Raw genomic sequence first — 288,358 nt, 5'->3', positions numbered from 1 at the left:
TTTCGGATGATGGATTTCAACAGCAGGGCTGGAATCGCTCAGGCTTCGGTGTGTTGAGGTGAGCTCCAGAGTTGGCTCGGATCCTGCATCAAAAATATCTACTTAACTTTTCCTGCTATGGGCTTTGTCGGATGCAGAACCACTGTTACTCCAGAACTTTGCAACTTTGTGCTACTGTGTACAGAGGCTCGGGAGTGACGAGTGTGTGTGTGTGTGCGCGCACGTGTGTGTGACATTTGTTAAGTGTGTCGTGTCAGAGTCAGGAACTCCTCCCGGGTTTTGGGGTCCTCTAGGTAAGCCCCCAACATGGTGCTGGTCACCGTGCGGCTGTTCATCTTCTGGACGCCTCGCATCACCATACACATATGCCTGCAACCACACACATAGGAAACATGGCTCGGATTAGCAGCTGCAGCATTAGACAAAACTCCCACTGTTCTCCTCATGTTGTTAATTCTCAAAGAGGTTTGATGCATGTTATATTAGTTTTACTGTATGTTTTATTTATTTTTTGCTTTTATTGTTATTTAAATGATAAAATTAGATGTGAATGGTCAATTAAGTTATCTGAAAGGTCAAGTGGTGTGTGTGTGTTGTGTTTTTAAGGACTTTTAGGTGTCCTGTGTTCAATGACATGTGGATATTTGCCATTTGTTGTAAACCTCGCCAACTTTGTGTGAGCCTCGTTTTAATTCAGTTCAAGGATCTGTGTTTGTTTGTGTCCAGATTCTCCACCACTGGGAATGACTTAAGTCCCATCTGATAATACGGACACCAGGTTTTGACATAGTGACATTTGACACGGTGCAATTGCAACCCAAAGATACCACTCATATAAAGATCATCTGTGGCAGAGAGACCTTTGAGCAGGAGGGTCATTTATTGCTTGTGCCTTTTTTCATAGGTGCACTGAGAATTATATCTGTGTGTGTGTGTACTTACGCTGCCTCAATAACCACAGCTACGCCTTTTGGCTGCAGAGCCTCAGCTATCCCCACTGCAATCTGCTTGGTCAGACGCTCTTGAACTGAAAGAGACAAAACAAATGGACATAGGTAAACGTGATGCATTCGAGTTGTTTGGTAAAAAAAAAAAAAAAAAAAAAAGTCACGTGCAAAGGCCGTTTATCTTGTGCAATATCTTTTGCTGTTTACCTTGAAGCCTCCGACTGTAGATCTCAACAATCCTGCAGAAAACAAAGCACATCAGAGCGATTACAGATCGAGAGTAATAATGATTAATCTTTTAATAAACACAGACAAGCATCAGCCCCTGACCCCTGGTCTCCACACTGGGCCATCACACTGTGCAGACCCTTCGTCTGTGAATGATTCACCCCACTGAATTCTCTGAATCTGATGAAAAAGATTCGGCCACAGCGAGTTTGCCTGAAAAACCCTGTGACACTGTTCTGGAGTTTGTGTATTCAGAGATGGTGCAATATTTTAGGGAAGGCAGAGCAGGAAGGAGACAGAGACAGCGCTGTGATAATAACTGGTGATTCCCACAGGTCCGAAAGAGATTTTCTCATGGCTCGAAAGCAGAGAGTTTAGACTTGTGTCTGATGAGGGGACGAGATGTGACCAGTGGGCTTAAGCTCTAAGCCGCCAGGTCAATGCACTGAGATAACAGAAGAACGCAGCCACTCGGCACTAACACCAGAAACATACAGCCACAGTGACAGCCAGAGAGAGAGAGAGAGAGAGAGAGAGAGTGTGTGTGTGTTGTGTTACCTTGCCAGCTTGCTCAGTCCCACCACTTTTTTGTTGGGAATATAGCCGATGTGAACCTGGAAAAAAATGAGAGCAGAAGTCAAATAATCAGAGAAAAAGACAGTAAATGATGGATTCAGTGAAAAGCACACACATACACACTCAAACACACCATTATGATATTAATCGCTTTTAAAGTGGATTTCATATTTGATAATAAAACCAGAAATAAAAAACTTACCCTCCCAAAAAAAGGCACCAGGTGATGCTCACACAGGGAAAACATGTCGATGTCCTTCACAATCACCATCTCATCATGGTCTTCGTCAAATATGGCGTCGTTTAAGATATCTGAGGACACAAGGAAGACAATAAAAAAATATATATTATTAAGAAACATGGTCTAAAGTCAAGGCCAGAAAAATATGGTTGAAGTTTGTCTGTGACATGTGAAGAGCTGTAATACTTTTGAATTGCTGTAGGACCTTCATGACTCATGTATAAGGCTCCAGCTAATAACTTTAAAGTGCTTTAAAGTAGCTAAAGTCTACACAAAGTGGTTGCTGATTTCTTTTCTACAAACTTATGAATCGACTATATGAAATCTCCTTTTTAAAATCCTTTACAAATTCTCACTTTTGTGGAGATAAGGTGTTCCAGTATCAGTCTTACAGCTCATTGCATTTCAATGCAAGACCAAACTACAGAAACCAGTAAAAAAGAAAAGGGTGGATGCACATTTTCCCCCAGCAAATGACCACATTAAATATTCAAGGTGAAACAAAAGGGGACCAGTGGACTCACCGTCGATGGTTTCGTGGTAACCCTTGGTGAGGAACTGCATGGCCTTGGCGGCTCGCAGCGGCGTGCGCAGCAGCCCCTGGCGGTCCGTGTCCTCTCCGAGCTCCCGCAGGATGCTGGTGTAGGCGGCCTCCAGCGCAGGCAAGTGGGACTTGTCCTCGTCCTGTTTGCGGGAGGTCTCGTGCTTGCGGTGCACTGCGGGCGCCTTGGTGTCGATGATGAGGTTGCTGAAGCCGTTGTTGCAGTGGAACTCCTCCACCACGTCCTTGACCTTTCCGTTGCAGTGGCCGTTCATGTCGAAGCGCTTTGTGGCTCTGGAGAAGAGAGACGGAGGGATGAAGAGAGAGAGGCAGAGAGGTCCTAGAGCTCAGTTCTTCTTTCCTGCTGGTGGTCAGGCTACTCCTACTGCCCGTGCACACCCGGTTTATAAAGCCTCAAACCGGCTGCCCGCGTGCGCATCCGTTTCCCATTTGTCAAAGCGTCGCCTACGTCAAAACACCGAGTTTCGTCAGCAGCGTTAAATGTCAACAGAGAAGAGAGCACCTCTTCAGAAACTGACCGGCGCATGCAACCAATTCTCTCAGCATCTGTCATCACTTGACACCCATCACCCGTTCCCCATGAATTAGTTCTGATTGTTTTAGTTTGCTAGAAAGTTAACTCATGACCGCATGTGAAGATCAAACATGTGTGTTTGTTTGTTTTTTTTTGCAGTCAGGCTTGTTGTGTGTCTTTTACCCTGAATGTCCGTGAAAATCCAATTTTTGAGCTGTGTAAAAGGTCACAGTAACAGTAGCCTGCATATGTTCCCTTGAAAGTTTCCAAAAGCCATAAACAATAAGTTGAGGGGAAAACAAAATAGGTCAATAATATGTGATCACTCAATACTGGACATTGCAGGGTCAGAGTTTATCTGAAATTATTATGACACTTAAGTTGTTCAAATGAAACTATTCAAGTGGATCATTTCCCACCAGCTAAATCCTCATATCAGAATAATTATCAGAGTCAGATTAATTTATTGATCCTCACTGGACAGTAAATTAGAGTTATTAGTTTCTACCCTCAGCAAAGAAGGTGAAAGAAGTTTCTGATTCAGATTCTTTGCAAAACAAGTTCTGTGTGAACAATATGAAACAAACAAACAAAAACAAAAGATGAAGAAAAATGAAGAAATATAATCCGGCCTTATACCACAACATATAGCTAAAAGGAAAATGTAGAAATATGTAGCCTAAGTATGAACTTTAAACTTGCAAAAGACAGATAATGAGGTCAAATGAGGGGGAGATGCATATAAACGTATATAATGTCTTGCATTAATTATTGCACAGAAAACAGTTAGTTTTGTCCAACATCACTGGAAGTTTGCAGGAACTTTTCAGCTGATGTTTTAAAAGATTCACAATTGATGAGCAAATATTAATCATGTTGTCATATACATATGCATATATTTATTTAGCCTGATTCTAAACAGCCTTTCACTCTATTTAACATTAATATGTATTAACTATATTGGTCAGAATTAGTCAATGTTACTTTCTTTTTTCTTTTTTTTAAGTATTTTCTCTTGGCCGATTTGTGTGTTCAGTTAAAATTGTATAGGCAAAAACAGCAAATTCATATGTATTCATCTTTGATTTGAAATGCAGCCACTGAACAGGATATCCTCTATGGTTGAGATTTTAATCTCCCTTTGACCTACAGGTCACACACTAAGGGGTATTTTACTTGAATTCCCCCAACTCATGAGCAGCAAATCAAATTTTGCTGTCAGGCTCATGACCCCCAGCTCTTGTTTTATTATGGTGTGTGACCGCTGTAGTAATTTACAGTTCAGATGTAATGCCACCACAGCTGACCCTTAATTCTCCATAGCCAAAAAGGATTTATACTTTAAACCATCACACACACTGTTAAAATTTGGAGCACCAAATTTTGGTGCTCTCTCTTAATTAAGATTAAAAAAAAGTACTTGTACAGGCAAATCACATACAGTCATCAATCAATCAATCAAATTTTATAGCACCTTTCAAAGCAAATACATGCTGTTCAAAGTGCTTTACATTTTGATTGAAAAAGTATAAGAAGTGAAACAAGAAGAATGATGTGGAGACTAATGCACGAAGATGAAAAACAAGAATAAAATATAGCAATAGTAAGATAAAAACGCAAAATATGATAAAATATAAAAAACAATAAGAATGTAATAAATAGAATACAATACAGGATAGAAAGATAGAACAAATTATAAAAACACTCATAAGAAAGATAACAATAAAAGAGAAGAAAGTATTAAAATAGAAGACTGTAAAACTGTAGAATAGAATAAAATAACTATGAGACTATAATATAAATGCCAGATTAAAGAGATGGGTTTTTAACCTACATTTGAAAGTGTCAATATTTGTAACTCCTCTCAGATCCTCCGTCATGGTGGCTAGAGGATTAATCCAAATGACTTTCATCAACAGATCAAAATCTTGACTTGTCTAGTGAAAATGTACTGAGTCACTAACTTTGTTATAGACTTTGGTTCATTCAGTTCCTAGAAGATATATCCTAACTACTTTGTTGTTTTTTTTACTTTTCCTACAGTGCCAGGATCAGGTTTTACATTTGTGGCTTTTGAGTGAAATTTCTTGACGCCTAGAGGATGAAATTGCAATATTTTCTTAAGAAATAGACCGTGCACTTACACCTGGACTAGGTTTGCCAATATTCTGGTGTGATGAGATGATAATGTCCTGTAGAATAACACACTTTTTCTTTTATCACTCGTAAATCAACTGTGTCACATGCTCACAGACGGAGTTGACAATAGACAATGGAAGTGAAGGTTTGTAGCTGATGACATTAGTCATGCAGCTTCTTGAAATCCTATCTGCATGTCTTTCCACAAATCCTGTGTGAAAGAAGTGGCCTGGATGTCACACATTCCCAGAATGCAGTTTCCACTTTGTCACTGACACTTAATGTAAAATTGATTTACCTCCAGTTTTACACTAAGCCTGAGATTTTATAGTTTCTAGCTTTTTGCAGTGCTTGTCAAAGTAGATTTGTTATTGTTGTGATGATTTGATAATAAAGCATTTGCAATAATTACAACACATTTTTGAGCCAGTACAAATGGACTATCTTTTTTAAAAACAATATTTTCATCAGAACAAATAGGCTAAATCATTGTACAAATATATCCCCTACAGTCAAAGATTCAAATCATAACCAAAATAAATAATTGATTAGATTAAAATGACAAACATCAGTATAATGTTCAAAGAATAAGAAACAGCACTCCATGTTTAAAGATTTATTTGCCACATATACGTTTTGGGTCTAGCCCTTCCTCAGTGTGACCTGGCAAACAATACACATGGAAAAATCATGAACCAAATTTTCCATTATGTTTCATGTGACTATCTGACACTCATGACTGTGGTGATGGACAAGCTGAGTCAGTCTTGATTTATTTATAATTAAGGGCACCTGCGAGTGCTGTGTATTGTTTGTTTGATTCATGAGGAAGGGCTAGAGACCTGAAACATCTGTGTGGCAAATCAATCTTTAAACTTGGAGTGCTGTTTCTTACATTCTTTGAACTTTATACCTCATTAGAAATTCAGCTCCCAGTTTTTGTTCATGTGAGTTGAGCGTGTTGTCTCCCATTTATAATAAACATCAATATAATACAATAAAGTAATTCAAATATATGAAATAGAATAGATATAGACATTTTCAGAGACAAGTACAGGTGTTACCAAGGATACTAATTAAGGCTCCATTCCATTTAGTGTAGCAGAGCGTTTTCTAATGAGCCACACCTGTCTTTGTTTATACTCCACGGTCCTGCCCCACCCAGCAACCACTCCACCTGCATGCCCCACCCAGCAGCCCCTCCACCGGTCCTGCCCCACCCAGCGACCACTCCACCAGCCCTGGCCCCACCCAACGGCCCCTCACCCATTGACACTCTCTCCTAAAGGACTGTGCTGCCCAGCTGGCTGTGCCTCTCCGTACCATCTTCAACCTGAGCCTTCAGACATGTAGGATCCCTGTTCTCTCTGGAAGACATCATGCCTGGTGCCTGTTCCCAAAGTGGAGAGGCCAGCAGGAATCAGGGACTTGCGGATTGACATTTAAATCTGAATCTTGACATGTTCAGAAGTACGATGACCATTGTGGCATTAGTGAAGAAGGGACAGGAAGATGAATACAGGGACCTGGTGGGGGCGTTCACAGACTGGTGCAACAAGAACAACTTGTGCATTTTCAGTTGTGACCCCAAGTTTTAAATCACTCTTAAGACCCACCTCTTCTCTCTGGCCTTCAACTCACTCTGACACCCTGACCTCTTATTTTCATATTTTAGTAGCTATAGCTTTTATTTGTTTTAGGCTACCTTATCTTAGTAATTGTTCTTATTGCCCTATTTTATTGTTAATCTATCTATGTTGATGATTTATGCTGTTTTTATCTATATTGCTAGCACTTGACTCTATGTATGTTGTGCAGCACTTTGGGCAACTAAGGTTGTTTTTAAATGTGCTATAGCCTATAAATACATTTTGAGTTGAGTTGAGTTGAGTTGTTACCTAATACTTCAAAGACCAAATAAATGAGTATTGATTTTGGCAGGTCCAAGAGATCCTTGCGGCCCGTGACTGTGGATGAGGTGGATATTGAGTGGGTTCAGTCATACAAGTAGAGTACACCTTCGGGCCCCGAAAACACCCCCTACACAGGACTCTCACAGGTCAGAGGAGCAGCCGCAGTAACAGACTCATCTCCCTGACCTGCAGTACAGACAGATTCAGGAAATCCTTAATCAAAATACATACATCAAAATACACAATGGCATTTGTTAGGCTTTACATATTTACATGGCATTTATATAATATCATTTTAGGTTATGTAAGCTGCTGGACAATTTGAACTTCCCTCCAGGGGATGAATAAAGTATTTTTCTTTTTCTTCTTCTTAGAAGGCAGGCTCAGTAGGCCTACTCGTGTTATCCGTGTAACATTTTCTTTTAAGTCAGTGATGAATGTTTTGTCGGCCTGGAATGACACAAACAAGTTCCAGATGCAAACAAACACTCTCTGTTTTAAACAACATACCTTTTCACCCCACTAATATCTTATAGCCTACACTGCTGTTTCTTAGGCCTACTGATAAAGGGCTTTCACATGTTGAACTGAAAGGAAAAATAGTAGTTTTTTGTTTTGTTTTTTTAAGGAGAGAAATATATTGTTAAAAACATGACAGAAAAAAACACACTCAAAATAGACAACAGGAATTAGCATAGCAGCTCAATAGGCTACATAATTCAATAGTATTGACCTAATTATGTACTACTTTTTTTTTCTTTCTGCCCAATAGAATAGCAGCAAGAAAAGAATGTCCTAGCTACATTGAACAAAGTAAGAAAAGAAAAGAGAGAAAAAAGTAAATAAATATATAGGAAATAACTTATATGAAAACATTAAAGAGATATCTGAATGTTTTATTTGTTTTAATAGCTTTTTGTTTACAGAAGACGATACAGTTTTAACATAAACACGATTAAAAACAAAAGAAAAACACACAAAAAGTGGAACTACTTCCTCATCCTGCCACCGCGTCTCCATGGGAACAGCCCACAGTGACATGACGTTACTTCCTGTTTGTCCCCGGCGGTGGCGGGAGATTCCAGCATGGCGGTGCAACCGAAGCAGAACCTGTCTATGGACAGTGCAGCCGAGCATGGCTTCCTTAACTTCATTTTCTCGATGCCGGAGAAACCGGACACCACCTTCAGAATATTTGACCGTAACGACTACTACACCGTTCACGGGAAAGACGCCATATTCGCGGCGAAAGAAGTTTTCAAGACGAATGGGGTCATCAAGTATTTGGGCTCAGGTATTCTTAGCATCCATAGCCTGTGCTAAACATGCAGCTAGCTGAGTTTTTGTTTTGAGTTTGCATTTGCGGGCTAGCTGCGTGTCAAGCTAAGCTAACTACAAATGCATAAATACATTTGTAGTTAGCTTAGCTGCAAACCTGAGGCCTGTGCTACGCAGCAGGTTCGTCAAACTAAACGTAGCTCTACTTTGTTTGGATGAATTTAACCTAACATCGGCCCGACCTACTGTCGACTTCCTGTACTAGAAAGGTGGTTTAATGGTTCAGTTAACTCTGGATTTACCTATCTGGCCGCCACCGCATTCACGTGAGAGAGGCGAAACAAACAACATTGCTAGATGAATGCATGAGTGAAGAAATCAGTGTCATATGAGAAGAAACGTCCAATTCCTTTATAGCAACATCCAAAATCTATAACAGTCAGGCCACGGATGCGAACCATTGTAAATAAATGTATTGTATAATATTACATTTCCTACTGAGTCTGTTGATGCATTATTAAAACTTTAAAAACTTTACTGCTGCCAAAGCTCAGAGCAGAGAGGAGCAATAGAGGTTAATCTGAGTGAAACGTTAATCTATTACAGTATGTGGATTATTTTCTTGTTGTAATACATCAGAGGGTTTAGTTTTATGTTTCTACAAGATAAATCTCATGAGCAGCAGTTAGGACCAGCACTGTCAGGAGTTGTGTGTGTTTATATAAGATTACTATGATATTACTATGATGTTATTCACTGTATCTTTAAAAAAAAAAAAACACACACACATATCTATGCTCAATATAACTAACCAATAAAAACATACTATTTATAACCTAATTATGAGCTAATTGAGGTCCTGTGGGAATAAGGACTCAAAAAAAGTTAAATCTAAATAAGTTCTGCATCAGGAAGTCCAGTATTTAGTTCAAGCTTCATCATTTAATTTCAGACATTAATTGACGTCTGTCTTGTCTTATTGCTGTGAATATTAATTAGGTGACGACTCTCTGTCCTCTCAACCCACAGATTTCAAATGTGTCTTTTGGGTTTTTTGCTGTTTGTATTAAATTCAGTGCCTTTCAATATATTAATGCTAAACAAATAGTTTGAAAAGGCATTTGTGCCGTTCGTGTCTCGTGTCAGGTCACAAGTGCAGCATGTCGCATTTCTTAAAGTGAGTTTGCCACCGTATATCATGCATCCTGTGAGTTTAATCTGCAAAAAGAGATGACATACCTCTAAAGGAACAAGTCATTAATGGATCTAATGTTATAAATAAATTGATCTCTGAAGTTGTTTCTAATATTAATGTTTGTTGGTTAACAGGGAGTCGCAAGCTGGAGGGCGTGGTCCTGAGCAAGATGAACTTCGAGGCCTTTGTTAAAGACCTGCTGCTGGTGAGGCAGTACAGAGTGGAAGTGTACAAGAACCACAGCAAGAGCAGCAAGGAGCACGACTGGAGGATCGAGTACAAGGTGGTTTATTAACTCCTTCACCTTTTTTGGGGGGGGAAAAAACCTCTCCGTCATCCTCCCTCCTCCTCCTCAACTATCCCGTTTGTCCCCTCCACACTCAGGCCTCCCCAGGAAACCTGACCCAGTTCGAGGAGATCCTGTTCGGTGGCGGTGGGACCGGAGCAGAGGGCTGCGCGGGAGTTGTGGCCGTGCGCTTTGCCACGGGAGCCGACGGACAGCGCGTGGTCGGGGTCGGATACGTGGACGCCGCCCAGAGGACGATGGGAGTGTGCGAGTTTCCGGATAACGAGATCTTCTCCAACCTGGAGTCTCTGCTCGTTCAACTCGGCCCCAAAGAGTGTCTGTTGGCGCAGGGCGAGGGGAACGCCGACGGCAACAAACTACGAGAGGTTTGCAAAATATAATTCAGCTCAGTGTGACTTCATTTATTTATTTTTAGCAAGGGCAGTTTGATGCAACATCTGCTCTGAATAAATGTTTAAAAACTGACACAGTGAAAGATTTATTACCAGTTGTAATGCTGATAAGATAAAATAAAGTCAGCCCTGCCACCATTGCAGAATGAAAAAGACATATCAAACTCAAATTATTATTTCTAGCAGAGTATTTTAAGATGTATAAAACATTTCGAAAGGATGGTTGTTAAATATTTAAGTCATAATATGGGTTTGATGTGAAAATACAGTCATTGATCCTGGATCTTTCATTATTTATCATATTTGGTTTCACTTTTTACTTTATTTTAGCAGTGAATCCTTTTTATCCTCTTTTAAAGCTCTTTGAAACTGTGTAAAGATGATGTTTGTGTGTGTGTAGGTGGTGGAGCGCGGCGGCGTGCTGGTCTCTGACAGGAAGAGGGCAGAGTTCAGTAGCAAGGACATGGTCCAGGATCTGAACCGGCTGCTGAGAGCCAAGAGGGGAGAGACCGTGGCCAGCAACACGCTGCCAGAGCTGGACAAACAGGTGGAGAAGAGACGGAGCTTCCTCACTCTCAAGTCTTCATCAAGAACGACACAGAAGTGACCAGAACTGACTCACATCTGTGTGTGTGTGTGTGTGTGTGTGGTTCATTCGCAGGTGGCGATGTCGTGCTTGGCTGCGGTGGTTCGTTTCCTTGAGCTGCTCTCTGACGAGTCCCACTTCAACTCCTTCAGTCTGACCTCTCTGGAACTGGGTCAGTACATGAGGCTGGACAACGCCGCCGTCAGCGCTCTGAACCTCTTCCAGGTCAGTTGCAGTTAAAATATTAAAACAATGACCTTTGAAAGAACATTTAAAGGGATAGTTCAACATTTTGGCAAATTGGCCCATTGCCATAATCCTTATAGTCATAGCAGTAGGTTCGTTACCTTTAATTTTTAGAACGGCGGAGCAGAGCTGCAAGCTGCTCAGAGCTAGACTACGGAGGCTCATGGGATTTCTTGGTTTCCCTCATCGAACTCATCAAATACACAATCCAACAACTCCAAAACGCTCTGGTGGACAAGTTGTGACCTGCACATTCACCACGCTATGAGATAATAATGTAACGTTATGAGACAGAGTTGTTTTCGAGGCAAAACGTGGTGAATGTGCAGGTCACAACTTGTCCACCAGAGCGTTTTGGAGTTGTTGGATTGTGTATTTGATGAGTTTGATGAGGGAAACCAAGAAATCAGCTCGCGGCTCTGCTCCGCCGTTCTAAAAATAGCTTGCACTGACAATTAAAGGTAACGAACCTACTCCTATGACTATAGGGATTATGGCAATAGGCCAATTTGCCAAAATATTGAACTATCCCTTTAAGTTTATGGTCCAGTGTGTTGGTTTGCAGTGTGTTACAGAAGCCATGTGAGATGTTCATCATATTACACGTTAAGGGGCTTTGAATCATGTGGTTTTTAACTGTATCCTCCAGGGTTCGCCTGACGACACCAGCGGAGCTCACTCATTGGCCGGCCTGTTGAACAAGTGTCGTACGCCGCAGGGCCAGCGGTTGGTCAACCAGTGGATCAAACAGCCGCTCATGGACAAAACTAAAATAGAGGAGAGGTAAAACTGACATAAAGATCTGATATTTTAATTCCACTAATTTTTGATATAGAATTCAATAATTTAAGCTAAACAACATCATTTTTGAATCCATGATTAAATAGTCTTGTTTTTATTTTGTGCTGTTGGACCTTCCTGAGCAGCATTCACTGCATTTTCTGCTCCACCTCTGCTTCAAATCATTGTTTACAAGAGAATAAAAACAAAAGTTAAATGAACTCTTAAAATGGGTTAAGATTTTTAAAATAGTGCGGGAACCTTGAGCTTTTACGTCTTTCTGTTTAAGATGCATTTTGGATCAGTCTTAGTTTCAGAAGTAAACTGAATTGAAGTTAACACTGAAGTAGGGATGCAAATTATCGAGTAATTCATTAATCGATAGTTGATAGACCTTATCGATCGATGATCGATTAATTGATAAGCGGCGATTTTCCTGAGAACCTAAATTTAAGGGGAAAATTTAAGATCAACATTCCTTATGGACTTACACTAGTATTTGTTAGTTTATTTTAAGAGCACAGCACAATGAAAATGTTTAAGTAGCACGTTATTGGGACAGAGAGCTCTGAGGTTGAAGTCCTATCATAATGAGATGAGATGAGAGAGCTGTGTTTCCATTACAGATTTTCGCAAAATAAAAGCGATATTTCTGAAACTTCGAAAAGTGCAATTGCTATTTGCATCTGTTTCCAATGAAAAGTATTTTGCGAATGAGCCGTAATGCGTCTTGCGTTTCTATGGTGACGGCACAGCGATCTCAGCTGCCGACAGCTGTTGCTGTTATTGTTTTTAACAAAGACAAAAACAGCGCTTGATTGCTGAAAGGCAAAGCCCGTGTGGCGCTCGCAGCGGCCACAAAGAGGACGCACTCACACTAGGGCCAGTTGTTCTGTACCGCGCTGAAGCTCTAATGCCCCCTCCCTGTCCCCGCTGGCCCGCACTCACACCACCTCCAACCCAAGCTGATCAAGCACGGTTTCCTCCGTTGATACAGAGGGATTATTTGTTTACCAACACGGCGGATGTGCGCTTTAACCTGACTGCAGAAAGAACGGAGCCTTTTAAACACCAGCGGTGATGAGGCGCTGACAACAATATAGGTGGTTGTGTCCACACACCCGTACAGGTTTATGTGACTTAAGGTGACATGTCGGCGCAGGAGGGAGTGGGAGTGTGGATGCGAGCCAGTCTCCTTCAACCATGCACGGAAAAGGGGAATGATAGGAAAGGGTTTTCTAATTTAATGAGAAACAATGCCCAGGTCAGCAATGCATGACAATAAACATGTGGTTCATTTGTCCCCTCAAGTTACATAAACCAACACAGCGTGGACACACGCGCTGTTCTCCGCGGCACCGCAACGAGCGCTTTTTTTTTCTTTTTCTTTTTTAAAATTAAGCTCTGGTAGCGACCGGCTAAACTACGGAAGGATACTGTAAACCAGCGCAGATCCGGTGTGTTTATCAAAGCTTGGTCGCCGTGCTGAGGCACCGTGGGTTTGAGCTGCGGTCAGGCTGCATTACAACTCCTCAGGCAGCTCCGTGTCGGCGGCTTTTTGACTCGTTACTCACTGGTCGTCTGTGTGTTAGCGATGGTACAGCCTGAGTCCCGTAAAGCTACAACAGGTGTTGTTGTCTCTTTTCACCTCCTCTCCCTCTCTCCCTTGAGTGCTGCAGTGCGCTGCACACGTTTACACAGAGATCCGCTACATTATGTCAGCTTTGCTTGTTTACATTTCACAGTAAAACTCCCATTGAAAAGGAACGATTAATTGCAAGTAATTTAATTTAATCGATTAAATTCTTATCGACAATTAATCGATAGTCGATTAATTGTTTGCATCCCTACACTGAAGTGTAATGAGACCTGTGTTTATGTATTGAAAGTCTGTAAATAATAATGGTTATTATCATTATCTGATGATTTGCCAAACATTTAACATACATTGATTAATGATTCACTTTCAGACAAAAACATGACGTGGACGTCGTCCAAGATTCCAGTAAAATTTTTGACACCAAAAAAGAATGGACAATAGGAACAAGAATAGTTTTTAGCATCATATCTTTATAAATAGTTGTTGGCTGACCGATTAATCAACAAATATTTCAGCTGTAGCTCTTTGTTTTTCTTGGTTGGATCACAGTAGATAGTTTGAAGCAGTTTTATCCAGAATGAAACTTAAAAAAGTAGATAAAAATGCACCGATATGAATTATCCCATGACACGGTTGCACTTTTGTAAGTACTGTCGTACTACGGCACCGAATGCTTTTGTTTTTATTTATTGTATTTTGTACCAGGGAACATCTATGTATGGGACAGCGGATGGAAATTAGCCTGTGGCTACAATCCGGCTTGTTTACGATTTTATGTTTGTTCATGAACTTGCACTGTCCCACTTCAAATAAATTGAATTGAATTGAATTGAATTGAATAGATAAAGTGTTGAGTGTAAGAAACATTATAGTGACATTTAAGTGTTGTATTGTAGCTGCCTTGTTGACGTGCAACTATTGATAGATGCACATGAAATTAATTGCACTCGTATGACAAATTTTGTGGATGCTTTTATTTTTTTATTGTGTGTGTGTGTGCAGGCTGGACCTGGTGGAGAGCTTCGTGTGTGACTCGGAGCTCAGGCAGACCTGTCAGGAGGACCTGCTGCGCCGCTTCCCTGACCTTCACCGGATGGCCAAGAAGTTCCACCGCCACAGCGCGACGCTGCAGGACTGTTACCGGGTCTATCAGGCCGTCAGCCACATCCCGGCCCTCGTCGCAGCCCTGGAGAGATACTCAGGTACACTCACACAGACCTGGAGCGTTTGAATCAACACTGAGGTAACATTTTAATCAAGTCTCCTCGATCCGCCGCTCTACTTTTGATTCCCCTGAGCCGACCAGGAACACACTTTCTTTGTCTGTGTCTGAAGTCGTCGTCTGACACATGGTCTTCAGCTGTTGTGGCTCATTCAAATCCAATTAGTAATGACTTCCAAGATGACATTTTGTACAACACTGCTTCATTCACATATGATTTTCCTGGTTATAAGATGTCATGTGTGCGTTTGCATGAGTCTGACCCTCTGATCGGCGAAAGAGAATCACTGATACCTGGTAGTAGTTTTTTTTTTTTTGTTTGCTTGTTTGTTTTTTAATTTCTTCTTAAGTGGACACACACTTAGTAAAACAATACAACCAGAAGTGGCACATGTGTTGTCATCCATCATGCCAGGTCATCTGAAAACATGAATAGAAGCGATTAGATTTTCTAGCCATCAGTAACAAATAAGGGTTGGTAAGATGAGCAATTCACAAATATCTTTAAAAAATTGTTTTAAAAGCATCAGATTTGTTAATATGTATTATTTGTATTTATGTTAGTTTTATGTCATTTTAACATTTTTTTTTTTTTAACGAAAGTAAGACTGAATACCCCAGAAAATCTTAAATGGTGTAACATAAGAATGATTTTTCTGTATTTCTATATTTGAATTTTAATGCATTTTAGCAACACTGAGCAGGACTTATCCTAAAACCACTGCTTTTCTTCAAAATAATGTGACAGATTATGTAAAAAAAATTGTTAAGAAACATGGTGTTGCTTTGAAAAAGTGAATTAAATTAATTCCACATTTGAGTCCAGATTTATTTCCCTGTATATAGTCAGATTTTTATGAGAAAATACAGGTTACACCACTAGACATTGGGTTGCATCACGTCATTGACCCATTTCCAGTATTAACACATACACTAAGTATCCATTAATCTGTGTGTGTGTGTGTCTGTGTTGTAGGGAGCTACGAGGTTCTGCTGGAGGCCGTGTTCCTCGCCCCCCTCAGAGATCTGCTGACCGACTTCACTAAGTATCAGGAGATGATCGAAACCACTCTGGACATGAACCAGGTCTTTCTTTTTCTCTTTTTACACATTTCTCCGGCACAAAAATGTGGTTCTGTGCTGTGTGTTTTTTATTCTGTTAACATCAGCATCATCCATCTCCCTGTCCGTGCAGATCGACCACCACGAATTCCTGGTGAAGGCGTCGTTTGACCCGGTGCTGAGCGAGCTGAGGGAAAAGATGGACGCGCTGGAGAAGAGCATGCAGGCGGTGCTGAGCAGCGCCGCCAGAGATCTAGGTGATTTACACACAACATCAACACAACACACATCTGTTCATCTCACAGAGACACATGTGTGACACAACTGTTCCTGACAACAAAGTGTGAGACTGTGTTTCAAGATGTTGTGTGATAGAAAAGACACAATAAGCCGACAGCACCATGATCGTCTAATAAAACTAGGTTCTTAAATGTAATAAACTCTGCAGACTTAACGACCTTCATGACCAAAGAAAGGAGAGAAGGAAGAAAGGAAGTAAAAAAAAAAAGTCTAATTTCCTTTGGTTTTTCTTAGAATCGTTGAAGGTAATGATTTCTGCAGAGGGATTCGTCACATCATTCACCACAGTGTTGACACTTCTTCCATCAGCAGCTGATGGTGGAAATATTTGTATCATGACTATTATATACAGTCATGTAAAAAAAAAAAAAAAAAACTAGGACACTCTATGAAAGCCTGTGTTTTTTGTCTGTTGTTGTTTTGTTTTTTACACACACGTATTTGGACATATGGATATTTAACTCTTTCACTGCCAGCCCTTTTCACACCAGCTACTTTCAGCTTTTTGACTGATCTTTTTAGCCCCACCATATATTATGTAGGCTACTATTATATACACATTCAATCCATCAAATTAAAGAAGAGAGTCTCTACTTTCCAGCAAAAAAACTGTGTGTTTCTAACTTGTTCCAGTCTTGAGTAATTGGCTGTTGAATATAGGTTAGTTTATCCCCAAACAAGCCATTTTGGGACCAAAATCTTGAGAAAAATAAGGTTTTGGCTTATGGCTTATGAGCCTGGTAAGGTATTTAAAAAACTCAAAACTATTTCAAATCAGCCGTTCTATGTACTGTAATGTGCTGTTGTGAAAGTGAAAGTCTAAGTCTCTACAATCAGAAAGAAACTGCAGCACAAGTGTAACTTGCATGGGAGGTGTGCAAGGAGGAAACCTTTTCTCTCTAAGTTTGCCAGAGAGAACGCAGACAAAGACCAGGACTTCTGGGATCATGTTCTCTGGGCAGATGAGTCTAAAACCGAGTTATTTGGACACCGGGACAGAGGACGTGTTTGACGTAAACCAAATGGGGTGTCCTAATTTTTTCCACATGTCTGTATGTCTGTGATGCCTTTAGGGTCGTTCGGTGTTGTAGATGTTGTCACATATTCTCATTTCATCATGGCTCAAACCATTTATTCCCACTGTGGTTTAGTGCAATAAAGATTTATGCAACAGAGAAAGATAGCAATGAAACTTCATGTGAAGATGAGGTTGTTTTTTTTTATTCCACTCTTGTGTTTTCCCTTTTAATAAGTTCAGATTTATTTGTGTGCAGTGTTGTTAACTAGATTTCTCTACAGTATTTCTTTCCTGTTCCTTTTTGTTAGCAACAATAACAATAACAGCACTTGAGCATGATGAATTAATATTTTGTTAATAGGAAAATTAAATTGGTTTAACCAGATATTTGATAGTTTCATGTGAATTGTAAAACTTGTGAGAAAACACAAGTTAGATTTGAAGCGTATTGTTTCACAACTTAACCATCTGATTTAAGTAAAAACAAAAAAATTTAGTTTCAGACTGTAGCAACATTATTACATCCAAATTGAGGGTTTTGTTGGTCCTCTGGTTCAGGCCTGAGCAAAGAAACATCTGGGTTGTCTTATGAACCCAGATAATGTTAACGTTGACGTGACATGTGGTGTTTGGTTTTCAGTTTGAGCTCATCGTGGTCACTCTTGCGTTTCAGGGCTGGACGCCGGTAAGACGGTGAAGCTGGAGTCGAACGCCATGCTGGGTTTCTACCTGAGAGTCACCTGCAAGGAGGAGAAGAGCCTGAGGAACAACAAGAAGTTCACCACGCTGGACGTTCAGAAGAACGGAGTGCGTTTCACAAACAGGTCGGTGTCAGATGTTAGACATTTGAAAATTGTCATACTCCTCCTGTCAGCTGACAGCCTGCGCTCCTCCTTTCACGTGTCCACAGTAAACTGAGCTCGCTGAACGAGGAGTACACCAAGAGCAGGGAGGAGTACGAGGAGGCGCAGGATGCTATCGTCAAAGAGATAATCAACATCTCCTCAGGTGAGAGTTCACATGCTGCTCACTGTGTCGCGTCACTATGGCGTTGATCTAACAGAAATGACCTCGCCTGAGCCACATGGACGGTTTAATAAGGAATAAGTCTTTTTTTCTCTCTCTCTTTTAATTTGCAAGTTGGGTGATAACAAACACACATGACACAGGAGAGAAGAAACAAGAGGGGCAACATAACCAGTCAATATATAAAACAACATGAACAAAACCAAACACACAAACAAACCAAAAAATACTTTTACAAATAAAAAGAGAACACAAAAAATGTCATTATTGACTTTATTTTAATAGAAAATCTTAGACCTATAACATATACATCAGTAAATAATCAGTAAACAATCGCTGCTGCTGCTGCAGGTTTAAAATTGATTGATCCATCGATATTAATTTCTGAACTCTTCCTAACTTAAAACCTTAGTGTTGTGTTGTTTAAAAATGAATATCTACTTGTTTTCTTCATTATCGGACAATATTTCCTCATTGTTTGAGGTCTGAAAACACTGCATCTTTTTTGTTATTTTGACCAGTTGTAATTTTTGGGAGAAATTGTTATCAGCAGTTTCTATCAATGCAATATTGTTCCGTTCATTCATCTCTTTCTCTGTCATTCTCGTTCACACACGCTGTATAGTACCGTTTTAAATGCCCCCGGTACCAATATAGTACCGGTATACAGAACAAGCCTAATAATCATAGTAATTTAATCTAAAATTTAATTTAATTTAATCAGATATCAGTTGTTTTTGAGGCTGCAAACATCTCTGCGTTTGATCGTTCGTATTAATTGCTGAGATGTTTAAAAACCACCAGGTTACGTGGACCCCCTCCAGGCGCTGAGTGACGTCATAGCGCAGCTGGACGCAGTGGCCAGTTTCGCCGTGGCGTCCGTCTCCGCTCCCGTGCCGTACGTCCGGCCTCGTCTCCTAGCCGACGGCTGCAGGCGCACGGAGCTGCTGCAGGCCAGACATCCCTGCATGGAGACGGACGCAGACACCGCCTTCATACCCAACGACATCACATTCGTGCAGGGAGAGAGGAGCTTCTACATCATCACAGGTGAGAAGAGACGTTGATGGGTTTTTTTTTTACTTACTGTATGTATTGTTTAGTTTAGTTTATTTCGGTCTTGATGTGGCACCTCATTGTACAATAGAAATTACAGCTCAACATAAATAGAGCAGCTGGACAAGGTCTAAGAAAACAGAAAATATGCAAATCAAAGTAAACAATAAGTAAATAAAGAAAGTGTACAATAGACATTTAGACTATTTTGCCGACCCTCTTATAAATCAGGTTGTATTAAAAACTATGCAATCTACTGTTTCCTTCTATCAGTGAATAAATAAAGTCAAAAAAAGAGAATAAACTACAGCGGGTAAACGTTCTTCTCTTCTCTTCTTCTCTCCAGGACCAAATATGGGCGGCAAGTCGACCTTCATCCGTCAGGTGGGCGTGATCGCCCTGATGGCTCAGATCGGCTGCTTCGTGCCGTGCGAGAAGGCGGAGCTCAGCGTGACCGACAGCATCCTGGCCAGGGTGGGAGCCGGAGACTGCCAGGTGAAGGGCGTGTCCACCTTCATGGCCGAGATGCTGGAGACCGCCGCCATTCTGCGGTAGGTACACACACACGCACGAGCTCGTCGGCTAAACACAAGCGACACACCGGCTCTGATCTCATCTTCATCCCTCGTGCTCGTCCCTGCAGCTCGGCCACGGAGAACTCGCTCATCATCATCGACGAGCTGGGCAGAGGCACGTCCACCTACGACGGCTTCGGCCTGGCCTGGGCCATCAGCGAACACATCGCCTCCAAGATCGGCTGCTTCTGCCTGTTCGCCACGCACTTCCACGAGCTGACGGCGCTCGCCGCTCAGCAAGCCACTGTGCAAAACCTGCACGTCACGGCCCTGACCTCCCACAACACGCTCACCATGCTCTACAGAGTCAAACCAGGTCAGAGGACACACAGGCGCCTGACATGTGGTCACACACGAGTTGAACCGCCTCATTTCTCATTTTCTAACCTCAATGGACCCGCGATCTACACAATGAATGTCTGTTTATCGATACACGGCCTCTCCTGCCCTAAAGTGTTTGACATTACAAACATCATTGATCTGTTAAAGGGATAGTTCACTCAAAATGAACATCATCTGTGTTTAAAGAGTGTGAAGCTGTCACTTTAAAGGGATAGGTCACTCAAAATGAACATCATCTGTGTTTAAAGAGCGTGAAGCTGTCACTTTAAAGGGATAGTTCACTCAAAATTGAAATTTCACTCATTATCTACTCACCGTCATGTGGACTAAGGGTTGGGAGAAGTTTCAGAGTCCTCCGTGCCTTCTCAGAGTTACAGGGGGGCTCGGCGCAGCACTGCACTGCCATATGACGATCGCAAACGGAGCTCACTTTTATTCGTCCAAAAAGTCAAACAAAAAACATCCAAATACCTCCATAGTGCTCGTCTGTAATGTCCCTCTTGTATTGAAGCCCCAACATGAGAAATTGTTCAGAAAAAAATTAAATAAGTCTATATTTTAATCTTGTTTGTATCGGAAGCTGCAGCTCCGTTTGCTACCGTCATATGGACATGCAGTGCTGCACGGAGCCCCGCTATAACTCAGAGAAGGCACGGAGGACTTTTCAATTTTGAGTGAACTATCCCTTTAAAGTGACAGCTTCACGCTCTTTAAACACAGATGATGTTCATACAGATACATTCATTCAGACTTCACTCTCCTGGTGAGACTGAAGTGATTCTCTTGTGACTCTCTTAATAAGCGAGAAAACAAGCGTTCAATCAGTCTCATCATTTATTCGTTACAATACAGGACTTAATCGCTGTTTTCTCAAATACTTTCATTCATTCATTCACGGTTGCAGCTGGCATGAATGAACGTTGATGCGAGACAGCGGGAGTGATTGTGCAAATGTTTTTTTAAACCTCACTGTGACTGCAGTCGATATTTCTCTGTAGTTGATTCATTTATTTGATCCATCAAATGTAAAAATGTTATATTTACAACCAAAAAAAACACAAAAGTGCTAATTTAACTGGCAGATGAAAGAGTTTATCTTTGATATTTTTACTTATTTGACTCTTTAATCGATCAGAAAAATTATTATTATTTATCAAGCTGTAGTCTGGTGTTAGAAGATAACCATGAAGTGTTTTTGGTACCATTAAGCGATTTTCTAAAACCGTGTGTTCAAGGTGTTTGCGACCAGAGTTTCGGTATCCACGTGGCCGAGTTGGCTTGCTTCCCGCCGGCGGTGGTTGCCATGGCGAAGGAGAAGGCGGTGGAGCTGGAGGAGTTCCAGGAACCGGCAGGAGAGAAGTCGGACCGGGGGGAAGAGCCCGAGGCCAAGAGACGACGAACAGACAAACAAGTAGGACAACTTATCCTCCTGTCATCGCGGCACAGACATATATGATCGAGCATAATCGCATTTTATATCCCATAAAAGAGGCGTACAGACACAAAATGTTTGAGTAAAACTGGTGTCTTTCTCCTTCAGGTCGGGGAGACCCTGATCCAGGACTTCCTGGAGAAGGCCAAGTCTCTTCCTGCCACCGACATGAGCGAGGAGGAGGTGAAGGCGGCGCTCCGGAGGATGAAGCAGGAGCTGGTTGGTAAAAACAACACGTTTATCACAGAGATCCTGTCGCGCTGCGTTCCTGTGAAAACAGCCTGATTTTTTTGGGGGACAAAGACGAACCTCAGTCAAACACTAGATCATAAACACACTGTATAGTTTTTCAATAAAGAATTATTCCTGGATGTGATGTGCGTTTGTTTTTTCTCCACTTTTGTTGTTTACGCACATGACATGTTGTTGCACGCCAATGACCGAGTAATTTTCAAGAACATCACATTTCCTTGGAAACACCGTGTTTGTGTGTCGACTGCACTTCAAACATTAATGTCGTGTGTAAATAACAATGCTTTTCTAAGGAAATCTCACTGTTTTCCTCTAAATGTGCGCAGGCCAAACGTCAGCAGCATAATACACTCAGTCCTCGGTTTATTAGGAACACAACCTACTGCAGTCCAATCACAATCCTGCAATAAATCCTCCCTTCATCATTGTTATACGAGCAATTTTCTGTGCTGATCAAACAATACAACTCAACAGCAGCACAAACTGCGGCCGTAAATAATCAAAAGTTAAATTAAAATAGTGTCAGAGAAGCTGAAGGAGGATTTATTGCAGTTTTGTTCAATTTCTGTTTTCCATGGCTGCTCTGAATTCAGATGCAGATGTTGCAGTGGCCATGTGCTCAACTACTATATCTGTGCAATGAACCAAATTTCAGCCGGATACTTTCTGATGGCCTCGACACTTGTAAATTAAATATTCATATTTTATCTGCAGCTGTCAGGTGCTGTAAATGAAATTGAATAGACCCAACAATCAATACAGTTGCAACACCAACTCAACTCAAAAGATTAGCTCCTGATGATTAGAAGTAAGTCGTGCTACTTTTCCCTTTTCTTAATCCGCAGGCAGCTGTCGAGGACTTGAACAGGCCTCAGGCTCAGATCGGCAGCTGCTCATCTCTCTCTCCGTGTGACAGCACAGTTTGACATCAGTTAACCCTGAACGCTAAAAACCATTTAAGAATATCTCTCGGGTTCAATGATGGAAAAGCTATAAAAAGCAGAGATCGCCAGCTGCTGCAGATGAATAATGCAGAGGTTTTGTTTTCCTACCGAAAGAAGATCCTGTTTCTAACATCAGTGGCACGTCATCTGAATAATTCGTGGCTCGTTTCCAAATGAGCAGCAGCTGCAGGTGAACTCAACAAAAAGTTTTCTGGGGCGAGATCTCTCTAGAATTGGACCTGGTGTTTTATTGGTACCTCAGCAGGATGTGGAGTGAATTTACACGACAGACACCTCTGATCTAATAAAGTTTTATTTTCTTAGAAATGGCCAGTTTCCTGTTTTCTTTTTTTGTCTTTCTAAGAAAGTATACCCCTTTTTGAATTCCAACTAGCATCTACATAATGGTTATTGAATACTTCACAATATATTAAGTCTAGATGTTATGGTACATGCATACGATTCAGGCTGCATGAGGAGCCACAGTCACCACGATACACGGGGGGAGAGGACAGGGGGGGACGGAGGGGAGGGGAGGGGATATTGGGGGTAAGGGGGGTGGGGTTGGGGGGCGAGGCGACACTCATCAGTCCCAGTTCAAAGGAGCTCTGACGCCTCCTATTGAAACCCTCTCCACAAAACACTGACTGCATCAACTTAGAAACATATACACACACGCACACACATTCACACACAACTTTCACTGTACGCAACATACATTTACACACACGCACGCGCACGCACACACACTTACACACCTTTATACAACTGTGGAGCCCCTCCACCTGCCATTGAAGCTAATATACTGGAGAGGGTTTTTTTTTAGTGTTTAAACAAGATTCTCTTTCACAGAAAGAACTTCACCACTGGGACGTTTGAGTTTCTGCAGTTTGCCTGGGTGTCGGGGTGGGAGGAGGGACGCTAACCAAAGAAAAAATAATAATAATTATAATAATATATAATAAAATAAAAGACATTCAAATACAGTCAGCTTTTTGCTTGAAAATACAAAACTACATGAGAAAGCATTGAAATAAAATCCATTGATCGGAACATATTTTTAAAAAAAACAACAAAAAAAAAGCCCAAGTGCTCCATCACACACACACAATCTTGCTCTTTATCCACACACAACAGAGCAACATCCTCCCATCCGTTGCCTAGTTACAACCGCCTGGGCAGCCAATGGGAATGGCAGCTGCGAGGAAGCAGGAAGTCTCTTTGACAGCAGTTCTTGTGAGGGAGAAGAAGAAGAAGAAGAAGAAGTGGGCCGGGAGCCGAGGAGGAACAACCAGGAGCGGTGTGGGTGGAGGGGGTGGGGGGGTGGAGGCGGGGTATTTGTGGGGTGGGGTGGGGGTAAAAGGGGCGCTGGCTGCTATCGACAGCCCCTCTGCGTAGCCCTTCTCCTCCCATCTTCTCTGCCTACAGACTGCAATAAGAAATACTCGAGTGAGGAATCTCTTGTGGCCTATCCGTCCGTCTCCCTCTAGTGGAGTCTGGCTCTGCTGCAGCGTCCGACTGCAGCGGGCAGGAAGCTGCTTCCTCCGCAGCCTCATCGCCTCCATCCCATCTGAGAGCGCCACATTTCATAGAGTCTCTCTGGGTCCGTATGGCTGCAAGTGGATGTGTGTATGTGACCGTTTGTGGTTTTTTTTAAGTGTGTGTGCATCTGTCTGTCCTGTGTGTGTCTCTGTGTGTGTGTTTGTGTGTGTGTGCGCGCGGCTGTGTGCAATGTATTGTGTTTGTATGCTGATGTGAGGAGAGTGTAACTCGACCGGATGCCTTCAGTTATGTTGCAGCGTGTTGGACTCGATGGGCGGCGCCGAGTCATACAGAGTGTCTGTGTCGTGCGTGGGCTCTCCGGCCAGCGTGCACGGGTTGGACAACGTCCCTGCTCCGCAGTCACAAAAAAACCTGCAGGGGACAGACGCCAAGGATTAAGACCAGACAGAAGTCCAGAAGATAATTAACTATAAATCAGAGAAACAAATAGTCAGGAAGCGGCTGAGAGACTCACCGGTCGTGCCGTATAAACTCTACGTCGTGGCCCTGGTGGCATTTTTTGATGCAGTTAACACAGATGGCGTTTCGATCTGTCGTGTTACAGGTGTGACATCTGCGGAGGAAACGGATTCATTTACACAACGATTAAGAAGAGAGACAATTTTCACATTTGGTTCATTATGACTGTTTCTAAACCAACATTTTCTTTAAACACAGGGCTGCAACAAACCACAATCGTTATTATAGTTGATTTTCTGATTTATTCTAATCATTTTCTCAAAGTGTCTGTCTAAAACCAACAGCGATGATATCTAAAGCAACATTTCCTCACATCTGGAAAGTGAAGGAATGTGTGATGTTTGTCGATTTTGCTAAAAAAAAAAAAACTAATCTAATAATTGATGTTGAAAATAATCATTATCTGCAGCCATCAGCATCGTATTCTGAATCTTTCCCGTGGTGTTTACCTGTAGAAGTCGTGCATGGGGTAACTGGTGTAGCTGGAGATCTTGTAGAGACACTGTCCTCTGCTCACCGCCTTCTCAATGGCGTCCTGATTATTCAGGATCTTATTATCTGTCAGGAGGAGCAGCAGACAACGATCAAGGTGAGGGCAGGTAGAGAGCAAACAAACACATTGGACCATAAACTTAAAGGGATAGTTCAACATTTTGGCAAATTGGCCCATTGCCATAATCCCTATAGTCATAGCAGCAGGTTTGTTACCTTTAATTGTCGGTGCAAGCTATTTTTAGAACGGCAGAGCAGAGCTGCGAGCTGCTCAGAGCTACGCTACGGAGGGTAATGGGATTTCTTGGTTTCCCTCATCAAATACACAATCCAACAACTCCAAAACGCTCTGGTGGACAATTTGTGACCTGCACATTCACCACGCTATGAGTTGTTTTCGAGGCAAATACAGAGACTGCTCGCTGAAAAACTGCCCCCGACGGGAACGCGCATCAGCGATTTTGCATGCATTTACCTCGAGAACAACTCCATCTTGTACCATTCCATCATTATCTCATAGCGTGGTGAATGTGCAGGTCACAACTTGTCCACCAGAGCGTTCTAAAAACACTTTACACCAACAATTAAAGGTAACGAACCTACTGCTAAAACTATAGGGATTATGGCATGGGCAAATTTGCCAAAATGTTGAACTCTCCCTTTAAGTCCCCCCAAAAAAACCTGCTACTGACCTTTCATGGTGACGTTAACTCCCGAGGCCAGAAACAGGCCTCCGAAGCGATTGTTGAAGATCTGGTTTCCCTCCAGCGTGGCCGTGGCGTGGTTAGTGATTTCAATACCTGGGGGAGAAACAAAGAGGGGGAAATGTCCGCCATCAGCACCACGAGGAGATAAGAAGAGTGAAGAAGTGTTATGCGTGTTATTTGGACCCAGATTTTTGAAGAGGGCTAACCAGCAGCGAAGCCGTCAAAAATGCGGTTCTTGCGGAGGATGGGATGGCTGTTGGTGCTGATCAGCACTCCGGCCTGAGCGTTCCTGAAGATGTCATTCTCTTCCAGCAGACCTGCAGAGAGAGAGAGAAAAAGAAAAAAAAATCCAAACTGTCAATGTCTAGAAACACAGAACAAACATCAAGCCAACGGTTTCAAGGGTCCAAAGGTGTCAAACGCAGACGTTTTACCTCGGCCTCCGTTGAAGATGCAGATGCCTCCGTCTCTGCCGTCGTGGATCTTGTTCCTCCGCAGCGTGGGGTTGCTGTCCGTTTTGATCCACACCCCGGCCATGGCGTTGTCAAAGATCTCATTGTCCTCGATGAAGCCCAGACCTGGTACGATGAACAGCAGGATTAGAAACGGAGCTGCTCTTACACAACACACACACCTATACACACACAGGAGACGAGTCAAACACACACCTGAGTTGTAGACTAAAATCCCTCCGTTCTGACCTCCCCATATCTTGTTGCGCCTGATCTTTGGGTTGCTCCCCGTCCTGTGAGATTCAACAGAAGGTCGTTAGAAACATTTACAACAGAGAAGCAGGAAACTAGAAAAATATATACATAAACTTAGTCTATATACTGTATATCTATGCTGCTTTCTGCACTTTTCATATTGCACCTTATTATTACTCCACAATATCATAGGCCATTGTCCATTATTGTTGATGTCTGTGTTCACTTTCATGTTAAATGTGTGTGGTAAACGCATGTTGACATTTAAGTTCACTAAACTAAACTAAACTAAAGGTCCAGCACGTTAAACAGACAATGTAAACAACCATGTTACCTTATTTGTACACCAGAGTACATGTGATTGTAGATGTCATTGTCTTCCAACACGCCGTGGCCGTTGTCATAGAAATATACACCGACCTTTAAGAGAAGAGACACATTTCAAATTTCTTGAAGAGAAAAATGAAAAACAAGACACGCATATTAATATTGTAGATCAAACCCTGAGTGGTGACCTTAAGACAGCTCGTTGGTTTATATTTACATAAATGAAGCGGCTCAGGTGCTAATTAGACTCAAGCTAAGAGCTCATTGGTGGTGTTTGTACTCACTTTCAGGACCTCACACTCTAATCTCCCCATTTCCAATAATAATCCAATTATCAGATTTTTTCTATTTACACAAAAACCACCAAAGTAAAAAAGAAAAAAACATGTGCTCAGTGAAGTGAATCTGTCACCACAGTACAGCTGGTAATTACAAGTCTCCCTGGTTTGTCTAAATACAGCTGATGTTTGTTCTTGTCAAACCACAGGTTGATTCCTTCACCAGCTTTCTGCAGCGTTCACCGAGTTAAATAAAAGACTTTAAGACCTTTTTAATACCACATAAGTATGGAAGCCTGGGTGGAGAATCACAGCAGTATATAACTGTAATTGTAAATATATTAAAATGTGTGTGATCTGTACCTGAATAAGCAGCAACATAAAGTTAACTGGCGCAATATAGTAATAATACCAAACTATAATAAGCTTCCTGGCTGTTTGCTCTGTGTGTTAATGGTGCTGAGGGACTGACTAACATCCAGTCCAGCAGGGAGGAGAACATATTTAAGAGTAAAGTAAACACTTATATATACTAATACAGCTGAAGACCTTTTGAGAGCGAAACCTCAACACGTTAAAAAGACCCAGAGGAGTTTTATTTTGGTTATAAAAGAGTCTCATATTTATGTGGATGAATCTACGTTACCCACACTAGTTAATGGGTCCATTTTTGATAAATATATCGTTTTATCTTTGTAGTTATTTTGATATTATTATTTTAGTGGTCGACTCGCCCAGCATTTCCTAGTTTCGGTTTCCCGGACGCTGCCCGGCGGGTCATGGGAATAACGGCGCCGGATCGCTAGTTGGCATCATTTATGGTCGGAACTACGACGGTACCTGATCGTCTTAGAACCTCCGACTTTCGTTCTTGATTAATGAAAATATCTTGGCAAATGTTTTCGCTTTCGTCCGTCTTGCGCCGGTCCAAGAATTTCACCGTGCGCGCGTTGGCTCATGGGAAATGTAGTTGTGAAAACACTTTTCTTTCCGAAACTCCTCGTAGTCCCTTTAAGTCCTCGGGGTATCTGGGTCTGTTCACCTGTTTGCCACTGTGGATGCGGTTCTTGCGGAGGACCGGGGTGCTGCCCGTGGTCACCCAGACTCCAGCCAGTGTGTTGCTGTAAACCTCGTTCTCCTCAATCACCCCCTGGCCTTTCTCATGCTGGAACACAACAGAGGAGCAGCTGAAGACTCGCTGAAAGTGACTGGTTCAGCTTAGATTTAAAATATTAAACGATAAAAATAGAAAATGCAATCACATAATATTGAGGGAAACAATATGCAGTTAACTCAATCACTACATGTATTAACATTATTAACACAGACGAGTGTATTTACCACATAGATGCCCCCGTGCTGCCCGTCGTGGATCTTGTTGTGCCGTACGATGGGGCAGCTGTTGGTTCGGATCTGGATTCCCGCCAAGGCGTTACCATAGATATCGTTACTCTCTATCAATCCCCGCCCATCTCCAAATATGTACACTCCTCCTTGGTTACCATTAAATATGGCGTTTCCCCTGGTTATTAAAAAAAGGACATAAACTGTTACAATCTTGGTGTAGAAAAGCAGCTGGAAACCAAACACAACTATCAACATTTTCTAATTTCCAGGTATTAGTTTTACATCATCTTTATCAATATCAGCCATATTGACCTTATCAATACATTTGATAATTCTAGAAAAGCAGCGGCTGTGTGAGGTGTGTGTTCGTACCGTATCGTCGGGTCGCTGTTGGACGTGATCCAAACACCGGCGAAGTTATTAGCGTAGATTTTGTTCTCTATAAACTGCCCCCGCCCCTTCTCGTGGACGTAGATGCCTCCCGTTTGGCCGTGATGGATCTCGCAGCGCACCACCGTGGGGTTAGCGTAGGCCTTCACCTCGAAGCCCGCTATACGGTTTCTATGGATGTTACAGTTCTCAAAGTAACCCTGAAACACAGACGAGACAGAGATGAGGAGGTTTGGTCTGTGACGTTTCGTCATATATTTTAAAAAACAACATGAAATGACGTTGTGCGATGTGTACGTACCATGCCGTGATCGAAGGTGAACACGCCGACGTCTCGTCCGTGGTGGATGTGGTTACGTCTAATGATGGGATTACCGTGGTTTTTCACCCAGATTCCTGCTAACGCGTTGTTGCTGATTTCATTGTCTTCATAAATCCCCTGCAACAAAAATTAAAAATCTTCAAGTCAGACCAAAGCCACAAACATTTCTGTGTGTGTGTGTGTTTGTACTGTGTTTGTTTATATTCACCTGTGCGTGGTCTGTGATGTACAGCCCTACGTTCTCACAGTCGCTGATGTTGCAGTGTTTGATGGTTGGACACGCTCCCTGGCCGCTCACACAAACAGCTGAACCCACTACACAACAGAGGGAAACACAAGAGTCACACCCACAACAGCTAATCACCACTTCCACCATCAGATCATCTGTCAATTGACCGACAGTCAAAAAACAAACCAACTCCAAAAAGGTATTTAATTCACAACCACGTGAAATCTCATATCAACTTCCAACACTGTGCCGCCTATACTAATCGCATGCCCATGGAGCACAGACACATGGTTTCAAATAGAGCTGCAACAATTAATCGATTATTAAATTAATCATCAACTATTTTGATCATCGAATTATCGGTTTGGGTCGTTTTATAAGAAAAAGAGTCCAAATTCTCTGATTTTAGCTTCTTAAATGTGAATATTTCTTTGTTCCTTTATGACAATAAGCAGAGTATCTCTTTGGTTTGTGGACAAAACAAGACATCTGAGGACATCATCTTGTCATTTGGTCAATAAAATGTAAAAAAAAAAAATGTTGAAAAATGTCAGTCAGTGTTTCCCAAACAACGAATCGATTAATCGTTTAAATAATTGACAGATTAATCGATAATGAAAGTAATCGTTAGTTGCAGCCCTAGTTTCAAACAGTATCAGGACTGGAGCAGCTCTCCGCTCCTGACACGATTCATTGTTGCTGAATGTGATGAGACATTTCATGCGACATGATCTAAAGTAGATAAAGCACTTGATTACATGACATGAGGTGACAGAGCGAGTGTTACACTGTGTAATATCGCTGCTCATTTTCCACTTCTGAAATCCAACAACCCAAAATTTTTTGATCGCAGAGAACAAACAGTCACAACAAAAGCAGTTGCCAAAAAAAAAAAAAAAACACCGCTCCAAGGCGTCTTGGTTTCCAGTCCAAGACCCCAATGACTAATTTAGTGTTTTATCCTTGGATGAAGCTTCATAAGGGACAAACTGATCATTTAGTAAAATGCTAAACCGAGGGACACTGTGTGCTTTTCAACTAAAAGGAAACCAAGTCTCCACGCTGTGACATCAAACAGCGAAACAGTCAAATAAAGCGAATATTAAACATAAATGCTGCATGTATTAATGTTACTGTGTCCCCTATAGCTGATCAGCATGTGTGTGTGTGTGTGTTACCTGTGCACGTGGAGCGGATGATGCAGTGGTCGATGTTTGGGCTGCAGTTGACGGTGATCTCCAGACAGTGGTGGGCGTTGTGGTGCTGCGCCGACTTATCGTCAGGATTAAACTGAGGAGGGAAGAGCAGCAGAGGTCAGACAGGCTGAGTTTACTGACAACGCGTCAAAGCTGCTGTCCACCCACATCCACGCAGGACTCCTCCCACTGGAAACATCAGCGCTCGTGGACGATTAGATTAGAGGATAATATCAGAAAAAGACGCGTGAAATTACACGACTGACAAGAGGAACGTCTGATTTTTTTTTTCCTACAAATAGTTGGTTTGAAAATTACAGCTTTCACACACACAAGCCAAAACAAAACTAGTCATGAAACTTGTAATATGTGTGCATATCTGTGCAATACTATACAATCTAGTCTCATTACATCCATCCATCGCTGCCTGAGCTCTTATTTTATTTTTAAATCCAGTCTTTAACAGCCAATCAACAAACCAATCAGAATCATTCTTAATCACAAATTGAAGCCGTTTGTATCCCAGGTCAATACAGCAAAACTGCCACTCTTACATTTTCTAGCTGATCACCAGAGCCCGTGTGCATCGTTACAAAGCCTGTGTTTGTATGCACGCTCTATTCAAGCCACACAAAATCAATCAATCTCATGAAAAAAATATGTCATCCTCATCTATATAAAAACAATAACTTAGAGGTTACATGTACAGGGTTTATACAGGAATCTTGAAGTTAATTTTAAAACCTTTTTAAGACTTTTTCAAGACCTTCTCAATATTTTCCAATACCTCACCGCCACTTCAAGCTGTAACCATTTACATCAGTCACACTTTTAACTGAACAGTTCTAGTTTATGATAAAGACTATAGACCACTATGATACAACAGAATTCAAAATAGGCTGGGATAATAAATAAAAGGCAAAGTTTATAATAAAAAAATTTTTTTAAAAAACATTGCTCCACTCTCAAAAAACCAAAACAACAATCTTATTTTCTTTTCATGTACCGGTTCATCTTTGTTTTTTAATAAAATGAATAAACTCACACACTTTTACAATGTTTTTTAGGACTCAAACTCTTGAACAGCTAATTCAGATAAAAATACCATCAAAATTTAAGACTTTATAAAGTCATGAAAAGACTTTTTAATACTTTTTAAGGGTCTTAATTTTCCCAAAATTGATTTATCACCTTTTAATACTTTTCAAGACCCCGCGGATACCCTGATGTAAGGACACGGTGAGGTCCTACCTTAATGGTCATGTATCCCACATAGGCATCTTCTGAGCCCTCCATGAAGACGAACGTAGAGTCTCTGGTGTTCTCTATCACCACCTTGTCGGCTACTTTACCAGGAGCTTGAGAGGAGAGCGGGAAAAACACTCATGAGCACCGGCGTGTACGTGTCGTGGACGTAAACGCACGACGACATGTTGAGTGCATGCGGCGCATGCATCAACATCGGTAAATATACTTACCTGCACCAATCATGGTGATGGGGGACTCTATGTAAATCCACTCGTCCGTGTAGATGCCGGAGTGAACGAAGATTAGTCCGTCAAAGTGGGCTTCTTGGACTCCGCCCAGCGCATCCTCGATGGTGTCATAGTACTGCAGGTGAGAGGCACAAACTCTTTCAGGAAGAATATATACACATGCATCTACTACACATTATCAGTCCACAGAGGAACGCAGATGTTTGCATTCGCTGTGCTTTGCAAAAAATATATACGAGTGCAGAAGGATTTTTCTTTAAACACGAGGTTACAACTTACCAGCATGTTCTCTCTGCCTTTGTATCTGCCAGGGTTACTGTAGAAATGCTCAGCAAAGCCGGGTTTTACATGGGCACCTTTGTACTGCAAGACAGAAATACAGCAAGGTCAATATACAGTATGTAGCTGCTTGTTAGCTCAATCCTTAAGACAGTCCTCCTGCAGCATGAGCAATCAGAGCGTCCTATTCAAACAGCCAGTGTGGCAGATAAAGTGGAGTCAAAAAACATCATTCCTCTGGGTGATGGAGTCGTGTCTATGATAGAAAACACAACAAAAGAGAAATTGCTTCTCAACAAAGAGTTGCAAGAGGGAAAAGACAAGAGTGACTTTTTTCTATATTTTTAAAGGCATGAAGAGGTAAAATCATCAAATATTTATATATAATTATACAGGAAAAGGTGAAAAAAAAAGACGACAATTTAGTGATGTAGAATTTGTCTACTTCCTGTCGTGTTAACCATCTTCTGTCTCCTCACACTTATCTTTCGGAAAAAAAAAACATATGCAACCCACAAACCAACCATGACTGAACAGCGAGATATGAAGTTGCACATTATTTCGTAAACATCACAGACTGATTCAGGGCTGTTTTCTTCCAGTCAGCTGGGTGGTCGATTAACTCGTGTCACTCTCGCTGGTAGAACAATGATGGGTGTTACTTTCATAAAGGAGAAATGTGCAACATCAATAACCTTCCAAGATTAATCCATTATTTTCAGCAGCGGGAGGCAGACTACTTGTAAAAGCAGCAGGGCCTTTTAAAAACACTTCCATTTTTGCCCAGTTTGTTTTTGGTCTGTTGTAAATAATTAGATAAAGCTGTTTAATATGCTGCTAATGTGACCTTTTAATGTTTACTAATAAAACCATTAAACTAATAATGCTACAAGGTCAAGTGGCAGATCTAGAGGCGTGCGGAAACATAGATAAACTTTGAGTCATCTATGATTTTCATAGGTTGTCTGCAGCTTTAGAGTGAGTTTCAATATATGCAACAATAAAACACTACAATCTGTAATAAGTAACAGAGTGAGGACAGAATAGGACAACTGTAAACATTTAAGTGACAGCCATCAAGATTAATCTTCCCATTTCATTATAATCAATAAAGCAGATATGTTTGTTATTATCCATAAGCATGAGGAGCTTAGAGGACGTTTAGTCTGCGAGAAGCCCTGGATTTACATAATTAGATAATGAGATGAACTCCCCTGTAACAACTTTTACACATAGTATCGTTAAATATCCTCCGGAAAACACAGACAGATATGAAACTGATCTTTCAGTGGACAAACTGAAAGTCTTTACTGTGAGACAAGACGCTGTGGATGTTGTCAAACACAGGTAAAACAAAGTGTTGACCATAATTTCTACCGAGAGCTTGTTAGCATTTTTGTAAAAACGATGAAGAGATTAAACATGGGCAGATCAGTAAAAGCACTTGGATTTTACAGACTTGGGTTGATGCATATGTTCATAAAAGACTAAATCTCAAGTCCACCAAGTCACATTTCCTTTTTGTTGTACAAATAGTGATATTTCAAAAATAAATAGAGGGACTGACTTTCCTTCCAATGTCTCTGATGTGCACATTTGAGGTGTTTTTACTTTACAGTCACTCTTCTCCCCAGGTCAGACATTATCATTCTAGTGACTGGCATGGATTTTATTGCAAAGCCATATATGACTCTGCAGACCTGCTCATTGTTTATTTTTAATATATACAGAGACGACATAGGGAGGGAATCAAATAAACCGGGGCAATGCAAAGATATTGAAGCACCTCCGAGAGCACTTTCTTCATGAGAAGACGACAGATCTCAAAACTCAACAGCGACTCACCAGCTGCTGGAAGCTCTCCTTCCACGGGTTGGGGTGTTCGTGCTCTTCGGGGCTGACCTGGTAGAACCTGCCGGGCTCAGGGTGCATCATGGGACGCGTGTACTCAAACACCTCCATGTATAGACGCTTCCTATGGTAAATAAAACACCACATGCACAGAATGTCAGTCGTCTGCTTTTTTTTTTTTTTTAATGCATTAATATTCATGGCATCTCTTCTGCAGCACTGACCATAGGATGGGGTCGTTGGCGAGCTGGCTGAACCGCTTGCAGACACACGCTGCCTGACAGAGGTCCTGTTCCAATAAGTAGGAGAAGATCTTCAAAACGACCTCGTCTGGAAGCTTCTGCTGCAGATATTGCTCTGCTGGGGCTGCTAAAAAACACACAAGTACACACACAGAGACACACAAATTCCTAACGTAAGCTTTAGGAAAAAACCTTTCATTCTAAGCACATTAAACTATGGAGTCATGTTATTTAATGGACTGCAAAAATAACAAGATTTACCAGATTACAGGAGGGGGAAAATAAAAAAAATCATATATAACAAGCTCAAGTACAAAAGCTAAATCTCTCCTTGCCCAGCTGCAGAGATTTAACACACACCTGGCAGGTCGTGGCTCTTACCGGACACTCGTGCCCGTTTGGCTCGATGGCCAAAGGCCTCTGTTGATGAGGTGGAAGCTCCCTGTGAATGAGGGCAAGCAGGACATCAGCATCATGCCAAGATTCAAGCACTAAGTAATCAAGTGGGAAATTTACTGCTCGGCCACAAAAAATCATTGTTCCTTCAGAGAAGGATGCAATCAATCACCAACTCACTTTCAATCACACATCCAGTACAAACACGGACCAATCTGAAGACATGCAAAACAAAAACTGCAGACGTTTAAAAAATTTTGCAATCAAATGTTCCCGTCTTACCTCCATTGGGCTCTTGCTGGGGCAGGCAGAGGCGGTGGCAGAGGCAGCGGCGGTTCTCTTGGGAAGCAGGGTTTTGCGTCGAAGCTGGTAGGGACTGTTCTGAGCTCCTGGACCAGATTCCTCAATAGCCATCTCTGCTGCAGCTGCTGCAGGAGCCTCCTCATCTGAACAGAGAGGGGAGAAAAAAAAACACATTTCCAACACACATCCATCACTTTCTGGAAGAGGCCTTTCAATGCACAAAGCTGCAGTATGGAGCAAAGCAATGCAATTTAAACAAAAAAAAGAAATAAAAAATAAAATCACAGGGTAATTCTGCAAGAGGTCCAGTCACCCCCTGTCTTTTACTCAATTAAACACCTACAGTTTCTCCAGTAATTACAGCAAACACTTAACCCACTGACATCCTTATTCTCCTTTACCTTTATACTGACACAATGGTGTGCATTCAGCTCACATGCTGTATGCACACTGCGCAGGCTAACAGACAGGGTAATAGTTGGTGCTGAGGCAGACAAAGGTTACTGATTGATAATGGCAGATGATGCACCCCCCCACCACCCCCTGCAAGCACATTATTACCACTATTTCATGTGTAGTCAACCCCCCGCACCCCCACCACCTCCTCCTCCAGCTGATATCGGGGCACTGTGCATTTTGTGTAAACGAGCTGAATCAGACTCATCTTTTTTCCTGGTGCTGTCAAATTAAAGGGGGCCGCCGCAGATGAAGTCGATCAGACGTGCTGGGGCTAATGGCTAAAAAAACTGAACTGCGTAGCTGGCAAATCCGCGGTGTAAACAAATCAAGCTACGGCTAGCAGGCACCGAGAACAAGGAAGAGAGAGAGAGAGGGGGGATATGCAATAGTGCAATAGCTTTAATAAACCTTTAAACCACTGCCGCCCCAGCAGCAGCAGCACCACACACACAAACAAAATGGACACAGTGGGTGAAATCATCTTAAAAAAAAAAAAAAACACGGATCATCTATCACAGCTGATCCGTGTTGTAGGCCACTCGGTGCTGGAGCTGAGGGGGGAAGCTAACAGCTAGCTGGCTGGCTAGTTAGCTCTCGCTGCTAATGTTTTTGTTAACGTTACACCCCAAAAATGGCACCGCAGATTTACACCCTGAGTATCGTTAGTGACAGCTGGGAATGCAACAGCCGAGCGAAGACACGGAAAAGGGCTGTGGGTTATGGTTATACTAGCTGTGGGAAGCCGATCCCTCCCTCCCTTCTTTTGCCTCCAGCTGGGTTTTCTTTTTTTTTTAACCTGTATATAAGGCTATTAACGTTAACCGTATAGCTACATACGCACTACAACAACCCCCACCACCAATCTCCAATCCACCTAACCTGGTAAAATAGCTTAGCTTAGCTTAGCGGGCTAGTTTAGCTTAGCTTAGCCCCCGATCACTCAAGCCAAACAAAGCGCGGCCTGGCCTAAGCCACAGAGCGAGAAGAAGCCTCGGGTTTTCCTGCCGAACGCTGCCGCCTCTAAGCGCACAGAACGCGGCCGGTACAGGGGTTTAAAGGAGGGTTAATGGGCTACGCGAGGACCGTTACCCCCCTTTATGACACGGCTTCGCCTTGAACCGAGGCCTGACTTTTACCTCTGTCCCCGTTGTTCCGTTCGGGCTGCACCGGGCGCGGCCTCGACACTCGCCTGGGTCTCCTGTTGGTGGCTCTGACGGAGTTCATCTGGGGAGTTGGTTGTTGGAAAAATTAGCCTGCTATCCTCGACCCGTCCGCTTCCAAATTTAGCCCCTCGGCCCACAACTACCCTACCACCCCGGACGGACGGCCCTTCTTCTTCCCAGATAATACACCCAAACAACTGCGATCACAAAAAACCCGCTGGTATTTGGGGTGTAATCGCTTTTCTTTTTCTTTTTTTTTTCCTCCTTCCTCCGTTGGTGTTACAGCTCCCCCCCCTTATCGCCGCTCGGTGCCAGCTCCGTCTCAGTCTGTAGCAGCAGGAGGAGCCATTAACCCACACGGGAAACAATCGCGAGAAGAAAAAAAAAGGCAACACGAGTGTCCCGCTCAGCCAATCACGTCGCGTCTTTCATACGCTTCCTCCTGCGGCAGCCAATCAGGAGCCGCGTATCAAAAGGCTTGACAAACCTTTCTGTTGGGGTTCGGAATCGGTCAAGCGGCGATTTGATCAATGCAGGGACACTCCGATGGGCCCAAAACAATGTGCATTTTGCAGCCACTGGGGTCAGTGTCAGGTGCAGTAATGGGCTGCATGCTGGTGTAATTTGCAACTAAGAACAGAGATAATGATTATTAAATGTTAAAGCATTTCCACTATTTAACCTTATTATGACTAAATTATTTACAAAAAGCAAATGGCCCTGTGTTTGCGTAATTGTTTTCCTATCTAATTAACATGGACGGATTAAAGAGGAAATGGGCCCCTGGTTACAGGGCAGTAAAGGCGCCCCACCCCTCCTATTAGAGACTGAAATTGACTAAATGTGTACAAAAATGTGCATTTCTTTGTAGATGTTTGTGTCCTTTGAAAAAATCATTTTGAGTCTCTTTTCTTTTTATGCCTCTCTTAAGTTGTTTATGTCTCTTTGTGGTCATTCGGTGTCTCTTTGTGGTCGTCTTGTGTCTCTTTGTGCTGCATTCTCATCTCTTTGTGCTCATTTTGTCTCTTTGTAGTCCTTTCACATCTCTCTGTAGTCGTTTATTCTCTGTGTGGGGTTATAAATCAGCTCTTTGACTCTCATATTCATATATTAACAGTAACTTCATACAGAGACTGTGCCCAGTAGGCCCATTCAGTAATTAATTAATGTTAATAATGGATTGATTTTTATCATTTCCCATATTTTGTTGGAAGTGGGGTGCAGAGATGTTATTGTTTATATGGGCATCCTGATTCTGACACTTTTAAATCTTGATAAATAAAATCATTACAAAATCAAAACAGAATTTCAAAGCAGGAAACAGAAATGTAATATGATAGACACATTATTAGATATGAATAGCAAAAAGTTAAATTTAAAAGCCTTTAAAAATGTATCACGCAACTCTGTTTAAAGGTCAATTATTAATTCATAGTTTGAACACATAATAAGGTAATAGAGTTATTATTTGGAAATTTAAGGACCTCTTTCATCTCTTTCATCATCATTTCGTATACACAGTTTTAATTAACTAGCTTTTTACTTTATCGGGAAAATTAAAAGATAGAAAGAGATATTATTGAATGGAGTAACAAAACATAAAATGTAATAGCCTTTTTCAAAAAAAAAAAAAAAAAAAAAGTGGCTCCCCTCTATAATTTACAGCCATATTACCTGATGAAATCAAGCTGACTGCAGCCTCTGTGAGAGACCAAACTACAAGCAGCCCCCCCTCTTAAAGCCTGAAGGAGGTGAGCTTTACACAGAAACACCCCCCTATGGTCAATAAGGACCGTTTTATGTAGTAATTGGACCACTAGAGGGCATTGTTTGGCTGCAAAACGACCAAATGATGAGACCATGAATTCCAAGTAGTTGAGGAGGGCCCAGCTCAGCCTCACACACACACTGTCTGCTTTGTCTGGTTGTAGCAAAGGTTTTATCTGGAGTCATCACGTTGAGAAGATCTACATGTAGCAAACCGCATCTACACTTCAACACAACCTGACGTTCAGTCATTAGTCATTTAGTCACCTCATTCAGTTTGAAGAGAATAATAAGAGAACAATGCAGAAGTGAGTGAAAAATAATCAATATATACTGTGCTATATAAAAATACGCAGTATGAGCAGGAAATTGTTTTCTCTTTCCCAAACTATAAACAATCATGCGGATTCTTGTTTGAGAATAATATAAAAACTATATTCTCTTAGGCAGCAGCCACAGTGAAACCTGCTGGAATCTGTGCATTATAGCTGCTTTCCTGGAGACAAAGTCTTGTCACATTTTTCCACATTATTCTGTGCAGAGACTTAAAAGACTGGCAACACGCTGTGTGCTGTGGTCTCCAAGGCCAGGCAACGAAGAGGTGAGGTTATTTTTTCCGTACCAACACTGTTTCAGTCTAAACTCAGAGACACATTATGCCCCTCTTGAGATAATAGTATCGCTGTAATGTCAGTGTGTTGTTACAAATAAATCTCTTAAGAAGGGATGACACCTGCTTGTTTGTTTCAGTGAAACGAGATGTTGCTGTTTTTGATGTTTTTGTCACGGTCCTGGTGTAAATGTGTGTTTTCCTGTCACCGTCGGCTGCTTGTTACAGCAAATTGATGCTGCTTGTTGTCTCGAGGTGTGACTAGAGGTGTATTGTTATTCACAGGTGTATAGACCGTGACTGAGCCGAGTTGAAACCTGCATCAGTAGCATCACCTGGTGGCTGAAGAGCACAAATGCACCCACACAGTCAGCGTCGACATGTAGGAGGCAGTGTGTCCATATCAATGAGATGGACTCCTTCGTGCAGCTGCAGCCTTGAAACCCTGGCTTGCTTCTGAGTGTGTGTGTGTTAGTATGTGTGTGTATGTGTGTGTCTTATCAAGCTGCCATATCCCTCCTCCTGTAATATGCAGAAAGAGCAGCTGTGTCGTCTCCCCTCCCACAGCCACCCACCCACCCACCCTGGCACTCAGAGCAGAGGTTGGTAGGGTCACTTTGTCCTTGAAATCTTTGGATGCTCTGAAGGACAGCGTTTTCGAGATAAAGACAGCTCAATTTAATGCGCACGTGTGTGTCTGTGTGTCTGTGTGTCTGTGAGAGAGAGTTTTCCCCTTTTGTTCACACACTCCACCATGGAAAATCTACAAAATCTCAAGCAGAAAATTATAACAAACAACTTTATAAAACGATCCAAAACATAACATTTTGTGCAAAACACACACACACACATATATATATATACTATATAAAGGTGACACTTAGCAGGACTATCATTTTTACAAACAATACACATAATCACATTCCAAGGATAATTACATAGCCTGGCTTCTGAACAAAGAGAGGAACTGAGTGGTAGGGAGGATGTGGAGGCATCAAGAGCTACGGCAGATGGAAAGTATGAGGAGATTATTAATCACTTTGTCCCCGTGGTGTGCTTCATGATGAATATCATTTAGTCACAACGCTGAATGTTAAATGAATGATGATTTCTTGACATGCATATGCTGAAATTCTAAGCGTCGGAAAAAACCTTTGCTAAACTGTCTCAAACTAGCGGAGTTGGTCTCAGTATCCAGGGACGCCAGATGGATGGTGTTCGTTACATAAGACATGCAACATGAAAGCAAAGTCAGTTTACGTCCTCTCTTTCTCTTTCTCTTTCTATGTTCCACTTAGGATCTAAATTGTCGTGTTGCGGTAAACTCCACCCATCTGGCACTCCGATGAAATTAAAACAAACACATAGAATTATCTGGGGCAGTAGTTTGACCTAGATTTGGTCAAAGTATCTGCAGTTGTTTTGCGGCTCTCCCTGCTCAGGCTGCTATTCATATAGAGTTTAACCACGGGTCAGATTCAGGGGTTCAGAGCCACACTGACACTGGTGTCCTGAGTTGATATTCAGAGTTTGATGGTCAACATACAAAAACCCACTGTTGACAAATGATAAAAATGAGGAGTTGGGGCCGAGCTTTCAATTCAGCAGTGTGTTCCTGCATCTGGAGAACAAGAGGAATTCTTAAAGCTGAAACTATCTGAGGTGTTCATGTATTTACACTGGCATGCAAAATTTCTGCTAAAGGGATAGTTCAACATTTTTGGCAAATTGGCCCATTGCCATAATCCCCATAGTCATAGCAGTAGGTTCGTTACCTTTGATTGTCGGTGCAAGCTATTTTTAGAACGGCGGAGCAGAGCCGTGAGCTGCTCAGAGCTACACTACGGAGGCTCATGGGATTTCTTGGTTTCCCTCATCAAACTCATCAAATACACAATCCAACAACTCCAAAACGCTCTCATGGACAAGTTGTGACCTGCACATTCACCACGCTATGAGATAATAATGGAACGTTAAGAGACAGAGTTGTTTTGTGGGTAAATGCAGCAACTACTTGCAGAAAAACTGCCCCTGATGGGAATGCCCATCAGTGGTTTTGCATGAATTTACCTCTAAAACAACTCTGTCTGGTAACGTTCTGTTATTATCTCATAGCGTGGTGAATGTGCAGGTCACAACTCGTCCACAAGAGCGTTTTGGAGTTGTTGGAGTGTGTATTTGATGACTTTGATGACTTTGACTATAGGAATTATAGCAATGGGCCAATTAGCCAAAATGTTGAACTATCCCTTTAATGTGAACAGTGTATCAGTGCATTATTCTTGTTTTCTACAATTTTAGAGTGAAAAGGGGAAACAAAGCAGCAGCCTGCAAAAGAATGAGAAACCCAGGAGACTTGAGCTCTCAGATAACTTTGACCAAGGTATCAGATATTTACTATTTATTATTTACACACTGTGATACTGTAGTTTCCAAAGGGGGGGCTACTAGGTACTAACTATGCAGGGTGGCTAAACCTTTGCTGCGGGCCCTTTTCCTTGTCTGTCATTTTGAAAATGTAAAAGATAAAAAAGTAAAAATAGATTATATTCTTTAAAATGTAAAGGGAATGTGTCATCTGTAACTTTATGCCTTTTGGAGATCATCTCATCTTCCACTTGCTGAACTGTTCACACTAAGAAATTTTGACCAGGGGCGCCCAAACTTTTGCATGCTACTTGATATTCTGTGAGTTTCTCCATTAGAGCTAATAAGTATAGGCCTACAGTAGAGCCAACCTTAGCTTGAGCCTGATGAGCACCCAGTAAAAAGTCTGCAGATTACTGAAGGATATAGTCAGCTCTCTTGTTTCACATCTAGACTCAGTGCATTGGCCAAGGAGTAGAGCATCACATGGCTGCTCTTTGGCGAGGTCCACGCCGGCTGCTGACAGGACGAACTCTCCGTCCTGTAAATCTGGGCCCGGGTCTTAAAGAGGCCGAAGCGAGCCGCGAGGAAAAAGAAGTCCCTTCTGAAGGTGCGAGTGCAGAAGGCGTAGAGGAAGGGGTTGGAGCACGAGTTGACCGGGTAGAAGAGGACCAGGAGGAACTTGGACTGCGAGACGGTGATGAGGGGGAGCTTGAGGGCGGCCGAGACGGCGAAGAAGGAGATGGGAGCCATGCAGATGAAGTCGGTGAAGATGAGGATGGCCATGCGCTTGGCCACGCGGGTGTCGGCGTGGGCCGGCGCCGACGAGGGGTTGCGGACGGTCAGGTAGATGCTGAGGTAACAGCCGCACACGCAGAAGAAGGCCAGGATGTTGAGGAGGAGGAGGGACACGACGTAGACCTGAGACGCCAGAGACTCCACGTCCATGGGCAGACAGATGCTCACCTGCAGCAGGAACAAGTACAAAGAGTTCATGAGCCTTCAATGTGCTTAACTTGAAAGAAAAGCCTCACCGAAGGTTTATCAACCAGCAGACAATAGAAACAGACCCCTGCTGCGTGTGTAAATAGGTGAACAAATAAACTAAGCCCCCAACTACAGGTAAAAAATGTCAGTTCCTTCAGCAAAAGCAGTAATTGGGTTGTTGGCGTCCTGGTGGTTTAGTAGTTTAAGACACACACCACGTAACCACAACATTTGGTTCCAGCTGGGAACCTTTACAGCCTGTAATTGCCCCTGTCTGTCTCTGTGCTCCATGTCTCTCCATCAAATGGAGGCAAATATGCCATAAACATGCCATGTGGAAACAAATAAACAACAAAAACTAAAAAAAAAACGGTAACAGCAGAGTCACCTTGAGATAACAAGGTAATAGGCTTGAAAATCTGTTGCTAACTCCACTGCACCACTGCAGCAATATGGATGTGGTCCAAGGCCATAATATCTACAATGGCTGCTGGGTATGAGAGCAGTCTGTTTCAAACTGTGGTGTACAGTCAGAAAACATCCTTCAAAAAGTAGACAGAGCATATACTATGTTCAATTATAGTGCAATTCATGGGACAAAAGTATATTACATAATATGATACTGGTTTGAATTGCATTGTAATAGCTACAGTAAGTAGTTCAATCCATCCAGATGAAATGTCAAATCTTTGATGGTTTCAGGTTCAGATGTGAGAATTGACTGTTTTTCTTTGTCTTACATCAGAATACATTGAATATTGTTGGGTTACCATTAGTTGCAGGCTTTTATTTCTATTGAGTGTTATATTACTGTTGTTTTGCTTAGTTTTTGTACATTTTTTAAACATATAAATATATGAGGTATAGCACACCATACACAATGTAATATATGTGTGCATCATATAGCCTACTGTATATCTTTTTCTGTATAATTTATTCTTGTCTATTTTTACCTTGTTCATTCATACAAGCCATACTTTCACTTTTTCTTTCATGACCACCCACACTGTGCAATATCTCCAACCAAACAACATGTATATATATATTTTTTCCCACTATTTGAATAATATATTGTACATAACAGTACATATCTATCTACGTATCTATCTATCTACGTATCTATCTATCTATCTATCTATCTATCTATCTATCTATCTATCTATCTATCTATCTATCTATCTATCTATCTATCTATCTATCTATCTATCTATCTATCTATCTATCTATCTATCTATCTATCTATCTATCTATCTATCTATCTATCTATCTGCCCACCTTGCTGTAGCTGCTGACTCCAACCGTGGGCAGCAGAGCGGCCAGAGACGAGAAGATCCAGCCTGCTGCCATGACGATGCTCGCGTGTCTCAGACGGAGTTTACGGTCGAGCCGCAGAGCGTGTGTGATGGTGTGCCAACGCTCCAGGGTGATCGCTGTTAATGTGAAGACTGACAGCTCACTGGCAAATACCTGCACACACACACACACACATGCATTTCTCTATTCAGACCTGTACATTGATTGAGTGCTGTCATTGATGTGGGACGATGACATCCATGTGTACACACCGTGAAGAAGCCCGCAGCGCTGCAGCCCAGGCCCATCTGCCAGTCTATGGCGTCGTTGTAGTATCGACCACGAGTGAGCGTGTCCACGGTTGCTATGACAGCCAGGTAGATGCCCATGCAGAGGTCAGCAAAGGCCAAGTGGCACATGAGGAACCGAGGAACAGTCAGTTTGGAGCGGCTGCCTGAAGAAAAATGACAAGAACAATGACAAAGTGTGATGGTATACTTGATATTCAATGTTTGTTTGTTTTTTTATATTTACATTTAAAGCAAAGTGTCAGCCAGGATTCATCCCTTTTTACATAATGTCCCCTGGAAACACCTCTGCTTTGTCGTAGAGCTGAATTTTGTATCACACTCATTCATTTGCATGATGGATCTGCAGGGCCTTTGCATGCATTTCCTTAAATATCAGTATGTTGAGCTCAAAAGTGTAAATCTGTTTTTATGAGGCTGTCATTGATTCACTGTATTTCTAAGGAGGAAATACAATCATGGTACTGACTGCTTAATGCAGTCATTGTATTTCTGTTATGATATAAAACACACATATGGACAAAAACTACGTTGTATCAACTGAAGATGAATTGGAAGTAAACAAGAAAAGAAATATGTTTGTATCAATGTCTAAAAATTTAGTGCAGGAAAGTAAAATGGAAATAAGTGCAAATCAAGTGTACGAATGTGATTTTTTTCGGTCTGTACCTATCAGCACAAGGAGCACTACTGCGTTCCCCAGCAGTGCGAGGATGGAGATGATCCAGATGAGGACCCGCAGGGAGACGGCAGACATGATGTCCTCACAGGGGTTGAACTCGTCGGGTGTCGGGCTGCAGGTGACGGAGGTGATGTTGGAGCAGTGATCTCTGAAGAAGTGAAGGTCGTCCTGAGCCTTTGGGTTGGAGCACAGGTCGTTCCACCTGGATCTGACACACAAAGTTCACATGTAAACAAAAGCTGCAAGGTGTTTTTGTGTTTTGTTTTATAAGTATTGGTACTGCTACTTTATTTAAAGGGGACATATTATGGAAATATCACTTTTTGAAGCCTCTTTAACATATATTTGGGTGTTTGTCTTGCCTAACGGTCCCCAAAATGTGAGAACTGACAAAAAATGACATGTGGTTTTACAAGCTGTTCCCTCAGTTGTCTTCCAGTGATGTAACTAGGTTTCGAATTTGCGTAACCCCACCTCTACCTGGGACCGGTAGAAGGGGCGGGGCAAGCAGTGGTTCATTTGCACTTAAAGGGACAGGCACTGAAACCAGCCGTTCTGAACAGGGCTGTTTTGAGAGGATGAAAAGAGCTGTGATGTTTGATCCTTGGGGTATTTTGACCAAAGCGTGTTACAGACGTGTATTTAAGACACCTGGGAACTATTTTAATTTGTGGAAAGGGGGTATAATATGTCTCCTTTAAATAGGATTCCCGTACACCTGTGGACTTACCTGTTCCTGTGTATGTTCTGGAAGGCGCAGCAGTGCGACTGGTACGTCAGACTGGCCTGGTGCAGTTCGGTGTAGAGCTCCAGAGATGGAAGTTTTTTCAGCTCGGAGGTCGACTCAGCGAAGAGCCTCTGGAGGCCGCCCAGGATGGAGTCCGGCAGAGAGCTGACGGTGGTGTGAGAGACGTCCCTGCAGGAAACAAGTGAGATTTTAGCCTCCTGTCTTATGTAACAGGCATCTGATCTGTCATCAGTTTGGTTTATCCCCCTGAAGGCCAGGTTGATTCTTCTGCACAAATATAGCAGAGATATGTAGCAATGTGCTGGTGAAATATGGACTAAACCAAACTGCAAACACTGAGGATGTTAAAATTTGAAGATCTCTATGTGCTCAGCTGAGATCTGGAATTTTACCACTTTTGGTTGAAGCAGGATGTTTTCTTTCTTTTTGTTTTCTATTTGCCCTTTTTGATGTGGGATGACGCAGGGTTTTGTTTAGTCAGATATGAAAGTTGCTATTTAAATATGAAACTACAAGACCAGCTTGTTACCCAGAGAAATTATGGGAGATGAGAAAACCAATAACCTGTCAATACTTTTAACATGTTTTTTTTTTATCATTCTATTCTTGTACCAATAATCAATATTTTGTAGCTTAACTTATTGTACGCATCTGTTTTTGCTCATAACAGATAGATGACACATGTTCTATTGTGATGGTTTCTTATAGGCTAATGGACCAGACTGGCATGACACAGATATAAAAAAAAAACTGAAGTAACTAACTATAAATATATAAAACACAACTCATTTTGTGTCTGTTTATGTCTAATATTTATAATTACAGTAATGCATTTTTTAAAAAGTCCTTTCAAAGTGAGTTTCATAGCCTGCAGACATAAATATGATATTATGTAAAAGCCCCACATCAGCACTTCCAGTCGGCTTTCCCCAGCCTGTGTCTGCACGGTGTATAAATAAAGTTCTCTTATACCGCAAATAAAACAGGCTCAGTGTATTCACTGGAAACATAAGGACTCCAGAGGGTGTAAGAAGTGATGCGTAAATATTTATACCAGCGAAATCCACTTTTGCTGAGAATAAAACACTGAAACTTAAATTTCCCAACTGGAAAATTCATGGAAGGAGCTGCAGTTTGATTGCCAAGTGATTGTTGGGATGTGGAGGGAAAGAAAAAAAACAAAAAACAAAAACCCATCGCTGCACAAAAGAAAAAAAAACAAACACATATTTTTTCTTTGATTGCAACTTCTGTGGAAATAGATGCCTCTTTGTTTGGGGAATAATCAGGTCTCTCCGGTTAAAATTAACCTGCGCTCGGTTTATTTTTGCCTTAAATCTGGCATCATGTTTCTGAGCTTCTGCTTCCCCACACACGTCAAATTGCTTCTTACTTTCTCCTACACCCCGAGTCTAATAAGTGATGATGAGGAGGGTGAATCGTGTAGGCATGAGTTACTGTTAAATGTCACGCTTACAGTACCACCAACTCACTGGAACCCACAAATGCGTTGGGATTGATGTGAGTAAGACGTTTGTTGCCTCTCAGGAACCTAAAAAAGAGAGAGAGACGGCAGAAAACGAGAGAAATTAAACACGCGGAGAGCTGAAATGTACCGTTTGTAATTGTGTCTCTGCATGTGACTCACAATTTGTGCATCTTTGTGCCGTTGAAGGCGTCACTTGCCACCTCCTTGATGCCATTTCTGGTGAGCCGTCTGTCATTGGGAAGAGAAGCCAAATTACAGTCATGTGGCAGCAACACAGAGCGTTTCCAACAGTAAAGTTATCACAGCTAATTTTAGTGAGAGCAGATCTTTTATTCTCAGTCACTAATGCTGCTTGAATTCGCAGGATTTTAGTCAAACACACTGAACAAATTGGTTTTATTCTCTTTCTTCCTTTTCAGCTTTTTCACAGTCGTGACCTTGGAAGCTGTGGACAAACTTCTGTTTGTTTCCTGGAAAGATTTGGCAGCAGTACGTCATTAAAAATACTTCATTATAAGCCTATTCACTTTAGTTTTTTACTTTTCATTGTTATTTATCAGCCAGCTTTGAATTTGCTGATTAAATAATGAGCAATAGCACTTGCAGAGGTACACACAGTTTGGAGAGGAAAGCTTGGGCCCTCAGGGAATAAAATGGGCCCCTCACAACATCTCTACAGCATGCGATAATAACAGAATGTTACGAGACGGAGTTGTTTTCGAGGCAAATGCAGAGACTGCTTGCCAAAAAACTGCCCCCAACGGGAACGCGCATCAATGGTTTTGCATGAATTTACCTCGAAAACAACTCCGTCTCGTAACATCCTGTTATTATCTCATAGCGTGGTGAATGTGCAGGCCACAACTTGTTCACAAGAGCGTTTTGGAGTTGTTGGATTGTGCATTTGATGAGTTTGACGAGAAACCAAGAAATCTCCTTAGCCTCTGTAGTGTAGCTCTGAGCAGTTCTGCTCCGCCGATCTAAAAATAGCTTGCACCGACAATTAAAGGTAACAAACCTACTGCTATGACTATAGGGATTATGGCAATGGGCCAATTTGCCAACATGTTGAACTATCCCTTGAAGACACTACACAGGTCCCCGTATCGGTGGTGCCTCTGATGATGTGTGTGGTAGCTGGTATCTATCCACTGTGTCCACCAATAGTCTGTAATTTGAGGCGTTTAGGAGACATCTGTAGATTGCACCCACCAATAGTTTGGTCAGATTTTCAATGCCTGCATGGAGCCCCTCAGAGAAAAGTACTTGTCATAGTCGCTGTGTTGAATTATCTACACAGGGCTGTCAATCAAATACTTTAATTAAATGTTTTGAATTGCAAATCAATGGCACATTGTTTATTTGTTCAAAATGTACCTTAAAGGGAGGTTTTTCAAGTGTTGGATAATGGACATATGCCTTCTTTATGCAAATTTAACTTTATTATACATTAATCAAAAACAATATCAACAAATATTGTCCACAGAATCCCCAAAGGCTCCAAAACATTTGGTATAAAAAAGTATGCTTAAATAATAACAATAGCTTGCAAACTATGGGCTGGGTCAAAGGTTAATATAACATAACAAAATAAGTAGTGGCATTAAAAGGGATGTGTTCTATTAACTTTGAGAGATCAGTTTTGTTTTATTGACGAAAAACTAAATTTTAACTAAATAATGAAGGTAAATCCTAATAAGGTGTTGATGTAAAGTAGTAAGAGTGTTAGAAACGTGCAGAGGAAAGAGAGAGAAAGAGCAGATCGAGCTCAGTAAAGAGGGCAGAGAGCATTTCAGGGAACATTCATCACTGCGTATGTAATGCCCACTCGGAGCTGTGTGAGGGTGGTGTGTTTCTAAAAAAAAAGAAAAAAAAGAAGGATGAATCCCTTACATCTGTGAGATGGCTTGAGTGCAGAGGCCTCTGAAGGCATTGGCGGGGACTCTCTCTATGTGGCTGTTCTCCTGCAGCTCACTGAGCAGGACGGAGATCAAAAAGTCACCGTGAACAAAACGAAACAACAAATATTGAGAGAGAAAAAAAATGCTGCAATGTATTCTATAACCAGAAAAACAGCAGATATATGTTAATTTAAGGTGGAAAATATCAGGAATACACATTAAAATCCAGTTCCCTTAAGAAGCTGCTATGTGTCAGATGGGGAAACCGGCAGAAGATGGATTGTTTTATAGAGGAACAGATGGTTCGTATCCATGATATTCTGAGCAGGACGACCCGCTGCGTAGGATTTAACTGCACTGTTGTATGTCTTGTGTGATTTCTCCTTTCCTCTGCATATTTAATCATGTGTGCATGTGTTCAATCAGGTTTGTGTGGGAATAGCATGTATGTGTGCGTGTGTGTGTGTGGGTGTATGTCAAGGGATGCATTTGTAGTTTATTTGTTTACGGCAGGGAGACTCACAACAGGAAGTCGGAGGCTGACGACTGGATCTTGGAGAAGTTTGGGAAAATCCTCAGTCTGGTGTTAGAGATGGTTCTGTGGACGGAAAACATCAACCCGGACATGTTAGAGTGTGTGAGTGTTACAGTAAGCTCACAACAAGAACAAGAACAACAACAGCAACAACAGCAGCAGACACTTTGTGAAACACTCAGACGATGTAAGATTCACTGTAATAACTGAGATTAAAAATTGAACATGTGAAGAGACTCGGAGAGAGAAGTTGAAGATAAAGGAGACGTTGGGACTCAGAGCTCCCTGTTCCAAACAACTGTCTGGCAAAAACACACGAGTTCTGCTGCACTGTCTGCATTTTTTCTTTTTGGCTTTTAGACAACCTTAAGAATCCTTTTTTGTAATTTTTTTCCAAATCTGTAGTAGGTGTGCTGTCAACACTGTCAGACATGTAACTATGTATAAAACATATATCATATATAATAACATTTTGTCATTGTTTCGCAGCCTTGAATGGCTTCATTTTTAGATTTTTAAAGATAATCCTCTGTTGTGTTTAATCTGCAGACGTGACAACTCTTACCCTACTTATTTTATTTCTGGAAATGAAAAAGGTTTTTGTTGTACACTATGAACATTTCATCACATAAAATAAGAAACATTTGAGAGATGTTGCTCAAAATACAATGTTTTTGTGCTGAGGTTGCTCTGACCCAGTTCTTACAAGTTGGGAAAAAGCAAAACAGATCATGTCTGATGTTTTAGCTTTATGTTGTCCCTTATAAACATCAACATTGTTTCATATATGGTATAATTTAATATTCTTTTGTAACTGGTACATTCAAATGTTGGAAATGGGATGATTCTTATTGTGGAAAAAACTTTTTTCGGGATGAAGAGTGACACTTGATTTCTCTTCCAAAGGATCCGAGCTAATTAAAAAATGATGTGTCTGGTCGTGTGGGGGCCCGTCAGAACTAGGCCTGTCACCCATGACCCATTTTGGACTCACAATCAGTTTGACAAGCACAAGTCGAAGAAGCACATGTTCCTTTTAGCGAGTACTCACAGACGCCGCAGTTTCTTGATGTTCCCGAACGCATCTGGGTGGATGGAGCTCAGGTGTTTTGACTTTTCTATGGTTCTGACAGGAACACATAAAGTCATGTACGCACTTATATAGTCAGATGAGTGGCCTTGTAGTTACATGCAGGGTTTTCACCACCGACTCTACTGTGATGTCAGACAGTGTGTGATACTTACATCTCGGTGAGTTCAGGCAGATCGGAGAAAGCAAAAGCTTCAATTCTCTCCAGAGCCACATTTTCAGAGATGACACTGAGGGAAAACACAAAAACATGACATGAAGTAAATTAAAAAAATCTAGCTGCCACTTCTTCATTCACCACTTGATATATTTTGTCTCAACCACAAACACCAGGCCTCCTCCTCCTCCTCCCCTTCCTCCACCTCCTCCTCCTCCTCCTCCTCTGTTTGGGTTTGACTCTCTCAGAGTTTGTAGCTCTTGTTCCATAACAGACTAAACACACGGTGGATAAAATGCGTCATGTAGCTTTTAGAAAACCGTACACTCACATATAGGTGAGCTGGGAGAGGTTGGCGAAGGCGAACGCTCTGATGCTCCCCAACATGTCGTTCTCCAAGATGGCGCTGAGGTTGCAGGCGGAGGAGAAAGGAGTAAGGCAGGGTTCGATGAAGAGGGGAGACAGTAAAAGATATAAATGGTGACACAGGGAATTATTTCATTTAGTCAGAATCATGACACGGATGTTGCTACAGGACCTTTGGAAAGATCACAGCACTCAGGAGGACACTGCACACAAGTATTAACAATTACAGCCACAAGTCATAAGACTGGAGGGAATATTCAAAAACGTTATAGCAAATCAAACTCTGCACTTCGGTGTGTTTCATGCAAGTGCTCATGGGAAAATGCAGTTAATAAGTGCAGATCCTGAGATCTAAATATACAGGAACATAAAAGAAACAATAAGATAATCACAGATTTGGATTTTTGGATTATTAAAATGTTGAATTATGATTAAACAATTGATCTAATTAAGCAAAAGTGACTAGTAGCAGTGGCTTATTAACTGTTAAGATGTAAATAAAGAAACTAATAATGTGTTTCATATGCAATGTACAAAAAACACAAAACACAAATATGAATCCATACGATTGTTTTTCAATAATTTCAAGGATTTCATATATTATTTAGTTACTTTTGTTTACCTTTTTTTTAGGAAGATTAAAACCACATACTACTGTTTGTAACATGTGTTGGTGAGCGCCTCCCCAACTCTCCTCCTGTGTCTGGATGATTCATATCTTGACTTGTTTTGACCTCCTCAGTTCATTATGTTCCGTATCAATGCATAAACACGAGCGAGACACAAACACACACACACACACTTACAGTATGGTGAGGTGCTGCAGGCTGCTGAGGACACCCTGGGGAATCTCTCGGATCTGCGTCTGCACGATTTTCCTATTGGTGCAGAAAACAGCCAGTCAGTCACATCAGCGACGCACTGATCACAGAGCCACAGACCATTAAAGGTAGAGTCTGGAGTTTTGTTCTTTGCAATTTATAAACAAAAGACCGCAAAGTAAAAGGAAATACAGTCCGAGTGAAGCGCTGGAGCCGTGGGCCGATAGCCGACCGTCACCAACAACGGGAGCCTCCAGTGTTAGGTTGTTATGCTGTTGTGGTGAGCTAGGAAGACGGTGTTAGCGGCGGATGCTAACCGCTACCGCTAGCCGAAGTTAGCATCGAGCTAGCTCACTACAACGGCCCGTACTTGTTACCACTCGAGGCTTTAGTTGTCGGTGACGGTCGGAAATCGGTCCGCGGCTCCAGCGCTTCACTCTTTCTTTTTCTTTGCGGTCCTGCCTAATGCTGAGAGAGAGAGAGCGAGACGAGCTAGCCCTCGGTAGCATCAGGGACAGCTAGTGCGGCTAGCAGCCCTGAGCCCTCCGTAGCTTCACCTGAGCTCCGTCATTGGCTGGAGAGAAAACACCGACTCTCTTGCTCTCCACCCAGAAATGTCCCCGTGCACAACAAAACAAAGCAAAAGGCCAAAATACAGGAGGGGGCGCTGCAGACCATCACCACCACCACACAGGACTAGAAGCCCATAGGTGATGATTAAAGCAGAAGTAAGCGGAATATTTGTGTTAATATAAGTCTTAAATAGTTATATCTTCCAACAGCAATCACTTATAGTGTGTTTGGTCTGAAACCCGGGTCTGTCAGTCACTCTGCTCTGCTGTAAGTAAGTGTAAACTTTCCTTGTATCCTACAACCTTTATCCAATGAGGAGAGAGAACGGCATAAAGGGGCGGTCCTCTCTGTGTGTGCAGCCAAGGGATGTGCGTGAATGTGGTGACGTAGGGACGAGGGCGGGGACTGCTAACTCCATCAGCTGACAAGAAATTAGCCAAAACGACCGGATCGCACTTCTGCTTTAAGACAGATTTCATTTGTATAAGTCTAACGTTTATTTTTGGACACAAAACCCTCCAGACCAAACCTTTAAAGGAGAAATCCCTGATGAAAAGTTATTTTATGACAGTGTCACTGGTGTGAGCGGGATCACTGTCACACTCTCTCATCTTTACATTTTCATTGATTAATGAAGGAGGTCAACAAGGCCATGACCCTTTAAATCACTGGTGCTGTGGAAGGGAAGGGGGTATTTTCTTTTCTTGCAACAAAACAAACTGCTTTGTAATGTCTTAACGCTTTTTTCTTTTTCTTTTTCTTTTTTTTTTTTGCATCTGGCTGGTGTAGATCTCATCTGAACTGGCCATCCACTTGTAAATATCCACCACTCTGCCTGAGCCTTGACCTTCGAGCAGAACAGAACAGATGAGAACACATACATGGCCGCCTGGGAGTTCACAATATGTCTTTTGGGAACAGTTGCTACTTCTGCCACAAATGTCCTCCCCTCCTTGTGTGTGTGTGTGGTTTCTGTGAGCACGACTATGTACATCTGTTTGTGCGGAGGCTTCAGGCGATCTTAATCTTAACACTGACCCCCACTGTCCCCCCGCCCCGCCTCGCCTCGCCCCCCCTCTCCTCTCTCCACTCCGGCCTTGAGATTCCTTCTAAATGTTTCAGCGGCCAAAACAACAGGTCAGTGTTTACTCCGAGGGGGCAGCCACCCACCTCCCCCCCACTTGCCTCATTCAGCTCCGTGTCACTGCATCACAAACAATCTGAACCACTTCTGCCACCTTCGATCAACATCTGTGGAGGTTAAAGCTTTTAAGGGAGGAATAAATAACACTATTTTTTTTTTTTTTTACTCTGAAATTTAACATATTTGGCCGTTTCCCACTGCATCCTGTCTTAACATGATTTATCCAGCTGCTTCATATTTACTGCACAAAAATAAACTGCTGCTGATGTTTAACATTTATATCACAAACAACAACACAGGCTCCATTTAAAGGACGTAAATATGAATGATGATGAATATAAATGATCTTAAGTTATACAGCACTTTTTTTTCAGCAGGGTTACTAAGCACTTTACAAGTAAAATGAGTAGTAGATGGTTCTAGCAGCAATAGAACATGTAAAGCACAATAATGGGGATAATACAATAAAACAAAACACAAATAAAAACATAACCAAAGACTAAGATGGGCTGAAATAAAGACTATTGTTCAATCTTTTCAAAAATCTGGAGCAGGAGGACGTTAACACCAGAGTTTGGCTGGGAATTTAAATGTGAAACCACTTGCAGCTCTATGAAAGAACATTTTATAGTGGATTTGAACCATGGTTATTATTGTGCTCACATATGTTTTGTGTGATGCACAGTCCAGTCTGAACAATATGCCACCTTTAAAGCCACCTTTGCAAATAATTGTGTTAGACCTTGAACACTAAATGTTCCCTTAAATTTTGTGCATTAAAAAAAAAAAAAACTGCAGCTACTTGGAGGCTAATGTAAGAAACTATGGCAACACTGGGAGTTGCTGAATTCAAGCAGACGTGTTTTGCATGCATTCCCCGAGTTAATGAATGTTTAATAAAACCATCACTGGCGAGTTCAGTGCAAAAATCAGCCAAAAGGGGGATGAGCAAGGATTAGAGGGGAAAGTCTAAATGACTATGCATGTTCACGAGAGTGGATTTTTGAATAGTAAACACACTGCATACCCCCCTGAATCTGTCTTTGTGTACTGTGGTGATTGAAATTGCTATTTTGGAAAGTATTCTCTGTAACATTGACCTGTTTCACCTGTTGTTGTAAACACAAGACTGGTTTTACATACAGTAGGACAGCCATGTATGATGCAGATCAATTTGATGCATAAAGACTCTCATAAACAGATGCTATTGAGTTGCAATATAGGGATAAAAGGGACTGCAAGTCATAATATATGATGAAAAAAGTCAAATAACACAAAAAAAGCGAAAAGAAAACTACTTATATACTGTATATATATGTTGATACTGCTGCCGCTCTTCACAAAAACCAGGAGGAAAACAAACACCAAGGACAGCCACCGTCACAAATTAGCCCACATTTCAGTTGAGGGATTTATAAATGCGGAAGAAAAGAGTAGAAGAAGTATCGGACAGAGTGCGGCAACGCTGTCAAGAAGAATTATACATAAAGCTTTTCCTGTGAGAACTTATCTTCACCGCTCATACTGCAGCATATTACTTTAAAGTTTCAGTGCATCTGATAAGGATGTAAACATCTAGGCTACTCTGCCGCAGCAGTTTTACATATACTATATAAATATATAATGTGGATGCATCAGTTTGGGTGTTACTTGTGTGTAGCTACTCACAGGCATCGAGTGTTTCTGGAGATGTTCCAGGGAATCTCTGTGACCCCGGCTCTCAGCTGGTGGCAGCCTCCAGGTGTGATGTGCATGTCAGAGTCAGACGCCGAGGCTGTTGCTGTTTTTATCACCGCACTCATTAACACGATCAAACTCATCATCACCATCATCATCGTCACCATCATCAAAGCCTGCCAGATGTCTGCTGGTCTGTAGCTGTAGTCTAGATCGTTGTATAGCCTATCTCAGGGTTTCACTACTTTTTTAGATCTCCAGGTTTTTCTTCTCACTTTTTTTTCTCCTTACGCCGTGTTCACAGGCCTCCCATCAAAGCCCACACTCAAGATTTGATATGAAAGTTTGTCCGTCCATCCACTCACTCAGGGTTCACCGCCAGGTCGAAGAGAGGATAAGTGTGAGGTACTCTGAGGCTTTTTGGCCATGCACTGCTGACTGGGTGGGCGTGAAAAGCTTTATGCGTGTATGAGAGTGTGTGTGAGGATGTAGGAGGTCTCTCTCTGTGAGTGTGTGTGTGGGCGGGTTTCAGATTTTTCAAATTACAAGCTCAGGTCAAATAAACAGTTTTTAACTTCTGACACTTCAAATCAAATCAATTCGGTGCACTTTGGGTTGTCTGATTTTAAAAAACAAACAAAACAACTTTCTATTTTGGCTAAAAGAAGCCCGAAGTCCATAATAAACCAAGGCATGTAGCACCACATGACTTCAGGAAATCATGACATTATAATAGGCTATTTTTCGACACTATTGTTTGTTTTTTCCAGTGTTGAAAGGTGGAGCTTGACAATGACAATCTCACAATAAAAACAATGAAATATAGGTAAGAAAAGATGTTAACACTTTCTTCTCTTACAAAAGACTTGAGTGGTGTCACTTCCTCAATGCTGAGGATGTTGAACTGAATCATTATTTTTAAAGCAGTGGAATTGGTATGCTGTTATGGGATTGTACAAAACTAGGGGACATGATAAAGTATTGCTATTTCATAAATATGTTTATAAATGATATACTATATGTTTCTTTCAGATTTTTCTTTTGTTTTGGTTGAAGTCAGGAAAATTATTAAATTAACAAAAAAATGTTTGGTTCATTGCAATTTTTTTTGTTTTATGAAAAAGTGACTGGTCTGTAAGCTGTCATCTGCAACCCATACATTTTTGTGTTTTATAATCCAAAGACACATGAATATACCAATTTATGGTTTTAAAATGACAATTAAAAAATTTACTAGGCTACTGGATGTTAATAAAGTTCGATATAGTCCTTCTTCTTTGAACTTATTTTCCTCTTAACTTGGAGGAACATTAACAGCCACATGCTTACAATCCACTGCTCTGAGCTGCAACAGTGAATAAAATTGCACTATTTATTAGCCGCTTAAAGCAGTACTAAAGAACTTTCAGTTTTGGTTGAGTTTGGCGGCGCCTGTGGACCAAAGCGGTAGTGTTTTGCCTGAAGGAAGACTCCATTTCCCATGAACACTAGCGTGAAGCCCTGTAAATATCCTGCATTAAAATTAACAAAAGACATCAAAACTAAGTTTCTGTTTCCAGTGGATCATTTCAAAGTGAAAACACAAACATAATCCATTGCTAAAGTGCCGTTTTGCCTGTTCCCTCCTTGTTGTGACTCGCAAAAGTGAAAGTGAAGGAAGACTCCATTTCCCATGAACACTAGCGTGAGAGCAGGGTTCCTACCATGCTCCTCAAAGCTGCTTAGTGCAGAGAAAGAGATACAGACCCCCTCAGGCCATGACAGAGGTGTCATTCAACTTGTTGTAAGTCGATGTATCATCACAAAAGTTATGAAAATATTTTATGAAGGTTGAAAAGTTACTTAGTGCTGCTTTAATTTTGATTTTGTGTCATTAAATCAGTCTGACAGACAGACTGTAATGTCTAACCTCTACCTGCAGACATGTTACAGTATGTTGCTTTCACAAACTATCTTTTAGCATTTTGTTATCAGGTGGTAGGCTATTAGCTAACAAAGCTAACAATAACAACTTAACCTTTCCAACTTGTTACCAACTTGTGAGTGGAATGTGCTCAAATAGAGGATTTTTTAATAGTTTACTTGTTGGCAACACACACAAATCTGTTCAGTTAGCAGCAGAAAGGCGGAGCGTGCAGGAGATTTGTATTAAAACCCAGGCTGTGTGAAAGACAAAATAGCAAAGATAGTCTGTCACATTTTGTTTTTCTCTCTCTGGGTGAATCATTTCACAAGTAAATATCACAGCAGCACAGCCATCGTCTTTAACCCATCGCCTGGTTGATGTCCAGTGTTGATTAGCAAGTAGAAACCAAACCAGCAGTGAATATGAATATTGGACGAACAATAAGCCTTTTTTTCTACTTTACCACTTCATCATCTTCATTCATTGATGTTTTCATTCTTATTTAGGCTAATGTTCATGTTCTCCTCGGTTTACACTTGTATAGATAGAGTTCAATGTGTGTGGTGTGGTGTGGTGTGTGTACAGTGGGAATTTCATTCTTTGTGATTTATTCCAAAGGAGAAAATAACACAGCCTTGAGCTTTTCACACACACACAGTCAGGTCTGTGAATTCAGAGGAGGTTATATTGACTTACATTCATTTCCTTCACTGTAACCATAACTACCACTCACCTTTAACACAAAATGTCATGTTTTCATCTCAAATAATTCACATTATAGGAAGATGTAACTCCCTAACACCTGAAACACACACACATGCTCTTTCTCACACAAACAATTCACTCCCACCCACAGTTTTGCGAGAAGAAGAATGAACAAATCAGGAAGATAGAGAATGCAGGTGTAGAGAGGAGTAAGGGATGAAGGAGTGAGGAAGAGGAAGATCTGTGACATCTGTGTGTTTTGATAAGTGATATGAAATTGTAGATTAATCAGCCGCTGACTGTTCTGCACCTGTGCAGGGGAGGTGTTGATGAAAATATTGAGCGGTTTTTTGACTCAGTGCACAGACAGCCACAGCTCTCTCTCTCTCTATCATCAAATGCATAAAATTAAAACATCAGTATAGGCTTAATCTTTGTCCACAGCAGAAATGTTGCCATAAAAACGATGGACATGGCGTCTGCTCGGTGAAATACCACCAGGTTCAGCATCGTCTCTCTGTTCAAACCTAAGAAATCAGGTTGAACGTGACTTTCTCCTCCTGCGCTGTCTCCAGCAGCTCTCAGAATAGTAATGTTATCCCCTCCAGCAGTTTTGTTTTTCTGGTGGTGTGTAATGAATACTACAACCTTCTGGGATCATCAGTGTGAGCTCCTCCAGTTAATGTGGTAAATGCTAACATTGGCCACTGGTGAGCAGGAGCAGAGTTGTTTCTTATGCAGCCAGAGCCGCGTCTTTATCTGTGTGCAGGCTGGGCTGGGCCGCGGTCAAGGGCAGCACAGTGGCAGATGGCTGGCTACAGCCGAACACAAGCCTTTTGTTGAGCACAAACTGTTCAGCAAAAGACAAAAAAAAGAAAGTCAAAGAAAGAGAAGAGATGGCGAGAGAACAAGATAACGAGACTTGGGAGGTGTTTGTTGAAATAGCAGGTCCTTGTAGCTCCCCTCACCTGAGGACACAAACTCAACTTTGCAGTCTCAGGGATCTTTCATCCGGCAAACAGCAACTCTGCAGAGACTTATACCGTTCACTGCACTGAGTCATACTTCAAAGCTCGGCTCGGTGTGTGCGTGAGCGGATATTTATGTGTGTCTACCGTCCCAGATAGATGTTAGAGGGGGCTGGTAGGAGAAGGTGCTGCTTGCTTTACTTTGATGAAACAAAAGGTGAAAGGGAACAAGGAGCATGTGGGTGAATCTGCAACTTGGAGATAGTTTGTCAGAAGTGGATAAAGAACTTATTGGCCTTCTGGTGCGGCGTTAGATAAGAAGATCAACAACACACACATGTCGCCTATGTATGTTTAATATACAGCTGCTTATCTTAGCTGAGCATAAAAACTGGAGATCAGCCAGAAACAGCTAAGCGCTTGCCCTGGATCAGTCCAATGCAGTAGTTACTCTCATTATTGATTCATCTACCAGTTATTTTCCTACCAAGGTTTTGGGTCTGTAAAATGTCAGCAAATATTGAAAAACACCTGTTATGAAGGCCAAATATCCAATATCGTGCCTTTAAATGTTATGTTTTATCTGGTAAACAGTCCTAAACCAGAATTTTCGCTCATTCATTCAGTTTCCTGCCATGGAATATATATCTTTTTTTAGATTATCTGAAATGTGAATAAATATCAAGTAAGCAGATCAAGTCCAATCCAGTTTGAGCTGGTACCTTGTAGCAGCTGACAGGCGTTGAAGCAGTTACCAGCTCTTATTTTTCACCAGTTTTACTGTTATGTGAGACATTTATTGTTAATTAACTGTATTACAATGATGAAACAATCTGGTACATAACTAATTATTAAAAAACATACAATTTCCCTTGAGTTTTTGTAAGGTTCAGCATAAGCATTTTTATAAATTCACACTAGATATTTCCCCTTTTCCAGTTTTCATGCTAAGCTAAGCAGCATGTCTATAACAGACAGCCATGAAAACCCTATTGATGTTGTAATCCAACTCCACATCAGAAAGCACATCACAACTCTGCTTCCTAACATGTTTTGCAGGTTAATATTAAGTTGGTCTCTTCACAACTGGGGGGAGGTGTGGTGCTGCTGTCTGCAGGCAGAGGGGAGCAAAAAACCAACACACAGATGCACTCCAGGCTTCACTTGGGTAATATTTTATTTACTCATTAATCTTCAAAACTATTTTTCATAATAAATTTCCACTTTATGTTCATCAAAGAACCGTAACAATAAAAATAAAAGTAAATACTGTAGAAAAATTGTACATATAGAAAATAAACATGGTTAATGAACACTTAGATGTAGAATCCCATTGGTTGAGACACCTCCTTTGTTTCAGATGGCAACACAACAGAGAGAGAGAGAGAGCGGGAAAAAGAAAGCGTCAGACACGGAGGAACCGGAAGGACAGATAGGGAAACGTACTAAACGAGGGGAAAACAAGAGGAGGGAGGAAAGATGAGCTCAAAAAGGCCAGTTAAAGGATGGCGAGAATAAGGGAATATGTTAAGTTAGTTTTGACGTTATACTTTGAAATCTCACACACAGTCCTTTTTCGCGTCCTTTTTTCTCGCCATTGTCCGTTTTGCATGCATCTGACTTGGTTGGTTACGTTGCTTTAGTTGGAAGAACTGGAGGGGCTTGTTCATGTCATGGCACTCGTCGTGTTGATACGTCACAGGGCTACAATTCTGGAGCTGCACTGGGCTCAGACACCGCAAAAAGTCCCAAAAGCCGATGATTCTGCTGTAGCCCGTCGGGAAAAAAAACCCACCCGTCGTCTGTCTGTCTGTCCTGCATTGATCACGTCATCATGAGTATTGATAAATCACTCAACCAACAGCGTGAGGACAAAAGGACGCAAAGAGAGAAGACAGAGAAAGAGAAAGAGAGAAAGAGAGAAGGGAATGAAATCAAAGCAACTCAAGTTGTGGTATAGCCAATGGCATCATGAACTGGATTTTTTCTACCTATCAGCAACACATGGTAACATTTACTTTGTTCTGTTTTTGATTCTTTTCCTCAGCTGGTTTTTGCTATAAAAGGTGGTCGGTTAGAGAGCAGGTATAGTGGGCGTGGCCTATAAGACATCAGGCTTTTTAAAAACAGGACAGGGCCTGTGGTGGGCGCACACATCCAGGTGTTGCACAACAGTTACACTGCGACCCGAAACACTCCTCCTCATCCTCCTCTGTCCTCCCTCCTACCCCCACAAACAAACCTAACAAACCACCACTCCACGTCCACGGTACAGCTCAGAGAGACTCAGGCATGCAGCACACTTCTTCGAGATGGTCACACTTTTTTGTCGATGAGAATTTGAAACTGAGAATCGACGCAGAGAATAAAATCATCGTTGAATCCCACACGCTGCAAAAACAAAAACATTTTTAAGTGCGTGTTTAGAAATACTTCAAGCCAAGGTGGTTAAGTTTATGATGGTGGTGCGCCATGGCGGGTGTAACCTCAACGCAGTATAAATCACACGGAGTAAGATAATTCACGTGCAATAAGACCCCCCCCTCCCGAACCCCAAAGAGTCTATACTGCCCAAATGTTCTTCATATTCATCATTATCATTGCCATAACAATTATCATAAGGGTCTTTGTCATTTTCACCATTGTCTTCTTGTATAATCTTCAGAGTCTCTTATGAAGATATGGTGGGTCTTTAGCATTGCAGGTTCGTGTATGTCTGCATGTGTAGATTGTTAATGTTTTTTTGGCGTGTGTGCATGTGTGTTTGTCTCTGTGTGTTTGTCTGTGTGTGTGTGTGTAAGTGAACGACACCGCAGTCATGCACGACTGGCGTCTGTAGGTAGCATCTGAAGTCTCAAGTATCTTGTCCAGGGGAAAACAACCCCTCAGTTTTTCCGCCGATTCCACCTCCGTGATTTACAGGTCGCCATAAAACATCAGCTCTGCAGCGTAACAACACACAGCCCCCATTCATTATGTGAACGGCACCAGCGCTGCCTCTGTCTTGCCCATTCACTCGTAATTCACTGCCCCCCCCTCCCCCCTCCCCCCCTCTATGTTTACACCCTGATTTCCTGTCCTGTTGCTTGTTGGATTAGACTTGGACCGTTGGTGTGCTTGTTTCTTCTTCAGCATCCTCAAGTGCTTCATCGAGTCCCGTCTGCTAACGGGGGGAGGAAGGCCAAGAAGCTTAGGAGGAGACACTTAGTGCTCGTCTCGGTGCTTTTACATCATCTTTGTTCTCGTGCTCTCTCGTGCCTCTCAGCTCAACACACTCAAGTCTGCCGTTTGCTTCACTTATAGAGTCTTCCTCGACCTCTCTGAGTCCAACTGGAGAGGTCTTTGCGGTGGCAGGATTTGGAGTTAGTCGTGTGGCTGGCTTCTGGCCCCCCGAAAATGGTTCTTCACTTGGGAGTTGAACTGGTGCTTTCTAAATCATTTGGAATGGTGTTTATGTTCATAAATCGAGCCTCTCGCAAAGGCTTCGTTCATTGGTTAATAATGTACAATAAGGGTCCATGCCCTCGGGCCAGTCTGTCTGTGTGTGTCTGTGTGTGTGTGTGTGTGCTTGTATGCGTGTGTTTGTGCCTAAATGTTGTGCTTGAATATATGTATGTTTGTTGTGCTTGCCAGCATGTGTGCAGGTGTGATTATTGGAGAGTAAACATTAACATCGGCATGTCTATGTCAGTGTGCATGTGTGTATTTTTTTATTTTTTTTTGGAGAATATATCTATTTATGTACATATACCGTTATATATAAAGGTGTATGCGTATATGTCTGTGTGTCAGACGCCTTCTGCCTCAGACGTAGTACTCCTTGTCTTTGTTCTTCTTGTTCTTGGAGATCTTGGCGATGCCCAGCGGTTTGTCCTTGGCGCTGCCGTTGGGCTGCGTGGCCGAGTTGCTGATGTAGTTGCGGCTCTCGTCCACGTGGTAGGAGCCTTCGTCGCGGTTGCGGTACTTGTACATGGCGTAGAGGAGGATGAGGATGCAGAGGGCGGCGGCCGCCACGATGCCCACCACCATGCCCGTGGTGCTGCTGCTCTCTCGCACCACCTCGGACGGACCCGTGAACACCTTTACCTCTGGCAGCGGAGGACGGGCTGTCGGAGGAGGAGGAAGGGGAGGCATGTGATGTCAAGTATTATGGCATACATTATTAATCTGGATAACATGTCAAGAGGGTGGGTGGAGAGCAGGAGCGAGATGATACAATGCATCATCATGATGAATTATTTGACATGCATTTTGCATAATGCTGGGAAGGGAGAGCTGGAGCTTAGAGCCAAAGCTGTTTCCACATTATCACATAATGTGTAAACAGATTACATTACACCGTGTTGAGAGGAGGGCCAGAGCACAGGTGAACATTATATCAATTTTTATTACACACAGTTGACACTTTATGACACACTCAGGAAATGAGGGCTGCAGTGCAGTGATACATGACACCACATTAAATGTCTGTTGTAAAAAAAAAAAAATGCATGTGAATTATTTGGGCTGCAAAGGGATGACGTGAAGAAGAGGAAAGTAAAAAGGGAAAAGGAAGGCAGCATGAAAATAAAGATAGGCGAAGGAGGCCGAAGAAACAGAAAGCAAACTAGAGGATGGAGACGCAGATTGGAGAGTGGATGGAGAGTGTTAAAGATTGCCTGGAGGCAGGAACTTAAGTGGAAATGAAAAATTCATTGTACCGAGCGACAAAGCAGAAAAAAAAGAAAGAAAGTGGGCAGCAGCGGCTGTGGAGGACACATGGAAAACAACTCAAAGTGGCAGAGTGATGCATGCGTTAGTGGACGCCGGTTCTCACCTGAACTGGGGTCACAGGGGTCGATGTCTTCATCGTCACTGGGACACTCGGCTGAAGCCACCAGCAGGTCGTCTGCCGACTATGGAGGAAGGAAACATTTGGAGCATAAGCACACATGTATACAGATGCAAACATTTACACACATATAGTATATTATATAAATGACATCCTGTGCTCCAAACCCCTTCTGTTTATTTTCTACATGTTAGAGCACACAGCATCAATCCATCGCCCACTCTTTTTCCAGTTTGCCCCACAGCGATGGAAGACGGCCAAAACTAGAGGACCAAGTAGAGAAGAAGAAATGAGGAGGGAGGAGAGCGATGTTAAATCCTGTTTGAAACCACAAGGGGATAGTCAGATATCATCTCCCTCTCTCTGTTGACCCTCCCCCTCTTTTTCCTCCTCTGGCCTTTCTGCACTCCACACACCTCTCTGTTTTTTCCTCTCCATCTGATACCGGCGAGTGTTCATATTGTGTCTGAGGATGCGGAGCGTGGTGGAGCTACAACGAAGAGTAAAACCAGTTTTCATATTATAAATATTCCAGCAAAGCACTCGATGTTTAATTTAAATCTTAGCATCTGTCCATCAGCGGCGCGTGTCAATAACCCACCTAGAATTCAACCTCTAACCCACATCAGCCAAGTAAGTAATATCTCAACAAACGCTCCGTGTCTCTGTGTCTCACTCCCTCTCTCCGTGGAAAAGGCCCTCTTTTCTCTCTGCTCCATCCCTGCTCCTCCTGTTGCCATGGCAACTCTAAGTTCAGGCTGTTAAAAATGATGGGGAATATAAAAAAAAAAGGGAGTGTGCACCCACAGTGGGGACCTGTGCATTGATTTGCCATTCCAGCCAGGATGAGGATGAGGAGAGTGGGGTGAGAGAAGGAGGAAGGAAGGGAGGGAGGGGTGGGAGTGAATGATAGATTGATGGATTAAAGGAATGTTTGGAGGAGACAATTGGGGAGAAAGAGAGAGAAAAGAAGAAGGGATGGGAGGAGGAAGAGGAGGAGGAGGAGGAAGAGGAGGAGGAGGAGGACGACTTCAAAGTGCTGCGGTCTTTACTTAACACCGTGCTAATGTGCTCCGCATATTCATGAACTAACTGTTAAACATCGCCTGCCTTGACGCTTCGGCATGAGATACGAGTGTGTGTGTGTGTGCGCGTGCATGTGTATATGTGTGTGTTTTAACCACACTGGGCGCTCAGTGCCAGCAATAAATTAAAATTGGATTGTGATGCATTGCAGTAGATGTTAGTAACCCAGAGAATAAAACAGAGGGGAGAGAGTGGCAGAGCTATAAAAAAGAGCTCTAGAGGCTGATTACAATCGGACCGGAACAGAATCTGAACCGAATCAAAGTGCTAAACGGTGGATGATGTCTTCGCTGAAAACCTACGGGCAGTATTTCAAACAGAAAAATCATTAAACAGCTGCTCCATCCTCGCTTTCGCTGTTTTTTTTTTGTGCCTTGTTGTCTTGATTACATAAGGTTAGAGCAGCGACCATTATTTTATTTATCTGGGAGAAAAAATATAGCCTATGCTGCTGCTGCTGCTGGCCTTGTATGGTGTGGTCCGGGTCCTGACAAGTCTACTGTGGTTTAGTTTGGCCTGAATCATATATTAAGTTATTGATGCTTGACTCTGTCTTTCCTCCACTGCCTTTCCAATCAGTTTCTGCCCACTGGGCTGTCAAATGCTGCTAGGGCGAGCTTAGCCGCTGGATTGCAGCCAGTCAATAAACCTCTGTGCCATTGCCAGGATCCAAATAGCATAAGAACCAATCAGCCAGTAGGAAACACATCACCCCCTGACATCTGTCACCAATCAATGTAAAGCCACTGTGCTTGGTTATTGATCCAGACACCTATGCGCCCTCCACAGACTAGACACCTGTTTTGAATCCAGATTTACGGCTAAAAGCAGACAAGTACATTTAACAAGACCCCTCCTCTGATCTGTGACATCACCCCATCAGCTGACCGCCCCGTTCAACCGGGAAGGTGTCAATTGGACTATTGATCCCACCTATCACATGAGGGGGGGTGGGGAGTCGGGGGACAATGAACACAAGGAAAAACTGGAGACACGACTTAAATCACATCGATAAGTCACAGAAGTTTATAGAGGATGTGCTAAGCAGTCCAGGATGCCTCCACTCCGGAGACCAACAGAGCATGCTGACACAATGATGGACAAAGATGCACATGAGGGAAGAGAGAAAAAAAAGGAAGAGAGAGAGAGAGAGAGAAGAGAGAGAGAGAGCATGGAGAGAAGGAAATCTGCATGCTGAAAGAGCAAAATCTCTACCTGAGCAGCCGAACAGTGCCAACGGCCGTCCATGCCTCCCTGACTGCCTTCACACATAGTAGCTGCACTCTGTCCTCACACACTCGTGCAGAAGATTCAACAGCTTGTCTGCTACTTTCACAACTGGAAATCACACACACGAGCCCTACAATAGCCAAACATGCTCCATTGGTCTATTTCTACTTAGACACATCTATCTACACAAGACGAGCACGAGCACTACAGTACAACAAATCGGGCTGAAGTTGGCAGCAGGCTGATGAAGAGATCCTGACGAGAGAGGACAGAAGCTAGCTCCACTACTGCAGATGGTGAGATAGACTCATACACTGCCTGCATTAACAGCCTATCACTGGAGCTCAACCACACAGAGAGAGAGAGGGAGGGAGGGAGGGAGGGAGGGAGGGAGAGAGGGAGGGCGGGAGAGAGGAGAGGAGAGGGGGGAGTGACGGGTAAATATGGAAAGATATGGAGGGAGAGAGAGCAAAGGAAGAGGAAAAGAGAAAAGTGAGCATGGGAGGGGAGGGAGAAAGTATCTCCAGAAGATGGATGGAAAGAGGAAAGAAGAGAGAAGAAAGGCAAGAGGGAGAAAAAGATGTGAAAGATATGGAGAGCGGAAGAAGATAGCAAGGGGGGAAAAAAACCCAGATAGGGAGGGAGGATAGGAGCGAATGAGAGATAGATGTTCTGAGGGCTTGTGGAAGTGTCTGGGTCAGCTGATTCCTGATAGCCAATGGGGCGCAGCGCTGCGCCTCGGGTCTCTTCTATCAGTCTTTCCATCAAACGCCAGGTACGCGCTCATACACATGAACAGAAAACACACAAACACACAAACAAAGCACTAAAAAAAAAATCAAACCCAAACTCAAGCAGCTCTGTGAGTCAGAGCAGCCTCTAGCATAAACACTCTCACACAATCTCGCCCTCTCCTCTCCTCTCCTCTCCTCTCCTCTCCTTGCTGGTGCGCTCAGCTGTCATGCATTATTAATCCATTCCACTTTTTAACACACGTACACACACATACAACAACAAACAGCAAAAAAAAAAAAGAAAAAAAAATCAATAAAACGTGGACTCCAGGAGGAGGAGGCACATAACACATTTTTTACTGCACAAAGTACTGACGGTAGGAGTAAACCCATGGGGCGACTTAGGCAGATCCACACTCAAACTTGGGGTGTGTGCGTGAAATCGATAAATTGCTTGGACCCGCGGCAGCACCGCCACCTTTGGAAGACGTTTCTCATCGCCCCTCCTCTGATGCAATGTGCTGCAATTCAAGCTTAATGTTCTCAATCCACCTGAGTGGGTTTTTTTTTTTTTTTTTTGCATGTGTGTGAGTGAGTGAGAGTGAGAGCAGTGTGTGCAGTTTGTGTTCGTCTCTCTACATTGTGCATGTGTGTGTGTGTGTGTGTGTGTGTGTGTGTGTGTGTGTGTGTGCACTGGTTAAGGCCAGGTTGGTTGCTAAGCAACACTAGGCAGCCTCAATGGAGAAGCAGTAGATTCTTTCTTAAATAAGACAAACACACAAACACAAAAGAGTTTGTGGGGCCAGAGCAGGCAGGCAGGCAGGCAGGCAGGCGAGGAGCGGTTGGACTCACACCGACAACGACAACGAGCGCACACACACACTGCGGTATGTCGAGCATATAGCCGCGCTGACCTACTTCTCATACAGTGATATTGACTCCAGTGCACAACTCTCTGCATCCCCAGATTTAGCACTGACATCAGCATAGGAGCAGAAATAGTGTTTAAAAAGCACACAGACATATAGAGAGGGAGAGATTTAGAGGTGAGGTGTGAAAACAAGCCCCTGTGTGACAACGCTGTCACTCTGCAGTGCTATCCATCCAGCTCTCATATCCATTATTGATGCCTGAGGCTTAGCTCACAGCTCTCGGCGTTCTATTATTTATGTCTGAAACAGCTGGTAGTTTATACACAGAGGAGCTATTCTCTATGGGAGTCTGGATGGGAGAAAAGAAAGCAAGCAGTGGGTAGTGGGGTTCACTATCTCCATGGCAACTTGTATCACTGGAGAGAGAGAAAATGAAAAAAAAAAAAAAAAAAGGATCTTTTTCAGTGCGGCAGACAGGCAGGCACACCGGTTTTATAACACAGAAGAAGAACTGCAGTACACACAGACGCCCACAAAGAGCCGAGACAACATCTCGGTAGTGATCTGAACAATAGAGGGGAAAAAAAAGAGTCGGTGCCGCCGGTGTAGCTACCTGCCGATTAATGCGTCCTCTGACATCACCATCATCGACCGCAGTTGCATCCACTTTGAACACGCTTCGATAACAGTTATTTGTTTCTATTGTTGTCGAGGCCCATTTGCATCAGTTTACTAGGCGCATATTATGGGAAAAGCCATTACAACCTCCATTAACACAAACATTTCTCCTCCTGTAATTTAGTTGGAAGGAGACCACTTAGTTGAGAATTTGCCATCTAATCCTTTCAAGTGAATTAGCTGCAGGAGAAACAATCGCATGTGGATGTGAGTCTTCTTGGTAGAATATGTGCAGCTATAGAATATATATATAAATATACATATTTTCAGATGGGTTAAGATTAATTTGCATGCATGTTTAGGTGACATTCTGCTGTAAAAAAAATAAAAGAAATACTATTTGCTGTGTCTCTTTATGGTGCTACACAGCTCAAATTATGGTTTACAGCTCACACACGTCAGATGAGCTGGAACAAACTTCCACATGATGTAAGACTTGTTTCTACTTTCATTATCTTTGAATTTAAGTTAAAAACGTCAACTGTTATGTGTGGCCATCTTCTGTTATTGCTTTTGTACTTGGACTGTACTTTTGTGTTTTTTAAATCCTGATCATGTCTATCTCCCTTTTTAAAATAGGCTCCATAAACATATAGTGTGTGATTTCTTATGCTTAAAGTATTTAATATTTGAACATAAGTATGTTAAACATTTTTTGCTTCTGTGTATGAAATGAGAGACATAAATAAATAAATTCCCCTTTGAGTGGAGTTTAAAACAATCCCACTCCTACATATATACACTATGTCGCCATCCTCTAGTCCCTGATTAGTGGGCTGTGTGCTGGATAATCCTCTTAACTAAGCTCAAAAAGAAACTTATCAAAGCAAATTAACACTTTTTAATGACCCTTTGTCACACGACAGGCGGGAAGGATGATGTTACTGTACATACATGTTCAAGACGTCTGAGGAATAACATCTAAACTCTTTCATGACCACACACATGAAAACACTTGATGCTCTGACCTGCTGTGTGGCGCCCTGCTTCCGGTTGGTGGCCGTGGTGGTTGTGATGTCACTTATGGAGGGGGCGGAGTCGGACCGGTTGCCGCCAGCTGCGGCGCTGGACTGCGGGGTGATGGAGGAGGACGGCATGTCGCCGACCAGCCGCGCGCTGCCGTCCACTCGGATGTGCGGGTGCCCCTCGGCGGCCATGTTGAGGATGCGCAGGCCGTTGTAGTAGAGGCCGGACAGCTGACCCTGGAACATGCCGGCGCCTTTCTCGCCTCCGCCGACGCGCACCGTCGTCTGGCTGTTGAAGATGGTGAGCTGGCGACCTATATACACACGCGCACAACACAAACACACACACACACACACACACACACACACACACAACACAAACACACCAAGGACACACAGGCGCGCCAGGGGGAAGAAGGTGGACGGACACACGCAAATACAGTCACACACACATACATACCAGTGGTCACATACGTGCATACATACACACACAAGAGTGTTTGAGTGTTACACAATCCACCACCCCCAAGCTATGGTAAGAGGATGGGATAGATTAAGCATGGCAGAGCAAATCGAAGCCGTGGAGAACCGTGGAGAAGAGCTGAGAGAGATAAGAGTGAGAACAGAAGGAGGGGAAGAAGAGGAGGGGAAGAAGAGGAGGAGGAGGAGGAGGAAGGGGTGAAGAGACTGAGGAGTCGAGGATGAAGAGGCAAAGAACAGGAGGAGGAAGAGGCAGCAGATGAGAGGAGTCAGAGGGGCCCTGAGAAGACAGGGGGCTGACAGATGGTTGCTATGGTGATGGCTGTACGGCACGACATTGTATTTGAAGGAGCAGCAGACAAGGCAGACAGAGAGACAGAGATCTAGAGGAACTGTTGTAACAGCCCTATGAAAGCATGCACAGGTTATAAAGCTCTAGCACTGCTCACTGTTAAAGGGACTAGAGGCTAATTTAAGGAGCTCTGCTGAAGTTTAGGAGGAAAACTTTTACATTTTTTCAGAAAAAAAAAGCATCGCTCTATTAGTCATTTCAAATTTACATAATTCTTACATGTCACAATATACTTTGCATGTACTTTAATTTGATTACAAAATTGTTTTTCAACATAAAATCTTTAGTAAATGCTTTATTGTTTACAATTTGATAAGAAACAAAATTATTTACCAGTCTTAATAAAGCATCTTTTATCAGCACTTCTTTTTCTATTTTCTGATTTATTCACATTTATATCTCTCCATCGTCCCTTTAACCTGATATTATCATATACACACTAACAAGATACGTTCACAGGCACTACAGTTTACACAGTATTACACACTACAGCTGCCCAACTTTTAAATACTTAGTTATGGATTTAGATTTTTAGATGTTAGTTGATGGTGCACAATAAAGTATATTCAACTGTCTTCAAATTGTCTTTTTAAAGCTCAAAGTTTTAAGGAATTTTAATCAGGGTTTTTACCTTTGTCGAGTAGCCAATCGTCAACTACTCGACCGAGCCGATAGGGGATTCGCTGTCTGGCGATGGCCAGGCGCTCGTTATCAATGTTGCCTTTAATTTAGAGATGAAAACACAGTAGTAATTACGCACATCCAAACGTGGTACAGGAGCTGGATACAAAAAGAACAGCAATGAAAAGAAAGTAATGGTCTGCTCATTGTTGGCATGTCACTGCGTTAAGGTAAAAGCTTGTTGTGCGAAGAGAAGAAGAGCTGAATTCACTATGTTTCCAGTGAGCGGACTCTTACTCTCTGTTCATTGGGTTTAATTTAAAGAGACATTTCAGGGGTTAACATCTGCAAGAGCACAGGGAAATAATGTTACAGCTGCCACAAACTGTCTATATAACTGACTGAGTTTAGAGTTACATACAGGAAGAACCCTCACACACACCTCACAACAACTAACATTTAGCATTTTATCTATCAACTACCTCAAGCCTGGACCTCATTGTGTTAAAGACTACTATAGCTAAGATTACCACTTTATATATGAAAACAAACAAATATAAAAACAAAGACTATGTTCAACAAAATACACTTTTTTCATTTTCTTATTTTTTCTCTCTAGTTAAACATTTAACTCAAAATATGACATGTTTTTAAATTATTGTTTGTCCAAAATGCACCAACTGTTATTATTTTCTTTTATGGTGAGAAAAACATACTGACACCTGAATTGACTATTTTCATAAATTACCTTTAACACTATTTAACAGGCCTAACATGACATAGCTGGCTACTGTACAAGCTATTGTAATAATAACTCATAATAATCTCATTTTATGGTTTAAAAAGTCAAGTTTCATCAGATCACACATATTTCATTTCAAACACAATAACATGAAACAAAGCTGCAATTATATTTCTCAACCTTCAGTGTTTGAATATAAACATTGATAGGAACACTGATGTGAATCATCAATCAGGAAGTGAGTAGATTTGGACTTGTGGTGTAGTCAGCGCTGTCCCAGGACAGGACAGGCAGTGCTAAAGTGAGTGAGTGGGTGGGTGGGTTGGGGCTTATGTGCGGGGGGCCTACCTGAGGGATAGCGCTCAATGACCGGCAAGTCGTCCAGTTGGAGGGTCGCATTGCCTCCGCTGCGGGTGAAGCGGATTATGTGGTACTTCCCATCGTTGACAAACTTGGAGCTCTCCTCGATGTTGATGTCATCAGTGCCAACATTAAACACTACTCTAATGTTGCCCTTGTCCTGGGGGAGGGGGAAGGGGGAGGGGGACACATACGAAAACGCTTGATGAGAAATGTAATTGCTTTCAAAAAAGGCATGAATTTTAATTTCTCGCTATCTTCAAGTCCCACTTTTAATTCGCTACGTTACTGTGTGTGTATGTGTTTTTGTGTCGGCTAAGTCTCTTCTAACGGAGATAATAATGAGTCTGTCCAAATACCCATGCTTGCAAAAAGAGTCAAATGTTGGACTTGGCAATAAATCAAAAAAAAAAAAAAAAAGGAAACCAAAACCGACATGTGTGGGTTCATTTCATTGTTCCACCAACAGCTGCAAGAGAAAACAAAAACAGAACAGCGTAATGTCGCAAAAATGCACCGGGGGGGAAGTTGCAGATGAGAGGGAGCAGGTAGAAAAAGAGGTTAGCCTCATTAGCTACGATTGATGCTACATAACAACTTCACCCTGGAGCAGTAAAGGATGCAGCCATCTATCACACAAGCCTTTACCGAAATAATGTCAGTCCATATAAAAGAAGCCATAAAGCTGAAAATCTTTACGACATCAATCAAATCATTTCGATTTCCCTACTTCCTGTCCTGTATTTTCTGTTAATTTCCTAAAGGCTTGGAAAGCTCCTCTGTGTGAGTGAGATAATCTTGTGCATAAAAGTATTCAATAAGATAATTTAATATCATTTAACAATCTTAGCAGAGGGGATGTAATAATTGATTTGTGATACTGATTTTAGGTGATATTGCTTAGTCCCAGTCAGATGCCGACTTGCGAGACAAATTTCATGTAACAGGTATATCAGGGCGCTGCCAACGGATCATCCAGATGGAGGTTTATCGGAGCTCAGTGGGAGATAAACCACATCCTGCGACTTACACAAATTCAAATACACGGCTGAACGGAGCTCAGATGGTTTGTTAGTTTTGCTTCCGCATAATGAACAAATAAGTGGGATCGACTAAATATTGTTTTACTGTGGTGACAACCCGATGACAAACACACGGATTCAAAAGTTGAGTGCAGTGATTAAATCAAATAATGGAAGTTTGTCGACCCACTGTATATAACAGACACAAAATGAGTGATGCCTCATGTATATAATGTTTGTTTAGTAACATTTAAAGGGATAGTTCAACATTTTGGCAAAATGGCCCATTGCCATAATCCCTATAGTCATAGCAGTAGGTTCGCTACCTTCAATTGAACCACTGATGCGCGTTGCCTTCAGGGGCAGTTTTCCGGCAAGCATTTACCTCTCTCATAACTTTCCGTTATTATTTCATAGCGTGGTGAATGTACTGTTCACAACCTGTCCACAAGAGCGTTTTGGAGTTGTTGGATTGTGTATTTAATGAGTTTGATGAGGGAAACCAAGAAATCCCATGAGCCTCCGTAGCGTAGCTCTGAGCAGCTCGCGGCTCTGCTCCGCTGTTCTAAAAATAGCTTGCACCGACAAATAAAGGTAACGAACCTACTGCTAAGACTATAGGGATTATGGCAATGGGCCAATTTGCCAAAATGTTGAACTATCCCTTTAAAGGAAGGGATATATTTGTCTAACACATCAGTGTGTATGAGTGTGGACTAAGTGTGGGTTCACGGTGCCAGTTGTCCACTCCCTGGTGACATGTGAACATGCACAACCCCCCAACCTCAAGAGTGGCTATGGGGACAGACCCAATGTATCTCAAGAGACACCCTGGTTAAATAATATATATATAAAATATTTATATATAATATAAATCTTAATAAAAACCTGAATGAAAAAAAAGAATGAATGGAAAAACACCATTTTCTGTGTGCACTTACTATCTGCAGCTGAAGGTAGTCTCCCAAGCCAGATGCACTGTCCACCCTGAGCAGAATAGCGTGTTTCTGTTGGGTGCTGAACCCGAGGGCTAGCCGGTCTGCCCTGGTGCTGGGACGTTCGTTCGGCGGCCATGTGTAAACCACCACGCCTCCATCACGCCCGAAGATATAAGTGGTCCCAGCTGGTCCGCACAGATAAAAAAATTTAATAGCGAGCACGTCTATGTGGCCTAAACAGTGCTATCTATCATCAGAAGCTCCATCGTGCAGATGGTACCTCTCCATTTTTTTTTTCTCGAAATGTTTAATACACAAAGGGCATATTGGAAAATAATAATAAAAACTCTAAAATGTCACAGTTGACTGGTCCTCCACAGTCTGCTTGTTCCTCCTACAGGCTGGAAAAAAAATTTGTATTTCCCCAAGTACTTCTTAACATAACTGCAGAGGGCTGACTATTATAATTGACTCACACAAATAACAACTCATACAATTACTTGACTCATTGAGCGACTACAAAACCATCACATATCTTGCTTGTAAGGCATCTGAGAAAAAAAAATCCAGCATCTAAAGATTAAATTATTAATCATTACACATAGAGAAAGAAAGAGAGATCAGGTTTTAAAAGGCTAAACTAGACATTGAGCAGGTAGTGAAGTATTTTAGTGCCAACTCAGAATCAACAGTTGACAGTGCCCTCACGTGGCGGCTCTGACACAATGCACACTGAAGACAGATCATTCAAGTGGATGGATTTTACACTTGCAGCTCCAACAGCACAGTTATAGTTAGCTGTGTGTGATTTCTACCTTTTAAAACACAATAGTCTGTACTTATATTTCTATCTAAATATCTAAAAAATCCTTCCTTTTCTGATCTGAGACAGAAAAATGAGACTGTGGAGACTCACCATCGTTGCATAGTGGCCCCGCATACGAAGTCATGCTGCAGTCACAGGTGAAGCCCTCCCACTGCTGCAAACAAACTCCCTGATTTGAGCAGGAGTCTTCTTGGCAGGTCGTGCTCGGACCTGCAGCGAGAGACGTGGCGGGGTTGGAGGGTGCACAAGTTAGGAGATTATAAACAGACACACACGTTTTCTGTTCTTTGTCTGGAGCCCAGTATGTTCACAATAATATGCCAAGTATGGTTAGTTTTCTTTTTTTTAAGACCATATTTCCTTGAAACATTTTTGCTGTTTTTTGAAATGGCAGGGTAGGCTGTTGTGCGGCAATGGTGTTTTGATTAGTAGTATTAGTAGAAAGTCGTTGTGAGACTCGGATAATGTGGATAGGCTCCTGTTCTTAAGCTGTTTTTTTTTTTTTACATTTACAGAGGAGACTAAGATTATCCATATCCATACAAACTGGAAACGGAAACTAAAGTGGAATCCGTGTTACTAGAGGGGGGGGTGAAAAGAGCCAAATGTTGACAACATGCAGGTGGAGAGGCTAGATGAGTGGGGCAAGGACAGGAGGAGGAGTTAAACATAATAAGTCAGAGTTATGTTTAAAAGCCTTCATCTCAATACTCTTTTCTCCAGCGGTCCGTCACTGTTCTCTCGCTGCCTCGTGCTAAAACCACACAGGACGAGAAAAAAGTCAAAGCTTTGAAGCGTGGTTTCTCCTTCGATGCACTTCTAACACGAGGCATGGAGGAAAGGAAAGGGTGTGAAATCATTCACAAACAGAGTATTGAAGTTTTTCAGGATGGGAGTCAGTAGGAGGAGGGGGGGGGGGTTAGACAGCATGCTGCTAGGCAACCCGGGTGGTGGAGCTGTGGTCAACTCAAGTCAAGCGGTGGTGGATGTTTACTACTGTGATGAAGTCACTACGGTGGCTAGGAGAGGACAGGTCACCTCTGACCTTTGACTCTGGATCACTGGGATCCACACAACACCGGACACCACTGGGTAGTTTCGACACACGCACACGCACACACACACACACGCTCGCTCACACACACATCCACACCTACACACACACACATGTTCTGCACCCTTACACACGTGTCTCACATGCTCACACAAAGCGATATACCTTGCAAGTCAGCTTTCATCAATGTAACTTTTGTCAGCCAAACAAAAAAGCAAACAAGCAAATTAAGTTAGATGGTTAGTCAATGCGCACAGATGCCTGTGAACTGCTGACAGAGTGGAGCAGAGAGAGAGAGAGAGAGAGAAACCACTATGTGCAGAGAGATTGAAAGGGAGATGAGAAGAAAGAGAGTCAAATTTACATCTGACAGAGCAAGAGCTGGGTTAGTGGGTTATCCTAATAACAGAGAGCATGAGTTCAATGAAAACTGAAAGGAGAAGCAGTAAGGGACCTGGACTGATCTGTTTGGTTTATTGTGTGTGTGTATGTGTGTGCTTGTGTGTGTGCACCTCACCTTCACAGCCTCTCTCCACTTGTCCCATGGTTGCTAAGGCATCAGCTAAAAGGTCAGGGAGCCGGCCATTTAGATCAACTGTTGCTAGGCAACCCTGGAAACCCTCGCGGGAGTGGACCAGCTTAGGCAGGTCTCGGTACATCTCTTTGGAGACGCCCCCGATGTACAGGTCACCTGTTGAGAAACAACACAACATAGTGAACGGCAGCTTCATCTGTCAGACCCAATCTGAATATAATGATAATAATAAATACTTTATTTGAATAGGGACAGTGCATATTGATGAACACTGGTATAAAATACTGTAGTAAATATGCCGGATTGTAGCTGTGCCGCTAATTTACATCCGTAGTCCCTAATAAATGAATAAAATACAACTAACAGTACACCACAAGGAATAAAAACAATACAATATGAGTATTTTTAGCACCGATTGATCTATTATTATTTTTGGAGAACCACTTTGTGGATAAAAGGTTTAATAAAGTTGTGAAATAGTCTCTAAACCCCAAAATATTCAGAGATAAGCTCCATGTTTTCTAATTTAAACGCTTGAACCAATAATTATTTTGCAGTTTTGTTTGATAAATGTGGAAAAACCATAAAAATAATCCACCTATCAGGATATATAAAGCTCAATGACCAAATAGTCTGGATCATAACCCCCCCAAGAACAGCAATTTGTCATTTCTGCAATGTGTTCACAGTGAGCCTTAGAGGTGCTGGTATTTAATAAGACAAGTATTAATTTTGTCATTTAGTTTAAATTAACGCAGCAAATCAGCATTTTTCCCCAATTGTCAACCTAACATTTACATAACATAAATCTGTTTAAGTATATGTTTTGAACTGAGTGTGTACAAATACTGTAGGTATTATCAATTAAGTATATGTGTAAGCTGCCTCACATGAGGTATTGCAGCTTGTATGCTCGTGCTTACCCTTTAGATCGAGGTTTTTAGCACCCATGGTGGTCTGTGTGGTGACTTTGGTGTCAATCTTGACCGTGTGGAGATTGTTCGTGTCTCGGGATATGTGCACGTTGTGCCAGTGGTTGTCATTTAGAGGACTGTTGGAGTTGCCCTTGATCAGGTGAGCCCCGTTGCCCAGGTCAGAGATGTAGTGCATGTAGCTAGGGAGTGAGAAAGTAGAAGGGAAAGGAGAGAGGAGGCAGTTAAACAACTGAGAGGCGAAAAAGGCGAATTAATCGTATTCATGATGAAGAACAACACAGGGTCACACACTTCAGGGCATTATAATCTGTCTTGTAGAAGCATAATTAAAAGAGGCTGCTTGGCTTGTGCATTTTTCATACTTGATATTTCAGTATATTTCTATTTTTTTTTTTGTTCATCAAGGGCAAAGTTAACCATAAATCACAGTAGAAACAGCAAACTTGGATGTGTACATGCATTTCCCCCACAGCATATACTACCACAACCTAATTAAAATTACACATTAATGCCCTTATACTGTGTATTGGTTCTATAAATACTAAAAACTAATGAAATAATAATAAACACCACACACTGTGGATTATCCAGCTCACCCTTTGACCAGCTCGACCACTATGAAGTCATTGCCGTCTCCCCTGTTGTAGAGAATAAGGCCGTCGGGAGACGTCGTCTTGAACTGCATGAAGAGATGCATGGAGTAGTAGGCCTGCAGCGTGGGCAGAGTGACGAAGCTGGAGCGTGAGCGGAAGGTGACGGGGTCGGCCACGATGCTCTTATAGCCGATAACGGCGTTGAGCTCGCAGTAGTCGATGTCGCCGTTCTTGCACAGGTCGATGTAGGGCATGCCGTTCAGCGTCAGGCCCTGAAGGTGGCCGATGAAATTGGAGGGCACGGCGGGAATGAAGCGCTTCTCCGTCACAATACCCGTCTCCACATTGTGGAACTCCAGCTGGGTGTGGTCGCCCGCCATCAGACCTGGTGGCGTGGGGGGGTAAACTTCAAAGGTGAGGGCTACGGAAAGTTGTGCTTCAAGTGGAACTGTTCATTCCTAAACCAAACACTATTCCTGAATCTTATTTCAACTCTAATTCAGAATGATTATGTTTAATTACACAGATAAAGATGCAGAACTCTTAATGTTTGTCAAGGGGTTGGGTGTTGTGAGTCATATATATATATATATGGTGAAAAGCTAAACTGCTGTGGTTACCTTCGACTGGCTGCAGGTCATCCACGGTGAGTTTGAGGTTCTTGCCACGCCGGACTACCCTCACTGTGTGCCACTGATTATCATTTAGGCCCGACCCCGCAAAGATGGTCTCTGGGCCTTTACCTACACATAGCCCAGAGCACCATTAAACATATGCACAGAGAGGTGGAGAGAGAGACAGATAAGAGAAAGAAGAAAGAGGAGGAGGAGGAGGAAGAAGAGATAAGAGATGTAGAGAGACAGAGACAGAAAGTAGAGAACCAGAAGAAGGAACGAGAAGCAGAGAGCCAGGCAGGTTGAATTAAATTTTTAAGGACAGGAGTGAGGAAATGGAGGGAAATAAGCGGAGGGAGGGAAGGAGGAACCATACATATCCTGGGGGAGACAAACACCTCTGTGTCAGGACACTCTCTCCACAGATAGATAGACAGGTCTCTCTGCAGATAAGCCAGCGAGACAGATGACGTGACACAGACAGGCAGACAGAAAGATTTACATAAATGGATGCCATGGGTGCCTAAGATGGAGACTGTGAGTCACAACAGGCCCACGCTGAGACAATCCATCTGTGGACAGATCACACCACCGGTGATGACCACCTATTACCAACACACACACACACAGCACGCATTTGCACCCACTTGAAGCCTAAACTGCCCCACAATCCTGCCGCCCCCGCACATATAATATCATACATTAGCCCGACTGTGTTGCCTGCATGCAGGATGGATCTTTTTTTTTTTTTTTTTTGAATTTTCCACAAGAGTGCAATACAGCAGCGAGCCTCATGGTGGCACTAGACACACAGTGGAGGAGGAGGAGGAGGATCAGGGAGCTCTCCAAGGTGCTGATGTGCAGCAGAATGAAAGAAGCTGAGCTGTCCTCTCATGATGTCTCTCTCTCTCTCTCTCCCTCTCTCTCTCGCTGTCCATCTACCAGCTCATATCTTCACATAGGTGACTGCACACATTTGACAGACTGACTCTTCCCAAGACCTGGAATGTCCCCTTCCTCCTACTCACCAACGCTGAACATAACACCTACCAACTCGCAACACACACACATACACACAGTCCTCCCTCTTCCTCCGAGCCCTGCTGGCCTGAGGAAAGCAAGTGAGTGAGAGAGTGAGTCTGCTTACAGTGACCTATAGGAGGTAATGACGGGGGGGAGGAGGTGAGAGGTAAACTGACCCGAACGGATTCTGCTGCGGAAAATGTCAAGTATGCCCACATCATCACTCATAGACGCACGCACACACAGAGAGAGAGAGGGAGGGAGGTAAAGAAAGTGAGACACATACAGGCCAAATGACACACGAGCATGATTAATTATGAGAAGTCAATCAAAACGGACATGGCTCTGTGTGCGTGTGTGTGTATGTGTGTGTGTTTGTGTGCCTTTTTCAACACTAAAAGAGTGTGTTGTGCATTGAGAGAGGACACAGGGTTCCCCTGAGGAGACTCAGCTGTGTTCTGGGCATGAGCATCTCATCCTGTTACCATGGATCACTGCCTAGCGCTGAGTGAAGGAGAGAATATGTGTATGTATGTGTGAGTTTTCAGCCATGTGTGTGTGCGTATGTAACCAAATATTCAAAGAATGAGCAGACTGATGTGAGAGTGAGGCAGTGATCTGTGTCCACCTGGGAACAGAAACACACACATACACACACACACACACCTATTTTAGGTCAATGCTAACAGTGCGTTCAGCAGCAGCAGCAGCAGCAGCAGCAGCAGCAGCAGCAGCATGGCGAGCTCCGAGTTGAGGTTTAACGTTGAGCCGCTCGCGGTCAGCAGCCAGTCAGCACTCTGCACGGCTCAAACCAGAAGACAATAATAAGGCAAGACGATTCAAAGAGAAAGACAAGGGGGACCGTTGCGATGGAAATACAATTCAAAGCAAATTGCATAAGCTACTGCAGATTATAAAAAGCAGGATAATGAAAACAAAATGACAAAAAGCGTTTCATATTTCATTAGCTCCAAATAACAAATGGCTTTTCTGCTGGATAAGCCTCAAATCTCTCCCATGCCGAGGCTTTTTATTTGACTGCTGAGTGGACTCTTTCAGTGGCGCCTGGCTGTTAAATAAATTTTTTCTTCCCCTTCGAATATCAGATGTATAATTTATTGTATGCACACGGTGTGCCAGAAAAGTGGCTGCCTACTGAAATGTTCATTGAGACAACTGGTCTAAAATTGGCCAACAGACATGCGGGATAGCAACGACGGCGCTGTGTGGCTAGTAGGGTTTCTATGGCAACTGCAGTCGTCCATTTCACCACCTCTTTGCCGTCACAGAGCATTCGTCTTTCTCTCTCTCCCCCTTCTCTCTCTCTCGCGCTTTCTCTGTGGTCGTGACAGAGAGAAACTCCTCGTGAGGGAATTAAACTTCATCAGGGATTCAGCTCCACTCACAGCAGCATGAACACACACACACACACACACACACATTCACTTTCACACACCCAGAAAATACAGACACAGATGGGCGACGAAAAGAATACAGAATGCAAAGCCACTCGCAAACACAAACTTAAACACACTGTATGAAACACTACCCAAAAAAAAAAAATCCCCCCTTGTACAGTTTAGAGAGAAACAACAAGCAAACAAAGAAAAAGCAACAACCAGACAGACGTTTTGGAAAGAAGGTGCGACAGAAAAGCAGAGGGGATAATATGTCTTTTGTCTCTGGCATGAAGGAGAAGTAATTAGCTTGCAGCTCCGAGTTGCAGCTAAGACGAGCTCACACTTCTCAGCACATCAAATTCACCTGAACACCTCATACTCTGATTTATTCTACCCGCCTTTCTCTTTCTCTTCCTCTTCTTCTCCTTCCTCTCTTTCTTTTTTTCTCCTCCTCATCCATCATCAACCCCCACCGTCCTCTCTTCCGTCTATCCCTCTTTGGTAAAATGGCTGACATGGAAAACCCTGGCCCTCAGCAAAAATCACACCACTCCTGTGGTGAAGCTGAACATGCAGACACTCACACGCAATATGTGCGCCTCCCCCTGCCGAACAACACACTCACACACACATATATGCACACAGACACATGGCACAAAGGTGTGTTGAAGAGATGATGAGAGATTACAATCGGATGAAGTGATAAGAAAGAGAGTGAGAAATAGTGAGACACATTAACAAAAACACACGCACACACACACACTGCCACGCACACACATTCTGAGAAGGAGGAGGAAGGGGAGGGGGGTTAGGTGAGATGGAGGATCACTTACTGGCTGTACAGTTTATCCTGATACAGTCTGGAGGGAGAGCAGAGCAGAGGGTTAATGCTGCACACATAACACATACTCTCCACGCCCTGGGGACGCACACATGGACACACCCTGCACTCATATGTAACAAGCACGCACACACGCACACTGCTGAGAAAACACACACTCTCCTTTGTCACAGGACCTCAAGCCGGACAGCGTATTTTCTTACAACAGTGTGCGTTTGCGACTTTGTTTTTTTTTGTTTTTTGCTTTAGCCAATAAAAAAATCTGTGGGTTCTTTTCCGCAGTGACATGTGAAGGAGAGCGTTGTGTCCCCAGCATGAGCCGTGTGTTTGTTTTACTGGCCGCTCTGGTCTGGGCAACAAGTTTTCAGTCACCGATCGACAAAAAAAAAGCACCAGGAGACTGAGATGGGTCATGTGTGTCACTTTGTCTGATGACATCAAACACATCCCATGATTTTTTTTGTCACCCATCCAGAGCACAAATCTTCGCAAATTGTCCGAAGATTCAAGCCCCTGTATCATGACGATCATCACTTGTATTTTATTTTTTTAAATTTCTTTTAAAAACCCATGATGCCTTGGTGTGTCGTGTGGCGTCAACCACAGAAAAGACGTGGCTGCAGACAACCAGAGACCAACACATGCACCCCTCTGTAAGTGTGTGTATCATTATAGTTATGTGTGCATGTGCTTTACATTTATGTGACATAGTGAGAAATGAAAATATGTGTTTGGCTGTTGAACGGAGAAGGAGAAATGTACAAACAGTGGAGTGATTTTCCTGCAGTTACGTGTGCAGTGCACTATCTGTGTGTGTGTGTTTGTGCAGTTTGTGAGTCTTTGTGTTGATTGTTGCAGGTGTTAGGGATGCACAGGTCCACTGGGAGTGAGCAGAGAATGCAGCTTGAGGCTTGACCCTCTGTTCAACACAAAAACAATACCACTAACCTTCACTTGTGTATGTGTGAGTGAGTGTGTCTATTCAGAGATGTAGAGTTATACATAATATACACTATGTGGTCAGTTCAAAAGCTACAAATGCTCTTAAGGAGCCTGTGAAACCTGTGTCTTTCTACTGAGTATAAACAGTGCAGCAGATTCATCTGGAGGAGTTTATTTTACAGGGACAACATATTATAATTATTATTAATCAGCATTCCTATGCAAGAAACAGCCAAGAGGCCAGAATCAGCTGCATTCCCCTGACGGGTAATTAAAATAATGTTTGAGAATCTACATGTTTGCGTGCGATGCATGTGTGTACCTAGGTTGACAGTAAGTCGGACACGGCCCCCATCCAGCTCCAGACGAAGGGTGTCTGCGGAGTTACGGGATGTGGTTGCCATGAGAACGCCATACGCCCGCTGGGAGCGAAAGCGTAGCGAGACGTCCTCCGCCTCAGTGTGCATCGCCACAGGCAGCTGCACCTTCATAAACTTGCTGCCGTCGTAAGACAGGATAGTTGCATCTGTAGAGGGAGAGAGAGACAGACAAGAGAAGACGAGGAGTGAATGATTGAGGAGGGGGGAGAAGAAGTGAAAGGCAAAGCAGAGGAGGACAGCGTGGTGGGAGACAGAAAAGATGATTGACAAGGAGAGAACATACGAGGTGGGAGGAGACAAAGGCAATTTGACGTTGAATGAACCGGCTTTATAATAAAATATGTTGCAGCGTGGCTAGCTACACTCCCTCGTTCGCTCCGCGACGTCATCATCGTGTCATGTGGAAACTCAAAACCCGCTCCCCAACAACCAAACTACCCCATCACTTTCCAACCTTAATTCACCATCGCTGCCTCTGCCTTACAAAAAGGAGGGTGTTAAAAATAGCCGCAGCTGGTTGGCTGGCTGGCCCTATTATCCGGTTAAATCAGAATGCATGGCGGCGAGTGTGTTAGCCACCGTCGCTGACATCCCAGACCCTGGAGTCATAATGTAACAAGCTCAGGTGATCCCGCTTTAATGTCTTTTGCATACTCATTTGCATATTCATAATCTTCTCTCCCTGCTACCTGCTGGGGCCAATCCCCGACCGCTAAACTGTTTACCTCTGAGGACCCTGTTTTTTATTGGCCAATTACATACACAGCCAAACACACTCTCCATGTCTCTGTGTCTTTATCTCCCCCCCTCTCTTCTCTTCCTTCTTTCTTTCGCGTCTTCTTATATATCTCTCCACTCCACTCCTCCTTCGCTTTTTCTCTCGCTTTTTCGCTCTCCCTGTTTCCGTGGGAGACGTTTGGAGCCAAGGCAAAAAAAAAAACAAGAGAACAGGAAGAGAGGGAGGCCTCATGAATACTGATGAGCTGAGAAGGAGGGAAAAGAGAGAGATAGTGTGTGTATGTGTGTCTGTGTGCGTGCATGTCAGAATAAGTGAGTGAATTTAAGTGTGAACAGAGGAGGGTTTAGTAAAGTGAGAGCAGGGGGAGAGAAAATAGGGACAGAGCAAGACAGAGAGAGAGAGAGAGAGGAGGGGAGGGGAGGAGGGGAGAAAAGCTCTTGGCTAAAATGCAAATGAACCCTCATTAACTTGAGGAAAAAAGAAGGTGGTTGGCCTGTTATATCACAGATAACATAACTAACAGCCACACATACACACACACGTGCACACATTTCTGATAAGGGAGACAGCTGACTAAATTTTCCTCGGCACGGCACCTGACTCACTACCAGACAAATAGAGGTGGGAGGGTTGGAGAAGGAGGAAAGTATGGAAGATCACAACTGCCAGGAAAAGAAAGAAACAAAAAAAAAGAAAAAATAACCCAGAGAACTGCAACTAACACACACTGAACATTCGAAGCCTTTAGCGCCACACACACACCACACGAACACCATATGAGCAGAATAAGTAATTAAAGGATAAGGCTATTGATATTCTGTTATTGATCCAAAGGAGAGACTGAAACCAACAATGTGTTGGCTCATTTTTCAACACTTTCTGACATCCCTTCCTACCCTGCCTGTGGCGCTCGCAACCCAAACTCATTGGCTCTTTTCTGGAGACATAAATCTTAAATGGGCCACAAATATATAGTTGAATTTTTAAAAAGGTCTTATTATTAATTTCCTAAAAAAAAAACTAAATAAATAAATAAATACGGTGCAATGCTGTTTTTACTAAATGTTACTTAACCAGGAGTGAATAGCACATTTGTTAGAGACTTGGCGCCCTAATGAGTATTTATGGCAGCAGGACGCTGTATATGGGATTGACTCTAAATAAAACACAATGCTCATGTTCATCGTAATGAAGGAACCTGTTAAACAGTGCAACCCTGATGCGTTTTTAATAGTTCTGACAACAATGAAGGTTTATGGCAGAGTGGGGAAAAAAAACTATATTAGACTTCAGCTTAAAATTTCCAACCAGTTGACTTACCCTGATAATGAGAATTAATGTGTGGCTAAACATAGACTTTTTATTATCAAAAATTTGACTCGGCATAAATAATTTTATTTTTGTAATTTAATTAAAGGGATGTGTTAAGGTCAAATGCAGATTAATAAATATATTCAGTGTAATAAATATTAGTATAAGGCAATGGAACACATGAGTAAAGGATCTGCTTTTTTTGAAACTAGAGATTTTAACCTTAAGATGAACTCTGTGTCATTCTTGACATTTCATCTTTTTTTCCTCTTGCTGACATTAAAGGACTTCCATGGAGAAAGCAGCACAGCAAAAAAAAAGAGAAAAAAAGACTTAAAATGTCTCAGAAATGTGTGTGTATGTCTGCTCTTTATGAAATAAAAATTCATCTTGGAGCCCGAGCGTGGCGAGGGGGAACAAAGGAGAGAGTGAAAGAGTGAGGAAGGAGAAAAAAAAGGGAGGGAGAAACCGCAGGTAGAAGGCGTAAACATGGCCAATCACTCTCTCCATCTGCTTCTCCATCTGTGCTTCCTTTAATCCACTGAACCACCAGTTAGTGACCCCTCAATGCACACAGAGAGGGATGAAGAAAGATATAGAGAGGAAGACACAGCTAAGAGAAGGGAAGAGGGAGTGCATTGCTATGACAAACATACACTGCGGATGTTTGTCCTCAGAAATAAAACATCTTCATATCAACACCTTTCAGTGCGCGTGTGCGTGCGTGTGTGTGTATCTCCTGTTAGATGATAGTACAATCATCACTTGAGACGCGTCAGCAGCTGTGGCACAAACAACATTTCTTCTCTTCTCCTTGTCTGACTCCATCTCGCTTCTTTTCAACAGGCCTGTATCAGTCTCTCTGCCAATCTTCCCTCTCTACTTTCCATTTCTCTCTCGGCCTGATTTCGTACCTTTTCTCATAACTTTCGCTCTCTTGTCAGATTTTCTACTCGCGTCTCCCCATTCCTCCTCATCTCCTCACCTGCTGTCATATGGCGGTTCCAGCCCGGTGGTTCCACCCTCCTCTGTCACAGCTCCTGCTCCCTGCTTTCTGCACATTTCCTCTCCCATCGATTCCCAGTCTCTACATCCATAGCAGTCCAATAGTCCTGTCTGCAGCTCTGCTTCCTCCCACCTCTTCTCTTTCACCTCTGCTGCTCCTCTCCTCTGCCTGCCTCCATCTTACTACTCTCACTTTCACACAGACAATGTGTAATTTTGAATGGAAAAAAACAGACACAGCCCCAGACAGAGAACATGCACTATTATTGTTTTTCTTTTTTTGTAGTAGAGCAAACTGGCTCATTCTCTCCTTGTCGGTATTTTTCTGTTTTCACCTCTACCTTCTGTGTTTCTCTTTTCATTTTCACCTTCACACTCACACTCATCAGTGACAAAGAGGAGGGTCAAACCTACCTCAACTGAATTTTCATATTTAACTAATAGCTCTCTCACATTTTTCACCTTCCATAAATCTTTATGAGATTACCTTTGTAGAGCAGGTCACGGTAAGTACTATCAAACTGTGATACCTTAGGATGAGCATTTTGAAGCATAACTCTAAGGTATAATGAATAAAGATTTTATTACCCAATATAACAGATGATCATAATATATTTTCAGAGGATGATGGAGTTATTTCTGACTTTAAAACGTCAGACTTTCCACCACATCCCATCTGTCTCCTGTCACTCATCCCTTTGGCATTACTCAATGTTCTCAAGCCAAAACCCAAATGACAAAGCTGCCATTATGACTGTATTTTGCATTGTGGCATATCATTAATTTTTCACAGAAACTGTGCAGTTTAGTGGCTGTAATTAGCCAGCTTACTCATCTCTATTGAGAAAACGTGGCCTCAGCACTTATGCCAAGTATTTTACAAGCTGCTAATACTCTAGCTGAAGTGTTATTCTCGTCCCCTCTCTCTCTCTATCCCTTTCTCTCTCTCCGTCTCTCTCTGACCTCTCACTCAGTCAATCTCACCTCTTTCACAGGAGCGTCCCAGGTAGCCCGTCCCGGAGCAGTCACAGACGTAGCGATTCCAGCCCTCCCTGCAGTTGCCGTTGTGCTGGCAGGGGTTGGACAGACACTGTTTGGGTGGCTCTTTGGAGCACGTGGGCTTCACCCCGACTGCCCTCTGGGCCTCGGCCAGCCGCCGGATGTCTTTGCTCTGCCCGTCCACAAATAAGTCTCTGATGCAGCCCACGTAACCGTAGTTCAGGAGCGCCGTCCACACCTGAGTGAGAAATCCGAAACAGTCTTTAATGAGAGCGTTTGGTGGCTACAACTACATCTGCCACTTGTTTTGGCTCAGGTACTTCAATTTAGATCAGGTTCAGTTAATTTCTTACTTCTACTGCTTTAAAATGTGTTTCTCTTTGTTTGAAATTGGAAAATGAAATATTTTCTGAATGTCATCTGAATATTAATGTAGAATGATTCAAGCCCTCGTCCACAGATCCTGATTTTCCTCAAACACTAAAAGCACTGTTCAGCTGTTCTCCAATTATATGTTTAAATTTTATTCAGTTTCTACATTTTGCCTCGGATCTATTTTGTGTGTTTTCTATATCTCCTTCTATATACCTGTTGTTAGTAACAAAGACTGACAATTATTTGAATCATTGACAAAGCAATGAAAAATGTTATGTGCAGTCTTAAAGTACAAGGCAGCTAAATGTATTGTCGTGTATTGTCCAATGAATGGTCCAGACACTAAAGGTATTCACTTTGCTTTCATGTACAATGAAGACAAGCAGCAAATTCTTACATTGAAGAACCTTCAAATGTCAAATGTTTGGCTTTTCTGCTTCAAAAATGACTCAAACACAATTAAAACAATTGATCAGTTATGATTCTCGACAGTCTATAATGGAAACATATTAATTGTTGTAGCTCTACTCTTGAACAGCGCTCCTTACATTTGTTATCAGTAATAATAACAGCAATAATTACTAATTGGCTCAGAAAATCCCATCACACAGGAAACAAAAGAAACAACAAAGATAAATAATTAATTAAACAATTAATCATTTCAGGGAGGCACAGGAGTCATTTTGTAGTCACGCGTTTCATTCAATCTGTAGTCATGACCACGACCCATCCCTCAGTATAGACAGTCTATTTGAGCATTTGCTACTTGTTTAGTCTGTTTACAACAACACTGAGCACTTCATGTGAATTTTGATTGTTTGTTAGTGAGCACAGGCACAGTGTGCTTGAAGCTTGCTCAGATTTAGCCCCAAGCATCACATGAGTCGAGCTACACCACCGAGCTGACATGCATATTACTGCTGCAAGAAGATGGTTAAAACCTTGACGTGAGGGCATCCGGTGGTCTGATGGTTAAGGCACATATCACATTACCGCAACATCCGTGGTTCACTTCCTGACTGCATGTCTTATCCCTCTCTCTCTAACCTTGTTTCCTGACTGAGCATTTACTAGACTGCAACAATAAAAAGCAGCAGCAATTGAATGTTTTGCATTTTTACTGGGAAAAAATAAAATAAATGCTTATCAATGCCGTTGACTTTAGATTTTCAGTCATTTCAGATTGTTGCAACATTAAAGAGGAACTATGCAGGATTTTTACATTAATTATATTATAATGATTTTTATTTTAAAAAGACCCCAAGGAGTTTGCTTTTGGTTATCAAAAAGTCTCATATTAATGTGGATGAATCTACATTACCCACACTTGTTAATGGGTCCATTGTCTTTATAGTTATTTTGATATTATTATTTAGTGGTCGGCTCACCGAGCATTTCCGGGTTTCAGTTTCCCGGACGCTGCTGGATCGCCGTTTATGGTCGGAACTACGACGGTATCTGATCGTCCTCCGATGTTCATTCTTGATTAATGAAAACATTCTTGGCAAATGTTTTCGTTTTCTTCTGTCTTGCGCCGGTCCAAGAATTTCACTGTGCGCGCGGAGGCTCATGGGAAATGTAGTGTGAAACCACTTTGCTTTCCGAAACTCCTCGTAGTCCCTTTAAATATACTTATGGTTTAATAAATGACATGTAACTTCTAAGAGGGAGAATGGAGTCTCTCTGCCTTCCACCATGCATCTCTTGGCTGAAAAACAACTTTGCAAGATCAGCGCCGCCGACCTGGTGTCCCAGCTCTCGTCTCTGCTGCACCGCGACACAAACGCGCCCCGTAACCCGTAATCTTTTGTTTATGACAGATTAAACTACACAAAGGACCCCGTTGAACATCGTATACGATATATAACGTTATGTACCGCTCTACTGATTGATTTCTCGCCGGCTTTGTTGCAAACAAGTGCACATGGCCGAGAGCAGGGTTAGCAAAACAGCGGGAAAAGCGACCGGACTTGCATAGTTCCCCTTTAAACGCAAAATGTAAATACACGAACCTCCGTAGGGAAGATGAGTCCAGCGCGGTCCTCAGGTAGTCCTCCAAGGTACAAGGTGTCATCCAGGTCCAGGATTTCGCTGTCCCCAGGAGCCGTGTACGCGGTTCTGACACTGTTCACAGAGATGGTTCCTGCATAAAGAAACCAGAGACATCAAAACAACTTCGATAATCACTGTGACCTTCAGTGTGAACATCCTCATCACAATCATCACTGTCATCACCACCAACACCATCACCATCATCATCATCTTTGTCATCATCACCATCATCCTTCCCACTTTCTTTGCACTCCTCCTCCTCCTCCTCCTCCTCATCATCGTTGTCGCTACTTATCACTGTGATAATCAGGAGTAGTGGAAATCCCTGCACAGGGCCTTAATCATGATTTGGTACCTTGAATCTGTGCCGCATAAAAGTGCCATGTCAAATTCTTTTTCTTTCTTTTTTTATCAACAATAAATCATTAATGTAATTATTTTTAGACATTAGTACAGCTACAGTAAACAAACAAGACCCCCACTGAGGAGACAGGCAGCCTCCACTGCAGGTTCCTACACTGTAATTGACACTGACAGGCAAATTATGACTATACTGCTACCAGGCTGCAAAACATTAAAAACCCTGCACTGTATATGCTGTATGGTAGGTGTTCAAAGGAGTGGGAGAGAAGACGGGCAAGAAAGGGATGTAGCATTCATGAAAGACCACAAAAGGCATTGTTTAAGTGCGTTTTATATCTGTATCAACAGGATTTGTGGCAGGAAGCGTGGGTTTATAGCAAATGTGGCCATAACTTTGAAAATACTAACAGTGCTGCCAGTAAGACGGGAGGCAAGCCACAGTGGCTTTCATTAAAACCTCAGTGTAACGGCTTTATATGAAGATATTACAATAAAAGTGACAGTGCTACTGTATATTGATTCAGTTAAAAAGGTGTATACAGCACCCTTAGAGTCAAGTTCAATAACCCCAATTTAAATTAAATACAGACAGCAGGCAGATGGCAGCCAAATGGCCTTGCTAGGCTCATTATCCTCCCCCTCTTTCTTATCAACCTCTGTGGTCAGGGTTAGCGTCAGAGCTGAGGGCCGTGACCGTACCTGAGCGCCCGTCCCTCTGGAAGTCCACATGATACCAGTCCCCATCGTTGACCTTCCTGTCGATGGCCTTGGTCTTGGTGGTTCCCGAGCCCATGTCCAGCAGCAGGTAGAGGTGTCCGTCCAGCATCTCAATGGCGAAGAAATCCACCTGTAAGTTAAAAAACACACACGCAAACACAACATCAGTATTCTGTAAAAAAGCAGAGACACTGATGACTGGCAATAAAAATGCAAATTGTAGCTTGGGCTCCAGTCTACCCCTTTATGATTGGGTTCCTTGTGCAATGTCATTTAATTTTAGCGAGGATTAGTTCACCTATACATTTTTTTCTAATCTACATTGAACAGAAAACATGTTTTTCAGTTCTCTGAAATGTAAATACGATGACAGCCATCATGGAAGAATAATTTCTTGCTTTGTCAGAGTCATGATTCTGGTGGAGGGAACCCAATTTTTCAGAGGCAGTCAAGATTGACAGTCAACTTGGATTTTAAGTGCATGAAGTGAAATCACTTCAGTTAGGGATGACAGTGTCGTCTGTTCTTTCTTTTCAGACTGAAATATATTTGTGACGATTGGATGAATTTCCATGACGTTTTGTAGAAACACTTGTGATTCCACAGAAGCCTGTTGACTTCAGTGATCCTCTGATTTTTTCCCTCCATCAACAGCACAAGGTGGAGATTTTTTCGTTCTTGGCGAGATGTTTCAACAAGTATTGGATTGATTGCAATTAAAGTTGGTCGATAGCCCTGTCCTGCTCATGATGAATCACAATCACTTTGCAAGACAAAGAGGATGAACATGGTAAAATATTAATACCTACAATGTTTGTATTATGACTGTGAGCAAGACATTGCACGTTACCACCTAATTACTGCCACAAACAGCTGCTGGCCTGAATGCAGACTCTTGTTTTCTTATGGTTTCAAGCTTTCCTTTGTTTTGTTTTTTTTTAAATGTGAATTATATTTTTCACCTTGATTGTGGGGGGTGTCCGTGGGTCCTTGCGGTCCATCTGTCTGGGTTTGCCGTGGCTGAAAAGCATCAACCCATTGGGCTCTGTGGTCCTGAAGTCAAAGGAGATGGATCCTGCCTTCTTCGCTGCCCACTTGCTCAGCGCCACGTAAGACTCTGGGGTGTCAAAGGTCACGGGGTCCAGCGTGGCCACAATCTCACACTTGAAGGACACCATCCCACTTACCTGCAGCAGATAGAAGAAGAAAAACAAGTGTTTAGGATTGCTGGTGAATGAAAAATTTGGGTTATATCATCAAGACCAAAATGGTTCCTTTGTAGCCTGGGACTTCAATAAAGCCAGCTGCTTCCAACTGTGAAAGACAAAATGTTGCCCAAAATCCCTACAGTGTAAGTCTCACAGGGTCTGACAGGAGGTTACGATACAAAACGGTGTCGGTGTTACACGTACAAGAGGATAAGGTGTTGTCTGGCTCAAGTTTTACTCTGCTGTTGGAAGTGTGCATACCTTCATCTTTGGGTCTCCCTGTTTAGCCAGTCTGGACAGCTCCAACCGTACATCATTATTCTTGTACACCACCTTGAGGGGAGGGGATTGAGGGGGGAAAGAATAAAACATGAATTCACTTTCAGGTTAAATAAAAGCAAGCCATTTTCTTCAATTATGTACTGTACCCTCTCCTTGGGTTCCTTTCAAATATACAGAATTCATTATTGGTCATTTAACTCAGTGTTTTAGAAGAATAAGCAAAAAAAAGAAGAAGAAAAAAACAAAACAATAATACTGTAAATTCTTAAGCCACGAAAGAGAAGAACGTATGTATTTCAACTCAGGAAACATTTTTTAATTCAAGTGTTCTTGTATTTTTACACTTAAGTGACAACCTTAAGACCAGCAAAACCACTCCAGCCTCATCTTTTGATAACTCCCATTTGGCCCTGCCACTTGTACGATCGCTTTTACTTTTTCTCTCTTCTTCCCTTTTCTGTTTCTCGCTTCTTTCCCTGACACAGTACGCTCTCTGACTGAGCTGTGTAAAGATTGTAAAGAGTGTGCTTGTGCTGAGCATTTTGATGTCAAGAGGGACGAACACACACAGACTCTGCTTTATTAATCCAGACCTCTTTCTATGACCTGTGAGCAACTCGGCAAAAAAATTCTCCACTGCATTGGCTTTTCACCTCTGTTTTTAATTTTCTGTGCGTCATGTGCTTTTGTGTGTGCGCGCGTGTGCATGCGTAGTGCAGTGAGGGTGATTCTTGAATATAATACGACCTGCAAGTGTGCAAAATGGTGCTGGCGTGTGGGTGTGTGTGCGTGGAGGAAATGTGGCTGCACCGCATAAAATGCACAAAATTGTTACAGCTGTGATCGTTCATGCGCGTGATTCACTGCATACATCTTAATTTGCTCACACGGATTATCATATCATCGTATTAAATATGTAAATGTGCCAGCGGAGGGTTCACTTTGACAGAGGCAGCCTCGTTTAAACACCATCAGTCTTAATGAAGCAACACAGAGCGCATTCACCACTGATACAGATAGCTCTCTGTTTGGCACATCATCTGTCGGCTTGTTTGGTTGTTTGTTTATGCCTCTGTGTGAGTCTGTGTGAATGAAATGGAGACTTAGACAGGGTATGTATATAATGGATGTAAGAATGTATTTGGACTTTTGTTGTGTCAAGTGCTGTGTATGAATATGTATGTTCTTTTGTGTTTGACTATTTTTTGCCAGTGTGTTGGTGTGTTTTATTGGGTATATTCGCGCAATTCCTGCAGTGTATACATGCAAAGATTGTTTTCACGTGTATATGCATATGTATTAGTGTGTTTTCCTCAGTGTGTCATGTGTGAGTTTTTTGTTGTTGCAGTGTTGTGGCCCATTTCAAGCACAGCAGATAGATGGAACGTCTCTGTGGCGTAGCTAATTAGCATGTTAGTGCTTAGTGCTGTATCTACTCCCTCAACGACACTCATCACTGATTCTCTCTGATGCTGGGGAGGGTGTGTGTATGTGTGTGTGTGTGTCTGGGACTGTTTGTGGTAGTCTGCCAAATGGAAGTATTTCTGTGTATGTGTGCGCTTTATAAGATAATGTGTGTAAAATGTTTGCGTGATGCACGACAGACAGGCAAAAGGAGTAAGGGAGAAAGATAAAGTGTGAAAAAGAGGGAAGAGTGGTGTTTTTTAAAACTTTAGAAGACACAGAAATCTGAGTATATAAGCTGGGCTGTCTGATAATTAAATATTATCATTCATAGACTCTCAGTGGAGTCATATTGTGAAGAACAGATCATGTGGAGATTATATCAGTGGTTTATTCTCTCTAAATTAATAATTCTGATCAGACTGTAGTAAAAATTTGATACTGAAGGAGATATTCACATATATTGTGAATCAATACAGGGAAATGTGGTATTTTACTTAATTATATCTCCAACCACAAGTATGAGAACATCATATGCAATGCTGGCATATAAATATATACTGTACTATGTGCATATGTAAATGTCATGCACACATCCCACCTCTTTGAGACAGCCCATGAAGTTATTGCTGACTGGAGAGCCGGGCAGGTCAGCGGTGCTGGGGCTGCCTCCCACATAGAAGAAGTCGTCGGAGCCCAGCATAGTGTAGTCCTCCTGGGTGTAGCCCGTGGTGGTCAGGATGCCGTCCACAGAGATGGTCACCTACACAACAAAGCACAGGGAAAGGACACGCTATATACTCACACCAAAGGTAGCGCTAAGCGCTAGCTAGGCGCTGACCAGCCAAATTAGCCCCCGTTACTCTGGTAACCAGTGTGTATGCAGTCTGGAGGGGAGAAGGCCTGATTGGTTTTGGGAATTGGCCAGTTGGTCTGTTGGGACTTTGATTTGGTGTGATTGGATTAGTGCTAACTGTGTAGTGTAATTCAGTAGTGCTGCCTCTTGACTTTGCTTGTTCTCCTGGCATTTGGAAAAGCTGCTAACCACGGCTAAATGCCACTCAGTCCCTGGACCTACGGTTAGTAATAGTCTCTGTAGCTCCGTCTACTATTAGTACACTCAGAGTCCTGCTATGTGGTCTGCCTCCTTCTGCCTGTCAGCAGCAGCTGCAGCACAGGATGACAACTAGATCCTGTGTGTGATTAATAAAGATTTACTGTTACCCAAAGCTTCAGGGCCACCATTGGTGGTTTATGACTCTCCACACCCAGATTTCATATCCAGTCTATTATCCTGTCACTGCATTGTACTGACTTAACAAAACCGACTAAACCAACACGATTTGTGCAGTGCTGAATTAAAAGGCTAGCCTCATCTTCTATGTATGATAAAGTGACCTTTACCTGAAAAAGTTTGACTCTTAATTTCTCTGAGCTGCTGTATCTTCAAACAGAACATACTCTTTGATTTCTCCCTTATACACCAACAACATCTTTTACTTAATGCTCAACCTTTATCCACCTATGTGACACCGGCACTGGTGTTCTTGTTATTTAACCAGCCCGTTCTGCTGCATAATAGACTGTACAGGGGGCTTGTAGCTAGCACACATAGCCAACTCTGTCACATGTAAATCACAGTTAAGTGTTATCACTTCATATTCTACAGTACATTAATTGTCCATGTTCAACCGCTCATAAAGCTTGTGAGCTCTTTCACTTTCTCACTACGGTAAGTCCACTTGCACTGAGGGTGCTTATCATCGCCAGGCAAACTTTGCCCGGCCAGGCAGGCAGGTGTTAGTAAAGTATCCGCAGGCTTCATCGTGCTACACAGTAGGTGTTAGTACTATTTACTTGTTAGTAGTTGTTAGTTGTTGCACTGCTGGCAGCCACAGTGGTGTTACTGGTGTCAGGCCAAGCTGTGTGGGGTTACTGAGGTTAGGGTTAATGGTTTCAATGTTGTTAGTAGTTGTTGTGATGATGTTATGTTGCTGTGTTGTTAGGGTGAATTGTGATGATGGTGTTAGTTAGTTAGTATGTGGTTTGGGGGGTTTGTTAGATCATCGAGTCTGGATGGAATGACACACGGACGAACACACACAAAATTTGATGCACGCACACGCACAGGTGTCGGATGGGTTATGGCTCATTCCTGACACACACACACACACACGCACACACACGTTGCACACACACAAACTCACATAAATATATAAACATGCAGTCTGTTCCTCTCACTGCATGCAGCCACTGGCAGAGTGGACACAGTAGATTGAAAAAACGACAACAGAGGAACAGAATGAATCATAGCACAATGAGCGGCATGCAGAGGAAGAGTGGCGGACAACAAAATCAAAAGAAGAATAAGGAAAAAAAAAAAAGAAAGGAGGGGGCAGGAGGGGTTTCCTCTCTATCCATTTTATGGACCAATCAGAGAGGGGAGTGGGGAGGAGGGGGGTTTCTGAGTCACGCCATGCAGGAAAAGGGAAGAAGGGCTCGCCATTTGCGTGCAGGTGAGGGATGAGCCAATCAGTACACGCCTACTGTACATGTCAGTCACAGAGGATGATGTAGTGAAAAAAACGGTAAAGAAGGGGGGGGGGGGGGGGTAGAGGACTTAAAGAAAAAAAGTGGTTGGCAAGGAGGGGAGAGGGTTGGGGGGCGGGGAGGGGGGGGCTTTTTAAGCGTAAAAGATTACCAACCGCATTTATCCTTTTATTGGTTTAGTTTTGATGTCTATGGTTCAAAAGGAAATAGACACGGGGAAAACCCAAACTAAGAAACAATTAGAATGATATCTACCGAACAATGGAGTTTGTTTACCATAGCGTGTCCAATGCCTGAGTGCTTTGTAGAAGAGGGGGAGAAAGGAAAGCAAAAAAACTGTGAACAGAACAACTTCGGGAACAAAAAAAGGAAAGCTAGAAGGCCTCTGGTGAGGTTAGTAGTAGTAGGTTGGTTGGAGTGTTTTCGCTAGGAGAAGGGCACAGGTTAGGTTAGTAGAATGAATCATTCCATGGATGGTGGTTAGTTTCACTAGCAGGTTAGTAAAGTTAGTAGTCAAGTTAGTAGTACAAACAGGCAAACGGCAAAGGCAGGGCACAGGTGGGTGACAAGCACTTCAGTGCTAGTGACCCTCAGTGTTCTAGTATAGTCCACGCTCTCTATATACAATCACTCACTCATTTATTCACACACACACACACACACACACACACACAATTGAAAAAGCACTCACCTAGAGCTGAGAGCAGTGCTGGTCTGGTGGTTAACCCACTGTAAACTAAGACCAAAACCTCAGGTATTTTCTTCCTACCACAGCGTCACTGCAGTTGGACAACAGACCACTGACCGTAGCTTTTTACATTGATTAGTGTCTTGCTGCGGACTATACAGCCATTTCCACCTGGAACATCTGCAGCAGTCACTGTGGTTCACCATACGACTCAAATACACATTTACTGTAAGCGCTTGAACAACTTGACTTGAATTAGCTCCGCTGATGACATTAATTTTTAAATCTCAGTATTAGTATTTGTCAGTCAATCTTAGTATTTGTCAGTCACTTCTCAAACTCATTTACTCATCGTTTCATCTCAGTTTCCCAGGGCTCAAAGTGAAGTCTTCGAGATTCTTGTTTGCTCCAATCAACAGTCATAAATCCAAAGATATTCAATTTACAATGATATAAAACATACAAAAGCAGCAAATCCTCACATTTGAGAAGCTAAAACAAGCCAATATTTGGACTTTTTGCTTGACAAATGAATTACACGATTAATCAAAATAGTTAACATTTCTTACCACTAATCATTTCACTACTAACTAAAGCTTACATCTACGTGTTTATCTGCTTCTCTCCCTGTGACCCTTAAAATCCTCTCCAAGGTTTATCAATAATTGCGACTTCTATATCTCCTCTCCTTTCCGCCCGGTCGCTCACTCGTCCATCTCCTGTTGTCTGGTTACCTGTCTCAGGTTGCGGGTGACCTTGACGTCGTGCCAGGCGTTGTCGTTGAACTTGCCGTTGACGGGCTCCACCAAGGCCTCAAAGGCCCCGGAGCCGAGGTTGATGACAAGTGACACGGCACCGTTCTTCAGTGCCAGGTTGACATAGTCGGCTGACTTGCCGGTGTGCAGCATCAGGCCGTTGCGCTGCAGCGTCTTGAAGGAGAGTGTGATTTCATCGCTGCTCGACTGGATGGGGTTGGGCGACAGGTCGTAGCAGAAGTACTCTGAGCCCTTGAAGGTGGCGACGTATTCTTCGCGAGCTGGGGAAGAGGAAGAGGAAACGGAGATGCGATGAAACCATTACACTCGTTGTTGAACATTATCATGATTAGTGCAATATCCGAGCTATGCTGCTTCCTTCCTACACTGCTCTTCACAATATGTTCAAAGATGATAAAATGGTGGGTGTTCATCAGAGCAAGCCAAGTAAAACAAAGCTCAGTTGGGCCTGGTTAAATTTGATTCAGATGTGCAGTCGAGAACATATTGTTGAAGATGCTGAAAATGTTGTTATTGTCAAGCAAAGCCTCACTGATGCCAGCACTTGGAAGAAACACTTCCTTCCATACCTCTAATCGTACCATGGAGTGGTGTGTAAACAAGCTTTGATCACTCATGTGGGTTGGAGATTAAACAGTGTGGATGCGAGAGAGACAGTCGTGAGTCTGTAGCATTCCAAACTCGTTACGAAACCTGCCATCCTCTCTTTTGAGAGAACAGCTGTGCTGGCAGTCTGAAGTGATGTGGTCTTGTTTGACAACACGGCTCATTTCGGGGTGTTCGAGTTGTGTTTTTGCACATGTATGTGTGGCGGAAGTAAGAAAGGTTAGAAAAGAAAAGGTTTGGAGAAAAGGGTGGAGAGAGAGACAGCTGATAATGAAGATGGAGAATAGCGGTATGTAAGAAAACATGGCAGCCAAAGCAGGCAAGGGTTGGCCAATTAGAATTCAGAATAACAGGCAGTCAGCCAATAGCAACTTACCTTGCACATCCTCAGTGACCCCCAAGGACACTAGACCAAGGTTTCGCAATCCATCATCCTTAAGCTCACACTCTGTTATCTACTCTCTCACACCTACTCACATACAAGTCTTCAGCCGTATACTCGAGCCGGCAGAGGAACAAATATGCACACCTACACACATCTGCGTGCAAAAAAAAATGATCAGACTTTTTTGCGTTGGCATACACAAGCAGGGGCGACATTATCTGTCTCCTTCACACCCCCTCCCCCAATGCTTCACCCTTCCTCTGCATCCACTCTAGCATTCTCCTCACCATCGTCCCTATATCTCTCACACCTCCACCATTCCTCTCACATCTCGCTGGCCTCTTTTTTTTCCCTCTCTCTCTCTCTCTCCCTCCCTGCTCTGTGCAGCCTGTGGCATAACCACCATCTTGTAGTTCACGATAATGAGGAGGGGAATTTAACACACACTAGGTCAGGCTGGAGCAAGACAGACACTTGGTGAGGAACTGCTGGAGAGAAGAGGAGAGGAGAGGAGAGGAGGGGAGATGAGTGGGGGGTTGCCACGCCATGAAAAAGACTTAAGTGTAATAGGTTATTAAGGTACGAGAGGCAAAGAGAAGAGTATTGAAATGGAATCGGCTGCACTTGAGTGAATATAACTCAGAGAGAATAATAAGAAGTTAAAAAAAAAAGTGAGAATATATCACAATTCAAAGAGCAATTGTGGTAAATTGTCTTTCGTTCCTTCTGTTGCATGAAAAAAATCCCAAGGTGTGAATGCCAATATATGAGTGAGAAACAACCCGTTGTTTGCCAGCATGTGTGAGTTCTCCCTTGTGTATGGTTCCTTCCCTCCCAGCATGTTAATTATGAGTGTGTGTGTGTGTCTGTGTGTCTGTGTCTGTGTGTGCAAAAAAGAAAAAAATGTTTGCAACTTTGTGCTCAAGCATACCAATGTGTGTACGTGTGCACGGAGCAGTATATGCTTTTTTATGTGCGCATGAAATGTGTGGGGGTGTGGGTGGGTGCTGGTCTCTGTAAATATTGGTGTATTGCTGTCAGAAAAGCTATTACCAACTCGGGGCCTCGGGCTAGTCTTAACTGAGAGGAGCGAGAGTGAGGAGGAGGAGGAGGAGGGAAGGGAAACACACACAACAAGCACACACACACACATTCATATACGGTATACAGAAAAAGAACAGCTACCACAGTCGCGCATACGCACTGACACACGCATGCAGACACGGAGACAAATGTAGATGAGGTGTCAGAGTGAGGAAGGGGGGGGGGTGCATGGGGGGCGTTCACAATGAGAACACACGCAGCCGTCCAACAGCATTCAGGCAGTAATTTACAGAGGTGCCATTAGGCTTCAGTGTGGTGCTCCACCATTCTGTTGCTAATTTACAGACTTGTCATTAGAGCAGACAGGAGCACATAAAGCATCACGGCATCGATCTGGAAGCTCTGGCCCGCAAACACTCACTCCTTGTTCTATTACATCACACGCACAACGGGAGCACGCACACCCAAATCAGGCGTGGAAAATGCATATTGGGCTCGACACCAAGCGCGGTGATAAACGCGTGTCGCGCATGGGTGTGTTTCAGCGCACGGATAGGACACGGACACGCCTAAAAAAAAAAAAACAAACACACACAAGCCGAGCGTGCACGGCAAACGCGCACGCTCTCGAGTGGGCAGGTTGGAGTGGATCTGTTGTAGCTCAGATAAATGGAGTGAGTCAGTATTAGCTCAGAGTAAACAGTGAGACAGACACTGACATAAACACCACATGTCACACTTCATCCTGTGGAGAGCTCTGTCGATCAAAGCAAGTGAACAGGAGAACGGAGGGATACACTGAAGGAGGGAAATGAGAGGAGGAAAGACAGAAAGAAAGAAACTAGATTATTTAATTTCTTGTGGAGATTTTAAAGCTTTACATTCGGATCCTTACATCAGTTTTTGTAAATATTTAAATCGATTTTGTACTGCTAGACAGATCATCTAATTAATTGATGGGTCATTTGACAGAAAATCAATTTACATCAATCTTAATAATCAATTGGCTGTTCATGAACACCACCATGAATTGGTTTAAGCCTCTGAAATATAAGCATTTACTACGTTTTATCATTGTAAATTCAGTTTTAGTTTGACAAAATAGGAAATCTAAAGATGTCTTCTTCTCTTCTGGGCATTTTACTTCATTATTTCTTTTGGACATTTTACACACTGAATGATTAATCGACTGCCCTAAAAACTTATCAACAGTTTAATTGATGCTCAGCTTTAGTTGTATAATAATCTTTTGATGCCGCTTTATCTGACTAAAAATGTGTTTCATTTTCTCAGCTCTCCCTTGGAAAACAGATCTTGATCTGAGTGAGACGGATTAAATTAAGTTACTGAAGGAAAACAGAGGAGAGGAGAGAAGGGAGGAAGAAGGGAGGAGGAAGGGAGGAGGAAGAAGGCAGGTGGTTGTGTGCCAGAAAAACTGAGGAAAAATATGCAATGAATGAACTAATAAAGCAGGGGAGGGGATGAAATATGGAGTCTATAGGAGGAGTGGGAATAGGTAAAATGTAAAGATGGAGGGTGATTGGCATTAGACCTTGAAGGCTATCATTAAACTACTACTCTAATGAATAAAGCATTCTGTGGGGAGGCAGCAGGGAGAGACGGTGAATAACTGATCTGATGGTTGCTGCTGGGACCAGCTGCAACCGAACCGCCCCTCCAACCATCAAACACACATCACTTGGATTTCACTGTGTGTTTGTGTGTGCATATGGCAAAGTGTGTGTGTGTGTGTGTGTGTCTCATATGGCTTTGTCTCTTCTCATGGGTCTCCTCCTCAACATTTCACACACTAATTTGTCATTTCCATGGCAACCCTGTGTTGCAGAGGCTATGGCAAATATGAATGTGCTCGTGCATGTGTGTTTCAGGGAGTGAGGGAGACAGGAAGAGAAATGGAGAAGGAGGACGAGAGAGAGAGAGAAAAAGAGTGATTGAGTGAACAGTACATTATCATGGACAGCTGTACTGAATCAAAATGGCGGATGGAGGCTGGGAGCACATCAGGGGAGCCTACATTATACAGCACCTGATAGAGGGAGCAGGGTGGAAAAAGAAGCAGGGTAGAGAAAAAAGGGGAAAGATGCACAAGGAGGGGGGAATTTGAAAGAAGAAGGGATGGAGGAAAAAAAGAGGAGACGAAGGGACTCATTGAGATGGGGGACACAAAATGGAAGAGGGTGAAGAGAGAAAAGAGGTAGAAGGGTAGAAAGAGAGACAACGGAAGGGAGTGGCAGAGAGAGAGAGGGATGGATGGCTTGAGAGAACGGAAAGAAAGAAAAATGCTGGTGTATCTAAATCCCAGTGTAGCAAGCCTCAATCATGGCAGCCCTGTCATTCTGGAGATAGCACACTGCAATTCCCCTGCACCTCGTTTTTAGCCCACCATGCAGTTCTGCTATCAGCTTCCCTCAGACCGTCCACACACACACACACATACACACACACACATTATAAACTCAAACATCCTGCATGAAGGCATCCCTCCTTAATAACAGACAGGTGGATTAACTATATACTCACACAGTACACAGATAGATGACCAGTGTGGGGAAATGGTATGTAAATGCATGCTAATATATGCATAGTCTCCATATTAACTTAAAGTGTGAAAATCCATACAGTCAAGTTCACTAGAGGATACGACTGCCGCTTCCATCTCTATTCAGTGATATACAGCATCTGGCTTTGAAACCGATTGGGCTATCACATCACAGCCAAGGGAGCAATACTGTAGAGGAGGATATTACTGTCAGGATACAAGTGACAGATTGGTTGTCTGCAGCGTTAAGCTCTTATTCCTCTTTTTGTTGGTGTTGTTCTTAAATTGAAGACATTCATTCCCAACATGAGATATATACGAGAGAGTTTAAAAAAAGATATGAGACACAGGCTTCGTGTTTTTTGTTTTTTTTGGCCCCAAAGTAAAACTAGTGCATGAAATGTCACATTATAGTCACACATTACAGATCAAATTATTTATTGACTGAAGGGCTGCAGCTAGAGCTGCCGTGTTTTGGTGCCGTAATTGACTTATTATACAATATCTTTTTTTTTTAAGTCCACAAATTGTTTCCTGTGCGTTGATTTATTTCTGGTGGACAGTCACCATTAACCGCCATATATCTATTTTATATTTATGAGCACACCGCTCCTCTGTCCTCTGCTCTTTTGGAGAGGCAGAGGTGCAGTGATCACACACAAGAGCATAGAAGAGAGCAGAGCAGAACCAGGTGAAAGTTAAGGTAATAGAAGATTACCAAAGTAAACATAATTTTCTATTATCAAACTTTGCTGTAAGTGGTATAAAAATTTAAAGTAATTTCATCAAACCACCTGTTAATCAATTAGCAACAAACACAACTGAGGTATTGTCTTTGCCTTTAACACATCATCACTGGTGTTAACGAGTTGTAGGGAAACACAGAAATTATAGTTGTCTGTCTCTGTCTCACTAATTATTTTAGTTTATCACCTTTGTGTAAGTGCAGCAGAGAGTTGTAAAGTTAACAACAGGCTGAGACAAGTCGATTCAAATCTTGTTCTGAAATCCGTCTTGTTTAAAAATGACCAATGATCAATAAGGATATGGATAAGATTAAGATGAAATCCTAATGATACTTCTCTCTACAAGTGCTTAGTATCTGACTTCAGAGGGATGAACACATCAAAGTTCAAGTCTTACTTCACCAGTGTTATTTTGTGTTTATTATTTTTTCATAGCGCACAGTGAGATCATTCACAAACATGTAAAGGATTACATAATTTGTAAGCGTTGTCTTGTCTACTCATTAGTAGGGAGAGCTTCTAATATCTTTTGTCCTTGTAGCTGATTAATACTCTCGTGAAGCCATAAAGTCGTCGCCTGCTGCCTTAGAGTTTACACTGTGGAAGTGATTGAGAAAATGTTTAGGCCAGGATCTGGGTTTATTGACCATGCCAGAATGTCATTTAGATTTTCTGGAGGAAAATAAATCGTTTACATTAATCGACCGTTTTATTGGCTTTTAGTGGCAGCACTAGTTGCAACCAACTACACCGTTTCTTCTTCTTCTTTATATATAATCTATTAATATGCAGATTATTTTCTTGTTAAATTGAATTATTGTCGCAAGCCAGTGATGATCATCAAATATCTTTTTTATAATTTGAAGAAAAAAAAAAGATTGTCAGCATATAGTCGTCAAATGACAAATTGCTCTAATAGGTTAATTGAAAAAATTATTAGCACAGTCAGTAATGAAAAGAATATGCCCAATAGTTTGATAAAGAGACAAAATATGGTGAGAGATGCCCATTTCAGTCCAACACGATGTGTTCAAAACCCTAAAGTCTTCAACTTACAGTAAAAAAAAAAACAGACAGCATTGTTGATTGGCAAAAACAACATTATTTTTTTCCAAAAACTTCAATCTGAATTTTCCTTGAAGCACAAACAGAATATAAATAATATATTGTGTTGTTCATATATTGTACTTTGTAGTTCATTTTAAGAGAAAAGTACAATGAGCAGCACACTTCCAACCATTATGTTCCTTCTTATTATCTTTTTATTTCATGTTCCTTTTGTTTCTTTTATCTGTGCTCATCTCTCTCTCTCTGTCTGTAGCTTGAATTTGGCCTTCTCTCTGGTACCCAGGGAAACCGGCTTGTTTCCATGACAATGTCTGCAGGCAGAACAGCGTATTTGTCTTAAGCTCGATAAGATCAGAGTCAGTTTCATTCCTCTTAGACACACACCCGCTCAGACATGCGTGCACACACACACACACACACACACATGCATCATGGAACATATGCACATAAGAGGCTGTAAGGCAGTGTAAAGCAAACGCACTGGCAAAATGGGTTTTTTGTTCAAACAGGCAGTCGAACCCATTTGAAAACCATAAAGTTACATATACGCGCACAGAAAAATTAGGTTGCTCAAGATTTGCATGCATGCAGGTCCACACACATCCTGCACACACACACACACACACACTCACCTAATGAAACCCTCTTACAGCAGGTTGTTAACAAATAACAAGAGCATAAAGACCCCCTTTTCATAAAGGTAATGTAATAGGTTTTTAATGAAATCGGCGGCTATTTCTGTTGTTGTAGTTATGCCAGACAAGTACTACAAGTAAATTAGTGTTTTTGTGTGTGCGTGTGTATGTGCATGCCTGTGAGTGTGAGTGTGTGTACACCCGTTCGTGTGTTTGTTCTTCGTCTTGGCAAACAGCAAAGAAATGAACTTCAAATGCCAGATGGGGTACTGGAGTGAATCGCCAATTGGGCCACTACCCTCAGCAGCACCCGCCCAGACACAATGGAAATTGCTAGAACAGGTAATAGACAATTGGGAGCACAGACTAGCTTGTTTGGAGAGAGAGTGTGTGGCTGTATGTGTGTGTTTTTTGTGTGTGTGTGTGCATGTGGAAGTCTTTGATGACATATCTGCATCACTGATGAATACCATCCTGGCTGATGCGAGACTGTGTCAAGTCGGGGAGCCCAAGGAGAGATGCAGCGCCCCTGCTGAGAGACGCTGCAGTCTTATCTCCCCTCCTGTCTCCCCCCAACGTGTCCGACCTTCTCTTTCCACCTCTCTTTTCCCACTTTCTGAATGCGCTCCTATCTTTCCTCACCATCACTTTTCTACACTCCTTTACCCTATCCCCCCTCCTCCTCCTCCCACCCTGCCTCACACTCCTGCAGCCTGCCTCCGCTCTATCTTTCCCCCTTCATCCTCTGTGAATGGGAAGTCCGTTTGATGTCTTTATTTTTAGGCGATAACAGGGTGCATTGGCTTTGGGTGTTCCCTATTAGCGTTGCAGTGAATACGCAAAAATGTTAATTTGTACACTTGCTAACAGGATAGTAATTGCATACAATTACCAGCAAAATGTATACATTTACCAGTGGGACTGTTTCACATATCCCATGGTGAATATGTGTGTATTTCCTTGGTTATGTGGGGGTTGAGCTCTGTATGTGGTACTGTGACTTTCATTACAAGAACGGCATGGGTGTTAAGCATTAATGAGTGTTGTAGTACGGTATTGTAATGGGTGTTAGTAAAAGCTGAATTAGTCCCATTAGCAGAGAGGGTATATGAGGGCAAATTGTACATTTTGCAATAAAAAACTTTGTTGCAGTTTCTTTATCACTGCTGATGGCTAAGGGTGGGCATGACTTAGTTTTAGCACTTTACTTTTTTCCCCCTACATTTAATTTTTTTTTTTTTCCCCCACAGTTCAAGATGTAGAAATCAAGACCCAAATTCATGCCAGTCACTGAGGCAGGCAGCCAATCACAAGACACTTGCCTCTTATCACCAAGCGGCTTTCTCCCAGCACGAGTTGGAGGCTGTTCACTTGCCCATCTCGCTTAATTATGTCAACCTGCCTACGTAGCTTGCTGCTGCTACTATACATGTTCACTAATTTGTCTAGTTGTTTGTCGAGTCGACTAATTGATTAATCGATTGTCTTTACAATACACACAACATAGTGAAATCAATTAGTATCAACATACAATTAATTCGAAACAATTTTATTATAAAGTAAATATTACACTCATTTTGAAACAAATAATATGTGTTGATACTAGTTTCCCAATTTGAAGGCACAATGCTTATCTTTTGTCATATTGTGTCTGAATGATGATGGTAAATTAAATATGTTGGGGGAAATTTTACACTGTTTTCTAACTCGACTGATCAATTGCTCAAGAAAAATAATCAACAGATTATTTGATTGGCTGCCTTCATGTAAACAAGGTGGAATTAGAGAATGTGTTTGATGTGTTTTTGCTTCATTCATTTTCAGATCAACCATTTTAATGACTGATAATAATGACTGACCTGACTATGATAAGCTGAGATGTTCTACAAGCATAATTAAAACAAAAAAATCTGCTTTATTATTTAGTTTCAGTGCTTTGTGAGAGTGTTTTATTACAAAATAATGAGTCTTTTTGTGATTTATTATTAGGACTGTTGATGAGTAAGAGGTAGGAGACATGCTGTACTTTGCTGATACCGACTGGTTCCTCTTGTCTTGGCGTCAGCTACCACTCCCAACCCCACATATGGTGGAGTCAGCACGGAGCTGATCCGCTGTTGTGTGTACGGGTGTGCGTGTATGTGTGTGCATCTTGTGTGTGTTTGAGAAAAGCATGCACATGTGTACGTCGGTGAGATTACAAGCAAGGTGGAGAGACGAAAACAAGAGACAATTTAAAGAGAAATCCAGAGAGTCTGACGCTAAGCATGTGTGGTGTGTATATATATATATGTATGTGTGTGTGTGTGTGTGTGTGTGTGTGTGTGTGTGTGTAGCTTGTGCCTGAGTATGGAGCATTCGTCCATCTGTGTTTTTTTGCCATAAGACAATGTGTTAAAATGAGCCGCTTTGATTGCCGACGCTTTATGAGTCACAAGAGATGACTCACAATCCACCTCCCCTGAACACACACTCATGCAAGAAATACAAGAAACACACACGCACACACAGACACAGACACACACCTCGCTCTCTTTTCATCCACTGACCGTGAAGAATATGTGCAGGCAGCCTTACTCATGCATATTTACACTGAACACACACTCACTCACCTACTCAGCGGGCGCTCTCTAAAGGTTATTGTGTGCGAGTGTGTGTCTGTTTGTCCGCCCGTTCACGTACACGCATGTGTGTAAAGGTCACTTCAAGTGAGGCTGACCACTTGTCTATGCCGTGCACAGATTGTTGGATTGGTATCGAGAACACTGGGCTAACAACCGCTATTAACCGCACTACCAAAGACGTAATAAATACCTAAATATCCTAAACAAGCATGGCTGCCAATTACATCCAAGAGCCGTTCTTCAATCCTATTCAGAACCTACAATCACTCATTCACTCAGAACCCTTCACGGTCTATTCTTGACCAGACAGAGCGAAGAGAAAGGGCAAAATCTGCTACTTGGCTTTAAGCACATTTTCCATCCAGATTATTGCTGCTCAATACTTAAAAAAAAAAAAAAAAAATCCATTTCCCCCTCTTCCTTTGGCTGCTCGATACTTATGAAAATCCAATTTGGCTTCCTCTTTTCTTTCTTCCCTCCACAATTCGTGCATTTTCACCCACTCAAAAGTGATTAGTGATCTGTGGGTATCGTTTCCAGAGAGAATGATAGCTGTGTTTTATGGAGGAGGGGAAAGGTCCATGGTTCCCCATCAGGGCTGATGTCCCTGGGAGAATGACTGGGCTGGGAGGGCAGACAGGAGCACCGCTGTCTCTTTGCAGATACAGGCAGTTGCTCTACATCACAGGAGAGAAGACGACTCACTTTATCTCTCCCTCGCTTCCCTCCTTCCCTCTCCGCTCCCTCTATCATTCATTCCTTTAGCTCCTCTCTCACAGGCGCAGTCTCTTTTTCTCAATTTCTCCGCCGCACGCACACACACAAGCAGACACACATGCCATATATCTTTCTAAGACACCCCCCCCTCCTCGCACCCATCCGCCCCCTCAAAGAAACTCATTTCAGCTTTGCGGGCTCCTCAAAAAGCCTCTTTACGCTGAGCTAACCTAAGCTAGGCTTCGTCTGCACCATTTGACAGCCTTTACATCTCAGTATGCTGAGCAAAAAACACACTCACACAAACACACACAGCTTTTTCATGTGTACAGTTTCTGAAAGAGACTTCAAAGGTTTGGAAAAAAAAAAATGAAATAAAAACATCGGCCACAGTTCTACTTTCAGCCTATCACAATCCAAACATCCGTAGTAGTGAGGGCATCCACTATACACAAATACACCAAATACATTGTGTAATAATGCTGGAAACATATGTTAATACATGTCAGTCCTTAAGTAGGTGATTTAAAATGCTGAGCATAAGCCAGATGAAGCAATTAAATTTTCACTGCCACCTGGATGATTCATGGCAGACATTTTAGGGCAGAAACTCTAGCAGCACTAGGAGCTTACTTACTTAGCAATCAAAACATAGCACAAATACTCTGACAGAAATATAGTTGACAGAGTAGAGATGTCTCGCTGTGATAGATGGATAGATTGGAGACATCATTTGTGCTCTATTCAAGATATTTCTATCCAGCAGCATGGATGAACGTTTCATTAAATGGCACATTTCACTGAATACACAGCAGCCCCTGTCACAATGGGTGACAGCCGTCATCATGTCCTCTCTCTCATCCAATCAAAGAGCACAAAAGAGGCAGATCGGCCTGTCACAGTCGGGTCTGTCTTCATGTGGGCCAATCAGTGCATTCATCAGCGTCATGCAGAGACAACCAATCGAGCAGCACCTACCTTCAGCCTTTCTTTTCAAGAGCACCGTAGGCCAGAGCCCCCGTTCATTTACACGCATGCACACACGCTCGCGTATGTGAACGCGCTCGCACACGCATGCATCAGCAGCTTACCTTACCAAAAATAAAACATTCCACTTAATTGATTGATTAATGGCAACGTCAAATAAGAACGTAAAGCCAAACAACTCCGCACAGGTGTTCATTACCATACATACAAAAGCCTGTGACTACATTCAGCTTCAAAACCAACCAGGCAGCCCATTAGCCATACACATTAACAAAAAAACAAAAAACAAAACAGGGGGGTACCTCTGAGTTTTCCTAATTTCACAGAGGGTGGTGTTCCACACAGTGAGAAAGAGGGCAGAAAAGGAAACAAGAAAAAGGGGGCAAAGAAGACACGGGTAGCAATGTGAGATTTGTTCATCAGTGAACAATTTTCAAAAGGCAAAGCACTGGCACTTGTTTTTTCAGCTGCGTTCAAAAAACACAGGGCAACTCAGGGGTGGAGGTTTAACAGCATTGCTTTCATACACGGCAAGAACATCTGTTCAGAATCACATGCGCTCGCCAATGTATGAACATGAGCCTGTGTGAGGAGGACCAGCGACGGCAGAGACATGCTGGAAGCCGATGAAAAGCGATGGATGAATGTAGACGAAATGTTCGTGTGAAAACTGCCAGTCGTTGATTCGAACCCTGATGTAAAAGCACATGTGCACACATATGGATACGTTGTGTGCACACGCACGCACACACAAACACACAATGCTCTCACTGCCTCAATCAAACTGTTGAATACAGATGAGGGGAAAATGAGATGAGATGGAAGAGTAAAGACCAAATCAAACCATCCATGGAGTCAGTCGGTCTGTCGGCCCTTAGCTCCGTTTCCATGACCTGGAGCCCCGCCAAGTCTAACCCAGCTTAGCGCCATCAAGCCACAGTCATCTCCTCCCTCCCATTAACCCCCTCCCACATCAGCAGCCATGATTATTCCAGCAGAAGTTGCTCTCAGGCTCATCACTCCTCAAAAATTAAACCAAAAAAAGAAAGATTTTTAAAGCCATATTTCATATTTAATTGTTCCACTGCAAACGTCTGAGTCATCCATTCCAGTTTAAATTAAAACTGAAATTTCTGATGAGACCAAATGGACTAATTTAAAATGAAAAGAAACTCAATTACAGGGGAAAAAAAAACTGACCTTAGTTCAGTGCCTAGAGAGACAACTTCCTCCCGCGCCAGGTGGTATGATGAAGTGGGGGAGGGATACAGGGAGTTGTGAGTGTGGGGGTGAGGAGGTAGGGGATGATGGTATAGCAGAGGACAACAGGAAGTGAGGTAAGAGGAGGCCATACCTTGGTCGCCAATCATCAGGTGTGCCAGACCTTAAAGGAAGACAAGAGCACAGTCAGCACGGCAAAGGATTATGGGGTGTGATATGTGTATGTGTGTGCGTTTGTGCATATGTGTTATTTGTTATACAGGATTTTTGTCAATGACATGCTGGTGAAGGCTAAAGTTCTCTGTTTGTTTATTGTTTGTTTCTGTGTGTGCGAGTCCTTTAAATTATTCCAAATGTCTATAATAAAAATAAAAACCTTGCTTTGTGGACACTTACTCTTCCTAGGTAGCGATCTTACGCACAAACAGGTATGCACACAGACGTTTGGACACAGCCATACAACTAGGTCGTACTTGTATGCAGTACAATATTGCATGTGTCAAGTTCTAAGTAATCTTGAGGCGAGAGCCACTCCAGATGATTGCACATGGAATGTGGTACTTACCAGATATCAGCAACCAACCCTCACATACCCACACAGACCAGCATATATTTACGCTGGCTACCTTGCACTGTATTTCCACAATAAGGATGTAAAGAGAACATGGAGGCCAGAGAGGAGAATGTGAGGAAATAGATATGAATGATCTCCGAGAGGGAGGAGAGGAATGGTGAAAATAAAATTGTTAAAAATTAAAATTAAAATAATGATGGAGCTAAATTATTTTATTATGTGTACTTGAGAATTAAGGTAAGAACAAGGAAGAGAGGGACTCGAATAAATAAAAAAAAATCAAAGAAAGTGGAAAAGGAAAAACTCAAATACAGACAGACAAATGGAATTAGATAGATAGATAGATAGATAGATAGATAGATAGATAGATAGATAGATAGATAGATAGATAGATAGATAGATAGATAGATAGATAGATAGATAGATAGATAGATAGATAGATAGATAGATAGATATTGACTGGTTGATTGATAGATTGATAGATAGATGTGCAGACCTACCTGGAGTGTAGCTGTGCTCTGGAAAGGTGTCGCAGCCAGGCGAGGAGAGAGAGAGACAGACATTCATTAACATGCATGCTCAGCCCTTGGGTTACCATGGCTACTTACTGTACATGCACACCCGTCCAGGGTTACCGTGGTAACACACATGCAAAGTCCACGCAAAAAAACGTCACAATGGATACCATGCTGCAACTGGTAGCCCGGACTAAAGGGGTTGTCTAACACACACGCACACAGCAGCGTTATTAAGAAAAAAAAAATGCAATCTCTCTCTATGACTTTACATGTGCACAAATACATAAGTGCACACACGCACTCACTCACACTCACACACTCACTCACACACCAACCCACTCTTGTAGAAACTAAGGGTGGAGGGGGTGTGGGCGGAAATATACATTCCTACCTGTACGTTTGGATTCAAGAGCCGTTTACCCCAGAACTTACCTTGCAGCTGCTTCCTCTCCCCCGAGCCCCCCGACAGATAGCATGCAACACACACACATGTCACACACACACACACACACACACTCTTTCTCTCTCTCTCTTTCTCCATCACGCACTCTGTCTTTCACACATACAGACACACGCACACTAACATTGACTATGGCAGTAATAATGATATGTAATAGCAGGGTAAACATGTAGGGATGGATTAGCAGTGCAGGAAGACAAGGGGCATGCATGGTTCAATACTGGGACAGTGTGTGTGTATGTTCATGTGCATGTTTGTGTGTGTGTGCGTGCGTTAAGTGTGTGTATTCTGAGCCGTTTGCTCATCTGAGTGTTTTTTTTTTTTTGCCTCTGCCCTTGTGCTAGTAGCATGGCAGAAACAGGTGGAGCCATTAGCATGCTAACAGCGATTTGCCCTCAAGGACAATGCAAGCCAAGCCAGGCCTAACAAGCCAGGTTCACTCTGCCTTCACTGGAGGGCAGAATGGCTTAGACAGTAATTACATTTATGCATAGCCCTGCCCAACCTCTATTCGTTTACTAAAACTATATTTTGAATATCTGAAATAGCTATTTTGATGTGCTTTAGAACAAAAGCCTTGTAAAAAGCTCTTCCCTCACACTGGTATAAAAGATGTAATATACGGTCTTTTGGTGCAGAAAGCATTTCTCGCAGTGCATAATAATATTGTATAACTTTACAGATGTTTCGAAGCTTGTCTCAAATCTCCCAAAAATATGAGTGTGAATAAAAGTGGATCATTAGGGAGCCTTCAAGATATCGTGTAATTGTAAACGTGTACGGAAACTCACACTGCCACAGCCAAATTGCTTATTTCTGGCTTCAAACACAGTCCTAAGGATTCATTTTTCCTCTAGCAGAGAATATTCATTCTGTATTAAAGATTCATAACAGATTTTTTTTCTAATTTTCAGTGTGTTATAATTTTTTTCTCAGAGCTTCGTTCAAACTCTATGAGGTTGCTGGGTTCAACATAGCACAATAACTTCAAGTTTCCATATTAAAGATATTTGTACTATTATGTACGACTCTGCTTGGCTTCTTACAACACAATCTGGACTCGTATACTCATAAACTCTCATTTTAAAAGAGATAACTATGGTTTCACCACATCCAATCAACTACAACTGCTACAGAACCGTAGATGCTGTATATTTTTCTTTAATCAAAGCAGGATTTTGACCTGAGCCATTTTTCTCTACTCCCTTTGCCATCTATTTAATTTCTCTCGAATAAAACCTTTGAATTTATGTCTCCAGGGTGCCTCAATTAACCTAAGAGGTTCTTTTCACGTACTATAAGTTGGCATACAGTTCTCACTGGTAATGATATTGATGCATGAGTATTAGCTAAGCCTGTGGTCGGAGATATCCCACTGAGCCGGCATCTAGTCTGACCAAAATAAGAGGAACAGCAGTGCATGGGGGCCAGTTTTTAAAAACATTTTATTCAACAACAAGTCTGCTCAAATCTCCTCTCAGACCTCTCTGTATCTCTGATCTATTTTCAGAGAATGGGAAACATGAAGTAGAGAGGTCTAAGAGAGAAACCAAGCTTCAGAAATACTCTTAAGATGATGTTACTCTCTCTTATCCACCATGGTATATGTTTTTTTTTGTTAACTGGCCCCATTTGCTGCTGTTTATTTCTGTCTGAAAAGCTGACAGTTCAGTGTAAAAGCTCCTTTCTTGAATACTTCCCTGAACTAATATGAATGAGTTACTGGAATAACACAACCAGTGAGCAACCACAGGAAAAAACATGAGGTTATCTGTATGTCATTAATCTACTCTCAATTTCCACCATCATCTAATATCATATGCCAAACCCTGCAGCAATTTCCACCTAAACTCTGAAATGTGAATCTGAGGAAACAAAGAGGAGACTAGTGAAACACTAGCTTGGAACACCATACTAATACCAACACTAAAAGGGTGAGATATTTCCAATTTAATCTAAAATAATTTACCATAATAGCATTTCATTATTATGTTTTATATATATATTTTTTTTAATTTAGTGCAGAATATGAGCATGTTACAGTCCAATACAGTGCTGCCCCTCATGTACATTCAGCCAAGCAGACCTCCTAACTGGAACCATTTTATGTGCCTGCTATTACTAACACCGGTCAGTACTGCCAAGAGAAAAAAATAATTGTAGCACTTGTTCTCCACAGCAACACTTGGCATCACTCACCACTGAAACCTGAATCCATCTCTAAGAATATGAAACAGCACCTTCAAAGGTGCAATAGCCTCATGTTGCGTGACAAAGTGCCCGTCCAAAGCAGGTAAGAGGCTTTGTGTAAAATGTCTGCACCTCCACTTTAGTCTGTACGCCGCTACACTGCTGTTAGGAGACCTCAGCAGTGTTGTGACCGCTGCTGGTGGTAGTAGTGTCTGCACACTGTGTGAATGTGTTTCTGTATGTTTGTGCTACATGTGTTTCTGCAGGTATGTGTGTGTGTGTGTGTGTGAGCACTGTGCCCTAACCAGCAGCAAAACTGCAGACTGGATTGGATCACACGTAATTCTCAGATTCTGCAGGGAACTGACCGTATAGCTTCACTTGATACTTCCTGAATGTATAGACACCCATAATGCAGCAGCAAGCACGACCATGGTTGGACATAACCTTTTTTTTTTTAATTATTAACTAATCTAACTACAAAGGTAAGGTCTTCTGATTGGTGGTTTATGCAACCATCAGGCCAAAACCCAAGAAAATCTTCACACATTGAGAGATGCTGCTTAAATGTAAGACTGCAACCAACAATTATTTCTATAGTTAATGAATCTGCAGATAATGTGCTTGATTATTTGTCATTTTTTTCCATAAAATATCTTATAAATATATTCAGTTATTATAATATATTAAAATGAAAGCATTTAATTCTCACATTTGAGAAACTGGTGTCTGCACATTTCTGGTGTTTTTTGCTTAGAAATGTATAATAAATAATGTAAATAGTTGCTGATTAACTTACTTTCAAGGAACTAATCAATTGATTGACTAATTGTTGCAGCTCTGCTTCGTAATTCAGTGATCTCACTGTCAACCAATAAATCATTTCAGCGTATGTTACTAAAATGCACCAGTTCCACCATTTGAAAACTGAACATAAAGACCAATGTTCAACTCAGAGTCCTCTTTGCCTTAAAGATGCCTGTCACACATACACATTTAAACACACACACACACACCACCACAAACAAGTGAATGCAATAGATTTGAGTGGCAGACGTGGAGCTTCTGAAGTCACTAATGAATAGTACTAATTCACTCATAGGTGAATTAGAGCCATCTGGAGGATGGAGCTGAGGAATGGGAGGAGGGAGGGAGGGAGGGAGGCAAGAGGAGTGAGAAAGGACAAACACTCCTGGCATGAGGTCTCCCTATTAGTCCGGTCTCCATGGTAGCATAGGCCGTCCCACTGTCCACTAAATGCTAGGGTGTGATGTGGTGGGTGGCGAAAGGGAGGTGTGACGCTGACAGTGGTGCTAGGTACAGTAGGGTGTGAGGTCAGGTTGGTGACAAATGGTGGCCACGCTGCAAGGCCACTCTGACATTTTTTGGCAAATGCATTTGTGTCATTAAAAAAATCAATTGCTGAGGCAAAGCTTAGCGGTATCTTTGGCATCAGGGGGGAGGGAAAAAAAACATAGTACTTTAGAAAGCTATTGATTAAGAATGCAGATTTGCTCTGTGAATGAACTGAAGCAAATCTGACGACACACACAACTAAGCAGCAGGGAAATGAAAGCATTTGCAGTACTGGCCATAACAAGGTAGCCGAGTTCATTAAGCAGCTGTTTCGTTTTTGTAATGGCCATCATTACACTGCCCTGTATATTGGCATTTGTATTGACCAAAGGCTTGTTTGACAGTACAAAGGGAGGGTGGCTCTCGTACAGTTGAAATAGTAAATCATTTGTGAGGAAGAATTTTTCTTTTGCCTCTTCCAAAACGGCACATTGAAGATTTATTTTCACATTATTTACTGTAAAACTTCTTCATTTCCATCGAGTAGTACTGACAGGACACTATTTCCTCTTTTATAATGCATGAGAACACTGACACGAAAACACATAGTACATAGCATACACACTCACTCATTCACAAACAGAGCATCTCAACAGGCTGCAAGCTGTTCAAATTAATGGCAGGCAATTGATTATACACACTTCATTTCAACACCCTATGTATGGTACCTGTGAAGGCCATCTAGAATCAATGCGATCCCATTAACACAGGCAGCAAGGTGTCAGCCATGTAACAGCCACTGATTTCCAGCCTCCTTGCCTCGTTCCAATTAAAGTCTCTCAACACAAGCCAACAACCACATCCGTAATGGATCTATATGGTTATTGTGTTTTGCCAAACACACCAGCTGAGCCCCTCAAAGCTTTAACACTGCGAGCCAGGTAAGGCTTCTCAGCGAGTTTCAGGATTTTTTCCTCAAATCTCTAGACTACCAAGCTTCACGGTCTGAATGCAGCAAAGAACAGCTGTTCTCAAACTCTGAGCTCCGGCTCCACTAAACTGACTGCACATCTTGGGAGGGGGCTTAGCTCTGAGTCCTGGAGGTACATACTAAATTGGCAACCATAAAAAAATCAATACCAAACATAATCAGTATGCATGTCTTGCACTGTTTGTGAAGGCTGCTGGTCCATACACGCCAACTGAAGGCAGCTGTGAAGGTGTGAATAAAAAATAGATGTCTACACTGAAGAACCTGGTGTTTGGGATTAGAGGTGTAAAATTTGGAGGTGAGCTTCCACAAAAGTTACTGAGTGTGCTGCATGTGTGTATGTGTATGTGCAGCATGTACGTAAAAGGATGGGATGTATATGATGGGTCAGCATGGTTTCTGGGCCTTACCTTCGCTGCAGTCGTTCCCTTGGAAACCGGTTTCGGAGCAGTCACAGACGGCCTGGTCGTTGACCATGCTGCACACCCCTCCATTCTGGCACTGGTGGTCCGGCCCACAGCGAGACGTTACTGTGACGCCCTCTGAGCCGTTCACCGTCACCATAGAGCCGTTGATGCTCACCGCCGTGATCCAGCCACGGTAGGGGGGGTATTCCTGCACCGAAGTGGACGTGATGCGTAAGGGCGCTGCGCGAAGCTCTGGCGACAACCCGCCCAAGTAGGTGTGGCTGAATACTGTCATGTCTCTTCTCTTGCTCTTTACTTCTGCCCATCCCTCCAGTCGTCCATCCACCTCCAACGAGGTGTTCCTCCAGTCCCGCTTGACACGCACCGCGTGCCAATGCCCGTCGCTCACGGCCACGCCTGACTGCAGCTCGGCCGGATCGGCACAGAAGATGGAGAAACGCAAGCGGAGGTGGCCGTGGAGAAGCAGCAGCTCCAGGAAGTCGCAGAAACCTTCGTCGTCCAGGTAGAGCAGCAGGCCCTCCTGGCTGTGAGTCCGCAGGCTGAAGCTCAGCACGCTCTCGCAGCAGGCGTTCCACACCGGGAACCGCCCCCATTGGCTGGACACGCCTCCGAACTCCAGGACCTCTCCTTGGGCATGGCCCCCCACGCTGCACAGGCACAGCCCCAGGAAGAGCAGGGGGGCTGCCGCCCAAACACACACCGCCATCACACTCATACACACACTCGCTCTCTCACTCACACACACACTGGAGGAGATGGAGGCTAGAGCTGAGGTGTTCCCTCTAGCCTACAGCTCATGGTGACAACTGTAGGGCGCTGCGGTGAACACTTTGGGGGTGTCTCAGGTGCAGTAGTGCTCTTTACAAGGTGAGGCTCCAACACAATACAGCTCCAGTCGGGGGGGGAGGGGAGGGGGTGGGGGGGTCAAACAGCAGCTCCCTCCGTCCTTTCAGCACGCTTGGGACATCTTCTTCGGCCGCGGCCTGGTGTTTGTGTCTTTCCCGTTCAATGTCTTCTCTCCATTCAGTCCTTCTTCACTTCTGACATCTGAGATTCCAGGTGTGTGTGTTTGTGCGTGCATCTGTGTGAGTGTTAGATATGTGACGAATAGGATGTGAACTCCATCTTTGTGCCCTAGATAGGGCCTTATCCCCCATGCAGGCAACTCCCCACGGAGTACGAGTACGAGTGTGTGTGGCTCACACACTGGTAATGGAGAGAAATGACACCGTCATAGCAGAATTTTCTCCCCCTCCTTCCTATCTTAGTAGGGCAAGACTTAAGAGTGTGTGTGGGCAAATATGTGTGTGTATGTGTGTGTATGTGTGCGTGTGTGTATGCGTGTGAGAGTGAGGTATGTGTGTGTGTCTCTCACTGCCGCGTCATCACTCTCTCCAGCGACCTACAGAGAGAACAGAGACGGCACAATCAACCAGGGTCACACACGCACACACACACACAGCGGTGGCATCACAAACACACAACATACACAAGAACAGCAGCCAGCTCTTATTCTCAAATTACTCTCACTCAAGCATTTTGAGTGCACACACACAAACACACACACTATTAAACAGGCCCAAGTCAGGACCATCTATGAACATACACAATAAATCTTTTTTTTTTTTTTTACTTCCAAACAGCCCACACAACAATGACTAAACACATACAGTGCAGGCACACACACACACACACACACACACACACACACACACACACACACACACACAGCACCTCCTCAACAAAGCTCCCATCATGCCGCAGATTTTTAAAAAGGTGGCACAGCCTACCGTTACCTGCCGCTGCTTAAAGTCACACAGCACGAGCTACATGTAATCACCCCTGGTGGACTCGTACTGATGGACTTTTGTGTTTTTTTATTAATCTTTTTTTTTTTCCTAACTGAATTGTGGTAGGCCTACTAACGGTAAACGTTGGTGGGCACCTCAGTATAATTATCTATCACAAAGAGCGGGAGCAGCAGCAGCAGCAGCAGCAGCAGCCTCGCGCGCTGCGGCGGATGACTCAAAACCCTCCTCGCGCTTTATCGAATTAACGGCTCCGGAGCTCATTTCCAAACACATTCCCACACAAACACAACACAACACACACATATACACATTAACACACATACACTGCCTGCAGTAGCTACGGAGCCGACGTGTTTCACATAGTTTCTCCTCCGGTCTTTTGAAAAGGCGCAAAGCGGCGGTGGCATCACAGTTATTGATAGACGAGGTGAATGAATGCGGTTGAAATATCGATTCTCGATTTGCCACCATACCTCCTCACCTCCTCCTCTCCATTTTTTTTTCCTTCTCCTACGCGCCGCCCGCTGCTGGACTGACTACACCACCGGGGGCTTCAGTCTTATCACCTGCGCCCCAACACTTAACTAAAGCTTAGCTAACCGGTACCCGTGTAATTACTTTTTTTTCCTCCCTTTAAATACACATTTTATTGAGGTTTACCCGAGATTTAAAGGTAACAACTTAACTCCTAAATAAAAAACAACCCAATAGCTTTTTTTTTTTTTTTTTTTTTACCTCGATGCAGGCAGATAGATACGGGCTGGAAAACCGACCTACCTCGCGCACATCCTGTGGTTCCGTGGCAACAGTGCCGCCGCGCGCGACTCACTCATCGATTTCCCATTTGAGGAGAAACCTGAAAGGCGCGAGAGAGGAGAGTAGCCTAGGCTATAGTCGCGCGCCTGGTGGTAGATAGAGCCGGTCTACCGGACAGGAACAAAATTATCACGGGCTCTCCTCCAGGCGACAAGGTGCTATAGCTCTCCCCCTCGCGCTCCCTCTCTCTCTCTCTCTCTCTCTCTCTCTCTTGCTCTCCCTTCTTCTCTCTGTCTGGCTCAATGTCTCTCTCTCTTCTCGCTCTCCGCTCTCTTGAGGAGGAAAAGGTGCAGTCTGATGCTCTCCGCGAGACTCGGCAGAGGGAGTGTCACGTGGTCGCCAGAGAGAGAGAGGGAAAGGGAAAGTGTGTGTGTGTGTGTGTGTGTGTGTGTGTGTGTGTGTGTGTGTGTGTGTGTGTGTGTGTGTGTGTGTGTGTGTGTGTGTGTGTGTGTGTGTGTGTGTGTGTGTAAGAGAGAGAGAGAGAGAGGGCGGGGCCGCGCGCTGCTGCTGCAGCACCTTGGACAGCGCGCACTCACCGCCCGCACGAAACAGGAACGCAATTACCGGAGGCAGAGAATAAAAGCGAGAACCGAACTGGGGAAGATCCGAGTGATTAAATCCGTGAGTGACAGTGACGATGGCCTTTTACCTCGGTTCGTGCCACCGGATCGAGCGCGAGAAAGACAGTAATTCCGTGAAGAGTGTGGGAGGAAGGACGGGATGAAAAGGGAAAGAGAGAAGAGGAAGGAGGAAGGAGGAGGCCGTCTCAATTTACAAACCTCTTACCCCGTTTCTCTCTCTGTGTCCCACACTCACACACTCACAGTTACTCACACATACACACACACCACACTTAATCCCTCTCAAACACACACAAACCCACTATCGGCTGACCAGTCATCGACTAAAGTAGGCCCATATGGAAGTGTGTAGGCTACTTTCTTTTCACGGTTTAGTGCTGTGCTGCTCACATTTACTCATGCAAATTGGCAAAACAGGAGCAACTGGAGAAAACAGCTACAGAGCATTAAAAAAAGAGAGAAACAAAAGTGAGAATAAACACAAACAAATGCAGAAACTGTATTGAAGGCAACATTTAAAATACACAAACATTGGTATGAGGTGAATGAACCTGTTCGTTTGGTCAACTCCATGTTGTGTGATATTGTATTTGGCTGCGTTTTAGTGTTCTCGTTATTATTTTTTTTCTCTAAATGCTGTGCATGTGTTCCCAGTTTTATTAAGACGCCATCTTCATTAGTAAAATTCCAATTTATCTAAATCTTAATTTCACTACACAGCGATATTTCAGATGGTGGTGTGGCAGTTTGGGGAAGCCCCTCTCCTGTGTGTTTCAACATCCTATGGACCTGGCATCAGCCCCATCCAACACTATTGGGATGAACTGGACCACCAAGCCAAGTCCCACTGCCCAATATCCCATCATCAACTCCCAAACTAATTAACATCCCTGTGGTTTAATGGGAACAAATCCAGCAGCCGGGTTGAAAAATTTCATGCAAAGCCTTTATAGAAGAGCAGCAGCTGATAGACTGTTATAACTAAATATTGGTTTTGCATTGAGAAGCCTAAACAAATATATACAGATACTGTATATTCAAGTGTCCACATACTTCTGGCCATGTGTTGTATTAGATACAATTGTGGATTTGTATGTGTATGTATCAATTTCATATGGTTCTTGTGAGGGACATGTTGCTGGAGGCATTATGACAATCACATTTAATGTCGAGGTGTGCAAACACTCTGGGGCTTGTAATGTCTTTATATCCATCCATGCTGTACAAATATTCTGAAATATAGACACAATCCCCATGCAGGCTCATCAGCAATCACACATACAGCAGGGCTTTTCTTTTTTCTTTTTTCCAGCCAGTCTCATGGATGGACTCCAGCTGTGTTGAGCCCAGATCAGAGGTGCTCTCCCTGGGCTCCCTGTGCCAGCTGCTGCTGCTGCTCTCCTCTTTTCTCTCCCTCTCTCCCTCTCTCTCTCTCTGGATCTGTATAGTTATGTCTGTGTCTGACTGGCCAACACATCTGCTTTACTCCTTTTACTCTGCGTTGCCACTCACCTTCATCGAGTGCTGGAGCTGTGAGGGGGAGGCGTAGTGGAGCTGGAAAATTGGCAACCAAAGGCTGGGTCTTCCTGTAAAAAGAACAACCCTGACCTGATCAGAGATGCCAATTCAAGATCCACTCTGAAAGAAATGATGAATGGAGGCAGTATTCAGCAATTGTGCAGCTGTCAACTACACATACACACACACGCACACATACACATGCATTATTTCTGTTTTTCTACACTAGCTGTCGTCTTTTTCTGCGTCTGTTTGCAGAGTTTTGTAGTCTGTCCTGGCTTTGTGGTGCTATGTGATATGTGCTCAATGTACATATTTACTACTGCAGGGAAGCCGACTGACAGAGAGGCGGCTCTCACGGCTGAGCCACAGTATATCTTATGACCACACAGCTAGAACATGAAGGCTCAAATTGATTCGAGCAACAGATATTCAAGCGACAGGGGTTGACCACAGCGCTGTGAAAGGGAAAAAAAGAAAAGAAAAGAGGGGAGGTCTGTGTGTGCGTTCATGTTTTTGTGTGTGTTCCTGTGTTAGAGAGGGAAGAAGGGGTAATGAGACAGGGAGAAGGAGGAGGAAGAGTTACTATGGAAACTATCTCGACATCAGCACCTGGTTTCCCATTGGACTGACCACCACCACCACCACCACCACTCCTCAAACCCTCCCTCCAAACTCTGCTCCCCCTTTCCTTCCTCCCCTTTCTCCTTCTCCCCCCTCCCCTCTCCTCCCCATCACTGGGCCAGGTTGACCTTTTGGACAAAATGGCATTATAAAATAATAACGCTCTCCTCCATCTCGTCCCTGTGCAATGAAAAACGTGACAAAACATGCTTGTAGAAACACATGTTCAGTACAGAGAAACATTCACAAACAAAAAGGTTAAAAAAAAAAAAAGAATTCACATGCAGAGTTTAATGACTGCAGTTACAAAATCAGACCTGAAGTGAAATATAGTATTGAGCAAATAATTCACATTTAATCTTAACACGTAACTTAGTCGGTTAAATTTGATGTTTTCTTTGCCTGTTATATATTTCATCGTATTTTCAGTGCAAAACAACTTTGCTACAAGGATTTTCAAGTAATGCAGGTCAGTTCCTTGAAGCACATTGCTACACTAGAATTCCTAAAAAACTTACAAATTCGTTTACTTTGTAAACAGGCTGAAAACATTCTCACCAGAGAAGCATTTTTTTTTTTTAAATCTTAAAAGTATAACATTTTCAATATTCGATAAAACACATTTGAACATGTGGAGATTGAGTTTCCAATGATGGTATTCTGAAAATATGTTCACATTTGGAAAGAGAATCCATTCAGAGAAAGTGATTGCTAAATTAAAACTCACTGACAGTCGTCCCTCGTGGCCTTTGTGCAAGCATTGCTTTTGCTCGACAAAACTGCAACAAAAAAAGGATATAATTACACGCAATAATTCTGTAAGACACGAAAGTGAACCAAAGGTATAAGGTGTTTTTTTTTTTTAAATGAATCCGAGGATGGAGTCTCTTTGTAGCCCGGCGAAGATTAAAAAACGAGCAAAATGGTGAGCAATGCTGGAGGCCCAATTTAGCATGCTGCAGAACAGGTTATCTGTTTCTACAAGAGTCATCAAGGCGTGATGTGATGCATCATCAGTCTGTAAGAGGCAAAGGGAAATGCATTATACCATGAGCATTTTAAACTGCTGCGACTCTATCAGCCAACATTAGCCGTGACAGATATGGGCCGCCTCTGATTGCATTAGTCTTTATTGAATGATGAGGAAGAGGAGGAGGAGGAGGAGGAGGAGGAGGAGCTCCATTCTGTACATTCTCTACTTCCTCTGCCTCTTCTCACTTCCTCTCTCTCTCTCTCTCCCTCTGACAGCCTGACAGCAGGCAGTGACCCCTGACTCTTTGCCTACTCAGCAGAGAGAAGGTCACTGTAAACGTGTGTGTCTGTGTGTGTATACATATTTCCTTTATATATATATTTATATATATAGTATATGTATGTGTGTGTGTGTGTGTGTGTGTGTGCAGGGAGCGTTTGTGCACGGGTAATATGTGTCTGAACTGCCAGCAGAGAGAATATACAGCCAAAAATAAAAACTCATCTGTCAGCATCCAGCGGGTATGTGTGTTTGCACGCGCGCGCCGTCTGTGTGTGTGTGTGTGTTTGTGTTTGTGCGCCCATATTTTGTGCCTGCATTTATGTCAGTTTGTGCTACAGTCTTTGGAGCCGAGCTTGAGACGGTGAGGTTTACCTAGTTTGTGCTGTGAATGGTGACAAACAGCACAGAGGGGGTGAGGAAGGGAGGAGCTGAGGTGCCACATGTAGAAACTTCAGGTTTTTTTAATGGTGATATAATATAAACGGAGGGACTGAGTGTTGGAGGACCTCGGTTTCATTTTAAACACTGTACTTACACAGCACCGAGAGCGTATGATTATAAGGGTATCATTTTATGAGTCAGACAGACACCCCTGCTGTCATTCATACAGAGAGGGTGGTCTTTGTGTAGGCACAAATGTGTGCGTCCGTGCATGCGCATAAGTGAGTTAGTGCGCGTGTGTGTGAGTGTGTTTGACAGGCAACCACCCTTTTCTAAATGAGATTAAATGGGAGGTTTGTCTCTAATCGTGTTGTAATGAGTTTCTGTGTAGCTCATACATTTACTAATTCCACTTGCCAATAGTGCAAACAGCCACGTGCGCATATGTGTATATGTGTGTGTGTCCCTGTGTGTGTGTCCCTGTGTGCGGAGCGGGAGAGGTCACCTCCTTGCAATCTTACTCTCATTTATAACAATAGCGCTGACCTGTCCTCATCAAAGGATTGCAATTTCTAAACACAAATAACATTAGCTCATGTGCGCAAACATGCACACACGGACGCCCGCACACATACGCACGCTTGCACATGAGCGCACACGCGCAACGGCAAAAGCAAATGTGCAGTCTATCTGCGTATAGATCTGTGTGTCATTAGGACTCTCAACAGGCATTAGCATTGATCATCTGACCAGCAGATGGAGAGTGACCGACAAGGACCAAACAAAGGCTGTGCAATCGTGTGTGTGTGTGTGTATGTGTGTGTGAAGAGAAGTAGGTGAAGTAGTGGAATGAGAGGAAAGTGTGTATGTGTGAATGTGTACATGTGTGTGTGTGTGTGTACATGTGTGTCCAAATCGGAAAAAAAAACTCAAGATCCATAGTTCATTAGCTTTCGCGCCACCGATTTGTGTGTGTGCGCGTGTACATGTGCAGCACTCCGTGTGTGTCCGTGTGCATCAGAGTGACCATAAATCTTGACCTATGAGCCGCTATTGGTTGTCATGGCGACGCAGCCACTCTACAGCCCCGCGGCACTCCATGCCCTACAGTTAAGGGTCAGCGGGGTCGGCGCAGTTTTGTGCAGTGGAACAGACTTTTGGAGCAGATAATGAAGAGGGAAAACCAGTAACAAGGAGCACACGGTCACCTTTTAACTTTCACCTCTGACCTTTTTACCTCGTGGCCTCGGAAATGTCATAATGGCCACGCAGCGCACTCCAGCGCCCCATTGCCTGAAGCTACACACACACACACACACACACACACAGACACACACACCTCACAGAGCGAGGGAGGAAACAGCAAAATAAAGTGGATACATCTGCTCACTTCACCTCTAGGGTTGCAAAAGGGCGGAAAATTTCCAGTAAATTTCCAGAAACTTTCCATGGGAAGTTAAGCTGGGGAATTTTTGGTAATATTCCAAATTGGAAACTTTCCATGGGAATTATTGGGAATTAACTGGAAATTGGGGGTAATTTAAACAAACTGTATCATATCCAAACTAATATTTTGTTTTCTGTGCATGTGATGGAGGAATGCACAGTGCATGTAAGGGGTGTGGCCTCAATAGCCCTGCAGTAAGCAGTGTGCTGTGTGCATGTGATTGAGGAATAGCATAGATATTCAAGTACATACTTGCATTAAATCTGGTTGTTTTGGCCAAGATAATGCTACAATATATTTTCCCCAACTATATTAAGTTCCCTGTTAAGGGCCAACCTTCAATTTTGTAAATGTTGGATTTATTCCTGTTTATTCCCATATATTCCTGTTAATTCTCATGGAAAGTTTCCAACTTTGAAAATTCCCGGAATTTTGCAACCCTATTCATCGCCACACAAAACCATGAGCAAAAACCGCAATTGGATTTTCAGGAAAAGAAAAAAAAAAATATATATATAGAAGGTAAGGTATGTAGTCACGCAAACATGACACCCATAGCCTTCCTTATGAAATATATTCAGCACCAACAATGGCTAAACTCCATTTAGCTGCTTTGGTTTCAGGGTCTTGATACTGGTTTACTGTCACACTGTAATGGCTTACAGGGCCACTTGAATAGGCAGCGGTCATGCTTAATGTGATTAGTAACACCTGTGCAAAGTCAAAATGTTTGCCTGTTGTTGAACATCTCATTGTGAAACCATGGGCATTAATCTGCTGTATATAGCAGCCTCCACTCTGCTGGGAAAAAGCCTTTCCATAAAGATCTCTCTTTTTTTCTTTGGAAGCTGACTGAAAGGATTTTGTTCCCTTTCAGCCACGAGAGCATTAGCGAGGTACAAGAGTACAGATGTTGGGTGTAGGGCCTGGCTCGCTGTCAGTGTTTCCGTTTCATCCGAAATAGGTGTTGGGATGGATTGGCTGTGCTCCGTGTGCAAGTTCTTCCTCGGCAAACTTGGAAAAGAAAAAAAAAAAGAAGCTTTTTCTTCACGGTCTGTGTTCGTCAAAGTGCAGCAGCATTTAGAAGCACAGCAAACACAGTCCCAGGATGCACTTGTGCCCCATTTGTGTGTGTGTGTGTGCAGGTGCAGGCACATGCACCGGTGGAGGCCGAGCGGGGTAGCAAGAATTAGGGAAGTGCGGGCGGAGGAGAGGAGGGTTACTATGACAACGGGGGAGAATGTTCCAGGTGACAGCGAGATCGTTGAGATGCTAATTGTCCATTTTCAATCCTCCATAAAGTTTAACAGCCACTCTGCCTCCACATGTTATTCTAACTCAGTCACAGAGTATACCTCTGGGATGTACAGCTATTCCTCCATCTCTACCCCCCCCTCCTCTCCCCCTCTCTCTCTCCCTCCCTCTTTTTTTTTTCTTCCCCCCCGTCATCCGTAATGACACCCCGTCCTCCTTCTTCCTCTTGCCATCACTGGCAAAGAGAGGGAGACTGTGTGTATATCATAGACGATCTGGAGCATATGTGTGCATCTCTCATGAGACCAACCAACACCTGATCATCAGAGTCTGTTTCCATCCATCTTTCCCTCGTTTCATCCCCCCCACCCGTCCTTGCTCTCCTCCCCTCTCCTTCTTCACGCCCATCTCCCCTCTCCTCATTTCCTCCTGTCCAAATTCATCTCCCTCCAAGTTCCCTCTCCATTTTTTTCCTCCCCCCCCTCCTCCTCCTCGCCTCCTCTCCTCCTCCTCCTCGCTCATTCGTTCGTCGGTTCCCCGCTGTTTATCTCTACCGCCGCTCCTTCCCAATGCAGTGCGTTTAACCACTTTGTTCCCCTTTAAGATAAAGATAATTAAATCAGCAGCTAAATGAGAGAGAGTGTGCTGCTGGCGTCACCATGTTGCTGCTTTGATGTTCTATTTCGGCGTGATAGTATCAACATCAACTCATCAGTCCCAAACTAAATGTGCACACAATCACAATCGCACACACATACACGCACACATATGCCACAATTCATGCATTCACACCCCACGTCTCCACCTACCACCTCCCACCTCCTCGCCCCACTCTCACAGCACACACAAAGGCCGATTAGACACGCTAAGCTCCACTGTCTTAGCTCTTATTTCCTGTCATCCAACCACAGCATTCTTTACTGTTGATCTCACCCACTTCTCTTGTTTCTTTCCCTCCCTCTCCAGACCTCTCCATCTCTCGCTTTTCTAATCTCTGCTGCTCTCTTTCTCGCTCTCCCTCCCTCTCTCTCTCTCTCCCCCGCCTCCTTCCTCCTGATCAGCAGGTTGCTAGGCAACTGTGCTCCATTGATCTAGAGGAGCACGATGACAAGCTCCCATAACTGTCATGAAAACACACACACGCGCGCACGCAGGAAGAGGCGCACACATGAACACACGCATAGTTATCGGAGATGTCTAGTAGCATCTTTAGGATGAAGGTGTCCTCGCTTATCTGATAAGGACAAGGGATGGGAGGAGAGGAGGAGGAGGAGGGACAGAGTGATACAAATGACAGAAGAGGTGGTGGTGGAGGAGAAGAGAATGGCTCTCTGTGTTGCTTACCTACTCAAACCCTCCCTCCTTCCCTCCCCCACCTTCCTTTCCTCCGCTCTCATTCCCTGTTTCTTCCCTTAGCTTTTCCCATGTAACCCTTGCCATCCCTGGAAAACAATTACCCTTCCATGGTGGCCGGGCTGAATTTCCAATCTGACCCATCACACAGTCACGGCCACCTCATCATCGCAAGAAACAAACTGGTTCCATTCCATTTCTGCCCCCGCTTCGGCACTTATTACACGCACTGTCACAATAAAATGAAACAAAAGAGATGGTGGTGAGAGGAGAGGAGGGGAGAGGAGAGGAGAGGGAGGCAGCGGGGGTGAGTTGTAATAGGTCTGAGGCTGTGGTCTGAAATGGATGGCTTTTCATTTACAGATAATGCAATTGTCAATATTTGTATTAATACTTTAGAGTGAAAAATTACATAAGTGATGTCAGGTTTAGCGATGCGTTTATTCATCGTGTAAGACACTTCACCAGCAAGAGGGACTGAAAAACAACAGTCACTTGGATTTTAAAACATTAAGATAGGTGTTTGGTAAAAACATTCAAAGAAATGCAAGAACGTGATTGATTTCCCCAGATTTTTCTAATTCATATGCTAGATGAAGACTTTGAATGGGAAGATTGATGCTGCTGTCATGTCTATTTGCTGGATATCAATCTAGAGCCACCAGCTGCTTGGCTTAGCTTATCATAAAACCACCAACAGAAGGGAAACAGCTAACCTGGCTCTGTTAGAGAGTACACCGATCCACATACAAGCACCTCTACAGCACACTAATTAACATCTGTTTTATCTGTACAAAAACCAAAGTGATGAAACAACCACTTGTCCTTTTTTGGAGGGGTAATGTGCTATTCTCCAGTAAAACCATGAAACTGTCATTTTTACACTTTCCTTTTACTATGGATTAAACAAACAAGATATAATGTGTTAATTAATGAGCTGTCTAGATGCTGGTAGGCTGTTTTTCTAACCTCTAGGCAGAGCCAAACAGCTATTTCTCCCCTCTCGTAGTCTTTACTCTAAGCTAAACTAATCAGCTGCTGGCTGTAGCTTGATATTTAACACACAAACAGGAGAATGGTGTTGATCTTCTCGTCTCATCTTCTCAAGCAAATAAGCACGTCTCCCAAACTATCAACCTATTCCCTTCACGTGAGATTGTTTCTAAGAAAACAGCTTGCTTTCTCACAATAATTAATCAGCAGCCATGTGTAAATGATATAAAAAGTCATTAATCAGCTAAGCACTGAGAACATGATCCGCTTTTAAAACCATTGGGTCGGTATTCAGTGGGGAAATGTTTCTGTTTTACACCTTGAAGATAATAATCCAACACAAAAATCAACTTGTGCATGAATTAATGGATGTATAAAACTGACATGCCATTGAAAAACTCTAAACTAATTTTTTCAATTACCAACAATCATTTAAAAAGGTTGCCACAGGATTTGGGGCACAAACAGTGCACAAACAGAAGCTATAATAGCTTGCTGGGCCAGCAACTATACCAATATGGCTGCTTTTAGTTAAAGGACTTGTATCTGTGCAACCAAAGGAGCTTGTAATGAAGCACACAAGTCATCAGGGTTTTACAAGCTTATGCTGTGCATACCAAACATACTAAGTCCTTGAATACTGTACACTCTGAATCAGACCTTTACATTGAACACAAAAAGAATTATGAATGAGGACATACACAAGGCTGAGACACAGAGAGACTGACTTAAGACCTTGATTGCTTTAGTAAAAAAAAATACTAAAGCAGTATATAAAGATGAAAAGAATCCATACAACAAGTTAGATTTAAATATGAATGAATGAGTGAATGAATATATGAATGAGTGAATGAGCCTTCATTTAAGACAATTGTATGAAATAAAGATGCTATGAGATGTGGATGTCCCGATGGGACACCTTCAACAATTGCTCCTCTGAATCATTTAATTCAGAGAGGTTGCCTCAGGTTTATATTATCTAGATGATATTAAGACCAGTGTGTAAAAATAAGATCACAGATGTGATATGAAATGGGTTTACAGTTTAAGGTCAACATAAGAACTGTAAATGGCAGTTTAGAGCAAGAAAAGGAAAAGAAAATGTTATTTTCTGAGGCTACCAGCAGCAAATCTGTCAAATGTCCAGAGCAAAATGTTCCGTCTCCAGCCGGAGTGACAGGCTCCCTTTCATCATATCAAATCAGTCCTCTTCACCTGCCAAGCTCAACATATTCACTGACAGCACGCTTTTTCTTCATCAGCCGCACACTGTTCTCTGCTTCTAAATTCAACACATTGTTAAGATCAGAAAAGTACTAAAATGGAAAGAGAAAGAAAACTTTCACGAATCCTCAGTCTCTTACACCTCTCATCTCACTTCTCCTCCCCCACTCCACTTCTGTGTCTGACTTCAGTACAGACTCCAGCAGCTTTAACGCTGGCTCCTCTCCAGCAATTATCTGGTTGGTTCCACTCTGACGCAACTCAGACTCCACTCATCATCTTCTTCGTCATCAGCTCCTGCTTCCTCGGTGAAAGCGAGGCTCCCTCTCTGACATCAACTCCTACACATCTCCAGAACGGGCATCCAGCTCCAGCTTTGCTCAAAATGTTTCTCTGGCATCGGCTCGGTCTCGGCTCCTTTTCCTTTGGCCAGATTGGCATCGACATCGGCTCTGCTCTGATACGGCTATGACTCCACTTTGGCCCTGAATCCTTTCTGACTCCACGCCAGCTGTCCACCAACTCTTAGCTTTGACTCATCTCTTTGCTCTTAAGCCTCAGACCCAAGCGTGTCCTCTTCCCAATCTAAAGGCTGTGCTTTAAGAAGAAGTGCTAGGACTATTTTCTACCCAGAGTTCTGCGTGTATAATTAACAGTGACACTGCCTGTTTCAAAGGTTCCTGAGTGGATGAATTACTTTTCATCTTAGATGATGGCGCCATCAGGTAAACATGTCAACATGTCCAATACATTTAAAACCAGCTTCTCATCAAGCTTCTTCCTTTGATAGGTGCTCATTTAAACATGCAGTTCCTCGATTTGGCCACTTAGGCAGGATCCAAAAGCAAGTCAAACCCCGCAGACTGCAGTGCTTAAATGCCCAACTAGATCACAAATTAACATGTTTACAGCTTGGTACAAAAAACATTTAGGTAAATCCCACCTACATGGCAACTGAAGAGGGGTGAATTAATTTCTATGACTCCCACATTTAGGTTTTATTTCGGCTTAAAACTATGTATAAATCAGATCATTGGGCTTTGAGTTACAGGTGGGTCAACATGTGTTTGCCATGAACCAGCAAGCAACAAAGTCCCAGCTCCATGTGCGCCAAATCTCTGCCCATTTTTAGCCAACACTGCCAAGTTCAGCATTCATGCATGCTGATAGAACAAATAGTGTGACTAAAATCATGTCGAAGGTTGTTTTCCTCTTGATATAACTCCAATGAAGGCTTAGGCTTAACCCAGAAATCTTCTACTTCTATCTATAGCGCTATACCTTTTCTGCAAGTCCAACCATGGCAGCGGCCCGACAGGAAATTCCATTTTAATTTTTAATGCGAGGGAAACCATATTCAAAGAGAGAACATTAAGCATGATGTGGACCGCACCGCACCATCCAACGACCTTAATCCAAAGTGTAGCTCGGCTGCAAACTCTTCGTCGAGCTCTTTCTAACATTCTGCTTGAATAGCTGACGGCAGTTTAACCGACTTCAGGGTCACTTTTTTATTTACTCCATCCTTGTGTTGTGCAATCATTTTCATTGCTTCTTGAGGAGTCCTATCACTCCACACACTGTAGCATTAACATTAACCATAGCTGACGCAACACCCATTGAGCACATAGAAAGACAGAGGTTTGGCATATGCCTTGTTTTCATAGTGAGAGCAGAAATATATTTTCTCAGCAATTCACACTCTTTAGCAGAAAAGAAAAAAATAGGTTCTTTAAAACCTTTGTAAAAATAAAAACAGCCAAGGTTTTTATCCAGTGGTTTTACTAATGGCAAAGTTGTATCAGCCCATATCTGTATAATAGCCTCTGCTCCTTCTCTGCATTTGTTTTTGTAAAGTGGATTTCCATTCTCACATCCCTCACGTCCCACGGGTCACTGCAATTTGTGCAGAGGAGTCTCACACACAGTCTGCTATTCCAAAGACAGATAATTTTTCACTGGACAATCCTGCATCAGCCAAAAAAAAAGGAAAACAAAGGGAGTCCCTTCTGATCAGTATATAATACTGCATGGCTCTCACTCAAACATGCTGATAAAGTTAGACTTTGGTTAAGCTTGAGGAAGCTTTGGAGTATTAGTTTCCATTGGAGTGACTGGACTTAAGCCGTATTTATACCAATTTTACAGGGAAAATATCTCAAATCCATTCAGTGATGTCAATTTGAAAAGAGAATCTTTTTTTCCCCTTTTGCACTTTCTCACCCTCTGCAGAAGGAAAGAAAATACAAGTTGGATGATTGGACGCTTAATAAATTCTTTTTCAAAAGGTTACAATGACCCCAATTTAGACATTTAATTTTCCAACTGAAAAATTAAATGAGGGGAAAAAAGGGAGCAATGACTTAAGTTTTTCTATTTTGATATCAACTAACGGGGGGAAAGCAGCATGTGGCTCATTATTATGAAACAAATTAAAATCAGCAGTAATGTAATTTAGGTGTGTAAAAAGCCTAATTTTTTTGAAAGAAGATGAATGACATGGATACAAGCTCGCTTCTCACTGGTGCAGAAAAACAAATTTAGAAGAGGCAGTGTCGCCTCTGCTTCTTTCAATTTATTGCCTGAATCCCAGTCAAAAAAAAACCTTTCTCCCTTTCTTTTTCTTTTGGCAGAAAAGTCAGCACTCTGAATATATGTATTAACAGAAGCCTCTGTCGTCACACGGACTCCAAATGTTTGGCTTTTTGTAGCTGATAAGACAAAAGGGAACACAGCATTTATCATCTGTGAAACTTTCTATCTTATCATCGTTTCTATTATGACATCTACAGTGTTTGAAGCCAGGGGGAGAATACCAGTCATGGCCAAGTGAACATGACTCTCTGATTCTATTATTTTAATATGTCAATGCTCTTGCTGGTCTAAGTTTTTTTTTTTTTTTTTTTTTTCAAAACACAAATGAGGTTTTTGCAGTCACAGTGTAAAAACTGAGTAAAAATAGATAATACTGACTCGCTACTAATGGCTTTCTTATCTTACAGCCCTTCACATTATCACCATTAGTTGTTACACCCAGAATAGAGTCACGTTTTTTGGGAAAGTACAACAGTGGTGATAAATGCGGCTGCTTTCAACAAGCCTGCATGTGAGCCAGCTAAGAAAAATCTCAGGAGTCATATGAGCAGTTCAGGATCAAACAGTCTGAGGCCTCTGGTGCCCTAAATGGCTCTTTTTCTACATATAGCGGACCTTTATGGCTCGGCTTTCCCGTTCTTCTCCATGGCTGCGCAGACTGAGTCACAGGTTCAAGAGTTTTTTTATGTGTGAGCAACCGCTGCTGCTGGAGTGACTCAATGTGTTGGAGACATTTCAATGGTTTATACGTAGACCTCCATCTCTGCAAAAGAACAGCTCAAAACTTGAGGTTAGGTTGATGATACTGCAGAAAAAAAGTAGATCTAGTAACTGAGGAAATGTCTTTTTAAACCTCAACAACAGTGGAAAACGCAGGTCAAGGAGCTAAAGATCATGTTAACGTTTTATAAGGATGTTTTGAAGGCAGCAGACAGAGCAGCGTACATGCTGGTCACTGGCAATAACAAGGACGGAACTGACTTGACTTTGGCCAGCGTGGAACAAAACTTCTCTCATAGCCTTCAAATCTTGATTGGTACAAACAAACTCTGAAAAATTCCTGGAAATTGAAAGCTCCATTCAGTGACGCACAATGAAACTGGGTTAAAGAGAATAAGGCTCTGGCACAAAACACAAAAGACTCATTTTCAGAGATTTTTAGTCTCAACAAGAAAATCCACTGTCAAAGACAGACATTTGCAACAAGAAAACAGACGCTGGGGAGTCTAATATCTCAAAGGGACACTGACTAGTTTCATAAAGTTGAGAGACACTTGAAAATGCCAGATCTTTCACTTCACTGTCAAAAGAGAACGGTCAAAATTGTTGCTGCTGGGGTTTAGAAATCCTTTTTTTTGTCCCTAAGTATGAATAGAATGCTAAAAAGTTTTATATGCTATGAAAAACACCTTTTGTTAGACTCTGCATGACTGGTAAATATCTCAAACTGAATCGAACAGCATTACCAAAATCAAGTCCAGAATTTGGTTGATGTTCATTATTTTTCCTGCTTCCTGCTGTAAAGTCACCTGAGATGCAGTCTTTATCTGCAATAAATGGAAATCAACCTTCTGGAAATTCGTAAAACTCTTGCTACATGGTGTAAAACGTAGTAGCCTATGTGGTCAATACCAGTATGTTGTTAATGTAATGATTTCTTACAATCCAAATTTGCAGCACAATATCTGATTGTAGAAGAATTATCAAACAATGTTTTTATATAACCCAAGACACATCATGAGCAAAAGACTTTTGAATTAGTACAACCACTGCCAGTTTCAAGCTAACAAACAAACAGGACAACCAACCATCTTGGCTAGTTTTTCTCTCTCTCTGTGTGTCTGTCTTGTTTGAATTTGAATCATGTAGGCCTATGTGAAGAACTTTGGTCAATATTTAAATGTGCTATAGAAATAAAGATGACTTGACTTGACTAGTTTGAATTTGCTGCTGTGTCTCCAATGTTTGCACAAACCATCTTCCACCTGACACCACCACCATATCAATAAGCTACAGCGTGCGGCTAAGCATTAGCACAGCTGCTAACACACTGCAAGTTTCAAGCTTACAAGCGACATAATAACCGATAAGCTACACTCACCTTTCTGTTTTAGTCTGTGTTTTCTGTGCACAATAAACTCTCCAAAAACTCCAGAGTTTGTTTGTGACTGAAGCTCAAACATGTTGTTCATTTATCTCTGATATTTGCTCGGCGAATCACATCTGTAGCCTAGACAACCTCAAGTTTTCACCTGTTCACATAGGGAACGCGACACCTGTGGTGGGCGGGGCTTATTCCACGCAGCGGTGGTGGGCGGGGCTTCCAATGAGGAAATAGCTTAGATGTGCATGGCATAAACCCAAGTTTGTTTTTTTTTTTTAATAAAAACATAATATGTCTGGAAAACCATGTTAAACAAAATAGACTATGCACCATACCAGAACATTTTACTATAGGCTAGTTTACTGTAAATAATGTGTGGAGAGGAACTTTATACATAGGGGTCTATAATTCCAGCGAAAGTCCACGGTGACAGTGTATAATGAGACACCATTACTTAAATTAACATTATTTGCTTAAAATACTATGTTTCCCTAACCCTAAACAAAGTTTAATGTGTGGAATCAGTGTAGTGGCCATGCAAATGCAAGAAATGGGATGTTGTTCTGTGAAAAGTGGACTTTTATAAATGAAACAAAGCCAGTACAAATTAGCAAACTGGAGGAGGAAATGGTGGAGTAAAGCTCTATCTTGGTCACTTCCCTAATGAATAAACAGAAAACTGTGCAGGAGGAGAAGAAGAAGGTGTAGGAACAGCTCTGGAGTTGGAGACAGAACACAAAGAGAGGTGGAGCACAGGGAAAAGAAACTGAACCTGAAAGGATGTGCTTGTCAGGGAGGGGCCTGTGAGAATAAAGTGAAGCTAATGGAACATATATAGAAAATGGGAAAAAGAAACTGATGAAGGACACAAGAACAAACAGTACAAACTAGTATTAATTAATTGTTTGCAACGGTAATGACTAATTTAATTTAGTATGATTATAACACTGATACAGTGACTCCTTTGATTATATCAGAAATAAAGAGTGGATTAAGTTGTATTTTTGAAGTCACTTAATTACTTATGGTCTGAAAGCTTCAGACTAGTGTTAAAAAGTTTATCTACAGTAAGTAGTTGGCCTATATCAGCAGATAAACAAATCAAGAATTCTCCAGTATTTGTATTCACACTTAATCCTCTTGAGTTATCTCCATATTTACTGCAACATCTTTATTTACCATCTTTCAAACAAGAGATAATAAATTTGCCAAATTCACCGAGCAATCACAGCAGATTGTTTATATTTTCCTAAATGTCTACATTGAAATTTATGCCAGAAACAGTAGAAAATGACAGAGGAAGTCTTTATATAGAAACAATTAGGCTAAGAGGTAATGTTATTGTCTGTGACAGCTTGCATGTAAGATTTCTGTTCTGTCGATCCACATACGAATGAGAAAACAATAATGTTTACATTAGGTTTAAGATATTTGGAGTACGATTTGGCTCAGTATGCCCACATCAGTAGATACACTCTGCGTATCACTGTGGAGGGGTTATTGTAAATATAATCAGCTCATTAGTTTCACGGTAAGAAACATAAACTATTGGAAACTGCTGCCTGAAATCACCCCCGACAACCTACTTTAAATTTCAGGAAGTGTTATTACAGTAATTCAGGTGACACATACGAGGATAAAAATCAAGAAGAGTGTGGAGTTTTATTCCATTTTATCTCTCTCACACACACAGACACACACACACTGCTTTTTTTTGCTGTTGGACAGTGACCAGCTTCACTACAGCAGGTGAAAATTGGGTGTCTTTAGCTTTGTGGCAGATGTTTCCCCAACAGCACAGCTGTGGATTTGAACCAGTGATCTGCCCCTGCAAACTCGAGGCTGGGAAGTTACATAAAAGGTTTGCTGACTGAGATCTCTCTGTTCATGGAGCTGACATTACAGGCCAGACACTGTTGCTGTCTACTCTATTTGGGTATGAATCATGGCTCACAGAGCATACATGAAAAGCATGTTATAAGGGAGAACACACAATGATATACCGTAGGAAACAGAAACCCAGCACCCCCTGGTGTCAGGATGGAAGCTCATATTCCCTATGCAATCTGTTCCACTTCACATTTTAACACATACATGCAAGCAACATAGATGCACAATCAGACATGGTGGCTGCATCTCAGAGGAAACCTACAGCAGGATATAGGAACTTAAATTAGGCCTTCAGGGGCTGGCTTGTCTGGTTTTAAGAAAATTTATTTATTTATTTATTTAGTAGGTGAAATGTTCACAAGCAATACCTATCTTTGTTCACAGCTCATAAACAGTATGTATGTTTGTCGACAGTTTGTGTTGTCACTGGTACATTAAAACGTTTTATTATTTTTATTATTAGTGTCGTTTTTTGTGTGAAATATTGTATACCCATTGTTATTTAAAGAAATAAATAATTAAATAAAGCCAAATCTACATATCTTTATTCTTGTCTTTCTTTTACCTCATAGTTTGTCATTTTCAGAAATGTTGACGTAGCCTATTTTGTAAAGGACTTTTTCTGCTGATATGAATGCATGCTTTGTTTCTCTGTCCTTTTCTTCCTGTATTGCTTTGTTTCCCTGTCCTTGAACTTGCTTCTCAGTCCTTTTGTTCTTGTGTTGCCTACATGTTGCAGGATATTATACAATGTTTGAATGCATATTTGTGAAATTATGACCATGACAATATAAAAACCATAAAAAAAAATAAATAAAACATATTCCCCTATAATGGGTAGAGCAAAACGTTTCAGTTGTTATTAGACAGCTGTCCTTTTGGCATAATTTGCTTTGGCTCTATTTTTGTTTGATTAAGATAAAGTAAATATGTGATTAATATAATATAGGAATCTACTAAAATAGTAAAATTAGCTAATACATCCGGAATTGTGGCTTTGCCTTCAAAATAAAAGACAAAGCGGATTCAAGACACGACCAAAGCGATACAGTACACGGAAATTGACACAACGTGCTATGAAAATTATATATTTATTTTATTTATTGCTGAATACCCCTCTGTGTAGGTTGTATCGTTAAATTTTTTATCATACAATCGACAGTTGAAGTTTATTCTGAAAGTCGTTAGGCGGAAGTCAACGTGCTTACGCAATGCAGATGACTTGTCAATCTAGTGCTGCTGTACTGTCTGTAATGAACGTGTTTTAAGACCAGGAAAGGACACCTGCCGCTACAGGTACAGCCGACTACATGTCTGTTTTTACAGTATTATGACTCTCGCTGTTAGCTGCCTAGCTGTCAGACTGTAACGTTGCCCCCTTGGTCCGGCTCTTACCGTCTTTTGTCGTCGCCGGGACCGTTAGCTCAACGTCTTCTTATCATGTGGGTTTTCGGTTACGGGTCTCTGATATGGAAAGTGGACTTTCCTTACGAAGAAAAGAGAATAGGCTACATTAAAGGCTTCAGTCGTCGGTTCTGGCAGGGCAGCACCGACCACCGGGGAGTACCGGGTAAGGTGAGTATCCTACACTTGGCTTTGGCACCTCATGCAACGTTGCTGTAACTGAGACAGCTTTATGTTGTCACAAAGGGCAAAAAGTAGCGACAAGCTAAATGAAAGAGCTATTCTAAACATGTCATTTACTGTTGTAAGTTACTGGTAAGTCGTTAGGATTTAAGTTAAGTTGAATAAACACAAAATTATAACTCTCAAAGTGGATATTGAAGTCTGCTGACATTGTTAACTTCCTGTAACTTACTAACACAACACACTTGAGCTCCAGGTGAATATGTAATAGCAATGTACTACGACCCTATGTTACTATTATTAGAAATACAGTGAGATAAGTTCAAGGATGTGCAATAACAGGTCATTATGATGCTAATGTATGACTATTGAGGAGATTTACACTCTTCATTACAAGCTACATTTCCTTAGGATTCAAGTTAAGTTGAATAAACACAAAATAATAACTCTCAAAGTTGATATCGAAGTCTGTTCACATTGTTAACTTCCTGTAATAACACAACACACTTGGACTTTATCCATCAAAATGCACTAGGTGAATATATGCTGTACTAATGTGACATATAGCAATATAACAACTGCTACTACTATTAGAAATAGAGTAACTGTAAGATAAATTCAAGGATGTGCACATGTCAGTAACAGGTCATTATGATGCTAATGTATGACTACTACACTCCTCATTACAGGTTATATATTAAAGCACAGATCTTATATTATCCCCATAATCCATAATTTCTATAGTCTGTTGTTTTGCTGTTGTTGTTTTTTTAAAGTATCTATTCCTCTGTGTTTTTTTTTACAGCCTGGCCGGGTTGTGACACTGGTGGAGGATCCAGAGGTGAGACATACTAACCTCCCACACTAAATATTACATCACAATAAAACTGCATCTTATTATCATAATCATCATTAATTAATTTGAGGGTAATTTGGTTAATGAGTGAATAATTTCGCCCTTAAACTGCAAAATATAGTACGTAAATGCCCATTTTAGCCCAAGCCCCAGTTGTTTTGTATGGTCAACAATCCGAAACCGAGAAAAATTCAGCTGGAGAAGTGCTGTGGATGAATTTTCTGTCAGCTAGCTAATCAATATATAATTTCAGCAGTATGCTAGTAGTTTTATCAGGTTATTAACTAGATGTGTAATACGATGCAATACCTGGCTTCCCTCCCACTAAAAAGACACAAATCTTTATAGTATTAATTAAATTTGATGCAGTTGCCATGAAGGTTATGTTGTTATTGGAAGACAGATCATGTTAAGGGGCAAAGCAAACAAAATCACATTTTATTATTACAGTAATAATTAGATTATCACCACCTGAGGATCATTATTCACTCACCTTGTCATTTATTAGTGTATTAGTGCCAACAATTATTAGAGAACTTGCAGCGCGGAGGCCAAGAAACTGAGAGAGAAGGAAGGTGGAACCTTATACATCTGACTCAGAGGAAAGGACAATGCAGTGTAGTGTGACCTTGGATGAGGGATCATTTGTTGCAGTTGATGGCGGAGATAAGGAGAGATACAGAGAGTGTCCTGTGATGTAGTGACAACATGGTTAAGCGTCCGAAAAACATGAATTTAGAGGTGACTGATGAGTATCTGAAAAGTGTTATGGGTGAGCTTGAAATAACCATTCATCATCTTTCTAAAGCGAGTCACAATCTGTGATCACATCCACAGGACGATACTGTATGTTAGCAGGGTGTGACTTACATTAATACTATTTATATCTATAACATTAATAGATACGGCTACATGTTATAATGACTAAGATTGATTAAAATAGTTATAAAATATGAAAGCATGTTTTCTTCCACACCTGTGTGTAGTTGATCACTGTCCATTCATCTCCGTCCATGTCAAACCTGTTTTTCCGCTCTTACCCTTTGTTTCCAGGGATGTGTTTGGGGCGTTGCCTATAAGCTGCCGACAGGCCGGGAGCAGGAAGTGAAGAGCTACCTCGACTACCGAGAAAAAGGTGGTTATCAGGTCATCACGGTGACCTTTCACCCCCGTCCACCTCTCGTCCCCCCTCCCAACCAGACGCTGCTCTACATCGGCTCTCAGGACAATCCAGACTACCTCGGCCCCGCCCCTCTGGAGGAGATAGCCAACCAGATCGTCAGCTCCACCGGTCCAAGCGGTCAAAACACGGAGTACCTGTTTCAGCTCGCCGATGCTGTGAGAACAATTCTGCCCGAAGATTTGGATGCTCACCTGTTTTCTCTAGAAACTCTTGTCAGAGAAAGACTGCAAAGTGTGCAGAAACACTCACACAGTCAAACTGGTTGACTGTGATTACATTTTAAAATATTTACTGTAGTCTTGATCAATGAGAGATACTTGGCAAATAATCTCAGGGTTTAAGATACACATGGAGCTAATAGGGATACTTGTGGGGTTCAGAAAATGTGTTAACAAAGTCTCGTTTTCGTCCTCGTTAGTGTTACACCGTCACCTTTTACCCATCCCAGCACATGACACTGAGAATTATATGTATTAAAAGCTTCAAAACAGGACAAATGTTGATTCATACTGTACTGTAACTAGCATCTAAGCCACAGTGATTTAAATAAGCTTATTGTACAATATCCAACAGCACAAAGGAAGAATGTTCTGAACGAATAAATACTACACTCTGAATTATTATGTCAATTCATAGGCATGTTTGGTCTGATTTTATGCATTTATAACACAAGCTGAAATAGGTTTGCACTGCTCTTACAATTGGTGTGAAATGTAAAATCTTACTCTAGAGCTGTTTTGTCACATTTAAAGCCACTGAAAAACCGATATCATATATTTTCTCTTTCTGTTTAAGATTGGATATTTATGACAAAACAACAGTATAGAAAACATCATAATGAGTTTTTAAGACTCACAAACATAGCTCCTTGTTGGCGGTGTAGGCGTTGTTTGATCAGATATTGTATGCTGCCAACGTAAGCAAACAAACACACTAACTCTTATCACATTTTTTCACGTGTTGCTAAATCCTGATTGGTGCACATACGTATTTTCACATCGCCTTTTTCTGACTGAGCCACAGAAAAAAAGTTATTATTAGGTGAGGGCTGAAACACAACATGTAAATCTCAACTGTCTTTTTAGCTTTCGTTAGCTGTGGCTAGTGGTCATCATGATTACTATTTACCTGATAATACAGCTCTGGTAAATACCCACTCTTCCTGATATGAAAAACAAATTTCCAGGAAGGTATCATCATCACGCCACTGTAATCATGTTGTCAAGTACTTGAGTGCAGCCTGTTTATTCCAGACTGTACTTACCTTGTCTCAGTGTGTGTGTATGTATGTACCTATTGGTGTTACAGCATCAGCCATCAGCTACTTCTCGTTCTGCCAGCTCACGTCTCAGCACAGTGAACATATCAGCGTCTCAGCACAGTGAGCATATCAAAGTCAACAGCACTGGATCAGGAAAAAAAAAAAAAAAAATTCAACATGTAGAATACGAATAGTGACAGGACTATCTGTGTGATCCTGTCCGACTTTAACACACACATACACACACACACACACTCGCACTTGCACGGTTGTACTGTACTGTAAGCAGTTACCAGTGTCGGCAGCAGCAGCATCTGTGCAGCATCACACATTTGGCACAAGGATCAAAACTCGCTGCAGAAAGAAAATAATATACTGTACTAATGCTTGTATAGCACAATTGTCTGTGAGCAGCTATTGTACAGTATGCGAGTTGTGAGATGAGATGTAGGCAGATAAAGTGCAGGTGTTTAACATGATCAGTCAACCCTGGCAAACATACAGCACGCCACACTCATTCTTCCTCTCTGAAATGAAATACATCTCACCTAAGAAATGATGCAGTGAATTTATTTAACAGTAAATTCTCAGCGCTGAGCTACTGTATGATACAACACAGCAGGTTGTATACATATAGGTACATGATGTAATGTTATTATAGCTTGTTATGTCATTTACAGTATTGCATATTATACTTGTATATATGTTTGCAAATATATACATTTATAGCAATTACTTCATTTATATTATTATTATTGTTATATATGATATAGAGATATAAGCATTATCACTTTGCATAAGTGCTGGATTATATTATAAGAGAAAACCATTAGCGTTGACAGTATTTAATACTATTCATGTCATTTTTTATATTCATCCTATATATTTATATCATGTTTTTCTTATATTTAGTAAAATAATAACTCCCAACTTCTTCAGTATTATTTAAAAACCCTTTGGAAGTAGAATAAAATGCTCAGCAATACTGATATGAAAATATATAGAGGTATCTGGCTGAAATTTTGCTACAACAACGACAACAAAAAAATAAATGAACCTACATAGCTGGTGGTAATCTCTAAAGTAAAGTGGCCACCTTTGGGGCTGTCGAGCTGCTTGGTGAGACGAACTAAACACACCAATGAAGTTAGCTACTTGAAACCGATTTGTCCAGGACTGCTTTCCTGCTGGGTTTACTAAAGGCCAACAGTGGCACGTGAGGTTTCCAGGAGCAGGGCTCTGAGCCGCTGCGACATTATCAGACTTTTATTTTAACAGGCTGCACAGAGGACTCGAGTTCCCAGCGGTGTTAGGAAAAAAAAAAAAGGTGGAGTTATTTTCCCATGGTACTCGGCCAGTCAGTCTGTAGAGGCCGTGGGAAGGCAGCTGGCCGTCTCTCTAGGCGTAGTAACAGGGTGACACCAGCAGGTCCGTGAGCACCAGCAGCTGGTCGTCGGTGAAGCACTGCCGATGCTCCTGCCAGTTGTCGTGGTGAGTGCGCCTGAACTCCGACAGGGTCTTCTTCACCGTCATCTGAGGACAAACAAACACAATAATCATCCATTAGACATGAATCACTGACACATTGCTCACACAAAACATGCCCAGACTACATGGGCGTTCAAGACATCACGTAATGACATAATCCAGATCCAGAGCGTAGCGAACACTGTACCTGAGTAGAATTTAATACCAGTGTTTTGGTCCAATACATCCATTGGAAATGTTGGTTACTAATTACATTGTATATTAAGATACAGGCAAGCCGCTAAGTCCTTCATTCCCTCTCCTATCAGGCAACTAAACATTGTCTTTTTAAATTACTGCTACATTTAAATATAAATTGACTATTTAATCACTTACTCATTATAAAACTGCAACATAAGGTGTTCCCTGTATTGCTGCCTGTTGTTCCTTGTGTTGATCTGTTGTCTTTGGTTTTGGGATTAATAAAGTTGTCTGACACTGAATCTGAATATCCACTGGTAAGATAAACTTTACTTTGAGCAACTACAACAAGCATCTAAAAGTCATCAGTACTTATGATCCAGCAGTTGATGAAACTCCTACATGGGCACAACTTTTTATAATGTCCATTTTTACTGATTATTTCATCCACCATAAAGTCAGTGAATTGCAAAACAGTCCAAAAATAAAGTAAACCAAATCAAATAATTGTCACAAACAAGTTACTCTGTGGTTTCTTTGTGGCAAACGAATTTAATAAATTACTGACAAAAACATTTACTCAGTAATCCTCAAATAAATGCTAATGAAATAATCCATCTTGCCTTCTCTTCCAGGCTTTTTTCACAATGTTAGCAAACTCATACAGATCTGAATTAAGAAACCATTCACCTGTACAGGTTTTGTATTCCTGGCTTTTATTGAGTCATAAATCAAAGTTGAGTCCTTAAATGCAATTTACAAAAACAAGTCACAAAACTCATGACGTGTTTTCCTCATGAGCCGGAGGACGAATATTAGTTCTGTACTCTGTGAATGAGCCAGATATAACACACGATCCTGGTTCCTGTGTGATTCACTGTGGGTTTAAATATATTTTTAACCATTTTTGAATGGCTCGAACGCTTTAACACAAATTACTCTTATTTCCCTCTTGGAATGAAGTGCATTTACAAGTGACTTGTTTGTTTATCAGAATCAGGACGTTTCCATTAAATTCTGCATTAAACTCCTGCAATGAGGAGGACGTTGATAGTTCTTTCTCTTGCTTCATTTGGTTTCAAAGAGCGGAAGAAAATAAAAAACAGAGGACGTTACGAGCCCATAACAGCGCTCGATAACAACCGCTATCTTTCCTTTTAGTAGGAGCTTCCCTTAAGTTTAATAGTGGAACTGGAAAACAGCTGAATATGACTTGCAAGGTAATCGGTTCCTGCTCGAAGCAGTACAACAGAAATTACTGCCACTTGCTGATCTGGAGACCCTTGATGTAAAACACAGTGTAGAATCCAACAGCAGCTGACAAATCCCTCCTCGCCATGGTCTCAATTGTTTACGTGAATTAAAAACTAATGAGGTCATAATGATTTATTGATGTTAAAATGCCAGATATAACAATTTAAATCCGCAGCAGAGAAATTATTTAAGGCGAGACAAGTTTGGAGTGGAAAGTTTAGCTTGGTTCAACAAGGACACAAAAACGGGGAATTAAACAGATGATCACTAGAACCAAGGATGTCGTCATGACTTAAACATGGAGTACATTCATTTTACATCGTGGCCTTCAAACAAAACAATTAGACCAGATTTTGAGGAGGGAAACAAGGAGGCGCTTCAAGCCTGACAAGCTAAACCGATTAAAACTACAGTTCATTCAGTGTCCTTTATGATTTTGTGCCATTTTTATGTAGAATTTGTACAAGTATTCCTGTAGTGAGGCTTTACAACAGAAGATGATTCGTCCGTTTCAAATGTATTATTTTTTTTTAACTGTATTCAATTGTATTCTTTCTCTCATCTCTTTCACTTTGCAACAGGAGAAGCTCTAAATTATCATCATCATTGGCTCCCATCACTGTAATGTATTATTCAAACTCTGCACTACGGATTACATTGTATGTCTTCTTCATGCCTGAAGTAAGGCAAAAAGACACAATTTTCCCCTCAATTGGACAATGAAATTATATTCTTTCAGCTCACACTGTGTCAGGCTAGGTGTTTGTATATGAGTGCGTGTGCCTGAGTGTGTACTGATGTGTGTGTATGTGTGTGTGTTGTATACCTCTATAGGCTGTGGGTCGTTGAGATGGTCGCTCAGGTCCATCAGTATCTGAGGCATCCAGTCTGGGACATCGTAGGGGCTCGAGAGGATGCACGCGCTGAGGCCGAGTACTCCAGCATGGCGCCGCACTAAGTCTGCACACACACACACACAAACACAAATACACACACATAAACACATTTACGTGCACGTCACAATCACAAAGTGAGGCAATCACAGTAATACTTGCCCTATTACCCTTTCTTATCCTGAGGGAATTGTGAACCTTGAAATGGTTAGGGCCATTTTAACTCTGTATATGTGTGTGTGTGTGTGTGTGTGTGTGTGTGTGTGTGTGTGTGTGTGTGTGTGTGTGTGTGTGTGTGTGTGTGTGTGTGTGTGTGTGTGTGTGTGTGTGTACCTGTGGAGGCCAGCTCTCCTCTGGCCTTGGGGAGGCAAGTCTGACTCAGCGTCTGGAGCTGTGTCTGCAGACTGGAGTCCAGAGGGAAGAACTGGCACTGCAGTAAACCACTGAGGGTGGTGCCTGCCATGTCCCTCACCTACAGGGAGGGGGAGGGGGAGGGAGGGAAAGAGGGAGGGAAGGATGGAGGGAGGGACAGCAAGGAAAGAGAAAGAGTCGGAATTAAAAAAAAAAGACCTGCGAAGATCAGAACCGACAGTTTTAGGGCAGTTTTTATGGCGAGAAATGTGTACACAATTTATTAAAAGAGGTGAGTGCAAGGAGATCGGGGGAAAGCGAGGTACATGGGACAGAGATGAGCAGACGAGGGGGAGGAGGAGAAAGAGGAGGAGGAAGAGGAGGAGGAGGAGGGAGAGATACTGAGTTGAGCCGAGGTAAAAATTCACTTGCAGAACATCACAGCCTTCCTGCATCACTTTGCTTAAATTATGAATAAGCGCTGAGTGACGGCTGATGCATTGGAGCAGACAATGATACAAAGAGAACACGTCCCTCCAGCTGTACACTTAGACAGTTTACAAAATATTAAGCACAGCAACCGCTTTTGTAATTTAGACATCTGGCTTGAAGCATAGTGTTTATTGATTTTCACCTGTACGTCCAGATCAATGGGGAAGAAGAGACAGATTGAAGGAGGGTTTAAAAGCACAGACACGAGTGAGACACGGACTGGACGCAAAGATGACGTAGCTCAATATCACATGAGATGTGTGTGCACAAGTAGTGTCAATTATTTATTAACATGGCAACAGTTTGCCGATATTAACAGTCAAAACAAATGAGCGCTAAGGTAATGTGGGTATTTTTAAGCAATAACTGTGAATAGAAAAGAGGGATTAAGATTTAGTGAGGAGAGGCGAGGGGACAATAAGTGGCCATTTATAACCCCCTGACAATTACACCTTAGAGAGTGGCTGTGGCTGAATTAAAGCAGTGTGCACCGCCTTTTTTTTTGTGTGCGTGTGTGTGTGTGTGTGTGCATACATTACATTACCTCGAGCTGCTCGTCCAGCAACAGCTGCATCACCAGCGTTTGGATGCGGGACACCTGGGCGGCTAAACTGAGCAGGGTAAACAAGTTGTAGAAAACCATAATCTGGAGGTAGGTCAGGACGGAGAAGCGTGCGTGCCATGATCTGTTGCCTGCCATCTACAGAGAGAGGGAGAGAAGAGATGGGACTTGAGTTTAGACAGAACCTCTGAGGTTTTATCCTGCACAAACTAAAGATATATTGTGGACAGGAATAAAGCTAGCAGCTGTGTAGGGTACAATACACAACGGTGCGTGCTAAATGCTAATGTAAACATGCTAACATACATACAGTACATACAGTGGCAAGAAAAAGTATGTGAACCCTTTGGAATTTCTTAGTTTTCTGCATTAATTGGCCATTTAATGTGATCCGAGCTATATCTAGGTCACAAGTATAAACAAACACAATGTGCTTAACCTAATACCACACAAACAATTATAATATTTCATGTCTTTATTGAACATATCCATGAAACATTCACAGTGCTGGTGGAAAAAGTAAGTGCACCCTTGGATTTAATAACTGGTTGAACCTCCTTTGGCAGCAATAACCTCAACCAAATGTTTCCTGTAGCTGCTGATCAGAGCTGCACAACACTCAGGATGAATTTTGGACCATTTGTCCTGACAGAACTGCTTCAGCTCAGCCATGTTCGCTCTCTTGAGGTCATTCCATAGCATCCCTATTGGATTCAGGTCTGGGCTCTGACTGGGCCGCTCCAAAAGGCACGTTTTCTTTTTTTGAAGCTACTCTAGATTATCTAGATAGTAGATTTACTTCAATGTTTAGGGTCATTGTCCTGCTGCATCATGCAACTTCTACTGAGTTTCAGCTAGTGGACAGCCACCCTGACATTATCCTGCTGTAGGAAGCCTGGATCAACTCTGGAAGTCATTTTGCCCTGGATGATGCAAACTGTCCAGGCCCTGAGGCAACAAAGCAGCCCCGAACCATGATGCTCCCTCCACCGTACTTCACCTCTGAGATGATGTTTACATGCTGGTACGCAGTGCCATTTTTACACGTACAAAAAATACAAATAAATAAATAAAAATACAAAAAAATTAATCTTAGTTCCATTAGTCCACAAAACATTTTCCCATTAGTGTTGTAGAGTGGCAAACTTCAGGCCTGCGATGGAGAGCAAAGCAATTCATGCAGAAAACTAGGAAAATCCAAAGGGTTCACATACTTTTTCTTGCCCCTGTACATTATTTTGTAATTTATTATAATATTGGAATTAACGTAGGGAGAGTGGGTGGGATTTAATAAGCTTTGGCTTCTTCACACTCCTTTTCAAGATAAATAATTGTTAAGTTTCATTGTTTTTGCTTTAGTTTGCGTTGTCTCTTAGTGTTGTTTTTATTTTTGTTCTTCTTTTATTCTGTGTTCGAAAACTTTCATTCATTTAGCATAGCATGATAAAATTTGCTAATTATCACTAAACACAATATGGTTGACACTCGTGGGATCTGTCTTTGACCTCATGGTAGCTGGCTCTAGATATAAAGTCTAAACGTGGCTCCAGATTGCCCCTAAATGGGGGCACTTTGCCCCTAAAATCTGAGACATTTTGAAACCCATGTGAAACCAGTAAATTTGCCCCTTAAAAAAAAAATAAATAAAATAAAAAAAACTGTGCCAATGTGTGTGAATATGACAAGGAAATGTGAATATTTGCTTTGCAAGTTGATTGTCTGTGTGTGACCCCCCAAATTTTCTGCTTGTGCTCCTAAAATTTTAAGGTCACTATGCTCCCAGTAGAAAAAAAGTGAGTCTGGAGGATCACTTAAGTTTTTTCAGTTCATCGAGATCATCTTCGATGTCATTGCAATTCAAAACTATGGTGACATTTTACTAAAACCTAAAAATACAAACTCGCTTGAGGTCGGAGATTACCCAAACCAAAAGCTTCATCCTCTGAGGAACACAAATGCCTGTACAACCGTTCAAAAGCTGTTGAGATGTTTAGGTCTGGACCAAAGTGGAGGAGGGGGGTGGGGGGGCTGACTGACAGCACCATCTGTGGGGCCACGCCACTAGGGGGCTAAACGCAGACTTGACTTATGAGGGGCTTTGCAGATTTAGATGGACCTCATCACTGACTTCACCGGTGATCAGTCCCAGTGCCTCATCTGGGGAAGCTGCACATGTAGATGGATGTTTATATACTGCTATGAAAATGATAAATTAGGACGCATATTCACTAAGCGTATTCGCTAAGCTGTGTGGGACCTGGAGTGCTCTAGCACACAGATGGCACCGACTTCACAGAAGACAGGATTTCTCAAAAGCACCAAATTAATGTGGCAACTCGTTGCGTATTAATGAGTGGATTGATGGCTTCTCACAAAAAATCCTTTGGCCCAACATGGAGTCACCAGAGACTCACTGTGGAGGCTATGGAGGCATTAGTAGTGCTACTGTAGTCAGCTGTCGTGAACATGTGAACACACAATATCAGACCTTTATTTTTACCCTCAGGACAAGGCTAGCCGCTTCCTTGTGCTTCTGGTCCTCGTGCCAAGATGAACTACCTGTCTTTTGGCTGTAGCTTCATATTTAGCATTCAGATTTGAAAGCTGCATTGATATTCTTATTTAACTCTCAGCAGAAAGCGAACAAGCACATTTCCCAAACGTCAATCTGTTCCTTAAAATAACTCGTGCACAACATGGTATCTTGTTCCGGAGATTAAAAAATAAAAAAAGAATAGAGAAAAAAATGTAGGTTTGAGTGTCAAGGTGAAACCAAAAAGAAAATGTTGCAACGCTTTTTCATCCCGGCTACCATCAAATATGAAACCGAGGCCGAGATGATTAGATTTGAGAACAGACATTTCTCCACAGGGTTGGCACTCGCATAGAAACCTCACAGCAGAAACACTGCAAGCATCTCAAAATAAGCAAATTAAAATAGCACAGGTTGTTTTTAGTCTAACAACACCTTGGGCAGCATTAGGCTCGCAACACTGACAGCAGGCAGGTGGGCCACTGCATGTGTGTGTGTGTGTGTGTGTGAGCATATTACCTCTTCCAGCGCTGCCAGAACCAGAGGGATGTGCTCGGGATACAGCAGGCCCTGGGACATGAGAGAGAGACACGTGCGCGCATCCTGCTTCATCTCATCATAGCTCTCATCAATCTCCACCGGGGCAATCTGCAGGGAGAGAGAAACAGTGAGAGAGATGGAGAGAGGTAGGAAGACACACAGCTACGCACTTTGAGTAAATGAAGAGAGAAATTGAGTTTAATGGGCAAGTAAGATTGAGTGGGTAATAATGCTGTGCTGGGACCTGTGTGTGTGTGTGTGTGTATGCTGCATATATGTGTGTTGTTACCTTGAAGAGTAGAGGCAGGAGCTGTAGTTGCTGCTGAACAGGAGTAGTGAAAGTTCGCCCTGCGCTTGCCATCAACCATTTCAACACTGCAAATGGGACACACACATACACACATTACATACACACACGGTGAGGAGATTTTGGCTTGCTGCCAGATAATAAAAACAACAGACTTGGTGCTGTGACCTTCCTGCGTTGCTCCGGTAATAAAACACAATCTATCATGATTTAGTATCTAATGATTTGGATAATTTCATAACCAGATATTAATCTGTATCAAGGAGACGAGAGTAATAACAGAAACTGAAAGAGCGGCAATGCGCAAAATGTTAAGACGAGATGAGATCTAAATTCCATCTTTTGGCAGGAGCGGGAATCCGACGACCTGCACAGGTGTGAATAAACATCAAATAAGAGAGTCTGGATGTAAAATGAATTCTCTGCCTCAAAACTAAAACAATTTTTCATTTCAAATCATTCTCTGCCCTTAAGGACGGCTTGGTCAATGTAATAATGGGTTTTTTGTTGGGTTTTTTTCAGTTCTCTTTTGGCTAGATTTTTTTTGTAAATTTTACTCTCCCACATAACAGTCTAAACAGTTTCAAAGCCTCCTCCTTGCTGCTAGGAATATAATGGTGGAAAATATTAAACACTATTATTTATTTTCCATTAAGCTGAAAATACTTGAATTTAAATTTAAGATGAGTTGTTTTTTGTCCTAGCAGTTTGCTAAAATCACCAAATTCCCCGAGCTCTATCCTCAATAATAGCTGTGGCCTTACAGTACTTTCATACCTCCAGTGGTATTTGGCCATGCAGATAGCTTTGGTTTTATGGTTTTTTGGATACTAAGTTTGAGATTTCCTCCAGCACTTTCCAAGAGACGCGGCTGCTGAATTTTAAAAATCAAAATTTTCAATGCTGTGAGCAACAACAATGAAAATCCACCTCCAAATCCCTATTGTTCCTTGTCAAACAAAATAAAAAGTATGCACATGGCAACATACCACTGCAGGCCAGTGATATATAAATAAAAAAAAGTTTTGCAATTTAGAAGAACTGACCCTTTAATTTAATAAAAAATAGAGTAAAGAAAAGAAAGTTTGCTGAAAAACTCCTATTGGAGACTGGTCTGTAACTAAGAGGAAAACAAAATCAATACATAAATCTGGTTCAAATGACTGCCCAATGTGACCTGTACAAATGTTAATACTAGAGACCTCCTCCACCATACTGAACTGAACTCCTTTCCATAGGTTCTGTTTGAAAAGCTTGAACGCGCAGCCTTGAAATAGCCTTAAATCTGCACCTACAGATCTGAAGGGTGGAATCAATAAGGAGCCACTTTTAGTTTGTTTCATCTGGCATCAGTGTGTCTGCCTATTCCATCAACAGAACAAGTTGTCCTTGTGTATATATAAATATATATATATATATATATATTCACTGTCTATCCTCAGCCTACACCATGTCCATCCAGCACACAGTCTACATGCTTGCATCCACATTCTGACCCGTCTTGAGCAGTTTGACAGCCTGGGTGCGCTCGTCCGTCTCCTGGGTGTTCTCCTCGTGGACGTGGTTGTGGATCTCTGGCTCCGATGTGAGGGGCTTGAGCCGCTCTAGGACCCGAGTGACGAACTCTGCCACGTGGGGGGAGGAGGTGGGCTGGGTGTGGGGCAGGGCCACGTCTATCATGAAGATATAGGTCAGGACACTGGAGAGAGAGAGAGAGAGAGAGAAAGAGAGAGGGAGAGGGTGGGAGGAAAGAGAGGAGAGGCAGAAGAATGATAGAGGAGAGGCAGAAAGGGAAAGAGGCAAAGAAAAGGGTCACAAATAAACAATTAGAGCAGCTGAGACACACACGCAGACATATAAAGAGGCTTAAAACTGAAGAACAGCCCAAACAGTGCACACAAGATAATTAGATTAACCCATTTAAGCATGATTATATAATCCAGAGGAGATAACGCCAAGTTAATTTAGTACCTGCCAATGCGCTCCCTGACATTCTTATACACCTGGGTGAGTTTGGGCTCCAGGTAAGTCAGCAGCCTGTGCAGCAGCTCAGAGACTCTCCACTGCTGCTGGGCCAGACCTCCCTGAAGCACATACAGCAAACTGACAGAGAGAAAGAGAGAGGAGGACGGAGGGGTGGGGGTCGCTGTGTTATTGCGGCACTTCAGCTCAACATACGTCAGCTCGGGTTACTACAGCTGCCTGCAAACAGGAACCTCTGAAATACTGTGGATGACACAAACACAGACTCCGCTCGTATACCTGTGCACATGGACGCACACACACATACACACACACACACACAAACACAAATAGCCTACCTGGCATCCCTGAATGATCCGCCCTCTCCACTCAGGGGGCTCTCCATCAGCAGCTCAAACAGCCAGTGGAGCTTCCTGGGGTCCCGGCCCTCCTATTGGACGGCAGCCAGTACACAATAGGCTTATTTTTGGACCCATTACTTCAGGTTGTATCCACACAGTGAGGTACTTTATGAACAGAGTCCCGTACCTCTACTTGCATTTGAAACAGGGAAAGTAGTTCCTGGTTCAAAAGTGCAGTTTGTTTTTAAGATTATTATTACAATAATTTTTACTTACTTCCTCAAATTAAGTGAGGAGATTATTTTTTTTAAACAGGGGCTATAAATCCGATAGATAGATAGATAGATAGATAGATAGATAGATAGATAGATAGATAGATAGATAGATAGATAGATAGATAGATAGATAGATAGATAGATAGATAGATAGATAAAAAGAAAGAAAGAAAAAGACAGAGAGGGAGGAAGAAAGAAAGAAGTAAAAAGACACGGGGTAGATAGAAAGAAATAAAGAAAGAGAAAGAGTGGGATGGACAGATAGAAAGAGATAGATAGATAGAAAGAAAGAAAGAAAGAAAGAAAGAAAGAAATAGACAGACAGACAGAAAGAAAGAAAGAAAGAAAGAAAGAAAGAAAGAAAGAAAAAAAGAAGTAAAAACACATGAGATAGATAGAAAGATAGATAGATAGATAGATAGATAGATAGATAGATAGATAGATAGATAGATAGATAGATAGATAGATAGATAGATAGATAGATAGATAGATAGATAGATAGATAGATAGATAGATAGATAGATAGATAGATAAAAAGAAAGAAAGAAAAAGACAGAGAGGGAGGAAGAAAGAAAGAAGTAAAAAGACACGGGGTAGATAGAAAGAAATAAAGAAAGAGAAAGAGTGGGATGGACAGATAGAAAGAGATAGATAGATAGAAAGAAAGAAAGAAAGAAAGAAAGAAAGAAAGAAAGAAAGAAATAGACAGACAGACAGAAAGAAAGAAAGAAAGAAAGAAAGAAAGAAAGAAAGAAAAAAAGAAGTAAAAACACATGAGATAGATAGAAAGATAGATAGATAGATAGATAGATAGATAGATAGATAGATAGATAGATAGATAGATAGATAGATAGATAGATAGATAGATAGATAGATAGATAGATAGATAGATAGATAGATAGATAGATAGATAGATAGATAGATAGATAAATAGATAGATAAATAGATAGATAAAAAGAAAGAAAGAAAAAGACAGACAGAGAGGGAGGAAGAAAGAAAGAAGTAAAAAGACACGGGGTAGATAGAAAGAAATAAAGAAAGAGAAAGAGTGGGATGGACAGATAGAAAGAGATAGATAGATAGAAAGAAAGAAAGAAATAGACAGACAAACAGACAGACAGACAGACAGACAGAAAGAAAGAAAGAAAGAAAGAAAGAAAGAAAGAAAGAAAGAAAGAAAGAAAGAAAGAAAGAAAAAAAAGAAGTAAAAACACATGAGATAGATAGAAAGATAGATAGATAGATAGATAGATAGATAGATAGATAGATAGATAGATAGATAGATAGATAGATAGATAGATAGATAGATAGATAGATAGATAGATAGATAGATAGATAGATAGATAGATAGATAGATAGACAACGTTGCAATCCCTTGAGTTTTGCCATTACTTGGCTAAAAATAACAGAAATTGTTAAATTAAAAAGTGTTTGTGCCGCAAATGGTGTTTTCAAAATCCAATTCTCACCTGAACGTTTGTTTTATAGATTCTTAATCGTCCTAATCTGATTTTCATCACTTTTTGTATGGAAAAATAAATAAACAGATCAATTCCCAGGTTTCTTTAATGAGCTCTGAGCTGTGTTGCATATGGAGTATTTGTATGCATGCGAGAGACTCACGCAGGCTGTAGCGATGCAGGTGCCCCAGTCTGTGTAGGTTTCCACTGTGATGTTGTTTAATGCCGTTCTGATCAAAGGACACAGAAGCTGCCATAACCTGTCCACCTGAGCACACACACACACACAATAATGAAAGTTTTTTATTAATATTGACTTTTCTTATCAAAAAGTAGTGCAGTGTGTCTGCTTGTTGTGTGTGTGTGTGTTTGTATGTGTGTGTGTGTGTCTCCAGTACCTTGCTGAAGCTCCAGAGTTTGCTGCCTCTGATTAGTCCTGCAGTAATCTCACATACGCAGCGCTGGGAGCTCTCATGGGGGTCGCTGGCGAGCTGCTCTAGGTGAGGCCATAGTAACGGCAGGAACACGTCGCCATAGTTACGAAACAGCCCCTGTCAATCAAACGTGAGCATGAATGTTGGAAAAACAAAGATTTCTTTTTTTCTTTTTTCTTTTTTTTCACCCAGCCACAGAAAGACAGATTACAGTCATTTGTTTGACACAAGTGAACTGTCAGCTGACTGACGGCAAACAATGAATCACAGCCGTTGATGACACAAATTCCGGCTCGGCGAGGTTCAATCCAGCCTTGGGGTAGCGGTGGTATGCTGTGTAACTTCTTTGTAAGAGGTTTGTCAGATCGATTTAGGCTGAGAATTTAAATTGCACCTTGAAGAGGCAGAAGCGACGTGGGTTGAAACTGTCTTTTCCTTTACGATCCTCCAGAGAGAGAAACTCTATCAGCTGGTCGATAAACTCGGGGTCCGAGAAATATTCAAAGATGATCTTTTCGCCCTGGGTTAGGACACACAGACACGCAGCAAATGTAATGACAGTTAACACGGAGGCATCACTAGAAAAAAAAGGGTGTTTGTGTGTGGTTTTTTAGCAGGCACCTCGCCCATCTCCTCGTACGGCAGGTCATCTTTTGGCTGTTCAGAAGCTGCATAGATCGTCATTTCTCTGAAAGGAGCGGGAGACAAAGAGGCTGCTGTGATTTATAGATAACAGCACCCAGAGAAAATATGCATAGACACAGACTGTCTTCAAATAAGCAGCAAGGATAAATGAATGATTAAGAACTCAGTTAGTCAGCAAGCCATCCGCGCACAGGCAGACAGCCCCTCTACCTATACATCAATGCTTATATCTAGGCCAGTCAGTAAGTTGTTCACTTCGCCTTATCTAGGCCAGGCCGTGACAGGAAGTCGGTTCCACATCCTGCTAGTTATCCTGCCACATCCAGCAGCTAGTGAGACGTAAAGTTAGCCACAAAGCCCAGTATCAAATCAAGCGGGCAGTTAAGTCAATCAGCTCTTTAGTTCCAACCAACCAAGCGGTTAATCAGCCTTCCCCCTTTTTCTTAATCCACCACAGTTAACTCAGTCGCTGTCTTCACCTCGGCCATGTGTAGTAGCCCCAGTGTGTTTTCTCCACATAGTGCTGAGTCTCCCACTGCTCCTCGCTGAGAGGCAGGTTGTTGCTGTCGTACTGCAGCCAGCGATTCCCCTCATGATCCCCCACACAGAGAGCCTCTGGATCCTCGATACCACCTGAAAACACCCCACCAATACGTGAAAACTCCTCAACTCTCACAGATCAATATGTTATGTCTTATTAATGGGTGAGAGTTTGAGTTGGGTTTTTACAGTCTTTTCTACAGGTGTAACAGAAAATGTCATATTTCAATACTAAAATATTGTTTATGGTAGCTATTAAGTAGCTGCTTGTCCGCTCACAATAAATGAGAATGACATTTTATAGTTGCAGATATGATGATATGTGTGATTTATTGTGTGTTCGTGTGGTCACACTGACTGATATCTGACGGCTTCACTGCCACTTTCTTAGCTGGTCGTTTGAGCTGTTTCAGGATCCCGGCCATCGCTGAGATCGCCACCTACAACACAGGGAAAGGATATATATATATATAATATACACAGTATATACAGTATAGTAAAGTAAAGACTCATATTAGGAGGATAGTTGGCCATTTTCCTAACTGTCGGTGCAGATCCCAGAGCTGCTGCCACAGAGTGACCCCCAGCTACAATTAAATCCAGACCTACAGGTAGAAACACTTTAATTGGAGCCCCACATAAACACAGTGGCTGCTCTGGGTCCAGTCAAAAAGTGCTGCAAGTATTAAAAGTGCTGTCTGTGCTTTTGTCCTCATCCTGATAGTGGGCTGGTGTATACACTGGTAAGTCTGAGCTGTACTTTATTCTCTGGTTTTGCTGCTGATCTTTTCGCTGTATTACGCTGCTAAGTTGCTTTCGAGATACCCACACTTGCCTTTTCACAAGCTCCTTTGATGTCAGTTTTTTTTTGTCTGTATTGTTGTATTATCCATGTTATGCTTTTGAGGACTACATTTTGCTCAGCTCTGTACTTATGAATGGATGAATGGCATTTTAAAACCCCAGCTGTGTCCCAAATAACACACTAATTCCACGCAGGTGGTGACAATGTGTTCACCCTTGAAAAGAGTAAAAAAAAAAAGAAAAAAAATTAAGGACGATGTACAAAAGCGGGTATGTGTGCTAAAAAATGCTTGATTGTTGAGTGTGCTGTGGATGGATCCTATTGTTCTGCAACACAATGCACAAATTGTGCTGCCTGTTGATGCCGGTGCTGATTGGCTCTGTCTCTTCTTACAGATCACGTGACTCTTTTACAAAGCTCTACTTACAAAACTTGCAGGAAACCTGCCAAACGTCTGTGTGTGCAGTTTTTTTTTATGCCTCACAGCTTGTTGACAGTAAGTCTGCAAGTCTGGAGCTGAGTGCACAAACCTGCAAAACAGAGTCTGGTGCCAGGAACCCTAAATATACAAGCTTAGGAATAAAAGACTGAATGCATCATATAATATTCTATTCAAATAGGAAGAATAAGAAATAGAGTATTGAACCTTTTTGTGGTGTTAAAATACATATTACAGGGTAAAGTCACATTATGACTGACATCCAAAACTGCACATATTGTTGCTTTTCCCGATTTGTTGACTTCTTGTGTGCAAAAACAGTTCATATGAAGATAAGTATGTAGTATGAACCTAGGACAGAGCGTTTAAGCTGAAGGCATGGAAGCATTAAACACAAAGGTTGGAGTTAATTACAGGTCACAAGTGATGAACCAGATAATGTTTCCAGTCATGGCAGCCTCTGTCTGTGTGACATCAAACACACACACAAACACACACACACACACACAGTGGCAGACCTTGCGAATGCTGATGGAGTCGTGTATGAGGCTCTGGGTGAAGAAGAGGACGGCGTCAGGGGGCAGCGGGTGATCATCTCTCAGCAGGAGGGACAGCAGGTCTGTGGCCATGTGCTCGAACTTCCAGGGCCTTAAACACACAAGCAAACACAGGCTGCACATTAGGAACAGTAGAATAATGTTGGTAGGAAAACAACATGTGGCTGAGAAAAATGTCATTTCAGTTGTCTTTTAAATAAAGATTTGAGGTGAGTCTTTGCAACAATATATAGTTTTTTTTTTTTTTTTTTTTTACATTTAATTAACATTTAAATATATTTATACTCTACAGGCCAACATCACCACATCTGTGCACACGATATCTACCCATTTGTGTATATAAACACACGATACATATGCAGAGAGATAGAATACCCACAGGTCTCTGTCTTCAAGGCAATCCAAGAGGTCATTGACCAGTTTCTCATATTTCCTGTAAAAAAGAAAAACAAGCATTAGTCAATACGACTACTACCAGCAGTAAAAAAAAAGAAATAAAAAAAAGTAGTAATAATAGTAAATTATGGTAAAAAAAAAAAAAATCAATAAATGCTAACACGGTCTCTTGTTCTTATAAAACCTTGAAAAAAAGCTGAGCGGGTATTGAAACTGAATGATAACAACTACTGTATCAATAATCCAGTTCATATTCCAACCTTGCAGCAACCACGTTTTTGATTCGCTGACGCTGAAGCCCCTCTTTCAGCTCCTCTGTGGTCGGCACCTCTAAGCACGGCGCGGGATTTTCAGACTGTGAGATTTGATTGGCTATCTCTACACATCCCTCAGACACCTAGAGGTGGAAGTGGACAAAGGGGAGCAGTGTGCAGTGCGCAATTAAACAAAAAAGAGGATCAGATGAAGGGAGCTTATGGGCCGTTAATGGACCCATTACTCACTGTAAAATAGATCCCGATGGTGTCGTGCTGGCGATGGATCCTGTCGACGACGTCATCGAGCAGTCGGCCGATGGAGGGTTTCTCCAGAGTCATGGAGGGCGACAGGCCACAGCGGACCAGGGCCGGCCACACAACCCCGACACAGTCCCAGTCCCTCAGGCTGGCCAGACAAAGACCAGTGTGCACACCCAGCAGGCAGTACAGAGCGCCCTGTGCACAGAATAAAGACATGAGAAAAACAATATTATTATAACAAAGCCAGATGACAGTTATTTTGAGGTGAAGTCTGGATTTAAAGGACTTAAAGGATTTAACAATCTCAACTCAGGTGGATCCTGAATGTGCAATTCACAGGGGCGACATCAGGAAATGTCACGACCAGACTGTATTAATGCATTTGGTATTTGTGCTGAGACTTCATCAGTGAACTGTTTCACTTGAACAACAGTAATTAAAATGCCACAGCAGGTTGTGAATAATAGAAACTTCAAAACCGGGCAGAAACCTCACTGTTCTCTGCAGCTGCACCGGCGTCATATCAATCCAGTGGCAGGTTGTTACGGATAAATGGAAGTTACATGAAAATGTCAGTAACGATAAATCCCAACTCTCGTGTGTGTGTCTGGCTCGGACAGTTAAAGGGGAACTATGCAAGTCTGGTCGCTTTTCTGCTGTTTTGGTTACGCTCCTCTTGTCCCTGTGCATTTGTTTACAACGAAACCAGCGAAAAATCAATGCATGGAGCGGCGGATAACATTATATAACATATACGATGTTGCGACGTGTGTATTTGTGTAGTCGTAACCATCATTATTAAAAGATTGCCGGTCACTGATGTTGCAAGGTTGGTTTTCAGCCATGAGACGCCAGGTGGAAGGCAGAGAGCCTCCGTTCTCACTGGTAACAAGTCATAAGTCATGTAGTTAACTATCACAACTATCACAATTAGTCCAGAGCTTTTTAATTAAGGTCAAATGTAGCATAGCCACGGGAGAAATCCTGCTTAGTTCCTCTATAATGTATGAGCAAGAACACATCAGGAAAGCACTCACAGTTTTTTTTCCTCCCTGCATGAGTGTGTTGTGTTAGTTCTGGTCTTCTGTGTGGATCCTATAGACTTTGCTCCTGGCTAGTCGTACCCTCAAGGATTTCAAGAGATTAAATGTAAGTAAATATGAATTCCCTGACCCTATCAACTGTCTGTGTCTGGTCTAGCCTTGGGGAAAGTGACTGGTGTGCAGACCTCGGGCTACCAACAGGAATGTAAAGAGAGAAAAAAGGGCAGCGATGCGGTGACGGGGCAAGGCCTGAAACTCTGCCTTCAGCACCGAAGGCCACAGTGCAGGGAGGGCGCACGCTTTTGGACTGACTTCAAATTTCAGCACCATGGACAGGGACCAGCACGAACAGCTGTGTTCCTTACCATGTGTGCTGTGGTGAATATATGCGTGTGTGTGTGTGTGTACTGTACCTTGAACTGCTGCTGTGTGCCGGTGGTGTGCTGTGGCGAGAGTAGTTGCAGGATTCGGGGAATTAAGTCTCTGTTGGAGAAGCTATAGGTCCCCAGAGCGGTTGTCAGCACATTCTGGGCCTTGCTACGTACCTGCAAGGACACACACACACACACACACACATACAAACACACACACGCACGCACGCATGCACGTACACAGGGACAGATGTACATACATACATTCTCAATTATTTTCTATTCCACATGAGATATTTATGTAAATGCAGTCGGGGACATCAGGAAAATGAAGACGGGCAGATGTTGTGATTGTATTTTTCTCATTAAAATAAATGAGTGAATTGATTAATGTGTGTTTTGTCAGTTTTACCTGGCTGTAAGTGCTGGTGGAGAGCAGCAGCAGATCGCAGAGCAGCTCCTGATGAACCACTTTATATTCACTGCCCTCGACCACCAGCTTCCTCATCTGGGCAACACAGACGCACAGTTTTTTTTAAGCAACAGCAGCCACGGACTGCATGAGAGCTGACAGGATACATTATATTTCATGTGTGACCGTGTGGTCGAACCAACCTCGTGCTGCAGTAACACCCGGTCAATGAGCAGGGCTCTAATGTGCTGCTTTTTCCCATGAAGCTGCGGGAGGGAAGTGGCGACAGACTTAAATCTCCCTACAAGCGACTCATTGACAACTGACAACAATCACCAGCCTTGTGCGGTTTCTTTTTTTTTCTGCCAGCTCACCCTGTTTTCCATGGACTTCTTGACGAGAGTGAAGCTTTTCCAGCGTGAGTCAAACTCCTTCTTGTGAGTGCCTCGGAAAAACATGAGGTCACTGATGATCTGTTGTCAAGACAGTAATGGAGAGGGCGCAGTGAGATGTTTGCCGCAGCGTAGAAAAATAACGTTTCATAGATGGATCTTTTTTATTTACTTAAGTGTGGGCAGTTGGGTACCTTAATGATGACAAACAGTGACTTTGTGTCATCCTCAGAGTGCTCCAAGATGTGATCTGGATGGGGAAAACAGTGGAGATTAATACGAGTAATTGTGCGTCGCAATCGCATTCCAATCGGAGTGAGCGGGTTGAAAACTCGAGTCTGGCTGGAGTTGAAATCTTCACTCACGTAGCAGCAGTCTCATGGTTTGGCAGATGGACTCTCTGTAGTTCTCCCGTGAATCATCTGGAGGGGAGGAAACACACAGATGTCCCGTATGAACACAGAATACAGGATGAGCGAGCGGCCTTATCGCCCTCGGAAGCTGCTGGGAAAGCAACTGCTGTTTGTGTGTGTGTTTCTCAGTGTGTGTGTGTGCATGTTTGTGTTTGCTTACTGTAGTCAACACCAATGTGCAGCTTGATTTCGCCCAGATCCACCATGGAGGGCACCCTGCAATATAAAGGAGCAAAATAAATGTGACTTCAAATGAAGATGTGTGTTTTTTTCATACAGAGTTTGTGTGTACACAGTGTGTGTGTGTGTGTGTGTCGCTGCGGGTCTCACAGGTCGGTGACGTGTGGTCCATCCAGAGGGGGCAGCATGCTTCCAGCTCCGAGGAGGCAGTGCTGCACAATAGCAAGACTCTGCAACAGCTCCTCCCTGTGAAAGACGCCACACATTACAATCCTATGAATGTGTGTGTGTGTCTGTGTGTGTGTTATGAATTAGCCAGCGAGTCTATAATGGTGTCACTATGCTCCCGAGCAGCTAATTTCAACTCTCCCCTGTCTGTGCCCCTGATGAGACTTTAGCTAAAGCGTTAGGATAGATATCAAAAACAGATGTTAGACTTCGGGCTTGATTTTTTCTGGACGCAGACAGATCTCATTTATCAGAGTTGACAGGCTGAGGCTCTCTTTGTTTTATTTGTGCGCGAGCCTGATTACGGCTAAAAATGGAAAAGCGGAGAAAAAGACAGCACACCTGCTCATTGGCTGTTCTCCAGAGACGTGGCTCTTGATTCGCTCCAGCTCAGGGTGGAGGAGGCGGGACAACAGCTGGAAAACAAAATTCTCCTCCTCCGTACTTGGCACGTGCCAACACACACCTAAGGCTGCCACATCTCCAGCTCTGCCCCAGTCCTGCAGGGAGACAGACATTTTCTCAGAGAGTTGTAGAGAAAGAGAGAGAGAGTTGGACAGAGAGATGCTGCCATTTTTTCCACTGGAACAACTGGCGGGCAAACCAGAGCAGCCAATCCACCACAAAACCGCAGACCAGTGTCATCTTCTGGCGTTAAAGTATTTGAAACACATTTCAAGAGTTAAGGCCACTAAACAATGGAGAGAAGAAAACAAATTACGCTACACGCTGATCCAGCTTGACGACAGACTAACAACAGGCAGAATACCACGAAAACTCAAAGGAAATCGGGTCCAAACAGAGCGCAGGCTCCGTGGCCGTGAACTTCAGATGAAAAGAGTGTTGATTTTTTGACAAAGTGGAAAGAAGAAGAGGAACGTATCTGTAATTACTGCCACCTGGACGAGATGCAGCCGTTTAAAATGATAAAAATATTTGGTGGTTTCCAGCTGTCACCAAGTAAAACAGAAACAAATTCATCCATCAACTTGCATTTTGCAGCCTTGATGCACAATTATGGAAAATAGGAATTTAGTAATTTCTTTTCAATTGAAAAAACATACCAGCCCAGTTCACAAGCAAGAAAATTCATCGTTTATTTTCAGTGCGTTGCTACGGCACCGGCGCTGGGTCAAGCCCTTTTTTTTCTCCACTTGTGCAACACATTTTATTCAAATATTTATCGTCATCTTGTCAACAAGCAGAGGTTATGCTGCGTTCAGGTCACGTCGACTCAACTGCGAGTATGAAATGCTGAATGGAAAGAAATTTTCACGTTAGCCTGCAGCTTGTTACTCCAAGTTTGACACATTGGGAACGTCTGAAAATAACTGCAACAAAAGTGTTGGCAGAAAGGCTGCAAATGCAGCTACAGCAATATAAAACCCAGCTCCAACAATGATGGTTTCACTTAGTGACAAACTGCTACTAGCTACTGCTGCTCTAGATGTTTATCTGGGGTTAGACACCTTGGAACAATGTGTCAACAGTCGCAGTGAATTTATAGGATTGGATAATAGGATGCCGTCCCACATGGCTAGTTACTGTAGTATGGACGAGGATAAGGACACAGTGTGAGGCTGAATAAATGAAAAGACAGCCTGATTATGAGGATAGCAGCTCCTTATCACTCCATAAATGTGTATTGTTTAATCTAAGAGTTACTTACATCCATAATAATCATAGTCTCGACCCCTGACCTATTAGAATGAAGAATCTCTACTTCTCTGAACCTCTAATTGTAGCTTAGGACATAAAGTGTTTGACCCTCTGAGACTGACTGTATTGAAGGATTTCTGCAGGTGGTGTTCAATAAAAAAAAAAATATATATATATAGAAACCAGTCTGAGTCTAGATAAATATCTTTCTTTGACCCTTTCAGGGTCCTGATCTCCAGGTTGGGAGCCACTGTCTTAGATGAATGAAGGCATCTTTACAGTTCTGAATTCATTTCTTCTTCATTATCACCGCTTTATTGCTTTTCCCTTATCTGCTATTTTCCATCTTTGTGTGCAACTGTGTACAAAATGTGTGTAGCTGTTGTGCAAAGAAAAGCAACTTGACATCAAATTAGAAACACAAAAAAGAAACAACAACAAAGTGCGAGAGTCGCATTAGTCAGTGAATGTCCCAGCAGTGTAGCCATTTAATTTCAATTTGATAAATGCTTTCTAATTGTCTTCATGGAAATGGGAAGGCGACTGTGTGCAATTACCAAACCTGTAACATCCCATTTAATTTAATTGGGGGGAAGAGAACGGTTTTAAAGATTCTACTTGTGGCATTTTGTATTTCCAAGAAAACCTCCTTGTTTCCTGTCACAGAACAGATACTGTAATAGCTGTGATGACAACCAATTACCACTCGAGGAGGTGGTTAGCAAATAAAGTGCAGCTGAAAACATGCAGTCAGAAACAAGGAAGGGGGATTTAAGTATTAGTTTGTGAGATTAAATCTTGTTGGACCCTTAAAATAATGTTCTTTTGTGTGGCTGCAGATGTGTGTGTGTACTGTACAGTATGTGTGTTTACCCGTATAGGGAGGTCAGAATCGAAACCTCCAGAGGTGCTGCGGTACTCGGTGGGATAGATGAGGGACAGCGACCGGAGTGTGTGCTCCAGCAAATTGCAGGCGAGTGTGTACGCCCGTTTACAGCGCAGTCGCACGCACACGCACAGGATCCGCTCCAGGTCCCCCTGGTATTTTAACAGCTGTTCACCATCCACACGGGTTACCTAAAAACAACACACACACACACACACGAGACACAGGCAATTCAGTGGAGAGTTGTGTCTTAAATATTGAGGTTCTCCTGTAAATCACAGCATCTGGCTCGCTCACACTCGCATTAAGCTCCCAGGAGGAGTAATAAAACAAAACAGAAAGGGTATCAATATGTTCTGGTTAACAACAATGCTCTTTGATATTTATGGCCGTGCAGAGTGCACACTGCAAAAAATTGTCTCTGGGTCATCATTTTTTTCTTGTACAATATCGCCACTGTGGCCTGTAAAAGCTAAACGTGTCACTGTAGCGAGGGAATGAGACTTGTTCTGAAAACAGACTGATCTGTATTGGAATTAAGCAAATACACCCAAACCAGATTTTCAAATTATCGTGCGAGACGATTTTAAGACGTAACCCAGGTGACGTAAATTGGCGGGGTTCATATTTTTTAGAGTGTCGAAGCCCTCGGAGGTGATAGATCCTTGTCTCACCTCAGAGAGCAGCTGGAGATTCCACAACAGCTCCTTATCCAGCTCGTCTTCACTCTGCAGCTCCTCGTCTACACACACACACACACACACACACACATAAAGAAGATAAGTTACACTCTACATTGCTCTCCTGAGAGGTTGAAATGCTTTTTGCTGAATTTGAGGTCATTTCAGTTTTTTTAGCCGTGCTACCAGCGTATTTTTAAAGGGATTTCGGGTGGTTGATCCACCGCCGCAATCCGGACTGAAATGTGTCAACAGCTGTTTCGGCTGGATTGACATTAAATTTTGTACAGATGTTCACGGTCCCGAGAGGATGGATCCTGCTGACTGCATTTCCTCTAACACCGCACCATGATTTTGACAGTTGGGATAAAGACTGGAGCATTGGACTTCATATAAAGCAGCTCCAAAGCACCTGGCAGAGCTGCTATCATGCTATCTTGATGGCTTGTATGGATCTCAGAGGGACAATATCGCCAACTCCCTGTTTCACAATGAATCTAAATTTGATTATTCTTAAAGTTTGTTTTATTTAACCACTACTTTGTTACTGTGCAACTAACAAATCGCTAAACAGCTAATTTTGCTTTGTTTAATTAACACCATATAAAGATCACTGATTGGAAAAACACATTATGTTTGTTGTTATTTTGAACATTCTCATTATTATTTCACACTGTGACCAATGAGGTCTCTGAACTGAACTGTATCGTCACTTTTCTGTTTTCATTTAGCAGAGAATGAACGTGTGAATGAACTCATTCAGATCTCGTTAGATTTGAACAGTCTTCCTGCAAACACATTGTCTATTCCTAACACACACACTGTTAAAACACACACACAGACACACACAATGTGGTACTGACTGTCAGTAATGTGAAAAATGACGCTGCAGCAGTGAGGGACGAACAGTCGGAGCGACTCGGCGGGATGACACTGCAAACACAGACACACACAAAATGCATGCATACACACACACACACAGTTAGATGCACAAGCACAAACACAAACACAAACACAGGCATGCAGAAAAACACATCAGTGAAGAATGATCGGAAATTATGTTGGGAAATAACCATGAACATTGAAAATTAGTGACATAACAGTAAATTAGAAGATATCAACAGTATGACATGTAAGTGAGGGGGGCTAAATGAAAATATTATGCAAACAACATAACATGCTATGATTAAAAAACTTGTACTTTCATACGACGAGATCAAATTCTACACCAGCATATGAAATACACTCTCTCTTGTTTGTCGCATTTCTGTCTTGATCTTGAGATACCCTGAGTCAAATTGACAAGTGTGACGGATGTGAAAAGCATCACCGCTGATCACACGCTTACGTTACCTTTGCTGCAGCGCGACACATGTCAGCCACCATCCTGCCTGACACGCACGTCTCAAAGATGTTGGAGGTGGCAAAGTTGTACACCTTCTGCAACGCCACCTAACATGAAGGCAAAGTTCAGGAGGATCAGACAACGTCGTATGTAGCAACTCATGTATTTATGGAAATTTGAACATTTTTGACCAACCTAAGGGCAGAAATCGGGGATGATATGAAATAAAAATGATATTAATACTAGTTATATTCAAAGTACTCAGCTGTGGTTGCTTCATAAATCTGTATTTATTCTATAACAACATGCATTGCACTGGGTTTATCCAGTCTCTGTTGCTCATTCACCATAAGTCGCCATCTTGCCTCTGAGCCATAAACCATTTATAACCTCATTCCAATAGGCCTTTTAAGCAGCGCACATTTTGACTTGTTGCGGTAGGAAAAGCAAAGGCATAACTAATAAAGTTAATGATGCCTCAGGTCTATTCAAGTGTCCCAGTGCGTCAGGACAGTGAGCCAGCCTGCACAGAAACCAGAGCCCTGAAACCCAAAGCAGCAAAATGGAATTCAGCCATCATTAATTTACTTATTTACAACTGTGCTTTTGCTACTGTGACTATATTACCTATACGACCATTTTCCATTACACATGCTTTAAGTGGGTTTTAATAATTCGCTTGCTTATAAATTTTTTCGTTGACATTGAAATGTAATCCTGGCTCTGGAATTTTCCATCGACATTAATGTTACTCAGTTAGTGCGATGCAGTTTCTCGCCATTATTTAAAAAAAAGCTCTTCACAGATTAAACACATGAAGGTCAGTTTGCTTGTCATGAAACATATTACTCAGCCTCTGAAAGGAGCCGTTTCTGTGGCGCTGTGCAAATATTTTCAACACTGGCCCTGATGATCGATGGTGTCATCAGGGTTAATTCATCCTAGGCTTGATACTTCTTCTTCAGCTGGAGCTGCGGGACTCAAAAGAGGTTTACATCTGTGAGGGATTTAGGGTGTAGAGGTTTTCTACTGGCGGTTGAAGGACTTAATGTGAATAACTTTGGCCAAATACATTGGCCACATAAGTGTAATGTAATATTTATGTTATGTACCATGGATGGATATGTACCTGAAAACTAAGCACAGAATTTTTCCCTATAATATCAGAATATTCATGATCGGTGCACAGATATATGTGACATCACCTTTTTCCAACTGAGTCTACTTGAAACCAGAAATGTTTCTTGTGAAACAACCAAAACTTTTCCAACTTTGGCAGAAAACTTTTGTGTTCATGTGGGAGCACATTTGCACATTTCCCATCGTAAAACAGCTGAATGTGAAAATCAGGACCTTTCAGGCTGTGGTCTGGATTAGAAACAGGAAGCGTTCAAGTCAGAGATTTGGATTAGACCATTAACCGCCCGCTAAGACAGAGACGTATCTAAGAGTGTGTGTTTGTGTTACCTTGTATATTTCCGTGGAGCACTGCGTTAAGATGGTGCTAACAGTGGAGGACAGGCCCAGCTCCACCAGGCTCTCCAGATGAGTCTGAGTATCCGTCTCCATCTCGTCTCTGGTCTGTTCCAGCGTACTGCTGTCTATCAGAGCGAAACACCTGCAACAGCGCCGACGCGCACATACGCACATGCATGAGCACACGCTTTATACGGCTGTCAGTGATGAACATGTCAAAGGTGAAAAAGCCAAAAAAGGTCTGTTTTAGCACAGCTACTGATGCAGACCAGTGCATTTCAAACAGAGAGAGACACGTTCGCAGCCGGGCGCTGACAGAGAGGCTTTACTAAGTGACAGCCTGACTTGTTAATTTGTCTCTACCTGTCCAGGAACTGAAGGACGAAGTCTTCAAACTCAGCCGAAGCAAAACACAGATCTTTCTCGACCTGAGGGGGACAAACAGATGATTAATTGGTGTATTAGTAGGAGTATGATTAAAATGATGTCTCTTTATGTGATCTGATTTTATCTGAATATGTAAATGGATCCACTTTAAAGGCAGTTATTTATGTTCATGCATGAAATTACAGGAGATGACCGGTAATGGTCTGATGCACTCTTATGACAGACACAAGACTAGTATCAACCCTTTGATCTGACTCTCCAAAAATGTCAAACTGTCCCTTTAAGATAAAGTTAGAGAGCTTTTAAATGAAAGCACAGGGTACTTCCAGACTGTTGCATATCATTTTACAGATATTATGTTTATTTAATCTCTTTTGTGATTAAACTGCTCATGTGTGTCCTGTGCGTACCTCTGTGAGATCACTGTGTCGAGAGGGAGCAGACGAACAATCCACTAAAGGCACCAGAGTGGTGAAGGTGGCGATGAACTGGAACGTTATCTGAACAGAGCGACACAGCGGGAAACAGATCAATTTACATCATCCAACGTTATCACAGCCCTAAGTTAAATAACCTAGCAGATGTCAGTAGAAATACTCCTTTTTTTAAACGTATTAATTTATTCCGCCGTGATGGATTAATGTAGTCTAGAGACAATGAGCACACCAAAAGAGAAATCCAATCCATTTTACAATCCAAGCAGAAACCGAAGATTGGGCCACATTAATTGCGAGTTCTTCAAACTGAGATATTCATTCCACTTTCAGGAATTATTAATAGGAGAGAGGAGAGCACGCTAGAAAGGAATTTAATCAGCAAGAGCTGTATTGTCTACTTGTCCAACAATTCTTCTTCATTACTAATCAACACATCCATTAATCACCATGCACTTGCTGAAGTCGTTAGGGTCCACCCCTGGAAGAGAGCCCATGAGCAGCGGGAGCATGTGCGCGCGACCCTCTGGGTAATGGTTGTTAGGGGAAACCAGGCTGCGAGCCATGCCGATCATGCAGCTGAGGGTGGCGGTGAGGGTGTGCGGCTCCGTCAGGGTCTCCATCGCCGCGTAGGTCCTGTTATGCGCAAGATACAAGGAGGTGGATTAGAAAGTGAAATGATTTGGTTGTGATGGTGGGTGGGAGCGGGGAGGGGGCTGCTGCTGCAAGAAGTGAAAGGAGCAGGTGCATGTCGCTGCTCTGAGAGCAGTTGGAAGGTAATTATTGTATTTTGGTTGCTGATTTGGCTGCTTATCAACATGATCAGCAGTCGCAGCAGTTGTGTGACACACAGCTCATGGAGGCAATTAAAGTGCTTTAAAAACCCTCAACGCCCAATAGCAGCAATTTGTCATCGTTCATACTCCTGATCTGCGTCATATCTCAGTCTAATCTCAGCTCACAGGTATGATACACTTTTTTTTTTTGACATGCACTTTCCAAGGACATCATCATCTCTGATTCACCATGAAAATAAATGTCTAGAAAACTTCTTCTTGAGTCACAACTCCTTTAGAAATATCACAACTTCAAGTTTTCTTCAATGATCAAAGTCATTCAGTGGCGGTTGTCTGTACAGCAATGACCACACTGCTTCTGCTAATAAATAATTTGGCTTCCTAATTTGCTGTTTACGCCCCAAAAATTTCAAATTATGTTTTACATGTCTTTGATTGTGAATTAATTTATAGGAATTAAATGATATAAACACTGATATTTGAATCATGATTCACAGCAGATATCTACTAACAAACACTTACTTCTCAAGAACAGGTGGTATGGCGAGTTCTGGTGTGAGGAGAGCCAGGTTCTGTAGAGCGTAGGCTGCGTCCGTGCTGCCGGTTTTACTGCACGTCACCAGAGGAGGGCACATGAAAACAAAACACACGCACACAGACACACACAGTCAGGTAGATAATCACAGATGACCTGTCTTTGTCCAGATTAGGCTTGTTGTGTGACTGCAATGCCGGGCTTGCAGTGGGTCAAATGACATGTTTACGTTATGTAAACACAGATTTAATCATTTATGGCTTGAAACTCTGAAAAACAACTCGGCTACATCTGACTGAAAGTTCAAGTTATACAAGCTATAATAAAATGCAGTTGAGATAATGGTGTTATATGACTTAATTATCTCCAAAATGTTCCCTTTCAGACAGATTTTTCGCCCTGCTGATCACCAGCTTACCAGGAGGGCTCTGGTGGCTTTGATATTTGGTGGAAAAAAACAACATAATTGTCGAAAACTGAAACTGAAATCTTGGAGGTGGAAAACTAAACGAGCAGTAGGAATCTATTTGTGAAGCAAAGTTCTTGCTGAAAAAGATGAAAAAAACGTCTGGTCATTAAATGTGGGTTAACAAGACCGCTGATTGGCTCTGACGGTGCAACAGGATGCTCACACTGCTGGTGTTCAGACCTTGTGGGGTTTTTTTTCTCTCTCTCCGCTTTTTTCTCCTCTGTCATATGTTTGTTTGTTCTCACTTTGTGCTCTGTGCCTGCATCTGTGTGTGTGTGTGTGTGTGTGTGTCAACTGGGCGTGGCCTCCGGGTTCCCGCTCCCTTCAGTCTCCGTACACACCTGCTGCTGTACGTCGGACCAGATCGACCCACCGCTCTTTGTTCTGGTAGTAACACGATGTCCGAGCTCAGTTTGTTACCTGTTTTCTCTGTGTCTTTTTGTTGTAATCCTGTTATTCCTGTGCTTCAGATCCATACCCCTGCCTCCTGCCTCCTGCCGTGCTCAGCTCCTGCCTCGTCCTGCCAGCTTGGATTTTGTTTGACTGCTCAGCTCTGTGGATTCCTGTGAACCCACCGCCACTATTTTGCCAGACTGTCCCTGCAGCCCCTGGAACCGGCCCTACTCCACAAAACCTCACTATAATTACAATGAGGAAACCTGTTCACCATTACTCTATATTCTAACTGATGGATTTGGATCTAAACAAAACCTACTACTCCCATGACACCCATACAGTACTTTCTATTTCTGCTTGAGTAGAAATAATTTCCTTTGGTTTTCCCACTTGTGTTGTGTCTTTTTTTTTTTTAAATATCGTCTTACAATCTGTTTTCACAGTGTGACTGAAATTACACTCTTTTCTTTGATTCTTCTATTACTCTATCGTTATGATTTTCCACACTGTTGTATTAATATTCTCTGCTTAATTTGTTCTACTCTCTTGTTTTTAAGGTCTGTTATGTTGAGTTATCGTGCTTTATCTTCTTAAAACTTTGTACATCTTGCTTTAAAAGTGCTCTATAAATAGATCCCTCGCTGAGCAATGCTGAGTTAGTGTGCTGTTATTGTGGTGCTCCAGCTCTTAGGAGAGTGTCTGTCAATGCCGACATTAAATCAAATTCACTGTGTCATCAAATTATACATAATATAATCTTATACATGTGTATGAATACAGATATTTCTATTTATATGTCTTTAACATGTGGAAAATGTTCACATTATTGACAAAAAACTATGCATCACTTTAGACCCCTCTAGCTAGTAGTTAGCAAGTACCTGTACATAATTACATCACTTTTTTTACAGGATAGTTGAGAGAGGCAGGAAATGGGAGGGAGGTGACATGCAGGCTCAGCGCGGGATTTGAACCGGGGTCGCCTGCAGTGAGGACTATTAGCCTGAACACATGGGGCGGGTGCTGTACTTAGAAATGTCTTTGTGCCAATTATTAGTTTTTTCATCTGTTCTTGAATTTCTTTCACCCCATGCAAAACAAATTCATTATCACAGTTTCATGATTTAACAAGGGGGAAAATATTCACATTCTTGACAAAAAAACTATGCATCACGTTGGACCCCTCTATACATAATTATATCAAAATGACCCACAATTATATAAAGTAGCCTATTAGTTAGGCTACTGTATGAAAGGAGCCTGCTTGAGCCTTACGCCGCTGACCAGCAGGAAAGACTACAGTGCAGTGAAAAAGTATTTGCCCCCTTCCGGATGTCTTATTTTCTTGCAGATTTGTCACAATTAACTGGCCCACCTTTTTACCTGAACACAAACTTAGTTTCATTTTTAAGTAACTTTTCATAATTAACCTAATTTAGAGCATTGTTTTGTAGAACCTCTTCCAACCTGCACCAAGTGCAAAAGCTCCTATCTGCAAAATGATCCAGGAAAAGTAGGGAAAAACCTCCTATCTCCACTTTGTGAGGCACCAATACTGGTCGGTATTGTTAACATGTAATAATAGTAATATAGTCCAAAAACAGTGTATCATGCATTGGATACCATTGACAAATAGCATTCTGCAAGAAAATAATAAGTTTTTTCTAGTTTTCTCAAAAAAGTAGTTTTTGCAGATAGGAGGTTTTGCATTTCGACCATCGATATGTGTACTGTATGTGTGGATGTGTGGATGCAGCTGTGTAAGTCATTGTAGTAGCAGATATCCTGCATGACAGTTACTTCATGGCTTTTCTAGCTGGTGTGAAAAAGTGAGGTTGCGTGTTTGTATTGCAGTTGTCATTACTAAAAGTGTAGTACCTGAACATGGCCAGCAGGGCGGCTCCGCTGAGGCTGCGTGTGAACTCCTGCAGGTCTGCATCAGTCAGCCTCTGACACTCAGGAACCACCGTGATCCAGCTGGGGGCGGCGTGACGTTCCCGGTGCACGCGGCGCACGACACTGGCCGGAAGACGCTGAAGCAGCCGCATCAGTCGAGCCTGCACAAACACAAACACAAACACACAAACAGAGCTCTTTGAACATTATCGTTATCGTCTGGAGACACATTCCCGAAGTCTGCCGTAAACAGATCTGTGATATTGTTTTGTTTTTTTTCTCCAGCACTTGTGCATTTCATTATTGTGTTGTTAGCGCACAGAGAACCAGCCAAGTCCTGAAGGAAGGAGTATAAATCAAAGGAGTGTGACAGCAAGCAGCTGAAAACGCATTCCCCACTTACTCCGTGTGTGTGCATGTGTGTGTGTGTGATTAAGAGAAACTTACCTGCCAGCGGCCATGATTGGAGGGATGGTAGAAGGAGGCAGTGCTGTTGAAGAGGCAGGTCAGCTCTCTCTGCGCAGGGTTTCCCGGGCCACCCTGCAGGGATGTAAGGTAAGTAGTTAACTAATGAAGCAGGAATATATATTTAATGGATTTTCACGAGAAAGAGTCTGCACTGTGTGTGTGTGTGTGTACCAGCAGGGCTGTGATCCACAACACCAGGTGTCCGATGTCATAGGCGTTGGTGAGATACCGCGGTGCCACCATCTGACTGACCCCGACTGGAAGGTTCAGACTGCGCAGGATCCTGGTGAATATCTACACACAAACACACACACACACATGCAGACAATTGAGAGCATTAGAAAAAAACATTAACAGACAGACACACTTGGACACATAATAAAGATTCTGCTTGTGACTCACTGTGGGAATGTAGGGGGTCCAATCCACGTAGCCGATGTTGTCGTTGGCAAGTCGAGCAAACAGGTTCACTAGGTGCTGCAAGAGAAAAGAAAAAATTGGAAAAAACAATCACGCCGAGCGCAAACAAGTCTCCCGAAAGTGAAGGCTGTCATTCCAAGAATTAAATCCACATAGGAAAAAAGGAGAGAGGATGTTTGAGATGAGATGAGAGGAAGTGTGTGCAGCCAGACCACAGTGGGCCAAACAGGCTGAAAGCAGAATGGAGACACAAATGGAAAATCTTATCTCCGAGTTAAATGGAAACCAATACTTAAACACAACACTTCAATCATCATCAGCAGGATATTTATAGAGAGGTGTCCCGTTTCCAAATTACTCCATCTATCCCGGGTGAGATTTAGGTTAGTGCAAGAGTTAGGGTAAAGGCTGGACGGAGGCATTCAATTGTGATGGTTGAGGTTTGAGATGTGTTAAGTCAATGACGGGTCTCCACAGATGTGGTAAAACAAAGATGTGTGTGTATTGTGTGTGCGTGTGTGCATCTCTCACCCCTTCCCAGCTTGGCTGATTTTGCACTGACATCCAAAGATTCATTAATTCATCAAACCACAACCTGAAAACACAAACACAAACACACACACACAAAAAAAACAATTATTTTTATACCTGCTGACACACACAAACACACACACACCTGAGGCTGAATCCCCCCTCATCTATCTCTAATTCCCCATATTATGAACTCTCTCCCTCCCCCGTAGATACTGGAGGAGAGAGAGAGAGAGAAAACTGAAATGGAAAAATAGAGTATTAAAGATGATGTATTGTGGAAACTGTGCAGAAACCGCTGATGAAACCAAGAGTAAATCCAGACAAATAGCTTGTGAAAGAGTGAATACACTAAAGAATTCACTGAACGCTGCGAACAGGCTTGGTCGCTGGAACACGACAGTGAAGGTAGAGAGAGAGTGTGCGATAGAGAGAGAGAGAGAGAGAGAAAGAGAAGTGGGGGCGGCAAAGGTTTTCCAAGAAAGAAAAACATAAGCAAAACAAAGAGAGGGGAAGCACTGCTAATGCAAGAGAGGAGCATTATTTATTGAAAAGGTGCAAAAGTATAAACACTTGCAGAGCCTGTAAATGTGGCCATGCATGCCATGTGCACTTAAGGCAATGCAGTTTGATGCAAGAGTCTCAAGATGCAACCAAATCATTTGGGGGGTGAAATAGTGAGATTTAACAACAAAATTATAAAGGTGGGACATTTTTACCTTTTGCTTTGGCAGAGATTGTTCTATAAAATGTGTTTTTGCTTAAACTTTATAAAGCCTTTGTGTTTGCTCTGGCCCTGACAAACTGCACTTGGCTTCCAGTCCGGTTTTCTAAACAGAGCCATTCAAACTGGCCCACTTACTGAAAGCTCTGGCTGTGTTCCTCTGGGGGCATGATGGTGGGCAGGAACAGCTCCATGTTGCTGATGGCCTTCTGCATGATCGCGTCAAACACACACAGGAGGGGGCGCCACTCATCCAGCATCTCCTGGGTGGACTGTGTTGGGAAATACCTGGGAAATTCACAAGTACACACACACACACACAGAGACACACACATAAACACACATACACATATACACAGCAACGGTAAGAGAAGACATGAGTACAAACAGATGTAGACAAGCAAAGACAGGCTGGAGAGACACAAATACACACATTGATCTACAGTACACAGCTCAACTGGAGATCAAAGCGGTACATTATCCGGTGCACAAATTACATGATCACACAGAATGAGACTTACAGTCTGCAGCTTTTGATCAAAGCCTTCAAAATGTGGTCCACTGAGCTGCAAACAAGCAGAGAGAGGAGGTGTGAGTGTGAGTGTGTGTGTGAGTGTGTGTTTGTGTGTGTGTAGCACTTCTGCTGTAATTATCTTGCAAGAACCACATGTCCTCACTAAGGCTAAAAAAAAAAAAAGAATCCTCCAGCATCCAGGCTGCAACCAACAATTAATTTCATTGCTACTTAATCTATTGGTTGTTTTCAATCAGGCAAATCATACATTTTCATGAAGCAGTGTCAATTTAAACTTCCTATGGTCAAGGTGACATCTTGAAATGACTTGCTGTGTCTAAGCATGGGTCCAAAAGACAACTGATTTAGAGTAAACACAAAAGACGGAAAAACTGGAGAAACAACACATTCACATCTGGAGCTGCCCACTCAAATCCACATGTGTCGAGATCATCATCATCACTCTCCTGTTCTGAAGCTGTCAAACACATTCGATGCCCCACCTTTTTTTTTTTTTTTTAATTATCATGAAATATGATAATAAAAAAATAAATAAATGTATAGTAAACATTTTAATCCCTAAAATGCGTCATTTACAATTATAGGCGGGTACATATATGAAAAAAAACCACCTAACCCTAAAAAAATTCTAACAAAAGGTTTCTCAGCTGTTTTTTATAGTATTAGATGTCCTTAATAACATACTAAAAGTTTACCAAAATTTGACCACTAGAAAGGTGTTATTTTCAAGATGGCGTCCAAGATGGATAGGAAGCCTGAGGAGACACCACAGGTGAATAGGGTAAAATTTTTAACTAACAGATATCACCATGAAACTTCCCAAGTTTATCACTTACATTAAGACAAATATTTTTTGTATTACAAGTTTTGTCAAATTGTATGTTTAAATATGTAAATTAGGCAACATCTCATTAAATATGCGCTAATTTGCATATCCGAAATCTGAACAATGGATAAAAGCCACTTTCAAAATTCTTGTTTTATTTTGTTGACATACTAGAGTCAGAAGTTTTTACAGAGGGGATTTTGGATATCTCTCTTTATCACTCTGTAAATGAGAAAATACTATAGCCCTAAAAATTCAAATATCGTCGTGTTTTTAGGAGTAAAATGTTGTATAAGAGCCCGAAATCTCCACTTCAGCAGCACTTACAGACACCAAACCTTCCAGTTTGATCCCTTTCTATATTCTGAAGGTTTTTACAGAGGGGATTGTTGATATATCATTCATAGCCTGATTTATACAACATTTTACTCCTAAAAACACGACCAACTTGAATTTTTAGGGCTGGTGACAGTATTTTCTCATTTACAGAGTGATAAAGAGAGATATCCAAAATCCCCTCTGTAAAAACTTCTGACTCTAGTATGTCAACAAAATAAAACAAGAATTTTGAAAGTGGCTTTTATCCATTGTTCAGATTTCGGATATGCAAATTAGCGCATATTTAATGAGATACTGCCTAATTTACATATTTAAACATACAATTTGACAAAACTTGTAATACAAAAAATATTTGTCTTAATGTAAGTGATAAACTTGGGAAGTTTCATGGTGATATCTGTTAGTTAAAAATTTTACCCTATTCACCTGTGGTGTCTCCTCAGGCTTCCTATGCATCTTGGACGCCATCTTGAAAATAACACCTTTCTAGTGGTCAAATTTTGGTAAACTTTTAGTATGTTATTAAGGACATCTAATACTATAAAAAACAACTGAGAAACCTTTTGTTAGAATTTGTTTAGGGTCAAGTCATATTTGTACCTGACTATTATAAGGGTTTGTCAAATTGACATTTAAGGTGCACTGTATGAGTTCCAAACGTCAATAATGTATTACGTACAACACAACTAAACGCTCCACCTTAAAAAAAAAAAAAAGAAAAAAAAAAGTTTGCGATAGCTGCCGGTGACTTCTGAGTGAGACTTTCTGTGAATTTCAATTGTTAATAAAAACAACAACAACAAAAAACAAAACAGAAACCAACCTTTAATTCATCGTCTACCGACAGTTTCTTTGCCAGATTCACACGTTCACACATCCTGTCTTTATGGACAGCTTGTGCTGCTTTAACAGAAAGCTAGCTTAACTACGTTAGCATAGCCTGTTAGCCTGTCCCTGCCATGGATGTATTAGGTCCCTGCCGGCTGGATGCATCTTTTTCCTCCGCAATCATGGATGATTTCCAATGTGGCTCCATCATGGGCTCCATTAGCTCGACACAAGTAAGTAAATTACTGCAAACCTGCTGCCATAGGCACACTGCACACAGTACCTACACGGCCATATCTTAACCTTGCGCCATAGGACAACAAACAACATGGCAAGCGAGGCCGTATGCACTTGTCCATTCATACACACAGGTGAACTCATGAACTGAGGTACCTTATGTTAATAACGAATAATGTCACACAATGTCTCGACTAATGTACCACCAGGCACAGGAACAATTTACAGCACTAATTCTTTGACATTCTCCCTCATATTTCAATGCAAAGTTATTGATATTTTAACTGAACCCAAATCGAACTGAATCGATTTGAAAATCAATGGTGATACCCTAATATCTAATCTTAATCTGTCAACCAAGGATGACTTCAGGAAGTAACCTTTTTTTTTTTTTTTTTTTACTTCAGTAAGTAGCCTACCTGTGTTAGCTGTTTCCACCTGTTTCCAGTCTTTATGCTAAGCTAAGTTAGCCGGCCACTGGTGGTAGCCTCATAAATATTAGGAGATAAAAGCAGGTAATAATAATAATAGGCTATAGCCTAATAACTTTGTTTATATAGCACCTCTTATACAGAAAATGCATCTCAATGTGCCTGAACAAAACAACATCAACAGTTAAAAACAATATTAATCAAGAACAATCAAAAGGCAATAAAACAGTGATAAGTGATAATAAAACAATAGCAATCATACAAGTGAAAGTAAGCCAAAGTTAAAGCCAAGTTTAAAAAGGATAGATTTTTAATTGTGTTTTAATTCAGAGAAGTTGCCATTCTCAGATCCCCAACTATTTGACCACCAATCAATACAGTGTTTCAGGTTTTCTCAGGAATAGAAGCCAGTGTAAAGGTAAAACTACATACTTGGGAAACCAGATGAGTCCAAGGTGCTCGGTTTTGGAGTAGACCACCCTGTCATACAGATCGTATAGGGGTCGCCATGGCAACTCGAGGTCATCCCTTGACAGCAGTTCCTTCTTCCTGTTTGGGAAATACAATCAATTATCATGCATTTAACCTATTTACAAGGATTGCAGCCATTAAGCTATTGCAGGCAGATTTTTCTTGGCATTACAACATTCAGGCGGGGAAAAAAAAAAATTCTGGTCAACTCAAATCCCAGTAATAACATTATATTGACGTGAGAAACTGCAGGGTGTCTGAAAAGGTCTGTAATTGCGGGAAAGTGAGTCACTACTTCGCAAGCTGTGCTCGACGCGATCCTGCCAACTTTCAGACATGTCTGCAAACACAACGCCGTCAGTCTTTGTTTTCAGAAAAGTGTAAGTGAACTGTCAGCAGTAGACATTAGCAATTCACAGGTGTAGATTTAGCTGGTGTAAGAAACTCACAATGGGAACCTCCTATAAGGAGCTCCGTGGAGAAAAAATTAAGATTTAAGATCTGGAAGTTGACAAAACTGTTTCTTTCCCCCGTTTTTTTGTGCCACCATGAAGTAAAGTCACCTTTTACTAGAACTCTTGATTTTTTTTTTTCTCTCAAACACCCTGTTAAGCTTTTAAACTGCATGGTAAGTGGTGCACCACTGATGAGTACTTTATAAGCTTTAAAGCGAAGCAGGTTTTCTGTCTAATCCTCCTGAGAAACTTTAACATTGCTTTCCTTGTACTCTACTGCGTGCTTCTCTGTTAAATGGCAATTTTTTACAGGAATAAAACCCCACAGAAGGCTTCAGAGACTCTGCACCAAAGAATATGCACAATTTCCACAGCCTCAGATTCCTCTTGTCTCCTCTTCTCTCATTCATCTAACAGCTATGGAACAGACTCTCATTGGGGAGATTTGAAAAATGAAGGAAAAGACGAACTGACGGTGCACCATGAGGAATGAAAAAAAGAAAAAGCCTATTGAGAGCCTAATGCGTGATGTTGAGTATCAAATTCATCTCTCAGCAGTGAGACCTGGCACTTAATATACGGTTAGCCCAGATTTTTCTCTTTTCATCTAATGGAAAACACTCAGACAAATGACATCTACATTAAGATGTTGTTTTGTGATGGATGTGGAAATCATGGAAACAAGTGGAGACAAATAGGAAGTGATGAATGTGACCGTCTTGGAGAATATCTTGCAGTCGCAGGAGAAAGTGACAGATCTGATTTGAACGACAAAAGCAAAAAAGTAATAAATGTACTGTCAGGCCAACATGCTGTCTTTTTTACTTACTCTGAGTGATTCTGTTGGAGAGCATAAGTGCATGGGTACGTAACAGAGTACGTTTACTCAAGTATTGTACCTTTCGCCCTGTACAACTTTGAAGGACTCGTGTTACCAAAGCTTTTAAATTGTCTGCTCGTCTTTTAACACTGCCTCTGCTACCTTTTATTCCTGAGCAGATTTAATTACTAGCTTCATTTCAGATTGAGTTTTCACATAAAAAATAAAGCAGTTCCCGATCTGCTTGGATTGTTATCTTTTACACAAAGCCATCTAGCTGGGTTTTTAGATGGTTATGAGTTGTTATCAGTACACCAGAGAGAGACTTCTCAGATGCTTTAAATTTAATGGGAAAAAATAAAAGCCCAAAAGACTGAACATCCAATGTGAAAAAACAACAACTTTGAATTGCTTTTTCTTCTTCCCTACCTCATCATTCATCCAATAAGTGATTTATTTTGTCTCCCACTGGAAGGTGCCTGACCCCCAAACTGGAAAACACAGGATTAAAACATAAAACTGCATCTGAAGTAGCTAGAACTGGTCCCTACTTTTCCTGACCTGCTGTAACAGTAAAACTCTGCCTATGCACCAATAACAATCTAATGATGTCAGGGTCGTTTTCTGCACATGGTGCTATTTACTTTTCATGCTTTTAATGTGCCGAGACTTTGAAGACTCTTTCATATGACTGTTATTTTCTGTGCCCGCTATGTGTGACTCCGTATCGCTGTTGTTCTAATCATCATTTTGCAGCCAGGCTGAGAGGTTTGGAACTAGGCTAAAATTGTTTACATGCAACTGAAGATCTAACACAACCAAGGCCTTACCAGATGCATTTCCTTGGAAATGACTCATGCAGCATAACAGGGGAAATCACAATGCGGCCACGGCTGCTTTAAAGCCAGAGAATGGAGATGACGCAACTTTTGCTAAGCAACAGTTACTGTATCCACAAGTGGCAATTACAGAAAGAGGGAGTGAGGTACATGCTAAAAACATGCTGTAGAGTGATTGTATTACAATGAAGATGAAGTCAGAAAAGTATGTCTGTAATTTTAGATTATTAGGTCAGCCAACATTAGCAACCATAAGTTTCTGTTGATACCAGACCAAGTGACTGTAACATAAAACCCCCGAGAGAACAGAAATTAGGAATTAATATTATTTTTTATTAATAAATTGCAGGTTGTTTAGTCTTTTGATGCAGATCTGGATTCAGGTGTAGATCAAGGTCTTTGGAGAATGATCAAGCCACTTTTCGTGGGTTTTAGTTTTTTAGTTTTTGTTTGTTTTCTTAGCTATTTCCATAGTGTTGCACTCTCTTGGGTAAAAAGCAATCACTGTTCATTTCGGCGCAGACACATATCTGGATGCAGGTGTACATTTTCTATAATTAAAACCAGAGATTTAGTGGATTGACAGGGGCTCGTTGGAGACATCCGCTCTCTGAATGCTTTCTCAATGACTCTTATTTTGCTTTGCTTATTTCTCGCCGCTGCAGGCTGTTTAAACTTCCAAGTGGCTTCGTTCCAAATGGAAAGAGGGGTAAGTGAAAAATCCACTTTAACACATCATGTGACGTGACATCAGCATACCGCTTGTTGTCGCACAACGATGTTTACCACCGGTGATCTCATTATACTAAAGGATAGCGGATATCTAAAGGGCAGGAGAGGCTGACGCAGGGGTGTCCAAGCTTCCTGGAGTCTTAAAAAACAAAAATGCTTTCATCGGGGGATAATAGTTTTTCTGTCATGTTTTAATAGGTACACAGTGATTTTACTGGGCTTTGCTGTGCTGTATACTATAACTCATCTGTCTATTTATCCATCCAGCAGCAGGCTACCCAGACCTCCTTCTCCCCCATCCACATCCTCCTGCTCCTCCTCGGGGATCCCAAGGCATTCCCAGGCCAGACGGTGTATGTAATCCCTCCAGCATGCTCTGGGCCTGCCCCGGGGTCCACAGGGAAGCACCCCGGATGCATCCTGATCAGATGCCGGAGCCACATCAACTGGCTTCTTTTATCAATGCAGTATCTATCCAGATGTCTTGTCCCTAAGGGCGAGGTAATCAGATACCCCCTTCTGACATGTGTCGATGTGGTTATGTGCGTGTCGTCGGTATATAGTATATCACACCCACTTGAGGAGGTGTATGAGCAGCCTGGCGTAGCTCTGCATCATGGAGGGCTCCAGGTCCGGCAGCGTGACCAACTCGTACAGCAGCTTGATGAAGAGGATGTGGTCCTCTTTGCTGAACCTCCGGCCGTACAGCTTCAAAAACCTGCAAGGTGAGAGCAAGGTGAGCATCGCTTCCTGTTTCAAATCACAGCAAATACGCAGGCCCCACTGTCCACACATGAAGCCTTGATTAACCTCTCTGAGTCTGAATCGAGGCCAAGTGGGCAAAGTGAATTAAAAGTACAGCCTTTATTTAAAGTTAAAGGGGGGAACATGTTGCCCTGGTATTTTATTGTGGCAGACCCAGCAGCCCAGGCTCATTTGGTCTCTTCTTTAAAGACCCTAATGACACATATTATTGGCACTTTATTTCCCATTTGTTAAAGTGTTGTAAAGATCTAGTGCTGAATACTTGGGTTGTGCCTTTCTAAAATCAATAGCCTCTTTATTAAACTTCTTGCCACCTGTAAGGGAAACTAGACACACTGTGTACTGTAATCTAATGACTACCCTGCAACAAATATCATAGCTTATTTGTGAAGCTCATTGATTTCGGTTTTGATGCCACTGATGGCAACACAGAGGTATTATTGATGTAACTCTGTGATGATGTGTTAGGATGTGGTGCCTGGTTTTGCTGCACTGGCTGCACAGTTAATCCAGTGTAAAGTACCCAAAACAGACTCTTAAAGTACCACTACCTGTAATGAGCTTCTAGGTTCTACATAGCCTGTTATTATGAATCCCAAATGACTAGTTATGGGTTTAACTTGTGGTATATGCGGAGGAGAACAGCCTTGCTCAGACACTTACGAGAAGAGTTTCCTGGACCAGAAAGCGACCCCGGGCCACAGCTCTCTGAGGACAACAGCTCTGGACAGGTTGGCTTTGATCTCGGCCAAAAGCTCCGTGGCCTCCCGGTCCAACCGGTCCGAGTAAGGCAGCAGGCCGTTATACACGATCTCCTTCTGGGGGATAAACCCGCCCATGTCCTCGTCCACAGTCATAGCGTATCCCACTTTTTCTGCAGTGTATTGAATAAATAAAAAATTATAATTAAAAAAAGAAAACGTATTTATTTAATGGACGTTGTTCCTCTTGGGAGGCGCGCTGCCGAAGTTAGTGCAGCATAATCCGCTGTGTCCAGCAACCCGGGCGGAAGGACGGTGATCACAGGGGAAAGTATGTCACGCTAATTGAGCTGCGTAAAGCCCCGCGAGCCGCAGAGGGCCGGTTCCGCTCTGACCTGCGATGTAAAGGCGCTGCGTCACCTCTCGCTTCACACCTCGCAGGTATCCACAGGCGGCATTACGCGCGAGAGTGGCGAGGGACGGAGGGGAGGGGGAGTGAAAGGGGAAGGGGGGTGGGGAGGTGAGAGGCCTGGAGGTTTGGTGGTGCATCGGCAGGTGACGCACGACAGGAGGTCCAGTGAAAATGAGTAGCCCACAGGTTGCAAGAAAAGGCTGCAATACTTTAAGGTCAGGCTTTGATTTCAGCACCACTGAGTTTAATAAGAAGTGAAGGCTTTGATATGTGAAGGCTTTCATGTGAGGGCATCGGGTAGGCTAAGTGGGCTGGGAGGAGGAGGAAGCCCTGGAAGGCTTTTCTTTCTGGACTACAAATCCCAGAGGCGCTGGATGAGTGCGTGTGCAGCGAGATAATCTGCAGAATATTAGGATGATCTGATAACTGGATTAATGCCCCACTCCTGTTCTACTGACCCACAGCCCTGCTACTCAGATAAACAGAGCGCTGGGTTTATCCAACTCTCTGTCTGTCTGTCTGTTTGTTTATCTGTCTGTCCATGCACTGACATAAATAAACTACAGTCCCCATCAACAGCTCCTGCCCATGTCATCCATGTCTACTTTTGCCGTCTTATGACACCTACATCCCCAGGTCTCTCCATTCTTGCGTTGCCGTGCGCCCTCCCCATGTAAATCCTTTTACTTTAAGCCCATGTAATTCTCTGACCACTTCATGCTTAGAGTGGTGCGGCGTCGATCGGCAGGATATTGTCTAGCCTGCCCAGCGCTGACGTTTTCTGCTCCCGGCCAGAGCTTAGAGCATAATGCAGAAGCCCTATGAGTTCTTTGCTCTGGTTCTTTTCAGAGAAATGGGGCAATTGCTGCCACTCCACCCCAGACTATGTGCTAAACTGCTGCCTGATTGTAACAAAGTGCCCTGTTTCTCAATCTCACTAGAGGTCTCCTGGATGCTTTTGCAGGTTTTGACTACAGCCCCTGATAGTCCCATAGCCTTCAATCAAACTCACCTTTATAGGAGACAGCGAGCAGCGGAGAGCCCCCTTTAAAACTATTTTCTCTATATGTACACAGAGGAAGACGGACAGTCTTTTGAGAGAGATCCCAGAACAGAGTGTGCCTTCCACAAGGTATATCAGCCCGGGGGAATCATGCTGGACTTCGCCAAGTAATCTCACCCAAGTCTTTACCTTTTATATCCCCTCAGATCTCATTACTTTTGGGCTTTCTCTGACTCAGAGCAGTGACAGCACCTGTTTTCACTGTCTCCAATGTTGAACCGCATCCAGGAAGAAACATGGTGTCTGTTCTTATTTGTTCTTCCTTGTAATGTTTTGGGGGACCTGGAAACTGAATTTGTGGGAATTGTGTGCATGTGTGCGTGTGTTTGCACGAGTGTGTGTGTTTGTATGGGCACAGGCGCTTGCGTGTGTGCACGAATGTGTGTGCGCACATCTGTGAGATTCATTATTCCACAAGCGGAGTCTTCTACAGATGGAAAATATGATTCAGGACGATGATGATGCCTCTTTGACTCAGCAGGGAGACCAAATGGAGAGAGGAAAGAAGAGCGAGAGGGAGAGAGAGAGAGAAAGAGAGAGAGAGGAAAGTGATGGAGGAAGACGAGAGATGGACAGGAAAGAGAGATGATGATCCCACTGGAGGTAGATGTTTTTGTATTCCATCAGCTTGCTCATCTCTGAGCTCACAATCCTCTGCAGAAGTCAAGAAAGTCCAGTCCCAAAGAACACACACACACACACACACACACACACACACACACACACACACACACACACACACACACACACACACACACACACACACACACACACACACACACACACACACACTTTAAGCTTCTAATTTCCACCAGGGATTTATGGTGATGCCAGTTTTCTCGCTCCAAAAATACTGGAAAATTCTGGCAGCCAATAAGTGCAATGTGTGTGTTTCAACGTGTGAGTGCATGTTTTTGTGTGTGTGTGTGTGTGTGTGTGTCTAAGTTTGGAGGGTGAAGAGTGTAAATGATGTGTCTGGGAAACCTGCATCGAAACGTCAACACACACACACACTCACACGCGCACGCACACACGCACACGCACAGAGTTCCTTCCATCCAGCTGGGTTTCTCGCTGGGAGATATGCAGCCCAGTTCATCGCCAGACAGGCGGGTAATATATGACCCCCGCTCCTGCCTCTCTCTCTCTCTCACACACACACACACACATGCACACACATACCGACACACACTCTCAAACAAATACACAACCACATTAGAAAGTTTCTACAGAACTAACAGAGCTGTCCGCATGTTCTCCACTCAGATTCTTCTCTCACCAAAACCTCTCCCCCTGTTTCTTTTGGACGCGTCAACGACAAATTTCGCCCGAGGAAGCTACGCTGGTGATGCGGATGCCAAGGCGAGAAGGAAGCAAGGAGACAAGGAAATAGGAAAGGGGGGAAGGAGACACACATTCCATCACTGCCCCTGTGGATCTGCGGCAGGGGAGAGCCTACCAGCTGTGGTTTCTAATCGTGAAGAAAGGCAGAGCTGCGAGGAGTACCCAGGTATGCAAGGTTAATTCCCTCTTTATCTCCTTCTTCTTCTATCTCCCCGGCAGCAGCAGCAACAGCAGCAGCAGCAGCAGCAGCACTGCTTGTATTGCGCGCTAGTGTAGCAGTATGGTTGTTATATTTCACGATGACTGCTTATGTGATTTATGTGTGAACAGGAATGAGTCCGCTGAGAGGTTTCCCCTGGCTTCTCATATGCCTCTATGCAGCAGCTGTGTGTGCAGGTACCACACTCTCTGCTCTCACATGTGCATTTTGCTCAGAGTCACACGTTTTCCACCTTGATTCACATTTATGCACACCTTCTCCATCTCTCCGTCTATACTCATTAATGCAGACTCAGGTTTAAAATCTAGCACAGACCACACACACACTTGACACTTGTGCCCCCATTCTGCAGGCGTGGGTGGCGCAAAGGTCGACAATGTGTCCTCGGAGGTCTGTCGTCATCCGTGTGAGGAACTGATGATTTTGCTCACTGAGATCCAGGGCCTGCGTATTGTGACCGGCAGTCTGCTTGAAGATCTGGATAGAGTTGTAAGACACAAATACGTACATCTGCAGATACACAGATACATCTGCATGTTGGAGTTTGTTAAAGCTACATTTATTTTGTTATAGCAAAATCGGATTTGCAGAAATTAGAACAAAAAACAGTTGAAACATTTATTTTAAGCATTTTTTTTAACACTCTCGAAACATTGTACAATTTCATATATATTCTAAACTATATGAGGTCATTTTTAAGAGCAGTAACAGTGCACTTTACATTGTGTGTGACAGGGTTAAGATTTGTGGGAAATTTATGTGACAAATCCAATTGAGAGTGCCAGTGCAAATGGAATAAGCAGCAACAACCCTTTTTTTGGCAGGAAGCTCTGCGGTTTGTGGTGAATGTCCTGGTAGTTTTGGAAAAAGAAAGCATATCATCAGTGGTAAAATATTGGTCGTCATTCATCTAACCATTAAAGACTAATTCAGCAAGTCCGAGTGTATAAATGAAGGGTATTATCTAAATACAACAGATAGAAATAGTGAAGAATCTGTCTTTTTTTACTGTTATTTTTTAATATTTTAAAAATGTTTTTTTTGTGTTTTCAGTCAAAAGAAAATGAAGAGATGCGGCTAACGCTGGCTGAGATGAGCAACAGCAGCCGCAGCAGCCTCAGGAGCAGAAGCAGAGGTGGTGGCGGCGGCGGTGGAGGTGGAGGTGTTGGTTTTGGTGGCGGAGCTGATGGCAGAGGTGGCGGTGGATATGGAGGCGGAGCTGATGGCAGAGGTGGCGGTGGATTTGGAGGCGGAGCTGATGGCGGAGGTGGCGGTGGATATGGAGGCGGAGCTGATGGTGGAGGTGGCGGTGGATTTGGAGGCGGAGCTGATGGCGGAGGTGGCGGTGGATTTGGAGGCGGAGCTGATGGTGGAGGTGGCGGCGGTGGCAGTGGATTTGGCGGTGGAGGTGGAGGTGTTGGTTTTGGAGGCGGAGCTGATGGTGGAGGTGGCGGTGGATTTGGTGGCAGGGCTGATGGCGGAGGTGGCGGTGGATATGGTGGCGGAGCTGATGGTGGAGGTGGCGGTGGATATGGAGGCAGAGCTGATGGTGGAGGTGGCGGTGGATATGGTGGTGGAGCTGATGGCGGAGGTGGCGGTGGATTTGGAGGCGGGGTTGATGGTGATGGTGGCGGTGGATATGGTGGTGGAGCTGATGGTGGAGGTGGAGGTGGATTTGGAGGCGGAGCTGATGGCCGAGGTGGTGGTGGATTTGGAGGCGGAGCTGATGGCGGAGGTGGCGGTGGATATGGTGGTGGAGGTGTTGGTGGTGGAAGTGGTGGTGGAGGAGGTGGTGGCAACGGCGGCTGGGGCGACGGCTTCGGCTTTGGCGACGATGACAATTACCTCGATAGAGACAGAGACGGAGAGATCTGGTGCATGCAGGACGGACGGATATACGAGCAGGGGGAGGACTGGGAGGTTGACAGCTGCACCTCCTGCACTTGCCAGGTTTGTGTTGAACTACTCTTATGTAACTACGACTTAGCAGTGAGGTGTTCCCAGGGAGAGCGTCATGATTGAATGGAAGACCTGTCACAGATAGACAGCAGGCCTTAACCTCATTTAACTTTATGTGGCGCCTCGAGCTTTCATGGGAAGTCCAAGTCTTCAGTCGAGTCTGAAGTCGTTTTACATTTTGATTTTGTACTTCAGAAGTGTCAAAGTTGTCTTCATTTTTGCAACTTGTATTTTAATTATTCAAATACACAAAGTGTCTCCACTCTGATATGATTGGCTTAACACTTACCGTAAGTAACTTGATATTTGATTTTCTAAAGACTTGACAAAAAAACCTGGACTGAATTGAACCTTAAAGAAATTTATTAAATAAATTTGGGGAAAAGTGCTTATTTGACCTTTTTTTTGCCGAGAAGATTGGTACCAGTCATATATCTGCCTGTTGAATATGAAGATAAGTGTCACACTTCATTCAGTTATTCATTCATTTTGTGCCTGCCTTTGCCAAGAATCACTAGCTCACTTGTCATTTCAGATCCTGCCACTCACACATGCCCTGCAGTAACCCCCAGCTTTTTCTCATCTTTACTTCTCAGTGTAGCCTACTATATACCCGTCCACTCTCACTTACATTCTCGCACAGTGTCTATTGTCCATTGTGCCGCACAGTAGCTTCCCAGCCTCAGCTACCCGGTGATAAAGGTGACCTATTTTCAACTTTTCAGTGGTGTCTCCAAGTCGGGCCTTTGAGTCCTTCCAGTTCTTAGCATAAAGCCTGGAAACAGCGTGAAACAGCTGCTTTGGCTCAGTTCTTAAGTAAAAACAATCCACCAAATCCAAGAATTCACTGCCACTGGCCAAGAAATAGTCTGGCACACCTTCTTTAATGTGCATGAGCTTTGGAGGTGGTCAGGAGATGGCTAGCTTAACTCACCTCAAAAACCAAGATCACTTGGAAACTTCTAGTTTGTCCAAAAAAAAAAAAAAAGTGTTAAGCTAAACTCCTATTCTACCTTGTTTGTTTTCATTCATATAAAAATCTTGAAAAACAACTTGTGGTTTTATGGGATGTTATGAGCCAAACAATTTCTTGGCTGACAGCAGCGACTTCCCTGGGACAAGGCCGTTTCAACTTTTCATGCTAAGCTAATGGTGTCTTGGCTTTAGCTTCACGTTTGACAGAGACACGAGAGCGGTATCAATCTTCTGTAACTCCCGACGAGAAAGTGAATAAACATATTTTCCCCAAATGTCCACTGTTGCTTCAAAATGCATTTACCAGTTGGGGAAGTTTCTCTTGTTTCCAATGTGGTTTTCATTTATTTCCAGAGCTCCCTTTGTTAGCATCTATCTATATTTTATGGTCGCTTCGTCGACCTCTCCGAGTCTGGTTCTCTTTATAAAATATCATTAGTTTTGAGTCATGACAGCACACCATTCCTATGCAAAGACTGGCATCAAGCAGAAGCATCTGGCTCAGATAACACGGTATGACTAATATTATCCTGGTATGTCTCTCTATTACCTTGTTAAGGATGGAAAGGTGGTGTGTCAGCAGGTGTCTTGCCCTCCTGTGTCCTGCATCAATCCATCCTTTATCGACGGAGAGTGCTGCCCTGTTTGTCTCAGTAAGGTTGAATTGCTGGCAGCTATGAGATAGTGTTCATACCTACAGTGTTATAGAAGTAATACCTACAGAGTCTTTGTGTTTTTTTTTTACAAAGATAAAGAAGGCTGGTCCCCGTGGTCTGAGTGGACCCACTGTTCTGTCACCTGTGGGCGTGGCGGGCAGCAAAGGGGCCGATCGTGTAACAGCATCACGCCAGCCTGCTCCGGTCCGTCACTTCAGACCCGCAGCTGCATGTTAACAAAGTGCGAGCGCAAGGGTAGGTCTACTCTGCACATCTGATACCTCGCATGTCTTGACTTCAATTATTTGTCTGTGATCGATTGAGCGCAGCCAATCCAAAGGAAACAAGTGAATAGTCCTCAAAGAGCAAACATATGGAACATCAGGCGGGTGGATTTTAGTCGTTGTCATAATTGGAAACATGTTGTCTTTAGTCCTGTAAATGTGCACGCAGTTTGGAGCCCTACTAGTGACGGTCTGTGTTGAATTCTGCTCAGACACATTTCCAGACTGCTACTCACAGAAAAACAATATTTATGTGCATGTTTTCATGTGCAGCGCGTGCCGACGGGAAATGGGGCCTTTGGTCGCCCTGGTCCGCGTGCACAACCACGTGTGGAGAGGGACACATCACACGAGTACGTCTGTGCAACAACCCTCCGCCACAGAAGGGGGGCAAAGGGTGCACGGGCAGCGGCAGGGAGACACAGCCTTGCAACAACACACTCTGCCCCAGTGAGTTCAGGATCACATATACACATTTGAAACTGCACAGTGTGCACTAATCTGCCTTACAGGCAAATGACAGCTTATGTTTGTGTGCTGCAGTTGCTGGAGGCTGGACGACATGGTCTGAATGGTCAATGTGCTCAGAGTCTTGTGGAGGAGGCCTCTCAAGTCGCCAGAGAGAGTGTGTGAACCCGGCCCCTCAGCACGGGGGGAAGAATTGTGCTGGAGACGCAGTGGACTATGAATCTTGCAATAGACAAGCATGTCCATTAGGTAAAGTTAACTAAACCTAAGGGTATAGGTATATCTAAGCAGATATTGTTCTATAAGGAGGCTAAGCTTTACATCCATGGATAAACCTAATCCTTTTTTGTACTGGAGGTAACATATTTCCAAACAAAAGAGGATTAAAACCAACATCCTACAGTGTTTATTCTCCCTTTATTCAATTATTGAGGCTTAGGACAGAGTGAGTGATTCAAATATGAATTTCACATTGACCCAATCTTGGATTATTTGCTTTGTGACTCTGTGTGTTTTTTTTCAGACACGTGTTTGCTGTCACATCCTTGTTTCCCCGGGGTGCAGTGCACAACGCATAGCGATGGATCATGGGAATGTGGAGACTGTCCGTCGGGGTTTTACGGCAACGGCACTCACTGTGAAGATGAGAATGAGGTAATAACCACATATTGATGCACTGGTTAACAGTGGGAAGTGACAATCTATCATGAGGGCAGGCTCACGATCAGTTACAGATGTGGGCCACTGGAAAACAATGATTTGTTTGTTTTTAATTGATCAGAATCAGTGTCAGACTGAAACATGTCAACATCTTTCAGTCATGGTGGCCAGAGGATGAAGTATACAACCAATTTCCCTATGGGGACAAATAAAGTCCTTCTTCTCTTCTTCTTACTATAATAACTTGGAGATCTCATGACTTTTCCTTTAAGGCCACCATTTCTACTTTCTAACAAATTATTTCATGCATGTAAATACTGCTATTCGTGGTCCCAAGAGGATGAATCATAATGTCTTTGATCCTCTGAGCTCACTACTCCATGATTACAAAGGACCTAGATAACATATGATTGGTCACCTTTACCTCAAACCTATTACTCAAGTCACTGTGATCTGCTGATCTGACATAAATATTCTGTCTCCTGATCCTGGCAAGACATAACACAGTTGTACAAACAGTTCACGTTTGATATGCTGAACACGGTTAATCCCTCTCTCCTCAGTGTGAAGTGGAGGGTGTGTGTTTTACAGAGTGCGTAAACACAGACCCTGGGTACTACTGTCTGCCCTGTCCTCCTCGCTACAAAGGCACACAGCCATATGGCCTTGGACTGCAGGCAGCGATGAAAAGCAAGCAGGCACGTGTTTCACTCTTTGAGCCTTTATAAATCTTTTTTTTTTTTTTACATCAGCTGCTTTCATCACGGGCCACTTTTGTGTTTTTAAATCCTTTTTTTTTGTTTTGTTTCAGGTGTGCGAACCATACAATCCCTGTAAAGACAACACACACAACTGTCACAAGTGGGCTGAATGTATATACCTGGGCCTGGCATCTGAGGTCTTGTTTAAGTGCGTGTGTGCCGTTGGCTTCGCGGGCGACGGCTTTCTGTGCGGTGACGACTCTGATCTGGACGGCTGGCCCAACTACAAACTGCCCTGCAAGCAGAATGCGACCTATCACTGTCAGAAGGTAAAAAAAACAAAACAAACAAAAACAAACACCAGCATTGAGATGTTAAATTATTCACATCGGATTATCTGGAGCTTGGATGTGATCCCTCTAAACTGGGCTGTGATTGGCTGCAGGATAATTGCCCCACGATACCAAACTCTGGACAAGAGGACCTGGACATGGACGGACTGGGGGACGCCTGCGATCCTGACGACGACAATGATGACATCTTAGACGAGAGGGTGGGGCGGTCGTGATTGAGATTAAGTCTTGAAATGACCATGTCTGACAAATGGAAATGTAAAATGTAAAATGTATATTTACATCCTCTGTTTCGGCGCAGGACAATTGCCCGCTGGTGTACAACCCTCGGCAGTACGACTCGGACAGAGACGGGGTCGGCGACCGGTGTGACAACTGTCCGTTTGAGAGCAACCCGCTGCAGACGGACACTGATGACAACGGAGAGGGAGACGCCTGCAGCATCGACATGGATGGAGATGGTAGGAGTTACTTCCTCATCAATACTTAGTGCCCAGTTATTTATTGTTTCTCCCTCGTTCCCTGTAGTGTTGTTTTCTTCCAGTGGTATCTACATTTAAGGATCAATTGGTGCTGTCGTATTGGCACCTGATTCACACTACAAACCAAGTCAATGTTGTAAATTAGGGAGTGTTTTATAAAATGTTACTATAATATACAAACTCAGAAAAAGTGTGTGTCAAATGGATTTAATTACATTTACCCAAACACAGTATTGATTAGTTTCTGCATCTTGTTTCTAAGTAAAAGCTACAAGAAAAGCATTTTATCCAATGTGTGTGTGTGTGTGTGTGTGTGTGTGTGTGTGTGTGTGTGTGTGTGTGTGTGTGTGTGTGTGTGTGTGTGTGTGTGTGTGTGTGTCGCTCTCCCTCCAGAGGTGCTGAATGAACATGACAACTGTCCTTTAATCTACAACACCGACCAGAGGGACACAGACATGGATGGCGTTGGAGACCAGTGTGACAACTGTCCCCTTCTACACAACCCACTGCAGGTTCCTGAAAAACACACACAGACAGACACACACAAATAAAAACACACATATCGCTAAATAGAAGCGCACATGTAACTCTGTATATATGTACTGACACAGATACAGTTGTTGCGGTTGTGCTGCCTCACAAAACATCTGGTCTGGGATGCACATTTAAACACAGGGATCCAAGAAAGCTGTTCGAACAATTTATCGGTGGCAATTAATCTTGGACGTCTCTACGGGGAGTGGATGCTAAACGAAGCATAGACATGTGATTTAACACTATGTAAACATCGTTTTGTTTGTGTGTATGTATGTGTGTGTGTGTGTGTGTGTGTGTGTGTGTGTGTGTGTGTGTGTGTGTGTGTGTGTGTGTGTGTGTGTGTGTGTGTGTGTGTGTGTGTGTGTGTGTGTGTGTGTGTGTGTGTGTGTGTGTGTGTGTGTGTGTGTGTGTGTGTTTGCAGGTGGACTCTGACAGTGACCTGGTCGGGGACATGTGCGACGACAACGACGACATCGACGAGGACGGCCACCAAAACTCTCTTGACAACTGCCCCTACATCCCCAACAGCAACCAGGCCGACCATGACAACGACGGGAAGGGAGACGCCTGCGACCACGACGATGACAACGACGGTATCCCCGACGACAGGGACAACTGCAGACTGGTGCCCAACAGGGACCAGCTGGACTCTGACGGTCAGTGCTTCTTCAAAACCTTTATCGAAAAAACAAAACCTAATCTGAAAAAAAAAAAAAAAAACCTCCCTCAACAGATGTGAGAAAACCTCCGATATCATCGTACAGATGTGAACAAATGCTGATTAATTTGCTGTCCCACAGGGAAAATATTTTATGATAAATGGATTCTGCAGTGGTGCAGGGAAATCCTATGACCACAAGTCCAATGATCCAGGTCATGTTAATGTTGGACATCGAAATAAACAGTTTATAGCTCTCTGTAGTGATATTAATCATACTTAAAACATGGTTTAATCTATCCACCATCATCATACAGGACCTTCTTACCACATTTGCACGTTTCCCATCCAGTTCCTTTGTTCCCTTGTTGGCAGAAAATCAAAGAAATTCGCATCTTTTTACTCAATCCATGTGTTTCTGTCTGTCTGTGTCAGGTGATGGCAGCGGGGAAGCATGTTTTGACGACTTTGACAACGACAGCATTCCAGATGCGCTGGATCCCTGTCCGCTGAACCAGGATATCGGGTCGACAGACTTCAGGAAGTTTCAGGTTGTTCTGCTGGACCCGAAAGGCACAACACAGTCTGACCCCCTGTGGGTGATCCGCAGCCAGGGCAGAGAGCTGCTGCAGACGGCCAACTCGGACCCCGGCATCGCTTTAGGTCAGAAAGTTCATGACTTTTCATGAGAGAAATCAAAGCCCTGCTCTACACAAGTATGTATACTGAAAACTAAACCAAAATGTCCAAATGGTTTGAACAGGATACGACAAGTTCAGCGCTGTCGACTTCAGTGTGACGTTTTATGTCAACACCGACCGAGATGACGACTACGCGGGAATCGTGTTCGCTTACCAGTCCAGTCAACGCTTCTATGTTGTCATGTGGAAACAGGTTAGATACAATTATGATGATCGATAAAGCACTCATTAAGATCTTCATTATCTTGTTTTTTTCTTTTTGAAAAATCTGTTTATTATTATTTTTTTAGTTAAACACATATCCAAATCACAAATTCAATAAATATACACTAAAAAATCCCCCCATTCCCGCCCTCACCCACCCCCCATGTTCCCAGATCCTCTAAAGGAAAATAAATAAAAAGAGTATTATAAAGAGAAATATTCTGACAAAGAAGAAATAGAACAAGGTAAAATAACTAAATGATAATATAATAATAAATAAATGAAATAAAATTAATTAATTAAAAAAACAAAACAGCAATGGTTTAAGTTACCAGTCTTCACCTAAATATGCTGAATTGTACTAAATAAAGTCCCAGTTTGTCACATTAATCATGTTGTCAAATCTTTAAAATCCCCTTGACCATAACTTTCTTTGTATTTCGTTATATCAGACTTTTCAGAGACTTGACTTTTCAAGCACGCACATATCCATCCTCCTGTTCTTTCTTTCTTTCTCTCAGGTGTCTCAGGCTTACTGGGAGAAAAGGCCATCCAAAGCCTTCGGCACAGCAGGAGTGTCCATCAAACTGGTCAACTCCACCACAGGACCAGGGGAGTATCTACGTAACGCCCTCTGGCACACTGGAAATACCAGACACCAGGCACGAATCACTGTTTTTTTTTTTACAGTTTACTTTGCTTGTAGTGAAACACGCTGAAGTTTTCTTTTCAACTAGAATGGTCTTTGACAATGTGCTCTTTGTTAGACTGACACAGTAAAGATCAGATACTGACATCTTCACGTGTCATTTTTCAGGTCAGAACTTTGTGGCATGACCCCAATAATATTGGCTGGAGGGACTTCACCGCCTATCGCATCCACCTTATCCACAGACCCAGGACTGGGTTCATCAGGTACAAAACACAGTCACCTTATAAAGTAGATTCATCATATCTGGTGTCACTTTTATCACTGGCTCATCAGCAGGAGTCCTGAATGAGACTAAACCCCAAGTATCCAGCGTATGTGAGGAAATGACTCCATTTCCATCTGTGTTTCTTCACATTTGTCTGGAAATATTGTTCTGTTAAATATACTTACAGTTATTGCTACAGGCAGGGATGGTCATAAACAAGGCAGCTGATATGTGAATCTGTGCACGTATGAAGCTTTCGTTGCTCGACTAGTTTTTCTCCTTGGAGCCTGAGATTGTCATAAACCACAGCTGGATTACGACCGTGGAAATCAACCAACTTTTGAGCTGTTGAACTTTTGTGGGCTCCCTCATGGGAGCAACAGATCTTTCCTAGTGGAAATACCTCTACATTAGCAGTAACCTTTTAACTTTTAATTTACAGTTAAAGCATTTGATGTTATTGGCCTGGCCTTTAAAGGACAAAGCCAATGTTTAAGCTCAATTACTACATATCAGATATATACGTAGTGTTTTTAATGTGACTTTCTCCATAATTCTCAAGCAGAAACTGTTTCCCATCCGTTTCTGTGTTCTATTAAAATCAACTTTTAGGAATTTCAGATTAATTTGAGATTAGAGACCATCATGCCTGTATTTATTTCTGTGAAACAACATAGTCAAACACCACTGGCACATAGAAATGAAGTGCAGACCTTTCAGATTAATCTGCACTTGCAACCACTAACCTAAAATTATATTACTTCGATAATGATACAAAGATACTTTGAGGGCATCAAGCAGGTTCAGCTGTAAGTGGATTTTCATAATCTAATGAAGGGAATGAAAACAAATAGCAGAGAACTCAAAACTCTAAAACTATAAAGCAAACCTAAAAACCACTACATCACTGTAAAACAGATCAAATTAGTGAAAGAAAAATTGGCCAAAAACAAAAAAAACGTGACATAATCCTTTAAATCACATATTTTTGGACTCAATCAGCAGCAGTTCAGGTTATGTAGGTTTTAGTGGAACAACAATCTGCTGAATAACTTCTTAAATCTGTGAAAATCACATTCAGTGTCGCCCTTGAAGGAATAATTCACTCTCAGATGTTCTTACACTCGAGGACATCATCAATCTCCAAGAGTTATTTTATGATAACAACGTAATTCACTTTCTTTGTTATACCCAGCTCCCCTCAACCTGCCACATCTTCTTCTACTTAGTTGTACTTCTTACTAATGGACTTTTTAAAAAAAAAGAAGAAGAAGAAAAAAACAAACAAAAAACCCCTCCAGGCTATAGTTTTCTGTGCTTTGTGCTGTTCATGTATAGATGCACAGAAATCACATTGCCATCGAGATGTTTTCATGCCCAGGAAAAGAGAGGGGAATGAGAACAAGGCTGTTATGAGTTATGAGCCAAGCCCACTTGTTCAAATACTCTTAAAGAAGGCTTTGGCTCTGCTGCATTGTGGGAACAGAACGATTGTACTGTATGATGACTGTACGGCCGCATGCTTATTGAATGTGGGTCTGAAAAGAAGCTGCAGCTCTTTGAATGTGAAGGACAGACACACATTGATATTTTTTGATAGCTGCTACCAAGTTCCATTGTAGCGGCTTTAAATATCTCTCCATTTGACGTCATGCTCTCAATATCACCCCCTAGAATACGCACTAACAAGAACAGGAACCAGAAGGAACATACACAACCAAACAACAAGCATGACCCAGAAATGTGGTGCACATTGTCATCAGTGAGGAAATATGGATTAAGACTCCCAGTGTCAGTCAAAGTAACAAACCCATTGTGTAAAATATATGCTATTCAGCATTATAAGTGTTACTTCTGAAAAAAGAAGTGTTACCAGCAAATCAAATTCGACTTAAAGAGCAACAACACATGTACCCACGATGCATTTTAATGTTGCAGCTGCCTCAGGTGACAGTGATTCAGCTGTTTTCTCTGCAAATGTAGTGGAGTAGAAGTAACTCGGAGCTGCACCTCTGTGCAGTATTGGGTGAATGAATGGAGCTAAAGCAGGATTGTACCTCTCGTTTAATAACAAATGGCTTCTATTGATTAGTATTGTATCGCTGTGTTTTTCCCTGGCAGGGTGGTGGTGTACGAGGGCAGGGACATTTTGTCTGACTCGGGGGCGGTGTACGACCACACCCTGGCTGGAGGCAGACTGGGACTGTTTGTCTTCTCTCAGGAACACGTCCTCTTCTCAGACCTCAGATATGAGTGCAGAGGTGAGACTCGCTGTCTCATCATTTGCCCTGACCACCCATCAGCATTCAGATCCTTTGCTTAAATACTTTTTTGCCTGTAAAAACATTTTTTAGCACTTGGAAGCAAAAGTATCATCAGTGAAAGTATTTATTATGCAGGAAATTGCCCTGTGCCTCATGTATACACGAAGTGGATATTAGTTAATTCTGATGCAAATGAGGGAAGTCAAAGCCAATAAAGCTGAGAGCATTGATTTATTTTTCTAACACTGAATTGTATTGTCTCAGCATAATTGATGTTTTTGTCATGTTTCATTTAAAGTCTTAATCTGCAGAATAACTAGTACAATATGTACCTCTGAACTGAAGTGGTGTAGCAATATAAAGGAGAATAAATTGGAAATTCACAAAGTGCAAGTAACTCTTCAGCATTTGCAAATCTGTTCTGTTATTATAAAGTCAAGTATTTCTGATAGACTGTGTCTTTAATATGTTTTCTTGATTTTTTTCCCCCTGCAGATAACTAACAGCATATTCAGGAAACCCTACATCAACTACCCACCAGAGATGCACATTCGTTTCAGAGAGAGAGAGAGGAGGATGCACCAGATCCAGGCATTTATCCAGCCAGGCTATCAATTAGTGACCATCGTCTATCTATCAGCTTTCCATGCAACAGTATTGATCTCATTTGCTGTATGTGACTGCAGGACTCTGACAGCAGCTGACAGTAACCTCTTATTGCTTTTCATTTGTGCTTTCCTAATGGTTGTAAATAATTATTTATTGCCAGCTACCAATTATAAAAAGGCAGAGATATGAATATGAACAGATGGAGTCTGTGGAGAAGATTTCTGGTGGTAACTTATCAATAAAAGACCCTTTTCCCCCCTCTATTGTTTCTTTTTTTTTTCTTTTCTTCTCTGATGACGCCAGCACAGCACAGAGGACTGAGGAAATGTGGTCTCCAGCGCCTTCTAGTGGTGAAAGTAACAATTACAAATGCCTTAAGACTAAGGTTATATGAGGTTGCTAAAGCCAGTGGTGGAACAAGTCTTCAAATCATTTATTTAAAAATACAAAAATACATTACAATTCAAAACCCTGAATTCAAAATATTATTGAATAAAAAGCACTAACTCATTATACAGAATAATCCATGTTAGTAGCTGGAAGATGTGGAGCATATTTGAAGTCTTTAATTTGGTTAGGATGTTTAATCTATAACAGTACATCATATTTTATAGCATCCAATTAAGGTCTAAGTAGACTACCACAAACACACAAGGGCAACAGCCTACTTGAATAAATACAGCTGATTAATAAGAATGCAGTCATCTTTCTTGAGAGAATACAAGATTAACGATTAAACTTCCTGAAATATAAAACAAACAAATATAAACAAAAACTAGAGAGAAATGTGTAGCCAACAACATGAACAGCCATGATTTTTTATTTTTATTTTTTTGTTATCAAGAGTGGAATTATGTTTTTGTATCTTTAAGTCTTTTACATTTTGTTTAGTATTTATTTACTTTTTGTTTTTGTTTTGTTAAATCATTTAAAAAAAAAGGGTTTTTACTGTAATAAATCTGTCTTTCCAAATAAACCTGAACTTGTGGTTCATGGAAAATAAATCCTTTGTAATGACTCTAAACACAAAACCTGTTAAACCGGTTGAAGAGGGAAGTGTAGCAAAGCCCAATACACACTGATATATCCTCGCACACACAGAAACGCCCTCTCTCTACCTGTAGAGGTGAATGAGCGACGTCACTACCCGGTCCAATGAGATGTGAAGAATGAGGAAGAGCAGTGCCTTCCCCGGGCAGAGAGGAAGGAGTTAGCTCCCCTAAACAAGCGCCTGTCTGAACACATCTATAGGTGTTAAAGTGTCATTTACAGTACAATCAGGTGGAGACAGGCGGGATGGTGCGCGCCTGTACCGACGGCTGCTGCGTCCGGTTCCTAGACCGACACCAGTCGGCGCTGAACTTCGCGCTGTTGATCACCGCTTACATCCTCTACCTGATCGTCGGCGCCGGGATCTTCTCCGCCATCGAGCTGCCTTACGAGCGAGAGCTCCGGGAAGAGCTGCGGGCGGTCCGGCAGGACTTCCTGGACAACAACACCTGTGTGTCCGACGCGCAACTGGAGCTGCTCCTGGCCCGCGCGCTGGAGGCCAGCAACTATGGCGTCTCGGTGCTTGGTAACGACACCAGCCACAACTGGGACTTCGTGTCCTCCCTGTTCTTCACCAGCACCGTGCTGACCACGACAGGTGAGTGAGACCCCCGGGGCACAGGTGCTCAGACACTAAAGATAGTAGGCTATAATAAACATCCATTCATTTATGATAAACCAAGCTTTACATCTATAGGCCTATAAATCATCATTTTTGTCTCCAGTGTATGATAAATTTAATAAAGTTGTTTCAAATTCTTAGAAATTAGGCCTGGGTTAGATCTGCTCTGGTCTAAAGGTGACTCTGATACGTCACTGAAGCTTCACCTGGAGCTGCTGTAATTTGCATATTTTATCTCTACATAGTTGTGATGTCAGGTTTCACTCACATTGTCAATGTATGACCATGAACTGTGACTTAAACGTTGCTCCTGAGCAGGCCAATGTGAAGGTCAAACATTCAAGTCAAGTCACAAGATGTAAAACATGTGTGAACTGGTGAATTAATACTTTGCTGATCAGTTACCAGTAAACCATTAAATTCAACAATAATTTGCGGGTTGAGTTAGATTTTGAAAAACATTTCTACTTAAACATGAATCCACTTATAGACACTTGTGGGATTCAAGGTGTCTAGGGCATCATTACATCTGCAGTTATATGTTAATAAGTTAATAAATCACATTTCCCCCCCTATTTATGGTACATTGGAGGGTCCTCCTGGTGAATTAAAGGACAGCTGCTTTAAAAGTCTATATAGCCTAAGTAAAAGCAATAGTCAGGCTCCCATAAGAACACTGAGGCAGTTTTTTTGTTTACTGTAATCGCTCTTCCTGCCTCAGGTGTTTTAAATGGAGCTGATGTGGAACTAAATTCACAGTTCTCGTTTTGTGCAAATATGTATCCGGGTCTGTATCATAGACTTGATCTAATGAGTTAGTCAAATGAGGCGGATGCCTATCTTTCCGTCAGACTGTGAAAATCCGTCTTTGTGTTTCCGTAACCAGCGTTTTCCTGTTGAGCTGCAGTGAAAAGACAAACAAAAAGGATCTTTCTGCTAAAATGGTTTGTAACTTTGAAGGGGACATCCTTTATTTGTCAAACAGACTGCTGAAGCACCAGACTGTATTTTGCATCTTATGGATATAAGCATCCTCTAGAGAGCTAAACAGTGTCTTATTAACAACCCTTAGTTGTTTTTTTAAGACTCTGTAAAGTTATACTTACAGCCTACACACCCTGCGCACTATGACCTACAGTATTAGGAAATGGGTTAGGGTTATTATTATACTGTACAAACAGTCGATGAGAATACATTAATTTGGGAGTCATCAGTGGGGAATATCTTGCCAGGCTTTAGCTGTTGCACCACCTCTTACTCAGTAAACAGAAACAGGTTAGGAAATGTTGCTGGGGAATTATTATGGATATATTTAATGAGAATCCACACCCCTGAAGCTCCATTAACACATGCAGTTGTTTATTTGTTAGTTCTGCTAAAAGGAACAAATTATAATCCACAGAGAACCCACCAGCCCTCCAGCCCCCTGCAGTGTAAACATACATACATGTTAGTAACTTGAAAGAGACATTTTAACATTAAAACTCAATGAATAATTCAATTATTTAGCCAGCCTGTTCTTCGTGTACAGTAAGTCATTCCTGGGTCGAGCTTTGACAAGAAGACGAGCAGCTGTTTGATGAACCTCTGTCACTCTTTGCTGCCTTCTCTCTAATTATTGTTATGTGTGTGAAGCTTCACGGAGCCTAAGTGGCTCCTTCAGGAATCCCACCTCTAATTATCGCGCTATAATTAAGGCTCTGCTGCATATTTGTTTGTATTTTCAGGTTATGGCCACACCGTTCCTCTCTCAGACGAAGGAAAGGCCTTCTGCATCTTCTACTCCCTCTTTGGCATACCCGTTACCCTCTTCTTCCTCTCTGCCGTGGTGCAGAGGCTCGTGGTCCTGGTGAGTCGACGTCCGGTGTCCTACTTCCACCGACGATGGGCCATGTCCAGGTCGAAGCTCGCCACCATCCACGTCTCCTGCCTCACCGTCTTGGCGATCCTGGTGCTGCTCATCATCCCCGCAGCGATCTTTGTCAACCTGGAGAAAGACTGGAACTTTCTGGAGTCGCTGTATTTCTGCTTCATCTCTCTGACCACCATCGGCCTCGGGGATTACGTCCCAGGAGAGACCCACAGTAAAGAGGACAACCCGCACCCGCAGCTCTACAGGCTGGCCATTACAAGTGAGTAGGTGGCTGAGTAGTGTACACGGCCACCGCTGTCAGGTGGAGGCCTTTTATTTCGAATGAAGGACAAGAGGCATTTTTGGTTCTACCCACTGGATCTGAAAAGGTTTCATGACGCCAAGCACTGTTGAACTGACTCATTCAGTAGAACAGTGGTTTTCAATCCTGTTTGGATTGTCACTCCTCAAAGCAGAGCATTGTTCACTATTGTGTCTCATTGTCTCACATAACATAAGTATGAGTTGTGAGCCATTCAACCCAAGAGGGGTTTTTCCTTGACATGCTTCAACTGAATGGTTTTAAAGGCCTGGAGAGGTGGAAATTATCCAGTAATCCACTGCAAAAAGTCATTCTAGCCCCTTTGTGTGACTATGCAGTGGACCTTGGAGCTAAATGCTAACTTCAACATGCTGCATGACCTTTCATACTTATGCTGTATGTTGAGATAGCTCAGTAAGGGGAGAAGAGGTGGACTGACTACCTAACATCCTGAAAAATACGTCACTAGTTTTGAAAAAAATTTTAAATTACCAAAAAATGTAAAGGTGATGTTGAGCCAGATGTAGAAAAAGAAAGATGGCCGCAGCAGAGAGCCGTGATGTGATGTTATGAGCATAAAAACCGTAAAATGACATTACACAAGTTCCTTCATATCGCTTTATTCCTGATTAACAATGTCAAACAAAGCCATGTCTGTGTTGTAGCCTATACAACACCCATAATTCACAGACCAAACCTTGGTACGATCTTATTATTAGTCACACTGTATTGGACTTTGTTCCTTCATGCTACCATTGTCTGTGTGTTTGCTCTCCTAGTTTACTTGCTGGTTGGCTTGGTGTGTGTCCTGGTGGTGCTGGAGACGTGCTGCGAGCTCCCCCACCTGAGGCGCCTCAGACAGAGGTTCTACGAGGAAGACATCCGGGAACTGGACTCTGAGACCACCAACATCATCGACCGGGATCACAATTGCGACCAGCTGCCTGACTTCTCCGATAGCGCACTGGCCATCCCCTCTGTGTCAGAGCAGGCTGAATCCTTACGGCAAGACAGCAAGTCAACGCCTTACACCCCGGCAGCAGGATCAGCTGCTAACAGAAAGCTGAGATGACAGATTGTCTGCCACATATTGTTTTTAAGGGATTGGTCTATGAACTTTTGCCCTCTAAGTACGGCATATAGGCAGTCTGACCGTGCCTATGTGTATACATACATCTAGAGTCACTCTGTTAACTTAAAAAGTAATTGCTTTGCCAACATCAACACACATATATCGTGTAAAAGCAGGAACCACCCACAGATAATCAGGATGGCGTTGTGTTTTTGTTCTCTGTTAACTCCGCTCCCTGCAGATAAGAATTAGATCTATAACACAGAGGAAGGGCTGGGCCCCCAAACGGAGGGAAACCCCATGAGTTTCCACTTCCTGTCAAGGTCTTGAAGCACAGTGTGCCCAACAGGGTTTCACACTCCCCTTTAACACATTAGGTAATCTTTGCCGGTATTTACATAGGAAATTTGCCTTCTTGGAAGTCATAAAACCGAACCCAGCGAACCCAGGCGTATCATCACTTTGCCTACTCTACATAATGTGAAAGATATGGAAGCAAAAGATCAAAGGACGACAACAAATGCACATTTTTCTCTCCCTGGTTACTCACTGGTGATGACTGGCCTCCAGCTCCTGTTGGCATGTTTACAGTACATTCTTAGTTCATTGTGATAATTATACTGCAATGTGTGACCTTTCACCACTAGATGGCAGCACCTTCTTTTTATATACTAATATATAATCATATGTTACTGGGAGCTTGTCTCTGATGCTGCTTACTGGAGTGTTACTTAAAAATATAATCAAGGTGCAAGAGAGAGTGGTATTGAACAAAAAGTAGTTTTTCATATCCATATATTTTGTTAAGGCCATCCCTGTTTCTGGGAGTGCGAAAATGAATGTAGAGTATATGGAGGTGGAAGCCTTATGTCATTTTTTTTACTTGCAATAGAGCTTGAAACTGTTTAAAATCACAACAAGAAGTAAGAATATATTACCTGTCCTCCTAAGATAATTTAGCTGCTGTTTTTTGGGGTTATTTCCCTGCTTTAATCAAGAGCAGAACATGCATTAAGTGTAAATAAATATTGAAAAATTAAACATTTATGTAATTAATGTTTTTTTTAATGTATAAATTACAAGCAAAACAAACATTTTATATAAACTTGGATTATTTTATTTATACAGTGTCATATCCACATCGTAATTCAAGACACATACATGCAGACTGATGTGGGTGCACACATTCAAGCACGCACTCAAACGCACACATTCGACCTCAAACATACACATTCACATTCACACACACACAAACGCAGCAAATGTCCTTCAACCAGGGAAGAAAGAACTCTCTCCCCAGTGATAGAAAGCATTTGTCCTTCTAAAATGTCCTTGAGTCCGTATGAGCTTCAGGACCGTTGTTATGCAGCAGACGTTGACCTTTGACATCCTCGCAAAGGCTGGAAGGCGTAAAGTTGACATGTCTTATTCACATATTGGTAAAATCTCCCACAGAAGCACACACACAATCCCTCACACACATTATCTTCAATCACTGTCGCTCATACATACAATATACAGTATATGTGTATGTGTGTGTGTGTGTGTGTATGTGTGATTATATGATCTGTGGCTGCTTGGAGCAACGGGGCCAGAGAGAGCGCCAGCTGACGAAGAGGAGGATGGCGAGGACGAAGAGCAATACTGAGATGACAGTGACGACGGAGACGAAGCCGGCGTAGGGCAGAGGTGGGGTGTCCGGAGCCTCAGCAGGGATCATGTTGGTTAGATTCAACATGTAGCCCAGCGTCCAGCCTGCATCGCTGCCTTTTATCTGGACACAAGACAGGAAGTAGGAAAACTGTCATCACTGTCATTCACTTATGTACTACAGACCAGGCCAGTACTGGAGGACAGAGAAAAGTGACAGAAATTAAGTAAAAATTAGTGAATAAGTGGTTGGATATACTGTAAATAACACACATAGGCCTACTTCCATTCACACTGGTGGCCTTGAAATGAAATAAATCAAATGCTATTACAACGTGAGAGTCGCCAGCTGGAAACCAACCGCTTATTGGTCCATTGACTACACCGCTTATCCATACAGACTCAAACACTCACTACAGGCAATGTAGAGCTGATATTAAATCAAGTGGTTGGACTGTGGGAGGAAGATGGGGAACCCACCCAGGCCCAGGGAATCGAACCCAGAGCAAATGCACTGCCTTATCATTGTACCTTACCAACTTACCAACCACCAAAACACCAAATGAAGGCACATTAAAGGGATAGTTCAACATTTTGGCAAAACTCTGTCTCGTAACTCCGTTATTATCTCATAGTGTGGTGAATGTGCAGGTCACAATTACTCCACCAGAGCGTTTTGGAGTTGTTGGATTGTGTAGGCTATTAGATGAGTTTGATGAGGGAAACCCATGAGCCTCCGTAGCGTAGCTGTGAACAGCTCACGGCTTGGCTCCACCGTTCTAAAAAAATCTTGCACCGACAATCAAAGGTAACGAACCTACTCCTAAAACTACAGGGATTATGCATGGGACAATTTGCCAAAATGTTAAACTATCCCTTTAAAGACTTGGTGTGTTCACATATCCACCAGAGTTAAGCATAGAAGTGATTTGAATACATTTTTAAACAACAACTCTATGTGTTGTTCCCCAAAGAGGCACTGTCCCACTTCAAAGGGACCTATGCTTCCTTATCTTCCTGGGCAATGAGAGGTCCAACGTATGGATCCAACAGGGATTCATCATGACCCAGAGTGGCTATCCCATCATTCAAACCTCCCAAGTTATTGTAAAGACTGGATACAGCCTCTGGATTGGTCAGCACTCAACTACCACCTGACCAGCACCAGCCAATCATATTCATGCAGGTGCACGCGCGGCTTTTTACAACATCTCTCACTACTGTATGCTGGTCGGTGTTTTGTTGCCATGGAGGGTTTTTTTTTCTTACCGCCTTTTTAACTTGTTTCAGTCTCCTCTTCGTCGCTCACCTGGTTTCCACCACCGCCATTGACTCGAGGTACGTAACGTTGCTCTGCGCCACTTGTGCAATGACCTAGCTACATTTAGCTTGAATTGAATGGATGTTTTACTTCTGCTTGCCCACAAGTGCTGCGCGTTATTAGCTTGAAAATAATTATGCTTCCTCAGGTGCATTTGCATTGGTGACAGTTTTAGCAAATGAGCTAATGTCCTGTTGTCTTGCTGTAGCCTAGTTTGTTGCTGCAGTAGTGCATGGTGATTTTTTTTTTTTTTTTGCCCAGTAGAGTTGCATCAATTAATAAATAGTTTATATTTATACAATTAATCACCACACATTTATAAAGTCAAATATTTGATTAAGTTACTCTAAGAGCTTCACAACTGATGGTTTGATGTTTTCGTTTGTCACATGGATGATGGTCCAGTCCCTGGCTCCTCTTACTAAACCCTGGTGATGGTTAGGTCATGCATGTTTGCTGTTTTATCTATTAAGATTGTCCAGTTTAGTTATGCTACCATTCATGGTAAATTGCAACAGGATTCAGCATAACATATGAACAACAATCAGGATGCTGTTCAGTTGATCTTATTAATAGTTAGACGTGGTGGGATATGAAGTTCAGAGTGGTCACTAAGCAGGGAGATGGTTAAAGCCAATGCTGAGGTCAAGGAACTTTATACCAACCTGGCAACCTTAATCTTAAAACCCTTAAAGTCTTGAAAATCCCCTTAAGTAAGTGAGGATCAGTTGGAATCAGTCATTTTCTCCAGTGTCCTCACTCACAAAACCTACATCCATCCACACAGGTTGCATGAGATAGGAAAGGGTTGGACTGTGATCCACTGACCTTCTTGATGAATGTTATATTTCGGTAGCTCTCTGAGGTGAAGTTGTATCCTTCTGTCAGCAGGGTGAGGATGTACGTGCCAGAGAAGCAGTACTCAGCCAGATACTTTAATTTTACACTTGGATGGCGCTGCTTTATCTGTTGAAATGCAATGATATGATCATCTTTTCATACAGGCTGGACATGCTGTCTGTTAAACATGATACTGTAGGACATTTTTATGTGCGTAAATGATGCATAGATATTTCCCAACCTCGTCCCAGGGGGTTTCACAGTAGCTTGTTAGCTTTTTCCTGACATCTTCTAGAGGGATGGATGTATCGGTCAGATTGAGGAAGTTCATCACAAAGTAGTACGCAGAGAAAGCCTACAAAGAAGGGAAGGGAGGGGGAAGGAAGAGATGAGGCAAAAGGAAATTAACTTTTTGTGGTATCTTGAGCAAACTGAGTTATCAGTTTATATAAACACTTGTGTTTTTCCCGGTCTTTTTGACTCATATCATTTGTCTTTTGATAGCAGAGTGATGAGTTATTCGGTGTTAGCGTCTCTGAGATGTTTTCACATGCTCGTTGTGTGTACCACAAACTGATACTCATCTACATTACACTGGGGTGGAGGCAGAAAAATACACACTAGAGATAAGGAGGAAATAATTTTTGTCACTATCTTAGCCATTACTGATGAAAAAGACAAGTCATACCAGGAAGAGAAGTCACAGATTACCACAGATAAATTTGAATCTTGTGCAACCGTTCAGTACTCAAAACAACACAGCACAGAGAATCATCCGGTCACTGTTTTCATGCTGATTAATAAATGCTGACAGTTGTGTTCCCTTACCCCATATTGCCCTTGCAAAAATGGCTGGAAGACCCCATTGAAAGAGCATCGGCTGTAACCGCAGTGCGTAAAGTTGAAGATACTTTTGACAGCATCCTGGCATTGTGCAAAGTTTCCCGACCCCTTGTGAGTAAAATTTGCAGGAGCTCCTTGGGGTTTCCTGTTTGACACGCAGGGGCTGTCATAGAGGACTGAGTAGAGCTTTGTCTCACTGTAGCCAGGATGGAAACAGGGATCTGATATTGTTCCTGGACCTGACTAGGAGAGAAATTGAGATAAGAGGTGTGATGGACAGAAATAGGAAGTTAATTGAACTGAATGTCAATATTTTTTTTGCTTTTTTAGCCTCAAACAGAAGTACTGAGTGATAAGGGAAACTTTAGCCGGACGTTTACCTGAGTCTGCTGTGCCAGCGTCATCCGCAGCGCTTGGTCTTTCCCGTAACACAGGAAGCTGTGAGTATACAAGTTATAGTCATTTCCGTAGAGTCGGAAAGTCACGGAGTTGTCGGGCGATTCCGAGCCGTCATAATTATCGGATACGAAGCTGATTTGAGTGGATGCCCCGCCAAGGTCAAGAGCGCCGGTGGTTTTCAGGCCCTGCAGCAGAGACAGAGAGGGCGGTAACACGCCAGGGGAGAGCTCGCCGGTTGCCATATGCAAAGGTGGACAAACGTGCACGAACATGTATGTGGTATGTGCACAAACCTGTTTGAGGCGATCATCCAGGTAGTTGACTGTGACCCAGCCAAATGCGCCCTCTTCCTGGCCACTGAGGATTCTTGCTCCCTGAAAGGAAAAGGGGGACTTTTGCAGGGCGTCCTCCACGGCCCGAAAGACCCTGTCTGATGCCGAGTTGTTCTCAATGCTGCATGCACACACAAAGGCACAAATTCATTAGATTGATTCCCCATCCATAATTCACATCTATACAGCAGCACATAAATAATGAATAGACTGTGTAGCATATAATGGATCTGACAGTAACATATTTGCTGCTCTGGCAGTAAACTTCATGTAGAGATAAATCATAAAATAGGAGGATGGAAAAGGCTTCGGGCAGCAGCGCATTGTCTGGTAAACAATGCACAGCTCGAGCATGGAAAATGTTTTTTTGTTTTTTCGGATGCATGTTTAATCTTTGATAACGCTTGGGCGTGTGTTGCCGTACTTGAGCAGTCTCATTCCGGCTGTAGCCCCCAGATAAAGAGGGGTCTCGTGGTGTCTTTTCCCAGGGACTCGGTCCTTGGCCTGCTGCATGCATGCTCTCAGAGACTCCCCCGCCCCCAGAGGATCAGACGCATAGCTGGATATACCTGGACCTGCGGGAAGAACGACAAAATGTCAGTGGGAGGGTGAAGTCATGCAGTGTTGAGATGTAATAAATCATAATGGGACCCTTGTGTTTGGAGATGCTTGGGAATTGAAGATCATCTGCTGAAAATCATGAACTGGCAAGAAAAGAGATTTTCCTGTAACGTCCGTGATGTGATGTGCCTTCCCTTGAGCAAGGGCTTTATCCTGAAATCACATGTGCGTGCTCTACTGGTGTTTTGGATTACTGATGTATTTTGAAATGAAAACACAGTATCTCCTCTCTATGGCACTCACCCTCGAGACCGGGTGCTACTGATGACATCTTTAAACATACTGAAGAGAAAAACTCGGCTCAGCGTCACAGCTGGGCAACGTAGTTTAAAGCAAACCTTAGTGATACCGCTGTTGATTCTCTTGTCTGTGGTCTAGTGCCTGCATAATGAAGGCCTTAAAGGGATAGTTCAACATGTTGGCATATTGGCCCATTGCCATAATCCCTATAGTCATAGCAGTAGGTTCGTTACCTTTAATTGCCGGTGCAAGCTGTTTTTAGAACGGCGGAGCAGAGCGGCGAGCTGCTCAGAGCTATGCTACGGAGGGTCATGGGATTTCTTGGTTTCCCTCATTAAACTCATCAAATACACAATCCAACAACTCCAAAACATTCTTATGGACAAGACGTGACCTGCACATTCACCACGCTATGAGATAATAACGTAACGTTATGAGACAGAGTTGTTTTCAAGGTAAATTCATGCAAAACTGCTGATGTGCGTTCCTGTCAGGGGCAGTTTTTCAGCAAGCAGCCTCTGCATTTGCTTCGAAAACAACTCTGTCTCGTAACGTTCTGCTATTATTTCATAGTGTGATGAATGTGCAGGTCACAACTTGTCCATGAAAGCGTTTTGGAGTTGTTGGATTGTGTATTTGATGAGGGAAACCAAGAAATCCCATTAGCCTCCGTAGCGTAGCTCTGAGCAGCTCTGCTCTGCCGTTCTCAAAATAGCTTGCACCGACAATTAAAGGTAACGATCCTACTGGTATGACCATAGGCATTATGGCAATTTGCCAAAATGTTGAACTATCCCTTTAACACACTGGAGACAGTTGGACAAGCCTATCTGTCATTTACAGTAGGGCACATTCATAAAACAACAAACACGTTTGTTTGCATAAGAAGGCCCATTTGACACAGACATTAGATACATAATGTATCAGGTAAAATAACAGGTCTGAGAGGAGAATAGTGTCAGACAGGAAACGGGAGCAAATTAGCAGCTTGGCTCCGCTGAAGGACAGATAAGATCCAAATCTCATCACCTCTATTGTTACTTATTAACCTTCCTTCTCTTGTTTGCTAAATTCACACCAAAAAAGAAAGGACATACACTATATGACATGTGGATTTCAGGATGCTGGGACTATTTTGTTTGCTGGGCACAGTCACTGCAGTCGTGTAAAGTAAGCGCTGTAACAGCAGGCTATAGGAAGATTTTGTGTTGAGATATTATGAAAATCAATTTGTTGAATTGATCCACAACAGTTTCCTTTGTGTCATCAGCTATCGCTTAATTCATCAATTAAAAACTGTCTAATGAATCAAGTCACCTGGACCAAGATTAATGGAAACAGTTAAATCAATAACAAAAATCCATCTCCTTTCGTCAGAGTTATAAACATTAATGAGTTTTATAAGATTTAAAGAATAGCTGCAGATTCTTTTGTCATTTTTCAAGCTGAACCAAGCCAACTGTTCTCTGGCTCCAGCTCCTCCAGCCTCAGGATTTACTGCTATTGTGAACTGAGTGTTTTGTGATTTGTTTTAGTCAGATTAAGCTAAAAAAGTTTTTAAAGACGTCACCAGGGGCGTTGTGGAGTTGCGGTCATTTCCTGGCATTTTCACAGATCAAAGAATGATACTCTTTATCCAGAAAAAAATGTTGCATTGTCCATTAGTTCATAAGATAAAGCAAAGATGCTCAATTGCATTTGACTGTGTGAACTCAAAAGTTGTTTATATTACGCCTAATTAGTTCTCTATAGAGCATTAAAGTGCCATTGATCATCACTAAATCCACTATTTACAACACATTAACTCTGGTGTGAATGAAGTATGTCAGTATTTATGCGTTAGTGTTACAGATTGATCGTATTTGCCAAAGAAGGTCAAGTAAAATGCACGTTTCACTTAAATATTTGCATTAGCGTGCATTAGAAGTTTTGTGTGTGTGTGTGTGTGTGTGTGTGTGTGTGTGTGTGTGTGTGTGTGTGTGTGTGTGTGTGTGTGTGTGTGTGTGTGTGTGTGTGTGTGTGTGTGTGTGTGTGTGTGTGTGTGTGTGTGTGTGTGTGTGTGTGTGTGTGTGTGTGTGTGTGTGTGTGTGTGTGTGTGTGTGTGTGTGTGTGTGTGTGTGTGTGTGTGTGTGTGTGTGTGTGTGTGTGTGTGTGTGTGTGTGTGTGTGTGGGGCACATGGTGCAGCGTGCTCTACCTTCGACTTTGCAGGAATGCTTCTGCTCAACTCTTCCAGTGTTGTTATCTTTCTCCGCCGGCCACTCGTAGATATACAGAGCTGTGTGGGAGGATCCGGCGTCCAGCACGATCCCATACTGTGATGGAGACAAGAGACTTCAATCCTGACATACACTTTAAACATCCAGTTTAAATGTGATGGAGATTATCCTCCATCCTCCCTCTCATGGTCTATGTCATGGTGTTAAATGTTTGTGCCGGTGCAACGTGGGAGGATTCACCGTGCCCTATGACACACACACCCTGGGATAAAGAATAATGACTACAGTAATGGCCAAATAGTCCATTGAGAAACTGACCACAGCTACTGTATATCAGATCTACTTATTGGAGCTAATAGGAAAATATTAGTCCAGCTATTCATTAAAGCAGCGCCCTAGAGACTGGAGTGGGCCTGCATCTGTAACAACAAGCAATAGTGATTTACTATTGCTATCAGCAGTCACTGGCCTTATATGGTGAAGGCTTTTTAAAACTAGTAGTACAGGTTGAGGTCATATTGACAAGAGACCGTATTTGGCCTGTGGACTTTGGATTCAGATCCCACTGTATTTCACAGGACTTCCCACACACAGAGCACAGCACACGCTGTGGTATTTGTGTGTGTGTGTGTGTGTGTGTGTGTGTGTGTTCCCCCCTCTCTCTTACCGTACCTTGTACTTTTGGGCGAGAGGCTGGTTCTGCAAAACTGCTACCGTCACCAAGGCAACAATCGCTATGACACCAATCACAGTGATGATGATGGTCACAGGCGTGTGCCAGGGGTTCTTCTCTTTCATCTCTGAGAGCGGGGGCGGGAAAGACAGAGAGACAGGAAGGAGAGGCGAGGGGGGGTAGAGAGTGGAAAATGGGGACACATTGGAAAGAGAGAGAGAAAAGGAACGGGGGGGTTAGAGAAGAAGTCTTGCGTCCAGATGTGCGGTGTGATGTCACAGCATGTGTGCTTGTACGTATGAGAGGGAGAGAGGGTTAGTGAGAGTCTGCTGCTGGGATGTTGTCACAGACTGTTTGACTGTTGTTATTTTGTAACCAAGGACTACAGATGGATTTTCTCAATCTGGACGTCTGAACCGGAGCCAAGCTGTTCATTGATTCTTGAGTGGATGTTGTTGTTTCAGCCACGGCACGTTAGGAAACGTCTTTCGTCCAACAACACCCGAGTGCTTTACTGTGGCTAATGCAGGAATATCAACAAGCTTTGAAAATTAAAGATGAAAAGGAAACCAGGCCTTTACAACAATACAGTGCAGCACTTGGCTTCAATTGACCTTTGATGATTAAAGCTGTAGCAACACGTCATCGCCGGCAAACGGTGATTAATAACTTTACATTACAATGACATTTACTCCGATACTTTTGAACCAAAGCGACCTACAGTACCAGTCCAGGACAACTCTGAATCTTTGTGTCAGTACTAGATGCAACATCTCATCAATAAGTCCAGGGAGATCAAGTAAACAAGTGCAGCAATCGTGTTGGTAAAGTAAACTCAACATCCTGCTAAAGGTATGGTGATTATTTTACAAGGCTGCTGCCTCGGCCATTACTGTGTTCGGTTCTCATTCCTTCCTTAGTGCTCATTTAGTTTCCACTGTTTACTGATGGGATTACACACACACATACACAGACACACACACAGTTTTATAAAGGGACAAAAAAGGGTGTAACAGACCGTCTGTATTCACAGGACTATTGTGATAGGACAGATTACAAGATACCAGTGAACAATAAATTCAACACGCACACACTCTCTGTAGCTGACGCACACACACACACACAGCTGCACACATGTTTTATTGCCAAGCTAGGTAAATTAACAGACAGTACCTAGGTGCACATGACAGCTGCTAAAGTAAATACACCGGCCTTTGAAACTGACCTGACCGTGGAGGAGTACAGTACACAATTCATGACACACACACACACACAGAGCTCAGTGTGTGTGTATGTGTGTGTGTGTCTGCTGCCTTGCACCAGCGGGACATGCAGCAGTAATAGTAACCCTGACCTTTTGTCCACTGTGGGAAAAAAAAAAACAGAGAAAACCTGAAAGTTGAAGCACATTAACGCAGCTAACCAACGGTGAACGGAGCGGAAGAGAGAGCACTTACCTCTGTCGTCCACTTCAATGAACTTATCACTGACAGGGGAGGGAGAGCGACAGAGGGATGAGAGAGAGAGAGAGGGAGAGGGAGAGAGAGAGAGAAGGGGGGGAGGGGGAGGTGGAGGAGGGGGTGAGGAATAGAGAGTGGAAGAGGAAGAGAGAGAGTGAACAGAAGGGAGGTATCACAGTGACAGAAGAGAAGTTTTTTCCGTCGTGGCCGTGTAGAAAGTAGAGTAGAGCTCTGTGTGTGTGTCCGTGTGTGCGTGCATGTGTGTGTCCGTGTGTGCACATTTCTGCTGAACCGCTCTGTAGCACTGAGTTTGGCATTTCCTCCCCAAGCTGGGGTAGCAAAGCCGGTCACTATGGAGATGCAATTAAACTGTGTTGTTTGTGCATGTGTGCGTGTGCATGTGAATCCCTTAAAAGGGTCTCTCTCTCTCTCTCTCTCTCTCTCTCTCTCTCTGTGAACTCATGTGTCGCCCGTCCAGCGCTCCTCTCTCTCTGTCCGTTCTGTGGGATGTGTAGCAGCGAGGGGAAGTGGGGACTCCCTTCTTGAGCTGTTTTTTATTACTGGCAGGCTGTGATGTCATCTCTGTGACGGATCGGGATCCCCTGCTTTTCTCTGTAGCTCTGTGTCTGTGTGTGGTGATTGTGTTTGTGTATGTGTGTGTGTGTGTGTGTGTGAAGAAGAATAGGGGTTGCTGGAGAGCTGTGTGTGTGTGTGTGTGTGTGTGTGCAGCAAGCCCAAAACATGACCTGCCTGCAAATATGTGAATCCATTCACTGATTCATTGTCTGTTTCCCTCTCTAGCTGAACTCACAAAAAATACACAATTACTTATGTTTGAACATGAACTAGACTGTTGCTCTTAACTTAATCGTTTAAATGATATCACTTAAATCCCTTAAGCTTCACTCTTGGCTCGAGCTGTAACTCTACTGTTACTCAAAACCTCCCACATTAAGGAAATGCTCTCTCTCTCTTTCTCTCTCTCTCTCACACTGTCTGTAATTGTTTGGCTTATTTTCAAGCGAAAGAAAACAAAAGTTCATAGTTCACTTTGGTTCCATTTTAAAACATTATCCAGGAACGATCTAAACCCGATGAGACCTGGTTGTTTATTTACTCACAGTGTTTCCTCTCCCATCTGAAACCCTCTGTCTTTTCCATAATAGCAGTGTGTCGCATCCGTTTTCGATTAAATTACACAGAATCTGACTCTAAGGCAAAGATGTTAAGAATAAAATGTTTAAAAACACAATCTGGCCTGTACAAATGTACCTATTGGAGGAGGAGACATGTCCACATGCATGCAACAGGTCTCTGGCTGCTTAAGGCACAAAGGAGCCTCCATGTGACTGAACCACTGACGTTTGGCTCTTTTCAGTTTTGTGCTGTCACTCTTCGGCTTTGTTATTGGATGTTTCATGATTGGATTAAGGTTCACTGATCGTCTCCAGTGTTGCAACATAATTGAATTAAATGCGGGGTGAGCAGAGGAAACCAGGGTGTGACTGAGTGAGGACAAGCCGAGCCGGTGTCAGGCACAGACACCTAATATCTGTGTTGTTTAAAGTCTCAGTATCTTGTGGTGGTTCAGTGGTCAACATGATCTGTGTGTGTTTGCCTGTTTTTCCCACAGTCCAGGGTCGGGGAAGTTAATGGGTGACTAAAATTGCCGATAGGTGTGAATGTGAGCACAAATGGTTGTTTGTTTCTGAAAGGACAGCGAATGGATATCTGTGTTGGATTCAGAGTTTTGTACCTCTTGAAACTTGTTTACATTGTTTGAGATACTTGCATTGTTTGAATTATTTACGCTAAATATGTTCCAGAAGTTTTTTTCCTCCACAAACATTTCCTGATGGAAATTCATTTTGAAAAGCAGCTGCACTTCTGTGGCTTCACATTTCAGTAAAGCCACAGAAGTGCTAATTGCACACTCAAGACTGTGGGACATATGGTTGAAAGGACAGTGAGTGGATCCTTTTGTCTCACATGTAAAAGTTTTTCTAGCTAATAATCTTTTGCTTTGATAATTTACTTTTCCAAGTCTGAGTTGCAGAAATGCAGAAAGTTGAGTATCATAAATGTAACATAAACACATGTTGAATTGTTTTTAAAATGGACTAAATCGATGTACTGGTGAAACTCAAACTTTCAAGTACGAAGGTAAACAAAAGATTATTAGTTGGCCTCTGTGTTTAAGGTTTACTCAAAGCACATTTTTCAACAGATTAGCAGAAAGCATTACTTTGAGTTGAGTGTCAATATCTATAACGTCTTTCTGCCTCTGGGCTGCACCGCACCAGACCAACATCTTGTTTCAATGGGAGTCTAGTTCAAACAGTTCTTCGAAAGAACATGCAGCAAGAATAAAACCACATGATTTTCCCCCCAAACTGTGTGCGCACAACATCGTCACATGTAAAATGTATGAGAACATCTGCTCCGTCTCTGGCGCTCGACGTAAACAAACTTAACAATTAATGAATGTCCATTAATGGCAGCTGACTCCAATTAGAACAGACACCTGCTGTTTTTAAAAGGAGGAATCAAAGGGAAGCGGTTACATTAGGGCACTGGCCTTCCTTCCTGGTGCTGTCGAGTCTGAGAGCGGACTTTACCAACAGCTGGATCACCGGGGCTTCCAGTCAACGAGCTCTGATTTGCTCTCCGACAGACGGCAAGGCTTCATCATGTGTGATTACTTAGTGATGACGATGCCGTTGGCAGCCGACTAAACAGAAACGTAACCACGAACACACGTTGAGACGGGAAGCGGGGCTTACCTGATCGAGGAAACTCTCTTGGAACAGACGGGAACGCCACGCAATCACTCGGGTGTATATCTATTCCCGTGAGGCATTTTATTGACATAATGCAATCTCTTATGATCACAACTACCGTACTGTACATGCCCAAACCCAGCCAACGGCCTTTCCCACACCTCGTCAAACCCAAACCTTGAAACAAAGGTGTACTCATCGAGCACCTGACAAGGGAAGGACTACTCAATCAAGACATCTGGCTGCACACGTGCACACACACGAATACAATCTTTTGTTGACAGGCACATACACACAAACATTTGGCGACACGGACACACAATTCCTCTCTTTCCATGTCTGACCTTTCTGTAAACACAAATGTATTGTTCAGGTGAGGCACACAGGTGGAAAATCTAACATCTGCTGTTGCCTTGTCGCTCTGCAACCTTTTTTTTTTTTTGAGAGTAATGCAAATATTTTTAAAGATTTTTTTTGGTAAGCAAAGTAAATATTGGTACGTGCTTCAGCTAACTTTTAGTTATCAGTCAGTAAAGCTACAACGGCGATGAATCAGAGACTAGAGACTCAACATAAACCTCTGATGCCTGAAGCGGAAACAAGTTCTGTTTAGATGAACAGCATTTACACCATTTACCTATAAAAACACTGTTCAACAACTCTGACGGATAGAATAACATTTACGGGCACAGAGCCATTTGCTTTTCCTCTTTGCATCAGAACCATTGAGACGATTCATCCTTAAATTTAGAATTAATCCTCACTGATTGTCATGTGTACCTAAACCAAACCATAAAAGTAACACATGACTCTACAAAAACAAAGTCTGAAGAGTTTAACATGTGTATAACCAGGCATGTGCTGTTCTTTTAAAGCTATACACGGGTTCTAACAGTCCATCCTCACCCAAAGAGGAACACAATGTGGACTTTATTCTAAAAGTATGTTGAAGCCCGCTCCTTGTTTAAGTTTTCTGACCTTTGACATGAAGGAGTTTCCGACCCTGCTGATCTGATCTGGAACCAGGGGCTCATAAATCGGAGAGAAAAGAGATGCAAAACAGAAAAGAGAGGAAAAGGAAGAGAGAAGAAGACAAAGAATAGGGAGGGCATATTGAATCAGCAGATAGGAAGGGTAATTTCTATGCATCAAGTGATGAGTCAAAGGGTGACACAGTCGGGGATCAGCTGTGTGGTTTCATAATGATGGAAGAGAAGAGACGACAACAACATCCCCATAAGGCAGGTCTTGAAATCTGCTGTGTGGCTTTGGTGGTGGAGCACCAACAGATCACGAGCCAATAAGTGCGTAGACAGATGTACGTAACACATGTGTCTGTCCAGACACAGGCTTAGTCACCACAACTCGCCTCACACCGAGCTGAAACAAGCACAATCATGCTTCATGTGCAGTTTCAAAAAGAACGAGAAGCAATGAGAGAAAAATAGTGGAAAAGAAATAAGAACATCATTTATGGGTGGACGTTTATGAATATTATGTCATATTTTATGAGCTACTGTATAAAATGTAATCTAGGAATTACAAATTACAGCTGTCAAATAACTAGTGGAGTGGAAAAAAGTGCAATATGATACAATATTAATTATACAATACGGATGTAGTGCAGTAAAGAACCAGCATTTAAAATCTGAGACCTTGTTTTTCCAAAAAATCCAAGAAGATGTAACAGCAATTGGGATAAAAAAGCAGCACGTTTACACAGATGGATATTAAGGGATTCCCTGCTCTGAATTACACACTTGGGAGTAAATGGATCATGCTATTTTCCCTCTTAGCTCCACACAGTCATCAACACCCATAAAAATCACTGTCCTTGAACTGTTGAACTGTTTTGCTTCAACCTTCACGGTGGTGTCCTAGCAGATTTATAAATAAATACATCTTATTCGTGCGCTTGTGAAACAGCACAGCACAAGCTACTTCCTCCAAAATAGGGATCCTCTCGTGGCGTCATATGATGAAAGAGGAACTGTCTTTGCCTGCCACAGGGAAGTGGTCCGTCCTGAGTCCTGACCTCGCCCACAGAACCAGGCTGACGCTAACCCGGAGTCTGTCCCGACCTCCAGCCGGGAATAAAAATAGCCTTTGCTGTTTCAGTGCGAAGTGTGTGCTGCAGAACATCCCTACGTAGCTGGGATGAACTAACAGCCACAGATCTGATTTAATTACAACAATGGTGACTGACTGGGCCTTTGCTGTCATTTACATGGAGAGCCAGCCGCTTCATCTCCAGTCGTTTAAGATAAGGTATCAATCACTTCACATAAGCAAACTGCAGGGCTTTTTGGTAAACCTTTTGAAGGTTGTCCAAATATTCAACAACTCTGCGGAAACCAAATAGTTTCAAACAAACCTTTTTAGGATCAAACAATATTGGGCTCAGCTGATATTAAAGTGTCAAGTCAGGCTTACTTTATCCAGGTTTAAGATATCTATCACATCCACCTTCTCCCCGATTATATCAGACAAGATTGAATTCACATGCACATTTTTTTTAAGGGGGTAGCCCTTAAAACACAAACATCTGTGACTGTGATGAAACTGCACTATTGGTTTCATTGGTTGTTCCTCTTTTAAAAACCAGCAGGGTTGAGAATTTATCATCTTTGTCACTGCAGTTCCCGACTTCAGACCTCTTCACCAAAACACACGGGGGAGTATCGCATGCAGAGTCCCCAGCGTCTCCCTGTTACTAATGCGAATGAGCGTGTACTGTAACTCTCTCTTTGAGTGACGATTTTACAAGTAAACGCAGCACAGCCGTCGCCTTTAACCGAGGTGAATGGTGATTGTTTAGCAGTTCAGAGCAGCAGCTTGGCAGCGACTGCCGGTTAAACATCTGATCTGAACAGGCTTCATGTTCCAGGCACTGTCTCATACATACAGTACTTGTTTGCTGTCTGACAACAGACACAGATCAACATGTAAATGAGAACAGCTTTTTATTGGCAATCCAGCTGCATTAAAATACCACATATGAGCACGGAGAGTATAGAGAAAAGCAAACAGATGCAGGGCTGACAGCAGGGCAGGCAGAATGCAAATAACCTACAAATGGGTCCTGTCGCGCATTAGGTAGGCCTATTTGACCAAGTCTTGTAATTTGGATGGACTCGTCTACACACAGCTGCCTGATCTTGACAGTTTAGATAATTCAGTGACAAGTGAAACCAAATTTGACTTTTGCTTACACTTTTATAATGATTCAAAATGCCTAAACAGCATAAAACAAACCTCAGGGTACAAACTAGTGTTCAATTAATATTAAAGTTTCACAAAGCATCAAGCATTCAGACATTTTGATTGACAGGCATCTCAGTCGACTAACACGCTAAACTGAGATAATATGCTAATTATATTTGGCCCAGTTGAAAGCTCAGCTGATATTGCACCTATAAGATAACAAATACAGTGCCCAGCCTGCATGAAATGTGATAGTGGAAACTAATTGCTAGTTAATTGTAGTTGACGCCATCAACACTAATATTGGGTCATTCTGTCAGATGATTTATTGACAAGTAAACGTTATACAACCTCCTCCATCATTATTTAGATAATGTTGTGCAATTAACCACAGTGACGTGCACTTTGCCTGATTACCCACCATAAACCGCACATGATCTCGTCGTATACAGTGTGTCACAGCGAAATAAACACTCAACTTCCTCAGTAAAACCAACCCACACAGACGCATACACAGGCACCTGCTTACACCAGCCGTACACACACTATGGAAAAGTCACACACCTGCCCCACACTGCTACACACACACAGCAGAGCAAGTCGCACACTCACCTGATAGACTGAACACAGCGCTGGTACATCCTACACACACTGTCCGCTGAGGATTTCCTACTCTCCTGTGTCCATGTGCGTGCACGTGTGTGTGTGTGTGTGAGAGTGTGTGTGTGAGTGTGTGTGTGTGTGTGTGCCAGTCATAGCAGTACACCTACCTCTTTGTGCAGACATGGGTTCGTTCTCAGCAGCAACACAATGCTCTTTCTATTCTTTGCCCCTCTCTCTGTCTCCCCCTCTCTCTCTCTCACACACACACACACACACACTCTCTCTCTCTCTTTCCCTTCCTCTCTCCCTCTCTCTCTCTCTCTGGTAGCTCTGCCTCTCTGCCTAGTGTAAGGTTTGTCAGCACCTCCTTTCACATACACTCGCTTTATTAGGAGAAGCTGCTTCCCTCCTCCCTCCTGCTCAGCCCACTCCCCTCCTTCTCAGGCGCCTTTTCAGCTGTGCCTTCTATTTACCCCCCCTCCTTTCTTTCTTCCTCTCTCTCTCTCTCTCTCTCTCTCTCTTTTCTCCCTCTACACCTTTGTCACACACTCTCTCTTCCAGTGTCACCCCTCTACTCACTCCTCTAGCATGTTCTCCACTTTGTGCATCTCTCTCTTAATCTCTCCCCCCTTTTCTCTCTGCCGTAACGCTCCCACTCTCCAGCTCCACCAGTGTTTTTCTTTATCATTTTTCTTTCTTCTGCCTCTCTTTCTCTTTGTCATTGTCTCTGTCTTGTAAAGTGGGTCAAACATGAAAGCTGTGTTAGATCTGCATTGGAGCTGGTGCTGGTGCTGGAGCTGAAGCTGGAAGGATATTATAGAGAACGCACGCAGCAGGAGAAGGAGCTTAAAATCCTCGATACCCGGCACCCAGGTTTTATAGATGTAATCTTCACTGGAAAAAAACACTGGCTTCTTAATGGCGTCTTGTGAAGTCTTTAACTTGGAGTGGAAGGCTATAAAGTTAACTCTGAGAGGCATTATGTAACGTTCAGAGCCGCAGGAACAGGAAGCTCTCAGTTCGGATGATAAAGAAACCCTGAGCCCAGGGCCCTGACATGGACACTGCCACCTGTGTGTTTGTGTGTGACTGTGTGTGTGTTTGTGCTTGTTACACTCATTTATCAAGGCTGGAAAACAATGCCCTGTCTGTTTTTAAGTCATGGTCACAGAGGGAAACCAGTCCAAATTCACACACTCCAGGGTGCACTTGGAAAACCATGACAATAAAACCTCCGCTCCCCCAGCGCTGCTACTTGTATGAGAAAAATCTGCCACCGTCAGCAGAGCACAGTTAATATATGGCTGTGATCAGTATGCATGCAAATGTGTGTGTGTGTATATAGCACAATCAGTACAAGTGGTGTTGGGTCAGGGTTTTATTTTCCCTGTAGCTCTCCCAGTGTTTTGTGCAGCAACGGACAAAAACCACACGTGATAATGACAACGATAATCCTCGCTGATTGATATTCTATATGACACGCAGAATATCTCCTTCAAGATGGCGGCAGTGTCCTAATGCTCCGCTTGAATCTGTAAACGCTCCATCAATCTGTCACTAAATATGAAAATCATCATTAGTTAGGGTAAATATCTATCTATCCAGTGGCATGTACTGTGAGTGGGCACGGGGGGGTTTACACTGCCTCTGCTACTTATGCTCTACAGTCTAAGTGCCCCACACACCCCTCTAGTTGGTTGTAGTGTCCCTCTTGCTGGGTACAAGCACATTTCCAGTTAGTGCAAGTAGCTCCTGAAGTGCTGCTCTGGTTGGTCCAAAGGCAACCGATCAACTCAAGAGTCCATCTGCTCTGCACAATTGCCTCCTCTCTTCACTTCACAAGTGGCTCCTGCGCACTCATCGTTTCACCTTCTTACTCATTATAGACCGTGAAGACTCTCATACAGAAAATATGAAGCTGTTCAAGTCCTGACAGATTTTTGCCCCCTGGCTTTGAGTGTTTGCAGGTGAGTCGTCAGATTTATTGAATGAAACAAGACAACAGCTTATTACTAATTATTAAATACGTTTTTTTTGGCAGGCAACTGTGGTGTTTTCAGGATCTAATCTCTCTGATTTGATCGTGAAAAGATTGGGTGCCCTGGTTATCCAATCAGCAGGAGCTTTGTTTAATTTACTCACAGGTCAAGAGGGCAAGTAAAAGGTCAAACTGGTTGACTTTTATGCATGCCCTTTGTTGGGCAGCATAGCAAATAAGGCCACTTTATAATTATTGTTACCTTTAAAGCTGTTTTAAAGAGTTTGAAAAGGTCATCCGCATTTGAATATTTCTTCTTTTCCTCAGATAGCCCCAAGCTACATCAATCAATCAATTATTTCCGAATCAGTAATCACTTAACACATTTATATGACTCGTAATTTATGACTGTGCTTACGCACCCTACTTTGTCCTGGCCACCCATGAAAGAAAAACACGGTTTTACTCATTTGTTGCACTGAATAACAATACAGGATATAACATGTTCATTTGTGAACCTCGGAGGTGTTCCTACCGTAGCGTGTTCTTTAAAATGTATTTGTTAATTTATTTTTATATTGCCTATTTAAACTGTTTCCTGTGTTTGCTGTCTTTACAGTTAGCCAAGATAACCAGCTGCTGGAGGAGTCCAACTCTAACAGGAAAACAAATCAGCATATCTCTCGCAATATCAAACTTTTCCCTTTTGAAGTGACTCTTTGAACAAGTTCTTGTCAGTAAAAAAAAAACCCATTGGTTTGGCCAACGACCCCTTCTTCTGTCATTGTTGACAAAAACATTCAGTCGTCAGGCGGTGGTGTGCACAGACTCGTAGGTGTATCACTCTGTTGGATTAGTTGGAAGTAGAAAAATATTCTAATTTCCACTGTGCAGTACACTGGGCTTAAGGTGTAGGCGTTTCTCATTAACTCATAAACCTCCTAAACTGGATTGAGTCCAGGATGAAGAACGAATATTTTGTACAGTGTTTTTTTTTTTTTTGCTAATTAGAGAGAAGGCAGCTTGGTGAATTACAACCAGCCTCTGAAAAGAGAATCAATCACATGTGCAGCGAAATCATTTTTCACCCTCGTGCATTTTCACTTTCACAGTCATATAGAGGGAAATGTTTGCAGAGTGTAGAGCGCTGGTGGCTCTAGGGAGAGCAGTGCTGCAGCACCATCAGGCTGATGTCGACAAAACACAGAGCACAGCGAGGAAAGGATCCATATTTTAGCCAATACTGATACAACATAGAATATGTTGTCTAAATAAGCCACAATTGTTCTTATTGGAAAACGCCGAAGCTCCAATGAAAACGTCTGAAGCTACGATGCTTTCAACAGTTTAAACCACTTGACATTTACCTGCTCAACACAAAGTGATCACCTCATCTGCACATGTTTCATAACATAAGTACAATGTCCTTTAGCTGCTGATACTCTTTTATTATGAGCTTCAACCATTCATCCTTAAACAAGCAAAAAATATTGTGGAATATTTAATCAGGCTTTAGCATATGGAGTTCTTGCACTGTAGGGCTGGATATCTCTTGAGGGGGTTTTATCTGTTTGGATGGCTGAGCTCAAGATAAATTAAAGTGGCAATGAATCATCACTGGTGTTTACTGAGATATTTACCTTGCAGGACTCGCCCTTTATAGGTTCTTATATGCAAATAGCAGCAGCCTACTGGGCACGTTAAGAGATCACAGTCCGAGGTCATACCATCTGCTTGAAATGTTTTTGTGATTGTTACACAGTAGAAAAAGATGAGCGTTGGCCGAAATGTTACAAACGTGTCGGAGCCATTGTGTCTGTTTTGTAAGGCCTTTCACAATTTCGCATTGTTTCCTCATTTTATTTGAGAACTGATGCAACGACTAACAGTTCCTGAAGCTGACAGACAAACAGACAACCAGACAGACAAATGGGGAGGAAAGGGGACAGGGTCGCCAGGCAAGATTCAAGAAGTTGACGTTTCTCCGCCGGCAGATTACTGATACATGACAATCATAAATCAGACTCTTAACTCCCTGACCTCTCTCCCTGACTGGCGCCCGGAAAGGCTTTTAGTTAGAGAGCGGTTGTTTTAATGAAATGCAGCCACAACAACAGTATTTCATGTTTAGTGTATGTCCCATCTATGCTGACCTCTTTGAAAGGAACCCTGCACATTATTCAGCTCATATATATTGACGCTCTTATAATGATAGACGTCAGCAAGCTGCATTGGTCAGGGAATGATCTATTTCCTGTTTAATTTGATCCACTAATTGTGGTTTTGTTAATGCCTTTCATTTTGTCAACCGTATGTATTACAAAACAGTCTTTTGGAAATGAAGCAATAATGGTCAAATTTGCTGGTTTTGGTCAAATGCAGCCATCATCAAGCACTTTGTATTTAATATTCAAAAAAACAACTGCAATAAAATGGTCGTAGGTTGTCATAAACTGAGGGATAATAGACCCCGACTGTTTATTGGAGAGCAGTTAATGGAGACTGTTGTTTCTTGGCACCGCTGTTTGTCCTGGAAGGCAAACCAGACCACGGATATTTCAGAGAGAGAGAGAGTACATCAAGGCTAATTTGCTGCTGTGGTGGTTTGAAAGGTTAGATGGGTGGGTTGAGGAGTTTTCCCTCACTTTTACAACACATGCTGCTGCTCTTCATGGGAGTCAGGAAGGCTAACGACGCCTCAGCAAGTAAAAGGCAAGACAGGGCCATTTGTAAAGCAGATATGGTCGGTTTCCTCTCTTTGATGACAGAGACATACCGGTCCTGACGTTTTCTTTTCTTTTCAATGATCTTCCTCTCTGGTGAGTGACCTCTGACTCTGCGGTGTCAGACCCCAGCCTCACAGTCTGTATCCTGATGCTACATTATGTGGCTATTTTAACCCAGATGTACAAGGAACCCTTTGGAGCTGCCAGGAAGACCTCAGATAATGTACAGTCCTCCTGGGGGAAATTCACTCAGTGGTTTAGGTTATTTCAGTTCAATTCCAGTGTGGTCTTCAATGTATAAACAGTGAGAATAACACATGGATGCAATCAGCAGGAAACAATCTCAATAGTATACACATTTGGGTGGGTTTTTAAGGGTTGGTAGCAGCCAAAAAAGAGACAATAACCTTAGAAAAACACAATACAAATTTGACTTTAATACTAAAACAAACGAGCCGTGCACATCACAACACGTCTCACACTGCTGAATGTCTAAACATGCTCATTGTGTAGAGTCAGATTAAAAGCAGCTTCACTCCATTACGTAACGCAACTGTGTGTCTCACTTCAGTGTGAGATAATTTCAGATGAAGTCTCGAGCCGTGGTGTTAATTAGTTTTTGTGTAATTTGATTCCGTCGTCTCAGTTTGTAATAGTTTTGTTCTTGAGTCTTACTGTGTGTATGTGTTCACTTTGTTTGTGTTTCATTAAAGAGGCATCTCGTTGAAAATGTTAACCGTGTTAACACTGTAATTATAGACCTGCAACAAACCTCCCTTTTCTGGGGGAAGATGCTCTCAGACAGATATAATTGGCTGTTTTCCAGTCAGGTTTGTGCAAACTGTTGTACTATCAGTTTGCTTATATTCATGCTAAACCTGAACCTTTTTTATTTGCTTTCTTTGTAAATTCACAAAAAATATGCGTTGGTGTCCCACAGGGTCGGTGTTTTGGCCCTCTACAGTTTGACGTTTATCCTTTGCTTCTGAGAAGTATACATTAATTGAGCTGTTTATGAACACACCAAAAACATACACAGATAAATGAATGTGCTTCTGCTAGAGAGTTTGCTCAAATATCCATAAATGTTTAGACATGCAAAGGGAGGGCAACGTCTATCTGCTGGTCCATCACTTTGATCTGGACTGAAATGCACTGACACCTATTATTATGTATTTCCATGAAATTTGGTAGAGATACGCTCTCGGCTAGAAGTTGAATCCTATTGACTTTGGCAATCTTCTGACTTTTAATCTGGGGCCACATGTCAACATCCAGTCGATGGATTGTCCTCTTGTGCTACTGTAAGTGTAACGTCAACTATTGGATGGATTTTCTAAATAACTTGGCGCCATTTATATCTCCCTCTGGAGGAAAACGATGCTCATCTGTTTCAGGAAATCAGGTTACACTGATGTATGAAATATCTTTTGACACATTTTAAAGATTAACGTCCTTGGCAGTAATCGATAGGGTTGTGGCTTCAAGCTATAAACAGGGCAGAGGAGCTGAAAAGCATTTAGAGACGGACTAATGCATTGCTGGTTTAGTTCATTTCATTAAATCGGTTGGCGACAACAACAGAAAATAGAGAATATCACCAGACTTATCCTGATTCACTATGAAAATAGGCAGTCCCTATGATTTTGTTGCTGTTCCCTTTTCATTTCTAAACATTTTGATCCGAAGCGAGCACTTGCTTCATCAGAGCAGCCGCTGGATTTCCTGAGAAAGAAGCTTGAAAAACATATTAGCCTGATGGAACAAGGGGAGGAATAGGATAACACTTGTAATGCATTTTGGGGGTTATGGTGCCACATTAACATTCCAGTAAGAGCTGTGAGATTGAATTATGGTGAGTCTTAAAGCGTCTGTTGAGGATGTTTAGTAGAGTAGCGAGATGCGGTGCGGTGAAAGAGAGACAGCAAGAGGAAGAGAACAAATCTTAACAAGGAGTCATTATCAAGGCGGCGAGGACTTGCAGATGTGAGGCAGAAGTGGAGAGACGGACAAACAGACAGAGGCAGAAGGACAGACGGGATCTCCGGTTCATTCTCAGGATATTAATGGTGCTCTCCATGTCCTACATCGTGCCTGTCTCTTTTTATCAGCCAACCAACCCACACTGAGGCAGGAGGAGAGAGCGTGCTCACATGGTTGGGCTGACATCGTAGAAAACACTTTGAAACAATTTGAAACATTCAGACACTTGGATCTTGTGATTTCCTTCCTTTCTTTATGATTTTCTTAGCAATAGCACTGCTAACACTTTGCTTCAGACTCAGTAACTCTTGACTCGATTGCTACGAAGATTGGTACAGATGTACATTAACCCAAACCCTGTATTTCCCAAAGTTTGAGTTGTCCAATACATATTTTTTCAAAACTGATATTGCTTTATTGATACACTAGTGTATTTGCAGGCTAACTACCATGCTAGTGACATATAACCTACTCAAACTTGCCTTCTTACCATTGTTGTTCTGCACATGTTAGCATGGTAATCTTAGCATTTAGCTCCAAGCACCCAATCTTTTTATACCTTGCAACATAAAGCATCATTTCCTTCCTTGATTTAAAGAAAACAAACAACGCACACACACACAAATCTTTGACTTTATTTATTATGTCAGAGAATAATCCTTTTGAGTTTTCAAATTCGCAAATTTACCTCCACTAGTGCATTTTTAAACCTACAATTACGGCCCCAATGCACCTTTGTACAGTAATTACTGCATAAGGAATGTCTTAACAGAAAAAAAAAATAGTATATAGTCTAACAATACATACAGTAATAGATATTGTAAATAGAAAGTTCTAAACAACCATATTTCTATCTCAGTACTTTCAAAACATTTAATACATCTAATATGTTATTTCATGTTTGTACATTTGTGGTTTTGAATTCTTACTCCAGATCAGAAACAGTGGAAGGAATGTGAGTGAGATAAAGTAACGAACGGAGCAAAGAAGTGAGAGGACTTTGTTTGACTTTCAGTGTGTAATCAGAAATTAGTTTCCAAGCCACACATAAAAGCATTTCATCAGAGGGGTCACAGCCAGGGCCCCCCGTGCTCATAAAGGCCTGATGGTCTATAATATATTGGCAAGAAAATGGGAAGCATTGTAAATGACTAAATAGAATTAGTTAAGGGTCATTCAAAATAGGGGAGTCGGTGAGGGTTAATACATAATTCATATGACCTCTTCACACACGCTGACCTTTTTTTGGGCTACGGCCCCTCCCGCTGTGGAGCGTTACCATGGCACCGGGTCCATGAGGAAGTGGAAATCGTCAACAAAGAGGCTTTTTGTTACTTGGCTTTTTTCTGCAAGATAAAAAACATGATTGTTTGGCAAAAATAGCTCAGATTTACCCATCAGAGTTATGGACTAGGACGAAGGCTTTATATATAGACACAACATATTTATGTTTCGAATCACAAGATCAAATTGTTTTATTTCCTCTTTATGCATCACACGATGAAAAATAAATTGTGTGATTGATTTTTGTTTCTGTTTTTCGTAAAAAAAAAAAACTTTTTTCATGAGATAATGCTTCAAACACGCAGGAATAATCCCTCTGCTGACTCAAATACCAATCATTGAAGGTCAAATGCATGATGACCTTCTATACTTCCTCATCTATACAGTAAATCATAGTTAGGGCCACGGGCAATCGCACCGGGCACTGATCCCTACAGCTATGAAATAGCTGCAGGGATCAGTGCCCGGGCAAAGCCCGGGCACTACTGTTATTGTGTGGATTTTTTCTTATTTAGTGTGACTGCTGAGGCAGTCACACTATTGTTCTTCTGTTTGGCAATTTTCTTCCGCCTTTTTACGGTCTTCTTCTAGTCCTTCATACTTTGTGCTATTTCAACAATTCATATATCAAAACGTGCAGCTTTTTTTGAACTTTATTGGCATTACTTTTCTCTTTTTAACTATTTATACTTTTTCAAATATTTAACTTTTTAGATGTTGACAGTGTGCAGATCATTAACAGACAACAGTCTTCTTCACAACTCCACTGTAGTGTAGGGGTTAGGGTGGCTGCTTGCCAACCCTAAGGTCACTGGTTCGAATCCAAGGGAAGAACTCTTGTTATGTTATGTTGAATTCTGCTCTCCTCCCCCGCCTTCAATTGGTTACAGGTGTTTGTTATCTCCTTGATTACTCATACCAGTTTGCAGCACATCATCACATTACAATGAATGACAACAGTCTTGAAAGCAGTGTGCTCTCTGTAGCCGAGTGGCAGAGTAAAGGTTTAGTGATCATATGGTCATGGGTTCGATTCCTGCCTCAGTCATTTCACATCATTGCTTAACTTTTGATTCCAATTATTCAGCTGTCATTGGACAGTCTTTGATTCCTCATAGTATAAAGCTCATTGTAACTCAGGTTATCTGTGGCCATATGGTTAGTGTGTTAGGTGTTGTGCTATTTCAACAATTCATATATCAAAACGTGCAGCTTTTTTTGAACTTTATCGGCATTACTTTTCTCTTTTTAACTATTTATACTTTTTCAAATATTTAACTTTTTCTGCCACGATTCCTTACTTCTTTTTTTAAGCAGAAGCCAGTGATCCTCTTATCAAAGGTTTTCTTTACCCCTCACAAACTGTCTCTGTCTGTAGCCTAGTGGTTAGCTTGCTGGTCTGGAGACCTGAAGGTTGCTGGTTCAAATCTTGCCTCAACAACAATTATAGTGAATTATTTTCCCAGTTGTCCTCTGTTGACTTCTGATAACTTGCTTCATGTTGAAACTGCTGCTCTCAGCCTGAAATTCACAGAAATTTTCATTCTAAGTCATTCAAGCTTGACTCTCAAGCTTTCTTGATGTTAACTGTGTGTGCACCGTGGCCTAGAGGCAGAGTGGAAGTCTAATGACCATGAGGTTGTGGGTTCGATTCCGACCTTGGTCAACCATTTGTATGGTGATCACTGCTTGCACTATTTGCTAATTCTGCAACAGCGTTCAGCTGCTTTCAGCAGTCACACGCATTTCCATTAGGAAATGATACTTTATCTAGTTATTTTTCCACTTCCGGCCAACTTTCGGTTCGCTACTAGTCCTGCAACTCGAAGAGTTGCAGGCCAAATTATATATCAAAACGTGCGGCTTGATTGGGATCGGTGTGCTATTACTTTTCTCAACAGTATACGAATTTTTCGCGACGTAAGTCGCGAAAAACCGTGCAAAATTTTTGCATTGAAATGAATGGGACGGGCGGGAAAAAAAGAGCGAAAAAGACCAATCATTGGAGTTTAACAAACGTCTACTGCTCAGGCATACTTTCACCTAGAGACTCCATTTAAACTTTAAACAGTAGACACAAGTCTTGTGTATTGGCGTATTACTCCACGTTTTGATAGGTCATATAGTTTTTGATCAATCCCTGTTCAATGACCATGATCATTTTTGGAGAAATTATGAGATTATAATGGGTGTGTATTGGACGGAATGTTCGTGTCAGAGTGCGTGACATCGTCGGTTAGAGTGGGAGAGATGCCAGAAAAACTCCAGATTTTTTCTCTTTCCAAACTCGGCCCGGCCACAATTTACACTCTACACACATAATTTTTTCAGAATTTGTAAGACAAACTTGTTATCTCTCTTATCATCTGCTCAAAATATCAGAGAGACTTACAGAATTTAAACTCGGAGCCTCTAAGTGCGGCCACGTCTGTCTCTGCTCCTCATTGACTCCAATACAAATATTTTCTGAGAGAAGCAGAACGGCCTGATGTTTTAAAACTGCCAGCGTCGCCAAAATATTTATTGTAGAAACACCAAATCGTACCAAAATTTTCAGTAAGTCCTTAGAGCAACGTTGATCTGTGTTTTGTTCTGATAGGAGTTACCGTTTTGTCATGCTAAGCCTAAATGTGAGACCGGTGCAGAGGCAGAAAATGGCTCTTTTTCTCCATGTTTCTGTCTGTCTCAGCCTGCGGGGGCCCCTATCGCCATGGTAACCACCTGGAGTTGCTGTGGTAACCAGGCCAGAGCTCGTTAACTTCATAAACAATCCACCTGGCACTCGTTTAAATGTTTATAAACACAGACACAGCTAAATCAGACTGACACAGGATGCAGCTACTAACTAACTATGTGTCAAGTCAGTCACACACACACACACAGACTCTAGAACCAGCTTCATGTAATTACAGTTACACACACATCAACACACACAGGTAACATACAAATGCGCGCGGAAGCGCGCACTCCTCTCCCACACTCTAACACACACAGGTAACTTCATGTGACACACACACACACACACACACACACACACACACACACACACACACACACACACACACACACACACACACACACACACACACACACAGGTAACCTAATATGGTTACAGCTCCTCCACATCAGTGCTTATAGAAAGATGATCATGTGTCTGTCTGATCAGCTCTGTCTTGACCTTAAGATCGTGGGTTTGATTCCCATGTTGACAGAGATGGCACAACCCGCAGTAGCTCCCGTGGCCCATTCAAAATTTCCCGAGAGGAAATTTTCTAGTTTCATTATGCTGTTCACTGACATGTCATCACAACAGCTCTCTCACTCTGTGATGGTCGGTTTAAAGATTAAAATGAGTGAAGTATAAATGAGAAATTGACAGTTTCTTCTCAGGTGGATTTTTCCTTTAATTAAGAGTCTCTAATGTACATATATATTGAGGTACATCGCCCCCTGTTGGTTTAAACTGTTACTTACACAGGTCAAGAAGTTTACTGTTTGCTGATTCCAGGTGCAGTTTTTATGGTTGTACAAACAAGATGATGAGAAATGCATCTTCAGTGACGACTTATTTCCAGCTTTTTATTTTCCGCTGTGTGAAATACTCATGTTTGTACCCTGATGAAGACTATTGTCGAAACATCAGTCATGATTGTTTACATTTATTGGGCTACGACGAGTGTGCGACATCACTTTACTCCACCATGTGTGGAATAGAAATATTTGTGGGACAATAAAAAACTGAGCCTCATTGTTACTGAGCATGTTTTGGATTAGTGTGAGGTTTTCTCCGTCTTTCAAATCAGTCTTTTTTTTTTTTTCCTTAGCAGCAAGGTTGTTAAACTGTCATTTCATTTCCTCTGTCCTTATATAATCCCATGTTTTTATGTTCTGTCTGTGTTCTTCTGTGAGGTTCTTCTCCAGCTGTGGTGAACAGACACAGCAAAATATATACAGATGGAAACACAAGACATAATTTCCATCCATTACAGTTGATGGACAGAAAAGACTAAATCCCTCATTAATAATTTGAGCTGAGACTATTAGTCTATTCATTTATTAGTCCATCAACAGAAAGCCAATCAACATAGTCTAATAGCATTTTTGCTCTAGTTCCTTGAATGACATGTACAAGGTTAGGGTCGACAAACCCTGACCCTTACCCTAGAGGCTTAGATCATATCGCAGATACGTATTAGTGTATGCATTGTGTCATTCTATTGAGAAAATCCTGTTGTCGGTGTTAAGACTTTAGCTGCAGTAAATTGTGTCCCCATGTGTGTTGACATGAAACATGACAAATTCCTGGAAAAAAAAGATTCACTGACCCACAAAGCATTTTCAGAAGAATTTTAATATTGCAACTTGCATTTCAAAGACATTGAGAATCCAAAAAGGGATAGATCACCCACAGAGAGCGAGAGAGAGCAAAGGCAAAGAGCTGCAGTCTGAACAGACCCTCCTCAATCATCTTAAGAGACGGGGAAAATAGGCTTGGGGCTGTTTTGTTAAGTCTCAGTTTCTTCTTGTGCTGGCGTCTCACAATCCCCCCCCCCCCACACACACACACACACACACTTACAGAGACAGCACAGAATATATGACCAATCACTTTGACAGTTCCTTGCTGCTCGGCGACTTTCACAATGTTAGCACTTTGTCATGTAGTATTTACATACAGCATCAACAAAATTACACACTTCATTGAGGATTAAAGCAGAGCTGGGTCAGATTATTCCAAGTGCTCGGTTTAATGTCAGAGTACCAGATGGATGGGAGTTACTGCCTCAGAGTAAATGCACAGAAAAGTCGTTTCACGTTAAGATTTCACACTTTCCTGAACCCATTTAATCTAAAACGTAAAGGAACTGAAAACGTTGTTAGTTAGGGATGTCTTCTTTATTAAGCAGGCACTGAAGCACCACATATGTGTACTGTGGTTTTTGCAAAAACAAGACTCGTCTGATGTTACTGTTGAAGACGTTCACTGTGTTCACTGTACATCTCACACAGGTCGCCGTGAAATCGTACTGACTCGACCACACTTACCTTTTCTTTAGGATCACCTGTCAATGCTCGGGCCTTCAATTTTGGGTTTGTTCTACTTTTCCATGTCTTTAAAAAAAGGTACATTGGCACTGATTTGTGAAAAATCTCTAATCTATAATACAAATAAAGCAATAAATATTGCAGGTTCTTGGCAAAAGGCTTAGTTATATGTGCTTTTTTTTTGTATGTGCAGTCATTTTTAGCAAAATATTTCTCGTTGTCTACAGATAAAAGGCAGATCGTAGTAACATTACATCCATGTTAAATGCAGTTGCATACCACATTTTGAGGTACAAAACCGGTTTAATGGTCTCCTATGACCATGTGATACGTCAAACTGTGAAACTTCTGCCTGAATCTATATTGGAAATCGACCCCAATATCATCACCTCTCAGCCTGTGTTGCATAACTTTGTTTTCTGCATTATGGCTGAAGTGATTCATTCGTTTTTTCTTCTTTTTTTTTCTGACGATGTTTCCATTAGAAAAGTATCACATTCGTGATGGGCATGTAGCTTTAAGGACGATGAAAAATAATTTCAGTAATGCCTCTAATCTCAAATAGAAGTCATCCATAAATGAAATAATGTATGTATTTGAAAACATCGACAACAACAAAAAAAAGAACCAAAAACAAACCCAAATCTTAACATTCCTGTTGTGTTCTCCAAATGCAAGACTGGAATGTCATTGCCAATACATAAATACATTTACAATAACAACAACCTCTTAAAAATATTACGTTGTCAAGATAAACATTTAAAGTACAATATTATACAACAAAACTCAAATAAGAGACCATGTTTGAAACACTTCATGACAAAATAATTATCATACATGATGTGAAATATACATTATTAATCTAACATTTTTTCATTTACAATTTTCATTCACTGACATACACTATATTACAGCGAGGATGGAGTTTTCGGAGTTAATGGTGGGACAAGTGCATAGCAAAATAGAAGATCATTTGACCAAGTTAAAGAAACACATAAAACTGACAAACCAGCTTTAGAAAACAACATTAAAAACCATGTTTAAGGCAAATCTCGTCATTTAAAATTGGCATAGTCTGAGAAAATGTCGACAAAGTCTTGTACCACCCTGTAGCAGAAGTCATACTGTTCCTGTGGAGAACAGAGAAAAGATGAGTTAGGCGGTGATGGAGTCTAAAATTGGTTTCAGTCAAGATTAGAGCTGTTCCAATCCAATTTTTTCCTTTCAGATACAAAGTAAGGATCCAAAAAATACTTCTAGCTCTGTATGAATATGATACAGTGTCTCCGTGAAAAGCTGCACCAGTTAAATCGGAAAACATTCTTCTCTGCTCTATTACAGAAGCTGTCACTGACTGCACAACCTCCTGTGTAGGATACTGTTTTAGAGCAATGAGGAAGTGTGTCCCAGGAAAACTGCTGTTTAATCTTATAATCTGAAACTACAAACTTTACAAATTACATCTACTGTACATGGCATCAGAATGGTACGTAGACTTGGGTACTTGTCAATACCCAATCCAGTATTTTAGGCAATATTTGATACTAATACTGGAATTTGAACAACTCTAATCAGGATAAAGTAAAAGCAAAACTGGAAGAAATCAGATATATGTTTAACTTAAGCACTTCCTCTGATACTTACCACAGTTTGGACCATGTGAGGCCTCTGCATGCGTAAACTCTTCACAGTTTGGAACACGTCCAGCAGACACTCTGCCTTGACTCGCTCCAGGATATTGCTCAGTGCAATGAACGTACCTGTTCGCCCTGCACCAGCACTGCAACACAAACACACACACACACAAACTCTTAGAAGTCACTTTAAGCGTGAACATTGTTCGCAAATAGAAAACGAATAAGGAAAAGTGAAATGTGTGACTGGACGTGAGAGCGATTCAGCACTACTGTACCTGCAGTGTACGATGATGGGATGGTTCCCAGACTGCTGCTGCTGTCTCTGCACCGAGGCGATGATGTCGATCATGCCTTTCCCCTCGGCCGGGATGCCGATCTCCGGCCAGCCGTGGAAGTGGAAGTGCCTGATCACCCTCGTCTGCTTCTCCTTTGAGAGGAAATGCACAGGCAGACACAAGATCATAGCACCTTTCAAATATGATTTATTAGCGGTATATGAACGGATAATGGCAGGTGCAATGTCAGTGTAGGTTAAGTGTGCAGCAGATGAGTGGTGGTCTGATGACTGTTGCTCAGGGAGGTAGGAATGTACTGCCGAGCCTCTGAGAGGTGAGGTGGGTCGAATTTAATGAAATATATCAGATGGGAGTCTCCCGCTAGAAAATCCTAAACACATCCTGCCCACCACATTTCCTCTGGCAGCCAACACACTTATGCACTCACTGGAGTTGTTGTTCCGCTTTAAGGCAATTGTGTTTGATCTTGCAGCTTTTCAAAGTAAGATACAAAAAAAATGCTTTTAAAAATTCCTAAACACTTCTAAATTAGCTTTTTACTATTTTCTTTCTATTCTATTTTCAGATATTTATACATAAATGAATGGAAAATCAGTACTTAAGTCAAAGACACATTCTATTAAACTATTGAGATGGTTGAAGTCATAAGTGTTCATCTCTGAACAAAAGCAGCAAATATTAATGACAATTTTATGACAAATTAATAATAGTAGTTTTACTATGATTTTGAATACTGAGCTTGAAGTTATCATGAAGTTTAATAGTGTGGTTTTACTTAAGAAAATGATGTCAGTACTTCATATAATTAATCAATTGTGATAGAAATTTAAAAAATGAATAGGACACTATTATGACTTAAGGTAACCAGTTTTACTGTCACAGTTTAACTTTTTTTTTTTTTGCAATTACGCAGGTGATTTATCTTTTATTGCAGATGTGAAATGCACAGTAGAGGGACAATGCAAGGCATTTCATTTTGACAGGCAAGTATTTATGGTGTTAGTGCCCTGTGTGACAGTTGTGTTCTGGTACAAGGTGACTTACCGGGAGAAAGGTGAGTACCAAGTCTCGTAGACTGAAGGTGTCACACAAAGTGTCTCCCTTCAGCTCTACTGTGTAATCTCCGTAGGTGACCGAGTCCTCCGTGGGCCAGTACTGGCAACACTTGTCCTGGGAGGAAAAACAAAAAACAGTGAAGTAAAACAAAAACTGCAGTTTAATATGTGAAATATAGATACACTAAAGTCAAAGTATGAAATACTGCACAAATATTAACCACCATACAGGTGCAGTTTTGTGACAGAGGCAAGAAATCAGAGCAGACATGGTTTATGATGCACTGCACTGCTGGTTATTGAAGCTCTCAATCATAGTTTGGCTTGAGGTCATCAGCTACTGCTGCGGCTCACCTGCTCCCTCTCCTGGAGCTCAGTGAGCATGACAATGGAGTGACACTTCCACTCCCACACCATCCTCCAGAAATCCTCCACTGTGTGTGGCACAGGGCCCTGGGTGGCAATGAAGTAGTCCTTCTGTCTGTATCCCTGGGAAACATAACACACACTCTTCAGCTTTCTTTGCACAGGTTGATTAATGTGCACTAACAGGAGCTCTTGTGTCGTAGATAACATGCGCAGGAAGGAAGACATTAGGTGATAAAATCTGCTCACGTCTATGAAAGATGCGTTGATGTAGTCGGTGAACTCTTGACCTCTCCTCATGGAGAGAATAACTCTGTTGAAGTCGTCTGAAACAGGAATAGAGATGTTTAGAATAGAGCTCATCATTAACACATAGCCCTTCAACATGTTCACACACTGTCAGGTTTATTAAAAAAAAAAACTCAAGAGTGAAAACAGCAGTTCTTCAGAGCAGAAAAAGGTTATTCTGGACTATTGTTTTCCTTCTTCCTTACATGGAATAATTTGCAGGACTCTGTTCTTCTTCATGTTTGCAGGAAGGTTCCCCGTTCTCATGTTCTCCTTCATTATTCGCATGTTGGTCAATTTCTGGGCAGAGAGACAAGAAAGTTCAGTTGAAATGTTATCAAACTTTAAAATGTTTGCCGTGTGTGGTCTCACAAATTCAAAGGGGGAAATTTAAAAAGTCTCACTGTCGATTATAGATCACATTTATTATTCATAGATAGATGGACGAGTCTGTATTATTAACCGTAAAAGAGAACAAGAAACAAATTATTTATATTAGCCCTGAGTGGTTTGGTTCTAAAATACCTCTGCAGCTCATGTGGTTCACTTTTGTCCAGTTATTAGTGACAATCGTGAGAATTATTTGCATTTAACAAGGTTCATCAGCAGCTAGTTAAATGTAGGTTAACATGGCTGCGTACCAAGAAAATTTGAAATAATCTGTTTGTGGAATCCAATAATTAAATTGGTACCGTGTGAAAAAAAGATTATCTAGAAGCCACAGATCTTGCGGCTGCTTTTCTTCCCTGGGCGACTGACGATTCAAATATTCAGGAGGAAAACAGATGGTGTGTGTTGGTGTGTGTGTGTGTGTTTTGGGAGCGGTGGAATGCGAGTCCTCTTTTCTGTTGTCTTTTGCATGATGATGATTTTCACTGGAGTGGCTCCACCATATGAAGATTTAAAATGTGCTCAGTTTTGGAGAAAAAAGGGCCAAAGTGACTTGAATTAGTATTTCATCTGATTTCAGTCCTATAATGTTTGTCTCTTAGGTGTGAAAATCACAAGATATTGGTTCTTTATCATCTTATTTGGATATAGCAAAGTAGATTCTTGCTCATATGGATTTTTTTTCCAGTCCTTCATATGCAGATAATAAAAACACTTATTTGTTATTTAATTTTGCATTCAATAAGAAGGTGTTCCTCTGTAAATAAATTGCATCTTAAAGCCAAACTAAACTGTTAGAGTAACAGCAGTGTGCCAGGCTTTGTGTTTTACTGGATGTGAACTGGGATGTCGTACTTTAAACTCCTCTTCTAGGCCGACCCGGTCACCGGTTGTGAAGGTGTTGTGCAGTTTGTGCAGATGTCCTTCCAGAGAGGACACGTCCAGCTCAGTGTCTCCGTAGAGGTAGTATTCAAGCAGGGCCTGGTAGATGAATGAGTACTGCATCTGTGGTGACAATACAAATAAACAAACACATTAGCACAAACACATCCGCTATGCATTGGCACATTTATATATGGGGGGAAATGGAACTTCCCCTTCACAATAATAACTGTCACAAGACAAATGTGACTTGTAGAGTTTATTCAAAGTGATCTCTAAACTCACATCTGTCTGGATGAGCTGCGAGCGCTGCTCTCGTATCTTGGAGACGAAGCCAAACACGTCGACTTTCTGCTCGGCGTGCATCATGTCAATCATGGCGTCTATTACGATGAAGGTTCCCGTCCTCCCAACGCCAGCGCTGCAGAGACACAAAGCAAAGCTCAGACTGACTGCGACACAATCCTCAGCTGACACTTGCATGTTAATGAACAACAGGAGGGAAACAAAGCGACATCTGTGCTCGTAAACACACGTATCTCTATAGTCACTCGAAATGTTTGCTGACACTTGCCCCGCAGACACGCACAGGATATCCAAGACCAAATATTTTCATCTCCATAGAAACAGATTGGATGATTAAAAGCCATTACAAGTCAACAACAAAATAATAGACAACAGGTCCCGTTGGCTCAGCTTTCCCGTACCTGCAGTGAACCACGATGGGCCCACACACGGGTGAGTTCACGGCCTTGACCTTCTTGAGGAACTTGAGCATGCCGATGGGGGAGAAGGGAACTCCAAAATCAGGCCAGCTGGTGAAGTGGAGCTGGGTGACCAGGCGGGGAGTCTTAGCGGCATCGCTGGCCTGCTGCACGGACACACACACACACACAAAGTTTACAGTGTGAACAACGCCAATGTGGCTTTGTGGTGAAGACAACTACTATGAAAAAGGAACTACACAGGAAACTCCAGCATCAAATATCTGTGAACGTGCAGCGGGTGTTGCCTGCCTGACACGTACATATTGTACACAGAACTTGCGTATGGTGTAGTCCACCAGGACGGTGAAGTCTTCCACCGCCACTCTCACGTTCCCGTAGGTCCAACAGCCCTGATCCGGCCAGTACTGGCAACACTTGTCCTGTGGGAGTGATAAAAAAGCCCGGATTCAATAAATTAAACACTTAAAAAGCGGCTCCTCTGGAAACATATTCAAGGACTTTTCTTTTTGGAGAGACAAAGTGATTCACATGCATGACACCCGTGCTTCAATTTCACAGCCAGTCGGTCCGGATTAATACAAGTGCGAGGGGGTGAGACAACTCAATAGAGGACGTAGCTGGGTGATTATGATCCTGCCCCCGAGGACTTTATTACACATTATGTAGCCATTGATTTCAATCCTGATTTAAATCTTCACCAGTTCTCTTCTTATTGATCTTTTTTAGCCTTTCTCCCTCTCTCCTCGTTCAGTGAAGTAGCTCGAGGTCACGATGAAGCAGCAGCGAAGAAACAGATGTCAAAGGGGGGAGATTAAGGTGTGAAATGAACAATTTAAATTTAACGCCCTTGTTCTCACCTTTGACCGCGACTGATGAAATCTATTTGAGGCACAGTTCTTTCTCAAATTCTTTTTGTGATGCTTTACCCCCACAGAGAAATCCTCCTTCTCGCTCGCACACCCCCCCCCTCTCTTAGAGGAAAGTTAGAGCAGCAGACACTTGGCAGGAGGAGGAACCCTGGGGCTTGTAGGAATGCATTATATCTTGTTCTTGGACACTTAAGTTGGGGAGCTGAGACACATTTGGGAAATAAACAAAGCTGAAAATCACTCACTTCTTTCCTTTCTTTCAGATTTGTCAACATGACAACGGTCGCTACTTTCTGCTCCCATATCATCCTCCAGAACTCTGCTACAGTGTCTTCTTTGGGCCCTGAGAGAGAAATAGTAAAGAAATATTAAGATATCATGTATCCAAATATAAAATGAAAAATAACGTGCTTAATGTATGCCCTGTGTGATTTCTTACCTTGTGCTGCTATGAATTTATTCTTTTCCGTGTAACCCTGTAAGAAAAACATGAATTCAGTTGAGAACATGATCACAAATCTCCAGACAGCTACTGATGGACTTGGTGGTGAGTTTGTTGCGTCTGCAGCTGTTAACAAGATCAGAAATAGACTTTGAATCATAAATGTCAGGTCTTTAAACTGTGCAGAAAGATGCCAAGTTGAACAGTCGTATCCGGACTCATGTCACAGAGGAGCAGAGCGTTCGTAAGGAATAATTGCAATTTTGCTACAGTTAGTGTTTCCAATTCACAGAGTTATGAACAACGGTCATGGGACTGGTGAAAATAAAGACTCAAAGCATAACTCACATCAATGTAAGAGGCATTCACATAGTCTGAACAGGGATTTCCATCCAGCTGAGTCAACACCACTCTGGAATGATCATCTGTTGGAGTTGGAAAGTTTACAGGGGTTACGGCGGAAAAATAACACACAAAGTCGGCCACTGCTACATGAGTTAACACTGATATTGTGCAGGTAAACAAAAAAACATTCCAGGAATAGTTTCACATTTTTGAGGAAAGACCGCTCATTTGCTTTCTTGCCGGGAATAAGGTTAGTAAACCGATGAAATCAGCACTGTAAACGGCTTACTTTAATTTTATGCTTGTGTTTTTGTAAAGATAAAGAGCGCTTCAGAGATACTGATAAGCACATTTTGTCACCTTTTGAATCGAGGCAGCCCAGCTGTTTGCAGGCTTCATATTTTACAGACGTGCAGGCGATGCAAGGTTGATTATATCTATTTCTAGGCAAGACAGTGAACACTAGGAATACACATACACTACTCACAAAAAGTTAGGGATGTTTGGCTTTTGGATTAAATTTCAGAACAAACCTAAAATGCACTATAACCTTTACAGGTGAATTTAATTTAATTGTCTTGAATGCACATGTCCAATTGTTCAGTGTTTCAGTACTTATTGAATAACATGCTGTTCTCTAACAAGCACCGTCTGACTAAATGTTGACATCATGAGACCAAGACAACACTTTGATCAAACTGATCAAGTTATTGAGACATTGAAATTTTTGTTGTGCTGTAGCCACCACTGTTGTTTTTGTTTGAGATAAAGAAATAACCATTCCATCCACTGAAAAGGCTTTCATGAAAGAATATCACTGTAGCATGAACTTTTTATAGGGATATTATTGTCAAATATCCCTAACTTTTTGTGAGTAGTGTATCTCCCAAAAAGTTCAACTATGACATAAATATAGAAGAAGATCAAAACAGTGTACCCACTAAATTGAGAAAGAGACAGAAATATAGGAACGACAACTGTAAAAAAGGAACAACAACTGTAAAAAAGGAAGGAGTGGGACGAAACCGAGTGAGGAGGTGACACATGAAGCACCAGTCAAACACAGGCACTATATCTGAACAGTCAAAAGAGAGAGAGAGACTCACACAGACACACAAACACACGTGTGCACACATACAGGAAACTGTGATCTCTCAGTTTGAGTCAAAAAACACCCTCAGTTCCCAGCAGAACAGAGAGTACACTCACAGGGAAGGATGTTGGGGTATCGGTTCTTCTCCTTGTTGTCCTCCTTGTTGGCCTCCTCGTACGTTCCCTGGGCATTACCCCCCGGCAACGACTGCAGAGCAAAACCACTGTCAGTTTTTTTTTACATAACCTCACACACTCCCTCAGAACTAGTGCATTGTGTTGAACTGCTGCATGTGGGGCTTTGTTCAGCCGTGATGCAGGCACTTCCTCTGCTACCTACAGCAAACAGCCCTCCATTAAACGCTGAGAATTTCAACTTCCTCTGTCTGTGCTGCTGACACTCAATAAAAATCATAGTTTTTTTGTTTTTTTTTGTAGTTTTTTTTACGTGCTTCATGAAAAGTGAGTCACACACTTCACTTCGACCCAGATTCTTAATCATGGTCACAAATAGGCGCAAGGGTATTTTTCATGGATGTGGGTGTGTATGTGTACAGTGTGTGTCATTTCCAACGTGACACATTAGCTATTAGTAGTTTTCCTTAATAAAACATACATCTATAAGTCACGGTTTAAATGCACCGTCCTCTCATGAACACATACCATGTTATGGTGAGAGTGGTAAAAACCCTTTAACACCTACTTAAGATATTTTTTGACATGGGGTGTTTCGTTTGCAACCACTGAAGGCAGAAGGCAAAAAACCCTGACCTATATAAGACAATTTAAAATATTTTCATCAGCCAGAAACAACTGCTTTTCAATTTGGAGACAACTCATAATAATAATGATAATCATCATCATCATCATTTTAGCATTAGCTTTAACTTTTATGATATAAAAGTACTACTGCTACACACAACATAACTGGGCCACTGCAGAGAGTCTCAAGTGATTCGCTCCAAATACTGTAATTACGTTCTTAACTGCACATAAAAACAGCGAACCAGTAGTTTAACTGTAGTCGCCTGATGTAAAGACTACTCAGCAGAAGACTTAAGGCCACCTGTTGCTCTGATCGCCAGGAGGAGAGAGGAGAGAGGAGGGTGTGTGTGTGTGTGTGTGTGTGTGTGTGGGGGGGTGCTTACATTGTACTCTTCCCTGAAGAGCTTGCCATCATCAGCAGAGCGGAGCCTGTACTCCTCCTCGAGCTGATCCACTAGGATGGGGAAGAAGGTCTTCGACGCCGACGGGGATCTGGGCAGAAGGACGACCGTCTGTTGCTCTGTGAGGAAAACAGTCAGCGGGTTTATTATCATCTCTGCAGGACCGACTGGGTTTCAATGTGCTGATTTTGAATCATTTCATTGTGTTCAAGTAAAAACTACAGCTACAGATTAAACTTTGCAAATCAGCTCAGTATGTTACAGTTTGACTAATAAATCAAGTTAATGTCATAGTGATGTTTATAAAATGGGATTGGGTTTAATTAGACCTGTAGCTCCACCTTCACACCGCCCCTCTCACTCCAGATAACAGCCATTCGAGTTGATTAAAAACTAAATTAAAAAATATATGCAAACTGGTTTGTATGCATCGCTTTAAGCTAACTGTTAGTCAACTATTTTGATAGTTAATCCATTACTCTTAATTATAATTTATCTATAACTACAGCTAGATATTTCAACAGTGGTTTTTATTTATTTCAATAAAGTATCCCTTGCTTTTAGCTACGATTAGCAAAGACGAAATTGATCACCAAACTGATTTCAACTCTTATGGCATGTACATTTAAAAAAAAAAAAAAAAGGAGTATGAGAATTCAATGATCACCAAACATCAACAGGTGTTAGAGGACCAGAGGAGCCCAGGGAAAAGGCCACTTACAGCAGGTTTATCAATGAAAACCTCTCTCCAGCACCCGACTTAGCATTCTGTTAGTTTTTACAATTACACCGAGTTAGTAACGTGTGGTGAGACCTGAGACCGCCACCCTGTATACCTGACCTGGGGGTACAATGGTGTATAACGACTCTGTACTGTATCCAAACTCTAAAACACAACACACACACACACACCAAATCACACACATACACATGTAGTCAGAGAACACAATAATAATGTCATTATCAAACATAGCATTTGACCCATTTTGACACTGTACAACTTGGTTTTATCAAATAAAAATGTCTCTAGAACCATAAATAGCAAGTACATCAGTGTATATCTTTTATAATTTACAGTTTAATAATAGTTAAAAGGTGTCTGTCTTGAGGCAGGAAAGAAATCTCTTAGATTTAGCTGATAAGTCTACATCCTCAACTGATTTAAAAGTAAATCTTCTACATCTACATCCTGTCCTCCAGTCTAGTAAATCAATACAGTGAAACTCTAATATAAAATCAGTCTCATATGAAAATGTGTGATATTTACAATCACAATCAGCAGCTCAGCCATTATCTTACAGTCCATGCAGTGTTTGTTGCAGCTACCCATGGGTGTGCTGTGTTTGTTTCCAGTTATATTTCCTATATTATCCAACCTGCCCTGTGCATTCCTTTGTAATGTCTGATAAGAAAACACTTCCTAAAGAACATGCATAAGTCCTCAAGACGTGTTGTTTCCTGTAAGCCCTTCAGCTGCTACCATGCTTCACACACACACTGTAACAAGCCCTCTGATCTCTGCACTTCCAACACTGCATACCTACTTTATATGCAGCGTCAAAAAGTCTATAAAATGGTTTTGTTTTTCACCGTAACCACAGGAAGTCAGAGACAACCACATAACAATGACGGGACAACCTAGTACCTATCATGAACAGTTGCCTCTCTTACACCTCCCCCTGTCTGACTTTCTTTTCAGTTGCCTCGTGTTTTTATACATCTCCTTCACAATCCGACTACGCCTTTTGACTGCCAGCCAGTTGTTTCTCTCAATCTACAATCTGTCTCTCATAATGTTCAATTTACAACAATGTTACCTTGTTCCTCCAGGATGCCATTTGGTATCTTCTTGTCAACTGTTGTGACAACTGGTTTCTTCTGGTTTTTTAACCTGCCAGGAAAAAAAAAATACAATTAAATAAGAAGAAACACAATGGCACAAAGTCATCAAGATCATGAGATAAGATAATAATAATAATGATATCCTCCTGAATAACTTTTCTTTTCAGCGCCACAATCTCTACATCTGTTGAATAATCTCACCGGAAAGGAGCAAAAAATCTGTCACCCATCCTACCATCTGAAGCTTGAGAAGCTACTCTTTCTCATTAGCTGATGTCTTGGAAAGACAGCACTCTAGTCCAAATGTAGTTGAGGATTTCTTCTGGACTCTCCTCTGCCTGCTGCCTGTGTACGTCCACTGTCACAGCCTGTTCTCTTCTCACTAAGCATGAAAGGGAGTCAGCTCGCAGTACTTCCTGACAGGGCTCCGCCTCAATGACTAAAGGAGGAAGTGTTTGTCACTCTGAGCTCTGCCTCCGAGTCTGGCTCAGGGCCATTTGGTGAGGGCAAAAGGGAGGGGCGGGGGTGAGGTGAGGCGGGCGAGTCTTTGCAGGATGGGAGTTTTTCTTTTTTTCTTTTCTTTTCTTTTTTTTTTTTTACCTGAGGAAGTACCAGGCTAGCAGTGCGATGATGATCAGCAGCAGGGACAGGACCAGCACGATGGGGATGATGTGTTGATTGGAGGATGTAACGTCTTCTGAGGAAGAAGGAGAAGCAGAGCCAGGGGGGTCAGGGAGCAAACATCAACAAAGAAGCAGGAAAGGAGGGGGGGGGGGGGGGGGGGGGGGGGTGCATGTGCTTCTGTGTACAAATGTGCTTGGCTGCATTCATAAGTTGTCTCTTGCATGAAGTGATAAAAAACTAAATCAATACTTGGCACGGCAACACACCTTCCATGTTCTCCTCTGTCCACGGGGCTGATTTAATAACTGGCTCGGGCTGTATTTTGTCTACAGAGATAAGTATCAGCCCATTTTGTCCTGTCGGCATGTCGAACAGAAAATGAGAGGCTCTAAGAATGGAGACTCAGCCAAGAGTCACAGCCACACAACCGGCTATTAGCTGTGTTTATAAAGGCTGACAATAAGCTTTAAATTACTGACCAGGCCTGCACAAGCTCATTGTGATCCGGTAATAACAAGGGCTGTAGTAACGGCTATTATCAAGCAGATGCATGCGCTGCAGAGCATACATAATCATCATATCTTAGGGAAAAGTGATGACTGCAGTGAGGAGCAATGGCATTTTGTTTGCCGTCGCAAATTGTTCAGCGTTATTCAGCCTCACATGTCGAGGTGCATCACTCTTGTTATTGCTCGCCTCTTACCTTGTGTATGGTTGCCATTGCCGGTGGAATTGGATGTTGTCGTGGTTGCCACAAGGAACAGAAGCAAGACCATTGTGACTGCAGAAAAACAAAATGAAGACGGATATTAAATTTAGTGCCAGACATGTTCCCAAAGTCAAGATGCATGAGAACATGGCTGCTGGATAATATCGCCATTCAGGGAATACAAATGCTATTGTCAGATCTGAGGCATATTACTTTATTCATGACTGCTGCTCGCAGGAATGTGCTCATCGGTGCAAAGTTCACAGAGACACAATGGAGCAACACACTCATATCCTGGTCATCCGTTAGTCATAGTGTAATGCCTGAAGCGTCCACATGGAGGCGCAATCCTCCAATCTTTGAAAAACAAGTCCACTTCCTCAACAAACCCATTGAGAAAAAAATTGCACAGAGAGAGGGTCGAAGGAAGAATGCGTCTCTTTAAAAAAAAATTCCAATTGAAATTTGTATCAAAAAAAAAAAAAAAAGGTATGAATGCATGTCTATAAACTCAATGAATGATTCCTAACTGGCTTTGTGAAGCTTTATTCTCATGTTTTAATCTGCGTTTTATCAGATGGAGGAAAAGAACTTGAGTAAATGCCACTTAGAGCCGATAACAGCTGTTTTCCTTGAGCCATTTCCGTGGCAGTGCCACAGTGAAACGTGTGTGTGACTTCCAGGATATGGCATGAGAAGGGTCTTAATGTGCTATATGTTAGAAATAACAACGCACACAGTCACGCATGCATACAATCTGTATGTTAAACTGAAGGCCTGGGTGTCAGCTGACACTGATCTACAAATGAGTGCTTAAGCCACGTTAAAGTGGACGTATCAGATCGGGGAGAGTTCAAATCTACACTCAGGCAGAGAGAGGCTTAACACCTCCACCCTCACGCTCTGCTCTTTGCCTTCTCCCCCACCTCTCTTTGATAACATCACCCCGATGCACATGCACGTCAACACCCACACCAGTATGAGCCGAGCCCCCCCCCCTCCCTCCCTCCCTCCCTCCCTCCCTCCTGTGTGCACAACAGCGTCCAGGAGTCTCAGCTGATTGACTCTGATCATCCCCTCATTTTCTCCTTGCAGAGGAATGCAGGGGAGGGGAGTCTCTCTCCGATCGATTCTGGCGCTTGAGCATTCAGAGCAGGGTCTCACATCATCTCTGATTTAAGCATCTCTATTCTATTTCAAGCCACTGGTAAGATGTGAAAACCAATAAGCCCTGGGATGTGTGCAGGTTTAAAGGTGTGTTTTTTTTCCTCTCACATCGAAGCTCTCTAAAAAGAAAAAAAGTTGGAATCTCAGCAAAGTGCATCTGAAAGAGAGCTGCTCTCACCCCATAATGAAGCAGAGCAGAGCGTGCTTTGTCTCCCCAAGGCTGCAGGTGTGTGTGTGTGTGTGTGTGTGTGTGTGTGTGTGTGTGTGTGTGTGTGTGTGTGTGGTGCTTTGCAGCTGCAGTGAAAAGAAAAGCCCAGGCCAAGTGCATAGTCAATGAAGACACTGTGCGTTGAAGCCTCCACGCTGTGCCGCAGTGTCCTGTAATGTGTCCAGGCAGGACACCGGAGGAATGTGGAGGCAGCAGAGCAGAGACACCGACTGCAGCACGGAGAGAGAGGGAGGGAGAGAGGGAGAGAGAGAGAGCGAGCAGAAGGTCCAGGTCAATAATATTTCCTGGAGCGATTAATAAACCCTGACATGTCAAGCCACCGCTCCGTGGGGGAAGACTGATGAGAGAATTCTAATGAGAGAAGAGAGGAAAGGAAGAACAGCCCCCCCCTCCTCTCTATTACTCCAGCTCCCCCTCTTTAAGGCTCCCTCTGCAAATGTCACAAGCTCGGTGGTGAGGGGGCGGATATCGAGCTGAGTTACTGTTGTATGTATGAAGAGTAGGACTGTGTCTGTGTGTGTGTGTCTACAAGACTTGAGGGGTTTTGTGATGTGGAAATACACTCTTGGTGCCTTTTGGGACTTTCCACTGCATTGAATTTTATGTATGCTTTGTTTGTTTGTGTGTGTGTCTGTGTGCGCGACGGCATAACAGGGACACCCAGCAGAGGGCCCAGAGCCTTCCCCACGGCTGCACCTTGTGGTAAAGCGTTTGCTGCTTCCTGGAAACGTCTCCCAGCTCCTGGCTCCTCATCACCACTGGAGATGTCACCCTGTCACGGTTTAGCCTCCAACCTCCAGCTCCACTGCTCCTCTGGGGACCACACCAGCCTCTTCCTCCACTTACTCTCTCTCTCTCTCTCTCCAGCTTTTCCCATCTTGTCACTGCCGTGCTCTCCGGTCCTGACCTCTTCAGCGTCTCAGAGGACGTCACCGACTTCCTTTCTTCTGTTTTCATGTGGAAATGTCCCTTGTATAACTCTACTATAACTATAAATAACACTTCTCCCCTAGTCCTCCGGGGTATCTTATCTCTCTCTTGCTATTTCTCCTCACTCGGCACAAACCAGCCAAGACCACAAGTCTCAATTTTAGACTATTAGTGTTAGTCATCGTTTAGCGCTAGGGTCAGACTCTGGGCAAACTGCTATCACTGCATTGTGTGCACTCTCGTGTGTTTATTGTCCTTCCTCCATTTAGCACTCTGCAGCTAGTCACCGACCATCAGCCATAATGAAAATAGGTCATGGGAGATGTCAGCTCGGGGGAAGTTCCGGGGCGTCCTTATTTTCCAATAGGAGACATTTACAAGTAGCCTTGGAGAAGGGTATTGTCCTGGGCAGCCAGTTATTTCAGTGGTATGTATGTGTCCTCAGTATCCTGCTGCTCTAACACTATTAATACTGCAGGGAGTGAGAGTCACTCTCACGTTTTTATCCATCAGGATCCAATAGGATAATTATGAGTCAGTTTTTAACACAATATTCTCATGTCTATATTTACATTGAATCAGTTGGCTGTGAATCAATCTGCAGCACTCAGTGTGATTCCAATGCAAAAGAGCCAACATTAAGTGGCTATCCACTGTTTTTATCCCTGAATTCCCTCATTGTGTTTCCACGCTGAGCTGCACAAGAGAGATTGTAACAAAACAGGAAATTTGGAGCAAAAAAAAGCAGCAACTTTGTGTAACTTTAAATGCCGGAGCCTTATTTTAACTTCAGATTGACTTTACCATTTTTTCACTGAACTGTTCACAGCCATTTATACAGTACACATGGGTGGAGACATGACATGTAATGAATGAATGATTGACCGTGGCTAAACGTGAGCAGGGGACGTTGTGGCAGCCGTCTGGCAGCTGTGGCCCTACCTCTAGGCATTTCAACATAAAGTGGTTTTAATGTGTCTATTAACCGTATGAGATTGTTGTTCTAAAGGTAAAGCTAGAACGAATTTGAAACTGTACCCAGAAGAAAGAAAACTAATTATTTAATCTACTTTTAGTGAGTCACATTATTCATGATTATAACCTGTAATCTTTTATGAACTTGTGTCATCAAAAAACAAGATTGAAAGCAAGCGAACTATAATTAAAAATGAGCGCTTGAGTGAGTGAAGACACAATAAACCACAACAAACAAGAAGACTTTCAATAACCACATTAGCTTTCCCGCTATATTGTTGCATTGCAATTTGCAGAATAAAGCAGGAAATAGAATATCGCAGTTTTCTCCAAGAAAGTTTAAAACATATCTAAACAAGTAACTTTAACTTTAAACACTAATGTGATTATTTAATATGTCGCTTTTGCATTTCCATTCGTTATAAATAACGTTATGAAACCAATCAAGCTGTTTCTGCCTACATACTGTACAGTACTGGAAGTGACAGCGCTGCAGCCGCTGTGTTGTGTTCACTGAGACCTCCAGCACCTGGTATGTGCTGTATGACTCACAGATCTGTCTGCACTGATTACGACCTGCCACCTCTGAAAACCTGCATACCTCACAGCGCACAAACAAAAACACATGCACGGACATGGTCCTGTCACAATACGCTGCAGACGAGCCAGTCCACTGCAAGGCCTCTCTTTTGCTTCTCCATCCTCGCTCTGATCATAATAACTATGAGTGTGGGAACTGTGATTCATGGTGGACTATGTCGTTTGTGTTCCCAAACCAAGAGGCTGACCTTTTTTTTTCTTGTCTGTGACGTTTTGTTTAGGAGGATGAGCTATCCCTCTCTGTGGATTTGTGTTTTCCTTGTGGCGTGCTTTCCTGCTCTGTCAGTCTTGAGTTAAAAAAAAAACAAAAAAACCAAACCCTGAGGAGACATGATGATACCCCTGCAGTTCTCCGCTATTGTCTGGCTAATTAGCTCCAGACACCTAACCCTGAGAGAGGACGAGCTTGTTACCAATAGAAGATAAGATAAAGAAATTGGCTGTGTCGGCCTGCCCACAGACAGAGCACTGTCAGTTCCACTGAACGTGGTTTCTCTGGGCACAGAGTCTCTCTGTCTCTTCAAATACATCAGCTGGGGAATTTGGAAAATGGGCGGTGGGTGTAGGGGGCGATGTGACAGGGTGAGCGGGCAGTAGGTACATTGTGTCCTCTGAGCGAAAAAGCTGCCAGACTGTTTACCCTTTAGGGCCACAACGTTATTTCTTTTTTAAACTGAAACCTGCGAGAGATGGCTTATTAGGAGAAAAAACAACCCGTCGCCTGAAGCCCTCTGTGCTTTTTTCTCGCTGCTGTGTTGGAGACATGTTCGCCACCTTTTGCCTGAAACTGATCGACTTAATTAAGCGTTCATAATTCACAATCAGATGCAAATTAAATTATGTGTTTTTAATTAAAAAAAGGTATAAATTGATATTTTAAGAAGTAGCTGATAGCTCTGTTTCAGATAATTAGATAAAAAGCTCAACACCACTCTCATGTCCGTTAAATTAATCTTCAGCCTGGGGAGAGTTAGCTTAGCTTAGTTTAGCATTAAAACAGCAGAGCAGAGAGCACTAATTATTAGTTTATTTTGAGATAAATGTCCCTCTCATTATTTATCTTGGTATAAATTCTTTAGTGTCAACCTGAAATACTGTAAAATGTCACATACTGTTGTGGGTTACAGTAACTGTCTCTGCCAAATATAGCGTCTTATACTGTATATCAAGTTCGTTATACCGTACTCTACTTCTCAATTTCCTGGATTAAAAACAAGATCTTACCTCCCCAGTGTTGTTCACTGCTGTGCTGTCTCATTGTGGTGCAACCACAGAATGACTTGCAACTAAAATAAAGAAGCCTTATAATAGAGGAAAACTATGAGAGGTCTGATCTGTGCGATAATAAGTGTTGGGTGGATGGCATCATAGTGTTTGTTTCTGCAACTATGGTAACAGGTGTGAAGTTTTGGTTGTAATGTTTGGTAATGGAAAGGTGAAACAAAAAGAGGAGGATGTGTGAGGTGGTGAAGCTGCAGGTTATTTTTTGTGGTTTGGACATAAGACCACAACAAATCGCCCAGTCGGACCGTTTTTAAGTCTCTGATGTAAATAATGAGTTTCTAAGAGACAACAGTAATCACAGGGTTAAGGTTTACGTCAGTTATGCTTGAGCAGAACGAACTCTGCACGATGTATAGTGAAAGTTCACACTTTCTATTTGAGGAGGTCGTCCTCGAGTCACCGCGTCTCTGTCTCTGCCTCTGCCTCTGCCTTTGGGGAGCTGCAGTGTGTAAACCTGGGTCGGGTTAGCTATTTAAAGGACAGTGCGCTACATTCACAGCCTGGACCGTGGAGACGAGGCCGGGGTGTCCATCTGCTCACACAGATGTGCGACCGTTTCCTGTGCCATGTAACCTAGTTGGACAAGGTGTTGGTGTTGCTCTTTCTAAACTTAACTCCACTCTATTCCTGCTGATTCTGCTCTGCAGATAACATCAATAAACTACACTCACACTGCATCACAGTGCAGTCCGTGCATATAGTTTAAAGATTTAAAATGCAATCCCAGGAGCCAGGTTTCTAAGATTTTAAAGATTGCACTGTGGATAATTCACTTTTTTATTTATTTATTTTTTAGATTTACTCTGCGGTTCCCAATGTGTTCCCATGGTAACCTGGCCCTCAACCTGGCACCTGTGAGATATTGAACAAGTCACTTTAAAAAAAGGGGTGGGGGTGGGGGGCTCAGTCCAACCTTTTGTGTGACTAAACAGCTCCTGAGTTAAAAAGTGTGGGACGAAAAGTGTTTGGTAAACGAGTGTTACAAACCTGGAGCCAGTTAAAAGAAGCACAAGCTGAATATTAAATATTGGAAATAATTCTGGGTCAAGTTAAATTTATAACCAGAACAGTTTTACAGTTTTAATGCGCAGTAGCAAGCAAAGCTTTATTAGAAATACATTATAAGGAATGCAAAATCAAGTTGGTAATGAACTTTTCTGAGATTTTTGCACCTGTGTTATTTATTGCAATAAATTATAAATCTTATTGTATTCATGCAGTGTTTGCAGAGTGGGATAAACAGGAGAAACATGGCTTATTCCATGGCTCGATGGCTGTCTATCTGCTCTGAGATCAGTGTAACTACTTTTAACGTGAGAGAGATTAAGGCAATAATTCTTTTTTTTCCAAGTCTCATGTAAACGTACTGACACATGATGTACATGATGGCGTGAAAAGCTGCCCATAATCACTGACTAATCTGTCTGGTTTCCTGTTCAACACTTGATGCGACATGTGGGCGTTGATGCTTCTGAGCTCTTGGCAACTTTATCGGAGCAGGTCAGAGTAAAAATAACTATTGTAATGAGTAGTATCACTGAACTGCCCTGCACCCCCAGCAGCTTTATTATGATTATCATAATCATCAGGAGCATTTGTAGTGGTGTGTCACACTCTGCAGTATCTCGCGCCAGCATTGTCTTGCTACAGTAACAACTCTACCTCTGCAGCACGACTTTCTTCCTCCCCTCCTGCGCTCCTAGCATTGTCATTAATCAATTCCTGCCTCCTTCCCAGGGCGCCCAGACGCTGTGGCAGTGGTAATGACCTTGGAGACCCGCTGGCTCCGCTCTGCAGCGTCAGCCCTCCACCTCCATGGGAACAAATGTATAGCATCTCCCGCAGAGAGAGCTCGGCTGAATGTGTGAGAAAATGCATATGTGCTCACTGTACGTGTGCTGGTGTTGGGTTTGCATGCAGCAGAGATACGTTTACTTTAACAAAGAGAAAACTCACATTAGCCACTGCCAAGGGGAAGAAAAAAAAAAGGCTGAAGTCGGTTGCCAGGTTCAGGCCATAACATCCTGTTGACTGAGATATGGCGGCCGCTGTGTCTGACCCTAAAAGCGCTGCCATTAGGAGAGGTCCTCTTTGGAAATGAGAGCTTTTAGGTGGTGCATATTAGTTAAAAATAACATGGTGCTACATGAGAGGCGATTATTGATAATCCTCTTAAAAACATTCCAGCCATAACTGTAACATTTGAGAGCAGCTCTTGTTTAGGACTTTATGTCTTTCATAGCAGTCGGGAGCTGCCGTCACATTCTAGCGAGGCGTGGAAACCAAGACTGTAATTGGCAGTAAATATTTACACCAGTCTGGTTTGCACGAGCAAACATCACATCTGATCTTACACTTGGTTGGCTTGTTTGAGTGTCACTTAGTCTGTGTGTTCACACGGCCGTGTGAATGTGCAAGTGTGTGTCTCTCACACATAAAACACACACGCAGTCACAGTTAATATTTTTCCAAGGAGCCAGTAGGTCTTTTAATCACTCCTGATCTGCAGATTTACACGCCTGCACAGACACACTACATGCATACGTTTCTGCACCAAATCTGCTAACTATTGGCATGCAGAGCTACGCTGCCTGACTGCTTGGCATGAAGAACCCACACATGAGGACTAGTGCATACCCACAAATTGACAAACGCTACAGCAGGGATCCATGGGAAATTCATGTGCCAGGGCCTGTTTGAGGACCACCCTGCCAGAAATCATTCTGTTAGTGGTCCATCATCCACCAACACATGTGTATGTGTGTGTGTGTGTGTGGGGAGGAGGGGGAGACAGTCTCCCAGTGAAGGCCTCATCATGTCCTCCCAGCCCCTTTACACCTCCCAACCTGACAGCGGTGAACACAGAGGCATCCATCTTTCTCCCACCCTGACACCTCTGGGATTTACCTCGTCCTCTCTTTCAATTATTCAGGGACAGAGCAATTATGTGGCCTGGGATCAGAGCCGTCGATGGCCGGAGTAATGAGCAGCAGCTGGGCCAGAAAGTGACAAAACTGGCGTTGTGACACTTCTCATTATCACCCAGCACTCTGTGATCACTGGCGCACTGCGATGAACAGGTAGCACCACGAGAGACATGTTGGAAGAGGGAGAGAGAGAGAGAAGACGAAGAAACAACTGTGTATAACAGTGTGAACCTGTCAGCACGGTGACATATGGGAAATATGTGGCTCAACTTGTAGGAGGAGGACAAAAAGCTTTACACACGGAGGCAAAATAACAAGCTCTTAGACTTAGAGATGTATGTCAGGTGAGCACCTGTCGGAGGTTTAAGTGGATGATTCACCTGCAGCCTTTACATTAAACGACAACTGACATCTTTGTCGACCTCAGTGTTTCTCATGTTTTGTCCGTTATGACTATTAGTTATAATTACCGGTAGTTGTTTTCCTCTCCAATCTCACATAGTTATCCGAGTCTAACAAACAAACAACAACACAACAAACCCTGTAGCAAAACATAGTGAAATGAGCAGTGGCGTGCAGAGACTTTTTGAAGGGCAGGGGCAAAAAGAAAAAAAGGGCACATACAGTGCGTCCTTGCCACTGAAGAGAGCACTTTAGCACACATTTAGGCCCCTTAGAGGGCACTTTAGCACGCTTATTGGCTTTATTATCGTATTTTTCAACAATTGGGCCACGAGAGGGTGGCCCCCTGAACCCCCCCCCCCCCCCCCCCCTGTGCACGCCACTGGAAATGAGCCACAATCAGCCACAACTGGAGTCTTCCTTTACTGAATACTGACAGTAGCTAATTAAAAAAAAAAACTGAGTCTTTTCTCTTCTGTATCTTTGAGTTTGTTGACAAAAACGTTGTTGTGTTCACTGCTGCAATACTACAAACCACCAACCTCTCAAGCACAGTAATTAAAACATTATATCTTGTTTGTTTACAATAACTGCGGAGTGAGAAACAAGAAGTTGTGGCCTCTTTATGGGGAAATGTGTGCGTTTGCTGCTCCTCACTGCTGGGCTTTGTGAGACTCTGTAGTGACTGGGCAGTACCAGCCATTTCCTACGACTCCCCAGTACTGATGCAATGCTCCACTAATCACTTCCTGGTTGTAGCTTTGTTTATAGCTCACAAACACAAGAGTCTCATCTTGACATGAAACCAAATGAAAGCAATTCCTACCAAGTACCTTGTTATCATCACCAGAAGTCATTATGGACAAAAATGAGATGCAGACTCAATACACAATTTTCCTTTGAACTTCTCAGTTTTTATTTTATTTTTATGTTTTATAGTTTGTAACATACCAGTACTGTGGATGTGTGTTTAGACTGTGTGGTTACACTTTATTTTGCAGTTTTAGTGCATTTTTTAAATCCAGGAATCAATGTGTTAGTCATTCCTCCTGATTAAAAGCTTCTGGTGGTGTTACCTAAATTCAGTTTACGCATCAGAATAAAATCTGAAACAATAAATGAAATGATGACTGGCTCTCACATTATGGCAAAATCACCTCTTAAAACTGACCATAAATTTGTCAGAAGGCTTTTTTTTTTTTTTTTTAAGTTTTATGGTCAATAAAAAGGATTAAACAGATTAAAATGTGGTTCTATGCAGAATCATAACAGCTGACTCAGAAGCCGTTTGGAAGCCTGATTTTTTTTGAGAGCATTACAACCAACCAGACTGTCTCCCCCGAGAGTGTGTGGCTCATTTTTATGTCATCTCATTCAAGCGGAGAAATAACAGGCAATTGAGAAATCCTGTGGGACAAAGGAACCCACTTCACTCAGACGGATGAGAATAAATCGTAGTGTCAGTGCCTGTAATGATGACAATCCACAAAGTTTTCCTACTGGTGTTAGATTTATTTAACATCAGCGCTGAATCTGATGCAGGAAGAGGAGCTAAACAGACCTGGCTCTCACAGACAACCAACCCCTCAGAGAGAAAGAGCGGGGAGACAGAAAGAATAGAAATCCCTCCATTTTCAGACAAGGAGAAGGACACAACGATAACCACACTCCTTTGGGGTCTGCACAGGACAGACAAGATCTATCCCCTAAAATATCCCTTCATTCCCTGAGTGAAAGATGGGGAGGAGGAGGAGGAGGAGGAGGAGGAGGAGGAGGATGAAGGGGGGCAGCGGTGGAGAAACAAGTGATAAGCACTGCTGCGGGAGAACAAAAAGCCACTTGACTCTGGGGGAGGAAAAGAGAAGGAAGAAGAGAAGAGAGGAGAGGAGACGTGGGACCAGAAGGGATGAGTGAGCGGCCCACGCTGCCTCTGCTGCTCTGCAGAGATAGAGCAGACCTGTCTGCACACTGCAGACACGCACTATAAAACCTTCTGTCTTTTTTTTTTTTTTTTTTAAGGTATATGAGCACTGTGTCTTCTGGCTCTTGAAATGTCCGCAGCTCTCCTGCATGGGAAGCGAGATTTTAAACTGTCACGCAGCTCCGGTTGCCATAGCAAAAAAAACCTCGCTCTATCACACTTGATTTTCCACCGTTGCTGCGTCTTTACGCTGCTTTTATCACACATCCGGCAACAACAGCTTTGACAAACAAGTATAGGAAAACAAAAACAACTGCTATTTCCACTGCACAGTCCAGATTGAGAGAGGCGGGCGCAGTGATTGCTGATTTAAACAGCAGCCTGTCTTCTCTGAGAGACTGTGGAAGTGGAAGCCCAGTAATTATGTTACCAAAACCCAAAAACCCCAACCTGACACATTTTCACAATCCTTTCGCAGGATCACGGCCCCTGCAGAGCAACATTATGAGCAGCACTTTGTTGATTAAGCTTGTGTAACCTTGATGTTTGCTCTCTCTCTCTCTCTCTGCCTGAATTCTATAGGAATATGAGTCATTCGCTGAGGCCTTGGGCACCATAGTGAGCCTCATTGTCCTCTCTTCTAGGCTTATAACAAGAACGAGAAAGGACACACACGCACGCATACACACACACAGACCATACGGAGAGCAAACGACGAGCTTAAGTTGAAGGCCTCTCGGAGAACTCGCTGCCCTCTTGGAAAAAGGAAGCACAACATCCAGTCTTCACACACTGCTGCGAGACAAGCCCGCATGCTGGGGGAAGGCCTGTCCCGTCCCTAATAGCTCTTGACAGAGGCATGGAGGCATGACAAGGCATCAGGAACCATGGATATGCACAACCACCAGGCAGTGTGTCACATCACTACATCTCAACAACAGAAAAATGTGTTTGACCTGCGGGGCACAGAGGTAACAGAGGGGTCAAAATCTGAGCTCCAAACTAAACTGTAGAGCTAAATCTATAATACGTGACTGTTTTCCTAAAGACCTGACAGATTGGGGTCATTGAGAAAAAAAACTTTTCAATGTTTGAAAGTCATTTTCATACCTTACATAATCAAGACTTTTTTTTTTCTTTTTTAAAGTAGAGCGAACGAAATCCTGCCAACACAAACTAAATCCTGTACGCAAATACATTTTGACCCAGGTCTGGTTTTCAGTGCTAAATAGAAATGTGAAGGTTGGGGAGATACAGCAGACTGCAGCAATATGTAAAGTGTAAATACAAGGACAGAGGAGAAATAATAAGGTTTGAAAAGAAAAAGAGAGAGAGGGCAAAACAACCTCCCTGCAAGATAAGAAATGTCCTCGCTATTATGGCAACATTTCAAAAGTTCACTGGAAACACCGAGGTGTCGTCTATCTGGTTCATTCATAGAAAGTTTGGGTTCTGCACAGCTGACATCAGTCATGTACCCTCGGGGTCGAACTCACGCACCCAGAGAAAGCTACTGTACTTGCGCATAGCTTCTTCTGTGTGTGTGTGTGTGTGTGTGTGTGTGTGTGTGTGTGTGTGTGACTGCATGTGTGCATGCCTCTGTGTGTGTGTTTCTGCAGTGTAAGCACATGCTGTCCTCCATCTGCTGTTAGATAGAGATTGTTTCCTTTCCTGTGCAGGCAGCCAACCAGCCAGCCTTCCTGTACCGCTCTGCTCCAGAGGGGAAATGGGAGCGAGACTGCCACACACACACACATACACACACACACAATCCTGACAAAAAAAAAAACCTGGATAAGATACGCACACATACGCAGACACAGACACAGCTGGACAGACAACGACTTAGCCACACATTTTCAACACAAACACACTCATGAGCGGTCTCCTCTCCTTTCTCTTTCCTTCCCGTCTCAGACTTTGGGCTTTGTTTTCCATTCCTCCATCGACTGTATGTTGCCTTTGTCCTTACTTTATCATGGTCACACACCTCCACAAATCATTAAACAGCTTGGTGGGGACTAAAATATTTGAATTGCACAACAATGCGGGGGATTGTTAAGCACAGCAGAAGTCAAAAGCACTGGAGCTGAGAGGCTTTTCCAGCTCCAAAACCACTAAAAGTGACATCAGCGCAGAGAAATTCCCATAAGTCACCATGCATAGTTTGTAATGACAGGCTACTGTCTGCAGTCACTCCCATTTGTGTGCTTTTGTTTTCAAAATATAGCTAATTCAGTGACACATCTAAGTCTGTGCCCTTCATTATTCATAATTTAATGCCACAGTATCCTTTTAAAAGCAGAAATCTGCCTCTGTAATGTCAACAAAAGAAGGAAGTGTGGCATCAGGGGAATGGCAAAGGCACTCAGGTCTCAAGTTGAGGCTCAAAGTCCCAAGAGGCGAAGTATAAAAAGCTTTTTTATAGTGTGAGACAATAAAATTTAACAATCTAATCAACATGGGATCTGAATATCAGTGCAGCCTAAAACGCAGACGCCTAATCACAGTCACACTGTATGGCTGGTTTGAATCAGCTGCAGCATGCGGAGTCAAGTTAATGGCGTTTTTACTACTGTACAGTTTTACTGTGCACACTTCAGTGTTACACTTCCTGTTTCTTGGTACTTGTTCTAAGCAGAAAACAGATACAACTGGGGAGTTGTAACTGGAATCATCACTTTTAAAAAAAATTGAGGAAGCAACTGAGGGGCGTCAAACTGTAAGGATGTGCAACAAACTTGTGATAAAACTGAAAGTTCAACTGAGAGCTTGAGACAAAAGATCCATTACATTACATTAAACATGTGTGTGCATGTGTGGACAATCACCTGGATGAGTGTTGATTCAATGTGTGCTGACTCTCAGATCCATAACAGCAGGTCACATGGTGCTGACGGATCCAGTGGTCACATTGTTCAGTCAGAGGTTGGACATCCGGTGGAGGTGGAGGTGGAGGGGGGGAGGCAGCAGCAGCAGCGAGGGGTCTGAGGTCTGCTCACACGGCCCAGAGAGGAGAGCTGCTCCCTGGATCCAGGCGGCGGCGGTGAGATCTGGGTGTCAGAGCTTCACCTCCAGCAGCTCGAGTAGAGTCAGCGCCGCGAGTCTTAAACGGGAAGCAGCTCACCACCTTTATTTAAACACAAGAGTGAGAAAGGCAGACAGCATGTTAGACAATTAATAACACAACATAGACGACGTGGTGGTGACACATGAGGAGGAGAGGCAGGGGGATGAGGAAGGTGTGAGACAGTTCCTGTCTTGAGCCGGAACAATGTGAAGCAAGAAGAAGAGAAAGAGAGTAAGAAAGAAGACAGCTTCCCCAAAGAGGAACACTGTGAAACAATACGAAGCCCCTAGAGCATTGTGAAGCAGCACATACAGTACATATAGTATATATAGTATAGTGCTGCTTTAGTTGCCCTTCAGTGTTGCCCTTCAAACACGATGACACGATTTAGCTTTGAGGCAAATGCAGAAGAAAGGATGGCGACTTTGCTCCTCGCTGGAGGAAACGGTGGAGACGGTGGCTAAGAAGGCGCCCGAGGGTGATATGCAGATGGTCACAAAATGTAACCACGGCGAAGAAAAGACTTTTAAATTAGTCAGAGGAGTTCAATGAGTAAATTTTTTTAGGAAGTAAAATTTCATAAAGACTTCTGCAATGCAAATCAGTCTTCCAAATCCAGCAGACTCGGTGCACGTCCCTGTGCATCTCGGCTAACCTCATTTACCAACTTAAAAAATTTAGTTTCCCCTGAATCCTGGATCTACTGGTGGAATAAATATGCACATCCGCTCAGATTTAGAGCATAGTTTTACATAAAAACCTCCCTTTGTCTCACTATCAACAGATGTATTTTGATTCCTGACAGAGTGACTGATTTCTTAGAATAATTATTATCATATTACAATTCATTATTTCACTATTTCAGTCTGTTTGCATGAATAAATAGTGCTAGTGAGTTCATGTGCTGTGCATAAGCTGTAGCAGAAATTGCAGGTTGGTGGCATCTCATATATAATCCCCGCTATCACCCAGGGGGAGGTCTGAAGGAGGTTTATGAGAGGAGGAGTGGAGTGTGGGAAAAAAAAAACAGGACATGGAGCACAATTTATCTACCTGGGAGCACTGAGCAGCCACAGGAGCTGGAGGAAGAGTTTCAATATGGAAACCTTGTAAGTACGGTTTTACTTTCGGCTGAAGGAGAGTGGGCGAAAAAACTCACAGGCAGATTATTTTGATCCTTCAAAACGTGAAACTGCTTCCAAAAAAATTGAGGAAGCACACAAGTCTCCGCCACCAGCCACTTCCCCCACCCCCCACCCTGCTGCCCTCACAACTTTGACATTTTTGGAGACACACAAGGTTTTCACCTGACAGCGGCAGGGAGCATACCGACCGGTTGCTATGGCGACGCGCTCGTCTAGCCGAGCTGGAGGGAGGTGGGGAAGGGAGTCGGTGGTGGCGGTGGCGGCAGTGGTTGGGGGGCGGGGGTCCTCTCTTTCTCTCCCTTCCTCCCCCTGTTTCTCCATTAGGCTGTAGCAATAAATGAATGGACACGTCTCCCACATCTCTACCCTCCTCCTCCTCCTCCTCCTCCTCCTCCTCCTCCTCCAACTGGAGCTCAATGAAAAACAGGCAGTCAACATTTGCTCTGTGACATCCTGGAAAATGAGGTGTCATGCTTGAGGATTTCCATGACAGCCAAATAATGGCTCAAGCTACAGTGTCAGAAAGCAAAATAGAGAGGAATGAAGGAGGAGACTAAAGAAAGAAAGAAAACGACCACTTTGTTAATCCTGTGAATATTCTCAGATTTACACCCAAGTTCCTGGAAAGCTCTGCGAGGGAGTGTTTCAAATCATATATCATCTCATGTTCATAAATAAATGATACGAGGTCTGACGGCGTGGAATCAGATCAAGCAAACTATTGAATAATAGAAGAAGCTTCCTGTAACGGAGCCGAACGCAGAGACGACGGCGAGGGAGAAAACAGCAGCAGCAGATGAAAGCTGCTGAATACGGACCGTGATCTGTACGTCGTGTATAATCATTGTGTGTAATCCCCGTATGTCTCTGGAACAAGCTCAGGTCCATATAAATAAAAAGAGGTCACCATGCGACGCGGCCTCTCATCGCACCGACTGGGCAGTAAACTGCAGAGCGTTGCCACGGCGACAGTCCCACCCAGCCAGCCAGCAGGTATATAGCCCACTGGACGCTTTAAGGTATGAGAAAATAAAAAACTGTGGGAGGAAGTGAGAAGAAATAAAGTGTGTGACAGGCTTTTTACCTGTCAAGTGCGGCTTCTTGGTTGCGCTCTGAAATGTATTTCCTTATCTTCTATAGCCCTAACCTACAATAGCACGACCATTATCGTGTTTATTTCAGAGTGGGAGCACCGTCAGTGACAGTGTGTGGTGAAGATGACAGCCTTTCATCACCGTCTTCAGCTACATATCACTTCCTCACAGACACATTATACTGGCGCATGTGAGGCACCGCGAAAAACACCACAACGCACATGACTGTAGTCTGACTTGGGAGCCAAAATGTTCTCAGGTACAGTACATAAAAAGAGAGAGACACCACACTGTGATAGGAGGATGCTCTTTGTAAAGGCTTTATGAGCTGTAACTGAGAGTTTTATCAGAATGTTTAATGTTTACTCAAGTGGACAGTGAGATACGCAGTATTTTATGTCATATATAGACAGGTGGAAAAGACACTCCACCAACACACACAGAGAAAAGAGGATGTGTTTTCTTAAAATGCATGAAGTTTGTAATACTACCGTCTTAAAATCTGTTGTGGCTGCTTTCAATTCAACACCAATAAAATGAAGTGAAAATGATCTGTACATTGGAAATAAACAAACCTTTTCACAGGAACACACACACACACACACACACACACACACACACACACACACACACACACACACACACACACACACACACACACACACACACACACACACACACACACACACACACACACACACACACACACACACACACACACACACACAGAGGCAGTGCACAGAAATGACACATTATCTCTGGCACTATCTGATCTCTGCACACTAGGGCTTCGTGTGCGTGCATGTGTGTGAATTTGTGTGTGTGTGTGTATGCGTGCTGTTAGAGCTTCATAGAGGTGATTTAGGGTGAACACTGTCCAAATGTCAACATATGGACTTCTGCAGGTGTAAGATTTACAGCAGCAGAGTCAAAAACACACTTTCACCAAAACTCTCACAGAGTTGTTATTTCCCGGACAAGCCTCTAAGCTCAGCTGGAAATATATAGTACCAAGGTGACAAATAGCAGCTCAAAGACAGATGGACACTTCACACACACACACACACATCTCTGCATATATACACACAGAAAGATACACAGACTTGGCTCTTTGACTCATCCACCTCTCCAGGGTTGTGGTCAATCAGATTAGAGCATCATACGGAGATCTCCAAGTGCACCAACACAAATCCATTTATAGAGATAAGCTTACAGGGCAACTGTTAGGATACACACAGAAACACACGCACACAGACACACACACAGACACACAGAGTGAGACAGGGAAGTCGCTTCACCCACTGAGCTACAATCGGGTCCCAGCATCAGCACAACACTGTGTTTACAGAAATCCTCCCTGACCTGCAGCTGTGTGTCGCTTCCAAAAACACAATGACTCCAAAAACAAGTACAGGACCAGCGACCACCCCCGGGGGCGTTACAAGATAAAGCACAGAGGTCATGCTTTGCTTTTTTCCACCGCCCCTCATGAAAATCAATCAGTGGGTTAAATTAAGTTTCTCCTGATTATATATAAAAAAAATACTATTTTCCTAACATTTCTGTTTTTAACAAGGCGCTGAGAGATTCATACTCAGTCATGTTCTCACATTTTCCTCTTTGTCTATTTCCTAAACGCTGGGTAATGGAAAATAATAGAAAACACAGCAATAAGGCGGTGTTAAATATTTAATAATAATAAGGCTTTAATTAGAATAGAGCTGCAGCAACAGTCTGGCACCTCCTTTACTGAGTGCGTGTGTTAGTGAGAGAGGTGAGAGAAGCGAGGCTCATTGTGATTTATGGTGTTTACAGGCAAAGCTGAAAGGGACAAAATCAGCCGCTGGATGAAAAACCTGCAGCAGCAGAAATGATAATAAATGGCAATGCAGGGTAACAAATGCACGGCGTCTGTGTGGACTTTATGCCTCCGTGATCAGACGTGTGAACGGAGCCACGTCCCTGATGAGCTGTCCACACGTTGTGGGCTTAATGTTGCAGAGCAAGGAGGACAGGCGGCAGCAAGGAGTGAGATTTGTGCTATGTGATGCTCTCCTCTCGCCCGCCCGCCCCCACCTCTCTTCCAAGCACACCGGTGTATCTTGGCATCCAGGATTGAGTGAGTGGCCCTTAGCCAAAGCAAGCAGGATGTGAATGTGATAATATCATATAGCAGCTCTTCTAAACTTGGCAATCTCTGCTATAATCAAATATCTGGAAATTTCCTAAAGGGCCCGGGCGGGACTAGATCATTTACAGACAGACTGCGTATGTGACAGCTTACATCAATAGTGTTATTTGTTTAGTGGGCAGCTAAATGAAAACCCAGGTTTAATACTTACCTGTGGCTCTTTCGGATCAATAACCAATAGAGTGATGGAAAAACGCCTGTGCGATGTGAGAAACGTCCAAAATCCATCAACGATATGTGTGAAAAACAGCTGCTGAGGCAAAGTGCAAAGACTTCCAGATGGTTTAAAAAATATATGTCTATCCATAAACTCCCCGGAGCTTCATATTTCATATGTGTTAACATCATAAGACTTAATGTGAGATTTTCTTTTCTTTATGATCGCACACATACAGCAGTACAAGTCCGTCAACCACTTCGGTCCTGACTGGAGTATCTCAACAACTATTGGATGGGTTGCTATGACATTCAGCAGAGCCCATTCCCCCTAAGAATGAACTGTAATAACCCTGGTGATCCATTAATATTTCATATCACACCATCATCCACTCAAATTTTTTTTATCTATAACCACATTTCTGCCAAGATAATGACAGTCCAGTTGGGGAATACTGTACTTGGTTGGTGATAATTTAAAAAAGAATCAATACCCAGATGCTAAACCAAGATGATCAACATTAGAAACAATGACATATGTATTCATTGTTTTTCAGCCTCACTGTTCATATGCATTTGATTGACTTTTTTATAGTCGTCTCTGAGGATTTTGTGATTTTAGCCCTTTTGTGTTGCAGCCTGGGGCGACAGTATAAAGCTGTTGTTTATTGCATTGTTTGTTTAATGTCTGATGAAGGTCTGAAAGGTGGTTTGTTTAGTCGATACTGTGTCGACAGTGTGTGGGAGTCCACTGCTTTTCATCCTTAGACCTTCCTTAGGAATTCACTCTGGATTATAAACTCCTTCAGTTGCGCAGCAATAAGAAGGACGGTGGAGCTGGACAGCACATCAAGCCAAGTCTTAAGTCTCAAGTCCCAAGATCCAGACATGACTTATAGCTGGCCAGAAGCCTTAAGAAATCCTCAGTTGCTCATAGCCGCAGCATGTAAAAACAGACATTATTCAGACTTCCATCCAACAATCCGATACACGTCCCCTCAGCGAGCGGTGGTGTCTCTCTTCCCTTCCCACTCTCACGTCCTTTCCCAGAGCTTATTCTCCCAGGCGCCTGGGAGCAGCTCAGACAGAATGGGGTTAGGATTAAACAAGTCCCCAGTGGAGGATTCCCTGCAACACTTAAACTCCATGAACCCCACCTGGTAAATATTCATGACAGCGAAACAGTGGTATTCCAAGACAAGTGGCGAGAAACAAGCACATCTTCACACGTTGCCAGTTACAAAACCAGCCTGTAATAGACACACACACATGCACACAAAAGGCCCAAACCTACACATAGAGACTGACATTAATGGGCATGTAAGAAACATGCACACCCACACAAAGGGGAGGAAAAAGCTCAGTGGATTTCTCAAGCTATCTGTGTGTATATCTGGCAACAGCCCAAGGCTACATGTCTTGTCTGTCTGCACAACCTTGTCTGGGAATGGAGATGTTTCACACGTCAGAGAGAGAGAGAGAAAGCCATGAACGCCCCCACTTCTTTCACAGGGAACTGCCAAAAGTAGGAAGCGGAGTGAGAAATCAAACCCAAATCAAGCTGTGAAATAATACGTAATGATGCTCTTTCTCAGAAATGGGTATAATTATGCACTTCATATCATTGCTACTGAAAGGTCAGGCTGTCTTTTGGATGATTTAGCACACACATCAACAGCAACAATCATAACAAAAACATGAATTAGACTAGTTTTGATTATGTCTGTACTGTGGTGGGCCAAATCAAAACTATCCCTCTGCAAACCATAAATCTGACACCTTCAGCTACTGGTCAGGGAAACAGTCTCTCTCTCTCTCTCTCTCTCTCCGCCTCACGTCTCTGTCATTGTACGGAGCTGACTCAGAAGACTCGCTGTCCGCAAGCAGGAAGAGAAACAGTTTAGGTCACATCCTGTGTGTGAGCTGTAGTTCTCAGCCAAACATGAGGGGTATAAAATTAGCTGGACTGTGAGAACTAGAAAGAGATATGGAGTGAGGGGGCCTCTCCAACCCCCTAACGCATAAAAAAACAGAAACACAAAAGGTTGCAGGAGAGGGAGGGAGTCGGAGCCGTACAGTAACTGGAACAGCACCATCTTTCTGTCAGACGTGTGACAACTGACTATACTAACGCACATGCCGTCGTTTCATCAGCACTGGCTCTGTTGCAAGGCCCGATTAAACCAGAACAGAGAAGGAAATGGCACACTAAAGCTGCCTATGTGCAAGCTACAGCTTAGAACATTTATTGTGGGAGTGTCTCACACCCATAATCCAAATATTAGTTTTCTAAAATTAAAATCACTCTGTAATAAACACTGAAAAATACCAGCCCACAGCTGACGAAGACAAGTGGCTCAGTGACAAGAAAATAAAGAAAAAACTCTAAAGCTGTTACACAGACACAACAAATAGGTTAAAATATTACAAGAAGGGAATATAGAGCTTGTTGTGAGCTTTAGAGATCACCTGTCATGAGGAGCTGGACAGGGCTGTAAATCTCAAGGCTCAGATTATTTATAATTCATAGTCTGGGTGTAGCCACAGAATCTAATAGTGATCCATCACACTGTTGTTCAGATATTTTTCTCAGGCCCAGTGTTTCAACAAGACAGACAGACAGATCACTAACACTGCTGACCCGACAGCTACACTGCACAAATGACTTCTGGATCCAATATGAACCAAGATATTGTTTTGAACTGTAACACCCCAGATGATGAGAAATATCTTCTATCCTATCCAAAAATGATTTGTAAACAAAACCTTGACATGTTCGACTATCATCTTCTTCCAGGTTGTCATGGCTAACTGGGTAGCAAAAATGTAACTGCCATTAGTATTCATTTGGAGATGTGTTTGTGCATCCAGTATTCACTCTAAAGCATCTCCTGGGGGAAATGTGTGGATCTTTATCTGCCAAATGCTCCAAATGTGTTCACCAGCTAATTGCTAACTTTGTCTCTGAGCTGTTTGATGATGGATAGGGGGTATAACGCCACTTCCTTTGCGGAAAACCAGTTGAAAATGATGTTATGAGAGCACTGACAGTGAGTCAAAACATGGAAAACAGGAAGTGCACAGTCAGATGTTAAAAATTTGTGGGTCAGAGTCAGACACTGTGAGTGTGATGTGGTGGGCTTGTGGCTGTTAAACATGTTGAATGTAGCCGTTCATTTTGGTAGATGAACCCAAACTATCCCATATCTGTTTAAATGTGCACTTCATGCAGAAAATTACTGTCTTTCTACACACGAGTACGCCTGCAGAGCTGTGTGTGTAATGCCTGGGAATATAAAAGTTCAGCAATTGAAAAAAAAGCAGTACCAAGAGAATCTACTGTTTTCATGGGAAGAAAAACTACACAATGAAACACACATTTAAACGGATATTGGATTGTTTTGGCAGCCATTTTTACGTTTCTGTATTAAGTTGGCTTACCTAACTGGGAGTGTGCTGATCACAATCTACTGTAATGCAAGTAAATGTACTGTATATATGACTAACAACACACAAACCTGTATAAAAGTTGGACAGCAAGATGGTCAGGATGGTGTAATCATCTAAGTTAATACAGTGAAGTAAGCTGTGATCTCACTGCTACAGCTCAATAACCCAGTTCTGCTGCCCAGAAGAAAATATGCCCAAGACAGGAAGTAAAAGCTCATAGGAAAGACGCCCTGTGAACTTGAATCAACAGGATATGGATGATTTACAGGGTAACATCCACTGCTCTCAGGAGTAGTGACCAACCACGCCTGAAATCAAGCTCTCAGACCTTTTCTTCAAAGGCATCACTTCAGCTAATCTACAAGAGGAGGCTGTGTGCATAAGTAAATACTGTAATCTGGTCATCAGATAGAAGGGAACTTGCACCCCACACCCTGCCCTCTTTCCAGGAAACAGGGATGTAAATATTCAGTATGTTCATCTGACATGTAATGTGAAACATAGGCTTCTGCAGGGCTGCAGCTCGGAGGGCAAAGGGATCAGATTTGCCGATGCAGTGACCGTCATTTCTGATATTTTCCAAAAATGAAAGCGAAGATGGAATTTCATCTCTCGCCACAGAAGCTGCTGCACGTTTCATGAACAGACCCGAGAGAAGTGAGTCTTGTTCTTTGAGGGCAATGCATTAGTGTCTGCCTGCACTTCAAACAATATCAAACACGGGATTTCTACTTTGGATCATAAAATTATCCAGGGGCTGAGATTACAGATGCAAAATAGCAACGGTGTGTTATTTCAATCCATTTCCTAGCAGTGTTACAGTGAACCCAGAGGGAACTCGTGATCTGAAGAGCCGAGAGACGAGCCCTGCTCCGGTGCTCCATCTTTAACAGGTAACAGGAAATTGGCCATTCAGCATATCATCTACAGTAGCTGCTCCAGTCAGCCACGGACTGATGGATGGCAAGTCACACTCGAGCGGCGACGCCATTGATTTTCTTCTCATACAACCCAAGACTGCTGATTCAAGATAATGTCGCATTTTTTAAAGGCTTCACTGTGATATTGTGGTGATACATTCAGCCCATGAAACTGATAAATGAGTTCAGGCAGCATTGGCAGGTGAGATTTATTTCAAGGGCACAGATTTATTTGTCTGGTCATGATGGTACTTTATTTATTACTTATCGTTAAATGTGTCCATTCATTTATGGAGCAGTATCAGGCTTTTAAATAAATTATTGAGAAGGCGGCGAAAACCTGAAAGTATTGTGCGAGACGAGACTGGTTTTTCGTGTGTCCTGTGAAATGTTGTCCAGAGCTGTGAGACGCTGTGCAGCCAGTGAACGTCTGTGTCATTTAGTGACATTTCACAGTATTTACCACATCACAGTTTGTCGTGACAGTACAAACCGTGATTGTGTTATTAGCCTCCGTTGATCCAAAACGGCAGCGCTCTTCTTAATTTTGTCTGAGCTACAGTAAATACGATTCCATCAAGCTCAGACTGTCATAACTTTCTCTCTGTTTTGGCTTTCCACAGTGGTTTACCTTCATAGACTGACTTGTTTTTCTTTTTTTCAAACCTTGACTAAAATCTGAAATCGCACTTGTACTAGTGCAGACAGGGGGAAAAAAACAACATGTACATCTGCTCAGACATGATTGGGAGCTGTGTGGCAATACGCTTGAAACATCCCAGCTTGCTTTGTGCAAATATGTGTACACGATAAGTGAGGAGAAGTTGAATGAAGAAGAAAGGCGAAAACCATGAGAGAGAAGTTCAAAATCTCTTTCCTACCTACACACATGCAGCCAAACAATCTGCATGGAAATGTTATAAGGTTCCCAGCGCCAGTGTTGAAGAGGTTAGGAAGGGTTGTAGCTGCTGTTCAGGGATTTCAAAAGCGTTTCTTTTGGTGCATTTGAAGACATTTCTAAATAAGTCAAGAGTCATTTGGAATATTTTTACATCAATATCTTTCCTCTTCCAGTAAAATATTTTTCAAGGAGTCTTCTGAAGGTGTCGGCGGCTTAGGACGATTTGATTATGAAACATTAATCTGATCAATATCTGAACAGAGCCTGGCTAACAGTATTAGCTTTGTCACCCTTTTAACATTTGTACCTTATTGGTGAATGTGCAAACAGGAAACATGGACAGAGAGAAGTGACCACATGCTCTAGTATGTCTTAACCGTTCATCAGCAACAATAAAAAATAAATACTTCCTGATTGTTCAAGTGTCTGACATCATAATGTAGATTACAGCTTAGTCATTAGCTGAAAAGCAGAGTGTGAGTACGACCATGGAGAGCAGGAAGGAACAGAGTGAAGGTTTAACCATCTGAGACTTCCTGCCCCACTCCTCAGCAAGCCATTCACTGTGATGCGCTGTTTGGTTGTTGTGTGCCATTATCTGGGATGTTCAGCATGGACGGAGACGGGCGTGCCAGTGTCTTTTACAATAATTTAGCTCAGCATGGATGGATGGATGGATGTAGTCCTGGTGCTAGCTCCAGTCCGGCTACTATCAGTCTTGGCTATCGCTGAGGGGATGAAAAGGTTGGGGGCTTGTCAGAGAGTCCTGCTACCTGTCACGGGGATTACTGGTGTGGATCACTGGAAAGAGCTGTAAACAAAAGGCCCACGTGCGCAGCTCTGAGGAGAGGAGATAAGAAGATGTAGGAGGGGTTTTGATGGAGAGGTTGGGATGGGGGGGTGACTGATCATTGTTTCAAGCTAGCAGCTGTGTGATGGATTTCACACACGTCTTCTCGTCTGTCTCCGAATCCCTTTGTGTCCGACAAAGAGCAAAAGAGCATATTCTGAGTGCATGTAGTATGGAAGATCACCATTTTACCATTCGTGTCATTTGCCCCCGCTGCATAGCATGCATGGGTGAGCAAACACACCCCCATGGTCCTTTGGCATGCTCAACACAGGCAGGCATGCAATTATAGTCTGTCAGATACACTGGTCTCAGGCAAGAATATATCCAGGAATGAAAAGAGAGAGAGAAAATAACAGTTCTCATTTGCCATTAGGGAAGCTGGTTGAATTCAGAGTGAATCCATGGATATATCAGACAAATGCAGCAACATGACAGCTCTGAATTGTCTGTGCCGGTATCACACAAGTGCAGCATCTTGGCTTCGCTGCGCACAAAAACTGAACAGGATATTGCATCCCTCGTGACATAAGCCGTAAGCAGCCCCCCTTCATTTTTAGCATCAGTGACATTACACAAGCAAATAACAACAGAGATGCCATGTCAGCCTCTCCAGAGGGTCAAAAATGTGGGGATTAGACTGTCATTAATACTGAATCTGGATTATAGCAATCCTGAGGCAGCTCTACGGCGACAGATTACTTCTATCCCAGCCCCAGCATTGAAAGACAATGGCACTTTTTGTTCCCCTAGAACTGACAGTACCGCACAGTAACAAAGGAAGGACTCATTTCTAATAGGGTCAGGAGTGATTAGACAAGCGGCAGCCCTGGCAGCCCATAGAGGGGCCCGAGATCCCCCAGAATCCCCCAGAATCAGACTGGATTTGTCAGATTACAACCTCACCAACTCCAATTAGCCTATTAGTGGAGTTAGCTGCTGTAAAAGTGGCAATAAAGTTTCCAGGCTATGACTTTTGAAGATATTTCATTATAAAAACGGGGCCCGTAGTAAAAACAGTCACTATTAAAAGCATATATCTTTTCAAGGTTCACCAGTTACAAGTGGCACCCGGCTGTCTAGACATCCTCACATATCTTGTGATGGCAGCCTATCCATTACGGCCGTTGTGAGCGCTGTGGTGCTTTTGATGAATAATTTATTGGGCCCCCCACAAAAAGGTCTAAGATTTGAGACCGAGACTACTGAATCTGTACCGAATGTATAAATTCAAACACCTCAGTACAACTTATTCCTCTACAGCTAAAAGCCCAAATTCTGGAAAGTACTAAATTGCAGCGTCTCCAGCTATCTCTGCTGGTTTCTATGGATAATTAACGCAGTGTTTTCTGTTCTTTTGTTTTAACAGTGCAGTATAGCCTACCTGTTTCCTTTTCTTATGGGATTAAAGTAACAGTCTAATGTCTTGGGTTTCATTAATGTTCTTACAATAAAACAGGTTATTGTTATTTCAAAGGAAGAAATTCAAAGGAAAGACACAAAGCAGAGAGAGAGAGAGAGAGAGAGAGAGAGAGAGAGAGAGAGAGAGAGAGAGAGAGAGAGAGAGAGAGAGAGGATCAGTGGGAGTTACCATAAACAAAAAGTGAAGACAGGAAAATCTGAAGACCGAGGGAGGAGGAGGAGGAGGGAAGAGAGAGAGAGAAAGAGAGAGAGGGTGTACAGATCAGCTAGTGTGACCTGTCATTGCCCCACAAAAACAAATGACATCAGAGTAACTGCCAATCAGCTGACGTGACTCAGAGAGGGGCTGTTAGAAAAAACCACTCACTGCAATCACACCATGGATTAGTCAAATCTCACATAACTCGCATCGTGTTTTAATTTTAACACAGAAATCACGTCCTGCGTGGCGGCCTACAGTGGTGTGTTTGTTTGAACGAGCGCACGAGCCCAGCCTTTTATAAATCAGCCCTCAGTAAAGTGATTATACAAAACACCTCGGTCTAATTCAACTCCAGTCATATTAAAAGAGAATCAATTTAGAGGGAAAAGTTTAAAAGCAATTACAGTGGCTGGTACGAGTGGCTCTAATAAACGTAATTAGATGCCGCATGGGTGAAAAGACATAAACCATCACAAACGGCAGCGCTACAGGCGTTTCCACCGGCCAACAATTGCACTGTGGCCTTATTAGCTGGAATCATTGTCTGTCATTTGAGCAAAGCATGTTATGAATCTATAGACTACACTTCTGGTAAATTAAATATCAGGAATAATAGATTTCCACTTGAACAATTGCAAAAACACCTCCATTGAATAAATCTAATTTAGCATCTGTAACTAGCCACAACAGGCATGTGCAGCTAACTAGCATGCAAACAAAACACTGCTAATGTCATTACCTGATTCACCAACACACCAAGTTAACATCCTCAAAGTGTTTTTTCTAATACTATTAATACTACAACACACTGTGTAAATCAATAAAACATAAATCCCTCTATTACTCTTGTCATGTTTGAAGCTAATTAGCCCAAAACAACTCGCCAGATGTGACACTTTGGGTTTTCCCTAATCTTAGACTTAATGATGTGTGTTTTTACTCTGCACTGCAGAATAATGCATTATTTCCACGTCTATTAGGACCATCAGTTGGTGAGGATGCTAACTTTTTTGTCTAGTAGGATACTATCCTTGGTCCTTTAACATACAATTATGCAAGTGCAGTGTAAAACCGTTCAAGTTAGACCTACAACAGATACAAACTGCCAGTGAAAGCTGTCACTTCAGGTAACAAAAGCACTGCTTACAGACCAGATATGAGAAGCTGAACGTTGCTGTAGGTTTTAGTCTGATTTTTTTTTTCTTTTTTAAACTCACCACAAGTTTCACTTAGTTCTACAACTGTTATTGTAAACTGTATTATCTGCTGTGGAGAACGGAAAGCTTGACAGGCAACAGAGGTTTAGAGATTGGCTGTCACTTACAAAAAAAAGTTTCTAAGTTTCATTCTGAGCTCATTCAATATTTGCATAGGTACCAAGGATCAGTATGTATTTTGTGTACTGAACGTTATACATCTGAGTTTGTGTATGTGAATAAACGTTTAACATTTAACACCAATTATTGTAGCTGTTTCTTTTGAAATCAGGAGATGCACTTCTTCTTCTCAGGGCGTCATACACTGGAGGATGTTGACAGAAAATCATTTCAAATCTGCTGAGCATCTAAAGGTCAAAAGCAAAGAGCACTGCCGCTAATAAACCCACCTACTGTTACAGAATAACAATCTGAACTCCTTGTTTACTCATCCTTTTCTGTCACAAAGTAGACACAAGCCAATTTTAATGATCAAATATGGAGTGCTACTGAAGAAGGTGCCTCTCTTTGAATCGCTACTACTGCACCAGAAGTAAAATATACAATACACTACACTCTCTGATTTACTGCATGTTAATTCAGTGCAAACCAATGCAACTTTTTCCTGCTGATTGCAGAGAAAACGTTTCAACCAGCCGCTTTTGTAACAGATAAGATTAGGCAGTGACGGTGAGTGAGCGCCTTTGCACACTGTTCTCCCCAGGGTGTTTGACATACATGAGCTTGTTCTATGGTGATCTGTATCAGACAAAATACCTCAAGTTTTGTAATGAGGGCCCACACAGTAAGAAGCTGAGCTGCATGTTAACCAGGAAAAAGGGATGAAGAAGTGGGACATTATGATGCACTGGATCACTTTGGATAACTGCAGGTCTGTCTGGGGGGCAGCCGGATAAAAAGAGCTGAAATAAGCGCCCGTCAGAGCAAAACTGGTTTGGATTCATCATGAGACAAGTGTTTTCTTCCACTTAAACATCTTCTCTGATGGTAAAAACTGTTTCCCTTTGTCCGATTTTCATTTTCTGAGCTAATCGGCTAATTGGTCTGGTCCATGTCAGAGAATGTCCCAGAGCCCATTGTGACGTCAACGGTCCAAAACACAAAGATTCAACACGCAGGGCTGTAAAATTAAAGGAACAATACAATCAAGAATTAGTTTTTCACTCTTGATTGAAAATGGAGTGAAAAATTAACTGATTATTAATATTATTATTATTACCAATTCAAGGATGAATGCTGCAAAATAAAGAGGCTGTGAACGCAGCTTATGTGGGGTTATATGCTGATCTAATGCAGCCTTCATCACTCACCCCCCCAAAAATTAAACCCAAACAAATTAGTTGAGAACTCAAACGCCATCATGCTGGCACACCCGTCACTTGTCATCATGTCTGGCACAAACACTGTGTGCTTTAAGAGAAGAGATCCCAGAAGCAGGAACCCCCTGCCACCAACACCCCAGCAGGATCTGAGGAAAACCTAATTGGACACATGCAAATGAAAGATGTGTTAAAAATTCCTCTTCATGATGGGGGGATGTATTTTGGCACCAGCAACCAGAGCTCCCTGTGTTTAAAGTCTCCCAGTTGTGCTAGTGGTTGTAGTCTGAACTGAATTATACACCCACCCCCCTTTCTTATTTCTCTCCCTCTTCCCTCATTCTCATCATTTCCCCTCCACAGCTTACACCCAACCCCCACCCCCACCCCCCACTCCTATGTATTTCCACAATAACGATTTGCAGGCACAGGAATGCAGGGTGAAATGCATATATAGCCCCGGAGCATGTAGGATTTTATATCACACTTCACACTGATATGATAGTAACAACATGGGTGGGGTATAGCTGTAAAAACAACCCCCTGTTTCACCTCTACCATATTTTTGGAGCTCATGGAAAATGACAGCCACGGTGGCGGCTAGTGGTATCAAGCTACCGCCGACAGACTAATGAAAACAATCAAGCAGAGCCGCGGGAGCTGTGCCTGTTTATGGGACAAGAGTGCACAGCGTTGAAGGACCCACTGCTCCCTGTTGCAGCGCAGCCACACAGGAGGAGCAGCTCAGGCGAGTAGCTCTGGCTGAATAGGATGAAAATGGACTCCAACTAGTCTACACTAATGAGTTTTTGCCATGAGACTCAAGGCATCTTTCTGGCAAACTAAGCGGCTAACTAGTCCCCTGCTGAGGCCCAGCTGCTGGATGTGATACCACTGTAATGAATTGGTACCAGTACACACAGCCTTATATTTATTTCCTGTTGTACTTGTGCCTAGTTGGACAGGCATCACTGATGGCTCAGAGCGCTGCGTCCACGTGTCGGATTTATTTTAAAAAACGCTGCCTGGTGCACAACAGACTGAACATTCGCCTCAAATCAAATACAACACAGCAACACAAAGCAGGTCCCTGTTTGGAGTCAAAATCCCACCATGCTGTGCGTCTTAACAGAGCCAGCAGCCATGCCATCCACTGCCTGCCTCCACATCTTAAACTAGTTCATCCCAAACAGTCATAAAAGACTGCAAATGAGGGAGTGTCTTAGTGTGTTCAGAGAGCAAGGCGTTTTCCCCCTCCAGGGAGGACAGATCTGATGATCAAATCCTTTCCTGTCTCCCTCTCTGCAGCAAACAGAGGCTGGTTTTTCAGTCTGGCATGTCAGCCATGTGTCACACTCTGCTGCCCAACAGCTTTGAAAAAAAAAAAAAAAAAGGCCTAAATATCTGCAGCCCTGGGAGATTACAGTTGCAAAGGTAAACAAGGAAATGTGGAGCTGATCACTGACAAGTTCCATATGTAAGCCTATGTTGCAGGAAACCATGTTTTATGCACCAAGGCCAATCGGTTGATACAGTGGTATGACTGTGTTCTATAAACCACAAAAAATGCATTAACAGAGCAGGAAGTGGTGTGATATCTAAATAAGACCAACATGGGTACGCAAATGAGGCCATGCGGTGTGACTGTTTTCTAAAGCAACAGTGTAATTCCAAGCAGGATAACAAATTAGTCATTGTGCGAAAGACATCACACGAAGAAGGCCCACAGGGGACGGAGACTCACAGCGTTAAAAATACATCCTATAATGTATATTTGTTTTCTGTTTGGGCTTCAGATGCAGAGAGAGCGAAAGCGGCGGGGGAAGAGAGGAAGAGAGTTTCGAACAATTCATAGTTCACCAACCGTAAAATAGAGGTTTTTGTGTGAAGAGCCACCCACAGCACTGGGCCGGGCCTACAAAGAGAAACTGTGTGATATTCAGCCATGGGACACACCATTATTATGATTACCCTGATATCTAACCTCATTTGCCTCCATGTCTTGTCTCTCTAGGAGCAGTGGAGAAAACACTCAGGGTTTTTTTAGCGACCGCTGCCTGTGATCCCTGCTCCTCGTTATCCATCACACATCTGTCTCAGCGTACGAGGTGCTCTGAAACGGGGAGGGCCCAGAGGACGAGTGGGCGGATGCAGAGCAAATTAGGCTGTTAACACATGTTGCTCGTTCATTGCAAATAGCGCTACATCCTCAACACTTGTGGTGCATTAGTTCTCCATGCTCCAAGAGAAATCACAACTACATTTGGACTTGGTTCTGCTTTTCTTCAACACCGTGATGCTCTTTTGAGTAGGACGATGCCTTTGTTTTACTTCCATATGTTACACATGAAACTAAAATCAGTCACTACCATGACTTTCGGTATGTCTCACATCAATAGGTTATAAATCTTTTTAGTAGAGCAGACTGATTATGATTCAATTACTAATTTGTAAGATAATAGAAAATCAATCAACAATTGTTGTCTTTTGGTATTTTCTAATATTTCAAAGAAAAAATGATTAATTTGGGAAAGCATTAATCAACAGATTAAAGATCCCATATTTTCAAGGTGTTATATTCAGAAACTATTCCTCAAAATTAGCTGTCAGGTCTTCTGTGATTTGATTACTCCCAAAATAGTCAGCCAATCAGAAGGCTCAGTGGAAATGGCCTTTGATTGGTCATTTACAGTGTAAACAATGTTTCCCTGTCAGAACAGCACAAAAAAGTAAAAGGGACATATAAATAATAATAAAAATGAAAGATAATGATCTCTCTATATATGACATTGTTATCCAATTGCTTGTTCTCACTTCTGTATGAAACACCAAAGAGCTGAATGAGTAGTGGCATCAAAGCAGACTCTAATTAAGATAAACACATGGCGCATTATCGTAAGTGAATGGTGTGGATCTGGCGTCGTATCTGCCTGAGCACAAAAAAAAAGAGGTTTTTGGCAGTGTTTACACGAGTGTTATTGTCATCAGTGTGCTTTCCCATTGGGAAAACATATTGTATGACCAAATGCTACGATGATTAGCAACATACAGTACAGTGCAGCATGATTTTGTTGATGAGCATGAAGTAGATGTATGAAAGTATGAGATATGCAGAAATGGTTCACAGCTTTTATAGATCAGATTAGATCTCCTCATCAGAAGGTCACTGTGACAGATTATATTCTCCACTCAAACTCATTACTGGTGACTTCTCGCAAATTTGGTGATTTATTTTTTTGATGGAAAATGTGATTGAATACTGACATTCTCTGTGGACTATGAGTGTCCAAAATTTAATCCAATATTTGCTAAAATATTTTAGTCACAACAACAAACAACAGACTGACAGTTCCAACGCTAGAGCCATGTGGCAAAAACCAATATCAGCCAATTTATGATCATCAGATTTCCTCTCAAAAATCAATATTAATATCATAGACTACAAGAGCCCTTCACAGTCACAATGTGTCTACGTATCTGTTGGGCTCCAATTCAACCAGTTTATTTCTGTTGGCTTTCACCACTGGTTCTTTCCAAAGCAGCAGCCAGACAGGAATCTGAGAGAGCCCAGTATCATAACGTAAAAACTGAGAAGTCTTGCATCACTTGTTTTTCCTGCATCTCAATTAGTGTTTGCACTTTTTTCCTATCTACCCCACATCCAATCTCCTTTTAATCACAGCATGATGGTCTGATACCATCACAGAAGAACCGCTGAAATTACATCCTTAAACACCGATGAGAATTCAATAACATGAAGCATGTTCAAGGTTCCGCCCCTCATCTTAGTTCCTACATGCCTCCTTTAACCTTGGTCATTTATATCATCCAGCTCAGCTCTGATTATCAGCCCATACATTAGTGCTTTCTGGCGCTTGCCTCAGCCATACATACCAATTAGCATGCAGGGTATGTCAGCTAACCCCTGACTGCGGGCTCACTGCCGCATCTAACTGCAGTCATTCAGACGCATTCATCACAGTCGAAGGAAGAAGAAAAAAAAGCAATGAGAAATAAGAGCTTCCACACTATAAAGCTTCCCCCAAGTTAAAAGGTGCCTTTAATGAAATATCTGACCTCTCAGGTCACGTCACATCCTTTTCAGCTTTACACAAAAAGTGACAAGCCAGGCAGCGAAGTAATGCTTGTCGCTGTCACTGCAGGCCTTTGTGATGTGATCAGCCCACTTGTAATAACCAAAGTCCCAGGAATACCAATGATAAAAGGAACATTGGAGCAGAGAGTGAGAGTGAATGAATGAATGAATGAACTAATAAAACGAGACTCCTTCTGTATTCAGTGAATTTACAAATAACAGATGGTGTGTTAACAGTGTTGTTCTGCATTTATTTGACATTATGATCAAATAAAAAGGAGCATTCCTTTGAATCGCCCAATTGTACTCGTGTGAAAACACATATCGACTCCTTCCCTGTGCCTTCAAACTGCATCGTATAACTGAAAATACATTATGTATATATTGAAGGGCTGACACCATGATCACAAACAACTCCCTGTGTAGCAGCCTTGAAAGAATGAATAGGAAATGGGCTGCTTTAGTAAGCATCCATTATTCATTAAGTACAGTACTCATCCATGTCAACAACCTCAGTGGTGACACAGCCAAATGTTATTTCCTCTTTCACTTTCTCTCTTGTAGCTTTCAGCCCATCACTTCATGATCATCGGCCAACACTAAACCTCCACTCCTACAATCCAGCTGTGTTTGATGTCAGACTTTGATCCGACATTAATGTCCCGGTGAAGACAGGAGCGTATGGAAAAATAAAAATCAGTGCATGTGCTGACATATAAATTAAATGATCTGGTTTCACATGCAGAGGCTGATAAGAAAAGTCACAAGACTGCAGGAGACCTCGATGCATCTGCAAGCAGGCGTCACAGTTTGTGGCGTTGGAGAAACGAGAGGGGGTAATCACTCTTTCTATATGCACCGTCGCCATGAGAGACACAGCCACGCCTGCTGCTTTTGGGAGTCAATTAAAAGCCACTTTACACGTCTGTGTGCAAGAGGGAACATTTCAATAGTTCAATACTGTTTTAGGGGCTTATTTTAGGATGCATTAAACAACTAAATGAATGCCTAAGAGTGTTAGGAAACATCAATAATTCCAACACACATACATCTCAGTTTCACACTGTCTTTCATCTCTGGAGACATTATTCCTAGATAGCAGGATATTTATGAAAATGTATACATTTTCATAAATATCCTGCTATCTAGGAATGTGTGGGTGCGCTGTCTAATGTGCATATAAAATGGACTGCATCTCACACTCGCATCAAACACCCCGCACCCGCACTCAAAGAAATCAACAACAGCAGAATCGTTTTGTTTGTTTTTCTTCCTGGCTGTCAAAGTGATATTAATCACATTCCCAGCCACTGAGTTGTTCTTTTGTTTCCAGCTGAAAACCTAATATTTGTTTTTTTTACCAGTCGCTAATTCAGATAAAATATGAAAGTGGGCTGATTCCTGTTTTGAGCCAGAGCTGGAGATGTTTGCTTTCACTTCAGTTAAATTGAGGCCACGTGAAGCAAAGGGAGCTATAAGCTCTTCTGGGCTCCACCCTGCTTTCCCCGAGCGGGTCACCAAATTAGGTTGCCATATTTCGGCTCTGATAAAAAAAAAAAAAAAAAAAGCTCAATTCAATAAAATAATTTATGTTAAAATCACATCTGTCAACACACTCCCCCTTACCAGCAGCTGATGTTAAGTACGACAGTGAGGGATTACGACATACAAGCTTTGGCAGTCTGTTGCCTTTTTCCTCAGATTTTTCCAAAATGAAACGCAGACAAAAACATACACATCTCACATGGTTTAAACAATGTACTTTTCCCCCTTTGAGGCTCATAAACCAGCTGCAAGGTCACCCGCTCAATGTCCCAAATCTTGTCCTCCAAGAGCTTTGCGGTCTGCTTTGTAATGTGCTCATGTAGCGACTGACAGAAATACAATAGAGAAACTATGTGTTGCCTGGAGGGTGGGAATACACCCATATTACTACTAGACAGTCACTGTGGTGTGACATCATGCAGTATTTCCCCTGGGCTATGCTCCCTTATTCAAACCAGAAGAGCTCAACCTTATGTTTCCCAACCTCGAGGTCGGGAACTCCTAAGAGTCCTGAGATGAATCTGAGGGGGTCACAAGATACAAAAATACCACTATTACATGAAATCATGTTTAATTTTTCCGACTTGTCTCTTGTCTAGGCACTTTCACCTCTTCAGGCCTCCAGAGATAGGAAAATAAATAACTCTCTGGCTGAAATGCTTTCGATCTGGGGCCACGCTGAGGCCGCAAGTCCATGATGAGGGGTCACAAGTTCACATTGCTTCATTTAAAGGGGTCACAAGTCTTTCCTTTCCTTTCCTTGCCCCCCCCCCCCCCTGAATATACAATTACAAGAGATGAAGAGTGATTATTTTCATTATAAATTCCTTCATTAATCAGGAAAAGAGTGAAATATACTCCTCACACTCCAAATGAAGTTATAACCCCCCCACATATTAAACTGTCTGTCATGTGAGACAAAGAAAAGCAGCTAATTCTAATAAAACAACCATCAAATGACTAATCATTGCAGACGTAGCTGATTGCTCAGTCACTACAGTAATTATCAGGACAGACAGGTGCTACCTGTGGGACTTTGGGGGTTGTAGCACAATTTTGAAGTGACAGATTGATTTAATTGAACTTAAAAGTCCTTAAAAGATTCCCACTTTCTGTCTTGTGTCTCATGTGCTCGGCCTCACAGGCGTCTCAGAGGAGCTCACAATGCCTCCATTGAACAGATGGTGGGTGAGCTCTGACGCATCTGAAAAGGGAGAACCTTGATCTCTGTCCAGCTGTTTCAACGTCGCAGTGATCCAGCTGGGTCTTAAACACAGATGATAGTAAACAAACACAAATCTGCGCAGCTCCAGTTTGTGCACTTCTCAATCGCAGGCCAGAGTGGCAGTGACTCACTTGCCCTGAGCAGCGAGCGGAAATAGGCGCGCTGGCCAAGGATGTTGACACAGATATTTAATACAGCCCTCCTCTGATGGAGCCGCGCCCACTCTGTATCACCAATGCCCCATCTCTGGTGAGGCGATCCTACTTAAGTCCTGTGGGCAGGAAGCAATGCCCTGTCCACATGCTCTCTTTCTGTTAAGGAATTTCTGTTTTTAAAAGATTTGGCTCCAAATTTTACATTTTTCTGTGTTTTATTTGAAGTGTTGATCCATTTGAAGACATATTTGTGGTTTTAAGTATCAAAAATAATATCAACAGGTTAGTGAGCCAGTTGATATGAGGCTTTGAGCCTTTCTTCTGATTGGCTGGATGTTTTCTGTGAGATTGAATAAAACATGTAACAGATTTCAGAGAAAACACCAAGAGAAACCAAATCGTGCAGGGTTTGAGGGTGAGTTCAGGTGGGCGGGAGAAATAGCTGAAAATGATGACTGCTTTGTTGTTACATCACATAGTTCAGGAAGTCCTCACAGTTCATTTGCAAGCTCAGGTTCCTGAATAAAGACTGTGCACATTTCTGTGTTGATACTTTCACAGTGCTAATATAGTTCCAAGACGTGCTTTATAATCAAATAGACATGAACATCTTTATACAGTAGAGTCCTTTAAATACTTGTCACACCTAATATAGGCTGCACAACCTCCCCCCGTTTTTGATTTTTTACCCATTGCCTGGTTACATTTTCATCCCCTCACTACATGAGTTCTTGAGTGTTTTATCATCACTAAATCATTTAAGCATGATGCCAAAATCCAAATGAAGACTGCAGGGTTTGCATTCTGTAGCACAAGCCGCAAGCGCAAACAAGCCCATGGTTGCAACATACTGCAGCTTAGAGTGATGTGCTTTAGCAAGCTTCCACTAAGGCAAGCAGAAAAATAACAGGTTGGATACAAATGCTGTTTGTATCAAAAAGGAAGATCTTACTACGACAATTCCCCATGCGTAATTCATGAGCATTTCTCCAAGGCTGGCTGCAGCCGTTTCTCCCAGCAAGTATCTGACAAGTTGTGGGTCAGACTGGGCTCATCCCTGATCGTTGTAACTTTATACCAATTAGTTCCTTCTCCGCCTATTTGAGGAAATAAAAAAAGAATAATAATAAAAAAAACATACCTTCAAGCAAAGTTCTGTTAATGTGGCTGCCGCCTCAGAGAGAGTACGGTGCAGCGTGCAGCTCAAAGTTAGAATCAGAGAGTTTCCAAGACTTAGCAAGAGGTGGAAAAGAGATAGATGGTGGGCGAGCTGCAGGGATTAACTCCAGGGCTGGAAATTTGGAGGTTTATACCCCAGCAAGCTGTGCAGCTCCAGGTATGCGCAACTCGCTCCTCTCCACCTCGCTGTGGATTTCATTAATCACCACATCTGTTCATTTCAGCACAGCAGCACACCCACGCTCAAATAACATGCACTTCACAAGCCATCCCAATATGGCATTTTACCGTTCTAACTCGAGCTGGGGAGAAAAAAAAAAACTAGATAGGAACATCTTGGCAGTGTGTTCAGCAGCAATTCAGTGGAGGTTGAAAATAGCGACTACAATTGTAAACCTGTTGAGTATTTGCACACTGGTACAAACAGCCTGCTCACACTTAGTTCTTCAATAATTCAGATTGCACATGATATATATAGTTGATATTGTCACGGCTGAGACTTGAGAGGAGAGATTAAACTCACACCAGTGCAGGTACAGGAGCAGAATTTAACTGGAGTCTGGGACATCAATAGCAGGGAAGTAAAATCCAAATCAATCTGCCAACACGACTCATCAGGCATCAGTCAAATGTTACTGCTTCCTGCCATTTGTCTTGGCAAGCCCCTGACTGTTTATTTCATTGCATCGTCATTAGCCTGTGCCAAGGCGCTTGCCCATTCTTCCTGGGATCCACACAGTGGAGCTGAAATGGAGCCGATTCCAGTCAATTAAAGCTCTGTGTTTTTTAAGGGGGTCAGTCTCAGGCTCGGCCGGGAAAAGGCAGCTGACCCTCGCTCGCTTGGCAGGTCGGACGTGAATGCTCAAGTTGAGCTGAAAACAAGTTGTGTGTCTGTGTGGCAAAATCACTGAGGATAAGCAAACAGTCGTTTATTATTTGCTGGAGAGACACAAGTTAAACAAATTAAAGATCAGCCTCCTTTTCCTTATTTGTTTATTCTAGAGGCTCAGCCTGAAATAGTTGTCTCGTGTCAGGTTGAATATAAGATTTATTTGCAGTAATTTAGTGTTATGTGTCTGACAGCAATCACCTCAGCTCATTATCCACTATCCAGCCATGCTGCCATGTGTGTCTTGACCTAAAGTACAGAAATAACAGAGTTCAAGCCTCTGAATGTGTCAGCACAGCTTCTATAGAGACCAAGTGATAAAGCGGGAGAGGAAGCAGACTGATTCTCTCTGTGAAACTCTGTGAGAATGATGTCTAAATTAAAATCTTATCAGCGGTACAGGTTGTCAAAGTCCATTCTTTTGTAAATGGTCAGCGAAGCAAAATCTCTGCCGTGTCTTGGTTCATTTAACTTTTCATTTCCACGGTCTGATTAGACAAAATGTCAGGCTCCGTGCAGCGTTTCATCTCCTCGTCCTCTCTATGCTGCCGAAGACAATCAGCTCCAGGGACGCTGGTGTCCCTGACCCCGACCCTGACCCTGACCTCTCTCTCCCTGGGGGAGGAAGACCTTCCTCATGGGAATTACTGCTGCATCCAGTGATTACTCACTAAGCAAACCGCAGCAAAATTGATTCTGCAGCTATCAAGCAAATATCAGACAAGTGTCAGATCTCAAGCCATAACTCATCCCCCTGGAGAGCAGCCCTCCTGCAGCCTACGACCAGTCTCAGCAGATCCATCCATGATATCTCAAGTCAAAAGCCCTCTGCTCACCGACATGTTGAAACTGGCTCAGCCGACACAGACATGCAGGACTCGAATATATATAAAAAGAACATAACCATGATCGCACTGATAAAAATGCAAAACAACAAACACACAAACGATGGACAATAAAAACACAGAGAGGGGAGATGAGGACAAAAACTCCAAAACGCTTGTTCCATTAACCCACATTGACGCACCGCTGGCTCAAGTCGAGGCAGGTTGTCAAACGAAGGGATCCCACGATCTGAGCCCACGGTGTAAGATCGCGGAGATTATTATAATCACTGACACATCCGAGCTAAACGCGCACCTGAAATGGACGTTTCAGTATAGGAGACAAATAAACCGTGCGCTGCGCTGCTCTGCGTAACGCACAGGTAAATAACGCGGCGCCGTGGAGGTGGAGGGGGGAAAGGGAAAATGACAGAGAAATGTGGCGTTTTCCCGGCTCGACAGATGTCAGAGTGTCAGCAGCGAGGAACAAGACGCCGTGACGGGGAGGGGGGAAGTCATCGGATCACTCACCTCCGTGGCCTCGACGTGAAGTCCAGAGCGCAGATTGTCTTGGAAAAGGCGAGGCGATGCTTCAGCGCTGCCGCCTGTCACCGGGAAGGAGGAGTTTGTGTTTACTCCAACATAACAGAACACACACTCACACACACACTCACTCACTCGCGGATCCTCTTCCTGTTTGGCGAAGAGAGGGAGCCACAGTCTGGCCACAAGCTTTATTACAACACGTGTGCCTCTTTATGAGCCCTGGAAACATCCACTGTGTTCCAGCCACTTCAGAAATTGTCTGTTTTTTGGTTGTTGGTTTTTTGTTATACAAAACACTGTATATTACTGATCAGAAACCAGATTATTATTCAAATGGTCTGTGGAGTATATATTTTAATGAGAAAATATGAGAGAAAAAGGTCTTTAAAAAAAAATTGTTTTATTACCTCTACCAAGTTATTTAAAAACTATATTCAGGAGATACAAAACCAATTATTAGAAATACAATTTAAATTCCTATTTAAAATTGTTCTGTAAGAGTTTTATGACCACTGCATGTGTAAATGTAGCTCTACACTGTCAGGTTGATAATCAAAAATAATATTATTAGTTTATGAGTGAACTGAAATCACAGCTTCTCAAATCATGTTTTTTTTCTTTTCTTTTTCTTTTTCTAATAACTAAATTAATAAATTATTGATCATAAACTGACTCTCATGATCATTACTGATAACTAGGAACTCCTGAAGTGTCACTGGTTGCTGGGAAAACAGTGCACTCTTCCTCTTTTGCCACATAAGGTGGCTTCGCTTTGTATCATAAACCAATATCATACGTCATCATGTTCTCTGAAGTGATACCAACCACCTATATCATTACTTTAGTGCTTCATTGATACATGTGATCAGATCATATCATCCCTCTTCTCGTAACTCTTTTTGGTCTGAGATGGGTAAATAATTAATCTGCATGACGTTTTATGACCCTATAACTTCAAGAGGAGGACTTTGACTCCAGAAAGTTGTTAAATAACGTGTGCAGATCCTGAACCACGGGAACTAGAGTTATTAAAAGTGGTTGTTACAGGTTCTGAGGTTGTTTTACAGTAATCAGTAGAAATCAGGATCCACTGTTCTGGTCCTTCATGATCCAGACACACCAGGCGTGGCTCAGGTGTCATGTTTATCCTGCTGGTGAAATCTGGTCCCTCCCTACCATGACAACCAGCTCTGTCCGCTCCTTTGGAACCAAAGGTCAGCGTCATAATCAAGAGGTTTTATGACCACCAGTCCACATTTCACTCCACCCAGGTAGCCACAGTCATACACTGCATCTTTAGAGGATTAGAGGGTCCTAATCTGCTTCTGAGGCTTCATGTGAGTTTTTGAGAAGACTACACTGGGATTTTTGATCAAACTTGTGCCTCTGGGATTCAGCGATAATGCCTTCCCGCACCAAGATTCTCCATTTCTTCATCAGTGCCTTGCTCACAGCGATATCTGTCGGGCTGATGGGGTTCAGCTTGTCGACGGAGTGGGTCAGGACGACCATGGACTGTGCAAGAGAAGGAACGGACCACTTTAATGGAAGTGCCGTAATCACTCTGAATCTCTTTAATGGGACTTTGGCAAGATCATTTTGCCCCTTGTTTGGAGGCAATGACAGATTTAATGGTAACACAAACTACACACTACACTCTCAGACACATATAACATCTTTCTGTCACACACCATGTATTTTGTTAAAAATAGAGGACAGGACCAGTAGTCTATAACATATCAGACCTGACTGGATCCTATCTTCAAATCACCAGCCAGAAAACATAGTTGTGTAGTGCCTTTAAGCCATCATAATGTTCTTGTGGTGTGTGTGTGTGTGTGTGTGTGTGTGTAGTGATTTCTACGTTGATAGAAAAAGAAATTACCTCCGGTGTCCTGTACGCCCTGGTGGTGTGCCTGTTGGCCCTGTGTCTGCTGTTCTCTGCTGGCACCATCCTTATCTCCCTCTACAACAGCGTCAGTAACCCTTATGAGACCTACATGGGGCCCATTGGAGTCTACGCCTGCAGCTCCATGAGTGGTAGGTGAAACACGTTACAACACAAAGCACCTATAGGACGACAGAAATGGTATTGTTGGAAAGATATAAGCGTAAAAAATCACTGATGAAGACATTGTGGTACAGTTCTGTTACATTGTTTCATTTGCTGACAGCACAGATCTCTTTTTTTCCCCCCTGCAGCCTTCCTGTCACTTATGGTCCTCATCTTATTTGTGGTGAACGTTAACGTGACCAGCATGGCTGAGGTTTTGGTAAAGGTCTATGCTGGGGAAGTCATCCTAGAGAACAAGACCACAGAGCTGCAACTGGGATACTACTTGATCATCCCCTGCATGGTGCTCTCGTTCCTGTCCATTGTTGTGATATACATGTACGACCACGCAGCCTACAAACACAGGAGGGAGCAGCAGAGGCCCACGGAGGACGCGCCCAAGGAGATCATGATGTATTAATGGCAACAGAGTCTTGAATTTTCTGTGGCATTGATGAGCTGTACATCAAGACTTTCTGGACTGTAACTCACTGTCATGAAAAATTACAAAGATTGTAGGTATGTACAGTAAAATATGGAAGTACTGCTGCAAGGATTATCACTATCAATATATCACTTTAAAATATGAGCAAAAGTTTTATTGTTTGAGATTTTTAAATCTGTGTTTATTAATATAAATCTATTCAGGTTTATATCATTTATAAATTCCTTAGAGATGTATTTATTCTTTGTATGAACAATTCAGTGTTGGTTGGTTTAATGTGATGAAAAGTTTATTTTTCATAGTGAAATTAAATCTTTGACACGTCCAAATGTCTAAGAAATCAGATATACATAAACCAAATAACACTTTTTTGTTTGAAATGTGTCTGAAACAATGCTTTGCACAAAATGAGTGAATGTAAATAAACTAATTAAATTAGTTTGGTTCTCCTTTTCATTTTAAAGAATGGGTTTACTGCAAATTTACCTGTATGTTTGTCATTCAATACTGCAAATTTAGCTCTTTTTTTTAGTAGTTGATGGGGAAAATGTATTTTTTTCCACCTAATATTTACATTAAAAAAAAGGTGAAAGGGGAGAAAAGGGTAAGAGACAATTCACTGATGTCTGCTGCCCTCTATTGCTGACAGGATGTAAATGCAAAGAGACAGCCAAACCAAATGTTTTTGTTGTCTTCTTCTTTTTTCAGTCTTTAGAATAATTAAATAAATAACTGAGAGCTTTTAATTGTCTTTTCTGCCATGGGATACTTCTGACAAGAGAAAAGCAAACTATAAATATGACTGTCATTTATCTTTAAAATCTCTCAATCTCTCTCTCTCACACACACACACACACACACACACACACACACACACACACACACACACACACACACACACACACACACACACACACACACACACACACACACACACACACACACACACACACACACACACACACACACACACACACACACACACACAAACAGTGACTGTGACATAACATGAGTTCAAATTATAAATTATATATTAACACTATTAACTATATTATAGTTGATATTGTTAATATAAAGTTTTCATACAGTTCAATTGTCAGTGCTAATATTTAGTAAACTTTGCATTTCCCACCACTCCTTGCTGGTTATCCACTAGTTGAAGCCACTGTATGAATTTTACCTCTGCATCCACTGTGTTTTAAATATCTTAACTTAAGCTATTACAACCATTTACCATCAGTTATATATTTAAGCTGCTTA

At 42.4% G+C, this 288,358-nt stretch overlaps 12 protein-coding genes across 24 annotated transcripts in view; 5 read left to right on the top strand and 7 right to left on the bottom strand.

Moving 5' to 3' along the window:
- The window catches only part of gch2 (GTP cyclohydrolase 2), a 3,413-nt gene extending 375 nt beyond the window's left edge, over positions 1-3,038 (bottom strand). The window contains exons 1-6 of the mRNA XM_083993726.1: positions 2,517-3,038; positions 1,954-2,063; positions 1,734-1,789; positions 1,155-1,186; positions 943-1,027; positions 1-369 (exon numbers count right to left, since the gene is read on the bottom strand). The exon at positions 1-369 is cut by the window's left edge and continues 375 nt beyond it. Coding sequence (XP_083849852.1) covers positions 240-369; positions 943-1,027; positions 1,155-1,186; positions 1,734-1,789; positions 1,954-2,063; positions 2,517-2,808 — 705 coding nt within the window. The 5' untranslated portion in view covers positions 2,809-3,038 and the 3' untranslated portion in view covers positions 1-239. The remainder of the gene's footprint in view (positions 370-942; positions 1,028-1,154; positions 1,187-1,733; positions 1,790-1,953; positions 2,064-2,516) is intronic.
- A 5,151-nt stretch (positions 3,039-8,189) lies between these two features.
- msh2 (mutS homolog 2 (E. coli)) lies at positions 8,190-21,917 on the top strand. The gene is made up of 16 exons (XM_083993835.1): positions 8,190-8,414; positions 9,728-9,876; positions 9,978-10,265; positions 10,693-10,839; positions 10,954-11,103; positions 11,774-11,907; positions 14,507-14,706; positions 15,703-15,812; positions 15,922-16,045; positions 17,780-17,930; positions 18,017-18,114; positions 18,937-19,182; positions 19,535-19,739; positions 19,832-20,079; positions 21,341-21,516; positions 21,646-21,917. Exons 1-16 carry the CDS (start codon positions 8,207-8,209, stop codon positions 21,820-21,822), a joined length of 2,811 nt encoding a protein of 936 aa, XP_083849961.1. The 5' UTR covers positions 8,190-8,206; the 3' UTR covers positions 21,823-21,917.
- A 1,111-nt stretch (positions 21,918-23,028) lies between these two features.
- Positions 23,029-37,264, bottom strand: fbxo11b (F-box protein 11b). Of its 4 annotated transcripts, none has more exons than XM_083994660.1 (22): positions 36,913-37,264; positions 35,297-35,460; positions 34,979-35,060; positions 34,601-34,745; positions 34,371-34,500; positions 32,526-32,609; positions 32,229-32,361; positions 32,002-32,108; positions 30,733-30,844; positions 29,534-29,640; positions 29,305-29,442; positions 28,986-29,203; positions 28,608-28,788; positions 28,309-28,431; positions 26,996-27,081; positions 26,623-26,699; positions 26,389-26,532; positions 26,161-26,271; positions 25,940-26,047; positions 25,205-25,313; positions 24,751-24,849; positions 23,029-24,647 (listed from the first exon to the last, which is right to left on the bottom strand). In XM_083994660.1, the coding sequence occupies exons 1-22, from the start codon at positions 36,998-37,000 to the stop codon at positions 24,518-24,520; spliced, it is 2,676 nt and encodes an 891-aa protein (XP_083850786.1). In that variant the 5' UTR covers positions 37,001-37,264; the 3' UTR covers positions 23,029-24,517. The 4 variants fall into 4 exon arrangements, with proteins under 4 accessions (XP_083850786.1, XP_083850787.1, XP_083850788.1 ...); XM_083994661.1 differs by having other exon boundaries at positions 34,601-34,742; XM_083994662.1 differs by having other exon boundaries at positions 35,000-35,060.
- A 4,848-nt stretch (positions 37,265-42,112) lies between these two features.
- On the bottom strand, positions 42,113-55,612 carry fshr (follicle stimulating hormone receptor; the record flags this gene model as incomplete). Its single annotated transcript, XM_083994846.1, has 14 exons — positions 42,113-42,649; positions 43,946-44,137; positions 44,236-44,417; positions 44,941-45,161; positions 45,684-45,869; positions 47,179-47,253; positions 47,350-47,418; positions 49,084-49,164; positions 49,615-49,689; positions 50,678-50,752; positions 50,872-50,946; positions 51,205-51,279; positions 52,046-52,117; positions 55,446-55,612. 14 exons carry the CDS (start codon positions 55,610-55,612, stop codon positions 42,113-42,115), a joined length of 2,082 nt encoding a protein of 693 aa, XP_083850972.1.
- A 7,225-nt stretch (positions 55,613-62,837) lies between these two features.
- Positions 62,838-117,321, bottom strand: nrxn1a (neurexin 1a; the record flags this gene model as incomplete). Of its 4 annotated transcripts, none has more annotated exons than XM_083993748.1 (25): positions 62,838-63,139; positions 63,850-63,928; positions 69,433-69,743; positions 70,893-70,982; positions 71,973-72,144; positions 73,948-74,129; positions 74,861-74,980; positions 76,342-76,515; positions 77,283-77,473; positions 77,891-78,272; positions 78,508-78,630; positions 81,758-81,784; positions 83,030-83,233; positions 87,127-87,379; positions 89,529-89,659; positions 90,631-90,778; positions 91,611-91,835; positions 92,118-92,189; positions 94,144-94,305; positions 96,369-96,392; positions 97,515-97,816; positions 109,231-109,242; positions 110,283-110,312; positions 111,224-111,241; positions 116,589-117,321. In XM_083993748.1, 25 exons carry the CDS (start codon positions 117,319-117,321, stop codon positions 62,838-62,840), a joined length of 4,467 nt encoding a protein of 1,488 aa, XP_083849874.1. The 4 variants fall into 4 exon arrangements, with proteins under 4 accessions (XP_083849874.1, XP_083849875.1, XP_083849872.1 ...); XM_083993749.1 differs by lacking the exon at positions 109,231-109,242 and adding an exon at positions 75,990-76,016; XM_083993746.1 differs by lacking the exon at positions 109,231-109,242 and having other exon boundaries at positions 90,631-90,820.
- Positions 117,322-137,668: 20,347 nt separating this feature from the next.
- chac2 (ChaC, cation transport regulator homolog 2 (E. coli)) lies at positions 137,669-140,648 on the top strand. The gene is made up of 3 exons (XM_083993984.1): positions 137,669-138,027; positions 138,845-138,880; positions 139,949-140,648. Exons 1-3 carry the CDS (start codon positions 137,893-137,895, stop codon positions 140,342-140,344), a joined length of 567 nt encoding a protein of 188 aa, XP_083850110.1. The 5' UTR covers positions 137,669-137,892; the 3' UTR covers positions 140,345-140,648.
- A 2,089-nt stretch (positions 140,649-142,737) lies between these two features.
- On the bottom strand, positions 142,738-182,609 carry LOC311003232 (proteasome activator complex subunit 4B-like; the record flags this gene model as incomplete). The annotated part of the gene is made up of 47 exons (XM_083994919.1): positions 142,738-142,872; positions 145,088-145,221; positions 145,488-145,626; positions 146,542-146,697; positions 149,612-149,740; positions 149,922-150,007; positions 151,436-151,638; positions 151,911-152,042; positions 152,261-152,352; positions 154,162-154,266; positions 154,397-154,549; positions 154,827-154,952; positions 155,054-155,120; positions 155,557-155,710; positions 155,976-156,057; positions 157,380-157,509; positions 157,798-157,851; positions 158,075-158,211; positions 158,318-158,527; positions 159,789-159,920; positions 160,159-160,254; positions 160,362-160,424; positions 160,533-160,631; positions 160,745-160,800; positions 160,916-160,972; positions 161,124-161,179; positions 161,294-161,389; positions 161,714-161,871; positions 163,904-164,107; positions 164,591-164,658; positions 165,460-165,529; positions 165,950-166,048; positions 167,409-167,559; positions 167,781-167,845; positions 168,215-168,304; positions 168,688-168,874; positions 169,558-169,644; positions 172,314-172,492; positions 172,779-172,871; positions 172,971-173,093; positions 173,202-173,276; positions 173,751-173,814; positions 174,613-174,762; positions 174,996-175,040; positions 178,103-178,219; positions 181,565-181,705; positions 182,416-182,609. 47 exons carry the CDS (start codon positions 182,607-182,609, stop codon positions 142,738-142,740), a joined length of 5,439 nt encoding a protein of 1,812 aa, XP_083851045.1.
- Positions 182,610-185,008: 2,399 nt separating this feature from the next.
- On the top strand, positions 185,009-198,159 carry LOC311002803 (thrombospondin-2-like). Its single transcript, XM_083994316.1, has 23 exons — positions 185,009-185,041; positions 185,195-185,447; positions 185,603-185,668; positions 185,845-185,981; positions 186,546-186,630; positions 187,282-187,442; positions 188,986-189,079; positions 189,176-189,337; positions 189,640-189,816; positions 189,910-190,083; positions 190,358-190,488; positions 191,058-191,192; positions 191,306-191,524; positions 191,641-191,748; positions 191,850-192,009; positions 192,424-192,542; positions 192,989-193,223; positions 193,661-193,888; positions 193,989-194,119; positions 194,652-194,792; positions 194,948-195,045; positions 197,169-197,308; positions 197,807-198,159. Exons 1-23 carry the CDS (start codon positions 185,012-185,014, stop codon positions 197,812-197,814), a joined length of 3,192 nt encoding a protein of 1,063 aa, XP_083850442.1. The 5' UTR covers positions 185,009-185,011; the 3' UTR covers positions 197,815-198,159.
- A 1,057-nt stretch (positions 198,160-199,216) lies between these two features.
- LOC311002462 (potassium channel subfamily K member 1-like) lies at positions 199,217-202,919 on the top strand (the record flags this gene model as incomplete). Its single annotated transcript, XM_083993846.1, has 3 exons — positions 199,217-199,568; positions 201,320-201,724; positions 202,546-202,919. The coding sequence occupies 3 exons, from the start codon at positions 199,217-199,219 to the stop codon at positions 202,836-202,838; spliced, it is 1,050 nt and encodes a 349-aa protein (XP_083849972.1). The 3' UTR covers positions 202,839-202,919.
- A 987-nt stretch (positions 202,920-203,906) lies between these two features.
- entpd1 (ectonucleoside triphosphate diphosphohydrolase 1) lies at positions 203,907-220,350 on the bottom strand. 3 transcript variants are annotated; one of them, XM_083993766.1, is made up of 10 exons: positions 220,031-220,114; positions 211,974-212,101; positions 211,280-211,397; positions 208,648-208,798; positions 208,185-208,344; positions 207,873-208,076; positions 207,478-207,735; positions 206,891-207,004; positions 206,638-206,775; positions 203,907-204,612 (listed from the first exon to the last, which is right to left on the bottom strand). In XM_083993766.1, exons 2-10 carry the CDS (start codon positions 212,097-212,099, stop codon positions 204,397-204,399), a joined length of 1,485 nt encoding a protein of 494 aa, XP_083849892.1. In that variant the 5' UTR covers positions 212,100-212,101; positions 220,031-220,114; the 3' UTR covers positions 203,907-204,396. The 3 variants fall into 3 exon arrangements, with proteins under 3 accessions (XP_083849892.1, XP_083849893.1, XP_083849891.1); XM_083993767.1 differs by lacking the exon at positions 220,031-220,114 and adding an exon at positions 213,432-213,440 and having other exon boundaries at positions 203,908-204,612; XM_083993765.1 differs by lacking the exon at positions 220,031-220,114 and adding an exon at positions 220,189-220,350 and having other exon boundaries at positions 203,909-204,612.
- Positions 220,351-232,445: 12,095 nt separating this feature from the next.
- ptprea (protein tyrosine phosphatase receptor type Ea) lies at positions 232,446-284,650 on the bottom strand. Of its 5 annotated transcripts, none has more exons than XM_083993570.1 (22): positions 284,586-284,650; positions 259,036-259,334; positions 245,764-245,841; positions 245,037-245,133; positions 244,412-244,485; positions 243,436-243,480; positions 242,577-242,713; positions 241,546-241,636; positions 240,340-240,416; positions 239,989-240,025; positions 239,795-239,892; positions 238,980-239,099; positions 238,660-238,823; positions 238,238-238,373; positions 237,926-238,075; positions 236,887-236,980; positions 236,642-236,718; positions 236,381-236,515; positions 236,016-236,141; positions 234,951-235,102; positions 234,683-234,818; positions 232,446-234,168 (listed from the first exon to the last, which is right to left on the bottom strand). In XM_083993570.1, the coding sequence occupies exons 3-22, from the start codon at positions 245,834-245,836 to the stop codon at positions 234,094-234,096; spliced, it is 2,094 nt and encodes a 697-aa protein (XP_083849696.1). In that variant the 5' UTR covers positions 245,837-245,841; positions 259,036-259,334; positions 284,586-284,650; the 3' UTR covers positions 232,446-234,093. The 5 variants fall into 5 exon arrangements, with proteins under 5 accessions (XP_083849696.1, XP_083849697.1, XP_083849698.1 ...); XM_083993571.1 differs by having other exon boundaries at positions 245,037-245,130; XM_083993572.1 differs by lacking the exon at positions 243,436-243,480 and having other exon boundaries at positions 232,447-234,168.
- Positions 284,651-286,002: 1,352 nt separating this feature from the next.
- On the top strand, positions 286,003-287,074 carry clrn3 (clarin 3; the record flags this gene model as incomplete). Its single annotated transcript, XM_083994845.1, has 3 exons — positions 286,003-286,234; positions 286,455-286,640; positions 286,803-287,074. 3 exons carry the CDS (start codon positions 286,003-286,005, stop codon positions 287,072-287,074), a joined length of 690 nt encoding a protein of 229 aa, XP_083850971.1.
- Positions 287,075-288,358: the final 1,284 nt, after the last annotated feature.

Source organism: Trachurus trachurus (assembly GCF_905171665.1).
Source record: "Trachurus trachurus genome assembly, chromosome: 19".
NCBI lineage: Eukaryota > Metazoa > Chordata > Actinopteri > Carangiformes > Carangidae > Trachurus > Trachurus trachurus.
The sequence above is the reverse complement of the archived record's forward strand: the minus strand, read 5'-3'. Positions and strand labels throughout refer to the sequence as shown.

Bases quoted from the DNA above. Each gene is read 5' to 3' on its own strand.
- fbxo11b (XM_083994660.1), bottom strand. From the start codon at position 37,000: ATGAACTCCGTCAGAGCCACCAACAGGAGACCCAGGCGAGTGTCGAGG. The intron at 28,789-28,985 runs GTACGAACACAC...TTTAATAACCAG, and splicing joins AACAGCGACCCGACGATACG to GGGAAACGCCATATTTAATG. The intron at 26,533-26,622 runs GTGTGTGTTTGA...TCATCGTACCAG, and splicing joins GATTTTAGTCTACAACTCAG to GTCTGGGCTTCATCGAGGAC.
- ptprea (XM_083993570.1), bottom strand. From the start codon at position 245,836: ATGGTCTTGCTTCTGTTCCTTGTGGCAACCACGACAACATCCAATTCC. The intron at 239,893-239,988 runs GTAAGAAATCAC...TTTCTCTCTCAG, and splicing joins TAAATTCATAGCAGCACAAG to GGCCCAAAGAAGACACTGTA. The intron at 234,819-234,950 runs GTACAGTAGTGC...TTTGTGTTGCAG, and splicing joins CCCATCATCGTACACTGCAG to TGCTGGTGCAGGGCGAACAG.
- entpd1 (XM_083993765.1), bottom strand. The intron at 207,736-207,872 runs GTAAACGTCCGG...TTTCTCTCCTAG, and splicing joins CGCTGGCACAGCAGACTCAG to TCAGGTCCAGGAACAATATC. The intron at 204,613-206,637 runs GTCAGTGGATCA...TCTTGTGTCCAG, and splicing joins ATATAACATTCATCAAGAAG to ATAAAAGGCAGCGATGCAGG.
- msh2 (XM_083993835.1), top strand. From the start codon at position 8,207: ATGGCGGTGCAACCGAAGCAGAACCTGTCTATGGACAGTGCAGCCGAG. The intron at 9,877-9,977 runs GTGGTTTATTAA...CTCCACACTCAG, and splicing joins ACTGGAGGATCGAGTACAAG to GCCTCCCCAGGAAACCTGAC. The intron at 10,266-10,692 runs GTTTGCAAAATA...GTGTGTGTGTAG, and splicing joins ACGGCAACAAACTACGAGAG to GTGGTGGAGCGCGGCGGCGT.
- chac2 (XM_083993984.1), top strand. From the start codon at position 137,893: ATGTGGGTTTTCGGTTACGGGTCTCTGATATGGAAAGTGGACTTTCCT. The intron at 138,028-138,844 runs GTGAGTATCCTA...TTTTTTTTACAG, and splicing joins ACCGGGGAGTACCGGGTAAG to CCTGGCCGGGTTGTGACACT. The intron at 138,881-139,948 runs GTGAGACATACT...CTTTGTTTCCAG, and splicing joins CACTGGTGGAGGATCCAGAG to GGATGTGTTTGGGGCGTTGC.
- LOC311002803 (XM_083994316.1), top strand. From the start codon at position 185,012: ATGCAGCCCAGTTCATCGCCAGACAGGCGG. The intron at 189,817-189,909 runs GTGAGTTCAGGA...TGTGTGCTGCAG, and splicing joins CAACAACACACTCTGCCCCA to TTGCTGGAGGCTGGACGACA. The intron at 193,224-193,660 runs GTCAGTGCTTCT...TGTCTGTGTCAG, and splicing joins GGACCAGCTGGACTCTGACG to GTGATGGCAGCGGGGAAGCA.